Source organism: Panthera onca, chromosome D3 (assembly GCF_046562875.1).
Source record: "Panthera onca isolate mPanOnc1 chromosome D3, mPanOnc1 haplotype 2, whole genome shotgun sequence".
Classification (NCBI taxonomy): domain Eukaryota; kingdom Metazoa; phylum Chordata; class Mammalia; order Carnivora; family Felidae; genus Panthera; species Panthera onca.
The window spans coordinates 17,095,279-17,367,709 of record NC_138350.1 but is presented as its reverse complement, the minus strand read 5'-3'; the positions used below and the strand labels follow the sequence as shown (position 1 = coordinate 17,367,709).

Below are 272,431 nucleotides of genomic sequence, written 5' to 3'. Positions count from 1 at the left end.
CGCGCCGGCGCCGGGCGGAGGGGCCCCGAATTGGGGCGCAGAGCATGCTCGTATTTGTAGTCCCTTTGTCGGGACCCAGCGGTGGAAAAACCAGTATCCTTTATGGAGCGCATATTTGGGGCAAGGCACTGTGCTAAGAGCATTATCTGCATTGTTTCATATAATCTTAGAAACAACCCTATGAGGAATTTTGTTAAAAATAATAACAAGTTAACTCTCATGTAATGAAGGACTCTACCTAAGCCTCGCAACAACCCTTTAGAGGGTTGGTATCATCCCTATTTTACAGATGAGAAAAACGATACGGTGGGTACTAGTATTATACTCCCAGCTTATGGAGGAAATTGGGCCTAAGAGATGTGAAGTGACACTCTGTCCTGAGTGTTTTGCCCCCAGGCCTATTTTTGGCAGCCAATGATTTCTGGCATCACATTTAAGATCTGTGAACCACTGACTATAAACCCAGGCACCGTGCTGGGCTCTTTACAAGGTCCATCTCATGGTATCCACACCACATGTATGGGAGGCAGGCCCAGGCATTCTTCACCTAACAAATGGGGAACCTGAGGCACAGTATCCCCTGGTGTCCAAATTTTGAATCCATCAAACTGTGCTGCACCTTGTGTTTCACTTTCTAAGCAGCTCCATACGCTCTCGGTAGGTCTGTCTGAGAGCCCACGGGGGGCCTGCTTAGCAGTCCCATTTTACAGCTGGAGAAATTGAGTCCTGGGAGGGACAGTTCTCCCCGTTGCCATGTGTCCATCACACAGCAAGTTGGGGAGCCAGCTTTCTAGGAAAGACTTCAGGGTCCCTACAGAAAGGCAAAACCGCAGCCGGCTGTGTCCGTGTGACCGCAGCCCGTGTCTTGTGACCCCTTGGAGCCCATGGAACCTGGGTGGCCTTCCATCCCTGTCCTTGCTAGCTGTTGGTTTCGGTCATTTGTCTTCGTGGCTCTGTGCCTGTCTTGTCTGTGTATCGTAATTCCTATTTTAGGGGGTTCTTGTGCGGACAAAAAGTTATTGCTGGAAAGGATTCAGAACACACTACATGCTTCATGAATGCCAACAGTGGTCATCCAGACACGGAAGGCTTTGAAGACCCTGGTGAGTGTACCCAGTGAGATGGGTTGCTCACAGTCAGGCCCTAGCCTACTTTTAGGATCCAGCCCACCCCCTGCCCAGAGGTTGGGAGAGGCGCCAGAGGGGGAGCTCCAGGGCCCGACCAAGTAGGCCACCTGCCGCCTTATCTAGGGCAGGAGCTGGCCCTATTTCAGGTCCTCGCGGCTGCTGCGAGTGCCATTCCCAGTAGCTCGTGGCTTCGGTGCCCTGCTCTAGTTCTCGCGGGCTGACCCACCCAACCCTCATGGAGTTGGAGTGGGGGTGGGGATTTACCTGGGAACGTGACCCAACCCTCAGCCGCTTCTGCTCAAGCTGTTCCAGGGGCCAGCTGCCAGAGCTTCCAGTGACACCTGGGCAGGTTGCCTGGGCAACACATTGGGTGGACCTGGGGTGTGGACAGGTGGGGAGAACACGGTGCAGGACTCAAGCCAGGTGCAGGGAGAGGGACAAAAACCAAACCAACCAACCAACCAACCAAACAAACAAACCAAACGTGGGAAGAAAGGAAGTGCAGAAAAAGGCTATGGGGCCACACCATTTATTTTCCAAAGTTTGGGATTTTTTTCCATAGTAGGTTACCATGACTTGATACCTACTACGTGCAGGCTGTGTACTCAGTGCTGTTTATATCACTTTCTATCTCCTCTTACCTTCATAGCAACCCGGTGAGGTCTATTCGATTGTGATCCACATCTCACAGCCAGGGAAGGCCATGTGACTTGCACAAGGTCACACAGTGACAGAACCAGGTCCTGAACACCGGAGCCCTCGAACTTGATTTATTGCACCCCATACCGGCCACTAATTGACTGGCTGTGGCCTTGAGGGCAAGTTTCCTCTCCTCCTCTGGACCTCAGTTTCCTCTGTTGTAAAATGGAGGGTAGAGCTTATAACTGAGCCCTACCGATCGGACTCTCTTGAGCTGGCACCCCTCCCTGACTCAGTAGCCCCCAAAGGTCCCACTGTGGTTCCAATGTACAGCCAGGGGGTTAGAAGTTCTCAAAAGACCCCTCCATCTCCGAAGGTCTGTGAGCCCATGATGTGCTAATGGTGGGATTTCAGGCAGCGGTGGGCTGGAGGGCAGGTGTATAGGCGGAGAGCTCAGTCTTCCAGGTTCCTCTCCTGCCCCTCCAGGCAGGTGGACGGCCTCATAGATGCTCAACCTCAGGTCTTCACTTACACCCTCCCATACTCACAGTGCCTACCTCCCTGAGGTCAGGCCCTCCCGTCAGTGTCCCCTGGCCCTCCAGTTCCCAGCTTTGATCCAGCCTTCCCTTGCTATTGGTCACGTGCAATAACTCTGCATTATGTGAATGGAGACAGTGTCAAGATAGATTTGCCACGGTCCACAGAACCACCAGGCGGGCCAGCGCTTGAATGCCGGCTCCAGCCAGGGGTTCAAGAGGCCCTGAAGGGGTTGTGGGACAGCCAGCACCTCAGCCCTCACCGTATCCCAGCCTTGCTGCAATACCTGCATAGCCTCTGTGCACAGGCTAACTTCCAGGTCTTTACCCATTCTGTCCCTTCCACCTAGAGTATCCTCCCTCCAGGTAGGTGACTTTTGCTCCTCCTTCAGACTTCAGCTAGGGTGCCCCCTCTCCGGGAAGCCTTCCCTGACTACTGCCCTCCAGGCTGGAGCGCTCCCCCCTTCCTAGATGTACCCAGTCTATTTTATAATGGCCCAATTATTTGACAGTCTTCCCCGCCAACCTGAGGGCTCTGTGAGGGCAGGAGCTGCATTTGAACTGCTTTCACCCCAGCACAGGCCTGGTATGCAGTCGGCGCTCAGTAAAGTGTTGTTGAGTCCCTCTCTGAACAAATGAATACATGTGGCCCAGGTTTTGTTTTGTTCTCTTGTAGTGGAGAAGCAGGGAGAGGAGGAGGGAGTGGCATCACACTGGCTGGATCTGAATCCTGACTCTTCAGGTTAATAGCCATGTGGCTCATCTGCTCTGTGCCTCGGTTTTCCCCAACCGGGAAATGGGGTTAATTGCCACGTAGGTACTGCTCAAGGAGACCGGAGGCTGGAACTTTTGTTCCCACTTTCTTATATATGTAAGGTTAGTCATGCCTGTTCCCTCTTTCACTCTGCTCATTCATTCATTCATTCAAAATTTCCCAAGTACCTGCTCTGTGCCAGCCACTAGGGATTCAGCAGTAATCTAAACACAGTCCTTGACCTTGTGGGGCTCAGGTTTCATGGCGGGGGGGTGGGGGGGGAAGGGACAGATAAGACAGCTAGCACTTATCATCCAGGGTAACAGGAGGGAAAAGCATAGAGCAGGCACCTGACCCAGCCAGTGGGCTGGTGCTGGTGAAAAGGCTGCTCAGCAGCCCCTAAAATATGGGTAGGAGGTAACCAAGGGGAGGGGCGAGGGAAGAGTCATCCTGGCAGAGGGCAATGCCAATGCAAAGGTCCAGTGTCCCAACTGAGGGGGCTGTGAGTGTCCCAAGAGTGGAGGGGGTTCAGAGGCTGAGCTGGGCTGGGGAGGGAGGCGGGGGAGGCAGAGACTGAGCCTTTGTCCTGGTGGGGGGAGAAGGCCTGCCCCAGCCTCCCTCCCCAGCCCCCACCTGCCTCACCTGCCCTTGTTGCCATAATCTAGGCCAGAGCCTGGAGGGAGCCGAGCCCCCATTGGTGCACACCATGTAGGTTTTTCAGAGATAATTTAATCAGAGCTATTAATAAGCAGAAAAGAAAGAGCTCTTTATGCTCCTCCTGGAGAAAAGGGGAAAGATGAAGAAGCACGTGTAACCTTGTTATTCACCCAGCCCTGCCCCCCAAGTACCTAGAGTCTCTCTCCAGGGCAGGCCAGGGAGATGGGGCCAGGAGCCCAGAAGAGGGGGGCTGAGGAGGCCCAGGGAGCCCTGGGGACTGGCCCCTGCCATGCTCCCCTCTGGCCACCTTGGCGTCCCCTTGATTGTTTGCAGGTGCCAAACTGTTTCCACTGAGGCCTTTGCCCAAGCTGTGCCCTCCGCCTGGAACGCTCTTCCTTCTGCTCTTTGCATTATCATCCTTTAGGTCTCAGCTCAAATGTCACATCTGCAGAGAAGCACTTCCTGACCACCCCATCTGCATTATTCCCCGACAGCACCCTCCTTCGCTTTCCCTCCCCAGCACTGATTACTGTCGGCAACTCCCAGGGCCCTTGTGGGTTGACTTGTTTCTCTTCTGTCTCCCAGTCTAGATTGTCAGCTCTGGGGAGGTGGTGGGGAGGACTCTTTGTCATCATCGGTACTGGATCGCCAGCACGTTGCATAATCACTTGCACAGAGTAGGTTCTATGTCGTTATTTTGCTGACAGAATTGGGGAAGGTTCAAGATGCCTGGGGAGTTGGGAGAGCAGCCAGAAGGTGGTGGGGTCCCTTCCACCTGGCAGAACCCAAGAGAATCTGGGAACCGTTAAACCCCGGAGAGGGAAGGCCCGTGCTCAAAGTCATGCAGCAGGTTTGGGCCAGAGGTGGGACTTGAACCCAGAGCCCTCTCAGGGCATACGGTTTCATTTGAGGCTCATCTCACACACCAGCTGTGTGTTGAGGAGGATTCTGAGGCCTCTTCACCCAGGCTCAGGAGGGAAAGAGGGCTGTGCTGCCATCGATTAGTGACGTCTGCTGAGTCTGGAGTTAGCTGTTGGGGAACCAGCAGCGCAGGGGCTATTCCTATGAAGGGGGAGTGTTGAAAGAGCACTGGATTGGGAGTCCCGGGTTTTGTTCCTTCAATCAGCACCACCATCTTATCATGTGACCCCTCTAGACAAGTCAGGCAGCTTCCCTGGGCTCAACTGAGAGTTGGGACTCTACTTACCCTGGCCCTGCCTATCTCAAGGAAGGACTACAATGAGAAAACAGATATAACATTTCCAAAAGCCTAATGGACTCTGTACACAGAATCAATGATTATTATTGTAAAACAAAGTGACAACAATAGTAATAATTCCCCACTACGGACCAGGCACTGCCCCAGGTACTTTTCATACATGATCTGTAAACCTCGCAGCAAAGCCCACGAAGGGGAACCACTGGCCTGTGGACCCTGAGGCTGGTGTCAGCGGTCTTGCTGGAGGTGGCAGAGAGCTCCTGGGTGGGCGGCACCAGGATTCGAACCCTGATGGGTCTGTGTGATAGGTTTCTGCCTTAGCCGGAGGCCTGAACAAACAGGAAGCAGCGACCGGATGTGGAGGTGATCCCCCACGACCCCCCGCAAGGTCGATCTCTGCTCTTCTGACCAGCTGGGCCTGGTTCTCCCAGGCTCTGAGTGGCAGGGAGATTTCCAGGGGATTAAACACAGCCCGCCCCGCCCCCCCTCTGGCCTGTAAAGGCCACCAGGCCCTCCCAACCCCGCCTGGCAGATCTCCTTTTGTACAAAAAGTTATTGACTTATCAAGGTTAAAATACATTCAGTGCAGGCCAATAAAACAGGGATACCGCCGCATCCCGGCTGTCATGTGTAGCCTGGTTTTCATGGCAACGGGCTCTCTTCTGCACATGAAACGGTTCAGTTGTGCAAAGTTCAGGCGTTACATAAACAGGGAGTTAACAACAGCGGCAGAAATCAATGTCTGGCCAGGCATGGCCTGGGGAGATAGCATTGATTGGGCCTCACGTTGTCGATAGGCCAGGTGCCTGCTTCCTGCCCGGTGGCCTTGGGCTCCCTCCCATAGCCCCACCCCCGGCTCAGACCCAGAGAGCTCCAGAAAGGTGCCTCCACCCTTGCCCCAGAGCCCCTTCCTGGCGGCGATCCAGCAGGGAGGGGCTCTGCTAAGCTGTCTGCAGCTGTTTTGTAAACCATTATATTGCTCCGAGATGCCATTCCCTTGCCTTAAAATAAGTTCACGCCATTGTTAATAGAAAAAGCAGTCCTTTGCCTATTGAACCACCCCCGTGACAAGGAACAATCCCACTGCCTCTATGTTTAGCCATAAAAACCACCCATTTGTCAAGACGTGCCCCAATCGGGTCAAATAGATCAGGATATGAAACCAAACTGGCTGTGTAACTTTCACTAAGTCACTTCACCTCTCGGAGCCTTGGCTTCCTGTTTTCTGAAATGCAAGAATAACAGCACCAGCTTCCTGGGGGTAGGGAGGAAGAAACAGCTTTGGGTCTGTGTCGGGAAGCTGGCCCTCTTGTGTCTCTCTTCAACTATAGATCCCAGCAGACACCTAGATGAGGCAGAAAAAGACCCCAGGGGACTAGGAAGTGATGCTTGGGCTCATAATCCCAGCTCCACTGCTAGCTGTGTGACCTTAGGCAAGTCACTTTACCACCCTGAGCCTTGGCCTTCCTTCCCTTCATGCAGTATGGGGAAAGTGCCTTCGCAAGAGCGAAGAAGAACAAATGAGCTCAATGTTCTGGGCGCGCAGAAGGTGCCTTGGAAAGATTTCTCAAAACAGATCCTTCCTCCAGTGTTCCAATCTCAGATCTACCCACCCTCATAAAATGGAAAATCTCATGGGATTTCTCTCGGGAAAGGAAGGGTTTCCGAGGAAAGAGTTATCCATTCCATTTCCTGGAAGGTTCTTACGGACAGGGACCTAGTCCTGTTCATCTTTGTATGGTCAATGCTTGGTACAGAGCCCAGGTCTATGGTAAGATGTCAATACGTGGTTATTGAACAAGGGTAAACTCCTCTAGAGAGCCGACTAGACCTTCTCTATCCGGCCTGGGATACAAAGGGATGGGGACAAGGGGACGGCGAGGATGACTTAGGATGGGTTTGGGGGTGCTTCTAGCCCCACCGTATGGCACACACAGCTAACTCACTGGCTGAAATTCATACCTCCTTCCACGGAGTGGAGTGGATGCTGGGAAGCAGAGCCCAGCGGGAGGATGAAGCTCAGGGCTACATTTCCAGGCATGGCTGAACGAGTAGCTTTTGCCAGTGAAATGTGAGCAAGCCGAGTGTAGGAAGTGATTATGCCTCTTGTATACAGTTTTCTCTTCTGCCCCAAGGCAGACGATGGACCTTTCCAGGGCGGAGCAGGGCCAAAAGAGGGATGGAGCCTGGGGCCCTAAATCACTGGTGGAGGAAAGTTGCCCACTTGTTGACCAACAGCACGAGCTTTGGACTATTATATGAGAACTGAACGTTTGCTGAGTTGCACCATTAAGACGCCAGGGTCTGTTTGTTACAGCTGCTGTGTTGCTGTTACAGATTCACAGGACTTCCCAGGAAGGACTCAGAACACCTCCCTCCCCCTCCTCTCCCCCAAACACATACCCACCAGTACAGTCCTCTCCGAGTCACGGAATTTTACAGAGCTGAGAGGGGACCCTTATTTAATAAAGCAAGTACGGTAAAATATTAATGGTAGAAACCCAACTAGTGGATATTTATGTGTTCACTGTAAATGTCTTTCAACTTTGCTGTATGTTTGAAATGCTTCATAATAAAATGATCGAAAAAATATCTATTCTTATATTTTCAAAATCTTTCTAGGAACCTTACGGTTTTAGGAAGATATGTCAGGGACTACTAGTTATGGGGGGGGAGGTGCAGAGAGAACTCCCCGGAGTTCTCCGGGCATCTCTCCCCGGAGAGAACTCCGGGGTCCACACTCCCCCCTCTGCCCCACCCACTTCAACTACAGCACGACCAATTTCATCTTTTTCATATCAGAGTTCAGCATGTGATTTAATTTGAACAAAAGGTTTCCACTGTTCCAGTCATAAAAGCCTGAAAACTGAGTTCAACCCTCTCGTGTTGTAGATGGGGAAACTGAGGTTGAGAGAGACGGTGTAACTCCAGGTTACACAGTGAGCCAGTAGCCGGACTGGAAATGAAACCCAGGTCTCCTGGTCCCCAGGACGGAGTCGTTCTCCATGGCTTCCTGGAGGTTCTCGGTGGCGGGGGGGGGGGGGGGGGGTGCTCCACCCTGGGGGCTACTTGGACGCAAAGGGGCGGGTGGGGCACCAGGCAGGACTCCTTCACGTCCTGCACCCTCCAGCTAGAGCCCTCCGCCTTTGGCGGTCTTATATGTTGGGCTCCAAGGTATTTGACCAAACGCTCTGCAGGGAGGGAGTGACTGCGTGGGAGGTGGCGGAGGTGGGTACTGGAGAGGACTTCAGCAGGTCCAAGAGTTTTCTGGAGTGGGACCCTCCCCCTGCCCCCCAGCACCACCCCCTTCTCTCTAGCTGCGGTGAGAAGATGGATGGGAGGAGGCAGGGCTGGAACAGACCAGTCAGGAATGATGGATTTGGGCCCCGACCAGAAGCCCCCAGGGTCATCTGGAGCCACGGGCAGAGGTGAGAGGTCATCCAGCCAGGCAGGTGGGTCAGTAAGGGACAGGGATAGGGAGTCAACTTAGGGGTCTGAGGGCTAGTAATGGAAGGGGTGGGGTGTACTCTAACCCTGGCACGACTCTAGTATAGCTGCCTCATTCATTCATTCATTCATTCATTCTACTATTCCTGTGTGCCCGGCCCGGGCTGGGCACCAGAGTTCCAGGATACATGGGCACCGTTCCTGCAGGGAGAGGGGCAGGAGGGAAATGAACAGTGTCACCTCACCCCACCAATGATCGGTCACACGCCTTGGGCAGTTCCCATCGTCCCCCCGAGCTTCAGTTTCCCCATGTGGAAAAGGAGGAGAACCTCGGTTCCAAACCGACGACGTGTGTGATGCACGTGGCACAGAGCTTCGCGTGGAGACGTGGCGACTCCCTTCCCCAGACTTCCAATTAGGAGAAAAGAGAAGGGTCACGTTACCCGACCTGGACTGTTTCGGGGAAGACGAGCACGAGTTCAAATCTTGATGCGGCGTAGCAGCTGTGGGGCGGTGGGCCATGCTCCTCTGTGGAATAAGCATGGTAATCATAGTGACTGCCTTGCCTGATGGGTATGAGGTTTCAGTGAGGTAATACATGAAAGCATAGGGGCACCTGGTTGGCTCAGTCGGTGGAGCCTGCAACTTCTGATCTCAGGGCTGTGTGTTCAAGCCCCACGCTGCGCATGGAGCCTACTTTAAAAAATATATATGGGGCGCCAGGGTGGCTCAGTCGGTTAAGCGTCTGACTTTGGCTCGGGTCATGATCTCGCAGTCCGTGAGTTCGAGCCCCGCGTCGGGCTCTGGGCTGACCACTCAGAGCCTGGAGCCTGTTTCGGATTCTGTGTTTCCCTCTCTCTGACCCTCCCCCGTCCATGCTCTGTCTCTCTCTGTCTCAAAAATAAATGTTAAAAAAAATTAAAAAAAAATATATAAATATAAATATAAATATAAATATAAATATAAATATAAATATATAGGCACCTGGGTGGTTCAGTTGGTTAAGAGTCCAGCTTCTATTCAGGTCATGATCTCACAGTTCGTGAGTTCGAGTCCCACATCGGGTTCCTCTCTCCTCAGCACAGAGCCTGCTTCAGATCCCCTGTCTCCCTCTCTCTCCTCTCTCTCTCTCTCTCTCTCTGTCTCTGCCCCTCCCCTGCTCAAAAGCATGCTTTCTCTCCCTCTCACAAATAAACATTTAAAATAAATAAATGTATATACAATATACATATATATACGTGTGCATACACACATATAAATATATAAAGAAGAGTGCCTGGCCCACAGCTAACACTCAAGTCAATGTTAACCTTTGCTATCAGTGGTATGATGGACCCTGAATCTACCAGAGCAGTAAGAACACCATCGGTGAGTATTACCCTAGTGCTACAGGAGAGCTCGCAGACCATCTGAACCTAGTCTGGTGCCTATACGCCAACCCTGGCCCATCCGGAGGGAAAGCCTGGAGCTCTGGCTTGGATTGGCTTTGCCACCCCCTGCAGGCTCAACGAGAACAGCTCTGCAATTGATTAGCAATGTCTGCTCGGGCAAGGGTGGGGACAGGGACAGGAGGCAGGCCTTCTATTAGCCATTCCCTTGCCGGCCCAAGCCTTCCCCTTGTACAGATAGGGAAACTAAGGCTCAGGGAAGAAAACGAGACTCGCTCAAGGCCACGCAGGCAGTCACAGACAGGGCTCCTGTGCCCGCCTTCCCGATTCCTCGCTGGGCCCTGGTCTGTGTCATTTAATCCTGTGGAGAAAAGTCATTACTTCTCCATTACATTTCTCAGCCTGTTTTCTGGAAGGGAGTTAATTGATTTAAACTTTTCCAGGATGAGTCTCCCTCCTCCTCCCCTCCCCTGGGCCCCCCGATTCTATTATCGCTCTGCCTCTCGGAAATGAGTAGGTGGCATCTGTGAAGACAGGCACGGACGTCTCTAGGCAGGGCCTTGAAGCGGGTGTGAAGAGTGTGGACCTTGCCTGGGGCTGGGTCTTCTGGGGACCTCCACGTTTAATGACAGTAACTGCCAGGATTGAAGCGTGTGGTGTTCCTAATCCCGAGAGTGGTTACTAATTGTGTGCTAGGTGTGGCTCTGAGTGTTCATTGACTGGTCACATCCACCCGATTTACAGAAGGAGAAACCGAGGCACAGGGATGGTCCCAGAGCTGGGATTCAAACCCAAGACCGCCTGGCTCCGAATTCTTTGTTCTTTACTATTTATAATCACTGCCTCCTTGACTCTGTCAAAACCCAGCCACCCCAAATGCCCTTTCCGATTCTCCCTCCAGATCTGTGGGCTTGACTGCGGGGTGATCACTGACACCCCACTTGATGGATATGGAAACTGAGGCCAAGCTGGGGGATGTGGGGACGGATCCCGAGTCACATGGCAAGTGGGCCAAGGCTCTGTCTTTGTCTGCCCCTGTGGGGAAGAAGCTGAGGCTCAGAGTACGGCTGGTATGGCGATCTTCCTGGCTGATTCATCTTCCAAGCTGAAATATTTATTTATGCACCCCATTTAATCAGGATATGCCGTAATTAGCGGCAGATTTGTGCCTCCTGCCTGTGGTATTATTTATTTCGGGTTCTGGGCAGCCACTTCCCTGGGCCGAGTGTGCACTGGGCCTGGATTTCAATCAGATGGGGCCATGGCAGAGCTGTCCCGGGGGACCTCACGGCGGCAATGCCCCCCTCGGAATGATAAATGAGCCCGCAGACAGCAGAAATGCTGCCCAGCTGCTCTGGGGGGCTGGCGTGCGCAGGGTGGGGAAGGGATGTTCTCACCAGTCCCAGGATCCTGTCACCGAGGCACTCCCCCTCCCCCAGTGCCAGACAATAGCCTGGCATCCCCAACCTCAGAAAGAAACAACCAAGACAGACAGCTCCACGTGGGCCCCACTGCTGTCCTGCCTCTGGAATCCCAAGGCTGGAAGGAACTTGGAGGGGCCACCTGTCCCTATTGCTGTCTTAGTTCACGTTTTCATCTCGGCATCTCTAGGCCTTGACCGTGGGGAACGCGCTCCTCTCCTCGCAGCCCCCATGGCTGGGAAGTTCCTTCTGCTGTCTAACTTTAGTCAAGGGGAAAGCATTTGCGCCTCTGTCCCGCAGGTGATCCCATGAATGACACCCTCTGTCGCTGTCTAGAAGGAGGTGGAAGGTACAGGAAGGGTGGGGGAGGGTGGCAAGGGGTTCTTTGGATGCTAAAGGGAGTGGCACAGAAATAAAAGCTAACCTTTATTGTGCTAAGGCCTTTACCTGTGTTTGGGTGAGTTTCTTAACCTCTCGGGGCCTCTGTTTGCTCAACTGCGTAATGGGGATAATAACAGGAGATACCTCCTGTGATTGCTACGAAGATTGAAAGAGTTAATCACTCAGTGCCCCTAAAAAGTACCTGACACACAGCAGGTGCTCAATAATCATGCACTGTTGCTATTATTTGGTGGTTGATTCTTACACGACCCCGGGCGCGTCAGATCCACACCATTTTACAGACGAGGAAACTGAAGCCAATGCCTTACCCACAAGATGGCCCTCACCATCCTCGTTTTCCAGATGGGGGAACCGGGGTCTGGGACTCCAGGGAGCCCCTCAAAGGCTGCCTCCTGCACGCTGAGGGCTCTGTGGGTGGTCCCCCCCCCCCCCTCCGCTTTGTCGCTTTGTCCTGGGACCCATCCAGAAGGAGGGGACATAGATACTGACCTCGCCGGGTGCTTTGGGAATCAAGCGAAGCCATCTATGGGAGGCACCCAGCATGAGCCTGGCAGGGAGAGAAGCCCGGACTAGGGTTGGAACCTCGTCCTCTGGCCACAGAGGAGCTGAGTCCTGAGGTTGGCTCACAGGGGCTCCAGGAGAGTGTTTCTTGGATTGTCAAATGATCATAGAGAAGCTGGCACAGCTCCCGGTGGGGGGAACGGGGGTGTCAATTAGGCCAGATGCCCACAGGGGGATCCCGTCGCGGCTGGCCTAGTTGGGACAGGGTTTGTGGCCGACCTTCCACCAGGGACTGCTGCTTCCAGGCCAACTGTCCTAATGAGGTCAGCGAGAGATGTGGCTGTAACAGGTGGGGGAGGAGGTGCGGGGGGACTGCGCTTGGGTCTCATTTTGCAGATAAGGAAACTGAGACTCGGCGAGGGGAGGTGATTTGCTGGGGGGCACAGTTTGTAAACCTTGGAGGCTCTGGGAGGGTCCCTGATGCCCACATCCACCAAGCTCGTCCAGATCCAAAGTGAGTTTGCTGTGTGGCCTTGAGGGAGTTACTCAACCTCTCTGAGCCTCCCTTGCCTCAGGTGTCATAATGGGAATACTACCTATGTGGGGATGGGCGTGGGGGGATTCTGGAAGTGAGCTGTTGCCCTGCTCTGCTCAGAGGATTCTGACCTTGAAACAGAACAAAGGAGTTTGGTGGGGGAGGTCCCTTCTGTGTCCCTTCTCACTTTTCCCAGGCTCTTCACTCTGCCTGAAATGCCCTTCCCCGCCCCCTTTCCAAGCTAACTTCTCCTCATGTTTGGGTCCCACCTCCATTGACACCTCCACCAGGAAGCCCTCTCACTGCCCCTCCTCCACATATGGGGTGAGTCTCACTTCTGCGCTCCCCCTAGCCTCTTCTTTGATCTCGCCTTCCTCACTGTTAGTTCCGTGGGGGCAGGCACCCGGATTATCTGGTTTGCACCGCAGATCTGGCATCCAGCATGGGGCCTGGGCACGTGTCAGGTGCTAATAAATGTTTGTCTGATGACTGACTCACTCACTGAATAATTGAATGAGGGAACCAGTTAACAGAACTCCCTGACATGCTTCTATGTCTCCCCCTAAAAGACAGGGGGAATGCATGTCTCCCCCTAAAAATCCATATGTTGAAAACCTAATGCCCAAGATCACAGCATTGGGACGTGGGGACTTTGGGAGATGACAAGGTCCTGAGGGCAGAGCCTTTGGTAATGAGCTCCCTGCCCTTATAAAAGAAGCCCCAAGGGGCCCCTGGGTGGCTCAGTCAGTTAAGCGTCTGACTCTTGATTTCCACTCAGGTCAAGATCTCGTGGTTCCTGAATTTGAGCCCCTTGCTGGGGAGTGCGGAGCCTGTTTGGGATTCTCTCTCTCTCTCTCTCTCTCTCTCTCTCTGCCCCTTCCCTGTTCTCTCTCTCTCACTCTCAAAAAAAAAAAAAAAAAAAAAAAAGAGACCCCCAAGAGCTCCCTCACCCCAACAGTCATGTGAGGAAAAGTGAGAAGTCAGCGACCCTAAAGACAGCTCTCACCCCACCCTGCTGCCTCCCTGACATCAGACATCAAGCCTCCAAAACTGTGAGAAACAAATTTCTGTTGTTGATAAGCCTCCAAAGCTCTGGCATTTTGTTAACAGCAGCCCAAACCGACTACAACACATGCCCACCTCTCCTGGTTCCCAACCTCCACCCCTCTTTGCAGAGAACCAGGAAGCTGGCAGCTTGAGTGGCGACAGCTAAATTTGAATCCCCCGTAACGGCAGCTGCACAGATGTAAAGCCAGGCTCTCAGCTCGGGGAGCTCATTTGCTTTCTCCAGAATGGCCCTGGTCAGGTAGGTGCTGCTGGGGAGAAGCCGGCTTTGGGCTGTTCACCTTTGGCGCCTACGGGAGCAGCAGAAAAGGCTGATCTGGAATCACGCAAGGCCTTCACCACCTTGGGCCATAGTTTTCTCATCTACGAAATGGACCTTCTATCCTGGAGCTGCTGTGCGTGCTTAGGGAAGACCCCAGGATGGGCGGATGGGCGGGGGGGATCCATGCGGGCATAGTCTGTCCCAGACTGGGCTTCCTCACCCAAGGGAGGGCCCAGGCATCAGCTCCCAGTGTGCTGCTTTGAGGGACCCTCACCATCTGCCAATCCTGTCCCTCTTTCCCCTTCCACACAGATGCTCGGATCTCCCGATGGAAATTTCCACTGGGAGAAGGGCTGCAAGTTTCTATGGTCATTTACTGAGCACCTACTGTGGCCCATCTGACTACACAGACAAGATAAATCAAAAAACCCCTCCCAGCTGGGGCCGCATGGCATGGGGGCAGAAGGGGAAGTAATTTGGCGGGGATGAGTAGGAGAGAAAGAAAAGAAGCCCCCTGTAGAGACCACTGATGAGGTTTTTTGCTGTCTGGTTAACAGTAATAATCACCCAGGAAAGGTTTTGAGCCCTTACCAGGCGCCATGCCCACCAAGGCCTCCCAGCAACTGTCTTAGGACAGGTTCAAAATGTCTCTCCATTTTACAGATAAGGAAACCGAGGCTCAGAAAGGTGCGGTGGTGCTTTTGGAAGGCACCCAGCTTGGAAGTTACAGCACTGTGATCTGAATCCTGGTAATGTCAAAGCTTATGCTCCTTGGCCAGGGGCCTCGTATGGAGATGATCAGGAAACGTTTGTTGATTGACTAATGGAAGGAAGGAAGGAGAAATGATTTAATGAATGAATGGCCAGCCAGCTCTAGGATGGCTACTGGGGGCTGGCAGAGCCTGGAGAGGAAACTCCAAATCCAACCCAGGCCCCTGCTGATCTCCCACAGGGCCTTGCCCCCCACAGGGTGGAGGTGGGTGGCCATCCGGTGGCAGAGAAGGGGTAGAGGCCCAACTCCCCCAGCCTCTGTCCTGCCCCTGAATGCTTGCACTGTTTGTGACTTATTGTTTAACTTTACAAGCTCCTTGGCTTTTATGAGGGTTATTTATAAAGCTCTGGGCTTTGATCCGCAGCATAAAAAAGCAAACTCCTGTGTCTGAAAATGTCACCGGGGATTAGGGAGCCTTTGAAGTCCCCTCCCTGCAGGCAGCACCCGCCCAGCTTCCCCTCCAGAGGGCCTCTAAGCCTGGGAGCCCTGCCCAGGGCCTAGGGGCCCTCCTTTGCGGAGCAAGTGGCCCCTGGCCAGACGACTGACAGGTTGGGGTCCCCTCCCCGCTGGAGCACTCCACCCAGCTAGGCACTGTTCCCAGCCCCAGTCAGGACTGAGCCTTCCTGATCTCCAGATGTTGGCAACATCTGTCTCTCACATTTATGGACAGCCAGAGGCTGCTATCTCGCATCCCTGAGCCCAGAACTAGGGACTGTGGGGGTTTAAAAAAATGGATTATTATTACTGGCTTATTAGGAGGGAGGGGGGCAGGGAGTGTAAACAGGCAGGTAGGGTAGAAAGAACAGCTCTCAGTGTGGCAGGTGACTATCCCCTTCCTCCTAGCCCTGGGGTCTAGCCTTCCACCCTGCCTGCTCCGGAGAGACCCCTCAATTGTTTCTCTCCTCTTCAGTCAGGTGACAGCTGGAGTGGTTCAGGCGAGCTCATGGCGGGGGGGGGGGGGGGGGGGGGGGAAGGAGAGAGAGACACAGCAGACAGTCTAGAGAAGCAGCAATGTTTCCTGCTCCCTGCCTGGTTCCCAGAAGGAGGAACGGGATGACTTGGCCCGGGGCCGTTCAGACATTCTCAGTGGCTTCAGTGTGTCCAGGGCTTTCCCCCCCCGCCCCTCTGTTTTTTGCAGGACCTTCAAGCACCTCGGTAGGAGATAGCCAGGGCAGGAGGTGAAGTCCCAGCTTGCACCTTCTCTGAGCTGTGTGATCTCCGGCAAGCCCTTGCCCTCTCTGAGCTGCCCTTGCCCAATTTCCAAAATGGGGAGGCCATCCCACTCCGGGTGGTATAAGGACCTCATGAAGTCATTCCTGGGAGCATGGGGGGGATGCTTGGTAGCCCTGGAAGGAACCATCCTGGCTTCCTTCTCCAGACCCAGAGAAGCTGGGGCCCCAACCAAGAGCGTCCTCAGCCAAGGCCCTCTGTCTGGCTCTCTGCCCAACTTTCTCCCGGCTTTCTACCAGGGCGGTGGAGGTGGGGCCGTGTGAGCGGGCATGTGAACAGGTATGTGAAGAGCATGACCTGGTGAGCGATCAGACGAACGGTGGTCCACTCGTACCTTGGAGTACTCCTCAGCGATAGAAAGGAATGAAGCCCTGACACAAGCAACATGCCTGAACCTCAACACCAAACCCAGCCACACTGTATGTTTGCACCTGCTACGCCATCTGCCTGCAAAGCTTCTTCCCTTACCCACCAACACACCCCCCCGCCCCGACCCCTTTACCTGGCTAAACTCCCCCTCCACCTTTACAGCCAGACTCAAAAGACAAGGTATTGTGTGATGTGTATGAATTTCCAGAAAAGGCAAAAGGGTAGCGACAGAAAGCAGATGGAGGGTGGCCGGGGGTATGCCAAAGTGTAAGGATGGGAATGGAGCACAAAGGAGCAAGAGGGAAATTCTGGGGGTGATGGAAATGTTCTGTATCTTGATTATGGTGTCGCTTACATGACTATATTCATTTATATACAAATTGCATGCATTTTTTTTTTTTTGAGAGAGAGAGTGCGCGCATGCATGCATACGAGCGGGGGAAGGGTAGAGGGAGAAAGAGAGAGAGAGAGAGAGAGAGAAAGAAAGAGAGAGAGAATCCCAAGAAAGTTCCACACTCAGTGCAGAGCCCAATGTGGGGCTCGATCCCACGGCCCTGTGAGCATGACCTGAGCTGAAATCAAGAGTCAGACGCTCAACGGACTGAGCCACGCAGGCGCCCCCAAGTTATATGCATTTGTATACATTTGTACACTCACCCAGTTGCACGCTTATCGTCAGTGAATTTCGTTGTGTGGAAATCACATTGCCAGAAAGCGAAACGATTACAGTAAAAAAACCCACCAGCAAGTAGAAAACTAATCCTCCTGGAAGAACATGAGACTGAAAAGGAAACAAGCAAAACCCTCTCTTAAGTTCAATTCTTCTCTGCAGAAGCAACAATGTATTCATTCATGAAATCACTCAACTAATATTTAGTGACTATCTACTATGTGCCAAGCACCAGGGCAGTTACCCTTTTTTTAAAATTTTTTAAAATGTTTATTTTATTTTTAAGAGAGAGAGAGAGAGCGCTAATAGGGGAGGGGCAGAGAGAGAGGGAGACACAGAATCCGAAGCAGGCTCCAGGCTCCGAGCTGTCAGTACAGAGCCCAATGCGGGGCTCGAACTCACGAACCACGAGATCGTGACCTGAGCCGAAGTCGGAAACTTAACCGACTGAGCCACCAAGGTGCCCCTCCCTCATACTTTTTAAAGGCTGTATGAGGGTCCACTGAAGGGATGAGCCAAATTTATTAAACCTGTTCTTTTTTTTAAGATTTTATTTTTAAGTACTCTCTACACCCAACATGGGGCTCGAACTCACAACCCTGAGATCGAGTCACACGCTCCACCAACTGAGCCAGCCAGGCGCCCCCAAACCTGTCCTTTCTTGATGGATGTTTTAGTAGGTTCTGTGTTTCATTTTGTATCCTCCACAGCACTGTAGTGAACATCCTTGTATAAGAAAGTGGCCTTATTCACAGGGCAAATTCCTGGGGGTCAAAGAATCTTTGCACTTCAAAGCGTGAAAAAATTCAAAATTTAAATCTCTCAGGTCAGCCCTCTACTTGACATTTAGATGTGTTTCCACTCCTTTTAGACAAGGAACCTGTGCTGACAGCACAGAGCCTGCTTGGGATTCTCTCTTTCTCCCTCGCTGCTCCTCCTCCACTCATGCTTTCTTGCTTTCTCTCAAAATAAACACTAAAAAGAAAGAAAGAAAATGAACCCACATCCCCACTTGTACCGCCAAGCTGCACAGTTCTGCCCTTATCAATTCCTCTAGGTTCATCTCACTCTGTGCTCTAGCTACAGTGATCTCTCTCCCCCGCCACAGGGCCTTTGCACCTGCTATGCCATCTACCTGCAAAAGTTCCTCCCTCCCCCTTGTCTCCTTCACCCTGCTAAGCTCCCCTTTATCCTTCAGACTTCATCCTACAAGAAGCACTACTTCCTCCAGGGAGCCTTCCCTGATCACTCTGATGGGGCATGTCCCTGTAACAGCTCTCAGAGACTCTGTTTCTGACTCTGTTGCTTCCCTTCAAAGCACTGATATTCACTGATGAAGAAATTTGTGTTTTTAGGACTCTGTGAATAATGCCTGTCTCCCCACTAGACTATAAGCTCCATAGGGCAGGTCTTGGGTTGGACCCTGGGACAAGGATTGGCATGCAAGGGATTGTTTAAGGAAGTGATCCCACGGGAGATGAGTAAGGGAGTGGGGGGAGCAGGACCGGGGATAGGAGAAATCCAAGGAGGGTGCAATCTTAGGCAAAGCCCCATGGAGGGTGGCTTCAGCCCGATCTCACACAGGAGCTTGGGAGTGTGAGTTACACCACACAGTTATCGGGACCTGAGTCAAGGGAGCTGGCCCTTCACCCACTGCCAGCCATTGACTGAGAACCGCCCCAGCCTGGGGGTGAGGGGGTTCTAACCCCCTGGCTCTCTGCACGTGCCAGCAAAGTGGCTCCGGCAGCTGGAGGATGGTTCTCTAAAGGAGTCAGAAACGTAGGCAAATGGAAGGAAAGCACACAGAAGCTGGTGGAGGGGCACACAGAAATGGCCAAAGGGACCCTAGGGGGATCTGAGCGGGGCACTAATTGTACCCGCTGCAGGCGATGTCTATCTTCTTCTCTACCCCGGGCACCTAGTCCAGTGCTTGGCACGGAGCATGCCCTCAAGAAAGACTCGGTCAGTAAGTGAATGAGCCCCGGAATGAACGTGAGCGGAGGGAGAGCCTTCAGCCAGAAGGAATGACATAAACGAAGGCCCAGGAGTGGAACTAGGAACCAACCGTTCAATTGTTAGAAGCCGTGCGAGCCAGTTGTCAAAACAGTATTTCTGACACCAACTGGTGCTTCGTAATCCAATCCAGGTCTGACGCTCAACCGCCCGGAGTTAGCGTCAGACCCGACGGGTGGAGGGGCATGTATCCCAACAAGACGGCAAGGTCACGACCAAATGGGTGCAGATTCGGGGAGTCTCGAAACTCCCTTCAGCGTTGAGACTTTGCTGGAGCAGATGGCAGATAGAGCTCAGAAAAGCACTATGCTCAAGATTACAATTTTATTATAAAGGATAAAATCAGGATCAGCCCAATGAAGGGTGAGGTCCGGGAGGGCCCCAAACTCGGAGCTTCCGCGCCCTCTCCCCATGGAATCAGGGCTCAACACCCTCCTGGCGCATCAGTGTGTTTAGCAACCAGGAAGCTGTACTGAGCCGCAGCGTCCAGAGTTTTTATGGGGGTCCCGTTGCTTAGGCAGGGCTGACCGAATCATTGGCCGTGTGATTGAGCTCAGTCTCCAGGCCTCCCCCTGCCCCTTTGGAGAAGAGGTCCTGAAAGCCCCAGCCTTCTAATCACATGGTGGGTCTTTTCTGGTGACCGGCCCCATCCTGAGTCACCCCATCTCTTAGCATCAACTCCGGTGTGATCCCAGGGGCTCACAAATAACACATTCTCCCCATCACTTCAGAAAGTCCAAGGATTCAGTCTTCCTCTCAGGAACCAGGGACAAAGTTCAGCCACTTTTTTTTTTTTTTTTTTTTTTTTTTTTTTACACAACACACAGTGATTACTGACATTTAAATTATATAAACTTACAGCTAAGTCAATCATATCATAACTAGTAAATACTCAAAACTCATCATTTCTTTTTTTTTTTTTTTTTAATTTTAGAGAGCGGGAGAGAGAGCGTGCATGAGTGGGGGAGAAGGACAAAGGGAGAGAGAGAGAGACAGAGAGAGGATCTTAAGCAGGTTCCATGGTCAGCACAGAGCCTGACGTGGGGCGCAATCTCACAACCGTGGTATCATGACCTGAGCTGAAATCAAGAACTGGACACGCGACCGACTGAGCCACTCAGGTGCCCCCTTAATGCTTTAACTACATTGTGCTACTTGTATGCATTTGAAGTTATTTTTCCCTATTGCATCTTTATAACAGAAATGCTATACAGTGCAATCTGTGCGTCTCTCCCCAAGCCCACGTTCACCAACATGTTGGTGGGTTTGAAATCACAGTATCTGACCATCGGCAGATAATTGATAAATGGCAAGTGTTATGAATGGGGCCTTAACTCAGCCGTAGGTTGCTCGTCTACCCTTAGGAAGTGGCTTAGTCAGTTGATCGTTCCACCTCAGCTCAGGTCGTGATCTCAAGGTCTGTGGGCTTGAGCCTGGTGTGGGCTCCGTGTTGACAGTGTGGAGGCTGCTCCGAATCCCCTCTCTCTTTCTCTGCCCCTCCCCCACTCACGCGCACACACTCTCTCAAAATAAATAAAAAGGACAGGAAGTAATGGAGACAATGTTAATGCAGATGAAAAAAAGTGTGTTCTGTTTATAGCCACGAGCTGGGAATAGCGCAAAGAAACTGAAGAGATATTCTTCCAGTATTCAGAAACCATTAGGCAATTGAGCGAAGAAGTTGCTCACGTCACCGACACGGGAGTGAAGTTTTGATGTCCACCTTCACTGTCCCACTTTCAGCCCTGCCCACTCGCACTTACGTGAAAATAGCAACCGACATTCAAGGCTGAGCTACCCTTTGTTCAACACGTCTGACTATAGGCTGGCTATTGATGCCAGAGTTTGGCAAAAATCAATGCAAAGCGTTTTACGAGGATCAATTCGTTCTAGGAATTTACAGTAAAGACAAGTGTATATTTTGCTATTATTTTAAAATTGCGTGCCACGTGTCAATATCAATACACTATGTATCAGTGAAAGTGATAATTAGGCACATACACGCACCTATCATGCAGACAGGTTTCTCTCCAGACAGCTGGGACTAAGCTTCTGTGATCGGCAGGCCGGATGGAGAGGAAGGGCCAGCACACCTGAGGAGCTGAGTTTGGAGATGAGGCCCGGTGCAGACAGAGCAGGAGCCTGAATGCCAAGGTCAGAGAGGGAGACAACCTAGTCTAAGGCACACAGCCAGGAAGTGGCAGGGCTGGGTTAATCCGAAGGTTATAGTGGGGACCTCCTTCTGTCCTGGGTCCTCTGCGTTCCTCTCCCACCCAGGGCTCCAGCTCACGTATCTCAGGGGCAAACCTGGGGTGGCTTGGGCATGCCAGGTTAACCTAGCCCAGCCTGGGAATCCCACAAACAGAGCCATTTGTCAGGTCTCTCGTGTGCCAATTAGCAGGGCACGAGCCCGATTAGTCCCTGTGGCATGGCGGATTGGGGGGAATTAATCAGGCCAGAGGCGGTGGCAGGGAGGGGGAGGATAGGAAGGGGAGTGGAAACGGGGCTGAAGGACCCGGGTGGATCATTCCTTACAAGTGGCCACCCAGCCAGTGGGAGGAGCAGCCATAGCTCCTGGGAGATGCCAGCGGAGGGAGTCATTCTGGGAGATCAGGAGGGCCTGCCCACCCTTCCCTAGAAAGACAGTACTAGTTTTTAGATCCAGGTGGCTCAGGGAATGACCACAGACGGGGCCCTGCCTTCCACACCTGGATTTCAGAAGGTGGGGGGTGGAGGAAGAGAGGGGCTAAGTGGGGTAGGAGGGGATGTTCTAGGGCAGCTGAGCAGACTGAATGAAGTCCCATCTCCCCTCCTCACTGGCCCCAGCTTCTCTGGGAGAATGTCAGGAACTGTCTCTCACCTGCTGAAGCTGGGCTGGCTGTTCCTGGCACGTAGAGCCCTGGGGATCCTACCTGGAAAGTGTCATCTTAGAAGCTGGGTTCTCAGCCCCTGCCAATGTGCTTGCCTTTGATTTATTTATTTTTTTTAAGTTTATTTATTTATTTTGAGAGAGACAGAGACAGCGGGAGTGAGGGAGGGGCAGAGAAAGAGAGAGAATCCCAAGCAGGCTCCACACTGTCAGTGCAGAGCCCGATGCAGGGCTCAAACTCATGAACCATGAGATCATGACTTGAGCTGAAACCAAGAGTTGGACGCTTAACTGATCGATTGAGCCGCCTGGGGGCCCCTGTGCTTGCCTTTTAAAATGTGTTTCCACTGAGAGTTCAGGAAGCCTATGTGGAGGCTTTGTTGACATTAGGAAAAGGCATCCCATTCGGGCAGACCAATTAGGAAAAATCACCCTTTTGGGTACAACAATTACCAAAAGGCTGCATTTTCTCTAGGCTCTTGAAGGCTCTTGGTATAAGCCTCAGCTAGTGGACATCAAGCTGAATTTCAGATACATTTGACCTCCAATCCCACCGCCTCAACCAGGTGCCTGTGGGTAGAGGACAGCTGGACAAGGGTATACTGCAGCCCTGTTCCCACCTTTGCACCCCCAGGGACTGCCTCGGTCCCCTGTGACACCATGGAAAGAGCATGGACTCCGTAATCAGCTAGCACTGGATCTGAACCCCTGCACTGCCGCTAGCTCTGTGTGTGCCCTTCCCCTCCCGTCTCAGGACCTCTGTTTCCACATCTCTAAAATGGGAATGGTAACAGCTCTTCTGTCCCAGGGCTTGGGGATGATTGAAGGAGATGACGTGTGGGGAGGTCTCCGTACATATTTGGGCCTGGATTCCCTGGCACCAGCCCAGATCCTGGCCTGCACCCTCCTGAGATCCAGGTCTGCCCATCTCTCTCCCTGTGGCAGAGGAAGAACCGGACTGGGGTCCGATGACTAGTGAGCCTGGTGGATGGCCTGAGGACTGGGCCTGAAGGCTGGGTCTGGGGCAGCATGTGACAGGAGTCAAGACCCAGCCCTCAGAGTCTTTGGCTTTTTGGGGGTCATGGACCCCTTTGGGCATTTGCTAGAAGCTATGGACTCCCTACCCAGAAAAAAGTTCATCTGCACACACACAGTTTTGTGTATTATTCAAGGGGTTCCAGAACACAGTAAAACCTATCCGTGGACCCCAAAAAACTCCCACCCTACAAGCAGAGGCTCTGCTCTCCCACCTCCAGAGGGGGCGTCAGGGCACTGGATTCTTCCACAGGACAAGAAGAGAAGAAGGAAGGAAGGAAATTGGCATCTAATGAGCTGACTTTACATGTATTAGCTCATCTAAGGCTCTTGGCAATCCTGAGATATAGTAACTAGTCCCTTATGACAGATGAATAACCTGAGACTCAAAGAGTCTAAAAGACTTGTCCAAGATCACACAGCTGGTGACAGCGCCAGGACTTGCATCTTTGTTGTCTGATTTCAAAGTTATTCCGCTACTAGTCGAGGCAGAGGCTTTTTCCTCATGGGCAAATGCCCAGCTTACAGAAAGAAGGGAGCCAAGGCCTGGTGTTTCTGCTCCTTCTGTCTGTTCATCTATCCATGTATCCATCTCACCTATGCATGCATGCATCCATCCATCCATCCACCTATTCATTCATCCACCTACCAACCTGCTCATCCATCCATGCATCATCTATCCATCCATCCTCCCACCTATTCACTCATCCACCACCACTCTTCTCATCCATTCATCCATCCATCCACCCACCTACCAGTCCAACTACCAACCTGCTCATCTATCTGTCCATCCATCCATCCATCCATCCATTCACCCACCTACCCACCCACTCACCCACCTATTCACCCATACACCTACCAACATGCTCATCCATCCATCCATCCATTCATCATCTATCCATCCATCTTCCCACCTATTCACTCATCTACCCACCAACCTTCTCATCCATCCATCCATCCATCCATCCATCCATTCAACCATCCATTCAACCATCCATCCACCCACCTACCAATCCAACTACCAACCTGCTCATCTGTCTATCCATCTATCCATCCATCCCTTCACCCACCTACCCACCCACTCACCCACCTATTCACCCATCCATCTACCAACTTGCTCATCCATCCATCCATCCATCCATCCACCCACCCATCCATTCATCTATCCATCCATCCGTCTATCCATCCATCCATTCATCTATCCACCCATCCATTCATCTATCCATCCATCCACCCACCTATTCACCCACCCACCTACCAATCTACTCATCCATCCATCCACCTACCAATCCACCTATCAACCTTCTCATCCATCTATCCATTCATCCATCCACCTACCAATACACCTACCAATCTGCTCATAGATCCATCTACCAACTACAAATCCTTCGGACTCATCTCACCCACCCATCCACCCATCTATCCATCTGTTCATCATCCATCCTTCCATTATCCAACAACATTCCCTTAGCACCTCCTCAGTGCTAATTTCTAGAGATAAAGATGAGAATAAAGCATCATCTTTGCTTTTAAGAACTTCTGGTCTCCAGGGGAAGATGAGATACATAGTTAGATTATTTTCTCATCTGTGTCTTCCCCACCCTACCCCAGAGTGTCAGGAAAAGAAATGTGGGAAATGTTGCCTATTAGATCCCCCTCTGGGTGATTCACTACTCACATTATTGGCACATTAAAAGATCTGACAAGTCCTACAGTCAAGATCTCTTTTCAACCCTTTTCAACCACTATTACCCCAAATGACTTGTCTCTAGAACCTATTTTAAGAGGATTGCCTGTTAAAATCCCATGGAATGAGATTGTCTCAGAATAGAATTGGGGAAATGCTGATACACCAAGGAAAAAAGAACCAAGTGTCACTTAAAAAACAGAGTAGTATTGGATTATAAGCTGAAGTATAAAATAAATACCAACGAGCCCATACCGATATTAATAAATGACTGGACCGATAAACAAAAGGGAGAATATACGAATCTCCTGTGCAGAAGAATTCCAAATAATTTATGTAGATCCTCTGCCTTCAAGGAGGGGGAGCATAACTCCCCAGTGTTTCAGTCTAAAAATACAATATGCAAAGAAGGGGAAAGTGGAGAAGCTGGGCAAACACTACACCAGCCACGTGATCAACATTAAGCTTGATAGTGATATCTCAAACTCATAGTATGTGCCCCTGATGGGATGAGAGTGGCCCTTCACCTCTTCTTAAAACACATAATCTCAGTCCAATTAAGAGAAAAATATCAGACAAATCCCAGTTGAGTTACATTCTACAAAATACCCGAACAGTACTCCTTAACATTGTCAAAGTCATCAAAAACAAGGACAATCCGAGAAACTGTCGCAGCCAAGAGGACACTAAGAAGAAGTGACCACTGTATGCAGTGGGGTATCCTGGGTGGGATCCTAGAGCAGAAAAAGGACGTTAGGTAGAAACCAAAGAAATCAGAATGAAGAATGGGGTTTAGTTAATAATAATGTATCAATATTAGTTCATTAATTGTGACAAATGTAAGATGTTAATAATGGGGGAAACTGGGTGTGGGGCATGTGGGAAATCTTTGTATTATCTGTGTAATCTTTCTGTAAGTCTAAAATTGTTCTGAGATTAAAAATTATTTAAAAAATAAGTAAATAAAGAAACAAGTGAACAAAATTCAGCAAGTGAGGTACAGGGTTTGGGGAACAGCCTGGGGGGAGACAAGGAGTTCTGGTTAGGAGAAGAGGTCTGAAATCAGAGACGGCTAAATTCTGTAACTCACCTACTGCATGACTCTGAGCAAACTGGTTAATCTTTCTGAGATTATTTCTTCATCTGTAAATGGAGATTTAAAAATGCCGTATTAGTTGATTTGGATTAAATGAGGCAATGCATATAGAGTCGTAGGCACCAATAAGCATCGTGGGACCGTTAGACTTACTATCTTGTTATTTTTGGCAGGTGTGGAGGATCTGGGAAGGCTGCAGGGAATGGGGCTACTGGCACCCACCCTTGGAGAACTGGTAAAATATAGGTTGGGAGTGGGAGGTCAGTTTTCCCCAAAGCAGAGAGGTCCTTTCTTCTTTCCTAGCTCCTACTCTTTGGTTCCAGAGCAGAGCTAAGTGGCCTGGGAGGAGATAGAGACCTCACAGATAGGCTTCTGACTTCCCACCCCAGCTATGGCCCTGGCTTGCCCTTCCGTCTGCCAGGGTCTCTGGGCTAAGTAATCGCTAATTCCTCCCTGATGAAGCACCTGTATCTGTAAGCAAATGAGCTGGCAGGTGGCGGCCCGGATAAAATATGACCTGCTCAGCAGGGGATTTGCTTACCAGTCGGGAGGCAGCCCATCCTGCTGCCTGCAGCCTGGAGGCCTCCTGGATAAAGAATAAATCACTGGTGCCCACAGGGCAGGCGAGAGGGCAGGAGGCACCTGAAAGAGTAAATGCCCCCTCCCTGGCCTCAGGCTTATGGACACTTTCTCAGTGGCTTACGGAAAAGAACCAGAACCGGGAATCAAGGAGACAAGGGGAATTCATTCTAGCTCCACCACAAACTTGCTGTGAAGCCTTGGGAGAGTCACTTTCCCCTTCTGGGCCTTAGTTCTCAACTCCAAGAAAGAGCTGTTCTTTCCCTCATGGATTCGCTACAAAGAACATAAAAGAAACTGTATGGAAATACACAATATTTGTTACAATAGTGATGATTATTATGTTGTTACTATGTTGCTCCCACAGAAACCCCAGGGATCAGAGCTCAGGGGCTGGTAAGTTTCTGGTGGGCTGGTAGCTTTAGGGAATTATCTTCAAGGCTATAGTATCTATCGACAGAAAACTGATCAGAGACCTTTCCAAGGAGGCAGCATGATATATGGAAAACCAGAAGTTCCGGAGGCATCGGAACTTGTTTTGAATCCTACAGCTGTCACCCATTAGCTGAAAGGACTTGGGGAAATCACCTTTCCCCTTTGATCCTCAGTCAACTGATCTATAAAGCAGAATGAAGAATATAATCTTTTAGGTTGTGGTTATAAGGTATAAACAAGATTACATTCCAGAGAGGCTGGCTCATAAGTAGCTCCCTGATAAAGGCTAGTTTGTCGAGGCTGAAACAGGTTTACAAATCAGATTTCCTAACTTTCTACTCAGCTCTTTGCTGAGACCTCAGAAAGTCTTGGGGGAATCTCCAGGCCTCTGTGAGCCGCATCGCTGCCCCTACCCCCAGTCCCCTGCCGAGAGACTTCTGCAACTTGGACCTGGGAGACCCCTTGGGAAGTGCTCCAGCCCGGAGGCTGCGGGGACTGCATGATGAAGACAGAGCCGTTTGCTAATACCATGTGGCTGCTGTGACAGTCTGTTAATGCCATTTACAACGTGCTGTAATTATGTCTCACACATGCTGGCGGCCCAGCCAGCAGGAACATTCCCTGGGAGGGGCCTCGGAAAGATTCCTTTAGCAGGGTGGGGGTTGGGCTTTCTCAGGAGGCTGGGGGCTGGGGGGGTTGGAAGCCACTCTGAAGGAGTAGGAATTCCTCCCTTTGCACTGACCTACTTGGCTGCCCTGGGCACCTGAGAAAGAGTTCACACCTGCTAGGACCAGTAGTTCCCATCCTGCATTGTTTTGGAACTTTGGACAAGTCTTGGTTCCTCTCTGGGCCTCAGTATCCCCTTCTATAAGATAAGGATATGGGGAAAGATAAGAGCAGTAGTTCTTAACATTTTTTTGTAGCATCTCCCTAGAAAAATGCACATGCTCACATCCAATCACAATGTATCCTGCATTTTCAGGGGGCTCACGGGCGACTGAAGTCCATTATTAAGCACCAATGACCCCAGGCCTAGAATCTCAGTCTAGATCATTTCACGGACCTACTACCGCTGTGTTTCAGTCTATTTCTCCACCTGGTTTGTGAGGTCACTCTCTGCTGGATGTTGCTGCTTGTCGTTTGGGACATAGGTGTTCATGACAGTTAGCTGCTCACCCTAGATGGGGCTCCTTATCAGAAAGTGCCCAGAGTTGTCTCTTAAGTCCTTCTGCCTTGAATTTAATGGGCCGGCTCATTTCTACAATGCTGCCCAAACCGTGATATTCCAGGATCTTGCTAGCTGGCGATGTGCATTATCCTCGAAGTTTGGTAAAAAGAGCTCAGCTTTGGAGTTAGACAGGTCTGAGTTAGAATCTCTCCATACTTCCTTGCTGTCCAACCACCAGCTTCTCGGAGCCTCAGTTTCCCTTTCCAGGGAGTTGTCATGAGGGACAATGCCCCTCAGGTGCCTGGTGCAGAATAAGCACCCAACGCAGGCCAGTTCTGCTCCCACTACTGCCCCCCCGCCCCTACCACCACACTGAGCTCAGACCTTCCTCTTCCTTTCTGGAGGGAGCTGAGGAGTCTTGGGGAAAAGCTCTCGGGAATGGAGAAGCCTATTTCCAAGTCATTAGTCCCCCAGTGTCGGGCTGCAGGATGGATTTTGATCAAGAGCGGGGTGACATTTGGCAAAAGTTGCTGATGAGGGATTGAATGATTAATCGTCATGACAACCAGGCTGGAGTAATGACAGGGATGCGATGGCGCCCGAGTTAAACACAAAGCGGCCCCGCGAGCCGGGGCGGTAAATTACTAGGCTTGTCACCGCTGCGCTTTTGGAGAAAGCGGCCGTGCGTTCCTAATGAGAGGTTAACTGTGTCCCCAAAGTAATTACAGCCAATTGAAGAGGTGGCTGGTAATTAGAGGATTAGCGGTGATGAGACTCACCTGCATGGTTGCCATGGTGATGGAGGGTGGGTGGGGTAGCGAGGGGAGGAGGGTCCAGACTCCTCCCCAAGGCAGGTGCCGGAGACCTCTCTAGTTGGGCCAGCTTTGGTGTCCATGACCAATGGGACGGGCCCTGGAGAGCTGGTGGGCAGGCCCCAAGGTTCTGCCTCTGGTGGTGGGGCCTCAGTCTCCCCATCTGTAAAATGAGAGCTTGAACCCATTGAAGAGCATGGAATAACAGAGCTGGAATTCTGGAACATGGCTGGTCTAGTCAAGTGACATCTCTCTCAAACTCCAAATAGTCTTCAATTTGCCACCCTCCTCCCAAGCCTGGCTTTGCTGGGGCCCAGGAAACCACACACAAATTCTACGTCTTGGCTGAGTGTCTCCAAGGTCTGAGCATAAGCCTCCATTTCCTTATCTCTAAAATGGGGACAATGGGGGCGCCTGGTGGCTCGGTCGGTTGAGCGTCCGACTTCAGCTCAGGTCATGATCTCACGGTTCGTGAGTTTCAGCCCTGCGTCGGGCTCTGTGCTGACAGCTTGGAGCCTGGAGCCTGCTTGGGATTCTGTGTCTCCCTCTCTCTGCCCCTTCCCCGCTCATGCTCTCTCTCTGTCTCTCAAAAATGAATAAACGTTAAAAAAAATAAAAAAATAAAAAAAAAATAAAATGGAGACAATAATAATGGTACCTGTTTCCAAGGGTCCTCTAGAGAATGCAGTGAAATCATAATTGCAGGGCCCTTAGGAAAATGCCTGGTCACCGCAAGAGCTCCATAAATGTTAGTGCTTTTGGTCCCCTTTACAAATACCTCTTCCTTCTGCAGACCTGGAGTAGCCAGGGGCAGGGAGGGGTCAGGGGCCTCAACCTTTTGTTGGAGAATGGGCTGCGCCTTCCACACATGATAGGTGACAGGAGCTCCAGGTGAAGCTCTGGGCACTAGGCGCCCACTGTTTGCTCACGCTGCGTATCCTTGGTCAAATCTCTCTGCTTCTCTGAGCTTCTTGATTCCTGCCTGCCTGACTGTTCTGTTGGGAGAAAGGAAGGAAATGCTGGGTTTGTGGTGCACTTCGCATATGCCAGACCTTCCCATGGTACTTTATAACTATTATTTACTTCTATCCTCCCCATAATCCATAAAATAATTAGTTTGCCCATTTTTAAACAAGATATTTTGTTTTTAAGTAATCTCTACACCCAACGTGGGGCTGGAACTTAAAACCCTGAGATCAAGAGTCACGTGCTCTATTGACTGAGCCAGCCAGGCACCCCTATTTTGCCCATTTTTTAAAAAAAGTGTATTTATTTATTCTTTTTTTTATTTTTAAATTTATTTAAATTTATTTTTAAATTTATTTTTAAATGTTTATTTATTTTTGAGACAGAGAGAGACAGAGCATGAATGGGGGAGGGTCAGAGAGAGAGGGAGACACAGAATCCGAAACAGGCTCCAGGCTCCGAGCTGTGAGCACGGAGCCTGACGCGGGGCTCGAACTCATGGACCGTGAGATCATGACCTGAGCCGAAGTCGGACGCTTAACCAACTGAGCCACCCAGGTGCCCCTGTATTTATTTATTCTTGAGAGACAGCGTGCACACACCTGCAAGCAGCGTAGGGGTAGAAAGAGAAGGAGAGAGAAAATCCTAAGCAGGCTCTACCAGCCAGCACCCAGCCCCATGCAGGGCTCAAACTCACGAACTGCGAGATCATAACCTGAGCCGACACCGGGAGTCGGAGGCTCAACCCACTGAGCTACCCAGGCACCCCTGCCCATTTCTGAGAGGAGAAAACAAAGGCCCAGGGAGGTGAAGTGAGCAGCCCAGACACACAGAGCTGGAGTGAAAGGGTCAGGATTTGAATCCAAGTCAGTCTAAATTTCTTACACTCGCGGGGCGCCTGGGTAGCTCAGTCGGTTGAGCGTCCGACTTCAGCTCAAGTTCATGATCTTGCAGTTTGTGATCGAGCCCGGTGTCGGGCTCTGTGCTGACAGCTCGGAGCCTGGAGCCTGCTTGGGATTCTGTGTCTCCCTCTCTCTGAACCTCCCCTGTTCATGCTCTGTCTCTCTTTGTCTCAAATAAATAAATAAATAAACGTTAAAAAAAAAGAATAAATAAACATTAAAAAAAATTTCTCACACTTTCTACCACATGAAGAAGCCGACTTACACCCCAAGGAGAAGCCGGTCCACCACCTCCATCCAAGGGCCTGGGCACCCCAGAGGCGGACCTTCAAGAGAAGCCTGCCTGGGATTGGCCTGGGCGGTCGTGACATCATGAGGGCGGAGCTCTTGCCGCGCCGCGCTTGTGGGCAGCTGCGGCTGCTGGTGGAGTCTGCGCGCCCCAGGGTCCGGATTGAGATGCCAGGGGGTGAGGACGGTGACAGCCAGATCTCCAAGCTGGTCCCCGGGCACAGGCCTCAGTGAACCACTGAGCACAGTGGCTTAATTATTCCATCCATAAATGATGAGCCTCGTTCATTTCCGGGCCTTCATGACAAATTTATGGCCTTATTTAATGTGCTGGCTGCTGACCTTCCCTGGGATCGCAGGGAAACCGGGGCGGGGTGCGGGTGGCTTCCTGGAGGGCGCGGTGCCCGAGCTGCTGGGCCTCACGTCCCCTCCCGTCACCCGCGGGAGCAACCGAGGCCTCTGGCCTATTGCAGTTGGCGAACTCATTTTTCTCCGCCTTGCTTCTCTGGGGGAGGCGCTGGCGCGTGAGCTGAGGGTAGGGCCTCTGAAGTCAGAGGGATGCTGGTTCGAGTCCGCGTCTGCTACTTTTGAGCTACATGACTTTAAGCATGTAAGCTGCTTTGTCTCAGGCTCCTGGACGAGGTAGAACAGCTGGAAATGATCTGTGTAGTAAATACTCCATATATTGCTGCCCTGGGGGATTCACATCGGATTTTATTTATTTATCATTTGGAGCCACTGCTTGGGGCCTGGTGACCCTGGAACAGACCACATCTTAAAGTAGAAGCACACTCAGATTTGGCCACCAGGCCCTGCTCTGAGCAGAGAAGGCCCCAGAAATCACCGGCTGCACGAGCCCAGCCCTGAGCAACCAGGAGCCTGGTTCTGGCTTTTGGTCCCGCCTCCAGCTCTGAGCTGGCCTTGGTGACTCACACCCCTCCCTCAGTTTACCACATTTGTCACAGGGCAGCCAGCGTAGTATTCATACTTGCCATGGGCCAGAAGTTCCAGTATGAACTGGATTGAAGGATAATAGAATCACCTTTTGGGGCCAATTTCTGGAACCTACACACACACGGTCCTCCGGCCTAGATGGCTGACAGGCTCTGAGTGGGGCATGGGTGCAGCTCACAGAACCACAGGACCCTTGAGCTGACCGGGAGCTCAGAGAGCACCTCCTCCAGCCTCACACTTCATAGATGAGGATGCTCATAACATGGTCGCCAGATATTAAGTGCTTACTGTATACCGGGCACCACGATCATCGCTTGCCATCTATTTGTCTCATTCGGTCCTCACCACAACCAAATAGGGGCCAAGTATGACTTACTTCATTTACAAAGGAGGAATACAGAGGCCCAGAGAAGTACAGAACTCGGAGAAGGCCACACAGCACCACCTGCCTCCAGGTCCAGACCCTTCCCGTGTGGATGCACCATAAGTATTCGCATGTCCTTGCACGGGCGCGCCTTCTTGTGCCTGTGTGTGTGTTTGCGCGGAGGTGCCGATATAAGGAGATGTGCACGCCACCTGTGAGCGCATGTCGCACCTGGGCGGGTCATTCGTGGGGCGCATGTTCTGACTCCCTGTCCAGTGCTCTTTCACCCCTAGCCGGGACCATTCAACAAAGAGCTGGTTGGAAATGGAACCTTTCAGCTGGGGCGTGCCTGGCTTCCCACAGTCTTAGGGAATGAGTTTAATTTGCATACTTATTTGCATGCCAGCGCAGTCACTCACGCGCCAGGGCCCAGCCTGGGCAGGGAAAATGTGTGTCGATTCCTACACCGCCCGTAACTCCGCCGTCAGCCAGCCATCCGAGGTGCAGTTTCTCTGAGCTCATTTCTATCATTACCCCCATTGTGTAGATCACGAAACTGAGGTTTAGAATTCCTGGGCCAACGTCATGTCGCCAGCAAGTGGCAGAGCCGAGGTCTGATGCTTGGTTAGAGAAGCCAAATCCAGTGGTCTTTCCCCAGTCCCACCCTGCCTGCAGGCTTGAGGTAGACGTGGAGGAGTGAGCGGCTGGGAGGAGCTTCAGGGAGAAACCATGGGGCCCTGGAAGTTTCCCTCTGTGTGTGTGTGTGTGTGTGTGTGTGTGTGTGTGTGTTACAAGCGTATGGGTATAGCATGGTGCGTTTCATCATCTTGCAACAAAATGCCTCAGCCTCTTATGTGACAGGCACATAAATAACAACAATAATAATGGGCATAGCAAACATGGGTCTAGTGCTTATGGTGCACCAGGCAAATGAGTTCTATTAATTTATCTTTGCAACAATCCTAGGAGGTGGTAACATTATTGTTCCCATTTTTCGTTTGGGGAAACAGAAGCACAGAGAGGCCAAGTGACTTGCTCAAGGTCATACAGCTGGGAAGTGGCAGGGCTGGGACTCAAACCCAGGCCGTTTGGGTCCATGGGTCACGGATCCAACCGTACCACTCTCAAGGTGTGCTGCTCCCAGCGTGACTGGACACGTGATGGGGTGAGTGTGTGTCTAAGCTTGGGCTGCCACGATAAGCTACCAAAGACCGGGTGGCTTAAACAACAGAAATTGCTTTTCTCACCGTTTAGAGTCCAGGAAGTTCAAGATCAAGGTGCTAGCTGATTCAGTTTCTGAGCAGAGCTCTCTTCCTGACTTGTAGACAACTGCCTCCTCGTTGTGGACTCACATGGTCTTTCCTCGGCTCACCTGCATGGAGAGAAGACAGAGCTCTGATTCTGGCATGTCTTCTAATAAGGGCACAATCCCTTCATGACGGCCACACCTTCATGACCGCATTTAGCCCTTAATACCTCTCATAGGTACGACCTCCAAATACCATCACATTTGGAGTTAGAACTTCAACATACGGATTTGGGGTGGGGAAAATACATCATTGCGTACATGCGTGCACACTCGTGCACGTACACATGAAGGTGTGTGCCTGTCCATGTGTGCATTTCCTTGTGTGTGTTCATATGAAAGTACCTGTGGGTATATAAAGATGTAGATGTATATACACATGAGTACATGGCCTCACATATGTACATCCGAGTGTGTGTACGTGGGTATATTAGAGGCTGAGAAACTTCATCCCAGGTCAGCCCCTCTGCCGATTAGTCCAATAGCCCCATGAAAACTGGGGTCACACAAAGGGAGCTAGGGTGGGGCTTTGGGTAGCTAGGGCCTAAGAGCTAGTGCTCCCTGGATTGGTGGGGGAGGGGACTCCTCAGCTCCTCATGCTCATCGCCCTGGCCTCCAGGAGACATTAATAATAGATCAGCAAATTCCAAATGTAAATAGGGCAATCAGGCCCGAAAACACAGACATTCATCACCCAGATACAAATTACGCTGCCGGCCCCTGATGTAATTACCAGAGTTCAGCTCGATGCATCGAGCCACCCCACCCTGTGCCCCAGCAAGTTGCTTTGTGCCGGTGTTCTCCCCGCTGAGGATGCTCATCCACCTGACCCCAGAGGGTCTCTCTGGCCACAGCCAAGTGTGTCTAGCTGTCCTAAGCAGGTATGAAGACAGAAACCCCCTGAGATTCTTGTGCTTTGATGACAGAGCTCCATAGGTCACGGGGCAGACACCAATGGGTCAGATGCCTGCTTCTGGCTCTCGTTTTGAAATATTGCTGTGTGACCCCGGGCAAGTCACTCACCCTTTCTGAGTCTCAGTTTCCTCTTCTATCCAAAGAAGCTAACAATACAAATGCTAACAATACAAAACAGTACAATACAGCTTAGGGCTTTGGAGTCAGAAGGACCAGCTTCAGTCCCACCCTATCACTTTTGAGTTGAGAGACCTTGGGCAAGTTTCTCCCCTACTCTGAACCTCAACTCTTTCATCTGTAAAATGGGTGTAATAATGCCTGTCACATAGAATTATTTTGAGGAAAGAATGAAGATTTCTCTTTTAATTGGTGAATTTAACTCATTCACATTTATTGTGATTATATTATAATACACATAAAATATATATCACCAATATATCTGCACATTCAAAAATCTATATGTACATAGAGTGATTATATAATTACATGTTTTATGGCAGTCTTCTTTCTTGCTACATTTGTTTGTGTTTCCTATTTATTAGTCTTCCTTATGTTTCCTTCTTTCCCATGGCTATTGTATTAGTTATCTATTACTCCAAAACTTAGTGGCTTACCACAATAACCATTTAGATTTTTTTAAATGTTTATATTTGAGAGACAGACAGACAGAACGTGAGAGGGGGAGAGACAGAGAAAGATGGGGACAGAATCCAAAGTAGACTCCAGACTCTGAGCTGTCAGCACAGAGCCTAATGTGGGGCTAAAACTCACAGGCCGTGGGATCATGACTTGAGTCGCAGTCGGACACTCAACCAATTGAGCCAACCAGTCGCCCCCACAATAACCATTTAAGAATCTCATAGTTGTCGTGGAGTGGCTTAGGGTGGTTCAGGTTCAGGGTCTCTTCATGAGATTGTAGCCATGATGTTGGCCAAGGTTGTGGTCTCATCCACAGCCTTGATTGGACCGGAGTTTCCACTCCCCAAGGTGGCTCCTCAATTCCTCCCTGCGTGGATCTCCCTGTAGGACTGCTTGAGTGTCCTCACGACATGGCAACTGGCTTCCCCTGGAGCGAGTGAGCGAAGAGAGCAAGGCAAAGGTTGTGATGTCTTTAATGACTGAGCCTCAGAAGTCACGAGCTGTCACGTCAGCCATGCTGTTACACAGGTCATTCCCCTCGTGTGGGAGAGAACTGCACAACAGGTGGATATCAGGATGCAGGGATCACTGGGGGCCACCTTGGAGCCTGGGTATGACACCTGCCTTGTGTTGGATTGCACGATAGTGTATGCAAAGCTCTCAGCCCGGGCACTGGGAGAAATTCATTAATCCCTACGACCCCAATGCCCAGCACGGTTCCTGGCACGGACTAGGCATCAACAAATAATGTGATGTGATGGCAAGGAGAGGGCCGTAGCAGAATCTGGTGGTACCCCAGCAGCCACTGGAACCCACAACCTCCTGCCTTGCCATTGCCCAGGCTTTGGCTCAGGCGTGCCGAGCCACGGAGGGTTAGGAGCTCCTGCCTTCTCTGAAGCAGGGAGGAGAGTCTAGACCAAAGGCAGTTTCCAGGCCTGTCTCGTCCCAACTCTACATTGATCAGTAATTAAACGCAGCCTCCAATTACTATAACGTTTGGCGAGGCACCAAGCTCGCATGAAACCTTGCAATAAACATCTGCTTTATAAATTGCCTCTCAGTGCAGCACACCAGCAGGGTTCTTGGGGGTTGGGGAGAGAGAAGAGCTGGGAGCTGGGAGCTGGGAAAGGGAGGAGAGGTTAGGGAGGGAGAGGCTGGCCTGCCAGGTGGTAGGAAGTGAGGGCCCCGAGCATTCCTCTGTGGAAGACTCCCTCACCACCCTCCAAGGTGGGGGCCCTGAATTTGGCCCAGAGCTGGGGAATCCTCGTCTCCTGAGATTGTGTCAAAAGCTGCACACATACCTAATGCAAATTACCTTTCTCTTGCCTTTTCTTTTTCCAAAACCCATAACATCCCACTCACCCGTCATTTACATTTAGAGGGAGAAGCATAGAGGTTTATTAGCTATAGTAGCAGCCTCTGTCGGGGGTGAGATATTCTCCGGGCTCCAGAGGAAGAGGAGGGTCAGTGGTTTCTTACCAGGGTCCTGGAGTCCCAACCCCACTATGCACACTGTCCCCTGAGCCAGAAATGGGCTGGTGGACCCCACTCTGTCTCCTTCAGGGTCTTGCTTACAGAGACGACAAGGGAGGGGGAAACCCAGGATCCGGGGTCTGATAGAACTGGGCCGAGGGCTGGCTCAGCTCACCTGAGACTTTGGGCAAGTGACTTTGCCTCTTTGGGCCTCTGTTTCTGCACCTGTGAAATGGTCATAAAACCCACGGGTGTCTGGCAGGATTAAGGGAGCCGTGGGAGTGGGGCAGCAGAGTGGATAGGGCAGGGGCTCTGAAGCCAGGCAGGCTTGCCCCTTGGATAGGACCGTTTTGTTTTCAGCCTCCTCTGAAGATGGGGAGGTAAGTGTGTCAGCTCACGGAGGTGCTGTGAGGTCTCGGCCGGGTGTGCAGCACGGCGGGCACTTAAATGCCAGCTATTGTTGTTGCTGTTGCTATCATTATGCTCGACGGACAGAGAGTCGCTTCTGTTCCAGGGAGAAAGGATCTTCCTGGGCCTCTGGGCTCCCCTCCCCTGCCTTTGCTCCCCCCTCTCTTCCTACCCCTTGGAGCCTATGCTCTGCCCCTTGCCTGATGCACAAGACCTGGGCTCTCCAGGGAAGACCATTTGATTGATCTGCTGTCCCCGTCACTGGCACCACTGTGTGCTCTCCAGCCAGCTTGTTTGCTCATCCAGCACCGGGGGAAGTCGAGGACTTCCGGTAGGCGGGGATGGGGGATAAAGGGGAGGACTGTCTGAGGCCAAACTGCCTGCCTGGGGAAGCCTACAGCCGCCCAGTGCAGCTGAGATGAAATGAGATTTCACATGTGCCCCACGCTTAGCTGGTCGCATTAATACCATTATGGTCTGAAACCCCACCTGGAAGGTGTGGGGTGTGTTCCTCTCCCTTACTCCGCCCACCTTGTCCAGGTAAGATACGAGGCAAGGTGAGTGGGGCCGCCTCCCATCTCTCCACCCAGGTGAGCTGCGAAAGCACCTGAGTCCACCTTTAGGAACCCGTTCCTTAGCATTAGCACTGATGCTTGATCTTTTTTTCTTTAAAAATTTTTTAATGTTTATTTTTGAGACAGAGAGAGAGAGAGAGAGCACGAACAGGGGAGGGGCAAAGAGAGAGAGGGAGACACAGACTCTGAAGCAGGCTCCAGGCTCCCAGCTGTCAGCACAGAACCCGATGCAGGGCTTGAACTCGTGAAACACGAGATCGTGACCTGAGCTGAAGTTGGACACTTAACTGCCGGAGCCACCCAGACGCCCCAGAAACTTGGTCTCTCTTAAAAATGAAAACAGCCCCCAGAAGTCTGGCCGAAGGAGTCCCTTCTACCTTTAGCAAGAAATCATTTACGAAAAGACCTAAGAGTCAGCGGGGACGTTCGTCCCAGTGCCGGGGCCATGGTGAATGTTTGATGAACGAATGCACGAGTGAACGAAGTCTCAACTCCGCCTGGCACTGGCATCGCCCTCTGGATGTTCACGGCACTGGAGTCCAGCCTCATTGCAAACTCCTTCCCGACACGCGAAGCTCGTCGCCTAGAGGGCAGCCTGGCCCGTCTCTAGACAACTCCGGGCCCCGAAACACATTCCACGTGTTGAGCTCAAACTCCCTTCCCTGAAACTTCTCTAGGGATCGCCGTGCTCTTGCAGCGTGGCTCCAAGGTCAAAATCCTAAACTACAGATAAGCAGTTGCCAATACGTTTTGCAAAAGCTTGCCAGGCCCCGTCAGGATATTTATCAATGAGACCCACGCGGCAGGCGAAGTTTTATTCCAGTGAAGCTGTCAGCCCAACACAGCATGCAGGTGCTCCTATGAGTAGGAATGTGGCAGAATTGCGACGGGAGCTCACCCAAGCCAGGTGCCAGGTACTATTTAAATGCTTTCACGTGTATTGACTCATCTGCTACTCCCAGCCCTCCGGGGCGGTGGGTGCTGGGAAACCGAGACTCAGAGAGGTTAACTGACTTGCCCGAGATCCCACAGCGGTGGAGCTACCAGAGCAGGGATCTGAATCCAGAGCGTCTTGCTCCAGAGTCTGGGCACCTAAGCCTCACCCTAAATAAACTCTTGTGAGCTCTTGTGATGTCACCAAGGCTCAAGTTTCTGCCATCTCTCAGCCTTACACAGTGTTGGCTTTGTTCTTGGACTCTGACGGTGGGTGAGCTCTGGTGGCCCTGCCCCCATCCGAGGCTCAAAACCAGAAGCAAAAGGGCCTTCTCTCCCTCTCCAGTCTGCATGGAACTCACAAGACTGGCCCACACTGGTCGCAGTCTGGTCCCCGAGCCCTTCCTTGTCGCAGGGAGATGTCTTTGGCTTTGGGTCCATGCTCACCTCTGGTGTGGGGGGGTAAACAATCCGTTCAAGGGAAGATTGGGCTATTGTCACCAAAAGAAGGAGACAGGACGCTGCACACATCACCAGCTGTAAATGTCACACGTTGAATGCTACTAAAATGTTCTGGTTCCTGTTTTATGCGTACTGGGTTCCCGCTTAAGATTTTATTTGTCAGTGAATTTTATACCTAAAGACCGTTTGAAGGACCACTGGCCTATAACATTTTAAAGAGCTTCATAGGGTCTTTAACAAGGACGGGCATTAATTTACCAACTGGGACGGCATGTGAGAGTTTACCACCTCTCTCTATGGGATAATAACCATTAGCATGATAAAGTTACTGCACACTTACTCTGCGTATACTATTCATACCCAAAATTGCTGCAGGAAGCTGACACTCAGAGAGGTTAAGTGACTTGCCTAATATCGCTCAGCTGATGAAGGGAAGATTGAAAACAAGAGTCAAGTCTGCCTGACATCAAAGCCAATATTTTCTTGGTTAAAAAATGTGTATTTTTGTATGTACAGGTATAACAGTTGTTGTGAAAAAAAAAAAAACCTCAAATAATGGGGAAGCATATAAAGGAGAAAATTAAACTACTTCCTTACACTGAACATTTTAAAAGATTTTTAAACTCCGGGGCACCTGAGTGGCTTGGTCGGTTGAGTGTCCAACTTTGGCTCAGGTCATGATCTCGTGGTTCGTGGGTTTGAGCCCCACGTTGGGCTCCACAATAACTGCCCCTCCCCTGCTTATGCTCTCTCTCTCTCTCTCAAAATAAATAAGCTTAAAGAAAGATTTTCAACTTTTAAAATTATAAGAGTCAGGGGCGTCTGGGTGGCTCAGTCGGTTAAGCCTCCGACCCTTGATTTGGGCTCAGGTCATGATCTCACGGTTCATGAGTTCAAGCCCCGCGTCGGGCCCTGCGCTGGCAGTGTGGAGCCTGCTTGGGACTCTCTCTCTCTCCCTCTCTCTCTCTCTCTCTCTGCCCCTCCCCTACTTGTGCTGTCTCTGTCTCTCTCAAAATAAATACTAAAAAATAAGTAAATAAAATTGTAAGAATCATACTGCACACAGTACAAAGTAAATGAAACCGGCACGTAAATATGTGAAACGAAACCCAAAAGCCGTCTCCATATCCCGTTCTTCAGTCTCGCTTTCTAGAGAGAATCACTCTGAATAGATGCTTGTGTAGTTCTTTCCACATTTTTCATGCATACAAAACACGTCTATGCTTTTACGTAAATGGCAGCACACTAGAAATTGTCCTGTGATTTGCTTTTTCCACTCAATAACAGCTCACATACTTTCTTCTTTACTGCTCCGCACCAAACTAGCCCATTCTTTTTCCCAGCTGCATAGTATTCCACTTAAATGGCCACATTATAATTTACATTTAACCAGTCCCCCGTTGATGGACACTTAGGTTGTTTCCAGCTTTATGCTTTGTTTTTGTTTTTGTTTTTAATTTTTAAATGTTTATTTATTTTTGAGAGAAAGAGAAAGAGAAAAAGAGAGAGAGTGGAGGAGGGGCAAGAGAGACAGAGACACAGAATCTGAAGCAAGATTCGAACCCACAAGCTGTGAGGTCATGACCTGAGCTGAAGTTCAACACTTAACCGACTGAGCCACCTGGGTGCCCCTTTAATTTTTCTAATGTTCATTGATTTTTTGAGAGAGAGAGAGGGAGCGAGAAAGAGCGAGCGAGCAAGTGGGGGAGGGGCAGAGAGAGATACACACAGAATCCGGAGCAGATTCCAAGTTCTGAGCTGTCAGTACAGAGCCCGACATGGGCTCGAATCCACGAACCTCGGGATCAGGACCTGAGCCGAAGTCGGACGCCTGACCGACTGAGCCGCCCAGGCGCTCCTGGTTTGTTTGTTCTTTTTTAAGGGTCGCCATGAACATCCCTGTATTTTCTCTTTGCCTATCTGGGTGCACAGAGTCTGCCTCTAGGCTCTAACCACCTGCTACCCCACCCTCAGCTCTGTGGCCACACTTCGTGTGCGAGGTTTGGCTTCCCCACCAGCCCCTCTGCTTTGGGAAGGCCCCTGGGCCGCCTGAGGGAGCCTCTCCTCCTCACGTCCCAGCCGGTCTCTGCTCTGAAAGCCCAGCTCAGACCCCTCAACGTCTCTCCATAATGAGATAATTTACATTTTCTGTTATTTTTCTTTTTTCTTTTTCAGCGAAAAGGGGGCACTTAAAGTGAAATATCTCTCGACACACTGTTAACAAGGATTCATAAAAGTGAACTGTTCACCTTGTCTGTTGGCGGGCGGTTATGAAAAATCAATAGCACACAGAGGAATCGTGCTCCTCACGTCTGAGGTTGTCTGTCTAGTGGTGTGGACAGGGTGGGAGCCGCCTGGCCTCCTCAAACATGCCACCGGGAGGCTGGGGGGTGTGCAGGCGTGGGGTTCCTGGACCCGAGTGACAGCTCAGGTCAGAAGTCAATGCAGAAGACGCATTGTTTGGGGCAGAGAATGCCGTCTGGCCCTGCACCCTCACTGCTTTCTTTCCCGATACTACCACGAGAGCGTGGCTCGAATGCCACATCTTCTGGAAAACCCTTCACTCATTCACTCCCCAAACACACATGGAGGCTCCTGCTATGTGGCAGGCCTGTGCTGGGCACACAGAGGTGGCTCAACATGCTCCCCGCTTTCTACATGGTGACGCTGGACAGGTCAACAGGACCTAGACAGGGTGACGTGTGCTTCAGCAGGGATGCTGGGGGCCCAGAGGAGGCCTCTGTCCCTGCCTAAAGGGTGGGACACTCAGAGGAGGCTCTCTAGAGGGCCTATGTCAATGTCCAGGGCCCAGAGTGTGTGGGGGTGAACCGGACAGAGTACAGGAGGAAAGACTTGTTGAACAGAAGGAACAGCATATTCAGAGGCCCAGGGACAAGAGGGAGGGCAGGTGGGTCTGGGGGCATCAGAGGTTTGATCTGACAGCAGCACGCACGGTCAGAGTGGGGACGGGTGGGAAGGTGACCAGTGGCCTGCCACTGAGGGCCCTGCGGACCTTGCTGAGGAACGGGGACCGGATGGGGGCTGATGCCTCTGCTGGCGGTATTTGGGGGTGAGTTTTGATTTCTCTTTGAAGTCTGAAGTCTCAGACTTCTTAAATTGTCTCTAATGCACCCGTGTTGCCTTTCTAACAAGGATTTTAAACTAACAGTAACAATTCTGCGGAAGGAAAAAAGGGAGAAGAAAAAGTAGTACTGGGGGTGCATAGCTGGCTGAGGTCACGATCTCCTGGTTCGTGGGTTTGAGCCCACTGATAGCGGAAATTGCAATGGCGGTAACGATAGTGGTGACAGTGGTGGGTGACAGTTCTAATAGTCCCGAGTCTAACCCGTAGGCAGAGGGGGCCACTGAAGGGAAGCGAAGGATGACAGTTTGAGTTCCAGAAGTCCTAGGAAGGTGACCGATAATGGAGGCAGGTGGGGAGCGAGCCTGTCCTAGGGCCCCTGCTCCTGACAGTCTCCTCTTAGGTGATTCACCTGAGGGAAGTGGTCCATTTCCAGGCTATCCTCCCCCCCACACCCCGCCATTAGCAACTAGACTCTGCAGCCAGTCAGATGCAGTCATGGCTGCTGTGTGGATGGAGTGAGGGTCTGGAGAGATGGGCCTCTCCAATGCCACTTTTCCAGCATCCAGAACCTTAATTGCCTCTCCCTCTAACTCTTAGACCCTCAACAGTCAGAATTATTTTCTTCTTTTATTTTCTCCATCTACTCATCCATTACCCATCACTCTCCCATCCATCCATCCAACACTCACCCATTCATCCATCCAACCATTCATCCATCACCCACCCATCCATCCATCCGTCCATCCATCTATCCATCCATCCACCCATCCACCCATCCATCACTCATTCATCCATCCATCCATCATTCACACATCCATCCATCAATCCATCATTCACACATCCATTCATCCATCCATCAATCCACCCATCACTCACCTATCTGTCCATCTATCTATCCATCCATCCATCCATCCATCCAACACTCACCCATTCATCCATCCAACCATTCATCCATCCAACACTCACCCATCCATCCATCCACCCATCCACGCATCCATCTATCATGCATCCATCCATCCATCCATCCTTCACACATCCATTCATCCATCTGTCAATCCACCCATCACTACCTATCTGTCCATCCAAATATCCATCCATCCATCCATCCATCCATTCATCCATCTAACCATCCATCTATCCATCCATCCATCCATCCATCCATCCATTCATCCATCTAACCATCCATCCATCCATCCATCCATCCATCCATCTAACCATCCATCCATCCATCCATCCATCTATCCATCTATCCATCCATTTTTCCATCCTTCTCTTTATTTTCTGTGGTAGGAAGACCGACCCATTGATTAAGGTTCACCAAATATTAATTTCTGGGTAGTGGAATTGTGAATGATTTTCTTTTTTTTAATGTTTATTTTTATTTTTGAGAGAGAGCGTGTAAGTAGGGGAGGGGCAGAGAGAGAAGGGGACAGGGGATCCTAAGCCGGCTCTGCACTGACAGCAGAGAGCCTGATGTGGGGCTCAAACTCACAAACCACGATATCATGACCTGAGCCGAAGTCAGACGCTTAACCGACTGAGTCACCCAGCTGCCCTGTGAGTGATTTTCTTCTTGAATCTTTGCACTTTCCATATTGTTTGAATTTGTATACCCCATATCCCTCATAGGTGTTTGTATAAAGATGATGTATTTGTAAAAACAAACAAGCATACATACCAAAATAAAAAAACACAAGTCAACATTTCAGGATGCTTATCCTGGTGACAGTCAGCTGCCACATAAGAAGTCTGACTACTCTGAGACCGCCATGCTGCAAAGAAGTCCAAGCTAGCTAAGTGGAGAGCTGCACAGAGAGAAAGGAGACATCCCACTGGCTCCCGCAGCCCAGTCATGGAGCCCAGGCAGCAGATACATGAATGAAAGAGTCATTTTGGATAGCTCAGCCCCAGCATATGCAACTTGGAGAAGAACAAAGAGACTCATTTGACAGCCAGACCTGGGGACCCAGACACCTATACTCATCCATCATTCAAGGACCCCAAATTAGGACTCAGTCATCGGTGAGCAAACATAAGCTGTTCTTGCTGTGTCCTGCGTTGGTCAACATACACAAAAAATCGTTGTACACACACACACACACACACACACACACACACGCATTCACATGGTTTGCGCATGACCATGGGTGAGTCCCTTTACTTTTCTGGTCTCACTTTTTCAAAGTGTGGAACAGGGGCCAGATGGCAGTAAGTGATCACACTGGTGGTTTCCCCCAGATGTCTCACCTGCCTTATCTGGAAGGCAGTGTCACGGGAGGTATAAGTCGGGCTTGGGAGTCAGGGTCATAAGTTTAAGTCTTGGCTGTGGCATTTATGAGCATGTGACCTTGATTCCCCCACACAATGCTTGGCTTTTTTTTTTTTTTCTCCAGTTTTACTTTTCTATCTTGATGAAAAATATGTGATGTTAGATGTCATTGCAAACAGAGCTGTGGCTAACGCTGCACAATTTATATTGCTGGTACTCTTGATGGTTCAAACATGTTTCAGCAATATTTGGTGTTTGTTTATTTATTTATTTATTTATTTATTTATTTAGAGAACAGGGGAGGGGCAGACAGAGGGAATCTCAGGCAGGTTCTACACCGTCAATGCAGAGCCCAAACTCACAAACTGTGAGATCATGACCTGAGCCCAAATCCAGAGTCAGACGCCTAGACAACTGAGCCACCCAGGGCCCCTTGTTTTGGCAATATTAAAAAAAAAAACTTTCCAGGGGCGCCTGGGTGGCTCAGTCGGTTAAGTGTCCGGCTTCAGCTCAGGTCATGATCTCGTGGTTCGTGGGTTCGAGCCCCACGTCGGGGTCTGTGCTGATGGCTCGGAGCCTGGAACCTGCTTCGGATTCTCTGTTTCCCTCTCTCTCTACCCCTCCCCCGCTTGTGTTCTGTCTCTCTCTGTCTCTCAAAAATGAATAAATGTTAAAAAAAATAAAAAAATTTTTTTTTCCTTCTGCAAAGTTGTCGGTGGGGAGCAAATGCTACCCTCCATGCCTTGACCCTGGATTCCCAAGCTGCCCCTTGAGAAGCATACACACAGGGTGGGCTGGTAAGGTTGGGGGCATCTTACGCCCTGACCATCAGCCCTGATCAGAATGGAATGAGGATCTTGGCAAGGGCATCCTCCTGCAGCCTGTGAGTAAGCATGTATACACACACACACACACAGACACACACGTACAAAATGGCCCTTCATACACCCAGCCTGATTAGAGTCAAAAGGGCGAGTAAGGGCCAGATTAAATATGTGTTGATTATGTGAGCTTGTGCTCCTGTTTATTTCTCATAAATAAGACATGAGCCCTGTTTTCCACCCCCAACACACACGTACACACACACACACACACACACACACACACTTCCTGGGGATGATATTTATTGTATGCAAATCAGAAACTGAACTGGGAGAAGTAATCACCTGTTTATCAGATGGTGTGCAGATCGGGTGGAAAATAATAAGCTGGGGGTAATGGTGCTGTATCTGTTTGGACGGAGCTGACCCAGACCTGGGTCTGGATTTATCACACCCTGGAGAAGTCAAGGGCTGGCCCTGGGGCCCGCCGATCCCCTGCCTGGTCAGGTTCGCCCAGTGGCGTTTACCAGGTAATTGTGCGTCCAGAAAATAGCAGGGTGAGGGCTAGCGGTTACCTGCTGCCTGCTGAGCTTGGACAGCTGTTTGCAGGAAAGACCTTGGACGTCAGGCTGACCCGGTGCAAACGCAGGATCTGCTGCCACTCGCTGTGTGACCTTGAGCACGCTGCCGCCCTTCTCTGGGTCTCCATTTCTTCCCCTGTTAAACGAAGGCGATCATGGCTCCAGTCTTGTAGGGTGTCGGGAACACGAGCAGGGTCAGGCGTGTCTACAGAGAGGCGCTTGGAGTCACCCTAGACCTTTCTCTCTTCCTCGCACCCCGTTTCTGCTTCCTAAGTGTTTCCTGAATGTGAGCACTGTCTGGCACCCTGGAAGTGCCTGGTAAATGCTGTCCTTGTTTTGCCCTGGTCCGGGTCTCACCATCTGTCACAGATTGACATCTAGCGAGCTTCCCTGCGTTTTCTCTCTCCCCTCCGATTCGTTCCTCACCCTCTGAAGCAGAGAGGGCTCTCTCTTCTTCTTTTTAAAAAATCTCTCTTTTATGCTCATTTATTTATTTTTGAGAGAGACAAGGAGAGAGGGCAGAGAGAGGAAGAGAGAGAAAGAGAATCCCAAGCAGGCTCGTGCTGTCAGCGCAGAGCCTGATGCAGGACTCAATCTCAAGACCTTGAGATCATGATCTGAGCCAAAATCAAGAGTCAGATGCTTCACCGACTGAGCCACCCAGGAGCCCCCGAGAGGGCCCTTTCTAACGTGAAAATCCCACCATCACGTGGCTCTCCTGCTCAAAAGCCTGCCGTGGCTCCTCAATGCCCTCCAGACAAAGAAATCCACATTCCTCCCCATGCCCCACGAGGCCCCCCAGTGCAGACCTCAGCAGCCTGGCCATTGACTCCTTCCCCACGCTTCAGCCTCTCAGATCTTCATTCAGATCCCTAAACATGCCAAGCTGGTTCCTGCCCCAGGGCCTTTGTCCTTGCCGTGCCCTTTGCCTGGAACCTTCTGCCCCTGGCTCCTTTTCCACGCTGGTACTGAAATGTCACGTCCCCAGGGAAACTGCTCGATCTAAATTAGGTCCCCTCTGCCAGCTATTTGCCCTCTCTCGGAACCTTGTCAGTTTCCTTCATGACACCGATCACAATTTGTCCTAATGTTATTTATTTGGGTTTACTGGATTGCAGCTGCATCTCGGGCGGACCGGGAGCTTCGGCGCGCAGGGCCCGTGTCTGTTTTGCTCGCCACTGTGGTCCCGGTGTTCGGGTGCATCACCGGAGTAGCCGCCTCACGGATGCCCTTTGGAGGGCCGCGGATGTGACGAGACAGGCACAGGGGTGCTCTGGGCCGGCGGCCGTGTGCCCCAGAGGGGAGGGGCCCTGACACCTGGCACCCCGCCCACTCCATGGCCCCCTAAGGGATGTTTGCCTGCCTCTCCCTAATGGCCTGACATACAGGGTCCCAGTGATAAACCTCCCTCTGATAAAAGATGCAAAACTAACATCTGGTGGTTAATTAATAAAGAGCAGCGGTGTCTGGCTGGGGCACGTGGTTGCTGATGTTGGCATTTTCTTCGCCCGCCCCAAGAGATGCTGACGCCGTGTTCGAAAACGGGGGGAAAAAAGATCGATTTGGAACAGGCCCTGCTGACGAGGCTCCCAAGGGGCAGGACACCCTCTCGCCCCCTTTCTCGGGGGCTGACGCCCCGTCCTCCACCAAAGGGTTATGGGTGGTGACTCATAACCCTCATTTATTGAAGACCTATTATGCGCCAGGCTCCGCCGCATCTCATTCGTTCTCCCCAGGAGCCTCAAGAGGTGAACGTCTCTGTTCCCAGTTACAAACAAGGAAGCCAATTTACATACAAGAAAAAGCACGGCTCAGCTGCCCGCCCCAGAACCTAGGCTCCCCCTACCTCACTAGGACTCGGGGGTGCCCGATGGACAGTCACTGGGGTGTTTGTCACAAATGCAGGCTCCAGGGCCCCAGCACCCCAGAGTGGGGCCCAGGAGTCTGTATTTGTAACAAGAGCCCCATATGATTCTGAAGTGGGTAGATCAGATATCTCTCCTTGGAAAACACTGGTCTCTGGAATACTGTCAAACGCTTACTGAGCACCTGCTATGTTCCAGGCCCCCAGCTACTCCCAGTAACACTTAGGCAGGATGGACGTCTCCAGTTTACAGACATGGCCCAGGGAGAGCAAGGGACTTGATCAACGCCACACAGAGAGGCAGGCGGGCTCTAACCCAGATCCTCTGACTGCCCCAGGCCTCGGGGCTTCCCGGCTGTCTCCGCCTGGCCCCCATGGGAAGGGAGAGGACCCTGCTCGCAGCTACAGGAGTCACATGCCAAGACCGGGCCGCTGAAATATTAATAGGGCTCATGTTTCAATTACTACTGGGGACACCCCAGCAGGCCTGGTCCCCAACCTCAGCTGGACGTGCGAGTACCAGGGGGCCCTTAAACAGGCGTGTGGGGAGCCCATCTAGGAGGCCGTGGCTGGTTCGTCAGGCTTCTTGGACTGGGCAAGTCGCTGTCTGAAGTCCTATTTGATGGAATGGATCCGGTGGCAACTGGACAGCTCTCGGCATGGACCGTGGGGCCATGGGGGTGGGGTGGGGTGGAGGGCGGCCAGCAAGGGGGGCTGGAACACGGCTCTGAGGCTCCGGAGAGGGGAAGACAGAAGGCAAGAGATCGAAATTAGAGCGGCCTATGTCTGAATCCCGGCTCCCTCTGCAGCGCTCTGTGGGGCTAGGCAGGCTCTCACCTGGAAACCAGGCACCTCAGGGGCCTCCCACGGCCATGGTGAAGGAGACAGCAAGGCACCGGCCGTGCCCCCAGGCTTGAGTGCAGCCCAGAGTTACTCTGAGAGGCTTGGGTTTCAGGCAGACGGGTTCAAACCCCAGCTGCACAGCGTTTGGGCTGTGTGAACTAGGCGCCTCACTTGGCCGGGACTCAGTCTCCCCATTGTCCCTGCTCCTAGGGTTCTTATGACCGATTAAATGCTAAAAAATGCTTAGCACAGGGCCTGTCCTTAGCACAGACACTATCGTGCTGACGGCTGTGTTGTGGTCTGTCACTGTTCCGACTGTTACATTGGGAGCTTGTGAGCACACATTGCTTACCTGTTTCAGGGTTTCCTGTCCCCGCTGAGCCCAGGCGGGGCTTTCTGTGGCCCTCCCTGCTCCAGGGTTCTCACTTGCTTGTGTCTGAGGGGCAGCATGGTCACCCACCCTGGGAGGGGGCGCCAGCCAGTCGGGAATCACTCAGCATAATTGAATTGTTACCGACGTGCCCTTGTGACTCTGGCCCACAGACATGATAATGCTCCCAGGCGCTGAACTGGCTCCCACCTTGGAGACCTCCTGGCACCCTGGACGGTGGCCCGAACAGGCTGGGAGTGGAGGGTCCACGGGGATTATAGGACATGTGAATACTTGGGCGTCCCTGGCTCTGCCACCGACTTACTGGGTCCCCTTGTCCCTCCCTGGGTCCCTCAAGTCAGCTCCTGGGTCCGCCTGGGGGCCGGAGGTGGGAGAGAAGAAAGGAGCCAGACTTGGGGCTCGCTTGAGGCTTCTCCCCCATCTTCCCTAGCGCTGGTCCAATTCCCTCCCCCACTCATTCTCAGTCCTGCCTTCCAGGTTCACTGCCTGCCAAGTAAATGTTGGCATTAGCCCCATTTCTCAGCTAGGCAAACCGAGGCTCAGAGAGGGAAGGCACCACGTTCAAGGCCCACAGCCAGGAAGTTATCAGATCCTGCACCTGAACCTGGGTCTGTCTGATTTTCAGGAGCCCACGTGCCCACGCTCGCTCCCCTATCCTACCCTCCTTTCCGCCCCATCTTCCCCTTAGCCTGGACCACAGGGTGGGGAGACCTTCCTAGCCACGTCCCTCCTCCCCCGCCCCCTCCCAGGCCCGCCCTGGGCAATCAGTTTCTTCAGATATGATTTGGGATTCTAATGAACGGAATGATTTGGCATTTAAATAATTATCCACTCTCTAACTGTTAGTGCTGCTGAGTCGGGAGAAATTTCCGCATCTTATTTATGAATATGGTTTTTCCCCCTCACCGGGTGGAGATTTCCCAGCCACCCCCTCCCAGCGCCTCCTCTCTTAAATGCCTTTCCAGCGCGTCTCCAGTGGAGCATCCCCCCCACGCGAGCCCCTAAGTGCCTATTAACAACGTTTCGCTTCCGCTATCGGCACCCGTTCACGCCCCTTTTTTATCTTTACATTTCAATATCATTACAAATCCTAGTGTTATTCAAATTGCATCAATTATTCAATTTCTCCACCCGGAGTGGAGGCAGCGGCTTCCCAGTGGCTGAGCAGGAAAAAGCAGGGGCCTTTCCAGGAGGGTTTGAAATTCACGGGGGATTCAGCCGGCTTCCATTAACCTGGGCTTTTTGGCTCCCACAAATCATGGAATTGATTAACACACACACACGCAGTTACAGTTTGGTTGGGGGAGAAAGCCTGCTGCCGAGACGCACCTGGGGAACGGTTTGGGAGCTAAAGTGCCGTCGCTGCCCTGTGATATTCATCCGCTGGGTATTTATTGAGCTCCTGCTGGAAGAAGAGCAGCCACCATTTATTGAGCACTTACTGTATACCAGACACCACTGGGTTTTTGTTTCTGTTTTTATTTTAGAGAGAGAGCAGAGAGGGAGAGAGAGAGAGAGAGAGAGAGAGAGAGAGAGAATCCCAAGCAGGCTCCGTGCTCAGCAAGGAGCCTGGTTGTGAGGCTCATCCCAGGACCCGAACAGAAATCAAGAGTGGGTTGCTCAACTGACTGAGCCACCCAGGCACCCCAGCACTAGGTCTTTAGGGAAGATTCCTCCTCTAATCTTCAGGACTAGCTGGTGAGGTAGTTATTAATCCCCCCTCCCCCCATCGTATAGATGAGAAAACTGAGGCTCAGGGAGGGAAGGTCTCTGGCCCAGGGTTGCACAGTGGTAGAGACTGGTTTTGTCTTCAGGACCTGGCCTCTTAATCATTACGCTGTCAGCTGTGGTTGTAGGGTTTGGGTGATCCCAGGGAGTAGCCGGGCAAGGGCCTGCGGGAGTGGAGAGGAAAGAGAAAGAACACTTCTTCCCACAGGGCCCTTTTTTGAAGGCTCACATGAGAAATGGTGCACATCTCGTTACTCCCCAAAGCCGAATTTGTTTCCCTAACAAACTCGTTTCTCATGGACACTGAGTCCTATCGTGGTCACATTTCTCTCTTTGCTTTGGCTGCCAGGAAACTCTGAGCCCACTGGTCACGACCATACAGGAACTTATCCCGTCATGTCCCCATCCTGGTCCGCTCATCTAGGCCCTTCCTGTTTGGGCATTGCGGTGTATATTTGTAAACCATTTCTAAGCCTTTTTTGAAATGAGGCCGGCTCTAAGTACCTTTTTAAAAAGGCTTTTAAGCATCCATTATGAAGCGTGGATTTTATGCAAGTTCTCGTTTGACCTTGGCGAGAGGTTTATTCCCACTTTGCAGATGATGCAACTGAGGCCCAGAGAGGCTAGGAGACTTGCCCAAGGACGCACAGTAAGTGGCAGAACCAGGATGGGAGCACAGTCTGCCGGCCCCCAGCACCAACTTCGTCCCATGACCCAGAAGGCCAGGTCCAGGCTCCAATGTCCCTGCTCTAGGTCTTGGTCTGGCAGGAAGGCGTGAAAAAAGAGCATTTAATCATGAGTCAGTGGACGTGGACCCCACCACCTTGCTGTGTGACTATCCCTCTGGGCCTCAGTTTCCCCACTGAGCACTGTCGGTCTGCCCTCCAAGGCCCCACGCAGCTCTGGCCTCGTGTCACTCTTTCTGCCTGTTTTACCAGCACATCCATCAATATCTGAGCCACGGTCGCCACTCCCTGAGGCAGGTGCAGACCCTGGGGAACAGTGTCACCTGCTTCCCAGGGTTTCCTGACGCCACCGACAGGAGGAGGGAGCAGCCGTGGTGGTGACAGGGCTGTGACACGCGCCTCCCACACTGGCCACCTGCATGCTTCATGCTTCGTGCTCTCGGGACCCTGGCAGGCAGCGCCTTCCTGGCAAGACGGCAACATCCAGGGCGGGGACAGAGGTGGGGTGTGAATGGGGAGAGGCTGAGATCAGGCGGGGGGACGGGGAGAGGTGGGGGGGTGGGTGCGTCCCTTCCTGGACATAAAGGCTCTGGGTCTAGGGTCCCGGGCCCCAGCCTGACCTAGGAAGGTCTGGGCTCCCAGCAGGCAGTTGGCGTCCTAGATTGACAGGCGCTGGAGACTGGGGGCAGGGAGGCCGCTGCCGTGAAAGGAATGGCATTTATTGAACACCTACTAAGTGCACTCTTCTCCACCGGAGGCTGCAAACTGGCAGTCCACAGATCAAATTCGGGCCACGAGCATGGTTTCTTCAGCCCATGTTGTGCTTTCAAAAAGCTTGCCTCAGTTGTTTTCTGGCACTTACAAATAGGGACATCCTACATAAAATCAGGATTTCGGGTTCTGTTGAGGAGTCAGAGCACCAGGCAGCGCTGAGCCCCCTCGCCCGCAGGCTGGCTGGGTGCGCAGCGGGAGCTTGCTCCTTGTGTCCCATGTCCCACTCAGCCCTCTTGTCTCCCTCTGCATCGCTGCCCGAGCCCTGCGGGCACCCGAGTGCTCACCCCTCTTATAACCACGAATGCCTTGTGGGTGGTGTTACTATTCCCATTTTATAGATGAAGAAACTGAGTGCCTCCAGCTTATATCCATCACACCAAACCCCCCAACAGGTAGCACTGGAGTCAGGACTTAACCCCAGCCCTTAGCCCCCCCGCCGCAAGCCCTTTCTGTTTCCACCGCACCCCCCACCCCCCGCCCCAATGAGGCCGGAGCAGACAGCCCCAGCAGCCTCCCTGGCGTGGAGCCTCTAAATCCTCGGTGCCCCCGTGCCAAATGAATGGCCTCTGATGTCCTTTCAAGCTTTAATGAGGGGCGTGGCAAGTAGAATTTGGCCTCCCCGGGGTCGGAACCAGGAATCTAACCAATCATCACGCTGAGCCAGCGCAGGCTCTGTGCTGGCAACTTTGAACACCTGCTCTTTTACCCCTCACAGCTCTGCAAAAGGTTTAACAGATTAGGAGACTGAGGCTCTTCCCCCACCCACCAAGGCCCCGTGCCTCTGTCTTCCTTTCAGCTGGTTGAGGAGTCCTACCCGCTTCCTGCCTCAGGACCTTTGCGCACGCCGTCCCCTTTTGCTGGACTACCTTACAGCCTCCGGCACACAAGCCTTCATCACCCTTCAGGCCTCCCCTGGCTCTCTGAACAAAGTCTGGCTCCCTCTGTTATTGCCTCTTAGAGCTCCCTGTACACTTTGTAGTATTAATGAGGACAGTAATGGTAGCTAAGACTTACCGCACACTTTCCACGAGCCAGGCACTGTTCTCAGCACTTCGATTACATCATCTCACCCTCTGAAGTGGCCGTGATTATTGCCCTCATTTTACAGATGAGGACATTGAGGCACAGAGAGGTTAAGTAACTTGCCCAAGGTCACACAGCTAGTGTTGAAATTTTTACCTTAGGCTGCATGACTGACTACGGACTGACATCTGCAGGGTCTATGCCCTGGGGGACCTTCTCTTGATAAGTAAATATGCTTTATATGGATGACCGCACCAGGATTATGTTTCCGAATTCCATGCCCATGTGACCACCAGCGTTACCTTGTCACCTCCATTTCCTTGCCGGAGTGTCTGTCTCACCCCTGGAGTGGCGCCAGGTCCTATTTGACTTCCAGGGACACCCCAAGTTTGCCGTCTCCCCCATCCCCACCCCCAGCATCGCCAGTGAGAAAGGGGCCAGACAGGGTTCAAAACCACAGACTGAGTCGCACTGCCACCGTGCCTTATAACTGTCCCTCTCCCCCAGGCTGGGGCTGTGGACTGGCCTCTAGGAAATTCCCAAGGAGCCCCTCACTCCCGCCTTGCACCCCTCCTTCCTCACCACCCTCCCCTGCACCAGTTTACTGCCAATGACATTCAGATAAATGGTTGCTGTCAGCCAGGCCGGTCCCACGGAAAGGCGTGTCGTGTGATGTATGGCACCATCTTCTAGAACCACAGGACTCACTGCTCAGGGGCTCCAAGGGAATGCTCCCCCACTCCTGTCAGCCTCCGACCCCGGGCCACATCTGGGCTTTGGGGTCCCCCTCCTGTTCAGCCCTGGAGATGAGTCTCCCGTCAGACACAATTACTGGGGTCTTTAATCACATGCTGTTAAGAGCCTGGCCCACTCCCCTACTCTTCGGGCTGCGGTGGAACCCCAAAGGCAGCCTCCATTTCTGTCTGCTCTAGGTATGACATCCCAGATTATTCTGGGGCGTAGGGGGCTGCACGGGCAGTGGTCGTTGGTCCAACTCTCCGCATCAGGGCCCAGAGGGAGGAGACCCACTCAGCCCAGCCCCCAGTAGGGCAGCTAATGAAACTCTGGTTTATGATCGTGCAGCCTTCAGTCAGCTCGGCTGATGTGGGGAGATCAGGGCGAGTATCGAAGGCGCTGCCCCGCGGGCCTGGCCAGCAGCCCCTGGGGAGGGCTGAGATATCGGAAGCCCCCTGGTCCTCATATTTCAGGGGGCACCCAAATGCTCTCTCCTGCCCTTGGACTTCTGCAGGCTGCAGAAAGATTGCCATCTTTCAAATGGGATTAATGACAATCATAGCTAGCACTTACTTAGTTCTGTGCGAATGCTCTATACGCAGCCAAAGGCCGGCCACAGTATTGAAAAGTGGGGCCAAAGTATTCAAGTGCATACACTACAAAGCCACGCGCGATGTTAAGCAAATGACGAGAGCCAACCCCCGGGGAGTTTGCGGGAGCCAGTCTCACGCCGTGGGCTTTTAACTTTGGTCCTCGCGACAACCATTGGAGGCAGCTGTCATCACCCCATTTCCCAGACGATGTAAACTGAGGCCCAGAGCGTTTCACGCACCTGCCCGAAGACACATGGCCAGTAAATTGCAGGCCTGGGACTGCAGTCCAGGAGAGGGGGCTCCAGAGTCCCCGCAGCGGCCGCCAGCCCAGGCTGCCTCCCGGAGCTAGAGTGAAGATTCAGTGAGGACGAGCAGGTGCAGAGCTCTTACCGCACCCCCCCCCCCGCCCCTGCCGCCCCCGCCTGGCACAAATGTCACCAACCTCCCCGAGGAACATCAGCAGAACCTCCCGTGGCCCTCAGCGGCTAATCTAGCTTATTTTTCTCGCCCCAGCCCCTCCATAGAATCAAATGGCCTTTTGTACTCCTGGTCCTGAGCTGTGGGGTTCTGCTTCCTTGCCCCTTGGGTACTCATCTGGTCACCCCCTCCTGGTAGAAGCGGAGGCAGGAAGGGCAAGCCCACAGCGTTGACCTTTGCAGGCGAAAAACGGGAGACCCTCCCAGCCATGCAGGCAAGAAAAGACAAACGCCCTCGCAGACCTTCCTTCTGTAAAATGATGGGCTGTGCACCTACTGGGTGCCTGCACAGCGCTGGATGGAAGGAGGGATGCAAACGGCTTTGAAGCGCCCTCAAGGACTGGCTTCCTGTGGGTGTCGGTGCGGGCTGCCGTAACCACATGCCGTAGACCTGGGAGGCTTAAACAGCAGACCTTTATTTCTCACCGTTCTGGAGGCTACAAGTCCAAGATCAAGGTGCCAGCATGGCCGGCTTCCAGTGAGAGGCGGTTGCCTTCTCGTCGTGTGCTCACACGACAGAGAGAGAGAGAGAGAGAGAGAGAGAGAGAGAAAGACAGAGGGAGAGACAGAGAGAGACAGAGAGAGAGAGAAAGTTCTGGGGTCTCTTCCTGTAAGAGCACTGACCCCTCATGATGGCCCCACCCCAACGATCTCATCTAAACCTCGTCACCTCCCAAAGAAGCCACCTCCAAATACCATCCCACTGGCAGGTGAGCTTCAGCAAAGGAATTTGGGGGCAAGGAGGGGTAGGAAACACTTTAGCCCATAGCACCACGTGCCAGAAAGACAAAACTGTCACGTGGGGAACGGACCGGCTGGATTCTGCTCCTGGACTCACGTTGACTCACCAGAAACTTGCCGAGACCCCAATATGCATGTGGCACCACGGTGAGCACTGAGGGTACAGCAGAGAACGGGACACTCGGGGTTCCCGCCTTCGGTGAAGGGAGAGGACAGCAAGAGAGGGGCCACCGCAGTGCACGGAGGAAAATAAAACAGGGGGATGTGAAAGGGAGCCATCAAGGGGTCAGGAAGGACCTCTTTATGGAGCAGGCCAGGGAGCTGAGACCTGAGGCTGGGAAGCCAGCCCAGTGGAGACCCCGGGGGATCGGCAATCCAGGTGTGGCTGTGCAATCCAGGAGAGGGGAGCAATGGATTGTGTCCGAGCAATCCAGGAGGGGGGAGCAATGATCCTGAGGTGGAAAGGAACTGAGGAGGCTTGGGAAGTCAAGAGACAGGTTGAGGGGCTGGATCGAGGGCAGGGGACAAGCACCATCCATTGTCCCTTGGACCGGCCTTGTGACTCTCGGCCAGAAAAGAGGGTGAATGGCCAGTGGCGAGGGAGGAGGGGCTGGCTGGCGAGGCACACTCGTGTCTGTGGCCGTCAGCTCAGTGGCCATAACAAAATACCAGACGGCGGGCTTACGTGACAGAAACGTATTCTCTCACAGTTCTGGAGGCTGGAGGCCCAAGGTCAAGGTGTCGGCGGGTCTGGTTCCTCGGAGCCTCTCTCCTTGGCTTGTAGAGACGTTCCTCTTCTCCCTGTGTCTTCACGTGGAATCCCCCGTGTGCATCTATGTCCTAATCACTTCCCTCTTTCTTTTTTTTTTTTTTTTTTTTTTTAGCATTTATTCAATTTTGAAAGAGAGAGAGAGACAGAGCACGAATAGAGGAGGGACAGAGAGAGAGGGGGTGGGGGGAGACACAGAATTCAAAGCAGGCTCCAGGTTCTGAGCTGTCAGCACAGAGCCCAACGTGGGGCTCGAACTCGTGAGCCGTGAGATCATGACCTGAGCCGAAGCCGGACGCTCAACCGACTGAGCCACCCAGGCGCCGTCCCCCACCAGGCCTTTTTTTAAAGTTCATCTATTTTGAGAGAGAAAGGGAGTGAGAGCGCAAGTCAGGGAGGAGCAGAGAGGGAGAGGGAGAGAGAGAATCCCAAGCAGGCTCTGAGCTGTCAGTGCAGAGCCTGACACGGGGCTCGAACCCACGAACCGTGAGATCATGACCTGAGCCGAAGTCGGACACTTAACTGACTGAGCCACCCAGGCGCCCCCCCTAATCTTCATATAAGGACCACAGTCATACTGGAGCAGGTCCAACCCACATGGCTTCACTTTACGTTAGTTCCCTACGTAAAGGAAATACAGTCACATACTGAGGTCCTGGGGGTTAGGGGTTGAACATATGAATTGGTGGCGGGGGGGGGGGGGGGATACAAAACTCAGCCCTTCTCAACTGGCTGCACCTTAGGCCAGCCCCTAGCTACCAGAACCTACATTCCTCCCCCAGAAGACTTTCCCTGAAGCCTGCTTGGTCACCTGTAGCCGGAAGTGCTGGGGAATCCGTGCCCCCAGGGCCATCCCGGTGATGGTGGAGGTTGATCTGTAAACACCCAGGCTCTCAGCTCCTGGAGCTGTGTGTGCACCTTTCACTGGTGGCCCCCTTCCCTGCCCCCCTTCCCCAGGAAGAAATCCTGGTGTCAGCCTCTGACTTGCAGTCGAACCCTTGTCTCAGGGTCCGGGGAACCAGCACTTGGAGCCGGTGGCTCGTCCCTCCCGGCCTACGGGAGCTTGGAGATAGCGAGGACTGTTAAGAGCCGTCTGCAGAAAGCGGCAGGTGCCCTGGAGGGGGCCCTGGTAATAGGGGGACAGTCAGGGCCACATTTGTAGATCGTCTCCCCTTCCCCGGGCGTCGTGCGTCACACTTCACCCACCTCCTCTTCTTAAACCCTCCCGACGGCTCTAGCGACGCAAGTTATTCTTAGCCCCCTTTTACAGATGGGAAAAACGAGGCTCAGAGAAGTCATCCCTGCCCTGAGGATGCAGAGCTAGGTTCTTAACCGCTACTCTATCTCCCGCCATGTAAGGTCGGGGCCTTGGACGCCCCGTGACCCAACTTCCCCGGCGTGGCAGTTGCTCAGGGCCCCCTCGGTGCTCGCCGGGCCCATGACAACTCCCCCCGCACAGCCGGGACCGTTATCTGTTTTGCGCACGGCCTGCGCCCGTCAGGGTAATGGACTGTGCTTGTCCTAGCGGAGTTGGCCTCTGGCAGGGATGATGTATGAGGCGCTATTGTTTGATATGAATGCATTAGGCGACATTCCCGATAAAGACTTTACCAGCAGAGCCGTGGGCTCCAGCAGCAGCCCCCGTGGAGGGAGGCGGGAGGAGGCAGAGAAGCCCGGGTCCCCATCGAGCTCCGGGGGCCCTGGAGGCGGGGACCGGCCGCTGTCAGGGAGGCAGAGACCCCGTCACTCCACTCTTGCTTTCAAACTTTTGGGTCCTGAGCCCCGTGTCTCACATCCTTACAAGTAGCAGAGTGTGGACAGTGGGTCTCGCCCTTCCCGAAGCATCAGACTCGCCCTGGGAGCTGGCTACAAAGGCAGGGTCCTGGATCCCAACCCGGACCCGTTGAAGCAGTCTCCAGAGTGAGGCCGGGGATTCCGCCTTTTCAAAGCAGTTCCCTCCGGGAATCTAATATAGTCGGGCTGGGACCCAAAGGTGGTCCAGACAAGTGGTGTGGGATGAAGACAATGGGGTTTGAAGTCAGAACCCCTGGGTTTGCGTCTGGGCTCCTCTGAGAAGCGGCAGGGAAATCTCAGGCAAGTCCCTTAGGCGCTCAGTGTTGTGATCCCGTCCTTGACAAATAAGCCTCAGTTTCGCGATCTGAAATGTGGGCCTAGCGTCAAAGCCCGCCGCAGTGGCCTCCCGGAGAGGGAGGGGACAAGAGCCCGCTTGTGCTCTGCACACTCACAGCTCCCGGGACCAGGCACCATGGGTCCTCCCCATCTTCCCACGGGGCCTCCTGGGGACACCACACTTAACTGCAGGCTAACACTCCAGGGGATCCCAGGCACTATAGGAGGGAAGGGGCGCCCTGCTGGGGCTGGAAGTTCCTCCAAAGGTCCATTCCACTCCTTGCTTTGGGTGGATATATAGTGGTTGCCACAGGCTGGGCGGGGGGAGGACAGGATGGGGAGTGGGTGCTGATGGGGGCAGAGTTTCTCTTGGGGGTGATGAAGACGTTCTGGAATTGGACATTGGTGAGAGTTGCAGAACTTTGTGAACATACTAAAGCCACGGAACTGTAGACTTTAAGAGCGTGAATTTTATGTCAGTTACAGCTCAATTTAAAAAAGTGTTTGGAGTCACAGGTTATGAAGGCACAGGACAGAATCTAAGGGAGAGTGAGCAGGGGCAGAGGGGTGGATGCGGCCAGGGCAGTGGGGCTCTGAGGGCCACTGGATGGACTCCAGCTTCATGATCACTGAGGAAGATGGGAGCCAAGGCGGGTTTTTGAGCAGAAGAGTGGCATGTTTCCCCATGGCTCCATCTGACGATTGTGGGGGGAGGGGAGGTGGGCACGGTGGGAGCAGGAAGGCCGGTGACCAGGCACAAGAGGACAGGATTTACAGATGGATTGGCTGTGTGGTAGGAGACAAAGAGGGAAGTCAAGGAAGACGCCGAGGTTGGGGCCTCGGAGGAGGGCTGGGAGGCAGAAAACCGTGGAGGGAGCAAGGCGGGGCTGGGAGGCATCCAGAGGTCAGTCTGGAACATGTTAAGTTTGCAACCAGCCGGACAAGGCGCCCCCAGCACTTGGGGGCGAGGGGCATCCGGCACAAAGATGATGGTGAAAGCGGGAGACAGGATGAGATCCCAGGGACCCGTCAAGGCAGAGAGAGGGATGGAGAGGGCAAGAGCCCAGTCCAGGGTTTTCCATCCACAGCAGGTGGCACATCATCTCCATATCTCTAGAAAGGGGGTGCCCTGGCTCTTTTAAAAATGAAAATCTGGGGCACCTAGGTGGCTCAGTCGTTTGGGCTTCAGCCCAATTCATGGGTTCCAGGCCCACGTCAGGCTCTGTGCTGACTCGGGTTCCGTGTCTCCCTCTCTCTCTGCCCCTCCCCTCCCTCTCTCAAAAAATAAACCTTAAAAAAATGTTTTTCTAATTTTAAAGAAAGATGAAAATGTGAGGGTGCCTGTTGCTGCTGTAATGAATGACCACCAACTTGGTGACTTGAAATGATGCGCATTTGTTATCTTACTGGGTGCAAACTGGGTTTCCTGGGGCTAAAATCAAGGGCAGAGCTGCACCCTTCTTGACAGCTCTAGGGGGCAAGCTACCATTGTGTCTTCTCCAGCTTCTAGAAGCCACCTGCTTTCCTTGGTTCATGCCCCCCCCCCCCGTCACTCCGACCTCTACTTCTGTTATAACATCTTTCTCTGACACTGACTCCCCTAAGTACCCTTGTGGTGACACTGGGTCCATCCCGATAACCCAGGATAATGTCCCCATCTCAAAGCCCTGAACTGAACCCCACCTGCAAAGTCCCCTTTGCCATGTAAGGTAACACATTCACAGGTTTGGAGAATTAGGACATAGACATCTTCGAGGAGTCGAGATCTAACCCCCCCCCCCCCCCATGCCATTCTTCTGCTTAAACCCCCTCCGGCGGCTTCTGTTGCTCTCAGGGTCACATGAGAACCTCTGTTTCCTGCTTCTCCCCACATCCCCATCGCGGTGATGTTCACCCGGATCCCAGGTCAGCTGTGGCCCATCCCTCTGCCTGGAATGTTCTTCAAGTGTCAGTCAGATTTTAGCGCACAGGTCACCTCCTCCTGGAGTCTTCCCTCACTGCAACTAAAGCAGCCCTCTTCCTATACCCCATCATCATTTTTTTAAGTTTATTTATTTATTTTGAGAGAGAGAGAGAGAGGCAGGGGGCGGCATGTAAATTGGTGCGGCCGCTACGGAAAATGGTGTGGAAGCTCCTGGGCATTTAACCAAGGGAAGTGAAAACACTACTTCAAAGAGATATATACACTCCTATGTTCATTGCAGCATTATTTACAACAACCGAGATAGGGAAGCAACCTAAGTGTCCGTCCGTGGATAAAGAAGCTATGTATGGTACATACCGACGATGGAACATTATTCAGCCTTAAAAAGGAAGGAAATCTTGCTATTTGCAGCAACAGGGACGGACCAAGAGTGTGTCATGCTACGTGAACTAAGTCAGGCAAAGACAGATCCCGTATGAGGTCGCTTACGCGTGGGATCCGAAAAACGAATCAAACAAAACACAAGTCAGAAGCAGACCCGTAAATACAGAGAACGCACCAGTGGTTGCCGGAGGGGAGGATGGAGGGGGAGAATGGGCAAAATAGGGGAGGGGGACTAAGAGGTACAAACTTCCAGCTGTAAAATAAGCCACGGAGATGAGAAGGGCCACGTGGGGAATAAAGTCAATAATATTGTAATAACTTTGTATAGTGACAGATGGTAACTGTGCTTATCGTGGCGAGCATTTCCTCATGTACATAAACATCGACTCATTATATTGTACACCTGAAACTAACAGGATATTGTGTGTCAACTGTAGTTTGACTAAAAAAAAAAAATAGTCATTCAGCAAACGTGTACGGCACGACCGTGGGGGGCCTGGCACTGTGTCGGGAGGTGGGGTTCAGCGCGAACCAGACAGACGTGGTCCCTGTGCCCGAGGAGCAAATTCCCAAACGCTGCCTCCTGGAAACCCACCTCCTTAATCTCAGGACGCCTACCGCAGTCTGCCTCCAAGTTCAGCGGTTCCACGGCTGCCTCCCCCACTGGGGAGTGAGCACCTCAGCGTCAGGGACTGTGTCTCACTCATCCGGTGTCCCCAGTGACAGGTGTGCAGGGCCTGGCTCAGGAAATGGCTCAAGAAATGGCCTGTGAAACTGAATGAATCAGTGGGTGTGTGGCTATGAGGGTGGAGTGCTGGTCCTGTATACAGTAGGTGCTCAATACCGGGTGATGCCCACTGTTGGTGGCCCTGCTGCTTGGGTCAGGAGGGGGAGAGGATGTCCTGGCTCCTACATTCTGACCTGGGGTTGCGGGGGGGAGAGGCTGACCCCACACATGGTCACACACACACACACACACACACACACATGCAGATGCTCTTCTAAACTTATCCACATACGTATGCTCATGCACACGTGACAGGGTCAGGTGCAGGGAGAGACAATGAGGTAGAGGAAGGGTCGAAGCACCTGGTTCGGGTCCTGACACAGATACCTCTTAATGGGAGGGTCTCAGTTTCTTCATCCGTGAAATGGGGATGAGACAAAGTGCCCCTCATAAGGACACGGTCGAGATGAGGTCAAGAGAAATGAGTTAATTTGTGTAACAGCGTGGCCCCTGGCGGCCCCTTGCTCCCCACTGTCTTGCTGGCTCTGGGCTCCCAACTTGGTGTGGGGGACACAGGAAGCAAGTGGAAGGGTGGGCCGGTGGCTCTGTGGCTTGTGCCCCTCCCCCCCAAAGCCCTCTTAGCCACGTGATCAGCCCTCACTATCCCTCGCCCCCAGGAGGGGTCCCCTTTGTAAGGTCCCCACCTTACAAAGCCGGTCTCTTCTACGTCCACATCTGTTCATACCCTGATTCCACAACCGAGGAAAAGAATCCGGTGCCCCATGTGTCACGAGCACAAACACTTTAGCAGAAGCTTCTAAACGGTGAGGCTGACGGTGGGGGTTTCAGGCATGTATGGGACCAGCTTCTGCCCGCCCGCCCCGGGCCCACCCAGGGTTCGGCAAGAAACAGACTGCAGCGTGGAGGCTGCAGATGTGATTGTTAGAGCTAATTTATGCTCCGTTTACACAGGCTCCAGATGTCACGGGCTCCTCTGTGGGTTTATCCAAATGCCAGGGAAGGTGGGAAGGGCCGGAGACCGAGGCTGGAGCCCCTTCCCCCTCCCGCCTCCTTTTCCTAGCCTTGCTCTGAGCACAGCCAACGAGTGCCCCCATCCGCCCCCCCCACCGCCACCGCCCCGGGTGTCACCTGCCCTGCTGAGCCCAGCCCCGCTCCCCAAAGCTCGTGCCACATGTTTTGGTCACAGACCGTAAGCTCCGTGAGACCAGGGGCCGTGTGCCTGGGCCCCTCTGGGGGCGATGGAGTAGTAATGGAGTGACGTCACTAGTCATGGAGTGATGGACGGTGTGCCAGCGGCTGTAGTGGGTAGAAATATATGTTGAAGTCTTCACCCCCTGGTCCTTGTGAATGGGACCGTTTTTGGGAAAAGGATCTTTGCGGATATAATCGAGTTAAGACGAAACCATACGGGATCAGGGTGGGCCCTAAACCCAGTGACTGGCGTCCTTACAAGTTGGGGGAAATTCGGGCCCAGAGAAGAGAACGCCATGCGACAGCGCAGACAGAGAACGGGGGCGACGCACCCACCAGCCAAGGGAGGCCCGGGACCACCGGCAACCCCCAGAAGCTAGGAACGGTTTTGACCCCGACGCTTCCAGAAGGAACCACCGCCTCTGCCGATACCTTGATTTCAGACCGTGGCCCCCAGGTGTGGGAGAGAACACTTTCCTGTTGTCATCAGGCACGCGGTTTGTGAGGCTCGCTGGTGACAGCCCTAGCGAGCTGAGCCGGTAGGACTGGGGGCGCTTGTCTAGCTGGCCAGCCGGTCAGGGCTTCTCCCGTCAACGCTCCTGAGCCTCAGCCCTCCGTGGGACTGCCACCCACCTGGAGGACCGCACCAGCCCCAGCGCCTCCGAGTCTCCCCGCCTCAGGCTCGTCCCCCCAAGCTCTTCTGCCCGCCCCCCCCCTCCCCGCCCCCGGCAACTGGGGCGTCTTCACTCTTACTTCCTACTTCCTCCCCACTCCCCGGCCATCCACTCGCCCCCGTCCCCTGAGAGCGACCCCCTCAATCTTGGACACGCACTGGGCCTCTCTGGGGCATCGGACACCATTCTAACCCCCTCTTCGCGACTCTCCCTTCCCTTTGAGTCTGGGGTGTCTTCTCCCCGTGTTTCGTCCTGTCTGCTCTGTGTTGTGCGGGCGGCCTCCTCTTTTCCTGCCCTACCTCCCGAATGCGGGGGTTCCCCAGGGCTCTGCCCTGCTCCCCCTTTTCTCCTCCTTCCACACACGGTGGTGGCAATGGTGATGACGGTCACGATGATGATAGTTGTTTTCAAAAATTTTTAAACGTTTGTTTATTTTTGAGAGAGAGAGAGGGAGGGAGGGAGAGAGGCAGAGAGAGGGGAGACACAAAGTCTGAAGCAGGCTCCGGGCTCTGAGCTGTCAGCACAGAGCCTGATGAGGGGCTTAAACCACAAACTGAGAGATCATGGCCTGAGCCAAAGTCGGACGCTTAACTGACTGAGCCACCCAGGCGTCCCCGTGGTGCTGATGGCCATGGTGACCATGGGGACCGGTGGTGCTCCTGTTAATAGATTTCTCAACACAGAAAGCGTGCTAGATCAGGCCGTGCCGAAGCTTCAGATTCCCTGAGGCTCCACACACACACACTGCGTCCTTGCACGTCTGCCTCTCTACTCTCTTGTCTTTCCTGTCTTTCTTACACACGCTTGTGCACACAGGCTGTACTCACGTGCTGGGGCCGCCATAACAGAGGACTACACACGGGGTGCCTCAAACAGCAGAAACGGATTCTCTTGCAGTTCCGGAGACCAGAAGTCCCAAATCAAGAGGTCAGCAGAGCTGTGCTCCCTCTGAGATGCTGGGTGGGATGAATCCTTCCTTGCCTCTTCCCGGCTTCCGGTGATGACCATCAACCCACAGCGTCCCTCGGCTCACAGCTACACCCCTCCGGTCTCTGCCTCTGTCGTCACATGGCATTCTCCCTGTGTGCCTCCGTGTCTTTTCTCCTCTTCTTCGAAGGACACCAGACATAATGGATTAGGGTCACCCTCACATCCTCACCTTAACTTGATGACATTGGCAAAGGTCACGCTCGCAGGAACTGGAGGTTAGGATGGCACATATCTTTTGGGGGACACACTTCAACCCAACACACACACACACACACACACACACACACACACACACACACACACTTCTCCTCTGTACCTTTCTATCAGGCTTCTATCATTTCCACACCCCATCCCGTGTACTATCCAGCATTTGCCTGTCTGGTTACCTCTCCCCTTGTCTGTTTCTCCCTCTTCCTTTCCTACTTTCGTTCTTTCTTACCTTCAAACATTTATTGGGCTTCTCTCTCCGCCAGGCTCTGTGCTGGAGAGATGCAGACACGGGTGACAGGCAGGAGCCCTGTCTTCAAGGAGAGTGAGGCTGCACAAGCCACTGACCAAGCAGCCCCATGAGAGCGTTCACAGGGCTCTGCGTGTCTGCGGGCACATTTGATGCAGCCAACGTGGCCTGTCCTCGGTGCTCTGTGCCTTGCTCCTCCTCCCGGGCCATCCCATCTCCTGCTCACTTCCACGACTCCAGAGGCCGCTCGGATGCCCCTGCTTCCTGAGCAGCTGTCCCCACGGACCAGCGAAGGCATCTGGGGGACGTGCGCCCCCTCTGTGCACTCGTACCTTCTCCCGGTGCGCATCTCTCTTTAAAGAGGCTGAAGATTGCCCAGCCTGTCTCTGGGCTTTGCACTGAAAGGGCTAAATGATATGCTGACACCTTAATTACAGCCCATTGTCACCGAGTGCAGCGGAAATTGTCGGAGTGATCCCTGGAGAATGGGGCTAACAGGCCCGTCAGAGCCTTTGATTCCCCGTGGCAGATTGGAAGATGACACAAATGGTGGCAGCCCCTGCAAGACACACATCTACCTGTGTGGCCGCCGCAGGCAAGGGGTCCAGAGGGCCAGGAGCGCCAGCCCTCCGCCCCAGCCTGCCTCACCTCCCGGGCCAGAGGTCTGCCTGTGGTTTCCTTTCTGCCAGGCCTGCTTCTGCCCACACCGCAGCTCCTCAAACACCCCTCCACCTGTCAAACCCCCCTCCCCGGGCTCCCACCTTTGTCCAGATTTGCTAGTGCTGCCGGGAGCCAGGCTTTGCCCTCTTAAGCCCCGTCCCCCGCCCCCAGTTCTTCACCACAATGCAGGGGGTGGGAACTACTATGTTCCCATTTTACAGATGAGGAAATGGAGGCTCTGAGTTCCTAAGCCACCTGCAGGAGGTCACCTGCAGGGAGCCCGGCTCCCAGCCCGAGCCTTGGCCACTGTGCAGATGGCCACTCAAACCCTGGGGCAGGGGCTTGGTGGCGTGGTGGGAGTTGTCGAGGTCATTCGGGCCCCCCGCAGCAGATAGGGACCAGGACCTCACTCCCAGTCCACGACTCTCTCTCTCTGCCAGGCAGCATTTTGCGAAGCGCATCTGTGGAGGATGTTGACGATAATAACGCAATAACAGCAACGACCTGTCATTGAGGCTGACAAAGCATGGGCTCGGAGCCTTTAGCCCCAGGGGATTTCAGCTCCACCGTTGACTCTGCCGCCTTTATGATGATTCTGTGAGCTGATGCAGGGACAGAAAGTCTGGTCTAGGGGACAGCTCGCACCCCCTCCGCTCCCCACCAGCCCACAGCCTGCACGGGCCAGGGGCCCAATCCCCCGCAGAGCCAGAGCCGTGCCTTGGATGGGCGGAGCGAAGCCGCGGCCCCCTCCGGGCCAGGCCTCTGACCACGCCCACTTTTTGGACCCCTCCCTCTGCTGCCGTTTCTGGGTGAGTGAGGGCTGGTGCGGGGCACCTGACAATCTGGACTTTTAAATATTTCTTTTTGGTTTATTTATTTATTTTGAGACAGAGAGAGAGAGAGAGAGAGAGAGAAAATGCAAGTGGGGGAGGGGCAGAGAGAGGGAGAGAGACTCCCAAGCAGGCCCCACGCCATCAGTTCGAGGAGCCCCACGTGGGGCTCAAACTCAGGAACCCATTTAATTTGGGCTTTTAAAATCCAGCCGTCGGGGCACCTGGCCCGTCTGTCAGTAGAGCATGTGACTCTTGATCTCGGGGTTGTGAGTTTGAGCCCCACAGTGGGCATAGAGATTACTTTAAAAAAGGGCGTCTAGGTGGCTCTGTTGGTTAAATGTCTAATTCTTAATTTTGGCTCAGGTCATGATCTCACAGTTTGTGAGCTCGAGCCCCCCATCAGGCTCAGCACTGACAGTGCAGAGCCTGCTTGGGATTCTCTCTCTCTCTCTCTCTGCCCCTCCTCCGCTCATGCATTTTTCTGTCAAAATAAATAGGTAAACTTAAAAAAAAAAGATTACTCAGAAAAATCTGGCTGTCACAATGGAATCACAGGTGAGACCTGGTGACACAGCTAGCCCCATCAGCTGGAAAATCGGCCAAGGCATCTCTGTAGAGAGGAGCACCCACTCAGCACCCCCAGGACAGGCAGACCCCGAATAGGTGCGCGGGAGCTGACTGACAGTCCCCATGCTGGGAAGGGAGACGCGGCAGCGGGACACGGGCCCTCCCAAGCTCTGCTAGGGCAGGACCTGCCCTGGATGGTGACCGTCACTGCTGTCTCCTTCCAGGAGACCCAGCCTCCAAGGGGGCCGGTGTCCCATGCGTGCCCCTACGCGATCCCCATGGAGGATCAGGGAGAGGCAGAAACTCCATCTGCAAAGCTCAGGCCATGTGCCCTGTGCCTCACAAGCTCTGAGGGGTCAGATGTCATTCCCATTTCACAGAGGAGGAAACTAAGTCACTATATCATGCATCCTTTTGGAAAAATTGCCGCGTGTCTGCTCTGTGCCTGGGGCTATCCTGGGCACTGGGGCCACATCAGGGGACAAGACAGAGTCTCAGCTCTCGGGGAACTCACACCCACAAACAGGGCCTGGCTTTTGGTCGCATGTCATCCGCAGCCAGGAGGAGGCAGGACCAGGCTGCGAGTAGGTTGAGGGAAGGGACTTAATCTGACAGATTGCAGGCCGGTTCCGTGACCTCAGCAAGTGATTTCACTTCCCAAGGCCTCAGTGTCCCCAGCTGCAAAATGGGCACCCTAGTGACACCTCCCCTACCCAGGGCAATGGAGTCAGGGCTCTTCTCGCTCCATCCCTGCTGGCAGGAGCCGCAGCATTTACAGCTGACACGGCATTTCCTGGACCCTTCGCCCACCTGGCGAAGGAGAACGGCTCCCAGTGAGGCTTCTCCCTCCGGCCTTGTCATTTCATGCGGCCTCCGCCAACTCCGGGAGGTGCCGTCATGGTCCCTGTTTGGCAGGTGGGGAGGCCAAGGCTCCGAGATGGAGCGACCTGCCCAGAGGCCACAGCAGGTAGCTCAGAACTGTTCTGCTCTCCACCTCCTCACCCAGCCCTTCTACCCAGGAGAGCTGCCGAAACGCCATCGGCAAACCCACGCACATGACCCGGCAATTCTGCTCCTTGTTATCAAGGAGTGAAAGCCCAAGACCATACCAAGACTCCACGTGAATATTCATAGCAGCATTATTCATAACAGCCCCAAAGGGGTACGACCCTCAGGGGTCCCACTTGAGGAACAGCCATACAGTGGACCATTATACAGCCTTAACAAGGAGGGAGGCACGAACGCGTGCCGCACGGATGGACCTTGAAAACATTGTGCCGAGTAAGAGACGACTTAGTGTATGATTTACAGGCTGATGCCCAGAATAGGCAAATTCAAGAAACAGAAAGATTAGTGGCTGCCAGGGGCTCTGTGTGTGTGTGTGTGTGTGTGCTTATGAGGAGGTGTTTCCTTTTAGGAGAAATGATGAAATGTTCTAAAATCGTGGTACCAGTTCCAAAACCTGGATACCCTTCAGATGTGTGAACTATATCTCACTGAAGCTGTTGTAAGAAACAAAACCCAATATGCGCCGGTGTGTGGGCCCCTGTCCAGAGTCCCTGTGATTCCCCGGCTGCATTGTCAGGGGAGAGCCCAGGCCTTCAGATTCCCCTTCCAAGCTGGGCAGGGGTCCGCCTAGCACAGCCCAGGAAGTAACACAGGGACCCAATGCCGGAGACCAATCCTGAACCTGGTCCTTCACGCAAAATTCATTCCATGTTCCAGGCCCTGTACTGGAGTGGGGGACTCCATGGGGGCCAAGGGACATGCCCTCCCTCCCAGAAGCCGACAGACAGACAGAGGAGCAGTGGGAGGAGGGTGGGGCTGACCAGTAGGCAGAAGGGACATTGCTATCATCAGGGCCAGCATGGAGAGGAGGGGTCCCTCACTCAGCTCTGGCCCAGGACGGTCTCCCAAATTTAACCACTGTGTAGACAGGGGCCCAAAGAAGTGAAAAAGAAATAGAGCAACTCAGGAGTGGAAAAGTATTCCAGGCAGAGGGAACAGCAGATGTGAAAGCCTAGAGGCTCCAGAGAGTGTGGCCTGTTCAGAAGAAAGGGAGGGATGAAGGGAGGGACACAGGGGGGGACCCCTGGATCCATAGGAAGGGAGTTGAGGGGTTGAGATGGAGAAGCCACAGGCCCACAGGGCCGACCCTGGGCTCTGGGGATCCCCATCCCAGAGGCAGAGCCACCTCCCCTGCCCTGTTGGCCCTTCTTGGGCTGGAGTGCCTGAGGACACCCCCCCTCACCACGGAGGGAGGGTGTCTAGGCCGGCACAGCCAGGGCCCCCTGACCTGCATACACGCCTCTAGGTCCCCCTCCCAGCTGTTCCTCCTGTGCCCCATGAGCATTAATCACAGCAGACGGAAAAGCAAGACTAAATTTTAATGAGACATCGCTGGGATGTCTTAAGCTGCATTTAAAAGCCCCTAAGCTTCCCTCGACAGGGGGACCCGCGTTAGGCAGGGTAAATATTTACGGCTCCACCTGAAAAGCCGGGCCCATTTTTCATGCAGGATTTTAACAATATAGATCACGCTGCGAGTGAGACATAAAGGAAAATGAAACCATAGGCGGCCGCAGCGCCAGGGCCCTGAATTATGGATCCGAACCTGTCCCTAACTTCTTGTTTTTAATTAAAAAGCCCTTTTCGGTAATTCCATTAAGAGGCGGCAGTGGTTCAAGACTCTCCACCCCACCCCCACCCCGCCCCGACCCCCGCTCGTTCTCTTTAAATTATGAAATGTCCCAAGGGCTCCTTCCGGTTCAGGGGCTGGAGGACCAAGGTTAGGGGAGTGTCAGGATTCAGGAGGCCGAAGGTCAGGCCCAGCAGGGGCTCTGGGGCCTGAGCCCCTCCCTGCCATCTGCTTCTCCCCTGTCCCACACCTCAGCCAGACTCTTACCGTGCATCTGACTGTGTGCTGGGAGCTTCCCTCCCCATCATTTCTCTCGGTCCCCACGACGGCAGCGTGAGGTCAGGATGCGATGCCTTGTGCAGTAGAGGAAGCTGAGTCTCAGAGAGGGGAAGGGATGGGCCTAAAGTCACACAGCGAGTACACAGTGCAGCTGGAACTCAGACCCAGAGCCACCTGCCTTGGCCTGCTGATAGCACAGCACACATTAATTCGATAAAGGATGTCTGAGCACCTGTCCTCTCTGGGGACCTAGGCCAGAGCTGGGGATTCAGAGCTGAGAGATGAACGTTGCTTGCCCTTGAGGAGTATGCAGTACCCTCCCTGCTGCTTACGTGTACCTTGCCTCCTCCTGGAAGCCTTTCCTGACTACCTCGGGTATCACTCTTCCACCTGCTACCCAGACCCTAACCTCATATTCATCCACCCACCTGTCCTTCCTTCGACTCATCTATTCTCCCACCCAGCCATCCATTCATCCCACCATCCACCCTCCACCCATCCACTCAGCTACTCACCTATTCATCTGTCCATCTTTCCACTCATCTACTGTCTCATCCATCCTTCCTTCCTTCCTTCCTCCCATTCCCCTCCTTTCTTCTTTCCTTCCTTCCCTCTATTCACTCTTCCTTCCCTCCATCCTTCCTTCCTTCCAGCCATCCTTCCACCCAACCATCCAACCATCCATCCACACTTCTATCCTTCCTTCCTTCCTTCCTTCCTTCCCTCTATTCACTCTTCCTTCCTTCCTTCCTTCCTTCCTTCCTTCCAACCATCCTTTGACCCATCCATCCATCCATCCATCCACCCTTCCTTCCTTCCTTCCCTCTATTAATCCTTCCTTCCTTCCTTCCTTCCTTCCTTCCTTCCCTCTATTCACTCTTCCTTCCTTCCTTCCTTCCTTCCTTCCTTCCTTCCAACCATCCTTTGACCCATCCATCCATCCATCCATCCACCCTTCCTTCCTTCCTTCCCTCTATTAATCCTTCCTTCCTTCCTTCCTCCCATTCCCCTCCATCCTTCCTTCCATCCATCCATCCACACTTCTATCCATCCATCCATCCATCCACTCACCCACTCATTTTACCCATCTACCCATCCACCCACTCATTTACCCATCCTTCCACCCACCATGTATCCAGCATCCATCCATCATGGAACGAACACATCTCAGGCCACCACTATGTACCACCCTTTGTGTCTCCTTCATCTGATTCTCATAGCACCTCTGCCAAGTAAAGTCTATCGTCTTCATTTTACAGATGGAGAAACTGAGGGTCTGGGATGTTTATGTTGCTTGTCCAAAGGCAAGGCAATGGAGAGTTATCTGCTTTTAGGCATGGTGACAAAGTGCGGGCCAGGAAAGAGAGGTCTAGCCAAATCGCATCATGTGGGTGGGCTCCCCGTTTCCCCTCTCCCACCACCACATGTGAGCCCCCCTTCCTCTCTTCCCTTGCTCCTAGGTGGGGCACTGGCTACCATGGCCATCCCTTGTCCTCAGAGTGGTGCAGGGAGAGGCAGAGCCCCCAACACAGGGTGCCTATTATGCCCCTCCCAGGAGCACAGGCTCCCCATTGTCTGGAGGAGGCTGCAGGTGGGCTCCAGGCTGCTCCTGAAGCCCAGTGTCTATCATCTGGCTTTGATTGTCACCATTGTGCAGCCACAGCGGCCCTTTGTCTCTGACAGAGCCTCTCCCTTAGCCTGCCCAACCTTCCCCCACCCCGCTGCAGCGATTTGCACTTAGGGTGGTAGGGAGAGACGGAACAGGGGGTGGGAGAGAGCACTGGCCTGGAAGTCCAGAGACCCCGAAACATCACATCCCCTGAGAGGGACTCGGTTTCCTCCATCTGTAAAATGGATGGTAACTCCTGCCGAGCCTCATCCATATTGGAAACAACGGCAGGGGGATGTAGAGGTAACTAACTCTGTTAATCTCTTGCCGTGTGGCCTTGAGCAAGTCATTTGCCCTCTCCCAACCTGCTTCTACCTCAGGGAAGGGAGAACAAAGAAGACGTCGGTGTGAACAGAGAGAGCCTGCTCCTAGGAGGTACAGCATGCAAATGCTGGCCCTAGGCATGTGCTGAACCCAAATTGTCCTCTCCTTCGCCACTGGAGGCAGTGGACACCGAAGAGCTCTGTGCCCTGCCGTGCATTCTGCTGTTTCTGCTGCATTTCCAAGCCGTCAAGTCCTTTCTTAGGCCATCTCGCATCTCAGCACAGAGAAGTTAAGCAATGTATGTGAAGTCACACAGCGAGAGGCTCACAGCTCCTGTCCCCAGCGCCTTCTCCCCCCGGCACAGGAGGCTTCGGCCATGCTGTGGGGCGGAGGCTGGGCAGCAGGTCTGTGGCCAAGGCCGATCTGATGGGGGCACGTACTCCTGGCCTGATCGGATGCAATCCCCTGGTGCCTGCGACAGGCTCCACTTATCAGAGCAGATCCGGAAGTGGAGGGGTGGAGGGTCCCGGAAGCCCCACAGAGGCACCAGACTTAGAAATGGCCGTGCCGGGGTCTAGCCCGGGACGAAGGGCCCCACTGCTGCTGCCCCTGAGGACAAAGGGTGTTGCTGAGACACGTCCCCCTGTGTGGAGGGGTGACAAAGCGACCTGGAGTCAGCCCTGCCCAGCGGCAGGCACCCTGGTCTGTGTGGCCTCCGTGGCCGCTCGGAGTTTGGGCATGGCTGGGTGGCTGGGCAGAGTGGCTGGGGCTGCAGAGGTGGGTCCATCTGTCACCGAGCTCTGCCAGCACCCAGTGCCCAGCGCGGATTCTTGAGCCTGAGGATGCACAGTCGCAGCCCCTCCCAGGGGACAGCACCGCCTGGACACAACAAGGTCACCCAACAGTGTCACAAGACACAGATGGATGGGTGTCGCACAGACACGCGCAGGTCACCCAGATGGTGTCACGAGACGCAGGTAGATGGTGCCACACAGCCACGTCCTACAGTCACGGATAAACAGTACAACTGGAACCGTGTCATCCCCGTAGATGCAGTGCCTATGGCCTCCCCCGCATGATTCCCCAGGCACAGTATCATACACAGGGGGGGACATACCCCATTCGTCACACGGGGCACATGTGGCCACGACCTCACACGTACCTTCACATTCTCCCTCACACTGCATGTCCGGAGCCGAGAGGCCAGGACCTCTCAGAGGAATGCAGTCCTGGGTTTGAATCCTGGCCCCAACCCTCCTTCTGTGTGTCCCCCTTCCCGGCCTGGGTCTCTGTCTCCTCCTCTGGAAAAGGGAGAGGGAACACCACCTACCAGGTTACTGTAAAGCCTGAGCGGAAAAAAAAAAGTGCACAGGGTCCAGCAGAGGGCTGGCATACAGCAGGTGCTTAATAAAGGTGCGCAGAAAGCAGAGCCTCGGGTGAGGCACGCGAGCCTCTGGTTGTCCGTGGCAGGCTCTGGACGTGAAGTCCACTGCATAGTCTCTGGGGGCCAGAAGCCCCTCAGGATCTCAGGGACTGGCCTCAGGCTGGGAGTGGCAGGGAGGGAGGGGGGGAGAGGCTGGTCCACCCACCCACTCACCCACTTCGAGCAAGGCCGAAGTGCGCCATGCGCCCTTAGGGGCCCGACCACGCCCATTCCCACAGGGGGAGGAGTCTATGGGCCAAGGGGATGTGCCCACGGGAAGCCTGTGCCCCCACTGACCCCACGCAGGAATCCAGGACCCCGGTTCCAAGGCTTGGAGGGCCTCTTCTCACGGTTCATCTGAGGTCCCTCCTCCCAAGACAAAGCCACCACCAATGCGGGCACCCTCAGGCCCGAGGGGCAGTCAAGGTATGGCCACTTGAGGGGGGTCAGGATGGTTCCAGGTTGCCTGAGAGGCTGGTGTCTAGATGTGTGTGACAATGGCCTTCCAGGCCTGGACGCAGCCCGAGTTGGGAAGAGAAGCCTGGGGGGCTGGTGCTGGGGCCCCATTTACACCCTCATCTGGACCCCAGTGAGTATCACAGGCAGGTCTGGTGGGGGTCTGGGCCCAGGACCGGACACGGCCACCCTCAAACACTCTGTCTCCCAAAGACAGCAAGAAGCTCGTCTATCAGGGGCAACTTCCTGCAGCCAACAAGTGACATTCCAGGCCTGGGACTCTGTCTAACCTCAAGTCCCATCAGGCTCATGGCTTCCCAGTCCTGCCATGGGATCCCCCACCCCCACCCACATGACTGGGGATATCAAGCCAGAGAGCCCTGGAGCCTGCTGGTCAACCCAAACCTGGGTGCACAGCGGATGTGAGTCCAGAGTTGGTCCAGGAGCCCTGTGCCACTGCTGGACGGAACGGACGACTCCACCCGGCCCAGGGCTCAAGCTCATACAATCAGGGTCACAAGGAACCCTGCGACGCTCAGAAATTCCAACAGGCCTGGGTTCAAATCCCAACTCCACCTGAATGCGTGGCATCCAGAAATCTAAAATGAGCCTCTCTGAGTCTCGGTTCTATTGGAAACTGGAGATAAAACCCGCCTCCCAGGGCTGTGGTTGGGATCAAACGTAACCATGGCTTTGATTTCTGTCTGTACCCAAAGCCTACACAGACGTCCTTGGCCAGTCCCGGGGAAGCGTTTGTTGAATGAATGATTTTGAAAGACAGTCGGACAAGTGGGACGGAGGGAAGCCCTAGATCTCTGCCCAGCCCCCAGCTCCAGAACCCCTCCCTCTGCACAGCTGCAGCCCCTTCCTGGGGTGGGGTTCGGGGGGGGGAACCCCTGCCCCCACTCAGAGCCCCTCCCCAAGCCACAGGAGGCCCAGACACATGTTCGGAGGGGGCATTATCTGTGCTCAGTTGACTGTAAACGTTTAAGCGGAATTGACTGTGTACTCAGCCACTTTCAAACACAACTAATCTTCATCGGGGCGACGGGAAGTGAAATATGTTATTGTCGGCAGCAGTAAATTACCCGTGCCAGAGCCGGCTCGTGAGGCATTACGGGCCGTGGCCGGCGCACTCCTTCACCCTGCCGCCACCCGCCCGCAATCCATTACCACAAACGGCCCTGGTCACCTCCTCCCCTGCCCCAGGGATGTGGGGCCAGCTGCCGGCCACCCGGGCCCGGCTCCCACCCGCCCCGGGCAGCAGGATGGAAAATGGGCAGTGGGGCTCCCAGATGCCCGGACAGGAGCCGTGGGAAGACCCACGCCCAGCAGATTCTTGGAAGTTGGCGACCCGAATGGGAGACCTGGGCCCAGACAGGGAAAGGCATGGGGTCCCAAGGCCTCTTGGGCCTCGGTTTCTGCATCTGTGAAACGGGGATTCATTTCCAGTTGTCCGTGTTTGCGCACCTCTTTAGAGAGTCTGGCTGAACGGAAGATTAACAGCTGGATTCTCACATCTGCTTCCGCATACTCAATCTGCTGCAGCACGTTGTTCTGGTTGACGTAGACGAAGAACACGAGGCCTCGCGCAGACACACAGCTCAGAAAACGGCAGCGTTCCGACCTCTCTCTCTCAGATCATTATGAGCGTTCTTTCTTTGGTACGGAAACAAAACTCCCCGCGAGGTCGGGTGTAATGTGGTACCTGGAAGCACATCCCTTAACTCGCACACTCTGAGAAAGTAAAACCCATCGGTCTCTTCCGCACTTCGAATGGATCTTTGGCTGATCTTGTGACATTACGTATCAGCCATTGGGAAAATAGCGGTCGGCTTGAGTTACGCAGCCCTGCCAAACGTTGGCATATGTCGCCATACAGTATCAGAGAGAGAGGGAGAGAGAGAGAGAAGTCACATTCTTTTCAGGGAAGACTTCAAGCAGGAAGCCGTCAAGCCCACGGTGGCAGATACAAGTTCTCCAAAACCCTAATTTTTGCTTGAAAGTCTAATTTTATCCTGAGCAACAAATCGGTTGACAGGCAACTTTATTCGTGTTTGAGAAAATATCTGCCACATACCGTTTGTCCGTTGGTCATCACTCCGCGTGAAAACGGCCTTCCGTGAAGAAAGAGGCCGGTGCCGCTCGAGACTCCGACAGTCACACAGTGTTTTTCTGGAGCAACCCATGGTAGGGCAGAGGGCTTCCTGGCCATCCTTCCTTTTCCGTCACGAGGCATATTTAAAGGATGCGAATTCAGGGGGCGCCTGGGTGGCTCAGTCGGTTGAGCGTCCGACTTCAGCTCGGGTCATGATCTCGCAGTTTTTGAGTTCGAGCCCCCGCACTGGGCTCCCTGCTGTCAGCGCAGAGCCGGCTTCGGGTCCTCTGTCCCCCTTTTTCTCTCTGCCCCTCCCCCGCTTGCGCTTTCTCAAAGAGAAACATTTAAAAAAAATAAGTAAATAAAAGATGTGCACTTGAAGGTTGAGATTTTTGTAAAAAAAAAAAAAAATCAATAAATTTTACTTTTCATTAGGAGCATGCTTAACTGAAAGAGGCTTTTTAACTTTTAACCGAGAGAGTATTTGGGGTAAAGAAAGCAATGAGCTCCATTATGGTTTTATGGTTTGGTGCCCGTGGCCATGACATTGAGGCCAGCAGTGTATCCACCTGTTACTTTTACGGCATCAGTGCAAACACTAACACAGTGAAAGAGGCTCATAATGTCTTAGTATGATTATGAATGTGGTTTTGGTCTCAGGGGTAGCCTGAGAGGGTCTTGGGGACCCCCAGAGGTCTGTGGGGCACACTTTGAGAATCACTGATTCAGGATGATCAGCCCCAGGGCTGCCAAGGGTTCTGGAAGATGCGGCTGAAAAGACCTCCGTGAAATGCCCTACCTCATCAGGTACCAGCATCCTTCGCCCATCCTCTGGGGCCTCCTCCCCATTCTGGGGGCAGGTGTCCCCGGTCCCATGCCCAGCTCCTCCCTCAACCCCAATTCTGAGACTGCTAATGAAAACCTGTTGGCTCCTTCAAAACCCTCTTCAAAGTCAAGGTCTTCCTGATGCCTTCCTGAATACAAGCCCTCGGAGATCATATGTCCCTCCTCTGACTCAGTATCTCCCTCCCAGCCTCACCTTGTTCCCTGCATGCTGCCTCAGACAGACATGGTCAGCCCCTGAAAGACCCAGGTGATGCTTGGGGTGCCTGGGTGGCTCAGTCGGGTAAGCGTCCGACTTTGGCTCAGGTCATGATCTCATGATTTGTGGGTTCGAGCCCCATGTCGGGCTCTGTGCTGACAGCTCAGAGCCGGGAGCCTGCTTCGGATTCTATGTCTCCCTCTCTCTGACCTTCTCTCTCTCTCTCTCTCTCAAAAATAAACAAACATTAAAAGACCCAGGTCGATCCAAAGGAATGATCTGGAAAGTGGGGCTCAGCCAATGGCTGGGGCTGATTAGTGACACTGGCTAACAGTGGTCAGCAGGCCAGAGGGCTCTGGGAGATCCTGCTATGAATCCCAGAACATTAGGCACACCCCCAGGAGCTGAGCACCAGGCACCAGCACCCTCGGGGCAGGGGGGATGGGCCAGGCCTGGACAAGAGGAAAGAGTTATACGTTCTTCAAGGACCGACCTGGACAAAACTGTGACCTTAATGAATATTACATTTACGGCTCTTCTTGTTGCGTGACCTTTGACAAATCACTTAATCTCTCTGGATTAAGTTTCCTCATCTATCAAATGAAAAGTTTGGGCCAGTTCCTAAAGACTCCTTACAGCTCCCAAATTTTCCAGGTCAATGATATTCATGGGCTAAGAGCCCATGATGTTGATATTTCAGCTTTGAAGGAGAGGAGCATTCACGATTTTTGGGCCACTGACAATCAAACGTAGCATGATGTTGACATTCAAATGTTGTGTAACATCACCCAGTGCGACTGCCATCAGTTTCTCATGCTAACGTATGAAAAGGCCCATTATGCTGACATCGAACACTCTATAACATCGGGGTCCAGTGCGAGCTTTGTACCGGTCATGCCAACAGCCCTGGGGTCCATAAACTGTCCCTTCGTGGAACTTTCCTCTCCAGGAGCCTGGATCCCCATGGCAGCCCCAGAGAGGGGCTTGGGGAGACTTCATCTGTCCCCATCCCCCAGAGTCTGTCCATTCTCTTACCCGAAGGACTGATGTTGCCTCAGCATAAGGCAAATGCAACTTGAACACAATCCCTGGGACTGCTCTTCTAACTGGGTTCTGCTTCCTCCCCAAATCCGTTGCCATAGCCCCGGTTCTTTTTTTTTTTTTTTTTTTAAACGTTTATTCATTTTTGAGAGACAGAGTGTGATCAGGGGAGGGGCAGAGAGAGAGGGAGACACAGAATCCCAAGCAGGCTCCGGGCTCCGAGCTGTCAGCGCAGAGCCCGATGTGGGGCTTGAACCCACGGACCCTGAGATCATGACCTGAGCTGAAGTCGGATGCTTAATCGACTGAGCCACCCAGGCGCCTCACTGTAGCTCCAGTTCTGCACGGGTTCCCTGCTTGCCACTTTCCACCTAGGGCTTTGCCGGCTAGAACCTACTGGTGGAAGGGGTTGGGCATGAAGGAGACATCAAGGCTGGCGGGGGGCAGGGGGGAGACCCACAAGGGGCCCTGGGAGGAATGTCCTGGGACTGTGGCCCAGCCCCTGTCTCCGCCCCCTTGTCCTGAGCGGTGGAGGCCAGGGCTCCGGGCCGGGCCGGGGACTTTGTCACCACGGTGATATGAGCTCCACCTGCTCAGACCTCTGAGAGACAAAGCCCCCCACTGGCTTTGCCTCCCCTGCCTTTCCGAAAGAAAGAAAGAAAGAGAGAAAGAAAGAAAGAAAAGAAAGAAGAAAAGAAAAGAAATTCCTGCAAGTTGAACAATCCTTGTGTTGGATTTGGGAGATGTTATTCCGAGTGACAGACAAGGGCAATTATCTGCAATCCGCCAGCAGTTTTAGCCTAATTTCATTACTGCTGTGCAATTCTCCCTGAGCTGCTAGTCTATCAATGTCTCGCAGAACGGATTAGCGGGCACTTTCTTCATCTTCAAATGAATTTTAGCTGTCATGCCCTTGATGAATACAGCGGGGACAGGCGGCTGACCCGGACTGGGGAGTGGCCAGGGGGCGGCAGGCAGGCGGCCTCCGGGCCTGGAAGGAGGTGAGGCAGTGGGGGACAGACCAGTGAGGGGAGGCACGGGGAGGGGAAGGCACCTGAATGAGGCATCCAGCCTTCCGGGGACCTTCCGTGCCCAGGATTTAGGGCTGCCCGGGCCCATCTCCTGGGGCTTTGCACACTGTGCCTGCCATCCGGGGACAGCCTCCCAGCTCCCGGGCTGATAATACAAGAGGGGGCTCTTTCCTCGATACGCACGGCTGACCCCCCATCCTGCAGCCCTCTGGGTCACCCTGACACAGCACCCAGGCTCCAGAAACTTCAGCTTGAAGTCAGCCTCCCTGAGACACCGTGGACCTCACAAGAGCAGAGTCCAGCATGGTCTTGTCACTACTGTGTCCCCAGAGCCGAGCTCATAGGAGATGCTCTGTCAGTTTTCATTGCAGGACAAATGATTCTCAGTTTCTCCGCAGCTTGGGTCGGGGCCTGGCGTGGGCCTGGCACGTGGCAGGAGCCCAGGCGCTATTAGACGAACGCGTGACGTCACGGAGGCTGATTGGAAAGAGGGCGGAGAGAGGGAGGAAGGCAATGGGGGTCCAGAGCTCCTCCTATACGTCGAGCATCTCGCTTTGTGCTTTGACTTGGCTGACGTGGCCTCTCCAACGTCACAGAGGTGAAGTGCCAAGCCCAGGGCACAAGTCAGTTGGGAACTGGTGAACCCAGGCCTGTCCGGCCATCCTCTCCAACTCCCAGGGAGCACTGTTTTGGGAGCACTGGATGTGGCATGAGATTCTTATGGACAGGGGGAGGCCCCATGGAGAGAGGGGAGGAGCCCTGGGGAGAGGGCACGTGGGACCCTGTGTTAGCCACATGGGGTGAAGACCATGCCGGCTTAGGACTCCCTCGTCTCTACTCCCACCCAGAAGCCTTCTCCACCTCCCCTCCAAAAGCTTTCCAAATTCCCGGGACGGGGGCTATGGTGGGCTCTCCCCTTTTCCACCCGTCCCCGCGTTCTTCCCCGTGCCCTCGATAGCTGACCTCCACAGGCTTCCCCCCCGCCTCTGGCTTCCAGGAGGGATCATCCCCTGTGAGGCTGGGAGGGGCGGAAAAAGGGAGGTTGGGGACACTCCTGCCCTGACTCATTGGCAGAGGCTGTGTCCCTTGGAGCCCACGGCTCCCGCCCAGTGGCACTCCCTCTGTGGTTCCCCAACTACCGGGCTATTGTAGCTCCATTTCTGTCCCTTCAGATCTAAGGGTCCCTGCTGTTCCCTGGCCCTGAGGGTCCGCACCTTTCTCCTCAGAACTCCCCTTCCAGAGCTCTCCTCACCTGTGCCCTCCGAGCGGCTCGCTGGGTCCTGCCGGGATGCTCACGGATGCAGGACGAGTGGAGATCTGGTCCATTGTGACAGCGGCCTCCGTTAGCCCCGCACCTGCTCCGGGCCGGGCACAGGGCTGGGCTGCGGGCGTCCACCGGCCCACTGAAAAAACTCTCAACCGCTGGGTCTCAGAGGAGGGCACCGAGGCCCAGAGAGGCCAGGAGACTGTGGGGGGCACCCAGCAGGGAGTGGGGGGTGGGTCCACCTGAGCCCAATCCTGCCCTTCTGACCACACTCAGTTCTGCCCCAACCAGAACCAGTGGACCTTCTGTGGTTCTTCACGAAGACCAGATGTCCTCGTTCACCCTGGAAAAGGCAGCCACGGCGGATCCTTTAAGCTCCCTCAGCCCCCAGCAGGCTGCCACGTCAGCAAAGGGAAGTGGAGCCCGAGAGAAGAGGGGTTCCCTCCACAGCGGCCGTCCCACTGGCCCCCTACACCCCCTGGGGAGCCTGCTTTCCTCTCCCCAGGGCTGCAAGATGAGGCTCAGATCTGTCAAAGCCGGGCTTCCCTCCCCATTTTCAAGTTCTGGTCCTTTCTCCAGGCACCTGGGAGACTCTCCCAAGTTTATCGATCGCCAGGGCAGCCTTGAGTCAATATGGTGCACTTTGCTAATTAATCTTTTCCAGATAATTGTGGAAAATTATTGGTTTGCATGAAGCTGGGATAAGGGGCAGCCTCCGTCCCCGCCGCGGCCCAGAGTGGCTTCCAGCAGAGCTCAGGGTACCAGCCCAGACCCTCTGCCCTGCCTCCCGCGCCTTACTGGCCTTTCTCTACCTTGAATCGGGGGCAATGGGCCCTGCTCCCCCCACCCACTGCCCAGCCCCCTTCCAGAATCTTCAGCCCAAGACCCCCAGGCCAGCTCTCCCAGAGCTGCCCTGGGATGCAGGGGAAAACACTAGGAGCAGGGCTGGTCCCAGGTGCAAATCCCAGCTCCGGCAGTTACTAGCTGTGCCGCCTTTGGTGGGTTATTGAACTTCTCTGAGTCTCAGCTGAAGAACAAAATACAGTTTGTCGTCTCCGCATCACCGGGCTGCTTCTAAAGACAAAACAAAAGAAGGCATTTTAACACTGATTTACCAGGACTTCCGCAACTAATGATACCGACGCCCCCAGCGGGGGCTTTGCCACATTCCAGGTACCGCTCAGAATGTCTGAGGGGGGCTATCATTAGCCCCATTTTACAGAAAGGGAACCTGAGGCCCTAACGTTGCACAGACAGTAAGAGGCCGAGACTGAAATCCTGCTCGGTAGCCGGGATGCCGATCTTCACCTCCCACGGTGTCACCGAGCTTGGCAGAGTGCCTGGCATACAGCCGTGTCACCGGGAACTAGTCCCCCACACGCCCCTCTCCAAGGCCAGGGAACACTAGCTCTGGGTGGCAAGTCCCCCACCCCGACCCCGTCATCAGGCTGCGGTGGACGCAGGGCCCTCCCCGACGCCCCATGGTCGTTCATCCAAACTGGACGCTCCTGGGTAAAGTCCCCCGTCCCTTTAGGGCGTCTCCCTTTCTCCCAAATGTCATTTAACACACCACCTCGCGGGGCTGGAGATACCTGTTCCTAATAAACCTCTAAGACTTTAATGAACTAAATAGCAAATTACTTTTTTATTCAAGAATGAAATTTTATCATATTCATAATTCATATTTTATTTCAGACATCTGCTGCTGATTACATTACATTTAACTAAAATTAGATGATGCTCAGAATGCAATTAAGGATCTGCCAAATTCTTCGGCCCACCAATGCCGGCGGAGCTCAGCGGGGGCCGCTAGGAACCTAATATGTAATTAGGAGCTATTTTCTAGCTGTTTTTAAAGTCTGAAAATTAGCCGCCTTTATTAATCACACAGACAAATATAAAGTGGAACCAACGCTCGCTGAAATTTCTAAAAGGGATTTTTTGTTTAATTATACACCGCGGAGCGCTGTGACTCGTTCTGCATGTTGATTTGTTGTGCACTGACATTTTGACAACTGGTTCTCAATTTGTCTGTCGTAGTTAGGCAACAACAAAGCCGACGGTAATACTTTAACTTTCAAAACCTTCAGTGTGCCGGGGAGAGGCAGAATGGCATTTCTCGCCGCGGGCCCCGCCGCACGGGCTCTCGAAGCCACGGGAGCCGAGACACGGGAAGGAGGGCAGGCCAGGGCCAGAAGGGGCTCAGCGGAGGAGGTGGGCCGGGCCGGGAGGTGGTAACAGCACAGGGCCAGGAGTCTGGAGGTGGAGAAGCCAGCCCAACTCTGCAGCTCGGCTCCTCCGGGGAAAGTCTTCTCTCTCCCTGGGCCTCACTCTCCTCCTGGGCACCCAGAGGGGTTTGGCGTTTGAGATCTTTTTTTTTTTTTTTTTTTAATTTTTTAAAAAAATCTTTGTTTATTTTTGAGAGAGAGACAGAGTGCGGGGGCGGGGGGTGAGGAACAGAGAGAGAGGGAGACAGAGAATCTGAAACAGGCTCCAGGCTCCAAGCTATCATCAGCACAGAGCCCGACGCGGGGCTCAAACTCGCGAACCGCGAGATCATGACCTGAGCCGAAGTCGCACGCTTAACGGACTGAGCCACCCAGGCACCCCCGTTGTGCTAATTTCTGTGCAGCGTCACTGAGGTCACCTCACTGGACAGAGGAGGAAGCTGCGCCTCAGTGAGACTCGTCCCAGGCACAGTGGGCGCAGCAGAACTCAAACTCAGATCCAGCTGACTCGAGAATCCGTTGTTTTAACTTCACTGCTGTATTCACCTGCCTGGCTGGGCAGCCCCAGGCAGGGGCGGCTCTCCGGGCCTCGTTTCCCATCTGCGCAGCTTGGATGCGGCGAAGCAGCTTTGCAAGGCCTGGGCTTGCCACCCTAGCCAGCTGCCCTTGCCCGCTTGGCAACCGACCGTCCCACCTGCAGCACTGCTGGGGGCCGGGGAGGGGGGACGCAGAGGGGGTCATGGCACGGAGCGGGGTGGAACTCCTGGCTGGGTCCCCGGCCCCCGTGCAACCCCTGAGCTCGTTCCACGTCCCCTGGGCCAACACCCACCCACGAGCCCCAGGGACAGGGTGGCTGCCGAGGGGCCCATTCGACAACAATGACAACAATGACAACAATGACGATCAGAACAGCAGACAGCTTTTTCCTGGGTGCCAGCGCAGTGTCACGTTACTGCCTGCACTCTGCCACAAATCCTACGGGGCGGAGTCACGGGTGAGCTGGGAGGCTCACATTCTGGGTTCAAACCACTCTCGCCACCTCCCGGCTGGGGTGGCCGGCCTTGGCCGGGCCACCTTGCCTCTCTGCACCATTAAAGTGAAGATCCTGAGGGCATCCGGCTGTCTGGATTCTGGTGAGGACCGAACCAGGTAATGGGTACTCAGTCCAAAGAAGCCTCAGCCAATGGAATTTACCTGCTACTACCCCATTTAACAGATGGGGTCACTGAGGATCGGTGGGGCAAAGTACTTGCCCTAAAGTACATATCGCTGAGCTGAGAACTTCACCCACGTGGTCTGATTCTGAATGCTCTCACCCCAGCCCCCGGATGCCTCCCCAGTGCCCACTGGGGAAGGCAGGAGAGGGGCCTAAAGACCCACCAAACTGGGCAGCCCCGTTCGGCCACCGTGGCTATTTCCAGGGGCCCCCCAATCTCTCACTTCCCTCCTGCCCCCTGGACGGGGTACCCAGCAGTTTTTGGCGGGAGTCGAGGCATGGTGGAGCCCACCGTGGGGGTCTTCTGCCCGCGCTGCCCCCAGGCCGGGGAACCAGCCCCCACCACCTGCCAAAACCCATTTTCAGGAGCCAGCCCTTCATCCCCCTCCTGCCCCCAGAATCACCTGATAAAAATGCCAACGGAGAAAAGGAGGTTTTTTTGGGTGACAATGAAACTGTCAATAAAATCTCAAACGCGGGGATAGGCAATGACTATTTCACTTACTCTGACAGTTGAGATTTTGCTGGGGAAGGAAAGTGACAGGCATCTGCTGACATCAACACCACTTCTTTCAGAGAACAACCCACGGGAAAGGCGGCCCTGGAGACCTGTGTGGCCCAGATGCCGGCTGGGCTGGGGCTGCTGCGTTGTCAGAGGAGTGGGGGTCAGCACGGAGGAGAGGCCGGACGCCTCGACTCCATCGGCTCGTTGTTCGTCCCGTGACCTCCCGCTCTGAGTGCTGACACGCACCGGGCTCTGGGCGAGGGCTGGGAGCTGAAGACGTGAACCGGGAAAATGCCTGCCCTTCAGAGTGTTAGGCGTTCTGTTGTGTCCCTCACCAAAAGACGCGGCGAAGCCCTGACCCCTGGTACCTGTGAATGTGACCTTATTTGGTCACAGCAGATGTCATCGAGGTAAGATCAGGTCATCAGCGTGGGCCCTGATCCCGTGTGACTGGTGTCCTTATGAGAAGGGGAAATGTCACGTGAGACGGAGACACGGGGAGAAGCCGCTGTGTGGCCACAGACGCAGAGAGTGGAGGGATGTAGCTGTGAGCCGGGGGATGCCCAGGACTGCCGGCCACTTCCAGAGCCGGAAGAGTCAAGGAAGGATTCCACTCAGAGTCGTGGAAGGAGCGTGGCCCTGCTGACGCCCTGCTTTCAGACTTCCAGCCTCCGGAACCGTGCGAGAAAGTATTTGCATTGTTTCCAGCCTCCCAGTCTGTGGCACTTTGTCATGGCAGCCCTAGGGCACTAATAGAAAAGGCATAAAAGACACCCAGGCCAACTAGGGAGTCAGCAGAGGCAGGAGACTGGTAAAAAAAGGCGTGTATCTGCTCCCTGAACAGAGGAGACAAATTGGACCCCCAAATCAGAAGGTCCCTCCAGGCACCCTGCTTATCTTCCCATCGGTCACCACCTCTCCATCTGTCCCTAATGCCACTGCTACCTTCTAGACGCTGCCGTCCCTCACTTCCCACTGCCCTTCTCCATGCATTCATGATGCCACAGCTGGGGGACTTTCCAAAGCACAGCTGTGACCTGCCCTCGGGTGCCTACTTCCCACCCTGGCTCCCCAGGGCTCTCAGGATAACCTTGCCTCATGTTGGCTCCAGGCACCATCTGAACACCAAACCACCTGGGGCTTCTCTACACATGGTCCAGCACTGCTCGCCTCAGTGCCTTTGCTGCCTAGAACGCCCTCCTTCACCTCCCAACTCAGCCAAAATTCTGCCCAGGCATCTCCTCCTCCAGGAAGCCTCCCCTGATCCCATCCCCACACACCAGATGGGATGTGTCCCACCCCTTCCTGGGCTCCCAGGGTAACTCAGAACCTGTTGATCTTTACGGTCATTGTCAGTTTGCTTATCTGGCTCTTCCCTGTGAGCACTGGAGGGCAAGGATGGGTCTTGTTCACCCCTGGGACCCCAGTGCCAGGTGGTACGTCCCCTGGGTTCCGTGACCAAGAAGCATGCTCTGGGAAGCAATGTTGGCCCAGCCATTTAGACCCGGGCCAGACAGTCGCTTGCTTGTGAGATCCTGTGAGATTGTCCAGGGTAGAGGGAGAGAAAGTGGCTTTGGGGTCAAAGGGTCTGGGCTTCAGTCCCACTTACCAGCTGGCTGGCCTCGGGCACATCACCTCATCTCGCTGAGCCTCAGCATCCTTATCTGTGAAATGGGAACAGTAAGACCTATTAACTTGGGGTCTGATTACAGCGATTATTAATGGTTCCTGTCATTATAATGACGATTAATTCATTGTAATTGTAAGATATCATATGGGCTTCCATTTCCCAAATCCGTGGGTTCCTCAAGGCCAACCTCCCCGACCAACTCCTCAGAAAAATGAACCATACATGCGCCCCTGTGAGAGGGTCCGCAGTTTCTATTTGTCATTTAATTCTTATAACTCTTTACATCTTAATATGTTACCCTTCCGACTGGATGACCTCTCTGTTACCAGCGAGGATCGGCCCTTGAAGGGCTCAACAGTGGCTGCGTAGTCAATTTGAAGCCCTTACTGCCCACTCTGGACCTAATACAAATCCGAAACAATCTGGGCACCTGAGCTGAGGAGGAAACTGCAGGGTAGAGACTGCAAACGGGATTTGGAGTCGGGCAGACCTGTTTCCACCTGGTTCCTCCTGTAACAAGGCCGTGAGTCTGAGGACCAGCCATTTCCCCTCTCTGAGCCTCAGTCTTCCCTTCTGCTAGATGAGCAGGTGTCTAACCTCAGTCTTGGGTTCCATCCAGCTCCCTTCCTTCCCGGTTGGGTGAGGTTGGGCATGCCCCACCACAACTCGGCCTCGGTTTCTGTTCTGGAGAATGGGGACATCGCCCGCCGCAGAGAACCGTGCTGAGAAGGAAGAGCGCTTCTGCATGTCAAGCCCGCCATGGGGAACGTGTATAGGGACCGATGGCTGTTACTTTATTGCACCACGTTTGATGAATGGCCAGACCTGCACCGCCCCACGGCCAGGGGCCCCCAAAGCCTGGTAAATGGAGCGAGGAAGGGGGCACAGACCGGTGCTGGGGGCGTTTCCTGTGCCGAGGGCGTTTCCTGTGCTGGGGGCCTTCCAGCCCAGCCCTTCAAAGGACTTTAGAAATGCTCTTTGTCTCCCCGGTGCCCTAGCTGCTGAGAGAGGGAGGGTTTGTGGAGGCCCCTCTTTCCCTTTGAGTGAAGAAAAGATAAGAAAGGAAGTGCCCCACCCCTTTCCAACCAAGACCCCAACCCCCACCAGTTCCCAAACCCAGAAAACCCCTTTGGAGGGCTGGGGCAGCCAAGTCTCCTAAGCCGAGCGGGGTAGCCTTCCCTACTGCAGGCGAGAGGGGCTGCTTTCTACTTTCCTCCTCCTCCTCATTCATTCATTCATTTGTTCGTTCACTCATTCATTCAGAAAACCTCAAGTTCTTAAGTGCCAGGTAGTGTGTTCGACTCAGGGGGGACAGCAGTGAGAGAGACAGCCGTGACACCTGCCCTCAGGGGGCTGGCAATTTACTGGGGTGACAGGTGATGTAACAACAGATGACTGCAGGGTTTGGAAATATGTCAAAGGGAGAGATGGGAAGGGGCGGGGGTGTTCCAGGAAGAGGAAACGGCAGATTTCTGCCATCATCATTGTCACTGTCATCATCACCCTCATGGTCACCGTCCCTGCTGTCATCTGCCCGGCCCTCCCTATGGGACTCATGTAGCCCCATGAATCTATTTCCTGTCTCCTGTACTGGAATGGGAGCTTCTCGACGGTAGGCACGGGGTCTGGTTGGCCCCCTCCTCGGTGACTCAGACCAACGCCTGGCACAGAGTTGTTACACAGTCACATTTGTTGAGCAAATACAGAGTGAATACGCAGGCACCGCGCCCAGTGCCCTACACCTGTTACCTGACTTAATCCCCACGTATCACCTTATGGGCTGATGGTCTGACAAGAGGCTGAGGCTCAGAGAGGTGAAGGGGCTTGCCCAAGGCCACACAGCCAGCAAGTGACAGAGCTGGGATTTGGACCCAGTTCTATCTGGGCTCTTTCCCTCTACTGCTCAGGCCTGGAGTGGAGGGGTCTGGGGAGGGGGCGGGGCTGTGCAACAGACAGCAGGGCCCCTGGCACCCCCCAAAGGAAGCAGGTCTGAGAGGGACGGTACTGTGGGCTCCATAAATAACCCGGGTCCCTGGGCCCCGCCGGAGGTTTAGCGGGCCCGAGAGTGTGTGTGTAATACAAACAGCTCTAATCCCCTGTCAGTTAAACTGGATATCAGAGGAGACAAGCTTCCGAGCGGGGAGGCCTAATTGAATGGAATTGAAAAGGCGGAATGGGCAGCCGGGCCAAGGAGGCGGGATGCGGGGCGAGCAGGCACGCAGGGCGGCAGCTGGCTGGGCCTCCCCTGCTCTGGTCTGGGCGGTGCTCCAGCCCCCCGCCGCAGGGAGAGGGGCTTGGGGGTGGTGGGGGGCATCACCATAGTGGGGGGGGGGCACCCCAGCCAGGGCACTCCGCCCCCGCCGGCCTCCCCTTTATCTGCTGGCTCTGCCATTTTCTCTCCATTGCTGACCCTTTTTCTGTTCCCTCTGTTATCTCGAATAATGTCACTGCCTCTTTAGAATCTATTCATCAGAGCAGAAAGAAGCCAATGCTGACTCTGATAAAAAAAAAAAAAAAAAAAAATACCATCTGTGCCTCCCGGGGAAGAGCTCTCAACCCAACCTCTGGCGCCCCTGCCCGCCCCCGCCACCCACCCGCCTGCCATTTCCTGGGGGTGCCGAGGGGTAATCAGATTCCGCCGGAGGCCGGGTGTCCTCCCACAGGTGGTGCTCCCACTCCCAGCTCACTCTCCAAAGCTAGGGGGAGACGGTCTCTGAAAGAGGTCTCTACCCGGGCAGTTTTCCATCCACACAAGAGTTTGATTTGGCCATGTGAATTTTTTTTTTTTTTAGATTGGTTTCTCTTTATTCGCTGACGATATGTATTTTATCCAAAAATCCAGATTCTGAATTCTCTTTAAAAACTAGAGAGGAAGGTTGGAGGACAGTGGGTCCACCACCCACAGAGCAACAGATGATCAGAGCTTGGAGTCAAGGCGTGACGTCCTCCCTGCAGCCTGATCCTATGGCATCACCAGTCTGGTCTCTGACGGCTTGCCAGTATGGGGGCTCTGAGCGCAGAGGTTCCCCGATGTGGTGCCGAGGGGCAGGCGGAAAACCTCAGGGCACGTTTCAGGGGACTGGAAACATCTTCAGGGCGACAGCAGACCGAGGCCCAGAGAGGGCAAGCCACTTATCTAAGTCACACAGCATTTCAGAAATCTCCCAACTAGCGGACCATGTGTTCCTCAACCACGTGAGGCAGATGGGGAGAGAGGGGGTCCTGACTCTGGCCCACCGTGCCTCCCTTCCCTGCTCCCTGTCAAAGCCACAAAGACTCCCGTATCTGTGCCCGCGCTGTTGGGCCTCCGGGGAGTAGGCTCTGGGCGCCAGCAGGAGCTCTAGCATGGCCTAGGACGAGCCGGGACACGTCAGCGGCCCCGGCCATTGGAATGTCCCATCTCAGCCCGGCACCCTCAGACGGTCACGAGGCCTGGGTTCGGGTCCCGACTCTGCCACAAACGCACTGCGTCACCACGGGTCTCTGTTTCCGCATCTACAGAGTGGGGGTCCTTGCAGCTCTATCAGGGAACGTTAGTATCAGGGCTCCTATGTTGCTAACGGAGGTCAGGTGCTCAGTCCGAGGAGAGTCTCTTCTTCCAGGGTCACATCCCCAACTCCCAGACCCGTGACCGTCAACCGGTCTAGAGGCCACAGTGTGCGAGACACCTTAGCCAAAACCTGCCTCCTCGCCCTGAGTCCTGCCCGTCTTCTCCCTCCGGAAACAGGATGAGTCAGTAAAACCTAGCCTCACCTGGGGAGGAAAGTGGAGGCGGCCCGGGGCTGTGCAGCCGGACGCTGCTGGGGTCCCATCCCAGCTTGGCTGCCTCCGGGTGGGGTCACGTCACTTCTCTGAGCCTCAGTTTCCCCATCGCAGATAATAACGACGGCTCCCACTGACTGCACGCACCAGGCTCCGGGCTCTGTGTGATGTGCGTTGTTGCCTGGCATTTCCACCTGGCGCGCAAGGAACCTGAGGCTCAGAGAGGGCGTGTGGCCAGCCCAAGTGGCTAGAGGTGATCGGCCACGATCAAGGCCAGACCTGCCTGACCCCAGAGCCATAAAATAGTGATCACTGAGAAGAGGAGAGCCGTACTCTTCTTCTCAGTAGAAGAGTAAAAGGGGCATGAGGGCAAAGCTCCAGGCACAGGAGGGCACTATTATTTCTATGGATAGGGAAACTGAGGTCCAGAGAGGGCGAGATACCTGCCTAAGCTCCCACAGCAAGCCGCCTTGGTTTTCTCCTCACAGCTGGGGTGTCAGAGGAAGGGCACTGTATTTGGAATCCAGAGGGCCCATCAAGGCATACCTTCCGCCTCTGCTGACTTCATGGCTCACAGCAGGGACCCCCCTCACCCTGGCCTCAGTCTCCTGTAAAACGGGGCCCCCACGCTTTCCTCAGAGGCTTTGCGGTATAGGTGGAGGGCAGCGGGGTGAAGGCACACAGAGCCACAGGCTGGCATGTCCGGGAGGGCAGGGGCAGCCCTACCAGTCACTGTCTTCCCAGAGCTTTGCCCAGCTCCTGGCACTTACTAGGTGCACATTTAGTATTTGCTGAATGAATAGCATCCAGGGGCCCAGGGCCAGCGCCTGCCTGCAACCTTGGGCAGTCGTGGGGAGGAGGGCAGCTCCTTTGTCTCCAGGCAGGGAGGATGCCCGGGAGGCCCGAGGGGTCAGGTTCATCCCAGGTGCCCCCATCAGCATTCAGGTGATTCCTTCGCCTCAGCGAGTACATTATGCAAATGCCTCGAAATGGATGTTTTCCTTATCAGATTTAAAACACTGTATGAGAACAGACTCAGTTAATCTCCTGAGCCGGGGAGGGGGTTTGGCAGAGCAGCCTGTGATAGAGGCCCGATTCCCATCTCTTCCCCTGTGTGTGTGGTTAGGCAGCTCCCCTCTCTGGTAGCCCACGAGGGTGGTGAGCATTGCGGCATTTGGGCCCCCCCCCATCTCTCCCTGTTGCTGGAAGGGGGTTGAGGGGCAGCCCAGGAGGACAGGAAGGGCCTTTCTCTGTCCCTCGGGCTGTGGCCCCCCCTCCCCGGTTTATAGGAAGAAGCACACCCCCGAGGGCCTCCCACGGGGCCATTTCCCTGCAGCCGCATTTGTCGGCTTTACGGTGGGAAAAGAGAGTAAGACTGAACGGCTCGGGTTTGATTTACTAGCTTGAGCCAGCGTACTCAGGGCCCAGCGCCCCTGGCCCTCAGTCTGCTGTGCAGGATGGCCTCTGAGCCCCCACTGGCAGGTGCAGACCTCTCTCCCTTCAGTGAACAAAGACAGGCGGGGGCCGACCGTGCGGGGAGGGAGGTGGTGTCCAGCCTGATGGATGGCGTTCAAGGCTGGCCCTCTTTGGTCCGAGGCCTTAGGCGAGTCACTGGACTTCTCTTTGGGGGAGTGTGTGTCTGCTTCTCTGCGAAATGGGAGAATTTCCCCAGGCCCGCAATCCAAGCGGCTCTAAACCCCAGAAGCTCGAATTCATCTGGAAGCACAGCCAACATGGGCGATCTTTACCCTCTCCACACCTTCACCTCTGGATTCTCCATCCACAGAACACAGGGTGTCTGTCCCTAAAAACCGCAAATTCGTCACATTTGGCCCCCCGGGGCTCAGATAAGGGCCTGTGGTCCTCCTTCACCTGTGGGAATCAGTGATTGAGACGCCTGAGGGGTTTAGCATACAGCCTGGCATTTTGCATTTGAGGAAACTGAGGTCCCGAGGGAAGTAAGTCCCTGTCCCAGGCTGCGAAGTGGGCAGGTGAGACAGATCTCTGGACCCCAGGTAACGGTGCTCTTCCTGTGATGCCCCAGCGGGGAGGAGAAAACCAAAAGGTGGCCCACCCTGTGACCCTGGGCAGGTCTGTCGCCCTCTCTGGGTCTCAGTTTCCCATCAAGAGCAAGTGAGACACCGGACTGTGTGATTTCCGAGGGTCCCCCTGACCCTGACACTTTTGGATTCTAATTACAAACACCTGGCTGGCGACGGAGACTAGTGCCTCTGCTTCAGAGAAGCCTTTTGAGAAGACACAGGTGTGGTTCTTGTTCAACCCAGGGCCCAGTTTTCAGGGGACGGTGGCTCTCCTGAGACGGGAGAACCCGTAGCGCTCTTCGGCAACACGGTCACTTTGCCGGTTGGCTGTGTTGGCCGGACCACAGGGGGTCCAAGCTGTGGGCAGCAAGGACGGCCGAGGGGGCAGCGGGGGTGAGCTGAGCCGGTGCCTCCAGGGCAGAAGTGACATCTCCGTTCTGACAACTAGGCAGGGAATGGACAGGGGGCTTTGGGAAGTCCCTGGTCATCTCCTGGAGAACAGTGCACAAGAGGGGCTCTGAACTCACAAACATCTGGCTTCAAATCCCGCTCTGTCGCTTGCTTGCTGTGTGGCCCAGGGCAAGTCACTTCCCTTCCCTGGGCCTCCGTTTACTCATCAACAGAATGGGGACAAGGGCGATACCTACCTATCTGACTCGAGCGGGTTCACAGGGATAAGGCAAACAGCACCAGGCACCACGCCGGGCGTATAGCAGGTGCTCAGGAAGGCCGGCTGTTAGCAATTCAGGAGCTGACCGGGAGGGGCCACCGGGAGGGGCTGGACTCTGATGGACAATGCAGACGATGGGACGTTCTGCAGGATAGCCGGCCAGGCCTCTTGAGTAAACCGTGTTATGGAGAAAAAAAAAAAAAAGGGGGGGTGTGAGTATTTAGGGCCATTACAGCCAGATGTGTGGTCCCGGACAGGATCCTGGACATTTGGGGGACAATTAGGAGGAAATGTGACTGTGGCCTGGGAATTAGGGTACAAACATATTGTAGGCATGTTGCTTTACCCCTCTGGGCCTCCGTTTCCTCATCTAAGACAGTGACTGGGCCTGGCACACAGTAGGGTGCTAAGAGACAGCCAAGGGGCTGGACCCGACCAGCTGAAAGCCAGCAAAGGCTGGGGAAGGGGGTGCCTGCTCGATGCTGTACCCCAAGCTAGGCGCCTTACCAAAAGCTCTTGCCAGGGAGCTGAAAGAAAAACGGAGCCCTGGAGAGGCAAAGGGGCTGGCCCAAGCACCCTGGGATGGCCAGCAGGGGCCCGACCGTGTGCCGACCCACAGCCAGCTCCCCTAACTCGACAGGCTTCTAGCCGTCCGCCAGGAGAAAATCCTCCCCAACAGAGAGCACAGGCGCAGACCACAGCAGCTACTCTGTCTGCCGTGAGTCACAATATTTGCTGCCTGTCTCCCAACGTGAGACCTCTGCCAGACCCAGGGAATTGTGAACTTCAGGCCGTATGGGTGGGTGTTAACTCCATGGTAGGCTGCAGAGGCTGGGAGCGGCTCCAAATGCTGACTTGAGAAGCTGCTGGCAAAGAGGGAGCTGGTGTTTAGGTGACCACCTCTCCCGGGAGGGGGCCGGCAGGGAGGCTGGAAAGCCAGCGGGCGTGGGCCGGGTTTCTCCAGCAGCGACCCCCGGGGTCTCAATCCAGGCGGTTTGGACACACTGGGCTGGGCCCTTCTACCGGACTCTGGGCACCGTTCTGAAATGTCTGGGCTCTCTCTGAGAGACACTCCATTTTTTGGCACAGGACAGTGGTAACAATGGGAATTCACAAGCACCTACTATGTGCCAGGCACGGTACCAAGGAAGTGATGTGCACTTTCTCACTCGGTCTTCGTGAGACTTATCACGTGGGTATTACTATTATTTCCCCCTTCCAGATGCGGAGACTGTGGCCTCCAGAGGTGGCCTGGCTTGCCTGAGGCCACGCAGCCGATGGGCGGTAGGGGTGAACAGAAACCCAGGCAGAGCTGAGCTGTCCAGCACCAACACGGTGTGCTTAATCGACCTTTGGGGTCACTAGTTCAGTGTCCTCAGCCTTGGCCCCGCATTAGAAGAATCACCTGGGGGCTTTTGCAAAACACCCAAGACTGTGGAGATTAGTTAAATCAGAACACTGGGGAGGAGGTGGGCATGCCAGGGTGGGGGTGGGGTGGAGAGGCTGAGGTGCAGCTGGGAGCGAGATCTACTTCTGCAGGTGAGGACGAGGGTGATGGGGTGATGCTCCCTGCGAGTGCAAACTGTCTACACACGTAATAGAAAAGGCCAGTGGCCAGGAATGGGTGCCACTAGGCCCTTAGGGTGGCTTATGGTGGTGGCTGGGGTGAGGCTGTGCTGGCCAAGGCATGCAGGTGGCTGCTTCACGGAGTCATGAGCAACGGGCTGCCTTCTGCTCCAGGAGTGACACATTGTCCCCAGGGAGGGAGGAGGAGGGAGGGTCTCAAGGAAGCAGGTAGGTTCTGGGGGCCTCAGCTTCTGGACACCCACCATGGGCATCTCTGGGCGCCCCGGGGAGCTCCCAGGCTGGCCTCCTGCAGTGTGGAAATGCTGACAACCAGTATCCCCGAGAAAGCACCTTTCAGCCCCGGCTGCTTATTCAAATCGTGTGGGGAACTTTCGAAAACACGTAGGCCCTGGCTCTGCTCTGACCAAGTACATCAGAACCCAGAGGAAATAATGAGCCCAAGCATGGAAAGCAGCAAGAATTGCAACGAACCTGGGTCCACACAGTAGCACGCAGGGGCTGAAGGCAGGCGCTACAGGCAGGTCGTCTGAGTGGGAAGCCTGCCTCTGATGCGTGCGGACTAGCTGTGTGGCCTTGGCTGAGTTACTCAACCTCTCTGAGCTTCAGTTTTCCGATCTGTCAGATGGGGCTGAGACCAGCAGTTATTCTCCAAGACTGGGGCAGATTAAAAGAGGTGATGTCCATAGTGTTTAGAACAGGGCCTGGCACATGGTCAGTGCTCAGGATTAGTATTACTGACTTATGCATTATTTGTGTTTTGAAGAGACACCGGTAACCCTGATCAGTGATGCCGAGGCAGGCATCCTTCATATTGCCCTCACGTCCCTGGCAGTGACCCCTGGCACAGCCCGAGAGGCCTGGCATGGTGGGGGGGAGGGGAAGGGCAGAGCTCAGACCTGCTCTACGGGCCAGCTCCCACTCACCCTCCCCGTGAACACCCTGGGAAAGGCACCCGCTGCCCCCTAGTGGCCAAGGGCAGAAGCGCAGGGCCATTTTGCCCAAGTCGCGAAATCCCTGCCCAGCCCCCACCTTCCGCGTGCTCCCTGCAGGTCCCCGGCTGCTGGAGCTATACTTGGCAATGTGCTAGCTACAAGAGCTTTTTGATGGATTCTGCCATTTCAGAAGGATATCTGACTGGTAATATAAAGTTCAAATAGGGCCAGGCAGGTGCCAGGCACTAGGCTACAAACCCCTCGCGTCTTTTTTCCCCACCCAGTGAACTTTAGAAAAAAGGAAGATTCCAGGATTTACAGGTTGGTTTTTGTTTCCAGGGCTAACAAAAATCTGTGAATTTGTGACTGCTCATGACTCCAGGTGCTAGGAAGCTTAAAATCCCCCTTCTGGAAAAGCAGGTAGGTCATTCTGAACGACCAGGGCCATCTAGGAAAACCCCACCCTGTCCCCGAGACACACAACCAAGTGACCCAAAGCCCTTCTTTCCTCCACCTCAAGAGCTCCACGGGGCAAGTGGCTGGAGAAGGGACAGGGACAGAGGAGGCAGGCATGGGCGGGCTGCAGACTGTACAAGACTGTATCCTCCTTCTTTCTGGACTCCGAGTAAAGCACTGGTTTACTCAAGAGCTTTTTATTTCCCCTCTGCCAGTCCTGTGATGGGAGGTCACAAGGTGAAGGCCACCACCTGGACACCCCCTTGGGAGCCCACAGTCTAGCTGGAGAGAAGAGCAGGCCACACAAAGTGCCGAGTGGTTCAAACAGACTGGAGGTGCGAGGGGAGGAAGGTGGGGGTGAGGGTCACCCTGCCAGGGGTCAGGGAAGGCTTCCCGGAGGAGGTGGGAGGAGTGGGGCCCTGAGAGACAGGTGGAAGTGCAGAGGCAGAGGGAGGAGGGGGAAGGCGCACCGCTTCAGGAACCACACTCCCGCATCTGAGCGTCCAACCAAGTGGGCAGGGGGTCTGGGGAGAAGGCAGAGGCCCAAAGCGGATGGGTGTGTGGGAGCTGCAGGGAGGACAGGAGGGAAGCCCCCCACATGTCAGAGGACATGTCAGAGCCCCCCACGTGGCCCTACCGCCTGGGCAGCTCAAGGGGATGCAGGACGCAGACCGTGTCTTCTGGGCGGCCCCGTCCGCTGCAGGTTCCAGGTCGCGCCCCTGGGACTGGGGCCCACCGGCCAGCACAGAGGCCGGCTCCGGCACCCAGAATAATCCAGGAAGGGGCTTCGTGGTGGGGCTGCAGCGGCACAGGCTCCTCTCAGAGGCCATCCAGGGCTTGCCGCACGGGGGCGTCCAGGGAGGCGGCCGAGTGGACAGAGATGCCAGGGGCACCGATGCTGGTTTCCCAGCAGTCAAAGCCGCAGCTGCTCAGGGCCTGCTTCACGGCCTCGACCACCGACTGCTCCAGATCTGGGGAGACGGAAGGCAGCAGGTCACCCCACGCTCGTCTGCTCCCTTCAAGGCTGTTCAGGAAAAGGCCCGGGACAGGTCTTCCCGTTGGAATGTGGAGCCTTGCACCCTCTGGGGGAGGGGGCAGCGGTGGGCACGGAGCAACAGGTAAAGTCACGGGCCCCGAGTCACACGGCCCCGGCCCCACCGCGTACCAGCCGTGGGGCCCCAGACAAGCGGCTTCCCTTCTCTGAACCTCGGTCTCCTCATTTGGAAAGGGGGCCAGTAGTGATTACTACTCCCCAAGGGTTACTGAGAGGCTTCCATGAGGAAAGGCAGGGAAGGCGCTGGGTACACTGCCTGGTACACGGTACACGCCCCAGAAGTGTTCTCCCTCATCATCGTCACTGACCGTGAACGAGGAGCCAATGGTCAAAGTCGGCTGTAGGCCACAGTGACTTCCTGAGGTCTGGGGCCGCGCTGAGAGCGAAGGGGGTGGTTGGGGCCACTGTGGGCTTACTACAGAGCAGTGGGCAATGGTGGGAGAAAAACAGGGAGGAGGAGAAGGTAAAGGAGGGGAGAGAAAGACCAGAAGCAGGGGGCAAAGGGAAGGCCGCGCAGGCGGGAGCACTGAGTGCCAGGTCCCGAGGGCAGGTGCGGTGTGGTGACCGAGCCGGCCCCGGGTACCGTTACCCGGCCTTGCTCTTTCCCCGGACACTGGGGGGCGGGGGGGGTGGCGGGGGAAGAAAGCCCTCGGTTTTGTAGCAAGGTCAGTCCCCATCTTGGCCACATCAAGAGGTGACAGCAGGTGACGACAATGTCCTGGTTATTCCTCAAACCTGTGGGAGACTTGGCAGGTGAGGAGGTGGTGGGGACAGCCGCCATAATGGCGGCCCCTCCCCCAGCCCAGCCCTGTGCCAGGCTTTCTAAAGGCACTTTTCTCCTTGCGTCTAGACAACAATCATAAACTAGCCATCAGCGTCCTTGTTCCACCAATGCAGCAACAAAGGCCCAGAGTGGTGAATTAACTTGACTGAGGCCCCACGGCAGAGGTGAGACTGTTCTCCAGCTTCTCCCTCCTCCCAAGGGAACTGCCCAGGTAGAACCTTTGTACGAGCCCAGGCTGCCAACCCACCCTACCCAGCCTGCTCCCCGGTACCTGGCCTGAGGAGCGTGATGCCACAGCCACCACCGCCCGCGCCAGTGAGCTTGCTGTGCAGTCCATGGGCCATGGTCACCTGGCACAGCTGGTCTAGGGAGGCATGGCCCACGCCGAGGGCGTTCAGATGGTGCTGGTTCATGTCGATGAGCTCCTGCGGGAGAAGGTTCAGTCTGTTCCCACTCGGCCGGCCTGAAGCCAAGGTCCTGTGTCCACCCCATGCGTGTGACAGTCGCCGGTTTGGGAGAGCCAAATGGCTTAGGCAAGCCGGCACCGTGTCCCTGTCCGCTGGTAAAAGAACGTCTCCTTCCCGCGAGACTTCCCATGGGGCTGGGGTGGAGCTGGTGGGGAACACATGTCCCAGGCCTGGCCAAAGAAGCCTCTGGCCACGGTGATTGCTCAGGGATGGACCTATGACCCAAGCTGGGCCAACCGCCGCCTTCCCAGGGTTTTCTCTGCCTCTGCCCTCGAGCTGCGAAAACTGGTTGACTTCAGAAGCTGCCAGAGTTCTCTCTGCCCTACACACGGCCAGAGAGTGCATGGAAGATGGAGAGATTTCAGACTCGGTTGTTTTGGCCCCTGGATCCAGCTATGCTTGATCCTGCTGGTCTTCCCAGTTATGAGCCAATAAATTCCTTTCCTGCTAAAGCCTGCTTGAGATGGATTTCTATCATCTGCACAAGTCTGAAGCGATACGCCATCCGACAGCGGCCGCGGGTACCAATTTTCAGAATAAGAACTGGTTTCTTATTCAAACAAGGTCGTAAGTGGGGGGAAAGAGCTAAATGTTTCTCTGGTTTCTCTGATTTGCATAAAACTCCTGCTCTTCTGAGGCTCCGACGATGCAGGTTGATGAGATAAGAAAACTGATAGCGATCGCAGCCCAGGGACCCCTACTTACATCTCATTTGCTCCATCAGTGTCTGGGCGGGCACCGTGCTAAACGCTGGGGCTCTAAGAACGAGCACCCACCTGTGGTCCCTGCCACGGGCAAGTGAAGAATGTGAGATCGGGCAGAGCACCCGGGGGGGCTCAGTTCAGCCTCCGATTTCAGCTCACATCATGATCTCACAGTGGGTGGGTTCGAGCTCTGCATCGGGCTCTGCGCTGACAGCTCAGAGCCTGGAGCCCGCTTTGGATTCTGTGTCTCCTTCTTTCTCTGCCCCTCCCCCGCTCATGCTCGCTCTCTCTCAAAAATAAATAAAACATTAAAAAAATTTTAAAGAATGTGGGATCTGGAGGTGCCTGGATGACTCAGTCTGTTAAACATCTGGCTCTGGATTTCGACTCAGGTCTTGATCTCAGGGTTTGTGAGATCAAGCAAGCCCCACGTTGGGCTCCATCCTGACAGCGCCTGCTTGGGATTCTCTCTCTCTGCCCCACCGCCCACGCATGCATTCTCTCTCTCTCAAAATAAATAAACATTAAAAAAAAAAAAAGGATGTGGGATCTGGAATCAAGGGGAGGGGACTGGGTTTCAGTCCCAGCTCTGCTACTTCTAGGTTCTTGGGCAAGGCCTCTCACCCCGTGCCTCAGTTTCCCCGCTTGTAAAACTGGCATCCTAAGAGGATCTGTCTCCCTGCAGTGAGGAAGAAATCGGAGTTTTTCACATGACACCTGGCCTGAGATCAGGGCTCCGTGGAAGTCAGCTGCTATCAGTACTTTTGCGGTCCTAGCACAGTTATCCCCGTAGGGCGGAAGGTGACTTGCCTAAGGTCACTGGGCTGGTAAGGTACCAAGCCAGCACTGGAAACCGGGTCTGCCCGATGCGAAGCTCCCGTCTACCCCGCCTCCAAGAGCGAGCGCCCTCAGCATTCCTGCTGCCGCCTACTTCTCGCGGCGCGGGGCTTGAGAGTGCGCGGCTCTGCTCCGGGGAACCGGCAGCGCGTGTGCTGCGAGGGTTGCCAATCACGGAGCTGTCGGCCGGGCCCACCTGGCCCTCCTGCCGGGGTGGGGGGGGTGGGGGAGGGGAGTCCTTCGGGCGCGGTCGGGTCGGCCCTCCCCTGCAGCCCGCCTCACACACCCCAGCACTTCTGACAAACGAGCAGACAGGCGTGATGGCCCGGTGGCGGCCCCGGGTGCCTCTCCCCAGCCCCAGGGGCTGGATGCGAGGGAGAAGTTCTGGGGGCCCGCTCTCTGTGCCTGAGCGCCAGGTGTCACGTTGCCGAGGCAGGTTTCAGACACCTGTCACATTCTGATCCAAAATCTGTCAAGGATCAGATGACAGGTTGTGACACAGGAGAACAGCTCGCTGGTTTGAGCACAAAGCTGTCCAGGAGGCGAGCTGCACATTTCAGCGGCTGCCACAGCCAAAAATACACACAATGTATAATCAACGTGCTGTTCTGTGGCATTCTCCGGGGGCTCAACAGGGTATATTTTAGGCAGTACTCTATCATTATTAATTTCCTGCTCAGGAGGACTGTGTTCCCTCCTTTCTACGTGAAAGGAATTGAAGCCGGCAAGGCAAAGGCTGGGGGACTGGAGGCAGACAGCTAAGGAAATGGGAGCAAAAGCACAGAAACGAGAGCGGGTCGCTGCCCCTGGCCCATGGTGGGTGCTCATTACAGATCTGCTGGCTAAAGAGATAAACCCATAAGTCAGTTTAACACCTGGCACGGCCACCCACTAGTTGGCGAACCTTGCAGAAAGTTGCTCTTGAGGCCTCAGTATTCAGACCTGTAAAACGGGGGCAATATACCCACTTCACAGGGAGGTGGTTATAGAGACCAAGTGCGAAATCATTTGTGAAGAGACTTGGTTTAGTAGCTGCTTCCATTCACTATAGGAGCTGCAGATTCGAATGCATCCCGCGGGACAGAGAGGCACCAGGTGGACCGCAGCAGCTGCAGGTGACGCTTAGGGAGAGGTGGGGACTATGGACAAATGGAGACCCCAGGGCCTCCTCCCGGGGCCTCTTCTGCACCTCCAGCTGACTGTTGCTACCGAGCCTCACCACCCCCGGGCCTGCCGGATCCTCTGATTCTCCAAGGGAAGCCAGGTGGCTCTTTAAGGTCGATCCACATTTGCCAGGCCACACGGGCCGTGTCTGAGGATGACCCTGGGCCCTCGGGCTTACTGAGCCAGTGGCTCATCAGGCATGGTAACTGCCTGTCGCCTACCGGGCCTCTTTGCACTCTTAAGACACTCCAGTGAGACCAGCAGGGGTGAAGCTGGGATTCAGACCCGGATCTGATCAAACCCAGGGCGTGAGGCCTCCGCCTCTACACTGGAATTATGCAAAGGGTAGCGGCTCGGGTCACAGGGAAGAAAGAACCATGTTGTTAGAATACGTGTGAGCCAAAGCACGCCGGTGATAAACAGTCACCAAAGGACACAAATGCAGCGAGCAAACATAACGGGAAAGGGATGGCTGTGCAGGAAATGGCTCCTGGACCTCTGGAAGATGGGGTCAGCAATATCCCACCGCGCCTTACGTGTGTGAACCCAAACCTGGCCCGTCGCACTTAGCACGCGCCAGGCACTGCCCTCTGTGCTTTCGACATACTCTCTCCGCGGCTCTGAATCAGCTGGGGAAAGGCGTAAGAAGAAGGCACGCTCGCTGGCCTTGGCATACACGGGACCCCAGGCCTGGGCCCGGCCCCCAGGTTTCAGCTCGGGGGACTGTAAGCGCAGAGGGGGAGCCCCTGCCTCAGGCAGTGGTGTGGGTGAGACCGGGGACCCTGCAGACGGGCTCTTACTTCCAGCACCAGGTAGTGCTCCGGGGCGGGGGCAGCCACCATCTCCCCCAGCATCCGCTCGCACTCCAGGGAGATAGCATCTATGGAGGTCAGCAGGGGCGCCACGATCTCTGGGAACTGGAGGGAGAGCAAGCAAGGGCCGTGAGGCCTGGGGCAGGGCAGACACTAGACAGCCGCCCCGGCCACGGGAGGAGGGAGGTGTCCCCACGGCCCGCTCCCACCATCTGAGGAAACCCCTTCTCCTTCCCGCCGGGGATCTGCCTTGCCCAGGCCCCCTCACAGAAGCGGGGGGATTCTCGCCACCAAGCCAGCGTGTCTGACGCTCCCTGTGCTGCCTCCCGGCTGGGATGGACACACAGCACCTCCTGGTCTGCCCAAAATCGCCTCCCCCGGTCCCCATCACCCATCCTGCCCCTCCGCTAGCCCATGCGGCAGAGGGAGAGCTCGAGCCCCTAGACCTGGCTGTCGGGGCCCCGCCAGAAACCCGCCCGAGTGAACACAAAGCACCTTAAGCAGCCTGCTCCTGACGCTGGCCACGAGAGCCTTGGTGCTGCGAGGGACCTTGGTGTTGGTCAGCAGGATCTTCAGAGCCGGCGGCCTGCGGGGTGAAGAGGGTCCATGGTGAGCTCGGGACGGAGGAGCTGCATCAGGGCCGGGGGCACTCCGAAACATCACCCGACCCTGACACAGGAGGAAGCGGAGGCCCAGAAAAGGGGACCTCAGTGGGCTGGAGGGGGAGAGCGAGAGGAGCGGCGGGGGGGGGGGGGGTGCTCCTGCCGCCAATCATGGATGCGTCTCCGCTCCAGGCCCTGGGCAGTCGGGACACTTTCCTTTGGCTCGTCACTCACCCACTTGACTTCAACTGGGCACCTACCATGTGCTGGGCACATGTGAGGGGGCCTGGCTTCGCCTGCAGCTGGCTGAGCACGCCGGGTTCACTGAGTTGGATGAGTTCAAAGGCACTATGGCCAACAGTACAAGAGGGGGTGAAGGTTCTGTTGTGTGGGCCACCCCAGGCTGCCGGAGTGGAAGAAAAGCAACGGGACCTAGGACGGATCACGCAGAAGGGGTGCACACAGGGTAGGAAGGCACCCAGGGGAGCTGGTATGGTGAACAGTGGGGTGAAGGGGAGGAGGGCAGACTTGGGTGGCAGGCAGGTTCCCCGCAGGCTGAGCCCATCCCTGCCCTGCCTTGATGGCTCCCAGACCAGCCGCCATGGCCCAAAGCCAGATATGGTCAGAGGGAGTCCTTCGTCCCTGCTTGGCTGTCCCAGGTGAGAGAACAGAGGCCCCAGGACGGCCACAGTGAGCTGCCCTCACCTACCTTCTGAGCTTTAGGCTACCTCCTAAAGTCACGATCGCAACCGTCCTATGCCTAGCTGTCCCTGGGGACTTAAGGCCCCAATTCTTGTCATCCCAAGCTGCCTTTCAGAGCACCACGGGCCGGGGACTGAGTATTTGGATGAGCTCTGCCCCAAGACAGCTGGAGACAGGCAGACCCCTTGATACCTTTATTCGTTTTTCTTTTCACAACTCGAGACTGTAAAATCCAATAGGGCTGGAAAAGGCTGCCAGAAACCTGCTTGATCTCACCGCCCATAAGCCCATGAAATTAATATCGATTCCCAGCCTTGGAGGCCGGCTCTTTTTTTTTTTTTTTTTTTTTAACTTTACAAAAGATGAACATTCTATTTGCCTTTTCTTTTCCCCTTAAAGACAAGCCGTTTCTCAAAAGGGCAGCGTTCTGGGAGGCCGCATCTTGATCCACTTTGCAAACAATGCATTTTTTTTTAATAGAGAAGCACCATGCGTGGTTTGGGGGGAAAGGGTTCCTCTTGAAGCCACTGGCGGGATTAATATGGAGTCTGGCCTCCCGGCTTCTCAGAGAATCAGCCATCTGCTCGCCGTGGCGCCCCGCAGCCAGCAGTGAAGGTCGATTTGCTCTGTGTTCCCATCCGTCGGGGCGGGAGGAGTTGGAACACTGTGTCTTCATCTTCCTTAGACAAGTCCTCTGCGAACAGGCGGCTCCTAGCGCTGCCGGCCCCACTAAAACCCCAGGCTCTGCGGGCATCTAGAGACCACCCAGGCTGTGCTCCGCGAGTGCTTGTGCGTGCTAGGCACGGCTAACCCCTCAATCTTATCTCACCCCCGCCCTCCCTGGGTGCTCGCTCCTCTCAGCCATCCTGGCCCTGTAGCTGCAGCTCAGCACGCCAGGCACATTCCTGCCTCAGGGCCTTTGCACTTGCATTTCCTCCGCCAGGGACCCACCTCACTCTCGTGTTCCATTCAGGTCTCTGCTCAGATGTCGTTTCATCGGGGGCCTCCCCGGATCATCCCATCCAACAGCCTGACATGCTCTCGTGGAACCATCTGTTCATTGGTTGTCTCCTCCCAACAAAGTGTGAGTTCCGTGAAGGCGGGACTTTTTGTTCCCCACTGAGGCCCCAACACCCAGCACATGGTAGTTGCTCAGTCTCTGTGGCATTAAGTTTGATCTCAGCAGAGAGCAAAGCACTCTACAGATGCCGTTTCTGATTCTGGGCTCAGGATCCTCGTTATATAAACGAGGAGGCGTGTGCCTCAGGAAGAGCGACTCACTCAAGAGCACCCGGCTCAGTGGGGCGCCTGGGCAGCTCAGTCGGTTGGGCGTCCGACTTCAGCTCAGGCCGTGATCTCGTGGCTTTGAGTTCAGGCCCCGCACCCGGCTCTGTGCTGACAGCTCGGAGCCCGGAGCCTGCTTTGGATTCTGTGTCTCCCTCCTGCTTCCCCCCTCCCCCATTCATTCTCTCTCTCCCTCTCTCTCTCTCTCTCTCTCTCTCCCTTAAGAATAAACATATATTAAAAATAAATAAAACAAAACAAAAAAGAGCACCCAGCTTGAAAGTGGCAGAGCTGGGCCCGCAGACCCCAGAGCCTCTGTCCGCCACGCCACGACCAGCTGGCCACCGGCTATGCCTCGGGCCCCCCTCCTGCCTCCTCACTCATCCCCTCATTTCCCTCCAGTAGAACGTACACGTGCCCACACCACCACGTTAGCTGGGGCCCAGTCGGTGCTTAGGATATAACTAGCCCTCAGGAAACACTGAATGAGACGTCACCGCCCCCTGTGACGCCCAGATCTGTCGTCCAACTTATGACACCCCTCGCTGCTATCCGTGGCAGCTTCAGGGCATTCATATCATCCTCTGGGTATCTTCGTGCCGAGGATCACAGCCGTGCCTGCCTCCTCCGGTGGGCTGAGCCCCGCGGGCAGGCCTGCGTCCGGTACCTCAGAGTCCAGCGGGGACTCCTGATGTCACCGCACGGGGAGTCAGTCTACGTGGCAGAGCCGGCCCCGCCTGGGCCCCAGGCCCCACTGCCCTGACTGCACAGCAGCCGGAGCAAGCTGGTTCCACTTTCCTAAACGGCCCCGCTTCCTCCTCTGTGCAGAGTGAAGGCTGTCACCCAGGGGGATTCTGCCCTCCGGGGGACACTGGCAATGTCTGGAGACATTTTTGGCTGTCGCAACTGGGAGACAGGGGAGGCGCTACCGGCATCTAGTGGGTAAAGCGCGGGGATGCCGCTAAATATGCCAACCATGCCGCACAGGGCAGCGCCCGCACTATAAAGAATCGTCCGGTCCACTACGTCAATGGTGCCAAGGCTGAGAGACCCTAACGCAGAACCTCGGAAAGGCAGGCGTGGCTCCTGGAAGCCAAGAGAACTGGGGCAGAAAGTTCCCGGAGGTGCAGGTGGAAGTGACGCGGCACATCACGCCAGGTCAAGGAGCCACTCCTTGGCCCAGCTGGCGAGGGCCACTTGGCGTGGCCCAGCTGGTGAGGGCAGTGGGCCGGGACTTGCTGCCCGTGGGCCGTGAGGACCGCCCTCATCACCATGGAAAGGCCCGCCTGGGTGGCAAAGTGCCCTGGGACACCACCTGACTCCATCGAGGGCTCAAGGAACTGCCACCTGCTCACCCTGAGAGTCGCTGCCCGCACAGGACATTTCCACTCTGAGTCCAAAGAGAACACAGCATGCTCTATTTTAACGTGCATGTTTGTAGTTCCGATTGCTCCCGAGGGAGGGGGTAAGGGAACCTGGGAAACGGGCTGAGAAGTTCTCAAATGTCACCCCTGCTGGAAGCCTCTCACGAGCCTGAGCCCTGGCTCTGCCTCGAGTGCCCGACTGTGGCAACCCTCATGTTCACCTGCAGTGGCTTTGTGTGCGTGTCTGCTGGCCCCCCCCACCTGCCCCCACTCTCCTCCCACCCTGCCCCGCCACCAAAATTGTGTCCCAGACTCATTTTTACATCCCTAGACCCTAGTACAGTGTCCTCGGGAACACAGGAAGATATCAATTCTCATTTGCTAAATGCATACACTATCGAATGAATGAAATGAACGACGACCCAGGGGTCTGGGGGAGCAGCCGCTCTCTGGAAGGTGAATGGCACGGCCACGCATGACTTCTCCCTCTAATCTCTTGGCAATTTAAGAGCTGCGGTACAGAAGGCAAGAACAGGGTGTCCTCATGGCCCACGGCCTGGGAGGGCCTCACAGGGGAGGGGAAAGAAAGCCAGGGGTGCCTGGGGGGCTCAGTCAGTTAAGTGTCTGACTTCGGTTCAGGTCATGATCTTGCAGTTCATGAGTTCGAGCCCCACTTCGGGCTGTCTGCTGTCAGTACAGAGCCCGCTTCCGATCCTCTATCCTGCCACGATTCTCTCTTTTGCTCTCTGCCCCTCCCCCTTCTCAAAAATAAACAACAACAACAACAAAAAAAGCCAGAGATGCTGCCCCGCATGTTACCGCACAACGAGACAGAGCCCCCCCCTCCCCCAATCGACGACGCGATGAGGCAGCCATGCCGGGAGGGGCTGCCCTACCCCAGAATTACCTCTTTAGGAGCGAAATCTTTCCTTGCTGGTATCGGAGTGCTCCCCCTAAAGAGAAAAAGCAGCGGGTCAGAGCTATGGGAAAAGCTGTGTGTGTCTGCCCCTTGGGAGAGGAGCTGGGCTTGAGTGGGTAAGAGTTCTGCCCCATCCGGGGAACAGGTTAAACCCTTGTTAACTAGTCGTGCCAGCTTCGGTCACAAAAGGTCCCGGGAGGGCACAAAGGCACTCCGCGCTCCGCCAGGGAGCTCGCCCTCCCTCCAGGCTGCCCGGCCTCGTGCCACAGGCCACGTGGTGAAGGTGGGCCCAGGACCGTGGCCGGGTCCGGGAAGCCAGGATCCCACAGCAGCTCGTGTGACTGCCAGGCGCTACGGCCGTGACTCTGCAGCTGTACTGTGGCAACCCTCATGGGGAGCTCACTGCACCTGTAGCTTCCCGGGCCCTGCCATGACCCCCCCCCAGGACCCCCAGAGGTCTGGATTCAGCAGGTGTGAGGCAGGACCCTGGAATTTCTCCCCTCCCTCACCCCCAAGCAGGAAAACACTGTTTTCCTCGGAAGCCACTGATTTCATTCATCCAACCCAACAAAGCCTGAGCGTCTACAATGGTCACAGGAATTTATAAAATAATACAAACACAGAAAACTGGCCTGCGGCCGCACCTACCCCAAACACTGACAGCATTGTCTACTCCGGAGGGGTTCCCGTGAATCACTCTCTCCCCCTGGAAGGCCCACTTGTTAATTAATTCCAAGTCCTCCACTGTCCACCTGAAGAAGACACACAAGTCCGTCTGTACCTCGGTGGAGAGGGGCGGCAAGGGCCGCTGAGGCAGCAAGGGGCGGGACCACACGAGCCAGGAACAGGAGAATAGTCTAGAACCTCTCCAGCTGCAGAGCCATCTCCTGCAATCCCCATGAAAACCCTACAGGGACAGTACAATTACTATCCCCTCTCCTACGGAAGAGGAAACTGAGGCACAGGTGGGTCAAGTAGATCCCCGTGCTGTGCACCGCTACATCAGAACCACATCAGTTGACTGGAGCCCAGGTTCTCAACTACCGAGCTTTATGGCGCCAACAGGACGTACTCGTTTGTCCGATATTTACTGAGCATCTACTGTGTGCCTGTCGCTAAGCTCACGGTAGGGAACGAACGAGACACGGCCCCCAGCCGCCTGAGGCTTGGCGTCTCATGGAGAGGGGACGCCAAAAGCAATCGATATTTAACTACAACCCCCAGGAGGGGCAGTGCAGGCTGGATGGCCTGTACCCCATCCGGAAAGGGAGAGGGCCTGAGGGACAAGGGCGCGGTCAGCAAGGCCAGAATGTGTGGGGAGAGCATTCCAGACCAGGGCTGCACAGCACCTGCAACTGTACAAGAGCCAGACCTTTCCAGGAACCGAAAGGCAAGCGTGCGAGACAGAGAGGGGGCAGCTGGACCCAGCCCGGGACCTGGCCCTCTCCGCAAAGGTGAATCTTCTTCCCACCCTGTGCACTGCTCATCCTCCGGGGGCTCAGATTTCCAACCCAGTCTTCACAGGAGACCGGATTCCGGTCTGATTCCAGCTCTGTCTGATTTAGAAATGCTGGGCAGGGGTGGGGCCTGCTCTCACCAAAAGTCCTAGGAAGGAATGACTGGGCCTTCAGGGGTGGCGGGAGACCTGAATGTTAAGGAATCAGCGTGAGAAAGAGCACACGCACGTGCACGCACACACACACGTATACACACACACACACTTATGCACACACACATATACGAGTCACCCATGCCTTTTGAAAATTAATTAAAAATTTTTTAATGTTTATTTTTGAGATAGAAAGAGACAGAGCATGAGCAGGGGAGGGGCAGAGAGAGAGGGAGACACAGAATCCAAAACGGGCTCCAGGCTCTGAGCTGTCAGCACAGAGCCCAATGCGGGGCTTGAACCAATGAACTAACTGTGAGATCATGACTTGAGCTAAAATCGGACGCTTAACCGACTGAGCCACCCAGGCGCCCCTGCACAGTTTTCACGCTTCTAAATCAAGAATGATCCTATTCCAGAAGATTATCAGAAATAATTTCTGTTGTGTATTGTTTCCTCATTGTATGTTAACATTTCTTACGGCTATTCTCTTTTGTTATGTGAAAAACACTTCCTTCCCTCTCTCTTTTTGATATTTCTTCAAAACTTTATTATTTAAAAAAAACTTTTAATGTTTATTTATCTCTTAGAGACAGAGCATGAGTGGGGGAGGGGCAGAGAGAGAGGGAGACACAGAATCTGAAACGGGCTCCAGGCTCTGAGCTGTCAGCACAGAGCCCGATGCGGGGCTCAGACTCACGAACTGTGAGATCATGACTTGAGCTGAAGTCGGACACTTAATTGACTCAGCCACCCAAGCACCCCGAAAATTAAATTTTTTTAAAAAGTTTTAAGTAGGCTCCACACCCAATGTGGGGCTCAAACTCATGACCCTGAGATCAAAAGTCACACACTCCACTGCCTGAGCCAGCCAGGGACCCTCACCCATGCCTTTTGAAAGGCAGAGCTGGTCTGTTGGCCCATATACACGAGTCTGTTTAAGGGACCCAGGGTAAGCAGGCCTTCACTGATCTAGGTTATAATCAGTGATTAGCACATAGTAACGAGCACCATCTTATCACAGAAGCACCAAACGTCAAGGCTGGAGGGCCCCCTGAGGGACTGTCAGGTGCAGCCCCTCACTTCCAGATGAGGAAACAGAGCCCAGAGGAGAAGAGGGGGTGGCCCCACGCCCTGCAGCAAGTTAGCAGGCACACCTCACTGAAATCCCTGAAAACCATCACCTTGTGTTACCTCCAGGTGCGCCTCTCATCACCTACCGGATTCTTCCCCTGACAAAAGCCGCCTCCACCCCACCCCTCCTACTCCTCTCCACCCACAGGAACCATCCAGAGCGAGTCTCAGGAGTGCTGACAGACACATCACATCACGAGCCCGCAGATCCACTGTGGCCACGAGGATCAAAGGGACCTTGGGGCTCAGTCTGAATCCAGCCGTATTTTAACCTCCGTGTCTCAGAAGAGAAATCATTGGCCGTGACAGGGCAGCCAGGGGGGCCTGGGCTGCGGGAAAAACCACTGCCTTTCCAGGGCAGAGGGAGAAAGCCTCGATTCAAAGCCAAGCTCTGGAAGAGGACAAACGTCCGAGGCTGCAGGCTAGTGCAGTGTGTCCGCTCTGTGCCCCTGCAGCGGGCGTGGAGGGTAGAGGAGCGGTGCTCTGGGAGGAAACACGCAGCCACGCCCACCGTGCACCAGCACCGCGTAAGCAGCCTCTTCTGCCGGCTACACCGGGAGACAGACAAGGCCGGCGGTCCGCCCGACACCACACACGGTTGGGACCCCAGGCCCCGGTGGGAGGGCTCCCCTGCGCTGTGTGGGCCCAGGACGGACTGTAGTTTCTCCAGATGCAGCCCCCAAGTGGCAGAAACGGCTGCCAGGGACACTGTCCTGACGAGCCTCGCTGACTCCGCGAGAACTGCAGAGGCAATGCTCCCTCCGTGGAACGAGGTCAAGGGCTCCTAAGAAGGGAAATGCCTTAATAATAATAGATACTCCCCTGGGGCGCCTGGGCGGCTCAGTTGGCTGAGCGTCCGACTTCAGCTCAGGTCATGATCTCACGGTTCGTGGGTCCGAGCCCCACGTCGGGCTCTGTGCTGACAGCTCAGGGCCTGGAGCCTGCTTCCGATCCTGTGTCTCCCTCTCTCTCTGTCCCTCTCCCGCTCATACTCCGTCTCTCTCTGCCTCAAAAATATACATTAAAAAGAAAATTTTTTCAATAAGAAATAAAAAAAAATACTCCTCCTGTGTTTATGTCTTGACATGTTACACTTTTTTTTTTTTTTGCATAACTGTCTCGTAAGACCCAGCAATACTGTCCTTAATGCTCTCATCAGCTTTTTACAGAGGACACCGAGGCCCTGAGGGGCGCAGCAGCACGGCCGCGGTCCCGCAGTGAGACAATGGCAGAAGTGGGCCCAACGGCTCCCTACATCCGGGCTCAGGTTCTTTCTACCATATCACGGGCACTCGAACCCCAAAGAGGCAAGGTAGAGGTGAGGGTAGGGGAAGGGCAGAGAGGTCAGGCTCTGGATTCAGACCGCCCGCGTTGGCTGCAGACACCTCTCGCCTCACAGGGTGGCGGGGAGTCCTCAGGGAGAGAACCCACGCCGGGGTCGTGGTGCCCGCGAAGGACAATGACGAGGGCAAGGGCCGCGATTACCTGCTGGCAGGCTCGCCGTCCTTCAGCGGGTTTGGGATCTCCTCGCACGCGGTCAGGAGAGCGGAGGCCACACACACTGAGTAGGCGGCACTGGAGCCCAGGCCGGCCCCAGTGGGCAGCTCGGACCACACCCTGATGTCCAGGCTGGGCAGGGTCCTGAAACACAGTGGGGTGCAGGGCATGACTCTCCTGAAGGGTGGCGAGGTGCCGACGTCGCCCAGGACTGGACGTGGGCAGGGCCTGACTCCGAGCCTCTGGCCAGGTTTCTGGACTCGCGGACGTTTCCCGACCCCAAAAGCAGCCCTCCGGGATTGTAGGAAGTCGTGGTGAAGCAGACAACTTGGTAATAAATACCAGAACCACCTCCCTCCTGAACACACCGTTCCCTCCCGAGCCACCAACCATTTCTCTAAACTCCTTCCTGTTCCCTGCACAGGCTCTTTCGTGGCCCCGCTCTCTCTGTATCCCTGCCTGGGATAGCTCTGCACCTCTTTAGCCCCCAGGGAAACTCCTAGCCATCCTGCAAAACCCTTCTCAAATGTCACTGCCACCGTGAAGCTCCCGCTGGCCACCCACAGAACCCATTCCTAGCTCCCCTTGACGATCTCCACTACGTAGCCTTTCTCCACCACTGCCTCATGTTGGCGTGCTGTGTGCTCACGGGACCCTCCTCCTTCCTACCGGCCAGCAGTGCCCCGCTGTGTGTAACACGGGCCTGTTTTCTACCACTGGAAAGTTCCGAATCACTGTATCTTCTGTGTATTTCCCCCAAGCAAGGACTGTCAAATTTCGTGTCCTGTGGTTTCCATTAAGGAATTTTCCCGTCTTCCAAATATAAAACCATAAGGCCGAAGCTGCCTTTTCAAACTACACATGCCCACCCCGCTCAGATCAGATTCTGAAATCTGCACCCCTTCCCCGAAGGGGACGTGCCCCACTTAAGTTGAAAATCCCACGCGGACAGCAAGAGTGGAGGCGTTTATGAATGGGCCCTCTGCACCGTGACTGGCCCCCAGCGTCTGCTGTATGAGTGACGAGCTGCCCCCTGAGGCTTTCCCTTTGGGTTTGAAACAGAAAATAATTATACTGAAACTCACCGTGGGCTAGTTACAGAGCTAGGCCCATTTCATATATCGTATTTTCAATCCTCCAATAGTTTTCAGAGGAAAATAATAACAGCTAACGTTTCTCAAGCTACGTGCCAGGCTCTGAGTCAAGCGCTTTAAATAAATAAACTCATTTAACCTCCCAAGAAGCCTACGAGGTAGGTATTATTACTACCCCCATTTTACAGATGAGGACACTGAGGACCAGGAAGGGTAAGAACCTCAAGTAAGCCAGTAAGTGGCCGCCGTGGGGTGCGAACCAACGCCATCTGACTCTCCATGACCACGTGACGTGGCCTCAGTGGTGAGCTGGCCTCCCTGAGGGCAAATAACCCAAATCCTATCTTCAGGGGTGAGACGGACACAGGTGTCACTTTGCTGATCACAGAGTTTCCCTGGAGTCTGCGGGACGAGCAGCAGGGGTGCCTCTGTGGACACAGCGCAGGAGAAGCCACGTGGTTCGGGAGTCCGGCTTCGGGTCTGCTGAATCCAAGAGGCCAGAGGAGGCAGTGGGGGGTTGAGAACGTAAGTGTCAGAACCCAAGTCAGCGGGGCTGATTCCCCAGCCCGGCCCTCAGTGTGTTTCTGAGTTTCATTCCTGGGCCAAATGAGGGCACCCCTCTCAGAGCTTCCTAGGAATGTTAAAAGCAGACCGTCCATCGAGGGTCCAGCCTGGCACCTGGTGCATGCGGCGATGGCAAATGGCCATGGTCACCGGAACCCCGGAAGAAAGCCCCTGTGCTCTGCGGTAGCCAAAGCTACAGAAACCCTTGCCCGCTGCCCCGGGCGGGCTGAAGCAGGGCTCCCTCCCCGGACCACGCACGCACCTCTGCTTCCGGCAGATGCACAGGTACAAGTAAAGGAAGGCCAGCACGGCCGCACGCGCGGGGTCGGCACAGTCCTTGGGGAAGGCTGCCACCTCCTCCAGCTTCTCCACTAGCTCCGCGGTGGGTGCCGAGGCGTCACCTTGCTCTGTCGCAAACAAGCACACGTGGCTGGGTGAGAGGGCCTCAGGTGCTTTTACAGACAACAGCACGCAGAGGACCCAGCGGGTCACGAGAATCAGAATCTGACAGACACGGAGTCACGGTCCGAGCACCAGGGCCGAGACCACCACCAGCCTTCAGGTTTTGCGGGCAGGTGGACTTGAGTTTGGGTCCCGACTGTACCATATGCTGGCTTTATGGCCTTGAGTGTGTGACTCAACGTCTCTGATCCTTAGTCTCCTTCCTTGGTAAATGAGATCATGACAGGACCTCCTCCAAGATAAACTTAAATAAGGTACAGGAGACCCTTAGCGCGGTTCCTGGCATACAGGAAGTGTTCAATTAACCGTAGTTTTTGAAACATGCATACACACACAAGGCGAATGCTAGCTCGATCTCTCAGAGGTCTGGCTTTGACCTCCACAGAACAAAACCCAAACCACGGGCAGTATTAAATTATTCCCCAAACGTGTCCCTCTCCCGAAACATAACCTGTGAGGACAGGACGCTCAAAACCAGAGAACGTGAAGTGCTGAGGTTTGCTTGGGCAGCCGAGAGAGGCCAGATAGCAGTTTCTCTCCCGTGTGTGGGGGGGCTGTGCCACTTTCCTCCGAGAGCCTAAGCCTGACCGGCTTACCTTGACAAACCACTCCCTGAGTCACAGGTCAAATTTTAAAGTAAACAGAAAAAGGAGCTTGGTGTGCCTGTGTTAGGAAACTTTAGGGTGAGGCACTCATTAAAAGGGCTGTGGGCTAACTGAAATAATAATACATTAAAGGCAGCTCAGCCAACGGGCAGTGTTACTGAGGGCGCAGACATTTCAGAGCTCGGTGAAGGAAATGGAATAACTTGTTAAAGTGGTTGGAGAGTGGGGCACCTGGGTGGCTCACTCGGTTAAGCCTCTGACTTGAGCTCAGGTCATGATCTTGTAGTTCGTGGGTTCCGGCCCCGTGTCGGGCTCTGTGCTGACAGCTCAGAGCCTGGAGCCTGCTTCGGATTCTGTGTCTCCCTCTCTCTCTTTGCCCCTCCCCCAGTTGCCCTCTTTCTCTCTCAAAAATAAACATTTAAAGAAATTAAAAAAAAAAAAGAGTTTGGAGAGTTGAGAGAGATCCGGGTCTGAATCCTTTCTGCATCACCGACGAAGATGTGCGACCTGAGCCACTCGACCCCCGAACCTCGATTTTCTCCTCCATATGATGGGGATGGATCCCGCCACCTACTTCCAGGGCAGGCTGGAGACTTCTAAGAGTGCTGATGTATGTAACACGCTAGCCCAGTGCCTGGCACCCACGGAGATGCCCAGTGAAATGTTCACTGTGTTTGTAACTATCGGGAGGCAACCAAAGAACACTGAAAGACAAAGATGGAGGGGCCCTGCAGTCTAATAGAAAACGCGCGTCGTGCACCCTGCTCCTTTTTCTCCTTGGGGAAGTAACTCACACGCCCTCACGGACTACACTCAGTGTCCCAGCCCTCGCCCGCCTCCAGGCCTGCCGGATCCTTGCAGCAACCTTCCCAGGCAACACGACTCTGCCCACGGAGGCTCAGGGGGTTTGAGCGACCTGTTGAGGTTCACACAGGCAGGCAGGGGGGGTCTGGCACGTGGGCCAGACACCTGCCTGCTTCCATCAGTGCTACTGACACCCCAAAGCAGCAGCCAGCTCCCGGGGGACATTGCGAGCCTGGTGGGGGATGGTCTCGGGCACCACAGAAGGCAAATCCCACGCTGCTCTGGATGGCTGCTTTCCGAGGCCTGCTTCAAGGTAGCAGTTGTTTTCAACTGACAGTGTCCCTAGAATCACCCAGGGAATTTCTTTCTTTCTTTCCCTTCTTTTTTTTTTTTTTTAATGTTTATTTATTTTTGAGAGAGACAGAGAGAGACAGAGCGTGAGCACAGAAGTAGCAGAGAGAGAGCAGGAGACACAGAATCCGAAGCAGGCTCCAGGCTCCGGGCTGTCAGCACAGAGCCCGATGTGGGGTTCGAATCCACGAACCGTGAGATCATGACGGTTTGAGAGAGAGAGAGGGAGAGAGAGAGACAGAGCACGAGCAGGGGAGGGCAGAGAGAGAGAGAGAGACAGAATCCGAAGCAGGCTCCAGGCTCTGAGCTGTCAGCACAGAGCCTGATGGCAGGGCTCGAACCCACAGCCCCTCAGGTGCCGCCCAGGGAATTTCTTTCAAAATACACACACCTGGTCCCCTACCACCTCTACCCCTTTTCAATAAGAGAGAGGCAGGGCCAGGAATCCGTCTGTATTGTTAAAAACAACAACAAAATCGTCTCCAGGGGTTCTCAAGGCAGGACTGGCTGGAAAATGGGGGTTTTCACCTGTTCCTTCACCCCCTACAGTATCCGGGAGTGGCTTGCTGTGGACTGATTGTTACAGGGGACAGGGAGCAGGCAGGAAAAGACCATTGGGAGGACTCCCACTGGCCCCACTCTGGCTCAGAAACACTGTACCCGACAATGGGGCAGCAGCCCAGCGAGGAGATAGCAAACTGAGAACAGAAAACACCCTCCAGGTTTGGTGCAGGAGGCGACCCTGCTGATGAAAAACCTTGCCTATGAGGGGACACAACATTCACAGTATTATCGAAAATCAGCACAGGGGTCTTTATTTATTGGCATGGAAAGGTATCAGGCCTGATACCCTGAAGGGGGGGTAAAACCCACACATTTCTGGAAAGTCTGTATGGCCTGATCAGATTTTGGTTAGGGAACAGATATCCTCCTACCTCTCTCAATCTAACTATCCACCTGCAGAAAAGAGTCCAGAAGGATTAATACCAAAATGCTCACCGTTGTCACAGGGGCTGGCTGAAAGGTCAGTAATAGATTTTTTTTTTTTAACTCACAGTGGTTTAATATTGACTCTGTTTTCCAATTAATAACCATGCTACTTTTATTTTTAATGATTTTTTAAAAGTTTATTTACTTACCTTGAGAGAGAGAGAGCATGCATGTGCAAGCAGTAGAGAGGCAGAGAGAGGGAGAGAGAGCATCGAGCACTGTTAGCTCAATCCTATGAATTGTGAGATCATGACTTGAGCTGAAATCAATAGTCAGATGCTTACCCGACTGAGCCACCCAGGTACCCCATTATTTTCTTTAAAAAAAATTTTTTTTTAACATTTTTATTTTTGAGAGAGAGAGAGAGAGGGAGAGAGACAGAGCATGAGCAGGGGAGGGGCAGAGAGAGAGAGAGAGAGACACAGAATCCAAAGCAGTCTCCAGGCTCTGAGCTGTCAGCACAGAGCCTGATGTGGGGCTCGAACCCACGAACCATGAGATCATGACCTGAGCTGAAGTTGGATGCTTAAACAACTGGGCCACCCAGGCACCCCAAGGTGCCCTATTATTTTTAATGATCTTTAAAAAAATGTTCATTTTATTTTTGAGAGAGAGAGGAATAGAGACAGAGCAGGGGAGGGGCAGAGAGAGAGGGAGACACAGAATCTGAAGCAGGCTCCAGGCTCTGAGCTGGCAGCACAGAGCCCAAGGCGGGGCTCGAACCCACGAACCGGGAGATCATGACCTGAGTTGAAGTCAGCACTTAAACGACTGAGCCACCCAGGCGCCCCTGATGATTTTCAATTATGCAAAACGCCACTACCTTCTCTTTGTCAAAACCATCCTCCAGAAGAAAGGCTCATTTTGTCCACTCCGACCTTAGGACCCTCCCAGCGGTATGTAACCATCACCGGAAGTAAATTTTCCTAGTCTTTTTCCTATGCACTTACATACCAGCTGATACCTAATCCGGGTCGTCCCTCAGATACATCCTGTTTGCATCTTTTGTTTTTTCACCCAACAACAGGCCTTCACGATCAGTCCACCACAGCCCGCATACATCCAGTGCATCATTTTATGCTCTTGAATTTAAAAAAATAAATAAGAAGGGGCACCTGGGTGGCTCAGTCGGTTGGGTGTCCGATTTCGGCTCAGGTCATGATCTCGCGGTCCGTGAGTTCGAGGCCCGCATTGGGCTCTGCGCTGATAAGCTCGGAGCCTGGAGCCTCCTTCGGATTCTGTGTCTCCCTCTCTCTCTGCCCCTCCCCCACTCACACTCTCTGTCTCTCTCAAAAATAAATAAACATTAAAAAATTAAAAATAAAATAAATAAGTGAAGCTAATTTTATGGCTCAAGAGAAAAAAGAACACCCCCAGAGTGGCTAGTCTCCGGACCCCTCAGGGATAGCCTGGAATAACTACCCAGCCATGTGTTTCCCCTCTGTTCAGGACCCCGGCTCTTCCCACACCTGGTTCCTGCTCACTGCACTTACCCAGAAAGCTCGTGTCCTGTAGCTGAAGCCTGGCCACATCCCAGACCCGCTTGATGCCAATGTTCGGTAGGTCGAGGCACACTTTCCCATTGCTGTAGGGCTGAAGCCGGAGGAATGTTCTTAAGTTCACGGCCACCGCCAACGCTACCTGTAGGATAAAGGGCAAAAGCAATGAGCCTGAGCATGGGTGGCAAAGAGTATGGCTCCAGTCTTAGAAACAGGGCTCAGTGTCAATGTGCTGAGGAGAGACAGCAAATACTGGCACGCAGGGCACGCCCACTCATGCCCTTGGCAGACACTGCCGATCAACCTTGGCATGCTCTCCCACTAGGTGGCACCGGCACTACCAATCAATTAGGAGTTAGCATCAACTTCTGTTTGCCCTCTCCATGCAAAACTTCAGAGGTCCTCCACACCAAGGAATGGCTTCCCCATCATCACCATGTCATCCAAATAAATGTAAGTTAAGAACATGAAGAATGACGGAATGGAGAAAGCATGAGCTGTGGGTTCAGACAGACGGAGGTTCATTCCCGGTTCTACCCAGGTGTACGGGACCTTGGTCAAGCGACCAATCCTCTCCTAAGCCTCAGCTTCCACATCTGCAAAATAGGATAATAAAAGTTTAACCTCGGAGGGCAGTCCTCAGACTTAAATGAGACAATGCATGTTTCAGACTCATCTGCTGGATCCTACTCATTTTCCCCATTTCTGAATGTCGGGGTGCCCCAGGGCTCAGTGCTCCCACTCCTCTTCTTCTCCACCGAAGCCCACTTTCCAGGTCGCCTCATTCCACCTGCACAGCTTTACCTTTCAGCTTTGTGCTACCTTACTGAGGCCAGAGGAACCCTTCAGTGGGGGTAAGCCCTGTCTTTTCCCTGCGTCGCTGGGGAAAAACTGACCTCCTCTCTTAGATACCCCTAGGCTATGCCTCAAGACTTCTTTTCAGTTTAAGATTAGGGTCAGGGAGAAGAGGTGCCCAATTCTCAAAGACTCTGGGGGCCTTTACTTTGCCGTGGACCACAGCATGCTCTCCATGAAGAATGACTTTCCCCGGAGCAGACACCAGCAGGACTTCTGACAACATAGCTAGCTCCTGGGAATCCTGAAAGAAAAAGCCAGAGAGAGGATGAGACATCCCCAGATCTCAGAGATATTAGAGAATACCCAGTTCAAACTCATCATTCTAACGAAAAAGGCAGCTACCATCCAGCACTTCCTATGTGCCCCAAAGACTGCGCAGTCCACTAGGCACATCAGAAAGACCTGGGTTCAAATCCCAGCTCTTCCGCTCCCCAGTGAGGTCACTGTCTCTAACTCACTCAAATGGCTAAAAACCTTGGTTCCGTCCTATGTTATATTCGGACAAGAACTGCACTTACCTCAATGGGTTTTGGAAAGCTTAAGTTAAATAATACAAGAGGACCACTTGGCAGCGTGGGTCCCAGCTTTAATTACTACTACTATTGAGGCTAGAAATTTAAATGAAATCATGGAGTAGAAGGAAAGCCTTCCTGGACTTTTAGGCTGTTTCCAATACGTCACGACTATAAATTGTAGGCTGCAGAAAACAGATGTCAAGCCCCTTCCTGCATGCACACTTAACCGAGGATCTCTACAACACAGAGTCCTAGGAAGTGACTTGCTGGGTCTACAGGTGTGCGCATTTTAGATTTTCTAGAAATAATAAAAAATTACCATCCATTTAAGGCCTCAATTACCTCCATATGATAAGACCTGAGCCGCATTATGAGCTAAGTGCCATCGTGATCCCCGTTTCTTAGCGGGGGAAAGTGAGGCTCGGAACCGGGAGACCTACTGCTTGCCCAAAGCTCCAAATCCCTTCAGATTCGAGCTCACTAACCGCTCGGGACGGATTCTCAGAGTCGGAGAAACCAAGCCAGAGAAGCCGGGAGCCCGGCCCAAAGTCTCAGCCTCAAACCTCGCGCCCCCAGCCCCGTGAGCCCAGGCGCTCACCTGCCTCGGCGGGACCGGTGAGCGAAAGCCAGAGCGGCTCGGGGACCAAGTCCCCCCGGGCGCCACCCCAACAGGGGTTCGCCCTTCCGCTCAGCCAATCAGAACACGCAAACTGGGCGTTCCTTTACCGATTGGCTTGAACATTGGCCAATAGGTGTCGCAACCAAGCTGTCCGACGGCCCCCTCCTCGAACCAATGGAAAGCAAGTCCCTGGGAGTGTCCCGCCCTGGGTCGAGAGCCAAGAGCCAATGGAAAATGGGGGCTGAACGGTGACGCGGCCGGAGGTAGGTGGAGTCGCCCGCGACCTGGACGGGAGCCTGGCGGGGTCAGCCCCTGACGAGCTGCCTGGCGCATGGCTGTGTGGGGACTGGGAGCCCGCCTTGGCCTGCGCGGGGGCCTCGGCGCCGGCAGGCTGCTGTGTCCCCGTTTCCAGAGCCGCGGCCCCCAGGGCGTGGAAGACGGGGACGGGTGAGTGCCTGGCTGGGGAGGGTAACTCGGACACCTGCCGTGAATTGTGGTGTCGTCGCCATGGTGACGTCACACCGCAGTGAGGTCGCCGCAGCAACAGCCAGGTGACACGTCTTAGTCCTGACGTCACCTTGGCCACGTGAGCACCGTGGCAGCCAGAGACCCAAGATTTCTTTGCACAAGTCCGAACGAAGCCCGGCTGTCGTGCGTCAGGGCAGGGCACGTCCCTGGCCCGCCACGAGGGCCATCTTGCCCCGCCTCACCGTCGGGTGGGCCTCAATTCAGATTTTGACCTATTTCCTAAGACACAGAGATACACCAACACGATCTGAAGGTGGCCGTCCTCACCGACCTTGAAACTTGCTCCCCTTCCCAGACCTCCGAACCCGCATGTTCCCATGAATTTATCATGGATCGATATACTCTCCTAGATCCAGTAATTGAACGTTTGGATCACCTCGTGATGCCACATGTTCGTGTCAAAGCCTGCATTAAAGGTGTTAGGTTGCTATCTGAAAATGCCAGAATTAGAACTCTGTTTTGCCAGGTCTTCATTCCTGAGGATACGTGAAGCTTCATAGAAGGGACATGGCCCAGATTACTTTCTCCAAGCAGCCCTGACTGGGTAGAGTAGAGGATAAGAGTTTGGGTGGGTCAAAGTCACGGTTTCTGTCGGGTAAAAGGTAACTGGGGTCTGGAGTAAGGTAGTCTTGGGCATGAATCCCAGCCCTGTGTCTTCCTTCCTCAGGGACCTGGAGTCTCATCTTGTGAGCTCCAATTTCCTCAACAGTAAAAGGAAGGTCACCGGTAGTGCCTATGGGATAATTCCAGGAGATAATGCCAGTAATCCACTTAGCACAGTGCAGAGACTATGGAAAGTGACCAGTAAACTCTTTCAGTGAATATTTATTGAGCATGTGCATTGAGCAGTGCACTACATGAGCTACTCTGCAGATAATGGATGTGGGCAGGACACAGAGCTTGCCCACAACGGACTGAATTGGGAAGAAGGGAGGAAAATGATGCCAACATGAGATCCAAACAGAGGAGGGTAAAGTGCTGCCTCTGAGGTTACTGGGCAAGATGTGACCCACTGAAGGAGGTGTCATGCCCACTCTCCACTTCTTGATGTCTGTGTCTCATTAGGCCACAGCCTTCCTTGAAGACACCCAAGATCCCCAAGATATACACCAAAACAGGAGACAAAGGTAGGCGGCAGATGAAACATGCAAAAAACTCCATTTGAAAGTTCTTCCAAATTGTTTGCATACGTTAAAAATTATGTAACAGGGGCACCTGGGTGGCTCAGTCGGTTGAGCGTCCGACTTCGGCTCCGGTGATCTCACAGTTCATGAGTTCGAGCCCCGCGTCGGGCTCTGTGCTGACAACTCAGAGCCTGGAGCCTGCTTCAGATTCTGTATCTCCCTCTCTCTCTACCTATCCCCTGCTTGTGTTCTCTCTCTCTCTCTTTCTCTCTCTCTCTCTCTCAAAAATAAATAAACATTAAAAACATTAAAAATAATGTAACAGGTGTCAATAAATATCATCAAATGTGATATGAAATGAAAGATGCCTAAGATATATGAAGTGATAAAAGCAAATTGCAGAGCAATCCAAATAATTGAAATCTACTTGGATAAAAGTGTGTGTGTTATGCGTATATATGTATATGTGTTCAGATATGCATAGAATATGCTGAAAGGTTACATCTTGAAGTACTACCTGGGAGAGAGATTGAGTTTAGGAGAGGGGAATGAACAGAAGGGCTTTCATTGTTTATGGCACATACTTTTATTCTATCCTATGACTTTTTGTAACGAGCATATATTTATGTAAACAATACCTGAAAATAATGTTGGACAGAAAAAAGTGAGATGTAGACTATATCAGTGTGACATATTTTCTAAAGTTTACAACTGCAGGGGCGCCTGGCCGGCTCAGAAGTGCATGCGACTCTTGATCTTGGGGTCCTGAGTTCGAGCCCTATGTCGGGTGTAGAGATTTCTTAAGTATTTTATTTTTATTTATTTTTTTTAATGTTTATTTTTGAGAGAGACAGAGCATGAGTGGGGAGGGGCAGACACACACACACACACACACACACACACACACACACACACAGAATCTGAAGCAGGCTCCAGGCTCTGAGCGGTAGGCACAGAGCCCCACACGGGGCTCGAACTCACAAGCTGTGAGATCATGCCCTGAGCTGAAGTCGGACACTTAACCGACTGAGCCACCCAGGTGCCCCTACTTAAATATTTTAATTAAAAAAATTGCAGGTTGGGGCGCCTGGGTGGCTCAGTCGGTTAAGCATCCCACTCTTGGTTTCGACTCAGGTCATGATCTTATGGCTTTGTGGGATCAAGCCCTGCATTGGGCTGTGCGCTGGCAGTGGGAGCCTGCTTGGGATTCTCTCTCCCCCTCTCTCTGCCCCTCCCCCACTCGCACTGTCTCTGTTTCTCTCAAAGTAAACAAATAAACTTAAAAAAACTGTGCAGGTGGGGCGCCTGGGTGGCTCAGTCGGTTGAGCATCCGACTTCAGTTCAGGTCATGATCTCACAGGTTGTGAGTTTGAGCCCTGCGTCGGGCTCTGTGCCGACAGCTCAGAGCCTGGAGCCTGCTTTGGATTCTGGGTCTCCCCCTCTCTCTCTATCCCTCCTCCGTTCATGCTATGTCTCTCTCTGTCTCAAAAATAAATAAACAGCAAAAAAAATTTTTTTTTAAATCTGTGCAGGTCACTAGTTTACATATATTTTGGGGAGTATGTACTTATGTCGTAAAAGTATAAAAGATATGCATACAATATACTTAATGCCACTGAACCATACTCTTAGAAATGATTCGAATGCTAAGTTTTATGTTATGTGTCTACTACCACAATAAATAAAGGGAAAGAGAACAAGCACAGGCATGCCCTCCAGCCGAGACCCCCAGGGACAGTCTAGTCAAGTTGGGTCACTTAGCTTATTACATGGCACACCGTGGGCTCAGTGAGAAGATACTGGAAAGGACCCATTATAGGACTGGGCTTATGCCAGGTGATCTGGAGCAAATTCCAGGAAGTGGGGTGTTACTCTGGATTGGATGCTGTCAGGAAGCAGGGCTAATTCTCTAGTTGGGTATCTCAGTCATTTTTTATCTAGAAGGTGGGTGTGACAAAGAGAGGCCAAAGCTGTCATTGATAAAGAAGCAGCAGTCCCTCGCATTAGCCAGAGAATGGGGATGTTTGGTCATTTTTACAGGTTGGACAGTGTTCTGTGCTCAGACATGATTATGGGGGGTCTTGTTTGGGGATTGCTGTGTCACAGTCAGAGTGGGGGCCACCAGACAGTGTTCCACAGAGGTGTTTGAGTCCCAACGGAACACCACAGCCTGCCTGTGAGCGCCAGGCTGGCTCCTGGCTGTCGGGAGCAGATTTGTTCTATCTCCGTGGTTAAGGGAACATGGTGGGAAATCGTGACCTAGGCAGAGATCCACAGAGGACTTCGATTTTATGTGAAATATAATTATAATATGTACCTATATGTCTTATTTCTTTTTTAAAACAATGTTTATTTATTGAGAGAGAGAGAGAGAGAGAGAGAGAGAGAGAGTCGTCCCACGCAAGTGGGGTAGGGGCAGAGAGGGAGGGAGAGAAAGAATCCTAAGGAGGCGGCACACAGACAGCATGGAGCCCAACACGGGGCTCCATCTCACAAACCATGACATCGTGACCTGAACTGAAATCAAGAGTCGGATGCTTAACCGACCGAGCCACCCAGGTGCCCCTTTATGTGTCTTATTTCTTTAGCGAAATGATTAGTACATGATTTTTAGGAATAAAATAAAAGCATGTCAGGAAAGAAGTTACCCTTAGGAATAGCAATGAAAGGGAGTGCCTGGGGGCTTCAGGGGTGCTGATCATTCTCTACTTGTTGATCTGGGTCCTGATCACAGAGGTATATTCAGGTAGGAGCAATTGATCAACTTATATACTTAGGATTTGAGCACTTTTCTGTGTATATGTTATCCTTCAGGTGGAAAGTGTTTTTAAAAAAAGAGCATGCCAGGAAAAATAAAAAATCTTAATTTGGGTGGCTAAACATTTTTTCATAGGGTTTTCTAGCACCTTCACTGGAGAAAGGAGACCTAAAGATGACCAAGTGTTTGAAGCCTTGGGAACTACAGATGAATTAAGCTCAGCCATTGGGTAAGGCAGACGGGGTTGGCCTTGAGGCGGGGTTTGAATCGGCACCAGTAACGTAGTTCACGGGAAGCTCTCGAGAGTGCTGGCTGGCCCCGGGGGGCGGCCAACTCTTGATGAACCTGCCTCGGCCTGGCAGGCACGGGCACGTGGTCAGCTCCACAAGGCTGCCGGGGGCTGCAGGCGCCTTTCCCTTCTGGCCCTGCCTGCTCCTGGCTGGCATCCGTCCCACGCCATGTGGAGCTGCCATGCCCCTCCTTCCCTGGTTCCCCCACTCTTCAGGCGAGTACGGGTGTGCGGCTCCCACCTCCCAGTGATGGGCCCGACTAGGTGAGGTGTTCAGGATGGATAATGGCAGGTGCAGGTGGTCTGCCAGCGGAGCAGAGAACGCAGACCCCTTGGTGCCTGTGGGGAGGCGGGGGGTGGGGGGAGGAGGTGGAAGAGGCAGACACAAGGTGAAATGGGCAGGGGGGAAGGACGGGGAGTTCTGGCATCAGCTGTTTAGGATTAGCAAATCAGCAAGCCATCATCCCTCAGTCCGGGGCAGGGGGGCAGGAGACTGGGGACGCCTCGATTGTGGATTGTCGGAGAGCAAGCCTCTCCATGTGCCAGGCAGAGAGCCTCAGCCCACGTGCCTCACGGAGCCCACAGTCTTGGGGGTGCTGGGGGAGCAGACAGTAGAGGGGCACCCTCCAGGTGGCGGGAGCCTGAAGGAGCAGCACCGAGGAGGGTCTACAACTGGCTGCATCGTGGGGATGTCTTCCCTGAGGATATTCCCGGGCACCTGCCTGGTGCCAGGCCAGAGGATGTCGCTTTGCGGAGGGCAGGCTGTGTCCGGCCCACAGAGTTGTTCCTTGCAGTCCAAAACGGGAGACCCACGCTAGATGACAAATTAACACGTTTGTCTGTTTAGTTCTGACTGTAAGGCAGGCTAAGACGATACACTGGTTGTGCCCAGAAGGCAACCTCTGTTGCGTGGTGACACTTCACCCCAGTCCCCTCCTCTGTCTTCCGGGCGGGTCCAGCCAATGGAAGGCACCAGCAGGAGATGGGACATTGGTAGAGAGAGGAGCGGGAACACTTTTGCCCCCATTCCCCAGTGACTCTCGCCCAGCCAGCTGCATGGCTCCTGGCGGTGGCCCCACCGAGAATCCAGCTCTCCCGGGTCTGGAGCACCTTTGACCCTCCCTCGCCCCTTCAGGCCCCTGCTTGTGCTAATTTTTGCCACCCACTGTCATTCCATAACTTTTCTCACACCCTGTTAATAGTCCCCTGGCCAGCCTTTCCTCCAGGAACCCTGTGAATGCACTGCCGACTCTTCCCTGCCAGGCCCCTGACTGGTAAAGAGAGTGGCAGAGTTTGGAGGGAGGCTGGAGCTGGGGTCCTGACCTGCATCTGGGGCGCTTGGCTTTCCCCATCCCACCTGCCTTACCAGGAACTACTCAGCCTTCAAAGTCCCACTTCCAGCACTGCTTCCTCCAGGAAGCCCTCCCTGAACTCCAGCCAAGGCCAAGGTTCCCAGGACCCTGGCCCTTTCCAGAGAGCTGACCTCAGTTTGCAACTTCACGTTCAGTCGTGTGATACCCGATTCATGCCTCGGCCTCCTGCCGAACAGAGCCTGTGTCCCTTGTACTCATGCTGAATTGCCTGGACCTGGCCAGAGTAGGCACTGAGAAAGGAAGTGTTGACTGGATGAGTAATGAGTATAAGGAAAGGCATTTTGAGCAACAAACACCCCTAACCAAATGAAAGGTTATGATGTTCTCACTGTCAGCAAGAAAAATAACCCTGTGGTGTCAGAGCTGAATTAGGGCCCACAGACGTGATGTGAGACGCAGATTCTTTTCTTTTTCCTCATAGGTTTGCTTTGGAATTAGTCGCAGAAAAAGGCCACCCGTTTGCTGAAGAGCTGCAGAAAGTGAGTAGCAGTGTCTCATCCCAAGTTGGGATTTGTATCCCTGTGGCCTGATGGCCATAACTGGATTTGCCATCTGACCGTCACTTCCTCTCTGGGTCACCTGGGGCTACTCACTGTTTCTCTGGGACCCTCTGTTTCTTCACCTGCAAAACAGGGACACAGAGATCATCCTCCCTCCCAGGCGAGTGGTGAGAACAGCACCAAGGGGCGGGGGGGGGGAATGTAAAGTGCAGTGGACTTGACCCAGCGTGCTTCTGCCCTTCAGGGGACGCACGGCAATGTCTGGTATTACTCTTGGTGGTTACAGGTGGGTTGGGGGGGGGGGGGGCTCGGGGGCTCCTGATATCTAGTTGGTAGAGGCCAGCGATGCACATGCTAAACGTCCTACAACGCCCAGGGCCTCCCCTGCCACAGAGAATGCCCCTTGCCTGAATGTCAGCAGCCCCGAGGCTGAGAAACCTGGGAAAACCAGCTTCAGGAAGCCCTAGGCCAGGGGACCTTATGGCCTTCAGTATTAGTGTTCTCCTTAGGAAGCATGGAGACTGACCCACAGACAGGACTTTAACAGTGGAGACAGGGACATCCCCTCGGATGCATAGGACGTGTCCAAGGTTTCAGTCTACACATTGACCTGAGACTGTAGAAGCTGCTTCCTGGACACTCAGCCTGCTTCAGTCCTCCAGGCCAGGCTGGGGCCCGCTTAGCCTCCTGGGAGCAGGCGGAGGGCAGTGAGGGGGCCACAGAAGGGTGGGAGGGCCTTAAGTGCCGGAACTTTCTGTGAATGAGGCCCTCCTATGCGCCGCCAGCGTGGTTTTCAGCCTCCCAGTGAAGAAGTTCTCACCTCAGCAGGCGTCATTTCCGCATGCTGTGCTCATCTCTGCAGGGTTTCCAGAGGGAAAAGGCTGAGGCGGGGGTGGGGGGGCGGGGGCAGTGACGTGATGAGTCCACCTATGCTTTAGGCCCCTGTCCTTTGGGTCCCAGCTCCAACGTCACGTCCCCCAGGGCCTCCAGCCCGGTTAGGCGCCTCCTCCAGCTTTGCCTCCTCCAGCTTTGCACAACCCCCGTTGTGGAGGCCCCGCCTCTAACGGCAGGTGCCACAAAGAGTGTCACACAGTCTGATCCGTCTGTCTCCCCACTGGCCTGGGCATCCCGAGGGTGCAGACTGTGACCTTCTCACCCGGGAGCCCCGCCAGGTCCCTGCTCGCTGGGCCCGTGCACCGCTCTCCTCAGAAGCCTGTGACCTGCAGGTTAACGGGCACGTTATTGGGGCAAAACAAACTCCTAAAGGAAAGGGCCGCCTGCCCAAGGCGCCGGGGCTGGGAATCAGCGGAGTTGGGATCTGATTCCCAAGCTGGCTCCCGCCCCCTCCAGTGCTGGGGTGAGTGCTGCAGCTGGCCGTCCAGGGGGGCACTACCGTTACCCCGCCTCCCGCTCGAAGCCTGCGAGACGCCAGGTGGCCAAGGTCCCCACCCAGGTTCTGCCGGTCGGCAGCCCAAGGAGGGTCCCAGCTCACGGCTGGGTGGGCGGCCTCTGCTGCCTCCCGCTGCGCCCTGCTCCCGGCACGCTGTCACAGTCGCCATCTCAGCAGAGGTCGCAGACCACCACCCACCTCACGGCGCCCCACCCAGCTTGAGCGGACTCTGGCCGGCCATAAAGGAGGCGGCATTCGTGGGGCTCACTGGCACGGGCGCCCGTGGGTCGTTTGTCACGCAGGGGTCGACCATGTTCTCGTACATACTTGTCCTTTATGGCTTAGTTTTAAAGCACTGTCACGTTTGGTGTCTCGGCCCGGCTGTCACAGGTCAGACAACCAAAGCCGTCAGTGGAGAGGAAAGGGAAAGACTTCCCGGGGCCCAGGCCTGACGGAGACGAGAGCGGGGTGAGAAGCTACCTCTTGACTGTCGCTGGGCACCTGACGCTCATCGTCTGTGTGACTCGCATCCCCAAGGGACCCAGGGCCCCCGCTCAACAGAGCTGGTGTCCAAGGCAGACGTGCCAAAGGTTCAGACAGAGTTTGCCGATTCACCTTTAAATGCCAGCTGATTAAAGATCCGGCCAGTCCCCAGCAGGGCAGCCCCCGCTCGCCTCCTCGTGTCACAGGGCACCCCTGCACGTGGAACCACGTGAGCCCCGCCCGGCCCGCCAGGAATGGGTCTTCACTGTCCCCCCCCGTTGCTTCCCCAGATCCAGTGCTCGCTGCAGGACGTCGGCTCTGCCCTGGCGACCCCGCGCTCCTCGGCCAGGGAGGCTCACTTAAGTAATCTTCTCTCCCAACCTGCCGCGCGTGCTCAGAGGTGGGACCCTGTCCGGGGCGTCCCCTGGCACCCCCATCAGCCTGGCCCGTAGACCCCGAGAAGGAAGGCCCTCCCAAGCCGGCAGAAGTGGTTTGCAGAGCCCCCCGGGGTGGAAGGGACATGGGGGCGGTTTCCTTGGTCTGGGGGGCGACGGGCCCCATGGCCGTGTCCTCCTGCTTCTCGGCTCCTCAGGATGTGCCGCATTCGAGGCGGGGCCCATCCTGGAGCTGGAGCAGTGGATCGACAGATACTCCAGCCAGCTCCCCCCTCTCACGGCGTTTATCCTGCCGGTAGGTGCCAGGCGGTGTCAACCTAGGGGTGGCCACAGGCCAAGTGTGTTCACAGAAACACACAGGTGCGGAGTAAGCCCCCTCTTTAATTTTTGCCTGTGACAGAAGCTGGTCGCCGGCCTCCCAAGTCCCCTCCGGACCCTCCCTGGTCCCTCCCCAGCCCTGCCCACTTTGGAGGGGGCTTCCCAGTGGACGCGCCCCTCTGCAGGGGCCCGGAAGCAGAACACTGCTGGCTGGGGGCGGGGGCGGGGTCCCGTGTATCCGTCGGTCCATCTGTCCAGGGGACTCCCTGTCTACAGTGGGCACACCCACCCCACCCCCACCCCTTCCCCCCCTCCCCACCCCTTCCCCCCCCCCCCCAGCCCCGCTCCAGCCAGTGCTCTCTCCTTTCAGTCGGGAGGCAAGAGCAGCTCCGCGCTGCACTTCTGTCGGGCCGTGTGCCGCCGAGCAGAGAGACGGTAAGGGGGCCAAGGGAGAGGGCGGGGGCCTGGCCAGAGCAGCAGGCAAGCCTAGGAGGGTCGGCCCCGTGCCATCCAGCCACCCATCGGCAGACCTTCACCTGCCACCTTCACCGTTCCAGGTGGACGCCAGCCAGCCCGGGTCTCTGTCCTCAGAGCCCTGCATAGCCGAGGGGAGACAGTGACCCGCGAGCGGACAAATGACAGATGATGTAACCACATCACGATCAGAGCTTATGGAGAAACAAGAGGTTATAGGTGAACAGGGTAGGAGGAGTCCCTGATGGGGTTAGCTGGTTATTTATAATTCTGACACTCACGTGCTATGAAAGTCAAAAGGATATTCGGGGGAGGCCTCCTTGCCCTGTGCCCTGGCTCCTCATCCCTGGGGGTTAATGTAAGTGGGGTAGTTGGAGCTGGGCAGGAATGAGTGGCGAGCCCCACGCCGTGGTCAGGGCTGTGAGGGACGTGGAGTGGACACAGGGAGGGTCTCTCCCAGTCACACTGCGTGAGCCAGGGGTTGAAGGATTGGGGGGCGGGGAGGAACAGCGTCCAGTGCGAGGGGACAGCAAGGGCAGAGGTGGCAGCCCGTACTGAACGGACACAAAGGAGACCCGAGTGTCTGGGTCCAGAGGGAGAGGGCGTGGGGCACAATGAGGCCAGAGACCGGGCAGGGCCTCGGAGGCACAGAGAGGTCTACCTCTATCCCGAGAGCAATAGGAAACCGTTGGTGGGCTTTAGGCCACGCAGTGACATGAAGGGACCCTGCTGGCTGCTGGGTAAAGAAGGGCCCAGAGGGACCCACAGGGCTGGCGGCGGGGCTGGTGGGGGGCAGGTGGAAGCTCTCAACAGACCAGCCACCCGATGCCCCAACACCTCCGAGTCAGGAAGAGGAAGGACCCCTAAAAGCTGACGGCCTTTCAGAGAAACTTCAGAAGAGTTCCCTGCAAAATCTCCATTTACACCACTCGTAATGCCAGCTGCCACCCAGCTTCCCAGACAAATGGAAGTGAAGCCCTACACTGATGAATGGGCAGGGCCGTGCTGGATATTTTCTCATCGTCACCTCATTGATGCCTCAGGATAACCTTGGTAGAGGGGTGGTGGCAGCCCCCCGTGTACAGGAGTCGGGAAACGAGCTCAGAGAGGCGACCTCGTGGCCAGGGCGGTCACCTGAGTGGTCCATGGCAGAGTCCAGATTTGAGCCCGGGTCGGTCTGCTTCCAAACCCGAGCTCTGTCCACAGCCCCACATCACAAAGGTCCCATCCCTCATGAAAGGCCCGTGGGCCCAAGTGGTTCCCAAAGGGGCCCCGCGTAACAGAGCTTCAGTTTCAAAAGAAAAAATTCATCATTTGTAGAAAACCATCCGTGTCGGCAATGCCCGTGGTACCAAAACAATCGGAGAGACCCAAAGGCCCGGCAGGGGGCCTAGTCCAGCAGAGGATGCACCAGGCAGGGTGGTGGGGACGTGCATGTGGGATGATGAAACCCCTTGGGCAGGGGACACAAAGCCAGAGCCTCGGTTTTGGGGAGAGCATCTCTCAGCAAGGGTTATGTGGTGGAGGTGACCTGCGTCAAGGGCCCGGCAAGGGCCCGCCCCGTCACCAGTGCTCAGCAGACAGCAGTCCGGAGGGATGTCTGCGCCCAGGCCGGCAAGGGCACCAGGTCAAGCCACTGTAGGCTCTGAGGTGCCGGTGTGGGACGCAGCCCTGGGTCCCCTGGAGTGTCGATCCCGTAATGTATGCGACGTAGCATTTCCTCCTCTTCCAGGGTGGTGCCTCTTGTCCAGATGGGTGAGACGGACGCTAACGTGGCCAAGTTTTTAAACAGGTACTCTGATGGAATTTGGAGAGTCCCATTCAGTAAAACTAGGCACGTTGTGGGAAGCAACGATAAGAGAAGGGGGCCCACACGTTCATATCCACTGAGGGTCGGCGACGTGCCAGGCGCTGTGTCGGGCACAGGGATGCAGCTGAGAATGAGGCAGGTACCGTCCCTGTCCCTGGTGAGGTGAAGGTGTCGGGAGAGGCTGTTGTGAAAACCAGGAGGACGCAACATAAGAACAAAGGGACAGTGCAGCAGGAAGGGGCCCGCTTTCGGGTTGAGTGACCAGGGAGCTCAGGCAGGGGTCAGACCCACTGTCAGCCCCTCCCCACAAGACTCCAGGGCTGTATGAACTGAGAAGAGACAGCCGGGCAAGGCCAGCTCAGGGCCGTCAGGGCCCAGGGCCCCGGCACAGGAGCCAGTGAGCCGGGCTGGCCCCAGGAGGTCTCGTCTGGGTTCCATTCCAGCCTTGCCTCATGCAGTTCCAGTGTGGGCAAGGTCAGGGCCCAGGGGCAGACTGAGAACCAGGGGGCCCCTGGGAGCTGTCCTGGATTTCCAGAAAGCGACCTCACAGCCGGGGTCTCGCCCCTCACTGAGGTCACTCCTCTCCCTGGGATGTGACCTGATCAGCTCCTTTCTTCCTGGGAGGTGGCTGGGCCTGAAGGGAGAGAGGAAGGTTCCGTTCATCGGCACAGCAGTGGCCTTTGGGGAGCCTTGTCCTCCCGTAGTGTTGTGTGGGCCAAGCCAGTTCGTTTCCTCAGCAAGGAGGGTAGCGCTAGGCAGACTGGAAACAAGCATGTCACTACCTTCCGGGAATGGGAGACACCCAGAGCAGAGTCTCTTCCACTGCCCCCAAACCCTGCCCCCAGAGAGATGGCCAGGCATCAGGAGGAGGGGGGTTCGATCTCAGTGGGGGCGTGGTCAGGGAAGGTTCCAGCAGGACCCGGCATGGAGCTGGCCGCAGAGGGTAAGATTGGGGCCTGGAGAGGTGGAAGAGGGTGGTGGGCAGTGCTCGGCATGAAAACAAGGAAAAGCGGGGGACGGTTGAAAGGTGGGCGGCTTCGTGAACTCACTGCAGGCTCCTTAAGGGCGGGCTGGGTGTCTCGGTCCTGGTCACGGAAGGTACGCAAACCAATCTAGGGAGTGGCCCAAAGCCACCAGCCCTGTGAGGTCCGGCGGGGGTAGCGGCCTCATCTGGCACGAACTGCCCCAGCCCCGGCGCCACAGTCACAGAAGCTGGCCTGGAGTGTCATCCATCAAAGCCCAAGTTGGCCGAGCACCCGCTATCCCGCCCGATGCTCCTGGGGTGTGTGATTTATATTTCCTCCTTGAAGGCTAATATGGGAAGGACCCAGTTAGCATTGATCTCTCATTTCAGATCATTCTCTCTGTCCCTCCAGACTCAGCGACTATCTCTTCACATTAGCCAGATACGCAGCCATGAAAGAGGGGAATCAGGAAAAAATATACAAGAAAAATGACCCGTCGGACCGAGCCTGAGGCACCTGGAAATAATGCAAAGGGGGAGATCTGTAGAGCCCTCCGAGGTGAAGAGTTTGTCCTTCCTGTCCTGATTCTTGAAGATCTCACCCAGGGGGGCTGGAGGAGACCCCTGTCCTCCCCGCTAGGCTCTCCTGGGTCTTAGAGGAGGTGGTAATGAATGAATTCAGTATGGGGGAAAATAAGGCAAAGTGATCCCAGCAGTGAAAAGCCACATAGAAAAAAATTAAAAGTGGGAAAAGCTTAAGCCGTATGTGTGTGTGTGCGCGTGCGTGCGTGTGCGCGCGCATGTGGTAAGAGAGCCCTTCCCCTGCTGGCTCAGGTGGCATGAAGATTTGGAACGATGCCAGAGACCCTGGGAAATGTAATTGGGATTTAGCTGGGCCAGAGGGGCTGTAAATGTCACGTTTATAAAGGGGAAGGCAGGCGGGATTTGGAAGTTCGGTCACCTCCGAGCCACCATCCCCATCTACGTGTGGGGGCAGGGCAGCTGCACACTGACAGGTGAGGCCTCACGACTTGCTTCGGACTCAGGGATGAGGGACCAGGGTCCAGGGAAGAGGGACCGAGGAACGGCACGGCTTGGAGAAGGATTTCTTTCTCTGCCGGTTTATGCCTCTGAGATCCATGCCATGGCTGTATTTTATCTCTCTTGTCACCGCCGCCCCCTCCCACTGCGAGATGACACTGCCAGTGCCAGCTGTGTCCTTGGGAAGGGGATATTTATGCAGGGCGAGGAGGCGGCCCTGAGAACGTGAAGATCGCGCGCTGCTAATTGCGGGAAATGACTCCGGAAGGCCAGGCTCTCGCTAACTGTCAGGGCCAAGATGCCTGGTGAACTCGGCTCAGCAATCATTCACTTGCGGAGCCCCTGCTTCACATCGGGCACCGGCTCGCTTCAGGCAGGCTGGTCACTCTGCTGTCCTCCTTTTGCCAGCGAGTCAGCGAACATTAAAATGATCGGTCACATGTATAATTTTGCTCTCATTTCTTACGACTCTGCCTGCACATTTTGCAGGAACGGGTACGTTTCATCCCACTGGATCCTCGGCCTCCCGGCAGGCTGCAGCAACCCTCTTGAGCCTGGGCGGGGAGGTGGCTGAGGTGCCGGTGAGCGTGGGCGAAGGTGAGATCCCTCCCGGAAGAGGCCGTGTCCGAGGCCTGCCCCGCTCCGCCCGCCCAGTGGTTAGCGCCAGGTCTGCTCCCCAGCGGGTGCTGAGCGTCCGTGCAGAGCTGGAAACGCTGAGAGCGCCGGCATTTCAGGAGAGACTAACGTGGCTAACTGCCCCGCAAGCACTCGGGCCGGGCCGGGGAGGAGCTGGCCCCAAGAGCTTGCGGTGAACCACTCGTTCCCCCGCTTCTGCCCCATCCTCACAGTCTTCCTGGAAGGGGCAGGACACACGTACCAAAACGCTCCCAGCCATGATCAGACACCCTGGAAAAGGACAGGAGAAGCCCTTGAAATGCAGCATAAAATGATGCTTTGAAACAAAGCAGCTTGCCTCTTGCCAAATCCCGTCCCCGCCAGCCCTTGCGGGGAGAGGCTGTCGCGCGCCTGGAGTTAACCCCCGGTTCCCAGGCCCTGCCTCCGCCTCTTGTCTTTGGCCGGCACGCACTCCCCGAGAAACGGCCCAGGCGCAGGGCAGACTTGGCATCTCGGGGGCTGCCTCCCGTGTTGCCAACCTGAGAAAAACAGAGCGAGCCTGCTCTGGGGACCCAGAGGACTGATCAGTTTGAAACGTTTGCTGTCCTGCAGTGCCTCACAAAGCCACGCTGGAGCCAGAAGCAAAAGGAGAAATGCGCACCCCCGCGTGCACCCGGCAAAATCTCCTCCTGTGTCTCAAACCCAGGGGGAAAGTTCATCAAAAGCTCCGCCATCCAGACACACGACTAAGTAGGAAGCCCGCGTTGCCTGATCTGTTCGCACGCTGCTGTCGGCGCTCACGAGCCGTCGCCCCCGCCCCGCGCAGTTGTGCAGGGGTCGGGAAAGAAACCAGCAGGCCGCTTTTACTTAAAACTGTGATGTCTTGGGGCGCCTGCCTGGCTCGGTCAGTGGAGCAGGCGACTCTTGCTCTCGGGTCGTGAGTTCCAGCCCTGCGCTGGACCCAGAGATTACTTAAAAAACGGTGATGCTTCCTCGATCATAGATCTTTTGCATCCTTTTAATCTTTTAAAATATCACATGAAACTTTGACCTCCCTTGATTCCTGGGGTTTGGGGCACTTCCATTCATTGGCACCCATTAAAGTACCTCACCTGCCTACCCCTGGGCCAGACCCGGGGCTCGGGGCCCATTTAATACTCCTGCCAGAGAGGAGCTGGGGGTTGACTGTGTGCCGGGCCCGGTCCAGGGGTACCACGGACCCTTGTGTTCAAAGCTCACAGTAGCCCTGAAACAGGCACTCTGCAGGGGAAGAAACCGAGGCTCAGGGGAAGCACCTTGTCTCAGGGAGTCTGCAGCCAGGTGTGGGCTCAGGACAGGGGGCCTTGTGTCTCTCCCTCCACCGCCACTTGACAGTCGTTTTAATCACGACCTGGGCCGCTGAGAACAATGTCAGACGCTAATAGATTCTGCTGTCTCATTTCTCCACCCAGTTTCCCTTAACTGATGTCTCCTGGCTATTGTTAATGTGCATTTTTCACCGAGTAATTTTCTCCGCCCGAACTTGTAACACATCCCAATGACAAACGTCCCGGTTCCGAATCCCCCGTCAGCTGCAATGTCACCCTCGCCTCCTCCCGACACCTTCCTCCGACAGCCCATCCAGTTTTATGATCGCTCTGTCCCAGTTATCACTACTGAACCTTTAAGAATCCAGACGTACTTCAAGTTTAATTGAATAAAATTCCTTGTATAATAAATTCTGCGTGAATGCTACATAAATCAGTGCCTGGACGGATTTGTGGCCTGTCCCTCCCTCCCTTCGCCCAGGCCCAGGAGTCTTCCAGGCAATACTGGACCCAGGCTGGCCCAGTCGTTCTTATCAAGGACTTACCTTTGCAGCCCTGATGGGGGCGCAGTTTCCTTCTCTGGGAGTCCCCGGTGGAAGACAGTGCTTGAGCCGGAGCAGAGGCAGGGGTGACAGGTCGGGGACGCCTGAGGCCTGAGGATGTCCCTCACGTTCCTCTCCCACTCCACAGAATCAGACACTTGTGACGGAGGGACCGTGCACACTCTTCCTAGAGACGCACGCACGTGTTCACCACGCGCATACACCGTGGAAGCCCCGGGCAAGAATCCCCTAGAATGACCAGCGTAGCCCCCCTTTTCAGGAGCCGACCGGAGTCTCAGGCTGCCTGCTGCAAAGCCTCGCCTGGAGTCCGCAGAGCTCCAGCCTTGAAGCGCGAGAAGCAGCACTGGGGCTGGCCGGCGAGGCCGCCGGACGGCTTCCGATGCTTGAAACACCGCGGAGGGCAGTGAGCACAGCTTGGCATGGGCTCAAGACCAGCTCTGGAACTTTCTAGCTTCTTGCCTCTGGGCGGGCCACTCCATCCTTCTCAGCCTTGCTTCTTCATCTGTGAAATGGGAGGGACAACAATGTCTGCCCCATAGGTAGGGGCCACGGGGAGAGCTTAATGAGGCAGCGTGTAAAAGGGCTCGGCACGCCCCGCAGCAAGCCAGCTGTTCTTACGGTTTGCCGTTACGGTTAGATTCGAATTCAGGCTCCAGCTGTGCCACTTCCTGGGTGAGCCACCTTGAGTGAATTGCTCACTAACCTTGCTGAGCCTCAGTCTTCACCTTTTTGAAGTTTATTTATTTTGAGAGACAGAGACAGAGATGGGGAGGGGCAGAGAGAGAGAATTCCAAGCAGGCGCCGTGCTGTCAGTACAGAGCCCGACACGGGGCTCGAATCCGCACTCCGGGAGATCATGACCTCAGCCGAAATCAAGAGTCATACGCATAACCGACTTCACCTTTTTTTTTTTTTTTAATGTTTATTTTTGAGAGAGAGAGAGAGAGAGAGGGCGTGCACAAGCAGGGGAGGGGCACAGAGGGCCCGAAGCAGGCTTAGCGCTGGCAGCAGAGAGACTGATGCGGGGCTTGAACTCATGAACCACAAGATGGTGACCCGAGCCGAAGTCAGACACTTAACCGACTGCGCCACCCAGGCGCCCCTGTCTTCTCCTTTTCTAAGCACTTTCAAGTAGCTCAGGCCTGGGTGAAGCCCAGAACACCACCGAGCAGCACCTCCGGGTGGTTTGGACTTGCTGAGGCTGGAGGGACACAGGTGTGCTCCAGGGGGTGCTAGTCCCAGTCAGAACAAGGGCCATGGCTCCAGGGACACCATGCCCGACTAAAAGGGAGAGGTTACTCAGTCACAGAGCAATGAGAGCCGAAAGGGATCAGAGAGATCATTGCTCCCATTTCACAGATGAAGAAACTGAGGTCGAGACACGCGTACGTATTAGTAGGTCAATATCAATAACGACCGCAAATTGAGTACTGATTGTGTCCGGCCTCCTAAGCACTTTACAGGCAACCTTTCGTTTAATTCTTTCAACAGCCCCTGCACGTGGTACTGTTAACATTACCGTCATGTCCAAATTACAGGCGGAAAAACTGAGGCCCAGAGAGGAGAAAGGGCTTTCCCAAGGTCCTATGGCTCTAGGAGGTGGAGCCGGGCTCTACACCCTCTCAGCACCATGGCTACCGTTCCCTCAATGCTCGACTGCATGGACGTGTCTCATTTCTCGGAACCCCGTGAGGTGTGTACACATTCTCCCCATTTCACAGGTCTAAGGAAACTGAAGCTCAGAGAGGTGAAGTCGCCTGCTCAGAGTCACACAGCACCTGCTGCGGCGATGATGGTTATAATGGTCTCATCACAAACAGCTGACATTTACAGAGCTCTTCTCGAGCAACAGGAGGGCTGCTCTATTGAGCGATACCAGAGCAGCTTCCGTGTGCGCTTAGCACATGCCCCACCCCCCCGACGCGCCCCCCCCCCCCCAGGTACATATTTGTATCTTTGTTTCAGATGCAGACACAGAAACTGGGGCACAGGGAGACAGCACTTTGGCCAGTGTCACGCAGCAAGAAGAGGCCAAACTCGTATTTGAACTTGGGTCTGTCTACCTCCAGCATGTTCTTGAACCTCTCCACGGTGGCTCATGCCACCCGAGGCCTCCCTGTGGGCAGCAGCAGAGCCAGGACAAGAACCCCAGTTTTCAGGGGCCACCTTGGGGCAGTGATTGACAGCTAAGTAGGGGAGGGGAGGAGAAGAGGGTATCATAAACCCTGGGGGAGGGGCCCCTACCACCTGCTACAAGCTACCTCTCTGGGAAAGGGTGAGAAGCAGGCATCAGCCTGGGGGGCATAGAGGCAAAGATGGCCCGGAGAAGTGGTCGAATAAATGGTGGAAAGGCGTCCAGCTGACTCAGCACCTGGGGGTGGCTGGGTGACCTGTCCCCCACCAGATGCTCCCAAGGCACAGATCCTTCGGCCCTCATCGCCGGCCATCTGCAGCGCCCACATCCTTCCTCCAGCCAGCAGGTGCCTTTATTTACGATCACCTTGGAAGGGTCGAGCAGACATATGTTGCTAAGGGTCGTTTATTCTTGTTTATAAAATTTATGGCTTCACCTCGATTACACACTGTCAAAACGGGAAGGATTGGCCCCAAAGTCTCTTGCCGCATGACTGCCTCAGACGTGCGTACATCTGTTAACTCCGTAGGAGCTGTAGAGGGAAATAAGGTTGATGATAGCTCAAAAGCTCGCTGTCCCGTCACAAGGTGTGGGCAGCCCGCCTCGAGAAAAGGCATCTGGGCGCGTCCGTGGAGGAGAGAGGGGTGGTGTCTGTGAGTGGCCGGGCCAGGTGGCACCAGCACCCTGTCCCCTCCCGGCCACACACTCTCTGTCGGGCGCTTGGGGTGGCCCAGTGGGAGAGGAAGAACTTGTTTCTGAGGATCCTCGGGGGTCGGGCCGCAGGACCCAGCAGCTGGAGAGAGTTCCGAGCCTGTGGCTCTCACCTGCAGACTTCAGCGGGGAGACAGAAGCGGACTCTCCACTGCTGGGGGAATTGGAGATAGGACGACCTTTCAGGAGGGCAATTTGGCAGTGCACACGAAAGTCCTAGAAACGTACGTCCTTATGGATTCTGCGTCCGAGAATTTCTCCAAAGGAAATAGGTTGGTGGAGCCATTGGGATTTTTCAGGGCAGTGCTGCCCATTACAGTGAAAAACTGGACACCGTGTCTAACAATAGGGAGCTAATTGCTAAACAGGGAAAATAGTTAACAGTAAGAGGCTATAAGAAACACAAACTGGGGGGCGCCTGGGTGGCGCAGTCGGTTAAGCATCCGACTTCAGCCAGGTCACGATCTCGTGGTCCGTGAGTTCGAGCCCCGCGTCAGGCTCTGGGCTGATGGCTCAGAGCCTGGAGCCTGTTTCCGATTCTGTGTCTCCCTCTCTCTCTGCCCCTCCCCCGTTCATGCTCTGTCTCTCTCTGTCCCAAAAATAAATAAAAAACGTTGAAAAAAAAAAAAAAAAAAAAAAAAGAAACACAAACTGGGTGCGTGGGTGGTCCGTGAGTTCAAGTCCTGCATCGGGTGAGCACGAGACCCACTTTAGGTGAACATGAGCCCCAGGTGAGTCCTGCTTCTCTCTCTCTCTTTCTGCCCCTTGCTCACTTGCATCCTCTCTCTCAAAAAAAAAAAAAAAGAAGGAAACACAAAACGACTGACATTGATTGTGTCTATATATTTATTACTGTGGAAAAGAGAAAACTTTTAAGTGAAAAAAAAACAAGTTGTAAAATAGTATGTATAGAACGACCTAATTCCCGGAAAAGAAATGCATGTGTGTGTATACACCATAGGAAAAAATGCAAGGATCTGTCCCATGTGTTAGTAATACTTACCTCTAAGGGGCACCTGGGTGGCTCAGTCGGTTGAGTGTCTGACTTTGGCTCAGGTCATGATCTCACGGTTCGTGAGTTCGAGCCCTGCGTCGGGCTCTGTGCTGACAGCTCAGACCCTGGAGCCTGCTTCGGATTCTGTGTCTCCCTCTCTCTCTGTTCCTCCCCTGCTCACACTCTGTCTCTCTCTCTCTCTCTCTCTCAAAAATAAACATTAAAAACAAAATACCTCTAAATCATGGGATTATGGGTGGTTTTAACTTTAATAGTTGTTTGTCTGGATTTTCTTTCTTTCTTTTTTTTTTTTTTTTTGAACAATGAGTCTGGGTTGGATTTGACAAAGGCTTACTTGTGTAATAAACATGACTGCCAAAGAGAAAAGAAACGGACAAATGCTTTCCATGCCTGTCATAAATCATCTACCTCTCTCGGGATGCTTGGAGCCAAGGTAGGCTTCCCTCCGGTAGCCAGAGCCACGGGGCCCCTCCGAACTCTAGAAGCCTGGAGAACATGCCCCTGGTCGTTCTGCTGGAGACAGCTGGCTGTCTGGAGTGCAGTTCCCGGGCAGCCTGAATGTGGAGGGTTGGCTTCGGCTCTAGGGCAACAGAGGAGGGAAGAAAAATGATCACGGCCCCACTGAGGATTGCCCCTGGAAGGTGATCACACCAGCTTTCCACAGGATGCCGAGGACGCTGGCATCCTTCTTTCTCCTCTGTCGGCTGCTGCATCTTTAACTTGCGTGGGGTTTGAGAGTAGACAAAGAACATCCGTATTTATCATCTTAGATGGATTTTCACCGTGGATTATCACCCTAACTTCATTTGGACAAACTGGCGCCCCGTCGGGTACAGCGATGAATCCAATGTGCCACAGTCAGCCAAGTGGCACAAACCAGCACTCCACCTGGGCCTTCGGTAGCAAAACCCAGCTTCCCTTCCCAATTACCTTTTGTGGAGACAGTGGAAGGGCTTATTCCAGGGGTGAGAAAGAGATGCCAATATGCCATTTGGTCGGGAGGGGCTGCCCGGAAGGCTGTGTTAAGAAGGAGCCTGAGGGGCGCCTGGGGGGCTCCGTCGATTGAGCGTCTGGCTTCTGCTCAGGTCATGATCTTGCAGTTGACGAATTCGAGCCCCGCATCGGGCTCTGTGCTGACAACTCAGCCTGGAGCCTGCTTCGGATTCTGTGTCTCCCTCTTTCTCTCTCTCTGCCCCTCCCCACTCACACTCTGTCTCTGTCTCAAAAATAAAACATTAAAAATTTAAAAAAACAAAAAAGGAGCCTGAGGCTGGGCTGGGTCCAGATTTGGCAGGTGTTAGTAATCCGTTAGCATGACTTCCGACGGAGGTAGTGGAACAAAGATGTATTTGACATTTCTGGATTCCTAAGCCAAGGCCCTCAGATTTTAAAGAATGGGGACTTCAGAGGCAGGTATTGTCTCTGGGCTGCCCAAGCATGGACAGACTGTCCCTCCAAGCTGGCCCTAAAAGTGGCTTTCTCGACCCCACAGTTCCCTAAGAGGACGAGCTGGTGGGACAGATTTCTCAGAGCTTTGAGGTGACAACATCAGGGTCACAGATCTCCGACAACCGAATGCGTATAAATCTAATTGATGAGTCAGCCCTGATGAGCCCCCACCGTAATTCAGAATCTGTAATTACATTTCACATCAAAGCACGCAAAGATTAAAGCCAGTGAGAAATAGTGTGACAGCTCCCATCCCCAGCCCAGCCCCAACCTCTGCCACAATCTCCGTCCCCCCTCCTCCTGCCAGCAGGCAGGTGATCCAGGGCTAGGGGCTGTCCTTCTAGAAGCCACATTCCTCTAGCTGTTTCTTCTCTCAGTTAACTCCCTGGGGTGCTAGGCACCAGGTCCGTCCCCCCTCCTCCCGTTCCCCGCAGTGCTGCATTGAGACGGGGCAAACGCTTTCTTCAGGGGGATGTTCTTGGGTTTCTGGTTTACAATGTCCTCCCACTGAAGACCGCTAGGAACACCCCTGTAGTTGAGCAATGTCACGCTGTCCTATTGCAACGACAGAGCACACACACCATTGGGAAACATGGGGTGTTTTAGAAGGGGGATTTCTTCAGCTGGTGCCGGGTGCTTTGCAGGGTGGTTCGAGGACTCAGGGGGCAGTTCTGTAGTTAAGGTACCTTAAAAAATCCTAGCTAGAAGGGGTGCCTGGGTGGCTCAGTTGGTTGAGCATCCGACTTCGGCTCAGGTCATGATCTCACAGTCTGTGAGTTTGAGCCCCACATTGGGCTCTGTGCCGACAGCTCGGAGCCTGGAGCCTGCTTTGGATTCTGTCTCCCTCTCTCTCTCTGCTCCTCCCCTGCTTGTGCTCTATCTCTCTCTGTCTCCCAAAAATAAATAAATGTTAAAAAAAAATTTTTTTTTTTTTAAATCTTAGCTAGAAGGAGGAAGGAATGAAGGATGTTAAAGCTAATGGTGGGGCACCCAGCTGGCTCAGTCCGTTGGAGCACATGACTCTTGATCTCGGGGTTGTGAGTTCGAGCCCCATGCTGGGTGTACAGATTACCTTAAAAAGATAAAATCATTAAGCTGTAATGCAATACATTGGAGGATCAGCAGACATAGCCCCCAATGTCAAGGGCCTGGCTTGGTGGGCCACCTTGCACACGCGCATCCCCACACTCCCACACCCAGGATGCGATCAAGCACCTGGTGTGGGAAGTAAATTCAATGCTCATTATATGCCAGGCATGGGGCATGCCTGACCTCATTTGACCTCCTGGGGACCCTACGTGGGACGAATGATCATCCTCGCTTTGCAGGTGTGGAAAGATGAGGTGATTTGGCCCAGGTCCTGGGAAGGAAGTGGCTGGGACCAGATCCAAAGTCTAGTCTAATTCCAGGATCCAAATCCTTGCCACTGCCCTGGGTGCCAGCGTAGGCTTTCAAAGTCCTGACAATAACAGGAAGCCCCCTGTGGATATTTGCTATGTTCGGGTCCCTCTTCTCTTGACAGCCATGCCTCAAGTCCCTTTTGGGGAGTTACTTTTCCCCCTGGGATACAATCTCCGTGGGGCTCTCTGTCCTGTTTTCAACACATCATAAGTGATCTTCTGGGTTTCCCATTAGTGTCTGTCTCTCTCAAAGTAGGCTGTATTCTAGGGCTTAGTTAGAACAGGGCTTGGCACATGGCAGGTGCCCGAGAACATTTACTGAATGAATAAATGGAAGAGTGACATCGGTGCCTTGCTGGGTCTTTTTGCTCTCCCTGAATTTTCCCTGAAGATTCTGGCATGATCGGAACAAAGATGGGTTCCTGGTCGGAGCGGAGTCGTTCCCGCCGAGTCCTGAAGACTCTGCTCGACTTCAGCCTCTCTCGAAGACCCTGAACTACCCTGGCCCTTGCTCTGGCTCAGCTCCGCGTCTCCCGTCCTCAAAACCTGCCGATAAATCCCTTTTCTGTCTACATGAGGCAGAGCCGGTTTCTGTCACTTGCAGCTCGAGAACCCTAGCTGATAGAAACCCCTCGTGAGGGTGGCTGGAGGTGGGCGTCTCCAACTTCCCAGCTTCATAGCACGGACCTGCTGGGACAGGCCACCCGGCTGGTTCAACAGGGGCCGCTGTTACAGGAAACCAAGAGGGAAGACCAAGGAACTCTGGCCATTGCTGTGCAAGCAGTAGCAAGTTCGCTGTCATTATTAAGATGGTTTGGGGGCTGAGAGCAAGGCCTCCCTAGAGAAGACGCCACAACCCCAAATGGATCATGGTCCCAGATGCACTAAGGGGCCGTTCTGGGCCTCCACCTTGTCCCCCCTGGGTCTCTGGCTCAACTGGTGAGGAGAGGGGCTCAGCTCGCAGGGATGGGAGCGATGAGCTAAGGAAGAGGTGCCACAACGCCCACATCCTGTCTCCACCTGGGGAGCTTTGGGGGGGGAGGCGGAGGCAGGGTAACTGCAGAGCAGGTACCCTTGCTCGGGTACGCTCCCAATCCAACTCAGCCTCTTACCTCCGCAGCCGGGGACAGTGCTGTTCTGCAGACAGCCACCTCTCCTGGTCTTGCCAGGACTCAGGAGACGAGAGCTCTGGGGTCCTCAGCAAGTCCTTACAGACCTGCAGGGCCTTCACTGCAAAGCGGGTGCAATTCTGTTTCCAGCAGTCCCCTCAAGGGTAGATGGGGCACCAGATGCAGAAGGCTCTGAATAAGGGACAGAGCAGCCCCTGTGGCTTCGCTCAGTCTTGATCCCATTGTCTGGAAGGCTCTCCCACCCCTCTTCTGCCTGCTCAGACCTTGGTAAGGGCTTGAGAGTGTGGCAAATGAGGGTTTGAATCTTGGCTCTGCCGCTGACCAACTCTAGGGCCTCGGACAAGGGGCCTGCCGTCTCCAAACCTCAGTTTTCCCAGCCGTGAAGCGGGCATCCTAACAGTGTGGCACTGGAGCGGATGATCACGGTATGTGCTCAGACATCTCTTCCTTGGATCGGTTACGCCTCTTCCCCAACCGGACCGTGAGGTCTGCAAGGCAGGGTGGTGTCCACATTCCTTGTGACTGTGCCCCTGGCACCCGGCGCAGCCTGTGTGCCTATTTTTGGGTGAACGGAGGCAAGCCTGAACTCTCTGGCAGTCTGTCCAAGGGGGCTGCCTCCTGGCTGGGACGCCCGCCAACTGCTGGGTCCGTCTGGCATCATCGGTGATGGTGACAGCGCCATCCGGGCAGACCCTCACTTGCCCCACACAGGGTGATGCTCCCCTCCCTGGGCAGAGACCCTGGGTGGGACACAAGCGGGCCGGGGAGTCAGTGGGGCCAGGCCCTGTGGGGAGAGGGTGGTGGAGCCCAGTGTGTGGTACCAGTGCCCAGAACAGGCAATATATTAAGAGGACAAAGCGTCGTTTGTCACGTGCCACGCCCCCCAACCCCCCCCCCCCCCCCCGCCCCCGTCTGTCTTTCCCTCAACTTCAGGCTCCCCTGCCTTCCCTGGGGGAGCCCTCTCTTGCAGTCCCCTGTCTCTGTTTGCACCCAGTGACTTTTTTTTTTAACGTTTACTTATTTTTGAGAGAGACAGAGACAGAACGCGAGTGGGTCAGGGGCAGAGAGAGAGGGAGAAGCAGAAGCAGGCTCCGGGCTCTGACCTGTCAGCACGGAGCCCGACGCGGGGCTCGAACTCACGAGCCACGAGATCATGACCTGAGCCAAAGTCGGACGCTCAACCGACACCACACCCAATGAGTTCTAACCCTTCCCGGCTCCCCCACCACCCGTGGGATATCCAGCATAGACCTTTCCCTGTGGCAGCAAAGCCGACGGAGGTCGAAGGGGGCCCTTTGTAATCACACGGACCCGGGGCCGAATCCCACCTCTGGGGCTTTCTAGCCGCGTGGTCTCGTGCAAGGGGATGTATCTCTTTGAACCTCATCCGCACCCGCAGAACAGACCGAGTGCCCAGGGTCCCTGGGAGGAGGAGGGGCAAGAAATCGTGCAGAAGGCTGAGCGCCGGGCCGTGCTCAGGGTGAGGGCCCGGGGGACGGGAGCTCCTGCCAACACCACCTGTGGGAGGGCGTCCCCGCTCCTGCCCCGGGTGCGATGCGGTCCACCTCCTGCCGCTCACCAGCTCACCTTTGGTCTGGCTGCTGCCTCGGCCCCGAACGCCTCCCTTCCTGTCTCCGAGGTGCAGACCCTCTTTCCAGGGGGGGAAATAAAGGACACTTCCCTGATGGCACCCTTTTCCCTAAAAACACCCGACCCCTCTTCCGACCCCGGAGCGTGACTTGTCCCATTACCACAGAGAGGCTTTGTAAGGTCCGACTCCTGTTTTGCGGACGACAGCGAGGCCAGGAGAGGCGGGCAAAGCTCCCGCGGCCAGTGAGAAGCGGGGCTGGGCTTGGCACCCGTGTCTGGAAGACCCCGCAGCCGCGAGCTGTCCGTGAGGTAAGTGGGAGGGTTACTGTCGGGGCGATTTTCCTGCTGAGGAAGAAAAGGTTCAGGAAGTTGGAGGCCTGCCCAGAGTCACTCGGCGGACCTGAACCAGCGTTTGATGCCAAGTTCAGGGTCTCCTTCCCCCACGTGTCTGAACGCCAGGCCCCGGAGCGTGGCGCACGCGCTCCAACCTTTGCTCCTGAGTGCGGTCTGCGGTGCGGCGCCAGGCGGTCAGGAACGAGGGCCCCCGGGCCCCCCAGAGCCGCTGAATCAGGCGGGTCCCCCTCGGTGACTCGTGGGCACACGGTGTTCGGGAAGCCTGGAGTCTGACTTACGCTTTCGGCTTCCTCTGCAGGCTTCTCCGGGGTCAGAGAAGCAGGTCACACCTGCGGGGCCTCTCCTGTGGTCACCGAGCATTCTCGCCGTCTGGCTCTCTTGGCGGAGGGTCTGTAAAATGACACAGACCCCGGTCTGCCCGAGTCTCTGAGTCTCCCCGCGGCTCAGGGGCCACCCAACTGCCGAGGGCTGGGAAAGCCACGAAGGGGATGCGGCTGCCGGGCCCGTATGGCGGAAGGCTCAGGACACGGCGAGGGCTTGGGCAAAGGAGCCAAAAACCGGAGGCTGAGGGTGAAGCCCGGCAGAAGCCCCTCGGCACGTCCCGCTGACACCTATGGATGCCTCCTCACACGGAGTGTGAAAGACAGAACTCCAGAGAGGGCGTCAACTAGGTCGCTGGAATAAAATAACGAGGACGGTTACACCAGCGGTGAATCACCGTATCACTGTCCACAGAGGGCCCGGCACAGGCTGGGGCTTTTCGGGCCACACTATGTGCGGGCTGCTGCTAGGCCCATTCTGTGGGAGAGGGAGGCACGGCCCAGAGACGCCGAGGGTCTTGTCCCTGGCCTCAGGGCGAGTGGACAGCAGAGCCAGGATGCGAACCCGGTTCCAGAGGCTCCAAATCCCTTGCTCTGTCCAGTGCACTCGCTCAGCTCAGACTCCGGAGTCAAGTCGCGATCCAAGCACGTGCTTGCAACAAAGGTTAGTTCTCCCGACGATTACAGAGGGAGCGACTTCCTTGCGACTCCGAACACTGGAGAGACCCTTGGATCCTGTCTGGGCCTCCGTGAGTGCACCTGCCCCCCATTCCTGCAGAAGTTCCAGAGGGAGACTGCAGACGAGACTTCTCCATATGATTTCTCACTGCCCTGCTATGTCGGTCGGTGGCAGCGGAAGCTCCCGGAAGTCGGGTCGGGGCCTAAGTGACAAGTCATGGGTAGTCCCGTTTCCTTCTAGTGCCAAGGTGGGCAAAGGTAGGAATAGGACTAACATCTGAGTGCGGACTCGGTGCCAGGAACTGAGCGGGCTGCGGGCTTTGTGCTGCTTCATTTAAGCCCCGCGCCCCCTGAAGGGGACAGGAGACTCTGAAGAGGTGCACGCAGAGGCCGGCCTGGGATGGAGCAGGAAGTCAGGGTTGGCACGCGTCTCCGTGGTCCCGAGCCCGCGCTCTGCTTCTCTAAACGGTGCTCCAGACCAACCACTTTCCACAGTTCTGCAGCTGCTCTAATCAACCTACGAGCTTTCCAGGAAATAAGTCTGGGGCCCGAGGGAGCCCTGGATCTATCTACATGTTAACCAACCTCAGAGATAACCTGTCTGTTCGCGACCCTGTCACTTTTCGTAGCATGACATCTGCTAAGTTAACGGGACAAAGATAGGCTCATGGCTCTGCTAGGTCAGAAACGCTGCGGAGACCAGCGTTCCATGTAAATATTCTCAGGCACTTGCAAGTTCTGGCCGTGTTATTAAAATCGTCTTCATCTAAGGGCTCCTGGGTGGCTCAGTCGGTGGAGCGGCCGACTCTCGATTTTAGCTCAGGTCGTGGTCCCAGGGTCGTGGGATCGGGCCCCACGTCAGGCTCTTTGCTGAGTGTGGAGCCTGCGTGGGATTCTTTCTCTCCCTCTGCCCCTCTCTCCCGCTCCTACACTCTCAAAAAAAAAAAGTCATTCTTTTGGCACAGAATGAGGCTCTGGGTGTCTCATGCTGGACCCTACTGATGTTGTTTAGGGAGCTTGGCAGGATTCTTTCCCTCCCGTGGTATAAATGCTCCAGGTGAGAAAAGCCGGCACGCATGGATTTCTCTTGGGTGCCCAGGTGTTCTGACTGTTGTAAAAGAGCTGCCAGGCTTTCAAGACATTTCTCCTGAGTCCCTGGATTTCAGGGGGTCAGCTTCCCGCTCAGACCCTCCAAGGGCTCCCTGCTCCAGGCAGGGAGAACTCACAGGAGGCTGGAGGCACCACGGAAAAACGGGCAGGTTTGACATGGGTTTCCTGCGGAGTATAAATCTGGGCTGAACAGAATGAGACACGGCTGTATATCCTGCAAGGATGATCCTCAGCGTGGGGGCAAGGCTGAATGGACCCAGACGTAGCTGTAAGGTTTGCCCTCACACGCTCGGGAATTTATGTGGATTGTTTTCAACAGACATACATCTATCGCTTCTATCCATTTGTGTGTAAGACACGTACTCCAGGGCGATGGCTGCCTCTGGGAGGTGGGTGAGAGGGCGAGGGCCCGGGCGGTGCTGAAGACGACCTTCGCTTTATCTGAAGTGTGCTACTTCTCAAAACAGAAGTGGAAGCAAACAGGACACTGTCAACCGCTACTGACTCTGCTTAGTGGGTGAGATTGGGGAGCCTGTTACATTTTCCTTTGTACCTTCTTTCCGCTGCAGGAGCCTACGTGCCCTTTAAGCTCCAGGCGCCCCATCGTGAGCTATCCACACACGTGGTCGAAGAGCGCTCCTTCAGATAAAAAGCAGAACACAGCCATCACGTGCTGAAGTACAAATTTAATAAAGCCTCTGATCACGTTTTAATCTCTAGGTTATCTATGAAACAACAATGACAAAAAAATGCCACAACTTTTTAGAGCCATCAAGAGCCACCGAGGTGTCAACGAACACCAGCCATAAAAGTCCAGATGCAGGGTTTTAGATAGTGCAATATTTCCAGCTGTTGAAGAGAATTTAAACGAAATCACAAACTACCCCTCCTCATCAAAAGAACAAATAAAGTTGACCTTGGTGCTTGGAAACCACTCTCTCCCCAGTCCCACGCTGGCGGATTCTCAGGTAATAAAAGCTGAGGGGGAATCACACGTCTTTGTGCAGGTGGACAATCTGGGCCGCAGCATAAACGTACAAACCTGCTCAGTGCACCTGCACACATTCAGAGGAGAGCTTTAGGAGAGTCGGGTTATTTAAAGTGGCAAATCCATAGATCTAGAGGTTACTAACAAGTCTTAAATAACAAATTCCTGTCTGTCTTTAGATTCCTTGCCGTCTTGCCATCAAAGTTAAACTCTGTTTTCCAGAAGTGCAGGGGCTCTAACAGAGCCAGGGTTGAACCCGAGCAGGACGTGGTACCCAGCTGTGACCCTCTGATGAAGGCCATGGAGACAGGTCTTGCCCGCTTTGCCACCAGCATGCTGGAAGGTGCTTTGCTGCTTGGAAGAGAGCTGTCAGCCTTCAGCCGGCTCCACAGAGCAGAGGAGGGACCAGGCACTCCCGGCTTCTACCTTGGCGGTAGGGATGCGTAAGGAGCTTGACGGGGTGGGTGAGGGTGGATGGCTGTCAACACAGGCCACAGACACGTCCTCTGTCTCAAGTCCCTGGATCTAGACTAAAGTTCTCAGGACAAGGGGTAGGAATGAGGGTGGGGGGAGGGGACATAATGGGTTGGAAGAGAAAATGAAGTAAAGAAAACAAAACCCCAAACCCCAACTCAGAGTTTCCTCAGCCCTTTGAGCCTCCATCAGGGAAAGGGCTCCCGGTTCCCTGCGTTGAGGATGGATGAGCGGTAAGATCCAAGGTTTTTTTGTTTGTTTGTTTTGCAACTGTATCATCAATGGAGGAAAGTCACTGCCCGGACAGGCTGGGTAACTTGGCTAGTGTTTGTTCCTTACTAGACAGCAAGTAGGGCACACCAGCGGGGAGAAGGCAGCCGCCCTCTTAGCAATCAGCAGGTTTGGGGGAACAGCCAGAGCCTTCTGGAAACAGAGTTGCTCTTAAGGGCCAAGGGTTTTTTTCCCCCAAAGCCAGATGCCAAGGTGCGTGCACAAGATGGGGTCAAGCCAGTGGAAGCCTCCGGGCCGCTCAGCCTGCTGAGTGCGCACAGAATCTGAGGCGAGACAGGGGAAGGGGCACTGCCGCTGTGTGGAATGCGTGGTTTCGAGGTGGGGGCAGCGCCCTGAACTTCCTGGGCTCCACGGCCTCCCTGGCGGGCACCTCTGCTTCCCCGGGCAGCAGGTGAGCCTGGCGGTCTGGAGAGAGGCCGCTGTGGCCCGGAGGGGGCAGAGACTTTGTCGAGTGCATAGAGGCTTGGCGAGGCCTTACCTGAGTAAAGAGTTTTCGGAAACGGAAGGAGAGCGCCTCACCTGTAGTGGGCTTTGCACACTCGGGCCCGTGTCATGAAAAACACTCTGGACCCTGGGAGTTCTTGGGACTTGTTCATACACAGCTCAGAGTTAGGGAAAGAAAAGACTCACCGAGAAACCGAACCATCAGAAGAAGGCCCTCTGCGTCACAGGCCCCCGGAAAGTAGGAGAAAAGGAGCAGCGCTGGCGGAACTTGGAGGTTTATTCTCAACACCCTTCCCATCAGTGTCACCTAGGGAATGCTATGGAGTTGTCTCGTGCGTCCCAAGTTGTTGAGGCCACAGGGGAGTCTCATGGCTATAGAGAGTGAGAGGTCACCTGGCTTGTGGTCACTTTCCCAGGGCGCCGCTGCCCCCGGAGCCGAAGGGCCCGGGACGCCGGGAGTCGGCCAGGGTGGGGGCGGGCGCGGGAGCTAGGAGAGCTCGAAGCCCGTGTTCATGCTGACGGCATAGCGCAGCTTCTCGCGGAGCACGCTCTTCCTGCTGTAGTTGGGCAGCTTGAGCAGGTTGAAGCAGGTGGAGGATGTGGGCAGGCGGCCACCCGGCTCCCGCTTGCGGATGGTGAAGAAGCCCCGGAGGACACTGCCGAGGGTGTCCCCGGTGTCCTGCAAGCACACACCACAGCCTTGGGCGGGAGGCGCCCGGCGCCAGGGGCGGAGCACGACGGCGGGCTGACGAGCGCGCACGCTGCTGCCCGAGGCCAGCCCCCAGTCGCGGCACGACTGGCCCCGAGCGCTGAGTGCACGGAGGCGGCCCCCGCGGCTCGGTCCTGCACACGGACTCCTGTGTTAAGTACGCGCTCAGAGACAGGGCTTTCCGGTTAACTGCTGGCTAGCGGTTTTCAAAGAGCCAGAATACTGCAAGAATACTCGAGGTACAAAATCATGCCTAATGCGGCTGAACGATTCCTACTGCCAGCGTGGCAGCCTAAGGAGGACCGTAAGCGGGGCAGCCTCCTTAAGTAAGGGGACTGAGGGTCGTCTAGTGTTTCACGAGGGACCTGGAGCCCAGACCGCACCATCCTGAAGGGAGCCACGTGCAGGGGTGGTGAGGGGAGGGCTGAGACCCTTTCACTGGCGACTCTTCGAGGGCCCCTTCCACACAGCATGATGACCCCGAAGGCATCGTTCTCCCGCACAGACGAGGAGACGAAGCGACGTGCTGGATGTGCACGGCCGGCATTCGGGCTTGTGCCGCCCACTCTTCAGCCAGCGTCCCTACCCCTCTCTCCCACCGCCCCTCACACCCGGAGCCCTGGTTGGGCCGGCAGCTGCCAAAACCGCTCCCGGGTACTTTCTCCTAAGGGAGTAAGGAAAGCTCAGGCCCCAGAGCAGCCCGGATCTGAGGGTACCCTCTGGGTGCCGGACCGCTCTCCCGGCCAGAGGGCCGTGGAACCTTCTCACGGGGCTCCGAGGAGCCGCGCTGCCTGCCGTGCGGACACGGACCGGGTGGAGGCTCCAGCCGGTGGGCAGAGCTGACAACAACCAAGAGGGGCCGACTCTCCCCCCACCACCCCCGGCAGTGGTACCTGATCGTCTGACACTTCAACACAGCGGATGGAAAAAGGAGGCTTGAGGTAGGCGAATCCCAGGAGCGGGGGCCTGGAGCAGCTGGTCACAAACTGCAACACAAGGCAGGTTGGGGGACAGAGTGGGGCCCTTGCTCCCTCAAAACAGGCCCCTTACAGGCGAGCTTCCCTTTTCTGCCTTCTCCGGTCACGGTCCCATTAACTGCCGTGCAGCTGCCAGGACGGTGACAGAGAGTGCATTCGGTCCAAGGGCCGGAACACATCTCACATCTCTCTTAAGGGTGCTGCTCTCGAAGGTTAAAAACCCCTGAAGACCACACCAGTGGGTGTGACTTTGTGGGCATCAATCCCATCACTGGGTGGACAATGTGCAACTCAAGAGTTCAGGAACAACACAAACTCCCCACACGGGACTGATCCCCAGTGGGTCTGGCACGGTGACCATCGCTCAGACACCATGCAACGGGAGCACTGGGGACAGTGAGACGGTGATGCCCACCAAGCGTGGCACAGGAGAGGGGGCCCTGCTCCCCCTGCACCTGGCTTCCTGCTCGGCTTCCTAGCCACGCAGGCAAGGGTATGTGGGTGTGCTCACCCGAGCTCCCGGCCTGCTGGTTTACAGAGCAGTCTCTGTGAGTGGTCTCTGACAGATGAATCTGCTCTCAGCATGTGGACAAAAACCAGGCCTCAAGGGCCAGCAAGGCTGAGGGGCAGACCAAGACCTGAGATGGGGCCTACGGGCAATCAGCCCTGCTCCCTTGCCAGACTGTCGGGACTCCTTGCATCTTTCACGTGGCCACACCCGTGTTATTTCCCCCAACGGGCTAGCTCATGTCTGGACAGAGGAATCGGAACGACCCGGAAATCCAAGGGATAAACCTGCCCAGGGAAGTCCTAAGAAACGATTTGCTTTCTAAAGTTCAACATCAGCTAAAAATGCTCTCCCTTCTCCAGGGCAGGTATGGACCTGCTACTTACAACACCAGGCTGTGCTTCCAAATGCCACGGCAAGCCGATGTCTGAGGGCTCTGGGAGCCCGGTCTCGTCTAATCACTCCATGGAAGCTTGTGGGATTTGCTCTGTGTTAAGGAGGAGGAGACAGACCCAGGAGAGTCTGTGCATATTCCAATTAGGGCTGCTCAATGGAGGGAGTGGTGCCTTCACCCCCTGGGGCAGGAGGAGGAGGAAGGGGGGGGGGGGTGGGGAGGTGGCCCAGGGAGCTGCCATCTGCTGGCGTGACGTCTAGAGAAGGCAGAGTCATGTCCACTCCTGTGCTACGATGCTTGTGTAGTACGGTACCACCCGACTCTGGGGCCTGTGTGCAGAAAAGGGAGGGCACACGAGCAGGAACGGCAGGTCTGGCGACAGGCTATCCAGAGACACACACACCCGCCGTGCGGGACAGTGGCTGCACACGGTTATGAGACACTGGCCCTCTTCCTTTCCGGAGAGGCAGGGCGAGCGGTTTTATGGGCCGGCAGACTGTTTTGCCTACAGGAGGCGCTGCCGGAAAAACTGAATTGATTCTCTTGAGAATCAACTTCTGGAATTAGGTCCACCTGCCTACCCCAAGTCCCTCAAAACCTGCAGGGATGACCAGGGCATTTCTGCATCTGTGAGAAGGGCCTCCTTGATGGGAATGAACTCTCCTCACAATGACAAACCAAGGAGGAAGAAAACCCGCTGCCATTTCAATTGGTGGTGATACTGTTCATGCTGCTTCAATGACTGGGGCCACTTGAGACCATTCGAGAAACCCAAACGTCCGAAGGAAAATATTTTAAGGCACTTAAATTTATCCCCAGAATATGGCAAAATGTTCGTGACAAAACATCAAATAGAAGACCAGATAACAAAGTGACGATTCCATTTTTATAAGATACACAGGTACACAACACATACACAGACAAGTGTAAATACCATCCAGTGTCCTATAACACACTTTGCCGACATCAGTAACAGGAAACACGGTGGCCCTGAGGGAACGCTTTGAACATTTACAACTTCAGAGACACCAATATAAGGGAACTGGTTAATGTCAGCCACTCTGCAAAAATATATGTCACTACCAGCCTACTCAACCATATGTGTTTCTTAAAAAAGTGTTTTTTTTTTTTTTTTATTTTGAGAGAGAGGGCGTGTGCGAACCGGGGAGGGGGGCAGAGAGAGAGGGAGGGAGAGCATCCCAAGCAGGCTCCGCGCTCAGTACAGAGCCCAGTGCGGGGCTCGATGCCACGAACTGTGAGATCATGACCTGAGTCGACATCAAGAGTCTGATGCCCAACTGACTGAGTCACCCGAGCGCCCCTCAGTCACATGTGTTTTATCAGGACATTGTGTGTGTGACACTGTATGTTTCACACTACTGAGAAAAAGGGTACACAGAGGCAGTCCCTGGAGAGCAGGAATGGAGACTGTTAAAAAGTCTGCTCATCTGGTGGGTGCCTGGCTGGCTCAGTCAGTGGAGCGTGTGACTCTTGATCTTGGGGTTATAAGTTTGAGCCCCACATTGGGTGCAGAGGTCACTTTTAAAAAAAAATCTTAAAAGAAAAAAGTTTGCTTGTCTGTATCTTAAGGTAATCAACCCCGTTTGCTTCTATAAGGAAGAAAGAAGATACGGGCAAGGCCAGCGCCAATGAAGGGGAAGACGGAGTGCTGAGCGCAGCCAGCTCGGGCCCAGGCAGGCCTGTTTCTGCAGAGGAGTAGGCAGCAGGTCCCGGGCCCACCCGACTCAGCCTCGCCTTGGGCCTGTCTTGTTACTGCTTGACTTACCAAGGAGGCCAGCCTACGGGAGAGGATATGCCGATAAAATGAGGTCCTCTTGGTAATTTTATTTTTTTCCAGTGTAAATTACTGTATCAAGTGGCCTCTAGGTTTAGGAGAGTATCTATGAATGTGCGTAAAGGCAACATATAAAATACCTTCAGAAACATGGCTCTCTCGTCGGGTGTGAAGTCAGAGGCCAGAATATCCCAGAGCCAGATGATGACCCTGTGACTTCCGTGAAACCCACCGTAGTACACCGTGTGCTTCCTGAAAACAACGCAGACAATGGGCTCAGACACACTCCCACGGGCGCTCACAGACACAGGCAGGGATGGGATTTAGCCGAATGACACAGCAAACCTGGGTAGGCCCGGGCGACTACTGACTTCTTGGAAGGCTGGACGCTCATGCCTTCGTAACCCATGTCCCTGGACGCTAAGTGGGCAGGGAGCTTAAGAGCCAGGCCTGCAGCTCCGGAGCAGGAGCCGACAGGAGATCCTGCAATCCCATTTCCCGAGCCCCGGAGAGCCCAGCGGGCGGTCCCTGAGACTTCCTCAGTCTCCACTTCGACTTCTTGGGTCCCCAGACAGACAAGTGGCTGAGCTCTTATTCCAGGGCGATTCACCCTTAATCAGGGAGCAGTACACTTGGAGGTGGGCTGCAGAAACAGCTCTCCGAAGGGAGCCCAGCAAGGGGGCAGAGCTTGCTTTCCGGGAGGCCTAAGATTTCACCTCTCCCCCCTCTTTCTCGCTCCTTACTTTAAATCTTCCAGATCAATCTCAGCATTGTCACCGGAGATGAGACGCTGTAGCTCGGGGGTCGAGAACATCCGGATCCACTCGGGCTTGATAATGGAACGGAACCCGCTAATGAGGGCAGCTGTCTGGTTTTTGATCTGAGTGTGCATTCGAAAGTGGGCCATCAGATGGATGTAGCTAATCCTGTTGCAAACAAGAGAAAACGACGGGAATGAAAAGGCCAGGGCGGGCTGTTACCAACGGAACGAAAGAGGAGGCCAGTCATTTCTGGACCATTTCGCAAAAACACAAACGGCACCAGGGCGTCTCACCAGAACGATCATGAGGACGAGGATGGTGGCGGTGCCACTGCGTATGCGCCGTGCGTTCAAGGGCACGATCTCACTCATTCCTCCCCCAAACCCAGTGGGTCACGATCGGGCGACACCCCACTGTACCGAGAATAGAAGTGAGACATTCTCCAGGTGAGGAGAGGACCCTTCTCAGTGCAAAGGGTGCTTTTCGGGCTTCTATTTAATTTCACTGATTTAAGATATAATTCAGTCCTCCAATAGGCTTTAAAGCAGAGGAAACGTGGTTTCATGATGGAACCTCGGTCAAAGCCTTGCTAATCCAGACCAAGGCTCTCAGCCATGAAGAGGTAAGCCTGCGGATAGTTGTAACTAAATGCAGCTGGCTGACGGGCTCGAGGGGGAAGCCAGAGCACTAACACCGGTTCCGAGCAGATGGTCTTCGGGGTCTGTTTTCATGAGCGCGGTGACCTCATCTGCAACACCATATCCCGTGCAACTCTTTCGAACAGGTTAAATCCGGGCTTACTACCATCGCGGATTTCTTAGCAGACCATTTCCTCAGAGATGAAATAACCTGAGGCCAGCCCAGGTACAACTCTCAAAAGCCAAATTAGCACAGTCCCAATAAAAATTTTACCCCACGATGCTCAGATTTGAGTTACTGACCTTGAAAACAGGACTATTTAAACCAGTAGCAGACCCACACATCAGTATGCTCACGTATGACTTTTCCCATTATCGCCACTCACGGACTCTCTGAAGCTGTTGCTGACGTTCCATTTTACCAAAAGGGAGGGACTGTGGGCGACTTTCCCATTTTACCTCCCCGACCCCCAGAAAGTGCAAGATCAAACACCACCCCTGAGGAGGGCAGCATTGGCATTTCCAGACCTCTTAAGACCGTCTGTAGGACCGAACCCCCAGCCCTTACACTGAGCTTGGATGCTAAGAACGTGTAAGCGTTTGTGAAGCGGCATCCCACACGGGTCTCCAGGCAGGACAGGGACCTCACTCCAACACAGGCCGCACCGACCCACTGCCCCCGGCTGTGCCACATGCCGCTCCCACCCTCACCTCTGTGCCGCGATGCCTGGCCAAACGCGGCCGATCTGAGGGTGGCGGGCTCTGTGTGACACGTCACACATCTGACAGTGGTGATGCTCGCTGCTCCCACTGATCAAAGCTTCCCTTTGAGCCACACATCCCGAAAGGTCTGTTGCGTGGCATTGCTTCACGCGAAGCCCTCGGAAGGGGCGGTTACAGGCCCACGGCAGGCAGCCACACGACCCGCCCCTGCTCTCGGACACCCTCAGGCAGCGCCTCCCAGCCTCAGCTCCCTGTTCTTTGCTCAGTTGTCCAACTGATGCCCCGTGGCCAGGAGTCAAAACTGGGGTCTTTTGATCATGATGGATATCAGGTCTGCTCTTCTAAATAAAAGCTCCCCAAGCATGCGGAATGACCCAACCACCTGACCCAGGAGGGCCACACTGCTCGGAACACTGGGCTGTGATGTGCATCTGATCCAAATGACTCACCAGGTGGGACTGAGCTCTCACTTGTCAGTAGGAGAGTGATGCTCAGATTAACAGTTCAGAGGCTCCACTGAGCCTGGCGGCAGGAGAAGATTGATAGATTGACAAAAGGGCCAATATCTACTCCTCATGCCAGGTTCTACTGTTTTAATTAGGGGAGAATAGTGCGGGTGGAGACAGTGCATTGAGGAGTTTTGCTTCCAGGGACCAAGGAGGTTGACATTTATGATAGATTTCTAAAAGCCTGTTATCTGTGACAATAGCTGCCGGGCCTCAGAGTCTCCCCGCGTCTAAGGACCTGTCTGTGGCATTTGAATTCATCACCGTGTCTTCTCAAGAACAGCGTTTTATACAACTGCCACATGCTATCATTCCAAAATGATCTGCCCCTCCAAGGTGTCTTTCCGCCTCCATGCCCTCTGGGTTCAGGACTGCGTGCCTGAGTGGCTCAGAATCCATTTGTCTGCATCTCGAGCCGTCATTAAATTCCTAGGAACACCGTGGCCGGGGTGCCTCTGACCTTAGATGTGCTACTGCAAAAAATAAATTGTCAATTCTTATTTTGCAAATCGAATTTAACGCAATTTTGGCCTCTGAACTGTAACCAGTAAATTCCATGATGATATTTATGGCCTCTTTCTACTTCGATTTATCTTAATAAATTCTCCAAGTGAGCCCAGAAAGCCAGAATGAAGTCTTTTCAAGTGGTGACTTTAAAAATCTAATTGCTATACTCACTTATTTGCATTCGTAACCGGCGTGGTCTTCCCTCCAGGAGTCAGTTCATGGCAAACGAGCTGGGGGAGAAGACGGGGAGCAATGACTCGAGAGAATTCTAACGGGGAAATAAAGCTCTCTGAAGACGAAAGGGCCCGACGTCAATATCCCTAATAATGACAGACTCGAGGTGGGGCATGTCTGGGGACAATCATCTTCGCAAAAAGCCAGGGCTTCAGTCTCAACAAGCGGACCCTACATGATCAATATGGAAAGTGTCTTCTCATCCGATCCTCGTTCAAACATTAGTAAGTCTTCAAGATGTCGTGGAGGGGACCGTGTTAGCATTTATGAGCACAGAGGATGGTTAAATACATGTTGGTACAGCCATAGCCCTGAATGTCATGCAGCTATTAAAAAATATGAGGAAAACGTGTATTTGTTGAGAAGGGAGGAAAAAAGGTTATATGACAACACGCATGGTGTGGTATCATTTCTACAAAAAAAAAAAAAAAAAAAAAATCATAGAGGTGCCCGGCTGGCTCCATCGGAAGACCATGCGACTCTTGATCTCAGGGTTGTGAGTTCGAGTCACGTTGGGTGTAGAGATTACTTAATGAAACTTTAAAAATTACATACGGGCCCAGGGAGAAAAGTCTAGAAAAGCACACACATTAATAGTGGTGCTCTCCTGGCACTGGCATCAGAGGTGGTTTCATTTCCATTTTTGTGCTCGTATTATAGCTGAATTTGTGGTTTGCAGTTTGCATTATTTTTACCATCAGGAGAACAACTGACAGGAGGAGTGTTCAAAGTCTGATTACAGATTTGAAATCCATAGAATCGATTGTTTTCCTCAACCTCGAGAACTTCTGGGGTCACTTAAAAATCAAAGAACGCATGATTTGAAAGCTGATTTTAACAGAAATTCTATTAACATAATACCCTAGATCTCTAATGATGAAGAAAGGAACAACCGTGGACCCCTAGTCCCACTGCTGCCAACACCTTGGGGCAACCAGAGGATTTTAAAGCTGAAGGGCCTCTGGCAATCACTCAGCCTCGTGTTTCCCAGAAGGGGCTCCATGGAACACCACGTCTGTGGGCTACCACTTGGAGAATGGCTCTCTCTCCCCCGGGAAGAGTTCTGAGACCCAGCAAGCTGGGGAGGGCAGAGGTCAGCACAGCTCACTAGGTTTCTCCCTCACAGGCCAGTGTGCTGGGGGTGGTGGTGGGGGAGGCTCTTCGGAGGGTGGGGCCTGGAGGTGTTTACCGAGTGACGCTGGTCCCAGCCAGGACTCACGTTCAAGAACGCACTTTTGTGAGATAAGGGAAGTGGGGCTTGGGGAGACTGAGTGACCTCCCTGAGGTGATGCAGGTATGGCTCCAAGAAGCCAGCTCAGCACCACGAAGCTCCCGGTCTAGGCTCACGCAGGTGTTCACTGGGATGTAACTAGAGGGCGCTGAGGGCGCTGAGGGAAAAAGCCAAAAGGAAAACTCTGGGAGCAAACTCCTCTGCTGGTGCAGTTTCAAGGGTCTTTTCTTCCTGCCCTGCTCTTAATGACGAGCACGAGCAAGGACTGGATTCTGTCCGAGGCACTTCCTCTCGGGTGGCTTCTTCCCCTCTTCAAGTCACAAGACTCTGTGTGTGACAGCTAATCCTCACCATGGTAACAAAAAGCAATGTTACCAACGGGGAATTAGAGCTTCCATCAGGAATGGCCCAGAGTGCGAGCTAAGCAAAGCAGGGTCTCCGTGGGGAGCTCTCCGAGGGCCAGGCAGGCAAAGGCCAGGTCAACTGGGATCGGAAAAGGGAGAGCCCTCCTTGCTGGCTAGGAGGGAGAAGGGGGATGGGCGAGGGAACCGGGGACGAGGACAGACAGCTGTGGTTTGTGGACCTCCTCCTGGGGGAAACACTAAGTGTCGGGGAGGTCTCAGGAAGCCGGTGGAGGGCGGCGAAGAATTGCTCAGCCCTAGAGGCCGACCTACCTGACCCATGACGTCCTCATCGTACGACAGAGTCAGGCCCAGGTCAGCGATGTCCCCTTCGTAACGCTAATGCAACAGAGAAGGGGCAAGTGTTGGGACCCAGGAGGGCTAGGTCCTCGAAGGTCTTAATACTTTCCCTCCTACTGAAACAAAGGGAAAGGCTCCTCACCGCGAGGAAGGGGGTAGAAGCGCCAGAAGGGGACGCGGGGGCCTGTGGTGGCTGCAGAAAAGCCCCTGTCCCACAGTAGGAAACTGCCTTCCACCACCCGAGAGCCCCGAGGCCTTCACTTCACTGCGTTTGCACTGGCCTGCAGCCAGGCCTTCTGCCGTGCCACACTGACCTTAATAGAAGTGAGGTTTTTGTAGAACTCTGAGTCCAGTGAAGGAAGCTCGTCCACGGAGCTATAGAAGACACTGTGGTGGTGCCCGAGCAGCTGGCTCAGGAAGAAGGAGGCGAAGGGCACGTCCACCACAATTCCCTGTGAGAGGAAAGACAGAAGCTTGCCTGTCTGCCCCACGGGATTCCATCTCGGTGACCTCGTCGGGCTGGCCTGGGCTGCAGAGGGGCTCCAAGGGCAGCAGTGAGATCTCTAGCTGCTGCCTAAACTTGCCCGGTGGAGACCAGTACCTCCTGCCACCTGGATCAAGTGCCTCTGGGGGACGTCACAGCACAGCAGGTAAGGGCACAGGCTTTGGAGCTGCAGAGCCCGGGGATCAAATCCCAGCTGCCCAGCTGCCTGGTTGTGAGGACATCGGCTCTCTCATCTGTAAACGGGGCCCAGCATATCCTCGCCATTTTAAGGATTAAATGAGCAGGCTGGAAAGGAAGGGGGAGCACAGGCTCTCACCTGGAGGCAGGGCAGGGGAGAAAGACCTATCTGAGCTAGACCTAAGGAGCACAAGGCCCACAGGTGTGTTCTAGGAAGGGGACACAGAGCTCTCTGGCCACAGCACAGTGTTCGGGGTTGGAAAGGTGAGGGGTGAGGCCAGAGAGGAGGCAGGGCCAGATCAGGAGAGGTCTCTGGAGCTTCCTGGAGTCTGGACTCTATCCCGAGGGCAGCAGGGAGCCCCAGGAGGGCTCTAAGCAGGTTTGCACTTGAAATGGGGAAGGCGCCGGAGGAGGAAAATAGGAGGTGGGGATACAGCAAGGAAACATGCATTACACTGAGGAAAATGGACAGATTATTCTAGGTGGAGAGAAGACGGTGGATCACAGAGATTTAAAAGGGACAGAGTCAATGATGGCCTGACTCAGAGGGCTGAGTGAGTTAACGTGAGTTAACACACACTGCCCCTCACACAGACCCAGCATGTCCCAATTTCTCCCTGTGCTGTTACTGCTGGGGGAGGAGACAGACACTGGGTCCAGGGAACAGGGAGCACATTCCCAGAATGACGAAGGCACGCTTCTCAGCGGGCCCAACTCTTCTGGCGCCTCGTGTTTAAAGGAGAAACATGGCATATGGCCAAGTACATCCTCACGGGATTTCTTCTTTACATGGGAATCACCTGAGAAATGGTGGAAACAGAAGCACAGAAAAGGAGCCCAGGACCCCCAACCAGCCCAGGGCAGGAGGCAGCCTGAGGGAGCTTGGGCAGGGACGCAGACAGAGCACCTAACCGCACCACGGCCAGGGACCGAGGCCGTGGACGGAGGCCATTTACACAGAGAACAAGTATGCTCGGCCACAGGGCCTCTCTCCCTCCCCAGCCCCCGGCTCTGCTTCGGAGGGCAGCCTGGCTTCCCTGGGGTCTGTGACGGGGTGAGAGGGGAGAGCTGCTCAGGCATCTCTGGAGCCCACCGTGAAGGCCACGAGAGCGGCAGCCCACGAGCTCCCACGGCAGCTTTACTTCCTGCCTGGGGAGCCGGACCCTAAGGGCGGGACCCAAGTGCCACCTGGCTTGGCTCATGGCGGACAGGGACCAGGAGTTGCGTGGGCCTCATCTGGAGTCTGCACAAGTCCACACCACCCTGACCCCATGAGACCGAGGAGCCAGGCACCACAGGTGTTTTACCTGTATTAGCTCATTTACCATCTACAGCAAGCCGATAACGTAGCTTTTGTTATCCCTACTTTTTCTGACGCGAACAAGGGCCTAGAGAAATAAAAGCAGGGGCACCTGGGTGGCTCAGTCGGTTGCGCGTTTGACTCTTGATATCGGCTCAAGTCATGATCCCAGGGTCATGGGGTTGAGCCCTGAATCGAGCGTGGAGCCTAAGATATTCTCTCTCTCTCTCTCTCTCTCTCTCTCTCCCTCTCTCTCTCTCTTTTCCCCTCTCCCCTGCTCCTACTCCCTCTCTAAAAAAAAAAAAAAAAAAGAAAGAAAAAAAAAAGGGAAATAAAAGCAACTTGCTGGTGCAATCACACAGCTGGCCAGGGAAGACCGGTCTCAACCAGGAGCTGTGGGCTCTGGAAGGCCCTGCCTTCCTTGCCTTCTGTAGGCAACACCCGGACCCCTGTGGCTGGCTCTGACCCTGTGGCTGGCTCTGAAGCACTCACTCCAATAACAAAAGATTTAAATTTAAAAAGAGCCGTAACAACTATCACACCCCACAAAATGCTGCCCTCCTGGGGACCAGGAGGGACCAGGCCAACCTGGGTTTGAAGTTGGATTCTACGGATTAACTACCACTGAGACTCTGGACAAGTGTCTCAAAGCCTCAGTTCTGTCACCTGCAGGTAAATGGGACAGCAGCAGCCACACCACAGCACTGGCAAGAGGATGAAATGGCATAACGTGTAGAAAGCACCAAGTGTTTCTGTCCAGTAATCTCGGGTCCTGTCCTGTTTCCTGGACTCCATCCTAACGACAGGTCCTTTACGTGGCCGGTCACCAAAACGCGCACGAAGTCCACGGGGATTCTAACATCTCATTTTCCCTTCCAGGGTGATGCTCCTGAACATGCCTACCTCATACACAGCCTTCCCCAGCATCTTGCCCACAAACTCGAAGAGCTGTAGATAGTTCTCATGAATGTAGGACGTGGGTGAAGGGTACAGCCTCTCGTCCCCGCTGGTTGTCTGTGAAGAAGAACGGAGAGAGAGGCAGGGAGGTTAAATGCCTTGTAAAGAGCAAGCCCAGCCCTTCGCTTCTCGTTTGTCACCGAGAACCTGACTGCTGTCAGCCCCGCTCCCGCTCCCCTTAAATACCTTGAACAGATTGAGTGCCGGGTCGAACACCCTCTTGATGATTTCCTCCAGGAACTCCTTGAAAACACCGTCCTGGTCAATGCCTGCCTCGTCCACCCCGAGGTCATTGACGAACTTCACACGGATCACGCCCTTCATGGCGTGCTGGGATAGCTGCCGGAGCTGCTCGTAGCCATCCTGCCGAGAGCAGAGTTGCAGCCCATCAGGAGCGGGAGGACTTCTGCGTAACTCAGGGCTGCCTCCCCAAGGCTCCTGCTCCCGTGTGAATCCTTCCCGGCATAATTGCTAAACAGTTAGGACGCAGGGTGCGGGGCAGGGGGGGGATGAGCAGTTCTCACCTGCTTGTACAAGAGCCTGTTAAAAGGAAAACTCATTTTGGGGATGTGACGCCACTGCTGTGTGGCAAGGGGAGGCTGCCTCTGAGACGATGCAGAGCACCAAGACAGGGAAACCAGGCAAGGTGAGTCGACAAGCTCTCGGCCATCCCATCTCATCCGCACAAAGGATGGAAGAAACTGGGACAAGATCCTACCTTCTATTTTAATGCAAAGAGTAGCTTATTTAGCTCACCGTAAAAATCAGTCAGTGAGACTCATAGATCACCACAAGGTGAGAAAAGTAAGTACCCCCCACTGCTCAACTCCTGGTATCTTTCCCCAGATCAGGAAAGGCCTGGTGAGTCAGTCTGAGGAATTTAGTGCCTGAGGGCACTAGGGAGCCAGAGAAGAGTCCAGGCTGGGGGTGGGGGGGGGGGGGAACGGGGGACGACATGACTGGCTTTCTCAGAAATATCGTTGTTGATGGCACAGCAGCTGGAAGGAGGGGACAAGGGTGCAGGAGTGAGTCAAGGGTGCAGGAATGAGTGATGCTGGGCCCACAGGCAGGGGCAGGGGGGAGGAGAAGCCTGCAGCCAGCCCTCGAGGCATGCAGCCATCTAGTACCCGAGGACACGACTGACTTTAGAGTTCTTGTAATCATCTTGTTTAGTCTGTCTCTTGATTCTAATCTGTCAAGGTCTCCTAGGTTCCTCGCACGTGGACACTGATAAGCTGGCCGCTCAGGTGTTCGTTTCAGAGCAGTGACTGTCAGAAATAGTGCTGGACAGGACAGCGGCCAGGGAGGAGTCTTCTGATCCAACATGAGCCGCCCCGTCATGAGGGAGAAGCCGTCATAGGGGAGAAAGTGAGCTCTTTAGATCCTGTCGCAGAAGGTGCAAATCAACTGCAATATCCCTACGGAGGCCGCCCCACGGGTCTCCCTCTCAGGCATGACTGCAGTGCCGTGAGACGTTCTGCTAACACGAGACAGATCATCTCTATGGCATCCACCTGTCTGCCAGTCTGGTCCCTTGTCACAAAGCACACGAGGCCAGAACAGTAAGACCTGCTTTGGGAAACTCTTGCCACCTTCCTGCTGATCACGTTCCTCTGGTGATGCAAAGGACTGTCCCATGGTGGCTCCCGATCTTATTCTGGAGTGAGGGTCCCAAGTTAGTGAGCCAGTAATAACTACCTCTGAGTGTCTTTGGAAGGCAGAGGACCACGGTTTCGGGTGCACAGGCCCGTGAAGTATCCTGTATGCATGTGGAAGTCTGAAAACCATGAAGTTAGATGGAAAGAAGTGGGAAACAGAAGTCACTGTGCAGCGCCAGCGGCAGCCTTTAAACCACGTGTCTCCATTTGAGATCACCATCTTGGCACAGTCGGGGATGGGTGGAGAATTCCAACATCTTCTTGCTTGCTTACAGGATTTCCTCCATTCTGCTTTGAAATGATGCCTCCTAGCTTTACTTCCCATTAGGAGGGGTGTCGGTATCATGCCGGTTAAACGAGATGGTGTCCTGGGCAAGCACTTAGCACATGGCTGAACACAGGGCAAGTACTTAAGGAATGCTCGCTGGAGTCAAATCTTATTTATTTTTCATTTTTCATTTATTATTGATTGATTGATTGAAAGGGGTGGGGTGTGAGGGGCAGAGAGAGAGAGGGAGAGAATCCCAAGCAGGCTCTGTGCTGTCAGCTGACTCGGGGCTCGATCTCACAAACCACGAGATCATGACCTGGCTGAAATCAAGAGTCGGACACTTAACCGACTGAGCCACCCAGGCGCCCCTCAGTTTTTCTTCACCAGCCCCACGTTGGCCTTTTCTCTGAAGGGCTAGAGAGAGGAATTTGCCAGCTGCCTCCTAACTGCCTGCTGCACCCCACATCCTCTGGGCACTGGCGGCATCACACGAGGATTCAACCTGCGTCTGTCCTTCCTTCCGGGAGGTGGGTCGGAGGAGGGCGTTCCTCTTCTCTACTGCAACTCAAAGACCCTGACCTGGGACGAGAGCTGGCTCCCAGGCACGGCTCTCCCACTGACACCTGAATGAAGCCGACTGTGAATCGTAACTTCTCTGGCCTCAGTTCTGCCTTTGACAGAGTGAGGGGACAGGGCCGGGCAGAATATGGCCAAGGTTCCTCCTGGTTCTCAGATGCTAGGGTCCCGGCCCCGTTCACCCTCTGTGAGGGGACACCTTCCTGCAAAACTTCAGGCTAACACCTGGAAGCGGAGTACTAAGGCAGCACCTTCAGTACACACCACAGAAGAGGGAACCGAATAAAAGCCCGGGATATCCCAGGAGCGGCTAATATCGGCTTTGTGATGCCCCCTTGTGTCCAAATCCAGCAAAGGCCACTGCGCGCCTCTGTTCTAACCACCAAACCACCACAGAAGGAGAATGACTAGAGTGACTGAATATATGACGCTCTCCCCTTCCCAATTCGATAAGAACAACAGTAATCAGGTTCATGACGAGATAGACTCTAATGGAATATGGAAAGGAAAGCGGACTTGGCCTAAAGCCTAAGAAAGACATCCCTCCTCGGACATCCCTGGAGGCTGTGTTGGAGCAAGCAGGCCCAGGGTAACGGGGACGTCAGGGGACTCTCCCATACGCAAGGACGCTTGAGGGAGTTGGGGATTCCGTCATTCTCAGGGCGCACCAGTCTCTAGCACCCCAGACTTCCCGACTGTCAGGAAGTGACACGTCAGGGCTGGCCGCATCTGAGTGGGACCGAAGATGTTAAGGGACGGGGGAGGAGCGTGCAGGTCCGACCGAAGAAAGTGCTGCAGGAGGGAGTTTCCAAACCCACTCGGTCTTTCTCTTCTTGGAGTCAAAGCAAAGCTGGCAAACTGGTGGCCCGCAGGGTGAATTTGCCGGGAAGACCGGTGTTATCTAACCTTCCGGGCACATTACCAAATTCCATTAGCTCCCAACGTAAAAGCTCTGGGGATCTCACACAAAACCCCGCATTTTGGCCTTCTCAAAACCCAGAGCATAGTGAAGCCGAAATCCCCACACAGAAGTAGTCAGGTGGAACTGGGTGGAGGCGGTCTCTTTTAGGGGGCACGTGGTCCCCACCTGCCCACCCCTCTCTACTGCTCGAGAACAATGAGGCTGGACGCCAGGTGTCATTTACCAACTCTCTCGTGGGGTCCTTTTTCTTAAGTAGTGACCTAAACTGCGGGCCGTGTTTCAGAGAGCGCAGGGTGGGGGGAGCCAGGGAAGTGAAGAAGATTCCTGTCGTTCAGCATGCAAACAAGATGCTCCTGCGTGGACACACTCGGCCGGCTTCACCCATTCCCACGACCAGCAGGGTCCCTGTAGGCACTCACATTTCTTACCTCTACTTTCAAGAATGTCAAAACCGTCACCTGGTTACCACATGGTGCCTTTCCCCAGCAGACCCCAGTGTCAGTCACCGGTGGCCGGGGGGGGAACTGAAAGCAGCTCTCCAGGAAGGAGCGTGAATCCCCCAAGGGAGAAAATGAAAACGTGTCGGGAGGAAGGGCTGCTGCCGTGGCCGCTGGCCGGTGGCCGGCTACGTGGCCACGCGCTGTCCTGAGATCCCACGACTGCCCTCCGCTGCGGAACAGGCTAATGAGGAAACGTGGCTGAAGCGAGATAAAAGGCCTGAAGAGCAAGCATGGGCAAATAAACCCAGCCCAGCCTCTTCCAGGAATGTGGGCTTGGGACTCAGTCACCAATTCTACCACCGCTGGTGGGATCCGCACGTTTGGGCAGGTTCCGCACTGCACAACCCTGGGGGAGGGTACGGCACACACAACGCAGACCTCGCAGTTACATACGTTTATTGTAACAACGTTCCGGCAGACGGTAGTTGGTGTCTTGTTCCAACAGAATCAATATATTCTTACAATTTTCTGACATATAGAGGCGACGTGTTCTGAGGACAGGCACCAATTTCTGGCACACAGGAAGCTGCCACATAGCAGCAACTGTGGACCCTGGGTTGGCTGAGGTGAGCCACTTCACTTGTTCCTCCCAAGTTCATGTCTACCAAGAACTCCTAGCTCTAGAATACATGCACTTCCCAGTATGGCTCAGTAAACTTACTACCTACGCTCCAGCCTCCACATTCACAGTTGGGAGTCTGGGCAAAGTGCCTGCCAGGACGAATGGAGTTTGCACAGACACGAGAATGCCTACACGTGGCACTTCCTGCGCAAAGGGGCACAGTGCTCAATGTTCCAGCCCGGGGGACCCGCATGGGGAACAGGAAGGGAAACACTGCACTGCGGGTTCCCGACACCGAGGACATGTTTAATCAAGCGGCCCTTCAGAGCAGATCCCAGGACACATGGCCCCATTCCGCTCCCTAAGTCTCGATTTCGGGGTCAGCAGACCAGGGGGTGACAAGGACAGTTCACAGGCAATAGATCGTCCATTAAAAACCCCCCGTCTCACAGAGTACACCTTTGTGTGATGGGCTTCTCACCTCCAACATGCGGGACCGTCGGATTGTGATGTGGGTGACGTGGGGAGAGGCTGAGCTGGTTTCCACGAGCCCCAGTTTCTCCTTCTCCTTGGTAACCATGTTTCGGAACAGGAGAACTCTCTGAAATGAGCAAAGGTGAGACCGGGAACTGGGTCAACAACGGATGATTCCCTAAAGACACGCTGTACGGGACTAACAAAACGAGTCACGCGAGAGGCCACCACAACGGGACGCTCTGATAGATGCTACGGGTCAGAAGTGTCTGGGGAGAACAGGAGACGTTCCCAAAAACAACCTTGGGAATTAGAAATCTAGCTGAGTACATGCCAAGGAAGAAAGGCCCCAGAAAGAGTGATCTGGCTGCAGCCACAGTCCGGTTAAAAATAGTCTGGAAGCCGGGACGCCTGGGTGGCTCATTCAGTTAAGTATCTGACTTCGGCTTGGGTCATGATCTCACAGTTCATGGGTTTGAGCCACACAATGGGCTCTGCACAGTGTGGAGTGTTTTTGGGAGTCTCTCTCTCTCTCTGCCTCTCCACCACTCGTGCTTTCTCTCTCTCAAAAATAAATAAGCTTTAAAAAAAAATGGGGTGCCTGGCTGGCTCAGTCAGTTGGGCGTCCGACTTCAGCTCAGGTCATGATCTCGTGGTCCATGAGCTCGAGCCCTGTATCAGGCTCCGTGCTGACAGCTCAGAGGCTGGAGCCTGCTTCCGATTCTGTGTCTCCCTCTCTCTGACCCTCTCCTGCTCACACTCTGTCTCACTCTCTCAAAAATAAATAAACGTTAAAAAAAATTAAAAAAAAAAAACAATGGTCTGAGAGAAAATCATTCTCATTCAGTCCATAAGCCACTGTAAAAACCTGGTGGTAGAATAGGTTACAGAGGCTGCTTTATATACCTATGCCTGCTTTAAAGGAAATCAATGTTAGGAGTTAAAAAAGAGAAACATTTCAAAGATAATTTTTTTCACTGTCAGAAATTTCAAAAAATGATCCCACAGAATAAAGGTCCCTGACCTTTTATCAGCCTCCTCTGTGCCCTCAAGCACACCATAGGCCCCCTTGGTGTGCCCCCCCCCCCCCCCCCCCCCGTAATATTTCTCAGTTACTGTTAGAGAAGAACCCTCTCTCCCATGGTCAAGATTCTGATAAGCCCCTTTCAGGAGAGCACGACCCTTGGCCCCATCCTGGGGTTGAGAATCACTGCTGTAAAAGCACTCTGATGATGTCTGCTGAATGAAGAAATAAATCCAATCACTGCTGATTTTGTTTAAAAATAGGAATCCCCTCAAATGTCAAAGGATTTGTTAAATACAAATAAGAACAGTCAGAATGGTTAACAACAACGATGGAAACAAGAGCTAACTATATACAGGAGAGGCTAGTGTGTTTACGTTTGATCATTTCATTGACTACGAAGTTAACACACGGCTGCAGCAGGAAAAGTGATTGCCAACGGCTTCCCGAGGAGGAGGAGGAACGTATCTGGCAGAGGGGTTACTTCTCAGGGGAGCCGCTTGAGGTGGCTGGTTCACCAGCCTAGAAACAAGGACGGAAGTGCTCTGGATAGTATCAGGGTTCCAGGACAACATGGAAAGGAAGGATAGACGGAGCCACAGTGAGGGAGGCTGTGACGGGGACAAAGGGCACTGGCATGTGTCTTGTCTGTGCAGGGGGAGTTGAGACTTCCAGAACAGGTCTTTAACTTGTGTGGGGCCGTGAGGCACGACTGTTTGCTCTCACCCCAAATCTTTAGCATGACCTGAACACGAGGCAGAAGAAAAGCTTCCCAGGGCACCTGGGTGGCTCGGTCAGTTAAGCATCTGACTCTTGACTTAACCTCAGGTCATGACCTCGTGGTCGGGCCCTGAGCTGACAGTGTGGAGCCTGTGCGGGATCTTCTCTTTCCGTCTCCGTCTGCCCCTCCCTCCACTCGTATGTGTGTGCCTCTCTCTCTCTCAAAATGAACAAATAATCATTTTAAAAAAATTTTAAAAGAAGAGTTTCCCACCTGGGTTAATCCCATATGGGGCAGAGACTGCCCACACAGAACTAAAAGTGCAGAGGTGATGTGAGAATGGCAGGAGTCAAGGAAAGACTGTGTGGGGCTCTGGTCTCCACGGGGCATGAAGGGGGTTTGGGGCAACGGTACGCAGCTCTCGATGGTATGAGAGGCCTCACGACGGCAGCAGACATCTGAGAAAGGGTCCTTGTCTCCATTTTGCAGATGAAGACACTGACTCACCCAAGGTCACACAGCTGGTGGACACAGGGGCCACAGTCAAACCCGGGACTCACACACGGGCCACCACACCACAGAGCCACTGCCCACCCCGTGTGGCACCAGGCCTTCCAGGCCAGAACAAAAGAGAAGGTCTCAAGTCCCAGTCCGAGGATGCACTGCACGTGAAAGCGTAAAAGCAACGTAAGAGAGTGCAGAGAAGAAAGTGCTGTGTGTGTGAACGAGGCCGAGCCGAGGCCTTTACAAACTTTGAGGGAAGCAGGAACAGCTTTGTGGGCCACCCACATGAATGAGATCAAGAACAGGGAGAGTTCTGGTGTTTAGGGCAGATGCCATAATGACAGGCGCAAGATTGCGGGCAGGCCTGGAGAGACTATAACCCCCCTGTGCGCTCTGGCAAGAACATGCCAGCGAGAGAGGGCAGTACGTGCCCCCCCAGGAGGGGACAGTGCCTCGCTGCTATGACATACTGAGCGTCAGATGCCCTCCTGTAACTGCTGGGGCCATAAAAGGGTCAGGACAGGTGCCAGGGGATTGGGAAGGGTCCCCACGAGAGGAGAAAAAGTTCCTGAACCAAGGACAAAAAGCTTGGATGGCAATCTTAAGCACAATTCCCCAATTCCCCAAAGAAAAAACACACAGTGAGGATTAGATTATAGCCTGGTCCCCAAGACATGCCAACTAATCTCAGAAGTTCTCAGGCTTCTTGTCCTCAGTACCCCCAGACTCAGTAATGACTTTCACGGCACTCCTAGGTCAAAAGAAATACTTACAGTGCCATCTACGAGGTAGCGAGGGTCCTAGCCACTCGGTAAGTATTTATGTGCTAAGAGCTTCGTATTTTAAAAATACATGCACGTTGAAACGAAAACTGAGTTTTGTTTTTAAAACCCAGTGTAGTGGCATCCTCAAAAGGAGCGTTGAAATCGTGAGCTCGGGCTGGTGCTCCACATGGTGTCCAAAGGATCTCACTGTGCTCTTCTCAAAAACTTAAAATGCCCTGTGACAACCCAGGGTCACCCCAGCAGAGCGCCTGTGACCTGCAGACACATGGAGCGGCAATCCCAGACTACAAGGGATGGGAATGCTATGGTCCAGGGCTGACCTCACGGACACGCGGGGCCAGGGCAGGGTGCTGCGTTTTCAGTTAGACTGCCCCAAACTGGACGAGGCCCAGGCGATGGGCGGCTGGAAGCCACTTCCCCAAGGAGTAGCTGGGGGGAGGGGAAGGATGCTACCTGTGGCACAGAGAAGACCAGAAAGCAAACGAGAGTTGTCTGCACATCTCAGAAGATATGGAGATTCCACTTAGAGTGGCTGTTCAAGGACCAGAGAGTAAGTTACACAGAAGTAAATCAGGTTAAGGTGAGGAAGACCGTCCCATCACTGGGAAGAGTAAAGCAATACAACGGATGGCTTTGCAAGGCTCCTGGCCTTCTACCTGAGGCAAGGTCAGGTGTATTGTTGGAGGCCTCCCACCCCAGACGGAGGCGTTTAGCTAAGTAATCCCCACAAGTTCCCTTCATTTCTAAGAGGCTCTGCTATCAAGTGCAATAAGAATTTAAACAGCCACATCCGTTTGCAAATCACTACTTGAGGGTAAAGAACGGCAACTACGAGTATTAACATCAAGGTCAAAACAATATCAAAGAGCAGCGAGGAATATGTATCTCTGAAAACTAAGGTTCAATGTACAAAAAATGTGACTTAGGCTCTTTTCTAAAAATGTCTTTTGTCCAAAAAGAAAAAACAAAGGGAGGGGCGCCTGGGTGGCTCCATGTGTTGAGCGTCTGACTCTCTCGTCTCAAGTCATGGTCTTGCAGTTCATGGGTTCGAGCCCTGGGTTGGGCTCTGCGCTGACAGCGCGGGGCCTGCTTGGGATCCTCTCTCTCCCTCTCTCTCTGCTCCTCTCCTACTTGTGCTCTCTCTCAAAATAAATAAACTTGAAAAAAAAAGAAAGAGAAAAAGAAAAAGGAAAAGAAAGAGAGGCACACGAAGACCGTAAGAGTCTCTTCTGAAGGAGCACAGTATCATTGCGGGTTCCAGCAGACATTTCTGGAGTGTTCACTACAGACCAGGGACACGGGCAGCACCTTCCCTCATTTCCTGACACTCTGGCCACCGTACCTGACCCTTTCTGAGACTCTCATGTCTCTGGGGTCCGGGACACCACGCTGCTGGTTTCCCTCCTCTGATGAGTCCTCTCCTCATGCTGGCCCTCTTAACAACAGGCCCCTTGGTTGTCTGACTCCACCCGGTTCCCTGACCACCCTGTCCGTGGCCATGGATGCAGTCAGATTTGGGCGCTGTCCACGTCCAGTGTCTCTCTCCAGCCCCACTGTCCGATGGCCTCGAGGAGTGGCGGACACCGCACGCCTGTGCCGCCTGTTCAAAGCTGACCTCCTCTAGCCCGCGCCCCTACCCCAGGGAATGACTCCCCCAAGCGCCCAGGAGCCCAAGCCAGAAGCCCGCCCACCACCTGAATCCCTCCTTTCCTTCTCTGAATGTCTTTGTTCTGACCCTATCGTCTCTCCACTCCCATAACACCTCTGCCTCTAGCTGGTCTTCCGCCCCATGGCCAGAAGGAACCTTCTAAAGCGTAGCTCTGACCAGGGGCCCCCGAAGCTGATAACGCTCCAACGGCTCTGGCCAAAATCCAAGCTCCTGCCCTTGGTCTGCAGGGTCCTTCCAGCTCCAACCCCTATAAACCCGCTCAGCTTCCTGGCTCTCCTTCATATCCTCTGCAGCCAGACCATACGTCGGGCCCTCCATTAGCACCGTATTCTCAACCCCCCGGGCCTTTAACCACTGGAAGCTTCTCCTGACTCCCTTCCCCCTATTGCCAGCTGGGCCTGGCCCCCTTGTCTGGACTCCCCCAGCATCCATCCCTGTGACATGCCCCCCACCTGCTAGAACTGCCAGTGCATACTTTCTGCAGTTTCTGTACTCGGCTTAATACCTGATGTAGATGGAGACCCACTGTGCGCGCACATTTGCGGAGTGAACGAGCTCGTTTCTTTCTTTCCAACTGCTACAGCAAAGGGGGCGAGTCGGGTGCCATGTGGCGGGGCACAAAGATGCACAGGGGCCCGGCTCTGAGAGCAACTCACGTTTTTGTGGGGAACGACATGAGGGACGTACTGCAGGATCAGCTGCGCCCGTCTTCTGTCCTTGTCCAGTTCTTGGAAGAGCACGCTAGGTTTGAGGTCCCTGCAGAAGAAAGGCATGGGTTTGGGGTTATCATAGGACAGCAGCTCTCTAGCGCAGGGGCGGCCAGCTCCAGCTTGCTGCCGTTTCTGTAAGCAAGGTTTCGGCGGAACACGGCCACATCCGTCCACCGCGTACCGTCACTGGCCGCCTTCCCGCCACAATGGCACACTGGGGCTCTTGCAAAGGAGAGCCTCTGGCTGCAAAGCCTAAAATACCTACTCTCTGCTCCGCCAGACCCTACTCTAGTGCCACAACGTAAGAGCCGACGTGTCATTTATAAAAAATGGCAGACATCTTGGGACACCTGGGTGGCTTCGTCGGTTAAGCTTGATCTCGGCTCGGGTCACGATCTCACGGTTCATGAGTTCGAACCTTGAGACAGGCTCTGTGCTTACAGCACAGAGCCTGCTTGGGATCCTGCCTCGCCCTCTCTTTGCCCCTCCCCTGCTTGCTCTCTCTCTTAAAATACACAAACTAAAAAAAAACCAAAACCAAAACAAAACTGCAGACATCTTACACTTAGTTGTTGTAAGTGGATCTCCCCACCCTACCCCCAAAAGGCCAGCTGTAGTTTTCATCCTGCTCGTTCTGTTGATAAAAACCACCACTGAACTCTCATAACCTGCTGCTCAGTTCAGCTACAAGAAGTTTCTTCCCATTTGCTAACCATGCCCTGGCTTTGTCACCATTACTGAGCCCTGACCACCCTCAGGGTGAGCACGTCCTCACAGGCACCAACCGCTGGGCGGTGTGTCCTCCCAGGGGGACAGAGGATGAGGGAGCGATGAAGACCCTTTGGCCCCAGAGCACGAGTCCGGCCGCCTGACGGAGGGGAGCCTGGCCCCCACAAACCCGCTCGCCCGGCCCTGCTCCTCACTTTCGCAGCCAGTGGTCCTCGGGGGCAAAGCGCCGCCGGCAGTCCCTCTCGTACAGCACCATCAGCCAGCCGTGGACAGAATGGAACAGCTCCAAGGTGTCCCCCTTGGCGTTCTCTGTGGGTCAAAGAAATGGGAGAGCTGCAAACACAGAGCTGGTCAGGGCTGGCAAGGAGCCAAGAGGATGGCGCCTTGTCTCTGCACGTCACCAGCCCCCACCAAGGTCTCTGTCTCCCTCACTCTATAGAGTCCACGTGGAATCGACAGAATAAAAGGCGCCCCGGGTACGTTCTGTTTGCAGGACCCTAGCATCTCAGACACAATCACCACTGTCTGCCTCCCACTAGCAGCTGATCCAAAGGACCTTTTTAATCTAAGGAGCTTTGTACCAAGCAAACTGGAAGCACTTCAGGAGGTGAGCTCTGACTTGGAGCGTGCCCTGACACATGTTCTCTTTTCACGGAAATCGACTCAAAGAAGCAAAGGGAGATCCGGGGCAAAATCATCATCGTTAATAATCCTTCACACCTACACGTACTTCCTGAAGGGAGATGTAAAACTTCCACATCTGCACCTACTATCTTAAGAGGCCGCAGACAGGAGAAGTACAACTTCCAATTACGTGAATAAACGTGCCTGTGCAATTGGTTGTGATGGGCGATAAAGCTAGGCATCAGTTGATGTTCCAGACCGTGGCCTCCCCGCGTGCAGCATGACGGCTGGCATCTTCGCCTTACCTACGATCCCATCCCAGATCATCTTAAACACAAAGGAGTTCAGGAAAGAGGAGATGGTGACCAGCTCTTCCAGTTTGAATGAAATTTGTTCTTCGTAAACTTCGATGTCGTCAAGGATCCTAAATCAGATGGAAAATTATTCACAACTTCCCACGGAGGAAAGGGGAGGAACGACGAGATGTGTACCTCTTACTAGACAAATAGAAGCTCACGAAGTAAGCTCTGATGGGTAGGATGTGCTTCAGGAGAACCCGGAGGGGAGAGCAGCTGGGGACAGAGGTGAAGCAAAAGCGACCACGTGCAGATGAGTGTGGAAGCTGGTAATGGGCATTTGAGGGATCCTTCTACTCTTCTCTCCGCTTTCTATTAATTTGAAACTGTCCATAGTGAAAAATTTAAAACCACAACAGAGAGAGGAAAACAACAATAAGCTTCTCTCTGTATTCTCCTTATTCATAAGGATCTGACTGTGACACCTTCTCCATCCATGCCTATCCATGCTTATCAAGAAATCTTGACAGAGAGTGTATGCCCACTGAGAAAAGCTGTAGAATCTTTCCCTGCATCTGCAGCAGCCACTAGTGACCGTTAGTAGGTACCTGAGAAGTGTTTATGAGGGAATGAAAAACGAATGTTTGAAAGAATGTGTGAATAAATGAATTGTTTAAGATACAGCTCTACCTGAAAATCTCCTAAGTCTGCTCCGTTCATCTTAGGGCATGACTCATTCTTGGGTCGTCTTAGACCCAGCCCTTCAGGGTGTCTTACCCTTGCCCTGGCCTCCAACTGCTCACGGAGCACCTCTCTCCGTGGTTCTTACCCAATCTGTCACCTTGTGTCCCTGATCCCCTCCCACCCAATGTCTTCTACCATGAACATAACTGCCTGACGGGGTCCATTCTCATAATTCTTTACCAACCTTTGGAAAAAGTGGAATTAAAAGAATACCAAACACACGAGTAGACACATAGGCTGAAAAAAAAAGCACTGACTGGGACTCACATCTATTAATTCCCCACTCTGAGCCAGGCACTGCACTGAGAACTTGACTTTCCTTTTCTCATGTACTCCCTATCAGATGGCTGATAACCATTTCTACTCTTTGAAGGAGGAAGCTCAGAGTGGTTAAGCAACTCGCCTAGGGTTAGTCGATAATCATGACAAGAACCGCAGCCCGCAGCCCTTCCTAAGTGTCCGGGACTGTGCTAAGCACTTTGTGTGCTTTATCTCCTGCAATCCTTACCACAGAGCCCAGAGACACGTGCTACTGTTGTTCCCGCTTGTAGGTGAGGAAGCAAAGGGTCGGAAAGGTGGAGCCCCCTTGCCCGGGGTGTCTCAGGAAGTGGCCCACCCAGGATTTGCATCCTGGCACTCTGGCTATGGAACTTTCCAGGTAACTACTAACCTAGCGAGGAAATGGTAGAGCAGTGATTTGAACCCAGCTCTGGGAGAATCCCAGAGCCCACACTCAGTGGGACTGAACCAGCTCCCCTGGAAGGATGGAACTAAGAACTGCTGAACCCCAACTATGTGCCACCTACTTTGAAAATGTTTTCTCATCTAATTTTCCTAATGACCCTGCCACACGGGTCCAGAGGATGGCGGCAATCACATCAGCAACTGCTTCCTTCCTGACACTGTCATTGGGCTTCTCCACATTCTGGAGAGGAACTCGGCCCCACAGCAGTCAACCTACGTGACGAGGTGCCGGGAGCAGTCACAGAACAGCGTCAGCATGGCCAAGAGCTGCTTGGACTCTTCGGTGTCATTGTTGAGGCACTCCGAGAAGAGCTTTAACCCTCCGTGGGGCCCCAGCTCACAGATAAACGCCCACAGTTTGGGGAGCAGGTCATCAAGGTAAGTGAGTCCTGGAAAAGGACAGAGAAACCCAAGCTTCAGGTGGGGGCACCATCTGGGTCACGGTTTCTCCTATCCGCTGGGGGAACAAAACACTCCTATTAGTGGACACTTAATGGGTGTGAAAAAAGGTGCAATTACTAAGAAAATCATTATCACCACCGAGAGTGATGATGGCAATAACAGCTACCGTTTAGTGGGTGCTTTCTATGTTCCAGACGTCATTCTAAGTACTCTGCATGCATTATCACCTTTCTACCTTGTGAAACCTAACGTTACCTCCATCTTATAAGGGAAGAAACTGAAGCCTGGAGAGGTTGAGTAATTAGCTCCAAATCACTCAGTCCAATAAGGAGCAGAGCCAAGAAGAGGAACCCAGGTCTGTCTGACTCAGCGTTTATATTTTAAATCTGGGGTCAGCAAGTTTTTTCTGGAAAGGCCTAGAGAGTCAGTACTTTCGGGCTTTGTGGGCCTGGCCTAACACCCTGTCACACTACTGAATGCTACCAGCATAGCACAAAAGCAGCCACAGACAAGATGTAAATGAATGGATGGGGCTGTGTTCCAATAAAACTTTATTTACAAAACCAAGTGGTGGGCCGCATTTGGCCCCTTTGCTGACCCCTGCTTTAAACCATCTTTCTGGCTCACCTACAATTTAGCAAAGCTTTCCTCTTTTCTACTATTCTACCTTTGTTAAAAATGGGAAAGCCATTAACGACTGTAGCAGAGATCCTGTGAAGTGTCACACAAACATTTAACCCTGGGTGGAGAAGACATTTTAGGAACGCTTCCCGATGGCATTTTAGAAATGCTTCCCGATGGCTACAAGGCATCAGACACACAGGCTACGTCACTATCACATTTTAAGTCTATTAGTGCAGCTACTGACTCAGAGAGTCTGGCTCTGAAAGTCCATGCGTCCCTGAAACTACAGTAGGGCGTGTACCTCAAATTATTCCTCATTTTTCACTTTCTGCCAGAGTCCTTATAACCCCCCTCATTTTACAGGGCACTCTGAATTACTCGGTTCTGGACAAAGAACCGCTTCGGGAAGGTATACCCGCCTGGAGGAGGAGGACGATGACAGACTCAATGAGTGCTGCTCTGTGCTTAGACCAGGGTGGCCTGAAGGAACCAGAGAGGAGTGGCCACTTACTACTCCTGAAGGCTGGAGCTCACACTTTCCAAGGGGCAGGACGAGATTACGGAACGCAGACCCCTCAGAATTTAAGAGGAGGTGGAGACAGAGACGGAGTGAGCAGCCGCACTGCGGGGACCACAAATACACTCCCACGGGACGAGAAGGGAAGAGCAACTGCTCTCACATCATGTGAATGGCCCTCACGGCGGGGACGAACATGCTCGTTCCCGGCCTCAGACGCGGCTTCAACAAGGGCTGCGTCCGGCGCGACTCCGACGGCAACGAAGATGCAGGGCCCTGGGGAGCCGGGCCACAGGGCAGCACGTGGCATGCGAGGAGCGGGAGCAAAGCGCGTGGTCTCCCACACTCTGCTTCGCGTGTCGCTAAACAAACAGACCCAATACTCTACCGACGCTTTACGCTAGTTTATCTCCTTCTTAAAAGGATACGTTTTCAAGTCAGCCAAGAGAACTTCTGGGTTCTCTCACTGGGACGAGGAGGGATGCCTGAATTTGTGGTCACCTCAAAAAGCTGAACGCTCACCTCAAAATCACGTCACTCGATACGCTTCTTAAGCCCTCACACTGGGTGCTGGGGCCCTGGGCTCGGTCCGGGCCCCTTTTCGTCTGCTTTTACCCTCCCCCGAGGGAACCTGCCCCGGGCCCAGGGCTTTACACAGCACGCCTCTGCTCGCGCCCCCGCGCGGTCCACTGGCGTGCCTGCCTGGCACCTCGCTCTCCTAACGGCCAGGCAGGACTCTGTTCCCCCAGCCTCCCTCCCAGCGGGCTTCTCCAGCTCTGCAAATGCACCACCATCCACAGGCTGTGGGGGCCAACAACCCGGCCTCATCTTGGAAGCCTCTAGCCTTCACTGCCTCAAATCCAACTGTACCATAGGACCTGCAGACACGACTTCTAAAACACGCCCAGGTGCCCCTGCTTTCAACCCCGCCACCACGCCAGGCCTGTGTTGTCCAAGCGGGAACCACGCTGCCCCCGAGGAGGCCTCTGAGAGTGTCTGGAGACGGGCAGCGTTGGCACGAACGGGGAGGGGAAGCGCCACGGGCATCTGTGATGGTTGGGCCGCTCAACATCCTACAAAGGACAAGACGGCTTCCACCGCCAAGAACTGTCGGGCCCAAAACGCCAGCAGTGCCGCGGCCGGGAAACCCTGCTCCAGTCCAAGCCCACGCTGTCTCATGACATCCACGGTCACAGTGCCCGTCATGATGGGCGCTACATTCTTCCCGTGCCTACAGCTCATCTCCTCATTCTTAGAATCCCTCGGGGAAGAGACCCCGACTGTCTCAGTCACCTCTTTATCCTCAGCCTGGCACACATAGGTGCTCTATCAATACGTGAAGATGAGTAAGTGTGAAAGAGAGAGGCAGTGGCAATTTATGATGTAAAAAAAGGTACAATGAAACAGAAAAGTTCCATATCCTTTACGTAGTCAATGGCTTTACGGCTCACAGACTTCCTGTCCTCGTAAGACCAATTCCTACGAGCAAGTCCTGCGAGGCAGTGGAAAGCCCCCAGTACCCACACTCTTGTGTTCACAGGGGCGGGGTGAGGGGGGCGGGGCGCAGAACTTTCTTCCTTGCTCAGCTAAGAAGGAAAATGCTGGGCAGAGACCCATGTGATGAAGATATTATGCGGCCGATAAAAATGACACTTTGGAAGAACCGCTGACCGGGATAAAATGCTTCTAAAATGATTAATGGAAAGGGCACAACTACGTATTTCAGTCTAAATATATACATACGTGTAGCACACTCAGGCACAGGTGGTTATCTTTGGAAAATGGGATTAAATATGGTCTAGGTTTTCTTTCTTTTCTTTTTTTCTAGTTTTCTATTCAGAAAAACAGTAACTTTTGAAAGCAAATGGCACTCCGTAATGAAAACAAGAGCCAGGTCACAGGAGCAAGCCGGCCACGCCAGGATGGAGGTTAGTGTGAGCCATTTAGCTGAGGTGTATCAACCTTGAAGGGGAATAGCTCAAAAACAGCCTCCTCCAGGGGCGCCTGGGTGGCGCAGTCGGTTAAGCGTCCGACTTCAGCCAGGTCACGATCTCGCGGTCCGTGAGTTCGAGCCCCGCGTCGGGCTCTGGGCTGATGGCTCGGAGCCTGGAGCCTGTTTCCGATTCTGTGTCTCCCTCTCTCTCTGCCCCTCCCCCGTTCATGCTCTGTCTCTCTCTGTCCCAAAAATAAATAAAAAACGTTGAAAAAAAAAAAAAAAAAAAACAGCCTCCTCCAAAATATATTTTCTGAGCTAAGGAAGCCAGAAGAAAATCAGCTTTTTCTAAGAAAAGTCATCCCCCAGTGTTGGAGACGGAAGAAGACGCCTCAGGCCTCCCAACCTGTGAGTATCTGCAGCCGGATCTGGGTCAGGGTCGTCAGCGAGGTCTGGTAGAGGACGCAGATGTTGCAGACCTTCTGGACCTCCGCAGAGTCCACACGCTTACCCCCAACAGGCCTGAGAATATTCCGAACTGATGCGGACTTCTGAAACGCGCGCTTCAGGAGGTCTGGCATGGAGAGGAGAAGGAACGTGTGAGCAGACGCTCAGCCATCTGCCCAGTTTCACTCTGTAAAGAGCATTTCGATAACGTGCCTCCTTTATAGCCAGGGCCGGACAGTGGGGCCACTGCTCTGACTCAAGTTATCTCTCTGGGATAAATTAGAAAAGCATTAACCACAGGCTTTTAGGTGGAACCCAAAGACCTCTTCAGAACATCAGAAGATGTTCCAGAACAAGCCAGGCACGTTCGACTCCTACAGGGGATTCCTTTACTTTGCCACCGGACTTCAGAACCCACGAGGGTAAAAATTCGACCGTACTAGGGGATGATGGGTGAAGGCGGGTGGCCTGGTTGATTCCCAGTTCTCTGTACTTTCAGAGGGGAGCAGCATCAACCTCGAGCACTGATACTTGCTTTGGGTTGTGCTCGAAGGTTAGTTTTAAACCTTCTCCCTTACATTTACATCCTGCTGAAGCGACACTGAGCCCTGCTCCCGGGCAGCTGTGACATGGGGCTCTGCACCACACTGGCTGGCAGAAGAAAAGTCACCCGGAACCTGGACATTTGCCACAGGCAGGTGGCGCCACAGAACTCGGTGTCACTGGCATTTCCCGAACTTTTCTCAGAGTGGGCAAGAACCTTTCCATGGACCCTATGACTGATTCCGCAGTAGGAGCAATGCCAAGGTGGCCTGGCCAGTGACCCAGTGTCCTCTGCATAAGGACCCCCACGTGGGAGACTTTTTCTATGATTAGGAACTCAGAAAGGCTCTACCTCCCTTAAGAAATGAACCTTCTGAGGCATGTGGGTGGCTCAGTCAGTTAAGCATCTGACTCTTAGTTTGGGCTCAGGTCATCATCTCGCGGTTCATGAGATGGAGCCCCACATCGGGCTCTGTGCTGACAGCGCAGAAGCCGGCTTGGGATTCTCTCTCTCCTAAAATAAATAAATAAACTTAAAAAACTGAGGGCACCTGGGTGGCTCAGTTGGATAAGTGTCTAACTCTTAGTATTGACTCAGGTTGTGATCTCACGGTCGGTGGGATCAAGTCCCGTGTTGGGCTCTGCACTGACAGTGCAGAGACTGCTTGGGATCCCCTCTCTCCCTCTCTCACTGCCCCTCCCTCGCTGATGCTTTTTCTCTTTCTTTCAAAATAAATAAACTTAAAAAAAATTTAAAATTTAAGAAACGGGCCTTCCTTCTTCCTGCTAGGGAAGAGTAAGAAAAGATCCCCACCCCCCTTTTCATTTTAGCTACTAGAAATTCAGAGCCAAATGGAAGCCCAGAGACAACCACCATGGCCCTTGTGGCACACCCATCTGTGGACACTCTTCTCTATATACGACCTCGGTTTTGTTCACCTACTGCTACTTCCCTGGTCCTTGTTTTCTATTCCTGAAGATTTTCTATTGCTGTTTTGCTGAATGTGAACTTGGCTTAGTGGTCTTAAAACCCTTGTGGGAGAAGTCCGAGCGTCACAGAAACAGAGGGGAGAAGGCACACAGGGACAGCAGGAGCGGCCCCCGAGCCAGGCAGAGCCACAGGGTCGGCCCCCCCGAGCCACTTACTCTTCACGGGAAGCACGTTCTGGGGGGATGCCAGCTGCGCGTGGGCTGGCTCCTGGTTCTCCAGAAGCTTCTTGTTCAGGATGTCACTGAAGAAGATCCGGATCAGAGGCACCCCCCACAGGAACTGCAGCTGTTTGGTGATCAAGGGCATGGACTCGTTAAGGCTACGAGAGAGCAGGAGACGGGCGCTGTCAGCTCCGCCTGACGGATGGCCGGGGAAAGCCCGCTCAGCTCCCCAGAGGGCCTTCCGCTTGGAGGGGTGGCTACAACCTGCCACTCGACATGGCGAGTAAGAGGATACGAAAAAGGGGGCCTAGATGCATAAGGCACTGGCCTCTTTGCCTCCTCTGCCACCCCACCCAGGCCTCCCGTGCCGCCAACAGCATCCCTGCTCGCCCCAGGGCCGCAGGCTCCACCTGCCATAGTCATGCCCTCTCTCTGTTCTGACCCCACCCCATTTACCATCCAGTCGACAAAAGCCATCTGCCGTCTGCTGCACTGGCCTCTTCTTCACATCCAGCCCGCAGGCCTGGCCCGCGAGTCTCCACGACCCCCAACCTCCTGAAAGTCTCCCCGCTCCACGCCGCAGCCCTAGCGTCAGACTCACACTCCTGAAATCCGCCTTCATCACCTCCCGGCTTAAGAGCCTATGAGGGCTCCCCTGGCTCCCGGCACCACAGTGGAAACAGCCACGACCCATGAGCACGAGCCAGGCCTAGAGGCAGGCCCTTCACGTACCTTATCTCCTTCAATCCTCTGAAACACCACACTCCGAGAGACTGTGAAAATCATCCCCGGGTTTCGGGCAAGGAGAGCAGGGTAAAGGGGCTTGTCCAAGTCCACTCAGAGCAGACCAGGTTGCCCACTGCTGCCCCCCCCGCCCCTCCTGCCTCCCAGAACATCCTTCCTGAGGCCACAACACACCTGCCCCATTCTCCTCAGGCTGGGCTATCACACTGGGGCCCATCACGGGCTGGCCATTTGTCTTTTCAACTGGATGGCACTCTGGTAGGAGGAAAAGGGAGGCTATCCTGGGATTTCCTCCCCTGGCCCTCACTCTTTGTTTCAAGGACATCTGCCAGGGATCCAGGCAGCTATCTGAACAGGAAAAGAGCCAGAAGCTCTAGCCACCTTCACTCCCGAGACCTGCCTCATCTCAGCCCAGGAGGCTTGTTCTGCTTTCAAATCTGTGATGCCGTTTACTTAATCTCTCTCTTTGAGCCTAGCGCTTTTAATGTTTTTGAGTCCTTTAGTTACAAAATTTTAAACTTATATTCCACCTCTTGAAAAGGATCTGAGGTGACCTCTACCCCCTTTCAGTCACGGGGCTTATTTTAATCACCTGCAAAATACGGCAGTCTAGGGAGTCAGGAAAAGTGATACTGAAAAAGAAAAAATAGGGTTGACAGATAAGGTTCACAATTTACTAAAGAATGAAATACAAAATAAATGATCTCAAAAAAAAAACCAACAACAAAAAACTATTGAGTGGTGCCTGGGTGGCTCAGTCAGTTGAGCGCCCGGCTCTTGATCTCGGCTCAGGTCACGATCTCACAGGCTGTGGGTTCAAGCCCCACATCGGGCTCTGCACTGATGGTGTCAAGTCTGCTTGGGATTCTCTCTCTCTCCTCCTCTCTCTCTGTCCCTCCCCCACGCATGTGCATCCTCTCTCTCAAAATAAATAAACTTAAAAAAAAAAAAAAAACCTGTTGATATTTACAGGTAAAAAAAAAGAAACTGAAGGGACGTTCACACGGTTGTCTCTGGGTAGTAGCACAATGGGATGGTTTTTTTTCTTTTGGTCTTATCTAGATTTTATCCAGTGATATATATTACTTTTGCAACCAGAAACAAAACAACAGAAGCCGGAAGAAAGATGGAAGAAAGAAGGGGGAGGTGGTGACAGACAGGCAGGAGACAAGAAAGGCAGTGATTTGCCCTGGGACTTACCCATAGTCCACAGATTGGGAGAACCAGCCGAGGACGGGGTGCCAGTGCGTCAGGTTGGATTTCTTCTGGGACACATACTTCTGACAGTAGCACAGCATCTGGGTGAGCAAACTCACGAACCCATCCGTCTCTTCCTCTAACACCTTGGGGCTGAGGGAGCCCAACTGCAGAAGGTTGCCTGCAAAGAGAGAAGGCTGAGTGCAAGGAGCCCGGGCAGACCCGCTCCGTCACCTCGCAGCCCCACTCTCCGCCTGGGGCTCCCGCAGTCATGTCCACGTGCAGGAAGAAATCCCACGTGGAGAGGCACCTGGCAGCTGGCAGTGCTGGGGCTGCTCCGTGTCGCGCCTGGCTTCAAACCCTGGCCCTGCCACAGAGGAGCTGTGCGACCCTCAACCCACCTCTCGAATCCGTCTCCTCATCTAGAAGATTGGGATAATGATCCCCACTCTTGCCGTGAGGATGACAGGCAGACTCATACGCAGACGTGTGTGAACTTTAGTTAGCATATAACACTTCGATACGACACTAAAACTCGAGAATCGAGAGTCAATGTAAGAAATGACCTTTGGAAGGACACCTGAACGTCCCAGGAAGTCACTCTTGTTCAGCGTTCACCGAAGTTACTCACCACGAACTCCCTTAAAATTTAGCCCCAAGGACCTTTTCCTCCATTAAAAAAAACCTCTTCTAAGTGATGAGAATTACGCTCTACCTATTCGCTTCTGTCCTTTCTCTACTTACAAGGAAAACGTAAAATAGATGATGAGGCTCTGCTCCGATCTAAACACCACCCAGCTGTGCCCTCCCTTCTCTTTTGAGATGAGAATTACCCAGGTGACTCATCCCATTTTCATTCTTCTCTTGGATGCCAGGAAGCTGAGGGCCAAAATTTAACATTTTTCACTCAGCCAGGTTGCCAGGTTGCTATATTTTCCATCAGTTTTCAATTCTACGTGTCTATTTTATGTATCCAATTACATGTCTTTTATCGTTAGGTACTTCCAAGCGTTACTAAAAACAACTCATGATCCCCAGAACAGCAAAAAGCAAACACGCTTGGGCTTCTCCTGATGCCCAGCCACAGATACTCACCCATTAGACAAAGCGTATGGCATCCTTCTAAGCTTTCACATACGTCACGGCATCGATCTTCGTTTCTTAAAAATGTGATGAATTTACGAAGCATGTCATGAGATTCTAAAACGGTGAGGCGCTGCGAACAATTGCAGACTGTTAGAGCGGGAGCCGACAGGAAGAATTTCCCACTGGAGCATGAACTTGGTCGCTTGCACATCAACACCTAGATGCCAAACATGCTCTCAACGGCCAGGAAGAAAATGAACCAAGATGAGGACCTGGCTCTCTCGGCCGCTAACACGAGTGCGTCTACAGCAGCTCCTGCCTTAGTAGAAGTGTCAGGAGAAGAGGTGGAAATGAAGGGAGAAAACATTTTACTCTCTAATTTCTAAGAAGAATGGCAAAAATGGACTGGGGGTGGGGAACCGGAGAGCCACTTACCTCAGGGGTCACTGTGCTGAGGTGAGTCACGAGAGCAGGCACAGACATGATGTGGATGAGGAATGGCCGAAGCAGACTGTCTGAAAATTGTGCAGCAATCACAGGGCTAGACACAGACAGATCGCCTTATTCACATGGGTTTGCATGTTGCCCCGGAACCAAAGAACCACTCTGCCAATGCCCCCAACTCCCTTGAAATTACGCCTCACAGGACGTCTAGGAAAACTAAAGGCTGAAAATGGGGACATCCAGTCTCAAAAGATCACACATACGTACTAGATGCTCGGTTTCCCTTGGTGCCCTGTTACGTACACCTCTGCATGAGGTCATCAAAAACCTCCCTTAGGGGCGCCTGGGGGGGCTCAGTCAGTTAAGCATCTGACTCTCGGTTTCAGCTCAGGTCATGACCTCATGGTTCGTGAATTTGAGCCCTGTGTCAGGCTCCATGCCAACAGCACACAGCCTGCTTGGGATTCTCTCTCCCCTTCCTTTTCTCTGTCCCTCCCCCACTCTTTCTCTCTCAAAATAAACTCTAAAAAACAAAACAAAACACTTCCTTTAGCCTCGCAGTTGTTGCACCTGAGCCCCCTTGGGGGACAAATTCTGCAGACGTCCTGCTAGGTCTCAGGATGTGGCCTTATGTGTGGCCTCAGTGTTTGGCACGGCAGGGGAGGATGGTAAAGGAGACGTTCGCTGCACAGTCCCCGCCAGTACAGAGCTCACGCTGCAACCAGGGAGCTGGACAGGCACAAGGGAAAAAACAGAAACCGAGTCTGGGCAAAACGGGGGCCTGGGGAATGAATGGAACAAGACGAGTTTGAGAAGGTGCCACGTGCCATGGATTCAATATATGTTGCTCTTGGAATACAAAATTGTGGCCAATATGTGAGACAAGAATAAAGAACGAGGAGTAAAGGGTATGGGCTCTGAGGTCAGGATAGCCTGGGTTCAACTCCTGGCCCTGTCACTCCCTGCTGTGTGACCGGGGCCCTGCTCATGCCTTAACCTCTCTGGGCCTTAACTTCCTCATTTATAAAACTAAGATTAGAGAATGTGGTGAGGAGTCAGTTAATGTGGGTATAAATCTTAAAACAATCGTGTGGCCCATGAATGTTGGCTATTTGCATCATAGGATTTAGTGATCACGTCTGAACATAACGTTTATGATTTTACAGACTTTCAATAGTATATCCTACTGTGACAAAACCCCTAGGTATTTTGTTTTAAAAGGTCCTGGCCATGTTCAATTACATTCAAATACTCAGAGGGGAAAAAGGACACTACTTAAGGAAAAGGCTTCAGAGCCGCCTGGCCTTCAGAGTGAGCCAATGGACTCTAACGACTCTAACGTACAGAGTGAAAAAATCTAAATGATGGAGGCTACCACATTCTTAAAGGAGAAGGAACATGACGGAATGGCTGGATGTGACCCTCTCGGTGAATCACTCATGAATTACAACACTCTGGGCGGGGGAGGGACGTTGGAACGGAAGGGAAGACTTCTGTTCTCAGGAGACGGAGGAGGGCGGCAGAGCGGCCCTGTGCCCTGGAGCTCAGGCACCTGCGTGTCAACGCTTCCCTGCCTCTGACGAGAGGGGAGGGTGGGCGAGGCTGGAACGAACTGCTCCAGAAAGTGACTCAGAGAGAGCAGATGCGGGACACCTGCCGCTGGAAAACCTGTTTGCACCTATGTCTTAGGACTCATTAAATACGACTCCTCTCAGAGTCTGAAAGGAAGGTGTGTTTGTTTACTAGACGATCTGGTCTACTTCTGTAACTAATTACAGCATCACTGGCAGACCCCTGCTCCTCTCTCGTAAGGATCTCGCTTCTAGAAATGGGCTGTCCAACGCAGTAGCCAGTAGCCACGTGTGGCTCCCGACCACTTAAAATGTGGTTAGTTCAGATGCAGGTAGGCTTTAAGGGTAAAATACACAACAGGCTTTGAAGACTCAGTATGAAAAGAAATAAATTATTAATTTTTTTAAATGTTTATTATTTCTTTTTGAGAGACAGAGTGCAAGCGGGGGAGGGGCAGAGAGAGAGAGGGAGACCCAGAATCTGAAGCAGCTCCAGGCTCCGAGCTGTTAGCACAGAGCCCGATGCGGGGCTCAAACCCACCAACGGTGAGTTCGTGACCTGAGCCGAAGTCAGACACTTAACTGACTGAGCCACCCAGGTGCCCCAAGTTAATTTTAACTAAAATAAAGAATTTAAAAGACTGACTACATGTAGAAATGATTATATTTTGGATATATCGATTTAAATAATTTCCCCTTATTTCTGGTCTTTTAAAATGTGGTTCTCATTACAGAGAAGGCTGCTCTAGACCAGCCTTGTCCAACAGAACTTTCCGTGATGGTGGAAATGTTTCTTCTTTGTGTGGTCCAATAAGGCTGTCACTGCTCAGTCACACGTGGTCCCGAAGCACCTGAAACGTGGCTAATGCAACCGAGGAACTGAATTCTTTTTTTGTTTTTAATTTTAATTTTAGTTTCAGTTTTAAAGAGAGGGAGAGAGAGAGAGAATGCGAGCAGGGGGCAGGGGCAGAGGGAGGGAGAGAGAGAACCTTAAGCAGGCTCCACACCTAGCATGGAGCCAGATGCAGAGCTCGATCCCATGACTCTGGGATCATGACCTGAGCAGAAATCAAGAGTCAGATGCTCAACCAACTGAGCCACCCAGACGCTGCAAGGAACTGAATTCTTAATTTTAATATATGTCTATTTAAACCCCAGGTGGCTAATGGTTAGTGGAAAGCACAGTCTAGACCAGGAGCGGCAAAAATGGCTCACAGGCCAAATTCTGCCCCTTGCCTATTTTTGCAAATACAGTTTTGTTCAAACATGGCCATTCTCCTCTGTGTACGCATCATCTATAGGTGCTTTGTGCCACACCAGCAGGGTGGTTGTGACCGACACTGCATGGACCACAGAACCGAAAATACGTATTAGCTGGCCCCTTGCAGAAAAAGTTTACCAACCAATCTCTAGACCATCATTTGCTAACTGGTATTCCACAGGAAAGGAGTCCATGGGACACCAATAGACACGTTCCACCAGTGAAAACTTAGGTGGGGGTATTCCACGTTCAGATATGTTTGGGCTGGCACCGGATTAAACAGGCCCAAAGGTTCTTAGACCTCAGGACTTGTCAAGAGCTCTCTGCGGTAAATTGCCCTGTGGATTAGCAAAGGGGGGCAGAGCAGGGAGCTTTACGTCACTGGTTTGACCGTAACACTCCCCCTGCCCAAAGTTATTATTATCTTGGGGATTAAGATGATCAAGTTATCATATTAACATCCCCCCCAAGTCTGTGCTCCTCTCAACAGTTTAAGAATGTTCTGGACCCAGTCACAGACACAGCTTTGTGCACTTGGTAATTCTCAGAATTGCAGGCATAATTTCTATATGGAAGTACTTAGCTTATGTATTTTGTATCTCCTATCTAAGTGAAGGCAAATAGCACAACCTCTCTGAGCCTCCAGATTCTAACATTTTATTGTATTTTATTTATTTATTTAAGTTTATTTATTTTTGAGAGAGACAAAGACTGTGAGTGGGGGAGGGGCAGAGAGAGAGAGAGAGAGAGAGAGAGACAGACAGACACTGAGAGAATCCCAAGCAGGCTTTGCACCATCAGCACAGAGCCCAATGTGGGGTTTGAATTCACTAACCTGTGAGATCACGACCTGAGCTGGAACCATTAGTTGGATGCTTAACTGACTGGGCCACCCAGGCGGCCCAGATTTTAACATTTTAAACCTGGGCTCACAACACTACTCCCTTTACCCTCTACTCTGCCTTTCGCCGGGCCTCTTCCAGCTCAAGGGGTTCTCTTTATCTTATCAATTAAAAAGCTCAAAAGGAAAAATGCTTGGGTCTTGGGTCCGTGGCACAATGAAAGCAATTCGTTTTGAAAAGCTTCCTTCAAATCGCGATGCAAAAAATTCAGGGGCACAGACAGAAGAGCTGCCACAGATGCACCCTGTCAGTGAACAGAACAGGCAAGCCCCCACACGTAACGTGAGGAACAGGAGGAAGGGAAAGCGAGAGGAGGAAGTTTCCGGAAGCACGCCAGCTCCTCAGCTGGAGTTACTTACCGCAGTGCGAGAGAAAAGGTCGCAGTTAAAGTGCTTTTGGACAGACAAGGCCGGGGTCTTGCCAGGCCACGGGTTAACAGCATCTGAAAAAGAACATTTTAACTGGTCAGGGGCCGATGCCAACCTACAGTCACTTGTACGTAAAAAAGTAGCACAGAAGTAAAATGAGTGCTTCAGATAAAAAGAAAAAAAAACCTATATTTAGAATGTTTTCCAAAAATGAAGGGAGAGCAAAGTAAAGGGTATCTCCTTCATTATACCACTGTCTCTCTAAATATTGTGTTTAAATTTTTAAAATAAGAAACAGCCAAAAAAGTTTACAGCCAATAAAAAGACTACCACACTTAAAATTTCATACGTATGCTACTCCTACATTCTGGCATCCAGTAGAAGATTCCTCACAGAGACGTGCTGCTGACGGCACCACCTTCGGCCATCACACCGCCTCCCAGGGTTCATGTGAGAAGAGGAAACCCGATCAGGAAGGAGCCCATCTCAGCGCCGGGCAGAAGGAAGGGTTCCATCAATGCTACTTCTAAACCCGAGAATCCCAAACCGCTTTTAAACAGCGATTAGAGTTCCGGCATTTATTCCCCCGGGTGTGTGAGCCGGCACAACAGGGGTGGTGTGGACAGAAGGGTGTTTGAGGACACAGCAAGAAAGCTAACTCCAGACTTCACCCAAGAAGGAACCCGAGGGAATCAAATCCTGAGGCCTCCCCTCTCGACTTTAAGTGTCAGGCAGCTGGGTCATTTCTGCAGCCAAAGATGTAGCACAACGAAGGGACCCCAGTGCCACTGTCCTCCCTCGACACAGACCACAAGCGACTCAAGGTGGGGGAAGGGACAGGACGCTGAGCATTAAACTCCTCCTGCAAAAAAGCTTCTGTGAAGAGGGCACCAGGTAATGCCAAAATCAGCTGTGAAAATTCAAGTTCAGGTACTGAAGAGAGAGGTCACGTGTTCGGGGATGCACTCACAAACCTGCAGCACAGGATAGAATCCATGCTGGTTGAGATGTCCCATTATATTTGCACAGATGTGGTTCATGGCTGGTCGAAGACTCTCCCCTGAATGAAGAAAGACGTGTGAGAGAAAAGGCACTGGCCTGACCGTGAACTATTTATAGCACACCCCAGGCCCGAGGCCATCATTTCGGTGGCTTGTCTTCCTACTCCCCTTCAGCCTGGTATCAGGCACAGGGAGAGGATGAACTCCAGAATCCACTCTCCTGGAAGGTCCAGCTCAAGTGTCACCTCTCAGGTGATGGGTCCTATGATCTCCCTCAGCCAGAAGTAACGTCCCCAGCCTCTGAGCACCTGTCGCACCTTTCCTAATTCCCTCCGAGGGCCCGGCACCGTTTGCTCTCTGTGGCCACTGCCTCTCCCCGCTGGGAGACAGACACCCTGGAACTCAAGGCCAGAACTCCCCAAGATTTAAATGCCCCCCCCCACAGCCCACGCCTTAAAATAACCCCTCTTTTCTGGCCAGGAGCCTTTGCACATAGTTGCCTCTGTTCTCAAAGTCCTCCCCCTTGGCTCTGCGAACCCCAACTCTCCCTTCAGCTGTTCACTCAGACATCACTTCGGCGGGAGAGCCTGAGTCCCAGACACAGGGAGGCAGGGCCTCCCGGATCCGCTCAACGTTCTTGTTTCTCCGTAGTCTTCGTTCCGAGCGCTACGTTTCACACGGTCGTCATGACATGCGTGTGTTCACATGTAAGTCCTTCCTATATTCGCATATAGTCACATGTATGGGACTTCCCTTTAGCGTCTATCTCCCTCACCAGACTCTCCAGTTCTGTGAAGGGCGGGCGGGCACACGGCAGTCTTTGGCACCTGAAGCCCGAAGGCAGCGGCCTTCTCTGTATCTCCAGTGCCCGCACAGAATGTGGCACGGAGAAGGCCATTTGCAGAGCGGATGGACAAAGTGAACGGACAAAACACGGAAGGCTCAGTACGGTATCTGAGGGAGGAGGCAGCTTCATGATGCAAATCTTATGGACAAAATAGAATTATTTGCTGCCCAATGATTGTGACACGAATGACAAGGCTTGAGTGAATATCATCACTTGGAGGCTGAGGTGCTATGGGAGTTTTAAAAAATGAGCTCAGGGGGACCGTGCCTTTAAACGTACATTCAAAGGAGAGATTAGAACACACAATCCTGAATGTATTCTGGATATTACAATGCTATCTGATGGAAACGTCAAGGGCATCTTCATTGGTATGCTTTCAGGGCCCCCCCTGAGGCTTATGGCAGTGAAAATGCTTCTTCAAAAGGAGAAAAGGTCCCCAAGGTCTCTATGCAAATGCTACTTGGGAAAGATTTTGAAGCCAGTCCCACAGACCTTTTCCGCGGAGGATTTTCCATGTTGAAGTGTCTGTGAAGGTGACAAGCATCGTGAGGTACAGCGTGATGAGTCTGGAGTCCTGTAAGATTTCAGGCTGGAAACAACAAAGAGACTGAGATGAAGTCATACATCCGACGGCGGAGCAGCCACTCACAACTTGCCTGGATGCACTCTGCCACCAATCGGCGAGTCAGGACCGTCCGAGTTTATTCTTTTACTCTTGGGGAATGACCACTTTGGGAGTTCAGGGACAGGGATTCTGGCACACGAATCCTCGAGCACGGAATCTGAAACACTCTCGGGAATGGAGAATGAGAATTCTTGGGAAGCAAGCTGACTGGAGCTGGCCTGCTGTGTACGTGGATGGATGGATGTACGGACATACGTTCACTGGAGCAGCAGAGTAGAAATGCAATTGAACGTGACGGGGACTCTGGGCTCAGACTCCCTGCTTGACCACTGGCTAGATGTGTGAGTTAGGGCAAGCTGCTTACCCTCTCTGTCCCCCAGTTCCTCAGCTGTTGACTATGGGTGGTAACATTGCTTTCTTCATAGGGTTGTTGTTAAAAATGAACGGATTAATGTAGACAAAGCACTAAGAACAGGGCCTGACACACAGGTAACTCTATGTAATACTGATTATCATAATCATAATTCATGCTTGCTGCCAGGTCAAGGCCAGGAGAGTCAATCACAAGCGCCCTGAGATGGCTAGAGATATGGGGACTCTGGGGACATCTGCTCCATCGCTCAGCTACCACGTGAGTCAAGCCTCTGCCCCTGAAACCTCTCTCCCAATGTGCGAGGTGAAAATGTCCACTGTTTGCAACCACTCACACCCCTGCCCACCTTCTCATAACACAAGGGTGGGCACAGGACCAGAAGGGCCAGTGGCAGTACCTTCCCCCCTCTTGCCACTGTGACCAGTTTGAGGTTGAGACCAGGACAACACTGGGCCTTTACTGTCCTCTCTGATTCCTAAACTAGTGGGAGAGGCCTCCCTTTTCTCTTTGGTCAAGATAAGAGTGAGGATGTGAGGCCAGAACTACTGTGATTACAACAGGAGAGAACAAAGCGATTCCAAAAGGGAGCAGAGAGGAGAGAAAGGGACGAGGGAGAATCCTAGAAGCTCCTGGCTCTGGTCATCCCTGGCTGCCACATTACAGAGAATGTTCTATAAAAAATATTCTCGGGGCACCTGGATGGCTTGGTCGGTTGAGCATCCAACTTCGGCTGAGGTCACAATCTCATGGTTCAGTTTGTGAGTTCAAGCCCCATGCCGGTGTCTCTGCTGTCAGCACAGAACACATCTTAGATCCTCTGTCCCCCCAAAATAAATAAACATTTAAAAAAAATATTCTCCTTCTTGCTTAGCTTGTATGTATTAGGAGCTGCACATGTTGGATTTCTGCACTTGTTTAGTTAAAAAAATTTTTTTTAATGTTTATTTATTTTTGAGAGAAAGAGAGAGAGAGAGGCAGGCAGGGGAAGTAGGGGAAGTAGCAGAGAGAGAGAGAGGGAGACATAGAATCCGAAGCAGGCTCTAGGCTCTGAGCTGTCAGCACAGAGCCTGATGCGGGCATGAAGTTATGAACCGCAAGATCATGACCTGAGCTGAAGTCAGACGCTTAACTGACGGAGCCACCCAGGTGCCCTGGGTTTCTGCACTTGTACCAAGAAGCCTGACTAGCATAATGTAAACGATAAATTATCCATTATTTCAAAAGAATAAAAAGAAAGGCAACAGATTTCTGGGTGTCAAGACTGTGGTGAGCATAAGCCAATGTTCAGAATGTTATACGTGAAAAGAAGGACTCCTACTGATAACGGTATCTAGCTTGCTCTCTCCTAGAACAGGGGTGCTAATAATTCTGTACTAGACTCTGATAAACTTCCAAAGAAATAACCTATGATGGAATCTTGAGGACTCTCAAGATATACTCTAAAGGCCTCCAATGAGAGGGAATATATTTACAATGAAAAGGATACATTTACAGGTGTCTTGTTCTGTTTTTACCTTGAGCTGCTCAAGAAACTCACAGCAACACCAAAGAATGTGTTTGATCTGTTTAATCCACAGGAGGGTGAGATCCTTGGAAAGAGCCAAGGACACATACCACACCTACAAGCAGGAGAAAGAGAAATGTAATGGGCAGAAACAGGGACCAAATTACCTATGTTCTAGCTACTGGGACAGGACAAGTTCACTAGGTCCAGCGCTGGGGAAGGCAGTGGGAATGAACAGGTGAATAAACAGGGAGTAGGACTTATCTGAACACTAAACCCATAGATAAAATAGCCTAGTGAGGGAATTTACCATCCTAAGAGGTCAGAGGAGAACGCAGTCCTTGGATAATGAAAAGACTAAGAAAACCAGTTGCACTGCGGTAATGTTTTCAAGTCATTACTTATTAGGCAGGTGTGTGTGTCCACGTATGCAAAGTCCGACCTAACAAAATCGTAACACTTAGCAGGAACTTTCAGAACCAAAGAGATCGGCCTGAGAGCTTGTGGGAGACTTCCCAGCCCCTGTCTTGCTTACCTTGGGTTCGTTCTCAGCATCCATGCTGCTCAGGATACAGCGACACAACTTCTCAAATCTCTGCGAAGAGGAAGGATGGGGGTTACACGTTTCTGCAAGCCACATTGAAATGGGAAAGCAGCAAGCGTTCCGTGGGTACCTGGCACGTGCGGGACTCACATGACACCAGATGACTCACGGACGTGATCATATTGAATTCTCCCTTATAGATGTGGAAACTGGGGATCAGAAAGGCTAACGTAAGGTTCTCAAATTGGTGGCCCACAGGCTGGAGGAGCCCTACACGTGGTTTCAGCCAGGGGTGCCTTTGGAAAAAACACAATCAACCCGGCAATCTGGGCCCGTGCTCCTGCGGGCTAGCAGCTGTTCCCTGGGTCGCGCTCTCCCGGTGGCCACTCTGTAAGCACCACAGACACGGACTTTTTCCCCACAACCTGTCACGCCATCATTTTTAACTTGAAATGCAAAAGGAAGGAAAGTGGAAACTGGAAACCACTTTACGCTGTCTATACTGGCCCTGGATCCACCCTTAAAAGTGCTATGGCCCCGGGCAGCCACCTCAGCATTCTAGACTATAGTTTCCTCCATCAACAGGGGTCACCTCACGGCACCTGCCTGTCCTCATCTTCCTGCCTGTGTAGTCCTGCCTCTCTCTGGGCTACATGTTCCGCAGGGTTAGAGACCCCGCCCATCTCATTTCCTTCTGGGGCCCCACTGCCTAGAAGAAGGTCTGGCACAATGGGATGCTTAGCAGTAATGAACGTCTAACCCCTGGGAGCACAGAGGCCCTCCTCGATGGGACTGTCAGTACCATTACAGACAACTCGCTACTTCCTGGAATCGTTTGTAGGCTGATCATTCTAATCCCCAAAGTGCAACCAGCACGCTTCATTTGGTTTACAGGATTTAAAAGAAATTTCAAATTAGCTACCAACTTTTACAAATGAGAAAAACGAGTACAAGGATCACCAGCATCTCTCTTCAAAATTCACAGCAGTCCACCACTGGCTGGAGCCCAGGACTGGCCGCTCCCCTTCAGTGGCCATGCCACACACCCCATCAACTCCCTCTGATGTCATCATTCCCCATCACCACCTCCTGCCAGTTACTGATTATTATTTCTTTTTTGTTAATGTTTATTTATTTTTGAGAGAGAGCGAGCGAGCGAGCATGAGCAGGGGAGGGGCAGAGAGAGAGGGAAACATGGAACCCGAAGCAGGCTCCAGGCTCTGAGCTGTCAGCACAGCGCCCGATGCGGGGCTCAAACCCACGAACTGTGTGACCATGACCTGAGCCAAAGTCGGATGTTCAACCAACTGAGCCACCCTGGTGCTCCTACTTATTATAATTTGTTGTTTTCTCCTGTAAATGGCTTCTTCCACTCAGTTGCCCAACCTGCCTCACTCCTGTATACATCTGAGTCGGAGTGCTTGTCATGGTCAATGTAAAAGAATTGTGATGATTCTCAGAAGCACTGAGTGTAATCCCCGCAAAACACATCCCAAGAAAACAAAAAGGGCAGGATGTGGTGGTAACAGAATCTATCTTGTAGCGTCGCTATAAGGATTAAATGAATTATATTTGCAAAATAATTTCAAAAGACCTGGCAGATGGGTAAGCACAGTGTTCACTATTATTATTTTACCTCATTATCCTCTTTAATTCTGAACAAGAAGAGCAGTTTCCTGGCAATCTTAAAAATACAAAGTGCGCTTCTTTTACTGGACTCCACGTCATCTGCTTTAAAAAACTCATCGATCTCTCTCCTAGGAGGGGAAGGAGGCGGAAAGACATTTTAAATTAGGAGCTCATAGCAGCTGGAAGGCTTTTCAAGAACTGTAGGAGAAAACACCATTTTTTCTTGCTATTAACTGGGGACAGGGGACAACGTGCTGAGGATTTCCCAGCACCCACCGGATCTCTCTCTGCAGTCGCCTGCGACACAGGAAACTGCGAACATGGGCCTGGATCTCGACGGCCGCCCGCTCCCGCTCCTTCTGCACCAGCCTTTCCTCCCGAGCCTGACGGGCTCTATCGATGAACCACGCTCTCGAGGTCTGAGAAACGGTGAACATGTTTGCAAGTTTGCACGAACCCTGCAAGGAAAACGGCAAGTGGCTGACGTAGATCATTGAGGAAGCACACAGGAAGGGGCTCGCGAGCCAAGGGCGGGCGGGCACGCATTCGGGCAGCAGCAGAGCTACTCAGGACCCTTCGGTTCCCTCCACAGTGGCTAATAGCTCTCCTGGCACAAGTCCCAACTTCCTATCGGCTCTTTTCATGCACCTCATCTAGACCAGCGGTGCTTTTTCCTGCATTAAATAATCACATCTTCTTAAGAGCACAGCATCTGCCATAGGGTGTGGGCTCTGTAATTGTTTAATAGATGAACAAAGCATGAACCGGTTCCATCCATAAAGCTCTAATTCAAACCAGGCATCCTCTAGGTCAAAGGTTCCTAGGTATTTGAATTTTCTGGAGCAGTCTAAAGCTGAGCAGTCAAATTTATTTTGCAAAGTACAGGCTTGAAGGGAAAAAAAAATCGAACATAATTATTTACCGTCACCATTATTTCATTTCTCTGTTCACCCGACAAATATTTACTGGTATCTACTTTGTGCCCAGCACAAAATAAGCCCTTATTTTTTATTTTATTTTTTTTGGAAAAAGAGCCATTTTAACGCTAAAAAAGCCAAACGTGTGAGTCCAAAATGCAAGACAATCTGTTAGATTGAATACATTCGGTTTTATGTATAACTTACTCGGCTGCCCTTACTGTTCCCATTCTGCCAAGGGCTGATAAGGACGTCGGAGCAGAATCTGTCCATCCACTGACCGGCATGTTTTGGACAGAGGGTCTAAACTGTCCATTACATTTTTATCTAAATCACCAATCACTATCTTTTCCCAAAGATGTGGCTTTGGCTATGCCTAGAGCACACAACATGGGTCCGTGGAGCCTCCCACGATGAAATTTCTTTGGATGCTTGAAAACTTTGTCATTCTATCCCAACTATATAAGCAGTCCAGCCGACAAAATTATTCAAAGGGATTACTCAGAAATCCAGACTTCTGGAAAACAATCCCTTTACCACGTTACCTCCCTCAGAGCAGCACCCACATGAAAAGATCATCAGGAATAAAAAGCTCATTCAAGGCTCTTTCCATGTCAACATACCGAGAGGCCTCTGTGGTCCCTTTTCAACACGGATTCGCATCTGTTAAACAACATGTGGGTCTCTCATCGGTAATTGTCAAAACAAATGAACAGAGCCCACCTGGTCACAGGAAGGCAGGAAAGAAGGCAGGGGAGAAAAAGGTAGCAGTCTTCTGAATCACTTGTTCTCTCTGCCCAGCAGCAGTCTGAATAGCTCACCTGAGGACCTGCCTGTGACACAGAAACGCCAGGTAATCATTAGTGATGTTGCACAGGACTCACTATGCCGAGGGCAGCTTCTCGCTTCAGAGGAGCTTGTCCTTCCTGGCAGAAGCACATGGAAAAATCCAGATTCGGGGTTAAGTTTTACAGGCAGGGTATCATATATCTTCCGCACTGAATAAAAGTAATAAAAAGTGCCTCTGGTTTAAAACACTAGTATTCTCATTTTTACTTAACGTCTGATTTAATTTTTTTAAACGTTTATTCATTTTTGAGAGACAGAGCATGAGCAGGGGAAGGACAGAGAGAGAGGGAGACACAGAATCCGAAGCAGGCTCCAGGTTCTGAGCTGTCAGCACAGGGCCTGACATGGGGCTCGAACCCACGAACCGTGAGATCATGACCTGAGCTGAAGTGGGATGCTCAACCGACTGAGCCACCCAGGCATCCCTTCATGTCTGGTTTAAATGTTATAGTGTACCTCCCCAGTCCTCCAGCTGAAAGGGAATAGATTGAAAATAACCCCCAAAGAAGCTAATTGAAGCCGCACACACCTTATGGCACTAAGCACGAACAGAGGGGAATGGCATGTTAAGAAGCCATTGAAAGTTATGTGTGGCATTTTTTTAATGAAAATGAAAAACATTTATGCCTAAGAAATGAAAAACAACATGTAGACAGTGGTTGTTTGGAGGTGGAGGAATGATGGGAAGTTCTGCTTCCTGAACTAGTCCGTTTTCCAAATTCTCTGCAGAAAGCATGCAGTGAGGCAGCACAGCACTGTGAGAGGCACACAGCCTTTCGAGTCACAGCTGGAGCCCGTCTCTAGCTCTGCCATGCAGCCCCCACAGGGAGAGGTCTCAGACCCTTTCTGCCTTAATGAGACAATTTATGTCAAATACCTATCAAGGTGGCTGACAGATTACACAGTAAGTCTAATTGACGTATTCTTTGTACAGACGTGAGAATTTTTTTCTTAACTCTGCAGTACGGGCTCTCATCTGTCTAGTCACTAAGGGCCCTTACGTTCCTCCCCCATTAAATTTTGTCCTATCCCTGGGTGCACTAAGATTCACCAGTCCTGTCACTTGGGCTATGGCCCTGTTTAGATTGGTTAACAGCTTCAAGCTCCAGAGAGCTGCAGAAGACAGGGCCCAAGCCCTGAGCACAATGGTATGATTCTTCCTTAACAGGAAGAGAGTCCCTCATGGGGGGGGGGGGGGGGGGGGAGGATGGGGGGGGAAGGGGTGATGAAAAGAAGGAGCCTCTTCTCAATGGAAAAACAGGAGATTGCATATGCAAACTGACAAAGTACCTGAAAGGCTATCTCAAAACTTTCACTTCTCCCAAACAGCCTCGTAGGATAAGATCTCTTCCTTGAGATTAGCATCCCCTCGGCAATCCTATATGCTGGTTTTGTTTACACCGTATAATAGTCTGTACTTGCAGTTTTTCTAATTCTTTCTTATTCTCTTCTATCTAAAATCTACCAGTTTATTAATCAAAACACATTACGAAGTCTTTTAAGTGTGTATTCGAAGTAACTGTAATGAAAGATTACACAAACTTGACTTAATCAAAGAAAGAAAAGGCCGTGTATAGTAGAAAAAACCTTGGATCATCTCGAGTACCCTTGGTTCTTTTTGGTTTTCAGTCTACCTCATTTGGCCAAATTATTTATCCTCTCTAGGCCTCAGATTCCTTATCTGTAAATTGAGGATCATAGTGCCTGCCTCCTAGGGGTGCTACAAAAATTAACTGAAATATTTACACTTCTTGTATCCCAATTTAGTCGTCAGGATGCTGTGATTAGGATTAAGTGGGAAAATACTAACAAGGAGTATCTGAAAGCAGATAGCATGTAACTGGGCTTTACTGTAGCATCCAGACTTAAAACCAAAAAACCCCCCCAAAACAAACTTACAATCCAGTTAGGGGAAACAATGATATAGGTGGAAAAATTAGAAACCCAAGAGGTTGGGTTAACCAAGATTACTTAAAAAGCAAAAAGGAAAGGAAGTTGATTAAAGTACCCACTATGTGTCATGTCCCTTCTACATAACAGCAACCCTGTGAGATCACTTAGTATCTCCCATAGTCCATGTTAGACTGCCAGTGATGGGCAGAGCCAAGATTTTAATACTAAGAGACAGGACTCAGACTCTATGTCTATCTTCCCACGATATCTGCTCAACATCAGTCTTCCCTGGATGAGGTCAATTTCATGGAGAATTATGAAAGAGGCCAGAGAGTATCATCCAAAGGTGAAAGGCCAGAAATATCAACTGCTGTCTGAGCCCGACAGGATTTTCCCCCTATGGTGCGAACAGCTGGGCAGGCAGGTGTGGTGACCATCACCATTTAAGGGCGGATCATGAATCAGGCAGTGTACAGATATTTACCCAGTCTGTCTTTTCAACAGCTCTATAAGGTCTCAAATGGTCCAATTTTGAAAGAACAGGCAATTGCACTTAGGCTATTAATAAGAACAGCTATCATTTATTGAAGGCTATTGCCTATCTAGGTGTGTGTTATCATCAATCCCACCTTCACACAGAGCAAATGAAACGTAGAGGGAACGTGACTTGTGAGAGGTCACTAGACTCCTGAATCTGAAGCCACGTCCAACTCCAAAGCAATTATTTAAAGTGAAACCGACAAGACCTGGAGACTGCCCCACTCATGGAACAGCAAAAACAAACAGCTGCACGTGCAAGGCTGTCCACAGGGCTGTTAGAGCCAAATTACGACCAAGTTTTTCTTTATTGAAATCATTAACACCAGCTGCCTCTACGGAGAGGGCTGAATGCCAGGTACCAAAACTTGTATTACACAGCTCCCTCTGTGAAACGAACCAATGAGTCCGTTCTACAGAGGAAGAAACCGAGGCTCGGAGAGGTGAGGGAACTCACCCAAGGTCACACAGCGAGTATAGGATTTGAACTCCGGTTTGGGGGAGGGACTCCTGAGGCCCAGCATCTTTCCTCGGCATCAACAACAATAACAAACCTTTTTCACCCAGCATTAGCCTGTCTATAAAGGCCTATCGCCCCAGAGCTGAAAAGGGATGGAAACGGCTACGGAGAAACCCCCCGAGCACGAAAGTCAGCCCCCGGCACCCGCCCTCCGACTTGGGGAGGCAGGGACCCGGCCAAAGAGCCACCTCCTTCAAAGTCCCCCCACCACTCGGAAAACACACAACCCTGTTCCCACTCGCTACCCGTAGGCCGTAGACCTTTATCCGCTCGAGGCCCCCGCGCTCCGGGTCGGGGCCGAAGCTACCGCCGCCTCAGCTCAGTGCCCTCGAGCTCTGCCGGACCCGGGGCAGCGTCCGAGGCCCGACCGCCATCTTGCCCCGGGGTGTCCTAGCTCAGAGCTCCGCTGGGATGCAACGATCCAGCTCCAGGAAACGACAGTTCCGCAGAGCTTCTTTACCCGGGAAGAACAACCTCCCTGCATCTTGCCCTCCTTTCTGGAAGCTGAAAAAAAGCAGACCGTTCAAGAGCGGGATAAATTCCTGACCCAGCCGAGGGGAGACGCAACCCATCCCAGAGGGGGAGGTTGGAAGGAACGCGAACAACGTCTACGCTTACGACGGACCCTTTCAGAAGTTGCCCTCTGCGGGGCGGAAGCGGGCTGCGGCAGCGGAAGTTCCCGCCCCCGCCCCGCCTCTGCCCCCGGCTTGCGCGAGCTGGGTGTTTCCTGCTTCTTTCAGTCCGGGTTTGGAGACTCCGGCGTCCTCCGACTTTTCATGGTAGGGAGGGCGGTGCCCACTACCTGCGGGCTCTGGGCGGCCGAGAGAGCTCGGCCGAGGCTGAATAGAAGGGGAAGGGGCCGAGGGGGGCGGTTGCGTTGTGGGCAGTCGCGAAAGGGGAGAGGCGGGTGGGGGATTGGAGGGGGGCGAGGCCGGGGGTGGGGGAAGGGCTCTGGTGGATAATTGTATGTGTGTGTTTGGGGGTGGGAGGGTCCCTGGCTGTTGGGGATCGGGAACGAGCATTTGGACTTGGGAGAGTAGATACGTGTGTGGGTGACTTCGGTTGTCTGAGTCCTGAGTGCTCATTGGAAGTGGGATTGGTTATCGTGAAGAGAACAAAGAGGGGTCGTCGAAGATGGACGTTGGAGTGGAAAACCGGGACGGGAGGGTGTTGCGAAAGAGAATGGTTAGGTTATGAGAGAGCGACGTGGGCTTCCTTGGGGGCGGAGCGTTTGGGGTTTTTGGAAGTTGTGGCTGGAGCACCTGGGTGTCGGGAAAGGGGCGAAGGGGCTTCCAGGGGCTTCTGAACACAAGGGTTAGTGAAGCGGGTGAAAGAAGTAGAGGGAGCTGGAGGGGAGGGCAGATGTGCATCCAGCGCCTGAAGGAATGCCAGGGGCCTGAGGTCAGGGTGCCTTCGCCACGGAGTCCAGCGCCTTTAACTGGCGCCTTGGTACCTATCTAGTCACTTCCGTTGGGACCCGAAGTGGCCACACCTAAGGAGCTGGGAATGGATGTCAGTCACCCAGCTGTGCGAAAGTTTCTGTTTGCATGTGATCTTTCAAGGGTTTGTTCCTCAAATAGCTCTTTGGCCTTGGCTGGGAATGACTAAAGTCCAGCTAGCTTTTACTTCTTTGCTTGGTCTTTAACTGGAAAATGCAGTCTTAGAGAAGATAAGTTTCAAGGACCCCGCTGAAGAAGACTTAGCCATTCTGTATCTAACTTTACTCCATTTCATGCAAAATAAGGACTACCTGAAGGGGGAAAGGCATTAATTAAACCAGTGGTTCTCAAACTGGTCTCTAGACCAGCAGCAGCAGCATCACCTGGGAACTTGCTAGGAATGGCCAAAGTTTCAAGCCCTACCACTGACTACTGAATCAGTGTGGGGGGGGTTGGGCCCACCAATCTGTTTTAACAAGCCCTACCGGAGATTAGTGATTTCTTGATTTGGACTATGTAACGAAAGGGGCCTGAGTCAGAGGACACGTATAGTTCTGATTATTAATCTTCTCCCCCCAAAACTGGGGTTGGTGATCATCTCTTCCTCACTAGATCCTTGAGAGAAATCGGCCAATGGTTTGCGTGATACACAAAGGAGGAGAGTGTAATTCAGCACAACGCTTGGAAATAGCAGTAGCTGCCCTATGAGCAAGTTTTGGATGCAAAATAATGCTACAGTTATCGGGCCACCTTAATTTAGTTTGGTGGAAATGGAACAGCAGACTTTCTTGAGTTGTAGCAATGCCTTTAGTTTGGGGGAAATTTTATAATTAGCCTCAAGACAGTGACTTGAGATCAAGCTGGTTAAAGGAACCCCTTAGCCCTGTGGCTCTTAGCTTGGGCCGCACGTTAGAATTACCTGAAGAGCTTCTTAAATACTGCTGAGCTGCCCTTCCTCTACTCTGATTAATTGGCCTGGGGTGAAGCCCAGGCACGGTGCACCCAGGTGACTGTAGTACAGCCAGGGGCTGGGACCTCTTAAGGAAGCTTGAAGGGACAGAAGGGAAACCACGCCGAGGACCAGGTGCCAAGTACTTTAGCATTATCTGTAGGTTATTATGAAGATTATGCCCTTCACTTCATTTTACAACTTAGGAAACTGAGAGTCAGTCAAAAGGCTTGTCTCAACCTCACACCGGAAGTGGTGGAACAGAGCCTGTAGCCTAGGTTCCTCAGACTTTTGATCAAACTTTCCACGTGCCCGTTTCCCCGAGCATACACACACAGGGGACACAGTTCCACCGAGAACTGCGGAGAAAACATCCAAGGGTCAGGGAGTTGGTGCCTTTTTTCCTATTGTACTTGTCTGGGGGGCCTCTTTTCAAGCCAACACTTTTCCCCTTTGGGCTGATTTTTATTTTCTAAGCACATATACAGTTACTTCCTGTCTTTGGCTCCGAAGCTGTGAGATTGGGGCCGGCTTTTGCTTATGATGCTTTGGTTTATTTTTACATGTGGTCAGAATTCACTCGGCCAATAGAACAGGAGGTTGGGGAGCTTCTCCAAGGTGATGAGGTTAATACAGACTAGTTAAGGCATACAGAACTATTTCAAGCAGTGGGTTGTAGTCATAGCTGCACAATGGAAATACCTAGGGGAGTTAAAAAAAAAAAAAAAAAAAGAATTCTGTTGCCCAGGCCACGCCCCAGACCAGTTACATCAGAATTTACATGGATAGGACCCTGCTGGGTTGTTTTTTTTTTTTTTTTTTGAGTGGAGAGCCACTGTTCAGAATCTGCTACAGGAGACTTAGGGGAGGTGGGAAAGAGAGAAGCCTTGACTTCCCTAATTGGGTTCAACTTTTCTGATGGAATACAATTGGTAACCAGTACCTCAAGTATGAATTCCAACTTTGTTTCTCACAACCAGTTTTGCTGTCTCCTGCCCCACCCTCCCCAACCTCATTAATGATGGAATCAAATCTTTGAAACAAGGGAAAAAGCAGGATCCCAGGAGCAGTGGCTGGGGAGTCTTCGGTAGAGAGGTTTGCTGTGAGAGGCTTTTTGTCTGCTGCTTTGTGTCCTTAGCTCGGTGCAGTGTGGGCTCAGGGACGAGAACACAGAACCATTTAGCCAAGGGCCTTTCCTAGTACTGAGGTGACTGACCTTTGGAAGGGTGGGCTCCTGGAAGGTTTGGAGCTTTTTTTCCCGTCTATTCTGGAGTCTCAAGGCTAGATCAGGATGGTTTCTGCCTTTATCTCTTAGTGATTCAGGTGGGTGTCCATAGAGATGGGCATTGTCTTCAGAGAAGGTCATTTGAGACTTTGAGAGCATTTTGAAATAATCATAGTGTGAGTCTTTGGCGTTTGAGTGTTTGCTCTGAGCCAGAGACCGTGCTGAGTGCTCTCTGGCATCCCTCACAGCAATCCTGGAGGGAGACACTGCCCTTGTCCCTGTTTCATAGATGGAACTAGACTCCAGTGACTCGCCCACAACTGATCAGTGGCAGGGCTGGGTGCTCAAATTCAGGCGTGATGTCCAAACCCAAGCCCTTAGCCACACATTGCCTCCCATCTATTTTCAAAGCTTTCTTTTTTAATTCGTAAAGAAGTGGGGGGGGGGGGCTCCTCAATTTACATGTTGTTGCTGTATATATTTCAAGCATGAATGTTGATAAAATCATGGGCTCAAGGCCAGACCGGACTTGCCCATGTCCTTTACTTGCTCTGTCACTGACCCACCGTCAGTACCAACGCATTTTGGGAAGTGACTGAACTTCTCTGGGATGTGGTATCCAAATCTACAAGGTGGAAATAACGATAGTTGTCTCCCAGCATTGTTTACATTTTAAATGGTTGTATGTGGTGGTAGAGATGAAAACTGGTATCTTCTGGGAGGGAGGAGTGGGAGAAGGCATAGAGGGGCTTTCTGGAACCATGAAAATGTTGGCGGTCTGGATCCGAGTCGTGGCTATACAGATGCATATACTGGCCCAAATGCATCAAACCGTGCACTTCAGATATGCTTTATGGTGTGAAAATTATCTCTGGAAAGGTATCAGAAAGTAAAAGTACACTGCAGTCTGCAGTACACTTGGACTTGTTTTGTCTGTTTCATAGTAGGTGCCTTACAGAATGCCAGATCATTTCCCAAAACACTGATTTTTGTGTAAATTACATCTAAAAAGGAACTTTAAAAAGTATTTCAATTTTGGGCAATTTTCCCTAACTGCCCCCCGGCCTTGCCCCCAAACCCCACAACTATAAGCCTTCATTCCCCCCACTCCCCGCCCTAGGTCTTTAAAGTTTTTAGAAACTCTTTATTCTCATCAGCTACTTCTATCATCCCATGGACAAGAGTTTTTCTGGGAAGAATGGTTGGTGATAGCCATTAGTGTGGGGTTTCTGGGGACTGATTTCAAAGGAAAGCTGGAGGGGAGGGGTCCCACAGAGACCCCAGGTGAGTTAAGCTTGAGGTTCTGAAAACGTGCCTCTTATGGTATATTCACCTGATGATGCAGGAACGCTTCTGGAGAAAACACTTTTCTCTCCAGAAGCCCGTTCTTCCTGTCATTCTGCAGGGCCCTGACATGAGTCCTCCAGTGGGTGATTTCCAGGCCACTCTTCTGGGGGGATGGGGGTCGGGAGGGTTGGTCATTGCCTGTGCTATTACCGATTGATGGACAGTGGGTTGCCCCTCATTAGTCCCTTCTCCTGTTGAAGAATAACATTTGTATTTTACCCATCATACATGTAATCCATGTTAATTGTGGGAGATCCAGAAAAGATAGAAAAGCATAAAGAATTTTAAGAAATCCTTTTTCAGGATCAGGATATAGTTTTTTAAAGTTTTGTGCTGTCAAAACCCCCAGGAGTTTTGACTATATGCCAATAGTCAAAGTTGGCTTTCTCTCCTTATTGCCGTGAGGGAGAACCACAGAGCATCTCGGAAAGAGGATTGGGGCTTGCCTTGGGTGATTTGGGGGAGGATTCAGGGAAGTAGGGCTTTGCTCGATATTGAATGCTGTCAGGAGGGAGGGTTAATTCTGTGACTGGGTCTCAGTAATTCCTGTTTTGAAGGTGGGAAGAACGGAGTGGGGCTGAAGCTCTAACTGGTAAAGGAGCAGCAGTGAGTTGCATAAGTCAGGATATGGGGATGTTTGGTCATTTTTGTGTTTGGGGCGATGTTCTTGTTTTTGTCTGCGTTCACGCATAATTATGGGGTAGTCTTGTTTGTGCCTTGATCCATCAGCCACCGAGTGGCCTTGTCAGATGGTGACGTGCTATGAATTGTTCACGTTCAGTGCGAACCTCACGGCCCAGATAGGAGTGCCAGGCCAGGTTCTGGCCGTCAGGCTGCCTCCCCTCTGCTGTGCCCCAGATCGATCAAAGAAGATTCAGCCCACTCTTCGACACCTTCTGCCATAGGCCTTTACCTGTCGAAGAGATGTTTTCTTTGAGTACACGGGTGCCAGGTCCCAGTCTCCTTCCTAGGCCTGCTTAAATCAGCGCAGCCGTTGCTTCGAGATGGACACAAGAACCGGCAGTGCCATTAAGGAGACTGTCATCGGATCTGGCTGTTTTGGGAGGTGCTGGTACAGGAAGTCTCTATTTTGCAACAACTTTATTTCCAAGCGTTTTTAAATACTTGTTTCATCCCCAGAAACACTTCCCCCTCTCCCCCCAGCAGAAAGTGTCAGGAGTGGTAGTTGGGACCCCACTGAATTCATAAAGGCTAATTTCACTTGCAGTTCAGCTGAAAGATAGCACTTTCTGCCATCCAGTGGCACATGGCAATAAGGAGACCGAGAGAGACCCGGGCAGTGCTTCAAGCTGCTGTCAGATGTGCCCCGGGTGTTCGCTTATATGAGGAACAGGCGGAAAGGAAGTCTGCCCACCTCAACAGTTAGTGGTAAAATCCTGCTCACGGGTTCAGCAGGTGAGGTCAGTATACGAGCTCTCTGGGTGGGGTTTGGGGCAACCAGTACCCCACCTCCCACCAGTTGTTGCCCTGCTGACCTGTTCGGCCTCTAATTTTAAGAGAAGCTAGGAATCCGGATTTTTCTGTGAACTTGCCTGTGTCGTCAACTTTCAGAGCAATCTTGAAGTTTTAAATGCAGTCTATAATTGGGCCAAGCAAAACACACCTGGAGGCCAGGTTCAGCCCACAGTCTGAAAGAGGTAAACCGGGCCGGGTGCTGTGACCCTGGTGACCGTTTGTCTTCTCCACTGGCAGGAAGAGATGTCAGGAGAAAGTGTGGTGAGCTCAGCGGTGCCAGCGGCTGCTACCCGCACCACTTCCTTCAAGGGCACGAGCCCCAGCTCCAAGTACGTAAAGCTGAACGTGGGCGGAGCCCTCTACTACACCACCATGCAGACACTGACCAAGCAGGACACCATGCTGAAAGCCATGTTCAGCGGGCGCATGGAAGTACTCACCGACAGCGAAGGTAAGCCTGCCCCCCAGGCGCTGGGGACGTGCTTGTGGTTGAGGGTTCATTCGAGTTCAGAAGGCCAAAGTTAAATGGCAGTTGTGCTCGGTGTTCTCTCAGTGTGCAGGGGGCCTTGGGAGCGTGTAACCGGGAGAGCAGATGTAGTCCGGGTGGGGCGGGGGGTGTGGTGAAGGAGGGTTTCCCCAAGGAAGTGACATGTAAGTCGAGATGTGAAGGTGGGCTGGGGTCACCTGGGTGGGGACTCACAGTCTTGACTTCATTGTTGATTGCCTGTGTGACTTTGAGAAAGTCACTTCCCTCCTCGAGGCCACAGCTCTGTGGCTGGACTAGCAGCCCTAGTCGGTCCCCTGCCAGTTCTCAAGCGATGATTCTGTGACTTCAGAGTGAAACTCCAGTGTGGGAGAGGCATGAATGTGTTCTGTGGACCCTTGTCTTCCTGGGATGGGGGCCTGACAAAGACAGACCTGGATTTAGGATCTCGTGATCCTAACGAGGTGGTTTAACCTGTTCTCGTTTCCCCATTAGTGATACCCACCTCATGGGGCTGTTGGTGCATGGTATTCAATAGATATATATTCCGTGTGTGTTTCTTCTTCTTTTTACCTTTTTCTCATGGAAAGTCACATTGGTAGAAGGGAAAGAATCCTTTTTTTTTCTTAATTTTTTTTTAATGTTTGTTTATTTTAGAGAGAGAGAGAGAGACAGACAGAGCATGGGCAGGGGAGGGGCAGAGAGAGAGAGGGAGACACAGAATCCGAAGCAGGCTCCAGGCTCTGAGCTGTCAGCACAGAGCCCGATGCGGGGCTCGAACCCACAAACCGTGAGATCATGACCTGAGCCGAAGTCGGATGCGACTGAGCCACCCAGGTGCCCCAAGGCAAAGAATTCTTTAAAGCCACCTCAGCGTAACTGCTTCCTACCCGCCTGAAACAATCCAAGGGCACTTGGCAAGGGGGGACATTCTTACCTTGGCTGGGTTCACGGGGCAGGTCACGTGAGGCTCACTTTTGTGGCTTGAGATTGCTTAGGACCTGGCTGGACCCTCCCTTACCTGTTTCTGAGGTTGGCTGCTGTGCCCATGCCCCTGCCTTGCGGGGGTGTTGGTTCCTGGGAAGGTGGGCCGGTTTTGCTACAAGTAGGTGGGATTGGGGACTCTAAGCCTGGCGTCCAGAGTGCATCCTCTGATCCTAGAAGGGAGGAAGCTTGAGCTGATCGCTAGGGAGGGTGATTCCCCCGGTGTCCTAGAGAAGGCCCAGCTGCAGGGCTGGAGGTTCTGTTTCGCTGAGTTTCCTGTGAGTTTGGGTTTCTGGCCAGGCATCAGGTGAATGAGGTTGGAACCTCAGAGCTTCCTTCTGTGTCTCACCCAGAAAGCTTGGAGCTTTTTATGAGTGGGAGGATCCCCTTTGCTGTGCCGCACCCAGCACTGCCCCGGGAGTATTTGTGGAGACTGAGACAATAGCGCCCCAGCTGCCGAAGGAAACAGACCTTATCTGAGAACCCAGGATTGTTGTAGTTTTTCTTCCGCCCTACCCAGTCTTGGGCGGGGGGGGGGGGGGGGCTCAGGAAAAGCAGCTGAGTCGCTTTGGAAGTGAAGTTGGAGCCTCATCTCCTTGAAAGCCCTCGCCTTGCTGGCCTAATGCCACGCCGTGGAAGAGCCGGTCCTCCAGTTCTTTGATCGCCCAGCTGGGAGAGATGCAGGGACAGCAAGGGGTGGGGGGGGGGGGGTCCCGCTTCCAAACAGCTGCTAGAAGACGTCCTGTCCCCAGTGCTTCCTGGAAAATCCAGCATGTTCAGGGAAGCAGGGCTGTCTTTGATACTCTGATCTTGGCCGTTTTCACAGAGCTCCACTGGCTCTCCAGCCCCCTGCCTATCACGAAAAGCTCATAGCACTGCATTTTAAAAGCTATAGGACTTAAAAAAAAAAAAGGCTACTGAGTTCAGGGCATGCTGGCTCTTACCCTGGGCTGTCCTTGGTTTGCTGCAGGCCCAGCCCCCTGGCCAGGGCACCTGAGCACAGCAACCTTTACAGGTCACCTGCCAGCTTTGCGTCTGGTCTTCCAGCCCGCGCTGTGCCGGGCAAGGCGAGCCCGTTGGCCCCTGGTGAGTACACTGCACAGCCTGACCGGGGGCCTCAGTGTTGCCCTCAGATACACCATTGGGTCTACAAACTGGGATAAATGTCCTGCATCTCCCAGCTTCACCCTGGGCTTCAGTGAGGTTTGCCACAAACAGGCCAAAACATCAAGTGCAGCTCGGTGAGACCAGCGGATCCAGCATTGTGTCCTGCTGGCTGAGGAACAGGGGCTCCAAAGTCACAGAGCAGCAATGTATTGAGCTGCTAGAAATCTCTGAAGGGCGCTTGAGAAACTGGTTGCTCCCGGAGAGGACCTGGGGCCCAGGATGAGTGGTGGACTCTCTCCCGCTTCTGCCTGTTGGAGTTTTGTACCACTCAGTTCCTAAACGGGGAGGTTTGGAGTGAGTGGATTTGGGTGTTGGAGTGAGACAGACCGGGTTTGAGTCTGGTAGCAGTCACAGCTAACGTTGATGGAGCCGTTTCTGTGCGTATCGGGCACTGGGCTAATTTAGGCTCGTTTGTCATTTACTGGCAATGGGACATTGGGCGGGTGACTTTCTCTGAGCCTGTTTCCTCAGTTGTGAATGGCAGTGCTTTTCAGGATCGTTATGGGAGTGAGAGAGGACATTAACATTAGAAACTTCTTGGTGGAGTGCCTGACAGTTGGAAGACTCTCTAAATGGGCGCTGTTCACTCTCGCTTCATCCCGCCTGGGTGGGGTGTCCGGGTGGGGGGAGGAGCCCTGTAAGGGGCTGTGGAGAAGCAGGTCTTAGCGGTGCCTTGGGGAGAAGTGGCCTGCCTTGGCCTTGGGGATGAGTGTTCTGCACCTTACGCCCAAAGGGTGGCTTTTCTAAGACGGCCAAGACTCTGGCAATGAGCAGGCCTCTCCCACACTCCTCCCCAGAAGAGCACAGTTCTTACAGTGCCGGGATTTTTACCTGATTCCTTGTCAACATGGATTTATTTGGGACCTTGCCTTAGTAAGAGTTCTGCCTTAGAACTCGCCTGTAGTTAGTTGCCTATTTGGTCCCTGTTGCTTGGTACTGTGCTTCCCCCCGCCACCGCCTTCCCCCGTGGTTTCTGGTCTCTTGCTAATGTTCTTGGAATGAGGGAGTGTGTGAACCAGATTAAAGAACGGAGTCATTAATCTTATTATCAGCACACGTTTCCTTGAAAACCAGTGGGGAAGTCAGGTGTAATACATGGGAAGACCGTAGTACCTCGTGGTTTCCCTGCGATCTCCATGCTTCCTGCCTTAAATTAGAGTTCTGAAATACGGTGAGAGCTTGTAAATTGTGATTAATAAAACAAACTGCCTCTTGCCCCTGATGAGAAGTATTAGGGTCTGGGAGCGAACGGTCAAGAAAGAATTATTGAGACGTCTTTGGTGCAAAAAAGGAAGTTTTATTAAAGCACAGGGACAGGACCCGTGGGTAGAAAGAGCTGCGCTGGGATTGTAAGGAGTGACCGATGATATACTTCTAAGTTGGGAGTGGGTTGGGAATAGGGTAGGTCTCTAAGGAATTTGGAAGGAAGGCTTCCAGGACCTTGAGGGGCTAGCTGGTGTTAAAATAAGGTCATTGACTACTATCTAGCAAAACCTTAGTTAGGAGACCCTTCAGATGTATGTGCATCAGTGGGCCATATGCTTGGAGACTGATTATTAACATATATTTGGAGGGCAAAGATAAAGGAAGTTTCCAAATGGATTTTTTTTAAGTGTATTTATTTATTTTGAAAGAGAGAGAGAGAGTGCCCTCGCACACAAGTCGGGGAGGGACAGAGAGAGAGGATCCCAAGCAGGCTGTGCACTGTCAGCACAGAGCCCCACGCGGGGCTCCAGCCCACGAACCCATGAGATCATGACCTGAGCTGAAACCAAGAGTCAGATGCTTGACTGACTGAGCCACCCAGGCGCCCCCCAAATGGGTTTTTACATGTTAACAAAGACTTACAGGATCCAGGAGGTTGGGCTGAGGTCAACCTAAGGTTGCCATTTGCCCCTAGGCAGCTGAGTTCCTGAGGGAAGGTCACCCTGTCTCCAGTACGTGTCAATGGGCTGCAAGTTGTAAGGAGATTTAAGTTTTTCTACATTTCTTTTGCCTTTGTTCTCCACATCACCCCCACTCAGACAAGAAAGAAAACATTGCCTGGCCCGATATGGCCTCTCTTTACCTTTTTGTTTGCCTCTCTCCCTTCCAGAGGTAACCACTGGCCTGACTTTGGGGTCAGTAGGTGAATTTCAACCTTGGCCGCATAGTGAGTCACCTGGGAGCTAAATCCTGCTGCCTGGGTCCCCACGCACCCAGAGAGCCAGATGTACTTGGGCAGCTGTGTGGTCGGGGCGTTAGGGCTTGGAGGGGCTCCGCAGGGGAATCTACTGTGCGTCTGGTGGTGAAAGCCACTGATGTGAATGTGTAGTGAATGCCTCTTGCTCTGCAGTGTCTGTCCCCAAACAAGGCAGAGTTGGTGTGTTTTCCAACATCATATAAGTGGTGTTACGTCCTTTGTAGCCTCTTTGCCTTCTTAGCATTATGCTTGTGAAATCTAGCCGTGAACGATACGTAGCTCTAGTTCAAATATCGGTAGTTGTGTTCCATTTTGGGAATATGCTGTAGTTTATGGACCCGTATTCTGGCCATAGCTGTTCACACTGCTGCCAGTGTTCACTGTCGGGAATATTGCCCTTCTCAAACACTCTCTGGCACGTGTGAGCTTCTCCAGGGCAGCGCTTCCCAGCCTTCGCCACGTCATGGCACACAGAGAAAGTCATATTCTTATTGTGGTAAATGAAAAGGCTCTAGGCCCAGGGCTACAGCATTTAAGATCTTACCCGCCCCTGGGAGCTCTCTCCTGGAGCTTATTCGCAGAAGGGGAATCCGGGAGAGCATCCTTGGCTTGATTAGGTATTAGCTGTTGTGCCGATTTACACTCCCCACAGTGGTCTGAATTTTTGCCAACACCGGGCACGGTCGGACCTCCTAATTATTGCCGATCTGACGGTTATGAGCTGGTGCTCTGTCATTTTATTTAACATTTCCTAATTTCTAGTCCATTGAGCATCTTCTTATGTGTATTGGTCATTTGTGTTTCATCGTTTAGCTGCCTGATTGCATCTTATTTACACATTTTTCTGTTTGCCTTTTTTTTTCTTACTGCTTTGTGAAAATCTATATTCTGGATCTCATTTCTTTGTGATTTTATGTTGTAAATATCTTCTCCAGTCTGACTTGTGATAGCATTTTTACATTGTTTTTTTACATTTAGGTCTTTGATCTACCTCATTGGTGCTCAACCAGGGATGATTTTGACCTCCAAGTGACATCTGGCAATGTCCAGAGACCTTTCTGATTGCCACAATTTGAGGGTGGGAGCTGCTGGCATCTGGTGGGTAGCGGCCAGCGATGCTGCTAAATACCCAGTGATGCACAGGACAGTCCCTCGGTAACATAGGATTATCCGCTCCAAAATGTCGCTAGTACTGAGGCTGAGAAACCCTGCCCCAGAGATTCTGGTTCAGGAATGGGACAGCTTCCTGGAATCTGAATATGTAATGAGTGCCTCAGGTGATTTATGAACAGGCAAGTTTGGGAACCCCCGAAATAGTATAAATACCTTAAGAAGAGGTCGGTGAAGCCCCAGAGGTGGGGGGCAGGGAAAGAAGCAAGAAGCACTCGGTGTGCTGGTGGCACAAGGAGGCAGGCCTTGTCGCCCAGTCCCCTGTCCCTGAGAGAAGCCTTCCCCAGCTCACCCTGAAAGCCACGCAGACTCCCACGGGCTGGACTGTGCCCCCTCTGGATATCGCTACTGCTCTGTCCTCCAGCAGTGATGAAGAAACGCGTAAAGGGCTCATTGTCAGAGACCTCATTTGAGTGCTGCCAATAGACCCAGCGTTGTGCTATGTGTCTCCAGTACATTCTCTCATCGTGCCTTTACACCAGCCCTGTGGGGTGCCAGTTTTAGGAGAGGACCTGGAGGACAGAGAGGTTCGGTGAAACACCTGTGTCATCCAGCAGGTAGGCGGCAGAACTGGGTTTCCGACACAGGCCCTTGCTGTTAGCCGTCGGGTCGTGCAGCGTCTCCCAGACCATTCCAGAGCCTTCCGGTCTGCCTCTGCCTGTTCTGCTCTTCAGCCTTGCCGAATGGGCCCCCCGGCCCCAGGCCGCCCTGACTTGTACAGCCTTCCGCGACAGCCTGTGTGCTCCGGGGCGTCAGCAAAGACGCCCCACAAGCCAGGAGCTGCTTGACTTCCATTGGCTTTTCTACACGCCAGGCATTTGAGCTGTTTCAAAGGGGGTAGATTCTGGCTTTGAAAGCAACTAAAATATTTTAAAATCAAAATGCTAATTGAAACCTCATGGCGAGCGCGCCTCGCTCCTTTGCCCTTATTTGTCCAAAGTATGATTCCTTCACCACAAGCATTTCCTGACAGCATTCTTGAGCTGGCGCCCAATGTCACGGTCTGTCTCTTCGTTTATGGAAACTCCGGACTGTCACTTGGATAATTGATTTCAGGGGCCCCTGCTCTTGCTGAGCAGGCTAAGTTGTCCATGTGTCAAAGGCAGAACATGGACATTTTTTTCCCAGAATCGCCAAGTTAAACTGGTTGCCGTTTCCCTGAAGACTGAGATCCTGCGCGTCTTCTCAGTTGGTGAAAAGGAGCTTTCCTGTGAATTTCTTACTTGCTTTTTGTGATCAAGTCCTGCATCCCCAACTTGGGAATGTCCCTGAACCCCTCCGAGTCTCTGTTGTCATCTGTGGTCAATGCAGGGGACTGAGCCTCCCTCTGAAAGATCTGTTGGGAAGATAAAATGATCCTTCCACACCTTCTCTGCTCCCTGGAGGGAAAGCACTTGATCCAGGATAGCAGGTCGTAAGCCGGTGGCCTGCAGATAGGTCTTATTTGCCCTAGCGTGGATTAGTGACATTTTGCTTCACTATTATTTACAAATCAGGAGGTTTCCCGGAGAAACCTGCATTTCTGGCTTCTCTTGGAATATCAGAGGCTCCTGAGGCCCTGGGCCCACGTTCCTGCCTGGCCATCTCTGCTGGAGTGAGGAAGAGCCTCCCCAGGGGCAGGGCACGTGCTCTCCGGTCAGCCTCCGGCCCGGCCCACCTACACTCACTCGTGCTGCTTGCTCCAGGCCCCCGGAGGCGGCCGAGCTGCATGGCAGATACCACAGCCGTGCTTTGTCGTCTCAAATGTAGGAGGAAGCGGTGGGATGATGTCCAGCGGTCACTGTCAGGGTGCCGTGATTGACCATGCCTGCGAACGCCTCTTCCTTCCTCGAGGCCAGGGTTTGACTCCGGGCCACACGCTTGCACTGTGTTTGCCACCCTGGGAAGGGCTCTTCGTGCTGCGCTCCGGAAACCGCAGCTGTGTGGAAGTGTCAAGTGTAAACGTCTGGAGGGCAAGACCGGGCCTTTGACCGAAGGGTCGGACTGAGGAGTTTGTAGGACGGGAATATGGAAATGGCCTTCTTCCCAAACTCGCCTAGCGACTGTGGCGAACACCACCAAGTGGCGCCCGGAAACCCCGAGAGCGCACTTGGCACGGCCAGGTTAGGGAAGGGGTGGTGGACAGACTTGTGACTCTGGATATGAAAGAGGTGTCTTTGCTGCTCTGGGCTTCTGTCTGGGGTCAGGGCCTGGGGGCCAGAGGGGGACTTGGGCCGGGATGCCGTGGCGTTAGGAGTGGAAGTGTGTGCGCCTCTCCCAGACTGAGCGACAGACCCGGAGGAGGGGGGCATAAAACTGCTGGTTCCCGCCTGAACCCCCCTGCCCCGTGCATTGGCGTCCTGGCACCTGTAATGTGGGACAGGAGACCGAGGGAGACCCCTTGCTGGGGCTGCCCTGCTGGCCTGGGGGAGGGGGCGCTCCTCTACTGGCTTCTTTCTAGATGCCCTGGCTTCTGTCGAGCCATACGAGTCGTACCACATCTTTGCTTCATCCCAGCCTCTCCTTTCAGTCGCTCCACTCCCAGGCTCCGGTCTTGTTTCCTCCTGCAGTTTCCACCCCACCCCACCCTGCTCCGGGGTATTGGTGTTTCTGAAGATGAGTTGTGGGAGCCTGGGGGTTCCTAGTGAAGGTATAGCAGGCCAGTGCCCGGACTCGAGAGGCCATCGAGAAGCCGAAGGAAAGGCTTGCCCGCTGGCCCCAACCCCCAAGGGCGTCTCACCGTGCCTGGTTCTGGTCGGCAGTCGGCACGTTTTGCCATAGTTAATGAAAGCGAGTTCCGTCTCCCCACGTTACACTCGGCTGCCTGGGGCAGGGGCTGTCGGGTTCACCGTCTCCTCTGCAGTCGCTGTCACTAGCCAGTAAGGGCCTGTTTGGGGAGTCGAGGGTGGAATGTCCCATGGTGGTGCCGGGGGGGCGTTGGGGATCCCTCTGGGGAGTCACACGTTGCCGTCTTTTGCTTATTTGACAACCTGAAAGCATTGTAGAAAGAGGGAGTAGGTATTTTTACCTCACGCTTTTCCCCAGTCATTGGGGTGTGGTCATTTGGACCCATTTTATCCAGGTGTTGTGCACTCTTGGGATGTCCAAGGCACTGTCTAAGAGGTTTTTGAGGGTACTTTAGAAACCCGCTTTTAGGCCCCAGGGGTCCTGGCATCCAAAAGAGCCCAAGAGCAGGTGAGTCCGTGGTTGGGGTGGTCTCCAGCCAGCAGGGCCTGGAGACCATTGCAGTGCTTCCCAGGCAGGGCTCGGTCAGCCCTTCGCTGACCGCTGGGCAGGTGGGGCTACAGCCCCCTCTGCGGTCCTGCTCTTCCCTGGGAGGCCGAGGGAGCCAAGAGACACCCCAGTTCTCCTCAGCACCTTCCAAGAGACGAGTGTCCGTATAACTAGGCCCTCCCTTCATCCTCGTGCCGCCGCAGGCTGGATCCTCATCGACCGGTGTGGGAAACACTTTGGTACGATACTCAACTACCTTCGTGACGGGGCGGTCCCCTTGCCCGAGAGCCGCCGGGAGATCGAGGAGCTGCTGGCAGAAGCCAAGTACTACCTGGTCCAGGGCCTGGTGGAAGAATGCCAGGCAGCCTTACAAGTAGGTATCCCCCTTTCTCCCCATAAGGGTGGGGAGGTGCTGGGCCCACCTGCCTTTCTCATTTTCCTTCTCTACAAAATGGGGGCAGTTCCTCCCTCACTGAGACGTGTGGGTTCACAAGTATCCCTGGAGCTCCTCTCTCCTTGGGTCAGGGACCCCTTAGAGGCTTCCCTGTGATGCTCAGGCCACCTAACTGTGCTCAGTCGCCATGGTGCTGGGTCATCTCATGTGTACATTGAAACCCTTCAGTACTGAGCTTTGGGCTGTAAAACTTGATCAGTTTTTTGGACCCATCTCGGGACTTATTCTCACCCCACCAGTCACTGTTGGGAGCCTCATGTAATCTCTGCAGACTCAGACACCCCTCACTCCTCAGCTGCACCTGGGTTAGGATCATTGGGGTCAACTCTGGTGATAGCAAAATCCCTGTAGAACCAAAATGCTTCTAGACATAGCCGGCGGCCATTTATTTCAGGCAAAATTCCAACATGGTCGAGGATCAGAAGAGTTCCTTCATAATGCCACAGGAATTGGATTTGTATGCACGAGGCTCTTGTTTGTGCCTCCCTCGGGCCACATGTCTTCTGGCCCTCCGCTGGAGCCGTTCCCATACGGCCTGACTCCTTGGCGATCTGTTGTTTCCACGTACCCCCTCGACCTGCGAGTCTGTGAACTCACCGTAAATCTGACTGAATGCTATAGCCTTTACTTTCGTATTTTTATTTCATTTTTATGCTGGTTTAATGTTGGTTTATTTTGTGAGAGAGCACACATGCGTATGTGCGTGAGAGAGGAAGGGGCAGAGAGAGGGAGAGAGAATCCCAAGCGGGCTCCGAGCTGTCAGTGCAGAGCCTGACTCGGGGCTCAACCTCACAAACCATGACGTCATGACCTGAGCCGAAGTCAGGAGTCGGATGCTTAACCGACTGAGCCACCCAGGCACCCCTCGTTTTTAGGTTTGTTAAAGTAATGTGTGTACATCGTATCTTTCTCCTCTGTTACTTCTTTCAACAGTTCTGTTTACTTTCTTACGCTATCTATTGACATCTCAGTTTTCAATGTCATCTGTTGCGAGACAAATTAAATTTTTGCTCATGCAGTACCACCAACCACTACCAAACTTAGGTACCCATATTCCTTCTCCAGTTTTCCAATATAGTGTTTATCACAGCTTTGGTTAAATCAGTATTCAGAGTTTACGTTGTGATGTCTAAATATTGTTAATAGTTGAGCCACAGAGTATACAGTGAATATTTTTTATTGTGCAACTTTTCAGTTTGCCAGAGTTAGTGACTGCCTCATTGTTTTGTCTGCTTGGTTTTCTAAGTACATATCTCTAATTGATCCCTAAATGGTCAGAAAGGTCGGTCTCCTGTTGGCGTGTTTAGACACACCAGCGAATCGGTTTCATCTTTGTCTTAGAGACACGCCCTCCAGGTTCCCTTTCTGTGGTTTCTGTTAGTCTGAAGTTAAACCTCTAGAACTGACCTCCTCCCAGTTTCCCTCACTTTTATCTTTCTGTTCCACTTTCTCAGAGGTTTTCTTCAATTTTATCTTTTCAACCCTTCTGTTGAACTTTTCATTTCTACGATCATATTTCTAATTTCCCAGAGCCTTTTCATGTTCTCTGAGTGCTCTTTCTTCTCTAGAACGCTGATCTTATTTCATAGGATTCCGTATGTGCTCTCCTTTATCTGATAATACTATTTGAAGTTTTCTTTCTGCTGCATTCATCGTTGGGCTCCTTCCCTTACTTTTTCTCTTTGTTTTGGTTTCAGTCTCACGGTTGAGAGGCTTTCCACATATAATCTGATGATCTCGGGTCTGTTAAAATTCAAGAGTAGAGTTCTGAAAAGCTGTGTGTGTGGTGCATGGGTGGGCCTCGTCCAGTGGGCTTCATTGGCGGATGAAAAGGCTTTTTCCTTGGGAATCCCCAGTGTCCGAGTCTGTAAGCCTTTTCCTGGACGGATCAGTTCCCCGTGGAGGAATCCTCCACTCTCCTGCCTGGTGGGTAGAAGCCTGACTGGCGGCCTTCTGCCATCTGAGTAGGGGAAGGAGTTGGGAGCTGGGGCTCACCGTTTAGTGTGTCGACCACTCGCTCAATCCCCCTGTTTTTAGAAGAGTGGCTCAGCCCTGTCCTCACCCATACAAACCACTCCAGGAAGATAGACCTTTCTTCTGCCAGGGGAAGGGGATGTACTTGGGGCGTCTCACCGGTGTTTCTGCTGATTGGTTAGCAATCCTCTGCTCTGGCCCTTTGCCCACCAGCCTTCACGGGTGTTCTTTGAGAACCTCTAGGATTCTTTCTCCTCGGTTATTCCTCATCTGCTTCCCAGGCTCAGATTTTTCCCCTCTCCCATCCTTCTCCGTAGGCTTATACTTTTTAAGTTCTTCCACGGTTGTTGCAGTGGGGTTTTAGGTGTTTCTACACAATCATATTCCATCCGCTGTGTTTAGAGTTTATTTTCAAGTGGCTCCCTGGGTGGCGGAAACGTGTCCTCGTTGTTAGGGTTTACTGAGCGCCCTGACCAAAGAGCAGACTTCCTAGAGAACTCGACCCTTGGCCATTCCCCTCCCCTTCCCCCTGATTCACTGGTGGTAAGAATCCTCCTCTCTTCCCGGCGCCGGTGGCCCCACCTTCCCTCGCCAGCACCTGTCTTTACCCAGCAGGCCAGCTTAAATAATCCACTGCTGGGCAGGCCTCCCAGGCTGAAAGCGTGTTTTGTTCCAGCAGAACAAAGATACTTATGAGCCTTTCTGCAAAGTTCCTGTCATCACTTCGTCCAAGGAAGAGCAGAAACTTATAGCAACGTCAAATAAGGTACGTTGGAAGCACCCTTGTGGCGTGTCTTTGGCTACCGAAATCATGAATCAGTTTTGAAATTGAAACCTATAGAAGTCCCTGAGCAAGGCCTGAGAAGCGGTGAAGAATGGGAACCTGTTCCCCTAGAATGGGCTCCTGCAGTCTCCCTCCCCACACACCCACCCCCGCCGCCCCCCACCAGCCTGCAAGCTGTGCTCAGCTGCCTTCTGGGCCTGGTGGCAGGGCCCAGCCCCGCGGGAAGCCCACGGTCCTCTGTACCTCCGCTCCGAGTGACTCTCTTCTTTCTTTTTTAAAACACCCTGCAGCCAGCCGTGAAGCTGCTCTACAACAGAAGTAACAACAAATACTCGTATACCAGGTAAGGTGTCAGCGATAAAGGCCACCCACCCTCGCCAGGAAAGCTTCTCACACAGGCCGGGCGCGGCTCCTCTTTGACCTTCCAGTGAGGGTGGCTGTCTGTACTGGGAGGGTGCCCAGGGTAACAGACGACAGGAGACTGAATTCACATCCACCGTGGCCTTTTGAAGTATATAATTCAGTGATTTTTAGTGTATTTACAGACTTGTTTAGCTATCACCGCTTACCCACATTGTGAACATTTTCACCACCTCAGGAAGAAGCCCATTATCAGTCACTCTTCACTCCCCGCCACCCCCAACCCTTGGCAGCCGCTGGCCTCCGCTTGTGTGGCTTTGCTCACTCTGGACACTTCATGTAAACAGCATCATACAACACATTACCTTTTGTGACTGGTTTCTCTCCCTTAGCACGTTTTCAAGGTTTCATCCTCGTGGCGTGTGTCAGTACCTCCTTCCTTTTTATGGCTGAGTAATATCCCATCGTATGGATATCTCCTGCATCTTGTTGATCCATTCGTCAGTTGACGGGTGCTCAGGGTCATTTCCGCTTTGGGGGGGGGCCATCGCGAACGCTGCCGTGAGCATTCGGACCACATTCGTAACACACGTGTTCTGTGTGGTCAGAGGTCTTCGTCTCTCTTGGATGTACCTAGGAGCCGAATCGCTGGGCCCTTTGGTAACCCTAGCTCTAGTCATTTGGGGACCTGCTAAACTGTTTTTCCAAAGCAGCTGCACCATTTCACATTTCCACCAGCAATACATAACAGGTTTCTAGAATGCCTTCTGGCTCTTGGGACCATGTGTTCTCAGTTGTAGGGGGTATAATGAGGTTACTCAAGACCCACAAATGGACCCAAGATGAAGAGTCTCCTTTGGACAGCTCTGTCCTGCCACTCGTGGGGCTCCCTCCACATTCCCCACCTGGTGCCTGTGCACCCACAGGCGCCAAGTTGTTCACGTTTCATCTCCGGCAGAGCCCAGCTAAGCGGCTGCCCTGGCGGGCTGATTGAGAGCACAGGCTTAGGGGCTAGAGCCGTCTCTTTGGAGGCCTGGCTCTGGCATTCTTGGCCTCGGGCAGTCACCTGTTTGCTCTGGCCCTCCCTTTCCTTGGTGGAGCAGCAGGGCCTGTGGTGCCCTTCTTCTGGGCTCCTTGGGAGGTTGAAAAGGGACATGGAAACAACTCAACTGCAGTTAGTACCGGTCTGCGGTCACCTAATCAAATGCTCTTTTGCAGCAATTCTGATGACAATATGTTGAAAAACATTGAGCTCTTTGATAAGCTCTCTCTGCGCTTTAATGGAAGGGTCCTGTTCATAAAGGACGTCATCGGGGATGAAATCTGCTGCTGGTCCTTTTACGGGCAGGGCCGCAAGATCGCTGAGGTTTGCTGCACTTCCATTGTCTATGCCACGGAGAAGAAACAGACCAAGGTAAGCCCTTCGGGGAACGGCTCCGGGTGACTGGTCAGAATACGCACCGCTTCCCTTTCCCCTTGAGCAAAATAAACCTAAAGAGGGAAAAGCTTTGAAAATGCTTTCCTTGATGCACGACTGCTCATTGTGAAAACAGTCATTATCTTTTGGGCCCCGGAGAGTCGCCTGTAGGTCTTGCAGAAACAGAATGGCCTTTCCTTTCTGACGGTGAGCAAATAGGGACAGTCATACTGCACCTAAGTCCCTTGGCTGTAAAGGTCGATTCAGATGTATCCTCACGCCGCTGTCCCCTCGCCACCTGCATCGTCTCCTGTCGGTGACGGGACAGGGCCTGTTGTTCCACAGCACCACCATCTCCCACCAGCGTGGCCCCATCCCATCTCAGTCATCAGAGGAACAGTGCTGCCTTCAAGAGCTTGACCTTGGCTTTCTAGTCACAACCTATGACTTGTGCCGTCTGTCTGCCCTCTGACCCACTGACCTGGAGTGGCCCTCCACCCTCGCAGGGCCTGCGTGGCATTCCTTAGCTGGCGTGCTTGTTGGCTTCCTTCTGAGCACACAGCTTCCTGACTGATCCGGACTCTGTGGATCTACTTCCGTATCATCGTCTCCAAACCAGTAATGCTGCAAGGCGCTGTTGGAGGTGCGGTGCTCTGTTCGTTGAACTTCGCTCCCTGGAGGTCTTCTGCTTACTCTTCTTGGGCTCTGCAACTCGGTTTTCTTCCTCTTTTCAAAACAGAAATCCCCCAGTACACTCTGTCACTTCCCTCGGATCCTTGCTAAGGGAACCCCGATCACCAGGGACCTGCAGGGTCTGCCAGGCAGGTTTTCATGCACAAGACTGTGCATCACCCACTTGGGGTACTGTCCTCAGTAAGGCCCCGGGAGCGCACAGTTGTGTGTGATTCTAGAGCTAGCCTGGGCAGAAAAGGCAGAGAGAACATGAGACCACGCAGTAGAAACCAGAGTTGTAAACATTTTTTTTTTTAACTTCTAAACCATTTTGTCATTGGTATTTGGAATATATCCTGAAAGATACATACTAGTTAAAGATAGCCAAGGAGGGAAAACCCCTAAGGTTCTTTTTTTTTCAAAGAGGGCAGGGAGACCAGATTCGCTCGCTTCTCTTTACCACATCAGCAAGACGCATGCCTCTTTTCTCCCGTGAACTTTTTTTTAGGGCTGTGAATTCCATCTGTCATTGGCTTCCCCGCCTTGTCAGTTTGGTTTTGTTATATACACGGGTTGCCTTTGTCCTTGGGTAATAACAGGACAATCATCATATTAATCTGATTAAGCTTTAAAATACTGACTTTACGTTTTTAGAGTTTAACAGGGAACAAGGGATTCAGAGGCCTCATGATCTGATCCCAACTATTTATAGATTAACCAACAGGTTCTGGAGTGAGCTTGTGCTTGTGTTTTTGAAATAGGGTAGAGGTGGGGCTCAGGGTGATGGGCCCGGGCCCCTAGCCACAGCTCCCTTTGCTCTGCTGTCGTGTCCCCAGGGCTCTTTCCTTTCTCCAGGAGAAGCACACGCCTGGCTTTGCAGGGGGTCATGTGGGGGCACGGCTGCCCCTACAGGCGCAGGTTCCTTCTTCTGGCCCACGCCTTCGGGACTGTGCTTTGGGGCTGACACTCGTATTTTGTTGTTCCAAGTAACTGTACAGATGTTCCTTTTGGGGGTTTTTGTAGAATTGCGATCCCTCTTGGTACAGCATCCCAAGTGCTTTACTAATTCCTTTAATCATTTAACTGTCTTTTGTGGTTAAGCCGGAAAGGGTTTGGCTTGCTGAAATTAAAGTTTAAGCAGATAGTTAATACGTATGTTGTCCATTTGGTTCTTGATTCCGACTCACTAGGGACTTGGTGTTAATAAAGCACAGAGCTGTGCCCTTTATTGGTCTCCTTTGTTCTGTTGTTCAGACTGACACTTCTATTGCTCTGTCTTCAATTTCACGGACTCTTTTCTCTGTCCTCCCCATTCTGTTATTGAGCCCTTCCAGTAAGTTTTTGTGTGTGTGTGTGTGTGTGTGTGTGTGTGTGTGTGTGTGTTTATCTTGGGTGTTGTATTTTTCAGTAACAGTTTTCGTTTGGGTCTTCTATCTTATGTCTCTTTGCTGAGACCTCCTGTGTTTGCATTCGCCTTAACAGTTCACCCTTCCTTGTGGAGATGTTTTTATAATAGCTGCTTGCACGTCTTCATCAGGTAATTCCAGCATTTGTGGCCTCCTGGACTTGGCATCTGTTGATTCTGTTTTCCCTCAGGAGTTGAGATTTTTCTGGTTCTTCATTGATGACACAAACTTTCGAATTGTATCCCGGATATCCCGAATGTTAGAGGGCTTTTAGATCTTGTTAAATCCTAAAGAGAACGTTTTTTTTGTTTTTTGGTTTTTTTTTATTGTTTTAGTAGGCAGTTGACCCACTTGGGTTCAGGTCACAAGTGCCAGCCAGCTGTGGGTTGCCGTTCCAATGACAATCCAGTTTTCAAAGCCTTCAGATCCGTGCTGCACTGAGGGCCAGTCTGCGCCTGTGGCACCGGTCTGGCCCATTGCTTCGTTCTGTGCGTGCTGTTGAGGGACGGATCGGCAGCCAGGCTCAGGCCCAGGAGTTCCTGCACAACCCCAAGCAGCTGCTTTCCTGAGCGCCCTTCTTTCACAATCTTCTGATGCCGTTTCCCTGGGGTTCCCCTTTTTCAGCCCACTGACCGGAGACTGGGGCTTCAGTTCCCTGCTCTCCCACACACTGCCTGTGACTGTATCCTTACCTGCAGCCTAACGGCATAAAGAAGCTAGAGGAAAACAGTAGCCCAGATTCACTCCATCCTGATGAGACCACAGTTCTCATTAGGAAGGTTCCCCTTCAGAGTTTTGACTCCCACAGTCTCCAGCCATTGCTGCCACAGGATTTGGGCAGGGAGGGTTGGGGTGCAAGAGAATGGAGAAAAGAAAAAAGAAAACCGAGAACTTTCCTTCAGTCTCTGGGTATCGGGTGGCCCCTCTGGAGCTCTCTGAGCTGATGCCAGTTTCAGGGTCACAGGCTGCATTGACCTCCCTCTGGACAGTACTGGTGGGGGAGAAGGCATAACCTCACTACTGGTTAGAGGCTACTCCAGACTGGTCCCTCCCCCCGATCTGGCCGCCACTATTTCTGTGTCACAGCCCTCAGCAACTGCGTGCTCTCCTGGTTGTGTGGCCTCCGTGGGAAATAGAGTAGAATGCACTCTCCCCATCTCTCTCAGAACCTCCGAATCCTGCCCTTGGAAGCCAAGTCTCTGTGAGTCGAGTGCCCGGGACCCACTTGCGCAGCCCCACTCTGGTTCACGGCGCCGTAGCCCCGAACGGTACCAGGCAGTCGCAGAGCTTCGCCACGCAGGAGGGGTCATGTCCTTTCCAGCTGGTCCCTGCTCACAAAGAGTACTGCTGCCCTAAAGGCTGCTCCACGGGAACGGGTCTGTCGTTAGTAGAAACATGCTGGCAACGACCTAATCGGTTAATTGCGTCGTTACAGTCTTACAGCCCCTGATGGGGAAGGATCGCCTGTGTTAGGGGAAAGCAAAAGGTGAAGTGTGTGGTGGGTCACCTTTTGTGTGTAAAGCGTGTGAGTGTGTGTACAGACGTACATTTATCTGCACCGCGTCCCTTTTGTGTCTGGTGTGGCGAGCACCGTGTGTAAGTATTGCCTATTGAAAATCGAAACTACTTTAAAAATAGTAAGGACAGCCTTAAACGGCATCCTAGGGGCCTGAAGGGGCCAGGGGCCCTGCTGGCAACCCCAGGCGGCAGCGGAGGTGGTGGGGTGTGTGTGCGATGCTAACCTACCTGCCTCGTGTTCTGTGGGGGTGCAGGTGGAGTTCCCAGAGGCCCGGATTTACGAGGAGACCCTCAATATTTTGTTGTACGAGGCCCAGGACGGCCGAGGACCCGACAACGCGCTCCTGGAGGCCACGGGCGGGGCGGCTGGACGTTCCCACCACCTGGATGAGGACGAGGAGCGGGAGCGGGAGCGGATCGAGCGCGTGCGGCGGATCCACATCAAGCGCCCCGACGACCGGGCGCACCTCCACCAGTGAGCGAGCGAGCGAGCGAGCGAGCCGCCTCCCTCCTCCCTCCTCCCCTGCTCTTCACTCCGATTCCTGCAGGCCCCGGGCGCCTTCCACTTCCCCCGGAGTCTGGAGATACTTTTGTAATAAGCCAGATGATGATTTTGATATTTTTCGACCAGGTGACTGTCTTTCCCCAGGTGAATGCACCCTTGTTCTTAAGTGGAGTCCAAGGTCTCCCCCTTCCGTGGGAAACGGGGAATCCTTGGAGCCAGGCTTTCTTGGTTCTCGGAGAAAAGTATGAATGGGTGTGAAGCGGACGTGAGAGATGTTGTCTGCAGTATTTATTTTTGTGGGTGTGGACTACCTATTTGAGCTTCGGGGCGGCATTCCCTCGGGGTTCAGTTGGACGGCTCCGAGGGGGATCCTGCCAGTTAGTTGGTGGCCACCAGACGTTCTCGTGAGCATCCTGGGTCGTCGTCCTCCAGCCCAGCACACTGGCTGCCGGTTCCTATAGACTGGGCGGCCATCCGGGGTTTTGCTGGAAGCACCCGCGGCGGCAGGATTTCTGCGCCTGTGGCTTAGTGGTAAATGATTGCAGTTTGTGGCGTGGAAGATAGGACCTGTGAGCTTCGTGCCTCTAACTTGTCCTGGCGTAACTCTGGGTAAGGAGCAGGCCTGTTGCCTCCTGGGCTGACGTGTGGTCCGTGCTCATTGGGACCCCACATGCCTGGCCGAGGGCAGAGCCGTCCCCGGCAGGGAGTGCTGGGGTCCTGGCCCTCTCCCTGATTCCTGCCCCTTCTACCTGGCCTCCTTGTTGAGCAACCCTGTTCTGGGAAGGCCGTCTGGCCTGGTTACAGGTGGAGCTCACACCGCTGCTTCCTGGGATCCATTCCTCCTCCTCCGCCCTTCTTCTCTGTTAAGCTGGGCTGTCTCGGGTAGAAGCCCTGCCTTTTGCTTAGAAAGTGGACGTGGCCCGGACTCTTTCCCCTCCCCGAGCCTGGCATCCAGGCAGGAAGACCACCCCCACCAACAGTCTCAGGGCACCCATCACCTGGAGATCCCCTTTTTGTCTTTGCCTCTGATTTTTACAGTATGGAGTGGCCACAGGGAGCAAGAGTTTGAGGCTGTGCACATCCTTTGTGGTCCAGTTAAGTGTGTGTGTTCATGTTTAAGGGACGTGTGCGACTGTGGGCGGGGACGTGTGCTTGTGGGGCGCAGGGGGCCCGCGCTGGAGCCCGGCTGTCTGCACGGTTGCTTGTGCAAGACGGACGTTCTCGGTGACCTACCTCCCAGTCTCCTCTGCGCCCACGAAGGGACAGAAGTGCGTTGTGGCTGATGTGGCTGCGACTAGATTAGGTAGAGTAGTTACAGGGAGATGTGAACGTGTGTGACAGAATGGATGGAATTTGTCTGTTTTTCAAGGGAAATGTTACTGTTTTATACCAAAGGTGTTAACGTGGGCAGCCTTTGACACCATGTATTCCAAAAAAAAAAAAAAAAAAACGAGTTTATATTTTGAAATGGTTTTTACAGCTTAGGCTTTGCACATACTGCCTTTCTTGAGACAGTCATAGGCCTTTATTTTGTATCCAGCAGCAAAGCCTCCAATAAAACTCTAAAACAATCTTGATTGAACCTAAAAATCATGTACGGGGTCGATGCTTTTTAAACTGTTGTGTGGGAGACTTTCCTACTAAGCCATTTGGATTTTATTAAGTGCACGGGAAAGGGGGCTTAAACACGGTTTCGTAAATATTTTATATACCGTTTAAGTTTTAAACACCAACCCTGGCATTTGGGTTGAACTTTTTTAGAACGTTAAAGCGAGTGTCAGTTCTGATGTTTTCTGTAGGAATGGAAAAGCCATCCTCTGAATTGTGTTTTTAAATCTTTCTGTGAAGAGTACGTCTGTGGAACAATCGGATTTGTTTGGGCTTCTACACCGTCTGAGCTAATGTTTCTGGCAGTCTTTACACTTTTCCTACACTTTGCACTTGTTCATTTTGAGTCTTTGCTTTCTCGGGAACGGAACAGGTTCCCGAAACATTCCATGGCGAGGGAGGCCGTTAGCTGCGGAGCCAGGAGCTGACAGGAAGCGTTGGCTGGTCCAAGCTCTGTCGGCAAACGTATTCTACGAGGAACTGATTTTTATGCTAGCACGAAGGGCAAACCAAGGTCAATATTTATACTGAAGAACCATCTAAGTAAAAACACTGGCCTAAGATTTGGTGAAGTGTTTTATTACAGTGTAAGAGCTTACAGTTAAAGTAGAACAGCTTTGGGTCCCTTGTCCAGAGGTCCTTGTTGGTGGGGACCGGGGGCCTGTGCCCAAGACAATCCTGGAGTAGCCTCTTCTGTCCCCCTCCCCCACCCCCAGGGTAGCAGGTAAGCAGCCTGGCTGAGGGGCAGGTACCCCCCCCTCGGCTGACGCGTGCTGGCGTGCACCTCACAGCAGCTGCTCGGGACCCAAGTGTCAGCACCGCTCCTCCGCCCTCCCTTAGGGCTCCACCCAGCGTCACCGTAGCGCGCCTGTGTGTCACTAACCTTTCTCTCTGTGCTATGAGAAGAAATGCTATAAACGTTAGAAGTAGTCACTGTATGTTGTACAAGCATTTGTGGACGTGTAAAATAAAAGTTACGTAATGCTTCTGTTGAAATGTTTCCTGCGTTCGTTCTGTAGTGTTTGAATTTAAACACTGCGAGGAAGTCTTGGGGAGAAAGTGAATCCGCTGGGGTTGCTACCCCTTTGATTTTAATACTAGGGAGGGAAGGGGGACGGGGGAGGGACAGGCGCTTCGGCCTCCAGCTGGGGAGCTGCGTCAGAAACGTTAAGGCATCGGGTGTGGTGAGTTCCACTGAGTTAAAGCAAAATTCAAATTCTGCAGCTTTATGAAATTTTCCTCTCAGATCACATACATGCTCCTGTGTTCCTCGGGACCACTGCGGCCTTGACAAAGGCAGAGCATCTGTCGCCCACCGTATAATGACGTGTTCACATACCCATCTAGGGAAGGTCCAGGTAGGGACACGGAACACCATCCCCGTAGGCGGCTTGAGGTTGGGCCCCTGAAGAGGACCTTTGACTTCGGCGCCCCAGGGCAGCAGAGAGCCGGGAGGGGGACAGGTGCCCCTCAGTCTCTTCAGATGGGATCTCCTTTTGCTAGAGCTGCTGTCCCCTTTCCCGGAAGGTGTAGCCACCTGGACAGCCCCCCACTTCCTGGGCGCTTTCCTCAGCCGGAGCACAGCCAGCCACCGGAGAGGTCAGGAGGAAGTCGTGCGGACCGACACCTTGGGAGAGAGGCCACACTTAGGTCAGAGCCCTCTTCTCACCCGGTGGTCCACAGCGGGGCAGTGGGTGTGGACCAGCCTGGAGAAGCCAGCCCCACCGGACTCGAGGCAGAGGGCATTCAGAAAAGGAAATGGGATTTAGAAAAGGCATCTTCGAGGCAGAGGGCATTCAGAAAAGGAAATGGGATTTAGAAAAGGCATCTTCAGCCCGAGCCAGTCAGGCCGTGTGACTCTCAGGACAGAATTACTCCTGAAGGTCATGCCCCTAAGACAGCACGTAGACTGAAAACTCCTCTGATGCTTTAAATCCAAAGTAGTACTTAAAGATTTCAACTTCTCCCTGAAGGCGTTTAGGGGCATTTGGATCACAAAAGCCTTTTGGGTGCTGTTTACATCCACAGTCACAGTTTCATAGTTAAGGGGATATAAATTAAAATAGGTACAAGACACTCTGTACGTCGACAGACCGTTTTCTCGTTCGTTTGTATCAACTAAGGATACCGGGTGCATGTATACAAAAGACATCTTAAAACAGCCCGCTCAGGTTGTAATAGGCTATTTCCTAGCAAAATTGGATCAAACTAAGCTCTGTGTACTCCCGCTACAGCGAGGACTGTTGAGATGCCGGGTCCCGCGTGGTCGGACCCGGGAGGGAGGGCACAGCATGGAGCACGCCAGCTGGACTTGAGCCGACCAGAGAGTGCTCACATTCCAAAGCCCCGGCCACGCCCCCGCCAAGCCAATTACATCACCGCGTCTGAGACTCAGGCACTGGTACTTTTGGAAACTCACAGGAGACTCCAGTGTTGGAAACACGAATGAGAACCACTGTGGTAAGGCGTAAGGCCTTTACCAGGCAGTGAAAAGGTGGCTTCGACCTTTAAAACCGAGAAGGACTGAACGTCAACTTCCTGTTTACTAACAACCAAAACTGGGAGGTGAACTTGCTTTATTTTCCCCCCTTTTCATTCATTGTGTGAATCTGTACCCCTGGTATCCATACCTTCCTGTTTTGATACAGAATCGAGAATAGAGGGAGAAGTGAACAGTCTATATTCTCATGTCAGACTGCTCACGCCTCCCTCCCCCGCCAGCCACTCACCACGGTTAACTGTCCATTTTTATCTTTATAGATTTGCTCTTCGGGTCCCGTGTCGAAAACGATCGTGCCTTCTTTTCCAGGACTAATATAAAACCGTAAACTGGAAATACACAAAATCATCAATTACTGACCTTTTTTTGCCTCTTGTCTACAAAAGAAATTCGCTTATGCAGCTTTACTGGTTTCAAGATCAAATTCCTGTTTTAATAGAGTTTTATTTTACTTGAGTACCCAAAAGACCACCAGTTCCGTAACGGAGAAAACTCACCACGTTCCTGTGGTTATTCTCAAATTACTTTAGCACGTTCAGTCCTTCAAGGGGCCAATTTGATGTCTGAAGAACCACCTACATATGGTCCTGCTGAAACTCTCGTGGCTGGGGGGGCGGGTCTCCCTGTGAGGTCCAGCAAAACCAACCCCACTCTGTGCCCCCCTCTTGTACATAATGGATTTGCTCAGGACATTAGGGTGGCTTCAGACCTAATAGGGGCAGCAGGAAGACCTGCTTTCCCAGGGGCTGGGGGGGGGGGGGCACAGCGCCTCCTGATCCCGTCTGCGAACGAGAATCCAGCATGGCCTCAGGAACCCCCACACCATCCCCCACCAGCCAGGTGACACTGGGCCTGCTGCTTAGCCGCTTTGTGCCCCTGACATGGAAAACGTGGCCATCCTTCAGAGCTGAGAGAATCGAGTAAGAGCACCCCATCTATGTGTCAGATGGTTTTCTTTTCCGTCCTAAAGTAATGTTGCCACTCTGCCCTCATCAGTTGTAGGCAGCCTGCAAAGCTCTGGGCCCATCGTGCTCGGCCAACGGTCCCGAACAACAACCATCAACAGGAAGGGTGTGGCCGTCACCTGCTCTGGCCCAGAGGTCCACCTTTCACTCAGTGACAGCTTCCCTCAGGAACATAAGGCCCTCCTTGGAGAACTGGGATGTGAGACCACGGTTTCCTATGTGAGTGAGCGATCGCTGGGCAAAACCACCTACCTCCCCTGGACGACATTGACAATGTTCCCCCGCTTCACCAGCATGACGAGCTTAGTAATGGCTTCAAAGATATGTTCACACTGTAAGACGGCATCCCCCTGAGAAGAAGACATAGCTGTTCCAGAAGCAGTGGCTTTTTTAATTTTTATTTTTGAGAGAGACAGAGCATGAGCAGGGGAGGGACAGAGAGAGAGAGAGAGAGGGAAACACAGAATCCGAAGCAGGCTCCAGGCACTGAGCTGTCAGCACAGAGCCTGACGCGGGGCTCGAACTCACGAACCGTGAGATCGTGACCTGAGCCGAAGTCGGACGCTCAACCGACTGAGCCACCCAGGCACCCCGGGAGCAGTGGCTCAAAAGGAAAACACCCTCCAATACCGAGGCTCTGCGGCAGGCAACTGAATATCGTGGCGGTGGTCTCCCTCTGTCAGCAGAGACGGGTGGCCGGCAATTACCTTTTGTTTGCTGTCCTCCGGCGACACGTGAATGACCAAGATTCCATCACTGAGGCTGCTGGTGGAGACCCCTTAAGACAGATCCAGAGTTAGGGACCGGGAACCGGACAACTTGAAATCAATGCAGGAAGAAAGAGGAGGCATACCTGGGGGTGCCCCAACCCCACACTCTTTCCCTCCCAGCTGGGCCCAGCAGGAAGAAGGGCACACTCCAGCAATGAGCATGCCGTGAGGCTGTGAAGGGCTGTGCTCGGGATACAGCACAGGTCATCGGAGAAGGGGACGGTTGTCCAAGCTGGATACTGGAGCGAAGGGGTGGCCGTTGATATTTATGCCAGAAAGAGAAGCACAGGCCAGGCCCCGGCAGCCCCAGGCTTTAAGGGCACCCTCCACTTCGGTCTTCCACTGGAGGGTGTCTTCTTAACTGGTGAGCCCAGAAGCTAAGTCGACCCCGTGAACAGCCGTACGGTCGCTGGCTTCTTACCTTTGAGTGCCGAGTACGCTATTTTCTGCTTGATTTTGGCAAGTTCCACCACGTAAGCCGCTTTCTGAGTGAGGAGGAACTGCCGCTCCCGCGCCCGGAAGCCCTTCCTGTCGTATTTAATGACCGGGACACCGTACTGCGAAGAGGTGACCGTCACCATGAAGGGAAGGGGACTCCGTGGGCGGAGGGGGCAGAGTACTGAGCTCCTTACTTCCAGCACTCACCTGCTTATCGGTGAGCAGGTATTACCACACAGCGCTTCCTGCCATGGAACCCTGGGGCCTCTCCGTAACCCTGCCACCCCCACCCACAGAGGGACAAAGGCAGCAAGAGCTGAAGTAACCTGCCCAGATGGCGCATGGCTACTAAGTTGTGCCATGTTGGCACCCCGCCACATTGCTGCTGCTAATAGGGGGTGTTTAACGATTAATTTCATGGCTGTGTTTCACTCAATTTCATAGGAAAACCCAACCCGGTTCCTGGGGTGACAGATAAGGACCGTAAGAACAGCAAATAGGTGCCTAGGGATCATGCGGGCCCCACAGTCTTTGTTAATACCCAGAGCATCACAGTTGTGAACCCTGCCCATCCCCACGCACCCCTGCATTTCAACAGCACTTCCAGACACCCCTCGTACAGAAGACAGACCCTGTTCTCACGCTTCGTGAGGGAATCCTGACTGATGCCAGGACACAACACATCCCTACCTGGATTTTCTCACTGCTGATGAGTTGAAGTACTTTGGGATTAATGTCTCCTTCATCTGGGGAGGGAATCGGAGCACAGTGAATCGTCAACTAAACGCCATCGTGGTGCAAAAGCCACTGGTACCTGCTGGGTTTACGTCTCTCTGTGACCAAGACCTCCACTATGGCCAGGAGACTCTCCGGAGTCAGGCGTCATCTTCTGACCCTCTAAGCGAGTGCACAAACAGAAGAACGTACTTACCGATCCGACTGTTGGCGAAGGGCTGGTTTAAGGCCTCTGCATAACCTTCTTTCTTCGCCCTGAAGAGTTCACTTGTAACCACCTTTTGCTGCATCTGGTAACAGAGAGAGGAAAGTACAAAAGTGGGAGCCGTGGGGCTCCTTGAGACGGAGGTCCGCGGCACAGCTCACTTTCCGTGATCAGCTGTAGAGGCCTCGTCATACCTCCGCCCGGAAATGACAGCACATTCCAGGCTTTGGCCAAAGTGCCCCTAAAAATTATGCTGGCAGAGACTGGAGCTGACACTTCGTGCTGGTCTCTTGCACTCCCTTCCCAGCAGGGGAATTTTCAGAATTTCAGACAGCAGTTTCCTCCTTCTGGGTCAGAGGTCTGCCTGCAAACTCCAGCCCCGGGGGCCAGATCCAGCGGGGGCCAGATCCAGCCTGCTGCCGGTTGTTTCTAAGTTTTTGTTTGTTTGTTTTGCAGCCTGGCTACGCCACTCATTCATGTGTGCTGTCCGGCAGCTTCCGTGCTCTGCTCGCAGAGTCGAGTGACTGCAACAGAGATCGTGCGGCCCGCAGACCCTGAGAGAGGACTCTCTAGCGCTTTACGGACCTGCAGACAAGCAGACACAAAACCCTCCAGCAGAGAAGGGGCCCGGCCTTCCGTGCAGCACGGGGGCCATCTGGGCTGTGTTCCCATGGCAACAGCGTGAGCAGAAGCACTTGCAACATCTGTCCTTGAACAAGGGGCTCTGACCTAAGTGGCCTTCTTGTGTTCCATCCCCAACACATGCAGGAGGCATGCGCCCGGTGTGACCCCTGGGCTCCCAGGAGAGATGGTGGGCGAGCGCCGCCCACCCCGGACCTTCCAGCACCTTCGCCACCCGCCCGGGCTCCCCGTCCTTACCAGCGCCTTCCTCTCGGCCGTGATCCCGCGACAGTACTTCCGAACCAGGTTCCTGGTGCACATCTTCCTGAGCAGGTCCGAGGCCTGTGTGGAGAACACACGCACTTCTGCTCTACCCGCCTCACTCAGGCCCAGTCTTGGGCTGTGGCCACCAAGACAGAGGCTCTGAAAGCAAGTCGAATTCAGTCCGATTTCAACTACAGCATTAGTGTTTTTTTGTTTTTTTGTTTTTTTTAAGTTTATTTACTTTGAGAGCAAGCGAGCATGAGCGGTGGGGAGGGGCGGGGTGGGGGGAGGGAGGGAGGGAGAATCCCAAGCAGGCTCCTTGCTGTCAGCACAGAGCCTGACGTGGGGTTTAATCCCATGAACCTCGAGATCATGACTTGAGCTGAAACCAAGACTTGGACACTTAACTGACTGAGCCATGCAGGCGCCCCAGTACAGCATTAGTATTTTAAAGCCCGAGAAAGCAACTAATCTTCCAATCTTGCATTACCTTTTCACCGTTGCTAAGCTACTGCTTCTCGAACTTGAATGTGTTTGAGTCACCCGAGGACCCGGCTAAAAAAAAAGACTCTAAGAACTGCTCAGCGGACCTGGGCTGGGGCCCGGTTTCTTACAGAGGCCCCCACTGTGCTCCAGCCACAGGATCCTTGGACCTTCTTTTGAGAAACGCTGTTCTAGGTGACAGTCATTATAAGCCATCAGGAAGGCCACACCAAGGGCAGCGCTATTCGCAAATGCTCCGTGCTAACCAACCTCCATTGGCTTGAGAGTACGAATTGAGAGGAGCGACATTTCTCATAGGACAGCCTTGCAAAGAAGTGCTTCGCTAAAGCCTTTCGAGCCAAGGGTGGTGGCACAAAGATACACCAGCTGAGCCCCGTCGCTGCCCGAGTCACTTGCAACAACAATCTGCGTGTCATCCTCACATTTTCTAAAATGCCAGGAGGCCTCAGCCAGCTCTTGTCCAAGACGTTCTTTGGGACATGATACCGGAGGTTCAAGATGTAATTCTTCCGCACGAACACGATAAACTCCTCATTGTCCGGGCAGAGAGGCTTGTTGCGGTTGATGAATCCCTTTATGAACCTGAAGCGGCAAGTGGTTTCTGTTAATTTTCTGGCCCATTTCTTCACGGAGCCTCGGGCTCTCTCCCCACCTGTTTGCAAAGGAGGCCAAAATGGTGCAGGTTGTTTGGGTCGCCAGGTGGGGCGACCGTTCCGTGGCCCACAGGTCGGGTCTGCCCCGAAAATGTGCTCTATTTCACCCATGCTATCTTCGGTTTTGTTTTGAGTGGTTTGAATTAGTTGCTAACAACAATATTGGGAAATAGTACACGAAAGCCAGATTTCCAGCCAACCTTGGGTGGGCGGAGGGGGAGGGGGGGGACTGGTTATCAAGAATCTGTGGCAACACTAAGCTGGCATTTCTCCAAGGCAGCAGTCAGCTGGAGTAGTGACTGCCCCTCTGAGGTGGACTGAGCTTTCCAAAGTTAGCTGCAGTTCCCACCATGCCTTATCATCTTATCCCAGCTCGTGAAATTCACTTTTTCCTGCCTGGCACCGGAGGGCAGCTGACCTTGTGACTTTTGAACTAAGAGAAACTGACAGGCGTACTGAATTGTGATCACTGTCCAATTAGGGAGCTCAGAAGAAAGCAATGGACTTAGCCGCAGTCCCCACCATGCCTTATCGTCTTATCCCAGCTCGTGAAATTCACTTTTTCCTGCCTGGCATTGGAGGGCAGCTGACCCTGCGACTTTTGAACTAAGAGAAACTGACAAGCGTACTAAATCGTGGTCACCGTCAAATTAGGGAGCTCAGAGGAAAGCCACAGAGCTGAATTCTTAGGGGCTGATACCCTGAAGGGAAGATGGGCTTTCGGCACAAAGCCAAAGAACTCAGCCAAGTCCGCGACCACCTTCTACAGAGAACTCACTTTTTTACGGTCCACACAGCCCACTTTCTCCTTTTGGCCAGCTTCCGAGCCAGGGCCCCGCGCCAGTGGGCTTCAAGTGTGATGGCTGAAAGAGTTCACTGCCAGCATTAGAAGGTGAGCACGATCACATTTCAATACAATGGCTTTTTTCCAGAAACATTCAGCCACTCCACAAACATCCGGATACCCACCCGCACTCTGCCCGAGAGATGGAAAGGTGGTGAGTGTTACCAGTTCTTGTGGGGAGCGTGGGGGGCGGTTCAGACAACTGAACCAGGGCAACAGAGGAACCCCAGGGGTGCTGCAGGAAGCTTCAAGGAAAGCCCCACAATGACGTGAGGGGATCAGAGTTTCCCCAGGCCTTCCTGAGGGACCCGTCAGTTTTGTTGCCGCCCGCGGCTGGTCTCAACTGATGTGTGCTTTAAGTTGCCTACACTTGAGAACTGAGATACGTAAATTGGGACACATAGATTTCTGACTTGCTTCCCAGTTTTTAAGTGCTTTGCAGATTTTGTTCAGTTATTCGGATTAGAAAAAATACTTTCTTGTGTGCTCCTCATAGCAGCACTGTTTTCTGTTATAAAAGCAAACAACTGAAACAACCCATGCGTCCATCCAGCGAATGGCTGAATTATGAACGGGGGTTGGCAAACTGCGGCCCGCGGGCCATCTGTTTTTGTAAACAAAGGTTTACTGCCACACGACTATGCCCGTTTATTTACATATAGCCTATAGTACCTTCCTGATACAATGTCAGAGCTGAGTAGCTGTGACCGAGGCCGGGTGACCCCCAAGTCTACAGTACCACCTGGTCTTTAGGAAAGTTTGCCAACGTGTGATACGGTGCAATCCTACGCAGCCGTGACAGTAAATGACCAAACCTGCGCACGTCGACTGGTTGCATTTCGGAAACAAACACATGCCTAAAAATATAAACAGGATAATCTTACGGAGTTCCAAATGTGTCAGCCAATAAAACTGTTGTTTAGAGACGTATCCATAGATGGTAAAGCTATAGAGGAAAACAAGGCAATGAGAAATGCAGAATTGCAAAGAGAGATGGGGGCGGGGGGGGCAGGGTTGAGAAGGGACAGGAGAGCGACAGGAGACGGGTTCCCAAGGTACTCCTGGTGTTGGCATTCTTTTAAAAGAGTTATTCTGTAAACAGGCACACGCGGTAGGATCCAATAAACCACGTCCGTGGGAGGAATACGGGCCACTCCGTTGCAATCTCGGGTCAAGAGAATAAAGAAGAGACACACGCAAGGTTTCAAGGCCGAGCAAGGGGAGAGAAGCCACCAAAGGGGCCTGAGCTCCAGGTACAGCAGGGATGAGAGAGACCGCAGAGGTCTGGCTCACTGCAGACGGGCACGTTTCTGTTTTAATTCTTACCTGCGTGTCTCTTTCTCACGTACACTCTCCTCTCTAGGCAGGCTTTGTATGTGGCTTGGATTCTTGCAACTTAAAATGAAACAAAAGTTTTGGTGAGATGGCTTTCAGTTGTGCACCTGCGTGGTAGCGCTTTTCCAAGGGCAGGTCAGAAGCAGCCCTCGGGGTGTGCCGTGCGGAGCTGACTGGGAAGAGATGGGAAGGGGTGGGCCCATCCTCCCTCCCTCCCCCTCCCTCCCTCCCTCCTTCCTCCCTCCAGGGTAAAGAACAGACTCCCCACCCCCGTCTGTCTACGGGGGCCTGCTGGCCCTCGGTTCCATGGCCCTCGGACCACATGCTTGCTCGCCCTCGAGCTGCCCCGTCCACCTCCCTCCACCTGGGGACTGAGTTCCCAACACAAGCCAGGTGCACTGAGGACCCCACAGACCAGTGGCATCCCATTCCCTGGGGGCTGGTGAGAAACGCTGGGGTCCCCCCTGCAGCCAGCACCCACCCAGAAACCAGGTCCCGGGATTGGTGCCCACTGCTGTCACGGTCCAAAAAAAGGACGGTGGTCACAAGCCCGGCTCCTGAAGGCGGGCAGACCCATGTTCCAAACCAAGCTCTGCCGCTTACTAGCTGTGCAGCCTTCATCAAGTTACCAACGTCTTGGGCCTCAGTTTCCCTGACTGCAAAGTGGAGATAATACAGCTGCACAGGTTAGTTTTAAAGAGCACAACGAGGTCCTGAGGGCAGAGGACTTAATATGTACCTGGCACACAGAAAGCACTCAGGTATACGCGGCAGGGTCTGTCTCGACAGACCAGTTGAGATTTCAAGGGAGAAGCCCCGCTGCACTCCAGGAGTTTTTACATTTTTTTGCACCCCCAACCTCCACCCCAGAACTTTTCTCATTTGCCGTTCGCTGTGCTCCCCGCGCCCCGCGCCCCCACCCCGCCCCCCGTGCCTGCAGGCTTTGAGGCGACACCTTCCGGCATCATACCGGTATGAACGAAGTGTTCAAAGCTTCATTTGAGGTTCGGGTCCTAACAAGTGGGATGGCAATCCGGCATTTAAGTTGCCGGGTGCATCCATGACTACCCTCCAAACACGCATTAAGGCATATAAACCCATGTGTTCTCATTCTGGGTTTCCAAAGCGAGTGCTTCTTACATTAGATCAGACACCATGTGTAAGATGTAACCCAAGCTAAGCCGGTTCATTTCACATTCTACGGAAATCAGGACAGGAAAAAAAAAAAAAAAAGAAAAGAAAAAAGAAAAAGAAAATCATACCTAATTGATGTTTACTAAATTCAAAGGCATCTTCAGTAGCAAACAGAGTTCTGGGGAAACGAATGAATATCTTGGTTCTAGAAGTGAAAGAAAAGATCGTTGTCATGAGTAATTGGCTGGCTTGAATAGTGTCCCCTCGCCAGAACCTCAGAATGTGATCTTATCTGGCAATAGGGTCTTTGCAGAGGTCATCAAGGTAGGGATGGAGAAGAGATCATCCAGAACTAGGGTTCACCTAAATCCGGCATGCGTGTGCATCTAAGGGACAGAAAAGGACACACAGGCACAGGGAGGTTCATGTGAAGACAGAAGCAGAGACTGGAGGGAAGTGGCCACAAGCCAAGGAAGGTCAGGAGCCACCAGAAGCTGGAAGAGGCAAGGAAGGACCCTCCCACAGAGCCCGCCGACACCTCAAGAACACTCTTCTGTTGTTTAAAGCCAGCCAGTCTGTGGTCATTCGTTACCAGCCTCAGGAAACTACTACATTGATTTGACTTGAAGTTAGTTCCTTAGGCTTTGAAGATTGATGACAAGGAATAGGAGTCTCAGTTTTGTTTTGTTTTTTAGGTTTTATCTTCTTTTTAAAAAAAAAAAATTTTAACGTTATTTTTGAGACAGGGAGAGACAGAGCATGAACGGGGGAGGGTCAGAGAGAGAGGGAGACACAGAATCCGAAACAGGCTCCAGGCTCTGAGCTGTCAGCACAGAGCCTGACGTGGGGCTCAAACTCACGGACCGCGAGATCATGACCCAAGCCGAAGTCGGACGCTCAACCAACTGAGCCACCCAGGCGCCCCAGGTTTTATCTTTTTAAAAAATGTTTATTTGAGAGAGAGTGTGTGCACGCACAAGTGGGGGAGGGGCCGAGAGGGACAGAGAGGATCCCAAGTAGGTTCCACACTGTCAGTGCAGAGCCTGATATGGGGCTCAATCCCAAGAACCGTGAGATCATGGCCTGAGCCGAAATCAAGAATCGGATGCTTAACCAACTGAGCCACCCAGGTGCCCCCAGTCTCAGTTTAAAAGAAGATCCCCTTGGGGCACCTGCGTGGCTCAATTTGTTAAGCGTCTGACTTCGGCGCAGGTCATGATCTCATAGTTCGTGAGTTCGAGCCCCACGTCAGGCTCTGTGCTGACAGCTCCGAGCCTGGAGCCTGCTTCGGATTCTGTGTCTCCCTCTCTCTCTCTCTCTCTGTCCCTCCTCCGCTCACGTTCTGTCTCTCAAAAAGTAAATGTTAAAAAAAAAAAAAAAAAAAAAAAAAAAAGGAAATCCCCTCCACCAGCAAAGATAAATTATCAATATGCATCACTTTCTACCTGCCCTACACACCCTGTGAGGGCAACTTACCACCTATGACCTCTTTAGTCCGCCTCCCTTGGGCTGTGTGAAGCTCCATTCCCCTCAGGGATCAGGCTTAGAAATGTGGTTAATAGTTGAAGCAGGTCCCAGGACAGAAGTGTAAGGATGGAGAGGGACCAGGTGGCCAGACGGCTGTCTGTATGTGAGTGGGAGTTAGGAGTTGACAGGCAAAGCCCCTGATAGATTCGAAGGCAGAGATCCCTGGAGCTGGATTCTCTGTGGCCTGGGAATGCCCGTCTATACCCTTGGGCACCGCTCCCTACCACCAAATTCACCCTGACCAAAAGGACTTATAGGACAAACTAAACTCTTCGCGGTTCGCCCCACGGAGTTCTGCCTCAAACGCTTCCAATGTGTACAAAAGTTCTCCTCACAGACAACTACAGCGATAGTAATGTACTCGGAGTTCTAGAACACCACCTTCTGGGATGCCCGAGGAGCTTTGGCATCACAGAAGTCCTAATATCCCCTCTGAGAGGTCCTGCGTGCATGTGATCAATAACAAGACCAAACAAACTCATCTTGCAGGCAAAGACGTTCAACCCAGCCCTGAGTGAGGTATAGAACACAGGGTTCCTTTCCAACTTAATCTCCTCCCGTAGGCAGTGCTAGAGCCCTTCCAACCACTTGGAGCTTGTGATGTTGTGACTCTTAATAATAAATACATATTTGGGGATGCCTGGCGGGCTCAGCCAGTTAAGCATCGGTTGAGTGTCCGACTCTTAACCACAGTTCCTGAGATCGAGCCCCGTGTTGCTCTCTGCACTGGCAGGGCAGAGCCTGCTTGGGATTCTCTCTCCCCCTCCCTGCCCCTCCCCTGCGCGTACTCTCTCAAAATAAACAAACATTCAAAAAATAGATGTATTTGGTCTTTGTCCTGTTCCAGTATCACGGCTCCCCAAATCCTTGTAATTAGAGCAACAGGGGCCTCTTCTTGTTATATTTGGACTCTGTTCCTGAAATGGTTTCAAAGGGATAAGAGTGAAACGGGTGTCTCACTAGTCATTAACAGATCCCTTTCGACCACACCACACCCGAGTTTCTGCTAAGGAAGCGATGTGTGCAAAGGATGACCTAAGGATGGGAGCCGGCTGCCAGGGAAACCAATCTTGAGATGAGAGGCTGAGAACTTTCAGCCCCGCCTCGAGGTAGGGGAGGGGGGCTGGGGGTTGAACTGATGACTTTGTCAATCGTGCCCATGTAATGAAGCCTCCATAACCGCTCCCCCGTGCCCCCCGCCAAAAAAAGACGTGGCTTGATATTCTGAGTGTACCTGGAGAGGGCATGGAAGTTCCAGGCTTCTTCCCCAGACCCCGCCCTATGTATCTCTTCCATCTGGCTGTTCTTGAGTTCTATTTTTTTGTAATAAGCCGGCAATCCAGTAAGAAAAATGTTTTAGTTTTTCTTTAATTTTTATTTTTGAGAGAGAGAGAGAGAGAGAGCATCTGTGCAAGCGGAGGAGAGGCAGAGAGAGGGGAACAGAAGTTCTGAAGCAGGTTCTTCACTGACAGCAGTGAGCCTGATGCGGGGCTCGAACTCCTGAAACGCGAGACCATGTCCTGAGCTGATGGCTCCACCGACCGAGCCACTCAGGGACCCAAGTAAAATTTTTTTCTGAGTTTTCTGAGCCACTCTAGCCAATCGATTGAACCCAAAGAGGGGGTCCTGGGAACCTCCAATAGCTAGCCAGTCAGTGGTCAGAAGCACAGGTGACCAGTGGGACTTGTAACTGGCATCTGAAGTGGGGGGCGGGGGTAGACAGTCTGGCGAGGCTGAGTCCTTAACTTGGGCATTGGACACTACCTAGGTAGACAGTGTCAGAACTGAGCTCAACTGTGGACACTCAGCTGCTTTCAGAAACGTCGTGCAATATTCTGTGTGAGCAAAGCAAGGTGAGCAGGTACACACAGTGTTTTCTTCACGGAGCTGCATCTAACTTGAGTGGATGGAGGTATCCACTTGTACGTCTACGTAAATTCCTTTAAAAATTCATCTCCAGGCTCTAGACGCATACGGGTCAATGCACAAAGCTTTTCAACGGGGATTTCTTGGCCACTTACCTCCCTAACTTGTACTCCTCGGGCGTGTAGCCGATGTACTGGATCAGCCGTTCTACGCCCTCTGCTGGAGGCCCGTGCCAGTGTGGCCAGGTGTCTGGGCACAAGGACTTGTACCTGGGGAGAGGAGAGGCCCTTCCAGAAAGCCTTCGGACCTTCCACTCACCTCCCCCACCCCCACTCCCCTCCAGAGCTCAGGATGTGCTCCGCTGTGGTATGTCAGCAACTCAGCACAATCTAGCAGACTCATCATACCAACTTCCTTGAATTCAATAACAACATACTTGGCAAGAAACATAAAAGGGAGAAACGGTCTCAACGGGGTGGGTTGGGTCTGTCTTCATAGAACAATGACATCGTCAGACACCCCACCCAAGAAACTCCATTCCACTCCTAAGTACACACGCAGAGACATGAAAACATACGTCCACACACAAGCTCATACATGAACGTTCACGGTGTCATCACTCATCATAGACAAAAGGTAGACACAACCCAAACGTCCGTCTGCCGATGAATGAATAGATAAATGAACGTGGGCCAGCACAGGAAGAAAAGGTACCGTGCTTGGTAAGTGACGAGGGATTTCTCAAGGGTAATTTTGGACGTAATGCTGATTTAAGAACCTGATTTCAGCACACAATACAACTCCCTTCTATATGTGGTCACCATAGACAGAACCATGGTTGTCTGAAACATAATGAAATAAGAGAACGCAGAATTCCAAGTGCCCGTGGACCAAGGGTAGAAACTATATCCGGGACCGCCCTGGCTGGGTTTGAGTCCAGCTCAGGAGCCGGGCAAGTCACTTCACCTCCTCACCCTGTGCAACACGAACAATAACAAGCCCTTCTCGTGGGACCGTCACAAGGCTGAAGGGAGATAATCTGTGGAGAGCACTGGACACAGTCCGAGACTTCAAAAAAATGTTAGCTACGTTACTCCTACTATGCTTCTTGCCCTTAATAATGTTACATGGTTCCTACTATTTCGAAATCACATTTTACACTGTTTTTTAAAATCCATTAATGTTTATATTTGAGAGAGACACAGCGTGTGATCAGGGGAGGGGCAGAGAGAGGGGGAGACCCAGAATCCGAAACAGGATCCAGGTTCTGAGCTGTCAGCACAGAGCCCGACACGGGGCTCGAACCCACGGACTGCAAGATCATGACCTGAGTCGAAGTCGGATGCTTAACCAACTGAGCCACCCAGGACCCCACATTTTACTCTGTTAAAAATGGGTTTATTTTCCAGGAACTATACTTTATGAGCAAGTCCATGAAGGGCAATGGACTGAATGTTTGTGTCGTCTCCTTACTCCTAAATTCTCATGCTGAAATCCTAACCCACGATGTGATGGCTTTAGGAGGTGGGGTCTTTGGGAGGTGATGAGGTCATGAGGGAGCCTCCATGAAAGGGATGAGTGTCCCTATAACAGAGGCCTCCAGAGATCTCCCTCACCCTCTTTCCCCCACGCGAGGATATGAGAGAATGGCGGACTTCATGCAACCCAGAAGATAGTCCTCACCGGAACATGACCACGCTGCTATCTCGAGCTCAGATTTCCAGCCTCCCAAACTGTGAGAAATAAATTTCTGTTGTTTGTAAACCACCCAGTCCCCGGTACTTTGGTTTAGCCGCCTGAATTAAGACAGGCACTGAGTGTCATGTGTTCTTCCCTGGTTACCTTTCCCGGTCTAGTCACGTACGCACAAAGGCACAGGGGCACGCCAACCCCAGGGAACACAGTACAGCCCCAGGCCCTGCTCCCGGCTGTCCAGGCCACGCCCATCACTAGCACACGTCATCAAAGTTGTCCAAACATGGGCTAGACAGACACGGCGGGGAATGAGGAGATGCCTTAAACACTGGCAGGGAGAGAGACTAGTACGTTCCATCTGTGTAAGTTCCACTAGTAAATTTCAAATGTGAGATACAATAGCTTCCTGATCAAGGGAAGTAAGGCCAGGCAGGGTGCACACATATGATCATCTTTAGCCCATCCCTGAGCCCACTGACCTGCAGCCATGCCAGCCTCCTGGCTGGTCCTCCAGCCCACCCAGTTCCCACCTCCAGGCTCTTCTCCCTGGATCACTGTCCCCAAATACCTTCATGGCTCCCTCCCTCCACTTGGAAAGGCCCTCCCAGACCACCTTACCTAAAGAGGTAAAGCCTTCCACCTTTCGACCCTGCTCCTCTTTCCCCTCCCCAGATTCATTTCTCTTCAAAGACATATCCCCACTTGACCGCCTATATCCTCATTATAGCTAGTGGGCTCCCCCACTGGGAAGTAAACCCCATGCTGCAGTGGGGTCTGTGCTGTCCTGCAGTTACCCAGCACCAAGGACAGCGCTGGCACACAGCAGGTGCTCAGTAGTATTTACAGAAAGAGTGAAGGAGCCTCAGGCGATAACAAAATAGAAAAAGAAGATGTGTGAAGTGCAAAAAAATGCAAAAAAAAAAATGGGAACGTCAAACGCGCATGTGTTTGGGGGGTAGGGTGGGCGGTGGCTGCTGATTCTGGCCATCTCTACCCCAAGTTAGACTCAGAAAAAAATGGATATGTGAAAATGATGAATGAAATACAAGTAGCTGATGAGCAAACACAAAGCAAACAGTCTGGTAGTTCCTCAAACAAATAAACATTGAATTATCATACAACCTAGTAATCTACTCATAGGTATACCCCCTCCCAAATAAAAATACATGTCCACATAAAAACCTATGCATGTATGTTCCTAACAGTATTATTCATAATAGCCCCGAGCAGAAACAATCCAAATGCCCATCAACTGATAATGCATAAATAGAATGTGGCCTGTCTATCCACGCAATGGAGCATGATTCAGCCCTCAAAAGGAATGAAAATATACACTACAACAGGGATGAACCTTGAAAACACGATGCCAAGTGACAGAAACCAGTCACAAAAGGCCACATACTGTATGATTTCATGCATATGAAATGTTCAGAATGGGGAAATCTAGAGAGACAAGCAGTAGGTTAGTGACTGCTTCGGGCTGGAGTGGGGGTGGTAAGGAGATAAGGGGGTTACAGCTAAAGGGTGTCAGCAGGTATATAAATCATTAACAGAACAGTAAGGAAAGAGATTATTACTTAATAAATGCATATAAGCAGATATTACTTATCAAGGCATGAGGCTCATGGGAGAAAAATAAACATGATCTTTGGTAGAGAAAGATCTGAGATCACTAAATCAGGGGCTAAAAATTAGAGCTGCTAGAAAACGCTCAAGTTTCAAAGGGCAGGATCTGGATGTAAGTTGCAAAATGCAAGAAATCTGATGAAAAACGTAAGCTCGTGCACAAGGCTTTTATACAGTTGAAGCTCAAAAGCAGCTTAGTATCAGGTTAAAATATAAAGTTGCCAATATTCAACCATGGCGACCCACAAAAATAACAATTTTATTCTGCTTCCCTTGAGTGTGTGAGAATGTGTGTTTTGTTTTGTTTTGTTTTTTTGGTAGGACAAATTCACACATAGCCCCCCACCAATGAAGTGCTGGTGCACAAGCAATTTGAGTGGTGGTGGTGGTGGGATTATATCATTAAATCCTTATGAACTTATGTTCACACCACTACACCTCCTTCTCTTGATAGCCCATGAGGCCGAGAGGATCGCTTCCAGACTGAAGGCTAAACTAGCACCTACAATCACCATGGGAAGGGTCTTCCCCAACTAAGTACAGACTCAAGTGGTGCACTGCCCACTCTGCCCCCTGGGTGGCAGGTCTGTGCGTTAACCTGTGTTTCCTGGACTCCAAGAAGTTACAGGCTTAACGTCAGGAAGGGAAGGAGGTACAGTGAATCAGTTTCCTATTCTGCAAAGTGTTAGTGCTCATCACAGTCACGTCTACAGCAATTAACCAAATGGAGTTGCCCGGGGCCTGGCCTTTTATTCAGCAACGCACCCTGAGAGTCCTCACACAGTAGGCATTTGTACCAGCTTCAACTCAACAAAACCAACTTTACCTTTGCAAGAAATGTTCATATTTCCGCCGGTGTGCAAAGCCAGCCCGTCTCACCCGCAGGTGCTCCATCAGCCCCAGGTACTTGATCTGATGCCTTATGAGCAAGTCATCAAACTTGCCTTTGGAAACACAGAAGGGAGAGTGACAGTAAAGGATTCCATGGCTCCGTTTCAACCAAGACAGATCACAGGCTGCAAGCTGACCATCTGTGGGCTGGGTCTGGCCACGGACATATTTTGTCAGGTCCTAACTCTGTTGTTTTATTTTAATGGGGGAATTTACAGCAAAAATTGGATTTCTGGCTTCTCTTAAAAAAAAAAAAAAGATATCCGGCCATGCTGGGCTAGAGTCCCACGTGGCAATAACTAGCTGGAAGGTAATAGGGCTGCTCCTTTAGACAGCATGTGCCCTTTGCAGTTCGCCACAGTCCCCTCCACTCCCTATTGCCTTACATCCTGCTTCACTCACGTGCTCTTCCTGCCTGCCTTCTGTAAGCCTCTGACTATACAACTGTGTTACCGACCATGGCATGAGCATGGAAGATACCCAAGTCCCAGACCATTTGGAAAACTGTTCGCTGGCTAGAGAGAAGCAACACTGCTTCCCCCCACCTCTGACATCTGCCTGGCTCAGCTGTGCTGCTCCTGAAACTGGCCAGGCTCTGAGCAATGGTCACACAGGACCACCAAAAAAACTCCTCTCCCTCCCTATTCATTTACCTTCTATTATTTAAAAATGAAAATAAATCATGTATGGAGAGCAAGGAGCAAGCCTGTGGGGTTTTTGTTTTTTTGTTAGGATTTTAACCCACTGCCACCTTGGCTTTCCTCCCAGCCTTATTTCCCTGAGTTCAGTGTTCAGAACGATTCATGACTCACTGGGTTCTTTCCTCTCATTGGGCTTGATGCAACGGATGTATGAAGGTTCCTTAGAGATGAGGATTTCCAGAAGGCTGCTCAGGCTGTTTTTAAACTGAGTCCCCACCTTGAGAAAGAGAGAGAGAGGATGAACTAAGTAGAGATTGCAGCTCCAAGTAAATACAGAGAAGATTGGCCAGCCCTTTAGGTCCCAATTCCTGACATATTATCCTACCCATTACCATTCTGCCCATTAGGAGAAGGTTCTGAATGTCCTGGCCCGAGAAGTACAGGCTCAGACTGGTCAAGCAGAAGCCGGACAAGCACCTGTCCAGAATTCTTCCTTCACTTAGCAAATATGTGATGAGCGCCTTGTAAGAGCCAGTATCGCCATTGAGACCATCGCCCCCATGCTCTCTTACTTCCTTGTTACCAAGCTTCCTTTATGACACACTGTTTTAAGTTCTTTCTTTCTTTGATGGTATTTTCCCATATTTTCTTTCACTAGATTATAAGCCCCATGAGAAGAGAGATCTTGTCCATTTTGTCAGCGTTAACTCCTGTGCCCCCTCTACACAGTAGGCACTGAGTGCAAATAAGCACACTGGTTGCTACACTTGGAAAGTATATATTTAGTAGAACATGTTAGCAACATTTCCAGAAAAAGGAAGGGCAGCTTAAAATGTATAGGTAACTGGGGGTAACTGTGCCCTCTGGCTGATTTTTGCTACCTTTCTAATTCTGCATGAGCATTTTTTCCCCACCTCCCCACTCACCGTTGGTGGCCTTCTTCGGTTTTCTAACTCAGCCACCAGGAAGCAATCCTTCAGGATGCGATTTTTGGAACTGCAGAGCACCTGCAAGTAAAAAGAAACGAGTTCCACGTTCAGTGTTTCGGAAATCACTAAGGGGCCTTCAGGAGAGTTTGCATAAGTGTGCACAAGGTCCCAGAGCCACTTACTTCCGGAGCACTTGAAGAAGTGGGGAAAAGACATAGTCAAACACGGAAGGAAATGTTTAAAGCTTCATTTTATGGTATTTTTTAAGTTTACTTATTGATTTTTGAGAGAAAGAGAGAGACAGACAGAGAGTGGAGGGGGGTGGGGGCAGAGAGAGAAGGAGACACAGAATCTGAAGGAGGCTCCAGGCTCTGAGCTGTCAGCACAGAGTCCAATGCGGGGCTTGAACCCACGAACGGCAAGGTCATGACCTGAGCCGAAGTCAGACGCTTAACCAACGGAACCCCCTGTGCCCCCCAACGTTTCTTTAAGTTTAAAAAAAAATTGTTTAATACACTCTAATTCTGCATTTACAACAGCAGGAAAGAGCAATTTGCATACAGGAGAGAGCAAATTGAAATGACCCATTTTGAAGCCAAAACAAAGTGCAAGGAGCCTCAGCCCTGGCTGGTCAAGTGAGAGACTTGGAGATTTTTCCATGGGAAGCCCCCTCCGTGGGTGGGTTTGTGAGGGGCAGGGGCATGGCACACAGAGGCCAGTGTGTCAAATCGTCAGGAGACGATTATTACGTTCCCTGTGTCGGCCCGGCCCTTCCACTCCTGTGTCATTCACCGCGACTCTGAGAGGGAGGCCCCACCAGACCCACCTCACCAGATGGGGAGGTCTGCCCGAGACCCCCAGTTGGGAAGGGGTGGGGCTGACAATGACCCAGGGAGCACCTTCCTGGAGCAGAGATCCAAAGTTAGGAATTGCTTCTCTATCCTGAACCCCAGAGGTGGGGACAAGAGGACCTAGAAGTGACAGAGAAAGACCAGGGAGGGCAGAAGACATCCCTGAAATGACTGGTTTGTGCGTCCACTCTGAAAATGCCTCCCTAACGGTTAAGCTCTTTGTAGACCAAGCTACTTAAGTAAAATCCCATTTTTATAAAACAGTTGACTGTTTCAATGCAAAGCAAGGCTCTACAACACCCAAGGTTTTTCTGATCAGTGAGGTACATGGAGGGAGACTGGGACTTGCAGCAGCAGCCCTAGGGGCTAATCTCAGCCCCACCTCACCGTGTGACCTGGAACAAGTTGAGATTTCTCAGGGTCCGTCTCTTCATCCTCTGTTTGTGCTACCCTGCTATATTCCCGCTGCACCAGAACAAAAATCTCTACTCCTCCTTGGGCACTTCATCCTGATGGGCTCAGTCCCCGCTCCTAACATTATACTCGTCACTGAACACACACTGAACTCATCTGGGCCTCAGGGCCTTTGCACATGCTGGTCCCCCCACCCTGGAGAAACCCCATTTTTTCCAGTCAACAGCTCAAAGTCACCTCCAGAGGGGTGCTTTCTTTGATCTCTTAAACTAAATTTAAAATGTCCCTCTCAGGGCACCTGGGTGGCTCGATCAGTTAAGCATCTGACTCTTGATTTTGGCTCAGGTCATGATCTCACAGTTTGTGAATTCAAGCCCCTGTGTCAGGCTCTGCATCAGTGCTGAGCCTGCTTGGGATTCTCCCTCTCCCTCTCTCTGCTCATCCCCCATTCATGCTCTGTCTCTCTCAAAATAAACAAACTTTAAAAAAGAAAATGTCCCTCTCAATCATATTTCCTTATTTTCTTCATAGCACTTCTCACTGATGGATAACTTATCGTGTGCAGTTGACCTTTGAACAATACGGATTTGAACCATGTGGATCCACTTACATGTAGTTTTTTTTTTTTTTAACAGTACCATTACTATAAATGTATTTTAAGATTTTCTTTTTTTTTTTTTAATACGATTTATTGTTTAGTTGGCTAACATACAGAGTATACAGTGTGCTCTTGGTTTGGGGGCCTCAAGTTTGTTCTCTGTATTTAAGAATCTCTGTAAGATTTTCTTACTAACATTTTCTTTTCTCTAGCTTACCTCCTTTTAAGAATGCAGCATATATGATACACGTAACAGACAAAATATATGTGAATCGGCTGTTCATGCATCAGTAAGGTTTCCGGTCAACGGCAGGCTGTTAGCAGTTAAGTTGTGGGAAGTCAAAAGTCATACATGGATTTTTAAAATTATTTATTTTTGAGAAACAGAGAGAGCATGGCAGGGGCAGAGAGAGAGGAAGAAAGAGAGAGAGAATCCCAAGCAGACTCCGCACAGGCGGCACGGAGCCCGATGCAAGGCTCGAGCTCGTAAACTATCAGGTCATGACCTGGGCCGAGGTCAGATGCTTAGCCAACTGAGCCACCCAGGTGCCCAGTTATAGGTGGATGTTTGACTGCACGGAGGATTGGCGGGATCTTGTTGTTCAGGGGTCAATGTATATATTTATCCTCGGCCACTCCCCACCCCCACGGTAAGCCTCGTGAGAGCAAGGACCACCCCGAGCGGGTACAGAGTTCTGGCACACAGCAGGGGCAACATACACACTTGAATAGGCACGTTGGATCAAGGGCACATCGTACAGATGACCTCAAATATCTGTTCCGGCCATGAAGGTCTATCGTAAAGGACTGCAGAGAAAAATCCAGGAGGCCCAATCTAGCCCCAAATCTGGGTCATGGGTGATATCTAATAACCATCAGAAACACACACGGTTAAACTTCACACTTACTTCTTTCAGATGTCTGTAGAGGAGATCATTGTTCTTTTCCAAGAAACCTGTAAAACGTTGAAACTTTTTTTGAGTCAATGGCTTTGCCTAAAAATGCATTTCCATCCCAAGTGATCGCAAAAGGAAACCCTGCAAATAATCTCCTAGGATCAGGTCGGAGCTTCCCAGCCTTGGCACTGCTCACATTTGGGGCTGAAAAGACTTTGTTGTGGGGTCCATCTTGCGAATCACAGAATGTTTAACAGCATCCCTGACCTCTACCCATATGATGTCAGTGTCACCTTCTCTAGCTGCAAGAGTCAAATTGTCTCTAGTCATGGCCAGATGTTCCTGGAGGAGTTAGCTCACCCTTGGTTGAGAATGAGGTCCTCAGAGTTGAATCTATGGCATACACGCCGTACTCTAAACTCCCACTTAGCTCTCACAAGAAGGTAGAGATTTTACGCGAAGCACTGTAGATATGTCCTAGTCCCATAGCATAGAACTACGTATAAACGGAATGACGTCAGAACAAGGAAGGGGGTGCTGAATTTCAAGAGGGGCCAGGCGAAGCCAGGTGAGAAAATCATCCCACCACTTAGCAAAGCCAAGCTGAAGCCCCAGGACTCGAGGCACCCAACAGTGTCTTCATACAAAGGGAAACTCGCCATTTCCAATGTTAAAACTTGGTTTGTTCAGTGCTCGCTTAAAACCTTATCGGTTACTAATAATTGCGTTCATAACTAAATGACGTTATACAATCAAAACCAACTAAAAAAAGGCGTCTGAGACCTAACCTTTTCAGAAGACTATTTGGAGTCACCAAGACTGGCATCCTTATTGTGGCAAAACAGACATAACATAAAATGTAGCATTTTAGCTATTGTTACGTGTTCAGGGGTATTAAGCACGGCCACACTGCTGTGTAACCGGCACCACCAGTCGTCTCCAAAATGCTTCACCTTCTCAAACTGAAACTCTGACCCCGTTAAATGCTAACGTAACCACCACTTTCTGCCTCTAGGAATTTGGCTCCTCTTCTAATTTGACTACGCCTTATAATGGGAATGATGCAGGGTTTTGTCCTTTTGTAACTGGCTTATTTCACTTGGCGTAAGGTTTTCTTCCTAGAAAAACTTTTTAAACGTTTATTGTTGAGAGAGAGAGAGAGAGAGAGAGAGAGAGAGAGAGAGAGAGAGAGAACAAGCAGGGGAGGCACAGACAGAGAAGGAGACAGAGGATTTGAAGTGGGCTGTGCAGTGACAGCGGAGAGCCCGACTCAGGGGCTCAAACCCACGAACCACGAGGTCATGACCTGAGCCAAAGTTGGACCCTCAACCCACTGAGCCGCCCAGGCGCCCCCAAACTAATTTCTGATAGAACTTTTAACTTAGCAATGTCACTTTTGGGAATTTATGCTACGTATCTAACATGCACAGATTGGCCAAGTGAAATATGCAAGGGGGTCAACGACAGCAGGGTTTACAAGAAACAAAACTGGAAACAAGCTGTGTCCATCAAACAGGTCAAAGGACACAGCCCTAGAGGGAGTGTCTGTAGCCTCTCAAAAGAAACGTGGTGCAATCTGTTGGCTGCTACGGAGAATAGATGTGAGTGCGGAGGCAAAAGGTGTGGGTCTGAACCCCAGCTCTGTCACTTACTATCTGAGTGACCTTGGGCAAGTTACTTGACTTCTCTGAGCTCAGTTGCCTTCGAGATTAAAAGAAGGATAATAAAACGGTTCTGTGAGGTGAAGCACTGGGACAGTGTCTGGCCTACAGTAAGTATTGAGCATTAATTGGAATCCAAATGATCTTGGGCTCCTGGGTGGCTCAGTCGGTTGAGCGTCTGACTTTGGCTCAGATCATGGTCTTGAGGTTAGTGTGTTTAACCCCACACTGGGCTCTCTGCTGTCAGGACTGAGCCTGCTTCGGATCTTCTGTCTCCCTCTCTCTCCTTCTCTCTCTCTCTGCCCCTCCCCTGTTCACGCTCTTTCGCTCAAAAATAAACATTTAGGGCACCTGGGTGCATCTGACTTCGGCTCAGGTCATGATCCCATGAGTTCAAATCCCACACTAGGTGAGCTTGAGCCCCAGTTCGGGTGAATATGAGCCCCGCTTCTATCTCTCTCTCTCTCTCTCTCTCTCTCTCTCTCACACTAGGTGAGCTTGAGCCCCAGTTCGGGTGAATATGAGCCCCGCTTCTATCTCTCTCTCTCTCTCTCTCTCTCTCTCTCTCTCTCTCTGTCTCTGTGCCCCTAGCTCACTTGGGCACACGCTTTTTCTCCCTCTCTCTCTCTCTCAAAAATAAATAAACAAACATTTAAAACAAAAACAAACAATTTTTCTCGTTTTCATTAAATGAAAAAAAATGCAAAACAGAGAACACAGAATAACAATCTGTGTTACTTAAGTGCGTGTGCATATGTGTGTTATTTGAATATGTATATGTGTCCCCACATACTTAAGTAGATGCAGAAGATATTTCTATTTTCCTGAAAGAAATTACAAGAAACTGTTGGTTCCTGTGGGAGAAACTAGGAGTAAAGGGGACTTTTAGTTCCCTTTTTTGGACTTTTCTGTACCGTTAGGAACTTCTTGCGTTATGTGTATATTATTGATGATGACAATCAATCAATTATCCACAAAGAGAGATTCATTCCATTTGAAAATGTTTTCTGTTTTTATACCACTCTGAATTCAAGAGAAAAAATACATGTTGCTTTTTAAATATTCTTAGAGAAACTTATTTAAAAGTGAAAATAATTTAGGGGCACCTGGCTTGCTCAGTCAATGGAGCATGTGACTCCTGATCTTGGGGTTGTGAGTTCAAGCCCCACATTGGGTGTGGAGCCTACCTTAAAAAAGAACTGTAAAAAGAAAAAAAAAAGTGAAAATAATTTAGAACCTAAAGCAGAAATGACAAAAGAAAATATTTTTTAAAGGTTTTGAGAGACAATGTTCGTAGGAACCTTATTAGTAAGAGCTCAAAAGCAAACACCCCAAATGCCTATCAAATGATGAATGGATAAACAAAACAGGGTATATCCATAGATGGAATATTATTTAGCAATAAAAATGGTAACACAGATGAACCTTGAAAACAAGATGCTAAGGGAAAGAAGCCAGACACAGAAGACCACACATTGTGTGATTCCATTTAGATGAAATACCCAGAACAGGCAAATTTGCAGAGACAGAAAACAGATTAGTTCACAGCTGTGGGGGATGGGGCTGGGGAAAACAGGGAATAGTTGCTAATGCAAACAGGGTTTCTTTTTGGGATGAAGTGTTCTTTTTTTGTTAAACAGTTATTTATTTTGAGAGAGAGAGAGAGAGAGAGCATGGTAGCAGAAGAGGGGCAGAGAGAAAGAGGGAGAATCCCAAGCAGGCTCTGTGCCATCAGTGCGGAGCCTGACCTGGGACTCAAACCCACAAACCGCGAGATCACGACCAGAGCCGAGGCCAAGAGTTGCCTGCTTCATTGACTGAGCCACGCCAGGCGCCCCTGGGGCGAAGCGTTCTAAAATGCACAGCGGTGACGGGTGCATAACTATCAAGTGAACAGAGTAAAAACTACCGGATGGTGCACTTTAAATGGGTGAAATGAAGTGGTTCGACAAAAAAGCAATAAAGAGAAAACTTCAAACGGCTTGCTTGCAAGCAGAGCTAGGGAATGTTTGGGATAGACGTGCAGCCGTTTCTTCGGCGGACACAGGGACACCTGCGTGACCGTGACCTACGCCCCACGCACACTCACCTTTGGTGCAGTACGTGACCTCTCCTGCGTAGTGAGAGAGCCGAAACTCCATCCAGCCAATCCTCTTTCGGCCCTTTGGCCCCGCCAGCTTCCGGCTGCAGCAAGAGAGAACGAGACACGAACTGAACCTTCCTAGTTTGCTGTAACAAAACGCACCGACATAGAAAGCAAAGGGCGGAAGAGAAGCCTGGAGAAAGGGTAACCCACTTGCACAGCTGGTGGGATGCAAACTGGTGCGGCCACTGTGGGAAGGACTAGGGAGGTTCCTCCAAAAGTTGAAACAGAGCTACCCTACAATCCAGCAATTGTACTACGAGGTATTTACCCAAAGAATACAAAAACACTAATTCAAAGGGATACATGCAGCCCTATGTTTATAGCAGCATTATTTACAACAGTCAAATTATGGAAGCAGCCCAAGTGTCCACCGATCGGTGAATGGATAAAGAAGATATGGCATATAAACGCAATGGAATATTACCCAGCCACAAAAAAGAATGAAATCTTGCCATTTGCAACGACATGGATGGACCTAGAGAATATAATGGCTAAGTAAAGTCAGTCAGAGAAAGACAAATACCATGTGATCTCATTCATACGTGGAATTTAAGAAACAAATGAACAAAGCGGGGAGGGGGGGGGGGAGAAACAAAGCAAGAAACAAACTCTTAACTGTAGAGAATAAACCGATGGTTACCAGGGTGGGGACATGGGGGAAATAGGTGATGGGGACTGAGGACTTCACTTGTGATGATCACTATACTGTACCCCTGAAACTAACATAACACTGTATGTTAACTAACTGGAATTGAAATGAAGACTTAAAAAAAAAATGTGATCCTTCCCCTGAGAACTGAGGAATTAAAAAACACACGTGAGCCACAGAAGACACACTGATTTGTACAATGAAAAAAGTTCTACTTTTTCCAGATGATAACTAAGAACCAATTTACTACATTTTTATGATGGTAACTGACTAAAATGCTCATAAAACATCATTTTTCAGATTCTGGTGATGGCTAATTTTTTTGTAACCTTTCTTGAAATGAACATATATATTGACAACGCAGATACCCAAGTGGGGGAGGGGCAGAGAGAGAGAGGAAGAGAGAGAATTCCCAAGCAGGCTCTGCACAGTCAGTGCAGATGTGGGGCTTTAACTCATGAACCATGAGATCGTGACCTGAGCTGAAGTCAGACATTTAACTGACTGAGCCACCCAGGTGCCCTTCAGTTTTCCATTTTTGATTCATTTCCTTATCCTTTCAACATTCTACAAAAGCTCTGATAAAGCCACTACCATTTACCCGGTCTTTGCCACGGCCAGAAATTACACTAGGTGACTTACGGAGTCACTTACAATGCTCCGCACCAGGTATATTAATAGGTCACGTGTCTTATAAGTGGCCGAGCTGCGATTCTAGTCCATTTTCTTGGATGCTATAAACCCTCATTCTCTGGATCTACGTGGCAGTGATGTGAGTACACACGAATGTGAAGATTCGTTGGGTCATACGCTTCAGATCCACGCATAGCTCTGTGTGTACTTTATATTTGATACGTAACTTAAAAAAAAAAAAAGACTATTTCTGGGGTTCCTGGGTGGCTCAGTCCATTAAGTGTCTGACTCTTGATTTCAGCTCTGGTCATGATCTCACAGTTCATGAGATCAAGCCCCGTGTTGGGTTCTGTGCTGACTGCACTGAGTCTAGTTGGCTCTCTCCCTCTCTTTCTATCCCTCCCCTGCTTGCACTCTCTCTCTCTCTCAAAACAAACATTTAAAAAAAAAAAAAAGACTTTGAAAAAGAAGCCTATTTCACACCTGTGACCCTGTCCACAAGGTAACGATCATAAAGATACAAAATCTTAGGGGCGCCTGGGTGGCCCAGTCCATGAAGTGTCTGACTTCGGCTCAGGTCATGATCTCATGGTTCATGAGTTTGGGCCCCGCGTCGGGCTCTGTGCTGACAGCTTGGACCCTGGAGCCTGCTTCAGACTCTGTGTCTCCCTCTCTCTCTGCCCCTCCTCCACTGTGCTCTCTCTCACGCTCAAAAATAAACGTTAAAAAAAAAAAGATACAAAATCTTAGAACATTCTACCTGGAATTCGGGTTTGATTTCTACTAACAAAAGGTACACGTATAGAGGAGTCGGTATATCATCATGGTGCGTCACGTTTCTGTGCACGAAGAAGCACCTTTACTCTTGGGGTCCACTGCCCACATACCCAAGAAAGTGGGTAAGTGACGAGCTTCCCCAAGCTGCTTGTCGAGCGAGATACATACGTCTGGAAGTGCGCATGCTGGCCTACTTTCTCTTCCAATTTCTCCAGGAAACTCAAGTCCGTAGCGGGACCGGGACGGATACATTCTTCATCCTTCCAGAGAAAAAAAGAGAAGCCTCGATCCGTAGCATCCTACGCCATCGATTCCAAGTTGAAACGCCTTCGCCAGCTGTGGCCGAAGGTAGTGGACTAAAACGCTGTCACCTCAACCCAAGTTCAGGTGAACCTTGGGGGCGCGAGGGCAGTGACCCCTCACGCGTGCTTAGCTTCTCAGAGGGATCTGAAATCCTGTGAAAAGTCACCTCGCCCACCCATCCGGCCACCATATTTCCAAAGTCTTCTTGAACACCACCTCAGTTTCCCTTAACCAGCCACTGCTGGCCAAGACCACATCCCCTTTTACCAGGAGCAAAAACCTCATGGAGAGAAAGCTACAAAGCCCCGGGCATCTAACTCCTCACATCTCTCCGGCTGTGTCTTTCTACTTCCTGTTTTGGGCCCTTAACATTGGCAACACGCGAGTGACCATCTTTAAAATCAACCCTGCAGCTTTTGTTAAAACGACAAGAGAACACCGGGCTTCAGGTGAGTGAGACAACCCTTTCGAAGTGACATGTCTATGCTAGTCTAGCCATCAATATGAGCATTGAGAGCCCCGAGAAGAGCTTATGTCAGCCTGTGCCTCCCGGAACTTGCCTCCCCGGATGTCCACACGGCCCTTCCCAGACCACCTCGCCTGAAATTGAGTCATCCTTCCCGGCGCATCTCATCTTTTGAGCTTTTTTCATTGTAAAACCTACTTATGTTGCCCACGAAACTGTCTGTTGTCAGTCTCTCTGCGCTAGAATTTAAAGCTTCATGAATGTAGTGGTTTTGATCTGTTTTGTCCACTGCTCGTGTCCCACAGCACAGGGCACAGTCATGGCACCAAGGAAGCATTCGGTAAGCATTTGTTGAACGAAGAGAGTCTGAATGCTTACCACACGCCGGCATAATTCTAAGCCCTGTGCATGTACAATCTCAGCCTGTCCTTACAATTCCTCGAGATAAGTGCTGCTATCACTGCGTCCATTTAAGACAAGGAGATGGGAGCTCAGAGAGGGTAAGACACCCACCCAAGGTTACATAGCTAGCAAGCAATGGGGCGGGCATCTGAATCCAGGGGGTGCCCATGTTCCTGGCAACGACAGGCACCATCTGTAGTCACTGCTGTGCTTTAGAATCTTGTTCACCCAACAGTTAGGTGGGGGCGGGCGGCAGGCAGGAGAGAGGAGACCAATTATTTTCGTTATAAGGGAGAAGATCCCAAATGAAAAGGCAAAGAAATACTTTCTCATTGGCTTTAGATTTTAAAAAGTGATGTCTGGGGGCGTCTTGGGTGGCTCAGTCGGTTAAGCATCCGACTTTGGCTCAGGTCACGATATCACGGTTCGTGGGTTATGGGTTCGAGCCTGCGTCGGGGTGATGGCTGGGAGCCTGAAGCCTGCTTCAGGTTCTGTGTCTCCCTCTCTCCCTGCCCCTCCCTCGCTCCCACTCTGTTTCTCTCAAAAATAAATAAACATGTTGAAAAAAGCGATGTTTGAACTGGAACAACTGGGCATGGATGTTCTCAGAAGTTCCAACAGGTCAAGATAAAGCCATGGGTGCATCCCAAGGAGTCTCAACTCTGGATCAGCGCACATTCTTTGTAAAACCTTCCTTTATGTTTTCTGGCTTTCTGCTTGTGCTAAGCAACCCTTTTCAAGCCTGGGGGAAGACTTCCGCGTGTTGGCAACACCGTAAGAATGGACTCTAAGTCAACGTTAATTTTCTCACCAGAATGGAAATGATCCCTTTGTGTCTCTCGTCCACCAAATCACAGATGATCTTGTTGTTGAAATACTGAATGGGCTCCCACTGAAATGACAAAGAGAAAAGAATTCTCCGAGGGGGATTTAGGTGAACATACAATAGATCTCTTTTTAAAATGATTTTCCAACGTTATTTTTCCAAAATCTGATTTTTTTAATCTCTAACATTAAAAAAAAAAAAAAGAAAGAAAGAAAAGAAACTACCCGAATGTCAAAGTAATTTCCCAGAAAAGAAGCAGAGCAGGAGAGAAAAAAATAATTCTTAGTACTAGGGAGGCCGAAATCTCCAGGGAAATATCATTTCTCAAGCAAATCTCTTTCGCTAGATTAAGAAATCAAGTGAGAAGAAAACATTAAGACGTTTACCTCTATACCTTCCATTTCATATTCTGCCTGTTCCGCCTTAAGGGTTCTCTCAATTAACAGTTGTTGGAGTTTCTCATTGCAGTAATTGATGCAGAACTGTTCGAAACTAGAGAGGCCAAAAATTGAAAGAGCTAAAGCTACGCGAGTAGACCAATTAAAAAACTGTATTTGCTTCTTTTTATTTTTTTTTAACGCTTATTTTGAGAGAGAGAGTGCGGAAGTGGGGGAGGAGCAGAGAGAGAGGGAGAGAGAGAATCCCAAGCAGGCTCTGCACTGTCAGCACGGAGCCTGATGCGGGGCTCAAACTCACGAAATTGTGAGATCATGACCTGAGCCGAAATCAATAGTCAACGCTTCACTGACTGAGCCACCCAGGCACCCCTGTATTTACTTCTTTTTTTAAAGATGCTTTTTAATACAGAAAAAGCAAAGTCCTTATTAATTATACAATTTACTAAATAGATCCCAAGAATCAAGTTAAAAGATGTTTGCATTTTTTTTTTACATTTATTTATTTTTGAGAGACGGAGAGAGATAGAGCATAAGTGGGGGAGGGACAGAGAAAGAATGAGACACAGAATCCAAAGCAGGCTCCAGGCTCCGAGCTGTCTGCGCAGACCCCAACGTGGGGCTCTAACTCACAAACTGTGAGATCGTGACCTGAGCCCAAGTCGAACACTTGACCTACTGAGCCACCGAGGCGCCCCAAGACGTTTGCCTTTTTTTTTTTTTTTAACGTTTATTTATTTTTGAGACAGAGAGAGACAGAGCATGAACGGGGGAGGGGCAGAGAGAGAGGGAGACACAGAATCGGAAGAGGCTCCAGGCTCTGAGCCGTCAGCCCAGAGCCCGACGCGGGGCTCGAACACACGGACCGCGAGATCGTGACCCGGGCCGAAGTCGGACGCTCAACCGACTGAGCCACCCAGGCGCCCCAGACGTTTGCCTTTTTTAATGGTCATTCCAATTCTGGAACAGTCTATGAGTTAGCGGCTATGGAAATCCCGAGAATTTCTAAAGATGGGAAACCCAGTTCCAGCAACATTAGAGATGCCTCAAACCAGACGGACAGAGGACCAGGAGGTAATGACAAACTTACCCATTCTTGTCGAAGACCTCAAACCCATAGATATCCAGCAATCCAATCACAGTCTTCTTGGTGAAATCCTAGTCAAAGTAACACACACTGTTCATTGTTAGGTCTTTTACTTAATGACTCTTAAAACCCGGTAGCTGCCCCCAAAGCTGGGACTTGGTTATAAAACTCACACCTTCTCTGTCTCCAACATTGGCTCACAGAGAAATTATAGGGTGGAAACAAATTTACCAGCCTGCTCCTCTGGCCGGCAGCCCGCCGGGATCCCACTGAAGCTTCCACAGCCACCACCCGAGAAGTGAGACCTTCCCCTTCTGGTTCACTCCCTTCCTTCAGCCCTTCTCAGCCTCCCAAGCCCACATCAATCCCAAAGAAAGCAAGAGACCTCTATAGACAGCAGCAAAGGAGATGTCTATCCAGGAGAGAGGACAGGTGATACAAATGTCATTTTAAAACAGAGGATGGGGACACTTGGGTGGCTCAGTCAGTTAAGCATTTGACTTCGGCTCAGGTCATGATCTCACAGTTCACGAGTTCGAGCCCCACGTCGGGCTCCGTGTGGACGGCTCCAAGCCTGGAGCCTGCTTTCCATTCTGTGTTCTCTCTCTCTCTGCCTCTCCCGCACTCATGCTCTGTCTCTCTCTCTCAAAAATAAACATTAAAAAAAATTAAAAAAAAAAGAGAGGACCAGGTGCAAAGATGGATATTTATTTTTATTTTTTTTAAATGTTTATTTATTTTTGGGACAGAGAGAGACAGAGCACGAACGGGGGAGGGGCAGAGAGAGAGGGAGACAGAGAATCCGAAGCAGGCTCCAGGCTCCGAGCCATCAGCCCAGAGCCCGACGCGGGGCTCGAACTCATGGACCGCGAGATCGTGACCTGAGTTGAAGTCGGACGCCCAACCGACTGAGCCACCCAGGCGCCCCAAAGATGGATATTTAAAGAGAACATGCCTATTTTTTTCGAAAGGGCCACAATTTAGCATTCCGTATGGTGTCCTGAGCTGATGCCTTCCAAATCTGTCCTTTACATACTATCTCCTTGAATTTTACATCTACATACTCTGTGCCTCAGGATCATTTCCTTGATTTCTAGCTTGGAGGAAACTCCCAGGGTGAATCTGAAGGACTTGTTATACATATTTTTTCTTATACACATTAAAAGATGCTCACCGTTAAAGCTAAATTCTGTGGACACTGAAGGCCATCTGGCGTACTTTAAATACTATGCATCCCACACTTCGGGACACACTCCAAAAATCATTCAGCGGGCATTTTTTTGTGAGCCTACTGTGTGCCGGGAATGGAGACGCGGAACGATATCGTCCCTGGGCACCAGGGGCCAACGGTCAATGCTCACAAATTCTTCAGAGTGACGAGGTTGGTTTTAAAACATTACCACGGGGCGCCTGGGTGGCGCAGTCGGTTAAGCGTCCGACTTCAGCCAGGTCACGATCTCGCGGTTTGTGAGTTCGAGCCCCGCGTCAGGCTCTGGGCTGATGGCTCGGAGCCTGGAGCCTGTTTCCGATTCTGTGTCTCCCTCTCTCTCTGCCCCTCCCCCGTTCATGCTCTGTCTCTCTCTGTCCCAAAAATAAAATTAAAAAAAAAAATAATAAAAAATAAAAAAATAAAACATTACCACGTTAGCGAGAGTGAGTCAGTCAAACGTGTTTGGACTAACCTTGTTCACTAAGGAGGAATTGATTTTGTTGACTAGCCAAGTAAATGTTCGTCCATAAATGGCCTTTGCCATTGCATCTCTAGCGTAGACAGAGAGTTCCAGAGTCAGTGGGCATATTACCTGAGGACAACAACAGGTGCATCATTACAGAAGTTAAAAAAAAAAAACAAAAAACCCATGGGGGCACCTGGGTGGCTCAGTTGGTTAAGCGTTCCGGGGCTTGGTTCCAGTTCAGGTCATGGTCTCATGGTGGTGAGATTGAGCCCCATGTCGAGCTCTGCACTGAACATGGAACCTGCTTGGGGTTCTCCGTCTCCCTCTTTCTCTGCAACTTTCTTTCTCTCTCTTAAAAAAAAAAAAAAAAAAGCCCACTTCCTCCCGAGTTTCCAAATTAGCCTTTAATAGCAGCCAGCGAGGGATATGTGCTGGGGGAAGACACCGCCCCCACCTGTACACGTTCAGGCAGTAGCTATTTCTTGAGTGCTTACGACGTGTTGGGCACCGCATGGAGCTGCTGAGGTACAGCCATGACTGAGACAAATTCTGTGGGTTCACAGTTGGGGGACGGGACATTCACGCCCCACACGCCGTCATGTTGCAAGCTGAGAGCAGTATGAGGAGATACCGATGGTGCATAAGGATAGGGGTGGGATGGTCAGGGAGACTCTTTGAGGGTGTGACCCCAGGAACTGAAGGATGAGAAGGCATTAATTAGAGAAGCACAGGGAACAGTGTTCCAGTAGAGGGAACGGCATGTGCAAAGACCTCATGGGGGAAAGGCATGGCAAGAGGGGAGGCATGGAAAGCTAGTGATGGTGCAATGGTGGGGACGGGGAGGGTGAGGCAGGAGTCTCCTACAGGAGCTGGAAGGCGGGACCCCGGCCTCCTCTAGGACCATCGTCCTGCTCTTCCATGAGGCAGGCAAGAGCGGGGAGGGCAGGCACATTTCCATCTAGTGTCATTTTTACCTCTTCAGTTTTGGCTTCAATCTTTCTATGGGTGAGAGCTTCCAGAAGGATGGATGGGTGGACCCCCAGGAGCTGAAAACATGGAAACCAAAATGCCATTCAGCGATCGGATTTGCTTTTTGCCAATTTGCAAGGAATTGGTGCCATTTCCAGGCCCAGGATTATACACCCTGACGGATAATCCCACCGAAATGCGAGAGAGACCACATCCTGATTTTACACTCAGCTGGCTTTTACCCACTCCCTCACCTGCCCCCCTCGCTCTTTAAATCTCCTAGCCAGTATCAGCCGGAAGGCCACGGTGTTGGCCGCGTGGGACCTGGGCCTCCAGCTGCCTTCAGCTCCCCTCTCCTGCCCTCCGCCTCCGAAAGGGCCGGGCCCTCCCCGTGCTTTTCAGAAGCCGAACGTCACCTTGGCGATCCATTTGATCTCGTGGGTGTCTGGGATCGTGGCACAGCCTTGGTGGTTCTCTTCAAAACAAACGTTCCCCAGGTGTAGGACGCTGGCAAGAATTCCAAAGAGATTCTAGGAATGTGGGAAAGGGTGAGGAGAACAGGGAGAGAAGGGCGGCCGCCCAACTGATGAACGTCATCACGGGAGACAGCCAAGGAAAACCGCTCCTTCCTAATTCCAGCCCGAGCTCACGGAGCCAAGTTTCCCCCACCCCAGGAATCAGTTTCTTACCCACCTCAGATGTTAAGGGAAGGAGGATAAAAGAACCTCAGCAGAGGATGGGGGAAGATTCCTCCTTCCATCTCCAGCACAGGACACTTCTATTTCTGGATCCTCCCCATCCCCTTCCCACCAACACACCATTTCATATGCAAATAGCATGATCCCAGATACATATAGGTATATATTATATCAATGCATAATATTTTATTTTTTAATGTATTATTTATTTTTGAGAGGGTACAACCAGGCGAGGGGCAGAGAGAGAGGGAGACAGCGGATCCAAAGCCGGCTCCGGGCCGACAGCAGTGAGCCCCATGTGGGGCTTGAACCCACGAACTGTGAGATCACGACCTGAGCCAAAGTCGGAGGCTCAACCGACTGAGCCACCCAGGTGCCCCTAAATATATGTTAAAGTATAATTCTAGTCCTTGAAAGAGCAAGAGTTTTAACCATCAAAAAGAAAAACAGAAAAAGATGTAAAAACAGAATGTTCATATATCCTACAATCTTCTCCAGTTTGTTCAAAAATAGAAGTGTAAATAAACAGTAATCCTGTAGATCCGGAGCATGTAAATATCTGAGATTTGATTTGGGGGCACCTGGGTGGCTTAAGTGGTTGAGCGTCTGACTTCAGCTCAGGTCATGATCTCACAGTTCAGAGTTTGAGCTGGGCTATCCACTGTCAGCACAGATCCTGCTTCGGATCCTCTGTCCATCCCCCACCCCCCCACCCCCGTCTCTCAAAAATAAATAAAAATTATTAAGGGGCGCCTGGGTGGCTCAGTCGGTTAAACGTCCGACTTCGGCTCAGGTCACGATCTCGCGGTCCGTGAGTTGGAGCCCCACGTCGGGCTCTGGGCTGATGGCTCGGAGCCTGGAGCCTGCTTCCGATTCTGTGTCTCCCTCTCTCTCTGCCCCTCCCCTGTTCATGCTCTGTCTCTCTCTGTCTCAAAAATAAATAAAACGTTAAAAAAATTAAAAAAAAATTATTAAGAATATATTTGAGATTGGATGTGAGAGGAAGAAGAAACAAAATCTCCTCCTTGCTCACCGCATTGGGAAATCTTAGGTCTGATGAAATGCAGAATGCCCAGGTAACATTTCAATCCCAGATAAGCAAGGACTAAGTTTTTCGTAGAAGTTTATCTCATTGGGACAAGCTTATCTGAAATTCACATGTAACTAAGCATCCTGTATTTTCATTTGCTGAGCCTGGCAACCCTACTGGGCGATCACCAAGATACCAGGATTGTTTCGTCAATCCCAGACCATACTGGCAGTTGTGACCACAGGGCTCATACCTCGAGGTCATCTTCAGTAAAATCGATGACAGAAAAGGCACTGGAAACAGTTTTCCAGTCGTTCTTGTCATTAATAGACGACTCTTTGGCACAATGACCCTGTTAACACAGAATCGGGTTGCTTCGCGTCATTTCCACAAGGACAGTTAGGCACGCCCACACCTATTCTTGAATCAAAGTGGTTTTCTCTCCAAACACGCAAGAGCTAGTTCTAGAATGTTCTGATTATAAAAAGCCAGGTTTTATCTCATCGTCTAGCACAGCATGATTTGCCGGCTGTTGCCTTTTTCAAAGTTATTTGGAATCTCTGCCCTGGGAAAACTTTCAAAGGTACACATTAGTGGTATATCTCTTCAAGTATTTTTTTTTTTTTATTGTTTTCCTTGTCTTATTTGTCAAGTAAACTGAAGATGTTTGTCTCAGTAAACACCTGCTAAAAAATGCAGGGAGAGGACAAGCCCTGAAATTCAGATAACAATCTCGACGCAATCACAACCTCCAGCAGAAACTGCCGTGAGGGATGAGGGATGAGGGATGAGGGACGAGGGACGAGGGACGAGGGACGAGGGACGAGGGACGAGGGACGAGGGACGAGGGACGAGGTAGGAGACACTCAAGAAGAGTTTGGCATTTAGAGAAATGAAGGTGATACAGATACAATCACCAGCAGAGAGGTGATGAGACTTCCCACTGACTCTAGAAGTTGTCTTCTAAAGAAGACACACACCACCGAATGTCACAATTTAAAGGGAAGACATTCTGGATGAAGTCTCTGTTTTGTTTTGTTTATGTTTGTTTGTCTCTTTTGCTTTTGTAGGACAAGGTGTTCCTAGATTCCTGGCTATCTGAAGATTCGTCACGTTAAACAGATTTCCTTGTTGCCTGGGGAAACCGGAGGTGCTGGGTCATGAAAAGATCCACCCGTGAACTGGCCAGTGTTAAATCTGCAACCTCCCAAATATCCCTCCCGGTTCGACCAATGGCATCTGCTCCTGCCCCACCAAGGGCGGGGCCAGCTTAAGTCAGTCTTTCCAGGGCACCTAGAGGTTTGGAAGCAGCGCGGATATACTGCGAGTAAAGCCACTACGTTTGTCCAAGTTACCGGGCAACACAAAATTGAACAAAATAATACTGGCGAATGGTCCGAAGATCTGGCCAGAAAAAAAAAAAAAAAATCTGCAAAGATAAAAGACAAGCTACATTCCAAAAGGGAATGATTTGAATTATCAAAGGGTTAGGAGAAGCCCTTGGGAAAAGGATTCAGGCTCTAAAATATTTTTATAAATTGACCCTCTCTGTTCATGCCGTGAGAAGCCAAATGTGAGGCTACCATACAGCTTTATGGGGAGAATTCGGTTCTCAAAAAGGAAAAAAAAAAAACTTTTATATATATATATATCACATCCGAATTACTCTTCATTCTCACAATTAGTACGAAATCTGCAAAAGGAGATTGGGATTCTTTTATTTTCATCATTTAGCCTCATTTTTCAAGATGCATTTTGGTCATGTCTACTCTTTCACCAGGACTATGAAATGCTGGTCTTTCTTTTACAAGATTCACTTCCTAAGACCTCGTTCTCTTTCTCAAATGATGGCCCCACGTGCACTCTGCCAAGTGGCCTCCATTCAAAGCCAGACCCAGCAAAGAAGAGAAAAATCCGAAAATCTTGGGGCATAAAAGGTGCCAGTGACATCAAATAGTGATAGATCCTATACAATCGGGACCTTCTAGAACCCTGGTCCTGGCTGCAGAAAAACTAATGGTGGGAGTCAAATTCTCCAAGTCCATCTTTCAACACTGGGTCCCAGGGTTGCTTACGGGAATGGCCCAAACTCTCTCTGTAAGGAAGTCCATTCATTTTGCAATTAACAACCCTCAGACTGGGAGGCAAGGGTGGGGAGTCTTTTGCAAACTAGTTCTGGGAAGCAGAAGGGAGCAGCACAAGTTGCGGACACGGACGGGCAGCGAGTTACTATCACACCCAGACCGGTAGTTCTCACTTCTGCTGTGTATTGGAATCACCGGGGATTCACTTAATTATCCAGAATCACAGGGGAGTGTTTAACACAGCCTTGATGTCCAGGTCCCATCTCAGACCAATTAGGCTGGAATCTTTAGAGTGTGTGTGTGTGTGTGTGTGTGTGTTGACAAACTCGGGTGATTCTAATTTCAGCCAGGGCTGAGAACCACCCACCTAGAGACTGGTTACTTTACCAAGATGATCTGTCAGGCATAGACAAAGGGGTTATGATAAGTGGCAAGAAACCAGTCCATAGGATATCTCCAGAATGGTAATGAGAAAGTTCTTGGCCATCCCATAGAAACCCCCAGTAATGCCCTTCACCCCTGCCACCCAAAGGGCGCCCCCCCTAAGCCAGGTACTGGTCCTTCTGACCTGTGAGAGGTATTTATACAGCTGGGGGTCCCGCTCAAGTCCAAGGTAAGCAAGGAGTTCCTCTTCGCCTCCCTCCAGCAGCTGGTAGAAGATGTGGAAGTTCCTCTCGCCCTGGTTTTGATAGACGACTCGAGACTTTTCTATCAGGTAACTGATGATATGCCCACCTACGGGAATGCCCTTCAGGACAGAACAAAAAATGCCCAATGACGAGAACTGAGCCGCCTTCTTACTGGTGTCTTCTGAGGAACAGAAATTCTGAATTCAAATGATTCTTCTTCTATGCTTAGTGTTTTCTGGGCTCTGTTTACAAATATTTTTGCCTACCCTGAGGTCATGAGAAGGATTTTCTATGCTTCTGTCTAGAAGCGTGGTCATTTTACCAGTCGCATTTAGGACAGCGGTCGAGCACTACTGAATTCTTGGGTATGGAGTGAGGTAGAGGGTCAAAGGTCTTTTTAGTCACATGGATTTCAGATTGATCAGCACCATTTAATGGAAAGGCAATCGTTTCCCTACTGGATCACGGTGGTGCTTTGGTCATAAGCCAGGCAATCATATCACATGTGGACCCCTTGGTGGACTCCACTCCCATCTACTGGCCTGTTTACGTATCTTTATGTATCACACTGTTTTGTTAAGAATATATCCAGTAAGGGATTTGGGTTCCAGAACATATATAGAACTCCTGCAAATCAACATGAGAAAAACAGCCTAATTAAAAGTGGGCAAAAGGCTCTAACACAAACTTTTTAATTGGCCAGTTATCAAGACTTCACTAATCATCAGGGAGATACAAACATAAATCACACTGGGAAACCAGTCTACTCCACCAGAACGTCTCAAACCTGAAAGGACTGATGATACCAGATGCTTTCAAGGGTGCAGAGAACCCTGCTGGTAACTGGACCCATCGTTAATTATCATAACATTCCTGGTAAGAACCCAACAATGCCACCTCTGGGTATGTGCCCAACATAAGTGGATGCAAATATCTACTCAAAGACATGTTGCAAGGATGTTCAGAGCGCTATCTGCAACAGCCCCAAACTGGAAACCCAACTGTCCATCGATAGGAGAACAGAAAAATCATGATGAGGTCACATAAGCAAAAAATGACCAACTGCCACATGGAGCGACATTAATGAACCTGACAGAGTGTTGATTAAAGGGAGCCAGACGAAAAAGAGGACATAGAATTCCTACACATGAGGCCCAAGAACCCACAAAATTAATCTGATTATAGAGGGAAGAACAGTTGGTAACAGTTGGGAGGGCAGATACCGTCAGAGAAGGGTAGGACAATCTTCTAGGTGCTAGAAATTGTTACATCTTGATCTGAGTGCCAGTTGTCACAGGCAGATAGGTAAAAACTCATTAAACTGGACTCATGCCTTGCTTCCTTTTCAGTAGATGTGTTGAATTTCAATAAGGAGTTTAAAAACAGACACAACTATTCAATTTTTTTTTTTTTTTTCAAAGTCTGGGCGCACTTCACCAGAAGTCCGCGTACCGGCTTCTGGAAAACCCTGAGCCAGTCTGTTATCACTACGCTCAACCCTCAAGCAACAACTGTCCTCCAGTCTAAGTGATAGTTTGTCCCCTGGAGTTCTAAGTCCTTGAGAACTCTGTCGACCCTTCCCACTTGCACTGGCCCCATTTAAATTCTGTGAACATACAACAATTCTCATCATACACTGTCTCCGGTTGCCTCCATGCCACAGCAGCAGAGCTGAGCGGTTGTGACGGAAACCATATGGTCCACAGAGTCTGAAATATTGACTATCTGGCCCTATCCAAAAAACATTTGCCAACCCATGCCATATAATTATGCGCGCCCACACAGTACATCGTTTCCATGTGGTTATTCTCAAGCTTTATAAGAAATGGCTGACACGTCAGACTTTCCTAAGACTTGACCATGTTACGTGTAGCTTCATTCACTTGCTCTTGCTGTTACGTGACAGTTCATTGGGTGAACATCCCACCATTTAACCATTCTCCTGTCGATGGACACTCAGCCCTCTCCAGATGTGTTGACTGTTTCCAGACCTTTTTACCATCATGAGCAGGGCTCTTGGGGGCAGGCTTGCCAATCTCCAAGAGCGGAATGGCTCCACCATAGATGATGTGATTTCAACTTCACAAGATAATAATGTTGTTTTCCAAGTGGGTCGCACCAGTGTGAGCCCCACCGGCAATGTGGAAAAGTTCCTAATTATCCACATCTTCACCAATAGCTGGTGTGATCAGACTTCTTAATTTTTGCTCACCCAGAAAGTATACAATGGTATCTCATTGCGGTCTTTGTTTGCATTTCCCAAAATGGCACTAATCCTGGAGTTGTTAATTATTTGAGCTGATAGAGCCCTTTCTCCCTTAAGGGACCTCGGGTCGGGTTTCTGTCACTGGCAGGCTAAGGGGTCCCCATGAACCGGTAATAGGAACTTCAGTGTACCTTATAGTCAAACTGGATGTCCATGTATTTTCCAAATCTGCTGGAGTTGTCATTCCGGAGTGTTTTGGCATTTCCAAAAGCCTTGCAATACAAAGCGAGGGAGACAGGGACAGGCTGAACCAAACTGTCATGCCTGGTCTTTCAAGCTCACCAAGCTCATCAGACGCCACGATTATGAAAATGGGGGAGGGAGGGGGAGCCAGGGATTAAAGCCATACTTTATCTTCTAAGAAGGAACCACGAAGTACAGAGAATTTGATGCCAAATACTGAGGATGGAGCGAGAGGAAAGGACAAAAAGATCTCTCTAGCATCCAATCTAGGACTGACTAGGGAGAGCTATAGAGGCCCCTAGGCCCCTGATGTTCTAGAAGACAGAGTTCATGGCCCCCATTACCAGACCTTTTTTTCTATCAAACAGGTAAATTGTTCAGCCCATAGGTCTATGGGGAAAATTCCTTCAACCACAAATACCTTTAACGTGAAGGGCGACAAAAACACAGAATTGCTTGTTCAAAATCAAACAGCAAGTCAGTGAATTGCAATAATCATCCAAATAATTTCAACTAAATAAGAAAGATATTAATAAGAGAGCACGACTTTAGTGCTTACTAATTCTGCTGTGTGCTTTTTATGCATTCACCTGGTTTTATCCTCAGAAACTCCTAGGAGGTGGGAACTATGAGTAGACCCATTCCACAGATAGGGAAACAGAATCTGGGATATGCAGTGGTTTGCTAAAGCTTGCTGAGGCGTGGCTGCCCTGGGATTAGCGTCCATGCTTGCCGGACTTCAAGGTTATGCCCTTAAGCACAATATTTCCCTTGAGACCTTTCTGCTTAACTCCCAGACGGTGATCTGCCCATTTTGACTGTCCTGCACAGGCAGAAGATTCTTCTTACTTAATTGACCTCCCTAGAACTCCCCTCAATAGGTCCTCAAAGATCACTTACCTCCAGCACTGGATTGGAGAGCAGCAGTCTGTCACGGGCTATTTGTAGTGACTCGGTCATTGGGCAGGTCACGGCAAAATACTGGAGAATCTTCTTGGAGGCCTCCGTTTTCCCTGCCCCGCTCTCTCCAGAAATGAGGATGAAGTGGTTAGTTAGCTCAGAGCACATCATGCGGTAAGCGTTGTCAGCTATGGCGTAGCTGGAGAAGGAGTGGGAAGGGGCTGTGTGTAATGCCCACCACAGCAGAAGGACCAAGAACCCCGCCTCCGGGAAACCACATCCAGACTGTGGTACAAGGACAGTGAGCTCAGATATCAAACGCTCACCAGGACCCATTGACTGATCAGAGATAAAATGTACCAGAAATCAAAATTCAGATAACAGTTAAAATGGACAAGTTGAGCAACAATGGACATTTTTTAAAAGTTTATTTATTTTGAGAGAGAGAGCATGTGCCCGCGAGTGAGCAAGGGAGGGGCAGAGAGAGAGGGAGAGAATCCCAAGCAGGCTCCAGCCTGTCATTGCAAAGCCTGACATGGGGGCTTGAACCTGTGAACGTGAGATCGCGACCTGAGCCAAAATCATGAGTCAGATACTCAAGCGACTAAGCTGCCAAGGCGCCCCCATCAACATTTCATATGAGAATAAGCCAGATACTAAATTATATATATCCCCAAGAGACATTCTATTAACTGCAGGTAGAAATAACATCTTGTCTAAATATTTTAAACACTTAATAGCTATAATGAGATCCCAAGTTCCCTCTTTCCTTCAAGATGTAGCGTAGTCAGTGTACCGAGACAGGAAAGCAAAAATATCTTAAAAGCTCTGTGATATCTATAGGACAAGAGGTGAAACTGGTACAAGGGTTTTACCTTCAAGATCAGAAACCAAAGCGTGAAAGTCTCCCAAGAGTATAAGCTTCCCACGTGGCCGAGTTTGAAAGCTGGCTAGTTTGGATCCCCCTAGTGGTAGTGATTCAGAAAGGTTTATAAAGGTCTTATAGGAGGTGAATAGGTAAGTCCTCAAGAAAAATGGAGAGACAGCCCACACATTAGCCCAGAAGTCAACCAGGGAGAACTGAGAAATTCAGTAGCGCCCTAGTGACATATAGATCAGACAGGAAATTGCTTGAACTACGGATCTGCAGGGCCGCTACCAATGGCAGGCTCCTTTGCCGCCATGATACTCAGACACCAGTAGATGGCGCTACAGCAAACCTCTTCCCAGAAAAGACCCCTCTCCAGCCACGCTCTTAGAGCTCTTAACAGCTACAAAAGATTCCACCTCTCGGGATATTTAAACTGAGACTTGACAAGGATCTGATGCTTTCTATTGTGTTGAAAGACATTTATCAAGAAGGCAGGAGGTTAAGTGAGGTACAGAACCTAATGAGGATGCATCAAAGATATGGATGGATGGATGGATGGATGGATGGATGGATGGAGTGAATGGATGGATGGATAGGAAAGAGGGAGAGAGGGAAAAGGAAAAAAGAGGAAGAGAGAAAAATACTACTGATGATCCCCCATATGTACTACTTACACATGTGGTGGCAGTTCAAAGAAATTGACCCCTTGATAAAGTTCCATCTGGCTCATAGTGTAGATTCCAAGCTCCTGGTATGGATTCACAGATACAAGGAGAGTCCCAATATAGGTCTAGAAGAATGGACCAAAGCACTAGTGAGGAACTGTGGGGTGCAAAGGGCTACAGTGAGAGACCATCCCATGCTATGATCCCCATGTGTTCATTTCATGGGATATAAAACAATAAATAAGACAGGTGGTGTCCCTGCTGTCCTGGAGCTTACACGCGTGTGCACATGTCTGGGGGAAGGGGTTCCAGAATGCTTCAATTAGAATGGTAAGAAAGGTACACATAGGGTAATGAGAGAGGGAGTGACCAAGGAAGGCCACCTTAGCTCGTGGGCTTGGGGAAGTCTTCTTTAAGGAGGTGACTCCGAGCTGAAACTTGAATGATGAAAAAAAAAGTAGGCAGGAAAGGGCAGGTCAGGCTGAGGGGTCCAGGGTGGGCAGGCTGGCTGCCCTGGAGGTCAGCGAGGGAGTGGGGAACGGAAGACGCTAAGACACGGAGTCCGAGATGGAGCAAGTTCGGATCCCCCAGGGCATGAAGAACCGGGGGTTTATTCCAAATGCAGCGTTTGGTGGAGACACCACTCTCCCTACTGATAAGTAATACTTGCCTTACACTGTAAATGTAAAATGGAGAGCGTTACGAAGAGAATCTGACCTACGTTGATGTTTCAGAGAGGTCTCTCCGGCCACTGGGTGAAAGCAGGGAAGATAGGCATCCCAGCTGTCTCCAGCTGGGCCAACATGCCCACCTGCTGGCACGTATTTCCCTGGGTTGCAATGTTGCATTCTATTACTGGTCAAGTTCCTCACATACTCGTGATTGTAACAGAACCACTAACGTAAACGCTTCTTGGAATACACTCAGGAACGACCAAAGCTCTCACCCTCTTACGTAGAAAACAAAGGCATGCCTGGGCTCCTCTGGAAATACAACTGGAGTTTTCAAATTCCGGGTTTGTTACTGGGTTTCATTCCAGAGCCTCGATATTGGAGGTTCTCAAGTTTATGCCTAGGCTAAAATCATTCTAACGGATGTTTCTAATCTCTAGAACAAAGTCGAACAGAGAACTAGAACAGATGAGAGTACCATATTTTGTCTAAAATTGTGCACGGCTTCCACCAGTAGAAATCTGCCAGGGTAGAACGTAGTTTCTGAAATCTGTTCAAGCCGGAAATGATTTATTCATGATGATCCTATCATCCCACTTCTACTTCTCCATACCGCACTCTTTCTCCTTGGCTTATACATAAAATCTACTTCAATCAAAAATATATACTCTAAGAATTCCCATTGCTTATTTCTCCCAGTAACCTTGGTTTCGACATACGGATTAAGTCATGGCACCATTAAAAACAAAACAGCTACAAGGCAAATATCATTAGATCGCTTTTCATGGTCTAATTTACTCTTAGCAACAGCTAATAAAATCTCAATAAAGTTAATTAAGTTTAAAAACACACAGAGACGCTGTGGAGTTTACCCTACAACAATCTACCTGAAATTTGACCAATCAAATCAAGGTGCGGTGAGAAATGGGCAACTTAATAAAAACTGACCACCACTAGAAGCAACCAGACAAACCTAAGAACAGGTCTGGCCATGTGTGGCAACCTTGACCCTTGGAGATTCATGGGATGTGGTGGACATCTCTTATATTTGCCAGTCTGGCATCTCGATCCCCTTCTTCCGGCAGATTCCTTTGAGGAACCTTCTCCGGCTGGCAGCCCGCATCAAACGGTAAGGTGCACACTGGCCTAAATCCTCACCTCCTGGGCTGGGCCTGGGTAACTAGCCTGGCCAATCATAATATTCCTCACTTCAGCTGTGGGGATTGGTTCAGAGGTAAGCAATGACCCGAGATGGGCCAATCAGAGCCAACCAATGTCTGTGTCTCCGGGAGGAATTGCTCTCTTGTCTACCAACATCAGCCTGGTCCGGCTGTCAGCTACCCAGCCCCCTTGCCCCCTTGCATAGAGTCCGCCCCAGAAAGAGACCTTTGCAAAATCGAGCAGAGAGGTGGGAAAGAGCCCTCGAGGCTCTTCAAGACTCATCACCCTAGACCCTAGATCTATTTCTGGACCCTACAGTGACATGGGTCAATAGATTCTGTCTTATGGCTTACGCCCGTTTAAGCTGGGTCTTTGTCACTGGAAGCCAGGATTAGGGTGCATCTGGCAGCGGTCCCTTCACACCTCTCTTTAAAGGCTGATCTAATAGAGAGATAGTGTTCACTATCCTCAAGGCTGTGAAGACAGGCAGGAGGGGAACCACCAGTCTAGGGAAACAGCTGAGGAACAGGTGACATTACATAGATGAGGTTCTCGCTGAAACGCTTTCGAAGATTGTCCAGAAAAGCAGATTCGCTGGTGTAGGCATCCAACAGCACAAAATCCTGCACCCCGACCTTGTCCCGGGCGGTCAGCGTGCTTTCCATGTGCAGACGAATGTGCTTCCTCCTCACTTCTTCTTTCTGCGGCAAACAGAACATTCGTCAGCAGCTCGCTTATTCTGCAGCCCCTATTGCTCGTCTAAGACAGAAACAGCGAGATGCCCTGGGGACAGTGGAGCACTGAGATCACATTAAGCTCTCTTTGTTAAGGGTTTATGATCTGGTTAGGGATACAAGGGGATGGTAATAAAAGCAGTAACGGTAACGGCAGCAGCTGACGGCAACCGAGCAGTGACTGCTAGGTACTACACTAAATACTTGGCCTCTATTTTCTTTGGCCCTAGTGCTGAGGCTAGGAAGTAAATGCTATTGCCATGCCTATTTAACAGATGAGGAAACTGAGGACAGAGACACTATAAAGCACGTCCAAGTTCTGCCAAAAGGCACAGCCAGGATATGAACCTAGAAAGCCCGGCCCCAGAGTCTTTCTTGACCATCCCTTGC

General features: G+C 52.5%; 5 protein-coding genes across 13 annotated transcripts; 2 read left to right on the top strand and 3 right to left on the bottom strand.

Annotated features, from left to right (window-relative positions):
- Window positions 1-95,754: 95,754 nt before the first annotated feature.
- On the bottom strand, window positions 95,755-118,177 carry MVK (mevalonate kinase). The gene is made up of 11 exons (XM_060612519.3): window positions 118,061-118,177; window positions 117,349-117,444; window positions 116,340-116,487; window positions 111,897-112,041; window positions 109,965-110,120; window positions 106,385-106,488; window positions 105,725-105,770; window positions 101,361-101,451; window positions 100,854-100,970; window positions 97,153-97,306; window positions 95,755-96,014 (listed from the first exon to the last, which is right to left on the bottom strand). Exons 1-11 carry the CDS (start codon window positions 118,085-118,087, stop codon window positions 95,863-95,865), a joined length of 1,236 nt encoding a protein of 411 aa, XP_060468502.2. The 5' UTR covers window positions 118,088-118,177; the 3' UTR covers window positions 95,755-95,862.
- Window positions 118,178-118,628: 451 nt separating this feature from the next.
- MMAB (metabolism of cobalamin associated B) lies at window positions 118,629-131,502 on the top strand. Of its 2 annotated transcripts, none has more exons than XM_060612520.3 (9): window positions 118,629-118,784; window positions 119,931-119,992; window positions 122,883-122,976; window positions 124,831-124,888; window positions 127,073-127,145; window positions 127,375-127,472; window positions 127,866-127,930; window positions 129,702-129,761; window positions 131,156-131,502. In XM_060612520.3, exons 1-9 carry the CDS (start codon window positions 118,669-118,671, stop codon window positions 131,253-131,255), a joined length of 726 nt encoding a protein of 241 aa, XP_060468503.3. In that variant the 5' UTR covers window positions 118,629-118,668; the 3' UTR covers window positions 131,256-131,502. The 2 variants fall into 2 exon arrangements, with proteins under 2 accessions (XP_060468503.3, XP_060468504.3); XM_060612521.3 differs by having other exon boundaries at window positions 127,073-127,182; window positions 131,156-131,265.
- A 15,324-nt stretch (window positions 131,503-146,826) lies between these two features.
- UBE3B (ubiquitin protein ligase E3B) lies at window positions 146,827-199,308 on the bottom strand. 7 transcript variants are annotated; one of them, XM_060612510.3, is made up of 28 exons: window positions 199,169-199,308; window positions 195,848-196,050; window positions 194,484-194,665; window positions 194,215-194,335; window positions 192,570-192,629; window positions 192,045-192,149; window positions 190,025-190,121; window positions 188,659-188,744; window positions 187,676-187,758; window positions 183,574-183,679; window positions 183,148-183,268; window positions 182,056-182,233; window positions 180,106-180,269; window positions 178,376-178,543; window positions 174,711-174,882; window positions 173,015-173,133; window positions 172,280-172,394; window positions 171,303-171,402; window positions 165,951-166,070; window positions 161,167-161,343; window positions 160,927-161,037; window positions 158,356-158,493; window positions 158,015-158,080; window positions 156,047-156,105; window positions 153,484-153,666; window positions 152,881-152,992; window positions 149,960-150,052; window positions 146,827-149,036 (listed from the first exon to the last, which is right to left on the bottom strand). In XM_060612510.3, the coding sequence occupies exons 3-28, from the start codon at window positions 194,642-194,644 to the stop codon at window positions 148,845-148,847; spliced, it is 3,207 nt and encodes a 1,068-aa protein (XP_060468493.1). In that variant the 5' UTR covers window positions 194,645-194,665; window positions 195,848-196,050; window positions 199,169-199,308; the 3' UTR covers window positions 146,827-148,844. The 7 variants fall into 7 exon arrangements, with proteins under 7 accessions (XP_060468493.1, XP_060468492.1, XP_060468495.1 ...); XM_060612509.3 differs by having other exon boundaries at window positions 195,946-196,050; XM_060612512.3 differs by having other exon boundaries at window positions 195,848-195,957.
- Window positions 199,309-199,422: 114 nt separating this feature from the next.
- On the top strand, window positions 199,423-225,226 carry KCTD10 (potassium channel tetramerization domain containing 10). 2 transcript variants are annotated; one of them, XM_060612518.3, is made up of 7 exons: window positions 199,423-199,702; window positions 205,597-205,810; window positions 214,763-214,932; window positions 217,667-217,753; window positions 218,062-218,114; window positions 219,350-219,545; window positions 223,399-225,226. In XM_060612518.3, the coding sequence occupies exons 1-7, from the start codon at window positions 199,700-199,702 to the stop codon at window positions 223,621-223,623; spliced, it is 948 nt and encodes a 315-aa protein (XP_060468501.1). In that variant the 5' UTR covers window positions 199,423-199,699; the 3' UTR covers window positions 223,624-225,226. The 2 variants fall into 2 exon arrangements, with proteins under 2 accessions (XP_060468501.1, XP_060468500.1); XM_060612517.3 differs by having other exon boundaries at window positions 217,664-217,753.
- Window positions 225,227-225,815: 589 nt separating this feature from the next.
- Window positions 225,816-272,005, bottom strand: MYO1H (myosin IH). Its single transcript, XM_060612516.3, has 31 exons — window positions 271,847-272,005; window positions 269,485-269,600; window positions 267,940-268,138; window positions 266,988-267,068; window positions 264,530-264,709; window positions 262,131-262,229; window positions 260,566-260,679; window positions 260,155-260,226; window positions 259,187-259,306; window positions 257,508-257,575; window positions 256,409-256,514; window positions 256,008-256,088; window positions 254,194-254,285; window positions 251,910-252,004; window positions 248,172-248,218; window positions 245,398-245,478; window positions 244,643-244,748; window positions 243,766-243,883; window positions 239,774-239,887; window positions 236,354-236,430; window positions 235,083-235,151; window positions 233,691-233,775; window positions 232,682-232,841; window positions 231,750-231,833; window positions 230,862-230,955; window positions 230,621-230,676; window positions 229,914-230,049; window positions 229,430-229,500; window positions 228,975-229,072; window positions 227,987-228,086; window positions 225,816-226,884 (listed from the first exon to the last, which is right to left on the bottom strand). Exons 1-31 carry the CDS (start codon window positions 271,970-271,972, stop codon window positions 226,858-226,860), a joined length of 3,072 nt encoding a protein of 1,023 aa, XP_060468499.3. The 5' UTR covers window positions 271,973-272,005; the 3' UTR covers window positions 225,816-226,857.
- Window positions 272,006-272,431: the final 426 nt, after the last annotated feature.

Bases quoted from the DNA above. Each gene is read 5' to 3' on its own strand.
- MVK (XM_060612519.3), bottom strand. From the start codon at position 118,087: ATGCGGCTCAGGTCTTATCATATGGAG. The intron at 117,445-118,060 runs GTAATTGAGGCC...TTTTTCTTTCAG, and splicing joins TCAGGTCTTATCATATGGAG to GATTCCCAGGAGCTAGCTAT. The intron at 116,488-117,348 runs GTAAAGGCCCCC...TTTATCCTACAG, and splicing joins ATGCTGTGGTCCACGGCAAA to GTAGCGTTGGCGGTGGCCGT.
- MMAB (XM_060612520.3), top strand. From the start codon at position 118,669: ATGGCTGTGTGGGGACTGGGAGCCCGCCTTGGCCTGCGCGGGGGCCTC. The intron at 122,977-124,830 runs GTAAGGCAGACG...TTTTCCTCATAG, and splicing joins GAATTAAGCTCAGCCATTGG to GTTTGCTTTGGAATTAGTCG. The intron at 127,931-129,701 runs GTAAGGGGGCCA...CTCCTCTTCCAG, and splicing joins TGCCGCCGAGCAGAGAGACG to GGTGGTGCCTCTTGTCCAGA.
- UBE3B (XM_060612505.3), bottom strand. From the start codon at position 195,801: ATGTTGTTTAACAGATGCGAATCCGTGTTGAAAAGGGACCACAGAGGC. The intron at 194,666-195,747 runs GTATGTTGACAT...TTTTCCTTGCAG, and splicing joins GGGACCACAGAGGCCTCTCG to GGTTCGTGCAAACTTGCAAA. The intron at 180,270-182,055 runs GTAAGTCCCAGG...GCTCTCTCGTAG, and splicing joins TCCCAATCTGTGGACTATGG to CCTTAACGAGTCCATGCCCT.
- KCTD10 (XM_060612517.3), top strand. The intron at 205,811-214,762 runs GTAAGCCTGCCC...GTGCCGCCGCAG, and splicing joins AGTACTCACCGACAGCGAAG to GCTGGATCCTCATCGACCGG. The intron at 218,115-219,349 runs GTAAGGTGTCAG...GCTCTTTTGCAG, and splicing joins AACAAATACTCGTATACCAG to CAATTCTGATGACAATATGT.
- MYO1H (XM_060612516.3), bottom strand. From the start codon at position 271,972: ATGGAAAGCACGCTGACCGCCCGGGACAAGGTCGGGGTGCAGGATTTT. The intron at 256,089-256,408 runs GTAAACGTCTTA...TTGTCATTTCAG, and splicing joins ATGAAATGGAAGGTATAGAG to TGGGAGCCCATTCAGTATTT. The intron at 245,479-248,171 runs GTAAGTGTGAAG...TTTTACTTGCAG, and splicing joins TCTACAGACATCTGAAAGAA to GTGCTCTGCAGTTCCAAAAA.